The 245531-nt window shown below is 31.4% G+C and overlaps 5 protein-coding genes and 1 pseudogene across 5 annotated transcripts; 3 read left to right on the top strand and 3 right to left on the bottom strand.

Moving 5' to 3' along the window:
* The first annotated feature begins 4949 nt into the window (after positions 1-4949).
* Positions 4950-6994, top strand: LOC142228874 (glucose dehydrogenase [FAD, quinone]-like). The gene has a single exon (XM_075299409.1). The coding sequence runs from the start codon at positions 5023-5025 to the stop codon at positions 6877-6879; it is 1857 nt and encodes a 618-aa protein (XP_075155524.1). The 5' UTR covers positions 4950-5022; the 3' UTR covers positions 6880-6994.
* A 26208-nt stretch (positions 6995-33202) lies between these two features.
* LOC142228870 (glucose dehydrogenase [FAD, quinone]-like) lies at positions 33203-35179 on the top strand. The gene has a single exon (XM_075299406.1). It carries the CDS (start codon positions 33203-33205, stop codon positions 35081-35083), a length of 1881 nt encoding a protein of 626 aa, XP_075155521.1. The 3' UTR covers positions 35084-35179.
* A 4219-nt stretch (positions 35180-39398) lies between these two features.
* Positions 39399-41173, top strand: LOC142228875 (glucose dehydrogenase [FAD, quinone]-like). Its single transcript, XM_075299410.1, has one exon. The coding sequence runs from the start codon at positions 39399-39401 to the stop codon at positions 41169-41171; it is 1773 nt and encodes a 590-aa protein (XP_075155525.1). The 3' UTR covers positions 41172-41173.
* Positions 41174-75456: 34283 nt separating this feature from the next.
* Positions 75457-137811, bottom strand: LOC142228869 (glucose dehydrogenase [FAD, quinone]). Its single transcript, XM_075299405.1, has 2 exons — positions 136967-137811; positions 75457-77669 (listed from the first exon to the last, which is right to left on the bottom strand). Exon 2 carries the CDS (start codon positions 77476-77478, stop codon positions 75589-75591), a length of 1890 nt encoding a protein of 629 aa, XP_075155520.1. The 5' UTR covers positions 77479-77669; positions 136967-137811; the 3' UTR covers positions 75457-75588.
* A 37009-nt stretch (positions 137812-174820) lies between these two features.
* On the bottom strand, positions 174821-176680 carry LOC142230796 (glucose dehydrogenase [FAD, quinone]-like). The gene has a single exon (XM_075301423.1). The coding sequence runs from the start codon at positions 176678-176680 to the stop codon at positions 174821-174823; it is 1860 nt and encodes a 619-aa protein (XP_075157538.1).
* A 15381-nt stretch (positions 176681-192061) lies between these two features.
* On the bottom strand, positions 192062-224820 carry LOC142229461 (glucose dehydrogenase [FAD, quinone]-like; annotated as a pseudogene).
* Positions 224821-245531: the final 20711 nt, after the last annotated feature.

Here is a 245531-nt window from a genome sequence, read left to right as displayed (position 1 = left end):
CAAAAATATTAATAATAATAGTAAACATATAAAATTAAAATTAAATATTAATCTATTAAATCTTAATCTAATTCCCTCAAAACATGTATAAATTTGGCGAGTCAAATTAATTGTATACATACGTAAATATAATATATTAACTTATGTCATCAAAGAAAAATGATTTTGCAGTCTGTTCTTAAATTGTTGATGATTATTTATTTTATGTCCCAAACATAATATGTTCTAACATATTAACATATATGTCCCAAACATGTTATGCTAGTTTATGAACATTATATGCTTGCACTCAAAAATATTGTGTTTAAAAATTTGTGTTCCAAACATATAATGTTTATAGCCAAACATATGAAAAACAGTCTTTTTCATCCGTGTAGAAATAAAATTTTGCAAAAAATTTCTATAGAAATAAATTTTTGCAAAAAATTTCTATAAAAATAATATTTTGACAATATTTTCTATTGAAATAAAATTTTGAAAAAATTTTGACAAAAAATAATATTTTGACAAAATTTTCTATAGAAATAAAATTTTGTAAAAATTTTCTATAGAAATAAAATTGTGACAAAATTTTCTATAGAAATAAAATTTTATAAAAAATTTCCATCGAAATAAAATTTTGCAAAAATTTTCTATAGAAATAAAATTTTGCAAAAATTTTCTATAGAAAAAAAATTTACAGAAATAAAATTTTGACAAAATTTTCTATAGAAATAAAATTTTGAAAAAAAAATTCTACAGAAATAACATTTTGACAAAATTTTCTATAGAAAACAAATTTTGATAAAATTTTCTATAGAAACCAAATTTTGATAAATTTTCTATAGGATTAAAATGTTTACAAAATTTTCTATAGATTATAAAATTTTGACAAAATTTTCTATAAAAATAATATTTTGAAAAAATTTTCTATAGAAAAAAAAATGTTGTAAAAGTTTTCTATAGAAATAAAATTTTGTAAAAATTTTCTATAGAAATAAAATTTTGACAAAATTTTCTATAGAAATAAAATTTTGACAAAAGTTTGTATAGAAATAAAATTTTGACAAAATTTTGTATAGAAATAAATTTTTGCAAACATTTTATATAGAAATTAAATTTTGCAAAAATTTTCTATATATTCTATATAAATAAAATTTTGCAAAAATTTTCTATAGAAATCAAATCTTGACAAAATTTTCTATGGAAACCAAATCGTGACAAAATTTTCTATAGAAATAAAATTTTGCAAAAATTTTCTATAGAAATAAAATTGTGAAAAAATTATCCATAGAAATCATATTTTGAAAAAATTTTCTATAGAAATAAAGTTTTGACAAAATTTTCTATAGAAATAAAATTTTAACAAAATTTTCTATAGAAATAAAATTGTGACAAAATTTGCTATAGAAATAAAATTTTGACAAAATTTTCTATAAAAATAAAATTTTATAAAAAATTTCCATCGAAATAAAATTTTGCAAAAAGTTCTCTGTAGATATAAAATTTTGCAAAAATTTTGTATAGGAATAAAATTTTGCAAAAACTTTTTATAGAAATAAAATTTTGGAAAAATTTTCTATAGAAATAAAATTTTTCAAAAATTTTCTATAGAAATAAAAATTTGCAAAAATGTTCTATAAACATAATATTTTGACAAAATTTTCTATAGAAAAAAAAATTACAAAATTTTCTATAGAAGTAAAATTTTAACAAAAGTTTCTATAGAAATAAAAATTTTGAAAAAATTTTGACAAAAAATAATATTTTGGCAAAATTTTCTATAGAAATAAAATTTTGCAAAACTTTTGACAAAAAATAATATTTTGACAAAATTTTCTATAGAAATAAAATTTTGTAAAAATTTTCTATATAAATAAAATTTTTTTTTTTGTTTTGTTTTGTTATTGTTGGTTTTGTTCTTTAAGCATTGTTGTCGTTTTTTTTATTTCAGCTTAAAACCATACATTGACTAAACTACAAGAGTAGCTTAACCAACAGAGGAAAAGAATGTTTGTCAAATTTATTTGGGCAAAGCCCTATAGACTGCAAGATGGTTGGATGGACGCACGTTTCGGAATTACCACATTCCTCATCAGCATCCTCTACTTGCAGCAAAACTATCAACCAATTATCAGAATAAATTCAGGCAGTTTATTAAACCCAACAAAAACCACACTTGAACCCTCCGAAAAAAGGTTTTACATTGATAGCCGGCTTATGCCAAATAAATTCGAAACAAACATATCTCTTTTCCTATGCCACTGTCAAATCATCGATTTGAATTCACATGGCTGGGTTTATTTTGAGCGTGCCTCCTCTTCTTTTTCCATTTGTTTTGTTTTGTTATTGTTGGTTTTGTTCTTTAAGCATTGTTGTCGTTTTTTTATTTCAGCTTAAAACCATACATTGACTAAACTACAAGAGTAGCTTAACCAACAGAGGAAAAGAATGTTTGTCAAATTTATTTGGGCAAAGCCCTATAGAAAATTTTGACAAAATTTTGTATAGAAATAAAATGTTATAAAAAATTTCCATAGAAATAAAATTTTGCAACAACTTCTCTGTAGAAATAACATTTTGCAAAAATTTTCTATAGAAATAAGATTTTGCAAAACCTTTTGATAGAAATAAAATTTTGCAAAAATTTCTATAGAAATAAAATTTTGCAAAAATTTTCTATAGAAATAAAATTTTGCAAAAATTTTCTATGAAATTAATTTTTGCAAAAAATTTCTATAGAAATAATATTTTGACAAAATTTTCTATAGAAATAATATTTGGACAAAATTTTGACAAAAAATAATATTTTGACAAAATTTTCTATAGAAATAAATGTTTGTAAAAATTTTCTATAGAAAAAAAAATTTACAATATTTTGTATAGAAATAAAATTTTATAAAAAAATTTTATAGAAATAAAATTTTGCAAAAACTTCTCTGTAGAAATTAAAATTTGCAAAAATTTTCTATAGAAATAAAGTTTTGGCAAAACATTTCCATAAAAATAATATTTTTGACAGAATTTCCTATGGAAATAAAATTTTGAATTTTTATAGAAATAAAATACTGACAAAATATTCTATAGAAATAAAATATTGACAAAATTTTCTATAGAAATAAAATTTTACAAAAATTTTCGATAGAAATAAATTTTTGCAAAAAATTTCTATAGAAATAAATATTTGCAAAAAAATTTCTATAAAAATAATATTTTGACAAAATTTTCTATAGAAATAAAATTTTGTATAGAAATAAAATTGTGCAAAAATTTTCGATAGAAATAAAATTTTGTAAAAATTTTCTATTGAAAGAAAATTTTGCAAAAAAATTCTATAAAAATAAAATTTTGCAAAAAATTTCTATAGAAATAAAATTTTGCAAAAAATTTGTATAGAAATAAAATTTTGCAAAAAAATTCTATAAAAATAAAATTTTGCAAAAAATTTCTATAGAAATTAAATTTTGCAAAAAATTTCTATAGAAATAAAATTTTGCAAAAAATTTAGTATAGAAATAAAATTGTGCAAAAATTTTCTATAGAAATATAATTTTGTAAAAATTTTCTATAAAAATAAAATTATGTAAAAATTTTCTATAGAAATAAAATTTAGACAAAATTATTTATAGAAATAAAATTTTGACAAAATGTTTATAGAAATAAAATACTGACAAAATATTCTATAAAAGTAAAATTTTAATTTACAATTAATTATTATTCGAGCTTTTATAGTCAAATGAGATTAAGGAATTTGATCAACAAAGTCATTAAAAAGAAGACGCCAGATACATAGTTTGGTAAATTATTTTATGTTTTTCCCATTTAAATTAAAAAAAAAAAAGAAGAAAAAACTTGTAATTCTCGTAATTTGCAAAACTTCAAATCCCTGCGGGTGTGAATATTTTAATTGGGTTTTCACTTTCTTTTTATTAATTTTTAATTTTTTTGACATTAATTGTCCAAAATTAATTTTTCCTTTAAATTTTCTAAAATTTTCCGCAGTGTACTTTCTCAAAATTTAAATTTATCACAAAATTCCACACCAAATACCCAGTTCAAAAATTTCTCCCCTATCCACGAAAAATATCCCCAATTTGGGGGAATTTCCCCAATACTGCACACAAAACAATTTTTCTGGTTCAATCACGAAATTTAAAATTTTCGTGAATTTTTTTCTGTGTGTTAACACTGCTAGTCTATAAGAACACAGCACATAAAGCATCGTCAAAAAAGGAGTGAAAATTTTCTTTTTGGATGCGGAAGTGGTGTAAAATTGGCGCGGAAAAACTATTGAGGATCCCGGGATGCGTTTAGGAAATGTGTTTGTGCACACAAAAAAAAATTTCAGATTCAATCACGAAATTAATTGATCCAATTAATTTTTAATTGAAATGTCTTCAATCACAGAAATGATAGTATCAATTAAAAATTTAATTGAAGGTCAATTAAAAAGTTAATTGATCCAATTAAAAAATTAATTGATACTATTATTTTTGTGATTGATTTTTGTTTCAATTAAAAACTTTGTTGAATCAATTAAATTTTTAATTGAATATTTTTTAAAACTCAACTAAAATTTTAATTGGAAAAATTTTCGTGAAAATTTTTTGTGTGTGGAACAACTTAATTTTTTTGTTTCCGAGGTATATAAGAAGAAAGTTTTTACCAAAAACATATTGTTGTCGCAAGTATGTTATTTTTATTTTTTTTTTTTTGGAATCTTAATTTTTTTCTACTCCTCAACAAGTTGATAGATTGACTCAATTGATTAAAATTTCTTGTAGAATATTTCGTTCGCATATCCAAAGTATGCGAATCATTTATATGTAGGGTGTTTATAGATTCTAAATATTATCAATTATTTGTTTGTTTTTGTTGTTATCATAGCAACAAGTTAACAATTATATGAAATGCATTTATTTAATACATTTGAAATTCTGTTGCCATTTAGTTATTTAAAAACCTCACAACATAACTGATCGCTAGCACAAAGGCCTAGATACGCTAAGACTAAGATAGACTAAGACTAAAACTAAGAAAGCAATGCGGTCGTATCATTGTTTCGAAATTTTTCTTCTATTCGCGGGAACAATTTCGATTTACGCTCAAACTCCTAATCCCAGTTTTTTATCATTCCTTTTCCGATTTGTCCAAGATGGTCAAGCCCATGAAAATTTGGAATCTATAGACAACAATTTCCAGTTGTTGAAGGAATATGATTTTATTGTTATTGGTGCTGGTACGGCTGGTTGTACACTGGCTGCTCGTCTCTCGGAAAATCCCAATTGGAAAATTTTATTACTAGAAGCTGGAGGACCAGAACTTTTGGTCATGGATATACCTGCCATTGCACAAATGTTAAAAGTAAATCGTGACATTAATTGGAACTATCGTACAGTTCCTTCCGAACGATTTGCCAAAGGTCTTAGAGATAGACGTTGTAGTTTTGCTCGTGGCAAAGTAATGGGTGGTTCTTCTGTCTTGAATTCCATGATGTATACACGAGGCAATCGACGTGATTACGATAATTGGGCAGCTATGGGTAATGAAGGTTGGAGTTATCAAGATGTCCTGCCCTATTTTCAAAAACTTGAAGGATCCTCAATCCCTGAAGCTGAAAATGCGGGTCGCCAGGGTCCTGTCAAGATCGCATATTCTAAATATCAATCGGAATTGGCTCAGGCCTTTATAGAGGCAGGCCAGGAAGATGGCATTCCCCAATGCGATTACAATGGTAAGAGGCAGGTGTGTTTCTCCCATTTACAGTCTACCACCAATAATGGCTTCCGCTGGAGTGCCAATCGTGCTTATCTCTATCCCATTAAAGGCAAAAGGCCAAATCTTCATATCAAGAAATATTCCTTGGTTACCAAGATCCTGATAGAACCCAAGACCAAAACTGCCTATGGAGTTTTATTTGAATCGAATGGAAAATCGTTTGAGGTACATGCCCGCAAGGAGGTTATCTCCTCGGCAGGAGCCATTAATACCCCACAACTGTTGATGTTATCAGGAGTGGGTCCCGCCAAGCATTTACGTGAAGTGGGCATTAAACCTTTGGTTAATCTAGCCGTTGGCTTTAATCTTCAAGATCATATAGCTCCTGCTTTACACTTTCTTACCAATACCAGTACCCTGAAGACTGAGGAATTCTTCGATGTTAATGAATTGGTGAAATTACAGACCAGTGGAAGCAGACTTTCAGTACCGGATGGTGTAGAAGCCATAGCATTTTTCGATTTAGATCATCCCTTAGATCCCAATGGTTGGCCTGACATGGAATTCTTTTTGGCCAGTGGAGGGCTCAATACCAATCCTGCCACAGTGAGAGCTTTTGGTATTCGAGATGATCTCTATCATGCCCTGTACGATGATATCGTGAAAGCGAATAGCAACACCTTCATCATATTCCCCATGATTTTACAACCCCGTAGTCGAGGACGTATAATGCTAAGCAGTAATGATCCTCATGTATATCCTCTTATTTATCCCAACTACTTTCATGATCCCTATGATCTAAACATTACCGTCAGGGGTCTACAGAGAGCTTTGGATTTGGTAAAACTTCCTGCCATGCAGAAAATCAATGCCCGTGTATTGGATAAACCCATACCGGAATGTCGCAAATATGGTGATATTAACTCCGTAGGGTATTTGGAGTGTTATGCCCGTTATTTTACTTTTACCATTTATCATCAATCGGGCACTGCCAAAATGGGACCAAAATCAGATAAGAATGCCGTCGTAGATCCTCGATTACGTGTCCATAGCGTAAACAATTTGCGAGTTGTTGATGCCAGTATTATGCCAAAAATTATAGCCGGTCATCCCAATGGTCCGGTTTATATGATAGCTGAGAAAGCTGCCGATATGATTAAGCAAGATTATGGTTTCATTTAGTATGAGTAGTCAATATATTATTGTTTATTTATTTATAGAAAATAAATTAAATTTACTTTTATTTATAATAAAATTTAGTCTATTTTGTATCCAGTCATGGATTTCAAAATTTTAATATTTTGTGCATATTTCATTCTAAACCTTATGTGCCCAAAATTGAATTGAAAATTGTTCATCTAACAGGGGACGGGGAGGAAATTTTTGTGAAAGGTTAAGTGGGTGGCCTCTAGACAAAGATCCGCTATTTTATTTTTCGATATGAGGGGGCCTACCTTTTGACCGACTTTTTGAAACTTAAAGAAAAGTTCTCCGATTTTTAAGGAAGATTAAGAGGAGTCTGTAGAAAAAAAAACTCCCCTAACTGTTTTGCGATGTTTACCCTTCGGGGAAAGAAACCTCCCCCATGCCCGACTTTTACAAAGTGGGTCTTAAGTTCTCCGATTTGCGTAACATTTTTTTTTGGGAAGGTTGTGGATGGTGTCTAGGTCCTTTACTTTATTTGTCGATATTTGGTCGCGGAAGTGGGACTTTTTATACCCACCACCATAGAATGGTGATGGGGGTATAATAAGTTTGTCATTCACATCGATTGTAACACATCGATTTCCGACTATATAAAGTATATATATTCTTGATCAGGGAGAAATTCTAAGACGACATAGCTATGTCCGTCTGTCCGTCTGTCTGTCTGTTGTAATCATGCTACAGTCTTCAATAAAGGAGCTATCATCCTCAAATTTGGCACAGAATCGTCTTTTGTCTGCACGCAGTCCAATTTCTAAGATGGGCTATATCAGTCCAGGTTTTGATATAGCTCCCATATAAATCGATATAACAATTTGGGATCTTTGGCTTATAGAAACCGTAGTTTTTATTCAATTTGCCTGAAATTGGAAATCTAGAAGTATTCTAGGACCATAAAAAGGTGTGCCGAAAATGGTGAGTGCAGTCCATGGTGAGTATCGGTCCATGTTACTAGATATTTTGATATTTGGGCGGGGAGAGATCCTATCTAACAGGTTGGCTGATAAGTCCCCGGTCTAACAAAGAAAAACACATTTTTTTTTGTCAAAATTTTTCAATATAGTTCCCTTTTTATTATTCAATATAGTTCCCTTCAAGAGCGATACAACGATTATAACGACCTTCCCATTTTTTTATACCATTTTTGATACCATCCTTAGGTTTTGCCTCAAAATAAGCCTCAGTTTCGGCGATCACCTCTTCATTGCAGCCAATTTTTTCCCCTGCGAGCATCCTTTTGAGGTCTGAGAACAAGAAAAAGTCGCTGGAGGCCAGATCTGGAGAATACCGTGGGTGGGGAAGCAATTCAAAGCCCAATTCATGAATTTTTGCCATCGTTCTCAATGACTTGTGGCACGGTGCGTTGTCTTGGTGGAACAACACTTTTTTCTTCTTCATATGGGGCCGATTTGCTGCGATTTCGACCTTCAAACGCTCGAATAACGCCATATAATAGTCACTGTTGATGGTTTTTCCCTTCTCAAGATAATCGATAAAAATTATTCCATGCGCATCCCAAAAAACAGAGGCCATTTGTCCGCTTTGCCAGCGGACTTTTGAGTCTTTCCACGCTTCGGAGACGGTTCACCGGTCGCTGTCCACTCAGCCGACTGTCGATTGGACTCAGGAGTGTAGTGATGGAGCCATGTTTCATCCATTGTCACATATCGACGGAAAAACTTCGGTGTATTACGAGTTAACAGCTGCAAACACCGCTCAGAATCATCAACACGTTGTTGTTTTTGGTCAAATGTGAGCTCGCGCGGCACCCATTTTGCACAGAGCTTCCGCATGAATGATATGACCAACACGTTCCTTTGATATCTTTAAGGCCTCTGCTATCTCGATCAACTTCATTTTACGGTCATTCAAAATCGTTTTGTGGATTTTTTTGATGTTTTCGTCGGTAACCACCTCTTTCGGGCGTCCACTGTCCTCCGTGCTCATTTTACCACGCTTGAATTTTGCATCCCAATCAGTTATTGTTGATTTCCCTGGGGCAGAGTCCAGAAACTCATTACCAAGCCAAGTTTTTGCTTCCACCGCATTTTTTCCCTTCAGAAAACAGTATTTTATCAAAACACGAAATTCCTTTTTTTTTCCATTTTTTCACAATAACAAAAGTTACTTCACAAAAGACGCTCTATCTCACAAACTAATTGACTAACCGACGTCAAATTTCGACACGAATCATTTGAAGGTTGGTACTATATAAAAATAATATGCATTTAACACTAGCGACGCCATCTATGTGTCAGACCGGGGACTTATCAGCCAACCTGTTACACGGACGAAAAAGACTGTTTTTCATATGTTTGGGTGTAAAAATTATATGTTTGGAATTCAAATTTTTTAACACAATATGCATATAATGTTAAAAAACTAGCATGTTTGGGACATATATGTTAATATGTTAGAACATATTATGTTTGGGACATAAAATGTTTGTAAATATAATATGCTTAGATGCAAACATATATTAATTTGGAAATAGCCAATAGACATATATGTGTTTAGAAAGAGAGATCTAGAGAGTATGCTGCAAGTAAAATAATGGAAGTAACCAATTGGCGCCTTAAAAATATATCCACACAAAGAAAATTTCATTAACATTTTTTACTACCAGTGTATGCCCTAAGGTGAAACATAATATGTTTGAACAATACAAACAATATTTTGGTTGGACCAATCCTGAAAATATATATGCTTGAAGCTAAATGTGTTTGGGTTATATGTTACAGAAGCGATTTTTTTGAGGGTGTAGTCATTGTGAAAATTGAAGAAACGTTCCCCAATTTTCTTGAAATTTTCAGGGAAGGTTAAGGGGTAGTACGCTAGGGGAACCTGTCCCTTGCCTGACTTTTTAAAAAATGGGTACTCGATATTTAGCCGCGGAGGAGGCCTCTCCTTTGCTCGACTGTGCAAAAACTAAACTTCTTCGATTTACCTAAATTTTACAGAGAACGTGGGAGGAGGCTATTAATACAGGGTACAGGTTTTTCGATATTTGATGGGGACGTCATTGTAAAATAATAGAACAATATCTAAATTTCTCCGTTTTACTCTAAATTTATAGAAACCATGGGAGAAGGTGATTTAATTAACACAATGTACATGATTTTTCGATATTTGATCGGGTAGAGAAAACCTCCCCTTTGTGTTAATGAAAATTCTAAACTTCTTCGATTTACTTGGAATTTATAACGGACGTGGCGTAGGTTACGAAATTAAGTTTTACGATTTTCTTGAACTTTCCAAGGAAGGGTGAGGATGCTCTCTAAATGGTAGCAAGGTACTTAATTTGTTTATATTTGCACGACAGGAGATTCTTCTTCTTGTCAGTAAAAACCTTAACTTTATATGGAAATGATCATCAATTTATATGGGACAACATAGACGATGCTTTATTGTCCGGTAGTTCATGAATGGCATTTTCCCTATACCTGACATTTAAAAAAAATTATTATGAAAACAATTTTTTTAAGAACTTTTAAATATTAAATTTCTCTGATCAGGAAACAGGAAGTGTTTTTATATTGAGGAAAGGGCTACTCTTGACAATCCACGCTTGACATTCACAGAAAATGACATTCACAGGAATGACCCAGAGATTTGAATACAGTATAAAATTACAAAATTACAAAAATTGGTGTTGGACAATCCGCTCTCCCAGTAAGGGGACTTCTGTTGGCCCTATTCATCAATAGAGTTATACGGTTTATTTATTTATTTTTTATTTTATAACAACACCGTTTAGAGTTAAGATTTTTGTTTTTTAATTTTCATTGAAGGTGATCCAGCGATAAAAAGTGCCTAACGCATTGTCGGAACAATTCTACTTCGAAAAAAATACGGAAAAATAGCTTAACTAAATAAAAATAACACAATAAATAAAACAATTAATAAAACAAGTTATTTGAAATTTTCAATCAAAATCAATTAAATTTTTAATTCAATTTAAACAAAACAAGTATATACAGTAGTAAGTTCGGCCCGGCCGAATCTTAAATACCCACCACACTTAGTCGTGGCGGGTTACTTGATAATATATAGAATTTCAGGAGATTTAATGACAGATATTCTCCTAAGCATATAAGTTCAACCAGTACGCTTCCCGAAGATAAATTTAAAGATTTTACCTATGAAGACTATACCAGATTCTGGATTTATAAGAACCAATTTTGTTTGAGTTTTAGAGAAAACAAAAACATATCGTACAATTGATGAAAGAAAGCCTTGATTTAAAATCTTAAGTTTGTAGTTTTTATCGGGAGATCGGGGCTATACCAAAGCATGGCTCGATACACACCATATTCGGTTGACATATTTGTGGTCCTAAAATACCTCTAGGTTTCCAATTTCAGGCAAAGTGGATAAAAACTACATATTCTAGCAGCCCAAGAAATAAATTTGGGAGGTAGGTCTATATGGAGGCTATACCAAAACATGGACCAATACTTGGGTAAAAACTACGAATTCTAGAAGACCAAAATGTATTGTCGAGAGATCACTCTATATGGGGGCTATACCCAAACATGGACCAATAAGCACAATTTTTGGCACACCTTTTGATGGTTCTAAAATATCGTACCTCTAGAGTTCCAATTTCAGACAAATTGGATAAAAACTACGGATTTTAGAAACCCAAGATGTAAAGTCGGGAGATCGGTCTATATGGGGGCTATATCAAAACATCGACCGTTACACCCCATTTGCGACACACCTATTCGTGGTCCCAAAATACCTCTAGATTTTCAATTTCAGGAAAATGGGATAGTAAATACAGTTTCTAGAAGTAAAATCGGGATATCGGTCTACATGGGGGCTTTACCAAAACATGGACCAATTTGTGCCAATTTCGCTACACCAATTTTCCTAAAATACCTCTAGATTTCAAATTTCAGGTAAATTGAAATTTGAAATCTAGAGGTAGAAGTCCAAGAAGTAAAATCGGGAGATCGGTCTATATGGGGGCTATACCCAAACATGGACCGATACACCCCATTTTTGACACACCTTTTTATGGTCCTAAAATACCTCTAGATTATCAATTTCAGGCAAATCGGATAGTAAATACAGTTTCTAGAAGCCCAAGAAGTCAAATCGGGAGATCGGTCTATATGGGGACTATATCGAAACATGGACCGATAGGCACTATTTTCGGCACACCTTTCTATGGTCCTAGAATACCTTTCGATTTCAAATTTCAGGCAAATCGGAAAGTAAATACAGTTTCTAGAAGCCCAAAAAAAAAAAATCGGGAGATCGGTCTGTATGGGGGCTATAACAAAAGGTGGATAGTTATGTCCCATTTTTGGCACACCTATTTGTGGTCCTAGAATACCTATAGATTTCCAATTTCAGGCAAATTGGATAAAAACTACGGTTTTTATAAGCCCAAGATCCCAAATCGGAAGGTCGGTTCATATGGGGACTATATGAAAACTTGGACCGATATAGCCCATCTTCGAACTTGACCTGCCTGCAAACAAAAAAACGAATTTGTGCTAAATTTCATCGCCATTATTGAAGGCTGTAGCGTGATTAGAATTTCTCCCTGATCAAGAATATGTATACTTTATATAGTCGGAAATCTATATTTCGATGTCTTACAAACGGAATGACAAACCTATTATACCCCCGTCACCATTCTATGGTGGTGGGTATAAAAATTTAATTGAAAGTGCCGAATAAATCAATACATTTTGTAATCAAATATGTTTTTATACCGTCCACCATAGGATGGGGGTATATTAACTTTGTCATTCCGTTTGTAACACATCGAAATATTGCTCTAAGACCCCATAAAGTATATATATTCTGGGTCGCGGTGAAATTCTGAGTCGATCTGAGCATGTCCGTCCGTCCGTCTGTTGAAATCACGCTAACTTCCGAACGAAAAAAGCTATCGACTTGAAACTTGGCACAAGAAGTTGTTATTGATGTAGGTCGGATGGTATTGCAAATGGGCCATATTGGTCCACTTTTACGTATAGCCCTCATATAAACGGACCCCCAAAATTGGCTTGCGATTGCTCTAAGAGAAGCAAATTTCATCCGATGCGGCTGAAATTTGGTACATGGTCTAAGTATATGGTCTCTAACAACCATGCAAAAATTGGTCCATATCGGTCCACTTTTACGTATAGCCCCCATATAAACGGATCCCCATATTTGGCTTGCGATTGCTCTAAGAGAAGCAAATTTCATCCGATGCGGCTGAAATTTGGTACATGGTCGTAGTATATGGTCTCTAACAACCATGCAAAAATTGGTCCATATCGGTCCATAATGACATATCGCCCCCATATAAACCGATCCCCCGATTTGGCTTGCGAAGCCTCTAAGAGAACCAAATTTCATCCGATCCGGCTGAAATTTGGTACATGGTCATAGTATATGGTCTCTAACAACCATGCAAAAATTGGTCCATATCGGTCCATAATTACATATAGCCCCCATATAAACCGATCACCAGATTTGACCTCCGGAGCCTCTTAGAGGAGCAAAAGTCATTCGATCCGATTGAAATTTGATACGTGGTGTTAGTATATTGTCTCTAACAACCAGCCAAAAGTGGTCCATATCGGTCCATAATTATATATAGCCCCCATATAAGCCGATCCCCAGATTTGCCCTCCGGAGCCTCTTGAAGGAGCTAAATTCATTCGATCCGGTTGAAATTTGGAACATGGTGTTAGAATGTGGTCTCTAACAAACACGCACGAATTGGTCCATATCGGTCCATAATTATATAAAGCCCCCATATAAATCGTTCCCCAGATTTGATCTCCGGAGCCTCTTGGAGGAGCAAAATTCATTTCATTCATTTTGTCAAAATTTTATTTCTATAGAAAATTTTGTCAAAATTTTATTTCTATAGAAAATTTTGTCAAAACTTTATTTCTATAGAAAATTTTGTCAAACTTTTATTTCTATAGAAAATTTTGTAAAAATTTTATTTCTATAGAAAATTTTGTCAAAATTTTATTTCTATAGAAAATTTTGTCAAAATTTTATTTCTATAGAAAATTTTGTCAAAATTTTATTTCTATAGAAAAGTTTGTCAAAATTTTATTTCTATAGAAAATTTTGTAAAAATTTTATTTCTATATAAAATTTTGTCAAAATTTTATTTCTATAGAAAATTTTGTCAAAATTTTATTTCTATAGAAAAGTTTGTCAAAATTTTATTTCTATAGAAAATTTTGTCAAAATTTTATTTCTATGGACAATTTTGTCAAAATTTTATTTCTATAGAAAATTTTGTCAAAATTTTATTTCTATAGAAAATTTTGTCAAAATTTTATTTCTATAGAAAATTTTGTCAAAATTTTATTTCTATAGAAAATTTTGTCAAAATTTTATTTCTATAGAAAATTTTGTCAAAACTTTATTTCTATAGAAAATTTTGTCAAAATTTTATTTCTATAGAAAATTTTGTAAAAATTTTATTTGTATAGAAAATTTTGTAAAAATTTTATTTGTATAGAAAATTTTGTAAAAATTTTATTTGTATAGAAAATTTTGTAAAAATTTTATTTCTATAGAAATTTTTTTCCAAATTTTATTTCTATAGAAAAATTTGTCAAAATTTTGTCAAAATTTTATTTCTATAGAAAAGTTTGTCAAAATTTTATTTCTATAGAAAATTTTGTCAAAATTTTATTTCTATAGAAAATTTTGTCAAAATTTTATTTCTATAGAATTTTTTTCCAAATTTTATTTCTATAGAAAATTTTTTCCAAATTTTACTTCTATAGAAAATGTTGTCCAAATTTTATTTTGTCAAAATTTTATTTCTATAGAAACTTTAAACTTAAATATATACGTAGTTAATCGACCTTTTTTAGTTTAATATATACCACGTATGGACTATGTGGTTATATTACGGTGTTAGGAAGTTTTAAGATACCTTGCCATCGGCAAGTGTTACCGCAACCCAAGTAATTCGATTGTGGATGACAGTCTTCAGTAGAAGTTTCTACGCAATCCATGGTGGAGGCCAGGCCGAACTTACGGCCGTATATACTTGTTTATTTCTAATTAAAGCGCTGATTGATACTATGATTTTCGTGATTAAAGTTTCAATTTCCCTTTTCACTTTTCCCTATTTTAAAGGTGAGTGCTGCCCGATTCTGTTTACCGGCTATGGGTGACACCACTTGAAGTGAAAGAAAAATGTTGTGTTCGTCCGAAACCATTGTATGTAAACATGGTTTTATCTTCTTTCTTAACCTCAAAATTAATAGTCGTGATCAATCCTATCAATAAATTGAAATTTTTTGATTTTTTTCTCAGAAGAATTTTATTATTATCTTATCCTTAGACATATCCAATGAAGGATGTGGTTGAATTAATATTCCTTCAAAATGCGATATTTTTTAACAAAAAGTCTGTTATAACTAATAAAACCTTCTAATTTCTTTTATTGAACAGATTGACATGTTGTTTCATATTTATATACATTTTTATTCAGTACAAAAAAGGTGCCACATTATTGCCCTATCTGACCATGCCCATGACCACGATTTTGAAAGCACTATTAATCACGTTTAAATATCCTGAAACCAGTTCGTTACCTGTTCCCAGTTTTTAATAAAGCTTTCAGCATGCTTTCGTTCATAATAGTGTATAGGGCAAAATGCAATGTCAGCTACAATGCCAGTGGACATACTAGTAATATTTAATTATTGCAAATGAAATAATTGATATTTGGAAAATTGTAAATAATTGTGTTTGGATCATGCGTAGAAATGCAAGCAATCTATGGTATTGTTAGATCAGACTTAACCCTTAAATGCGCACTGTATATTTTAGGATACAACCAGAAAAAAATTCTTACGTCTTAAAATTTTGACTGAATTCTATTTCGGAGGAATCGGTGACATTTAAGGGTTAATCCACATGTTAATTTCTTCTTATACACTGCAAATAATGTGAACCTAATATGAAAAATTTTACACAATTATTATTTTTTTGTTGTTAAATTTCCAAAGTTCAAAATCTTTAGATCCAAGTAACCTATTTGTTTTGATTGTATACATGCCCAATCCTCCCAAGCGAAATTTTTGATCAACGAACATTGTTTGGAATTTTCTTTATGCGGTAAATACAGGTTGTTTGGAAGGAATCTATAGAGTGACTTATATAGAATGTAACAAAGTAACGCTCTATTTTTTCTGTTTTATAGCCACCGCCATAGAATGGTAATGGGGGTACAATAAGTTTGTAATTAATTTTGTAATACACCGAAATATCGATTTCTGAATATATGACTAGTAAGTACCTTCGAGACGATATAACCAAATCCGTCTGTCGGTCTGTCTCATTTACGGACAGTTTCTTGTAGCACCGTTTGTCTTTAACTGCCAGTTAACAGAAAGTAAATTGCAAATATCTTCTCTCCGGTTAACTTTAACTGAAAAATCTTCAGCAGTTATATTTCTAACTAACATGTGGAATATATAGGCAAGATGACAGATATGTCCATAGTACAGTTTAAGAGTTCGTTAGCTAACGGAGCACTAGCGGAGCTTCATGAAAATGGGGGTTAATCATGTTACAGCCTTCAATAATTACACAAAGTTTTGGTACGTATCGAGCGTGGCCGACTATATTATATCGTGCACCACTTTGTAGATCCACATTTTCGATACCATCGCAAATTCTTTCAATGTGTAAAGGTTTACGTTCCCATATACATGTATTTAAATCTCACCAGATCTGGACAAAATTTGTCAGAGTTCCACAAAATTTATAGACATTAAACTTAAGTCGACTAACGTCGTTGAGTGGAACACAATGTTAGTAAAAAACAAGTAAAGAAAGTCTATATTATACCCTGCACCGAATATATTATACCCTGCACCACTTTGTAGATCTAAATTTTCGATACCATATCACATCCGTCAAATGTGTTGGGGGCTATATAAAAAGGTTTGTCCCAAATACATACATTTAAATATCACTCGATCTGGACAAAATTTGATAGACTTCTACAAAATCTATAGACTCAAAATTTAAGTCGGCTAATGCACTATGGTGGAACACTATGTTAGTAAAAAAATATGGGAAACAATTAAATCTGAAGCAATTTTAAACAAACTTCGCAAAAGTTTATTTATGATTTATCGCTCGATATATATGTATTAGAAGTTTAGGAAAATTAGAGTCATTTTTACAACTTTTCGACTAAGCAGTGGCGATTTTACATGGAAAATGTTGGTATTTTGACCATTTTTGTCGAAATCAGAAAAACATATATATGTGAGCTGTATCTAAATCTGAATCGATTTCAATCAAATTTGGCACACATGACTATACTACTAATTGTACTCCTAGTGCAAAATTTCAACCAAATTGGGCCAAAACTCTGGTTTCTGGGGCCATATAAGTCCATATCGGGCGAAAAATATATATGGAAGCTATATCTAAATCTGAACCGATTTCAATCAAATTTGGCACACATGACTATACTACCAATTGTACTCCTTGTGCAAAATTCCAAGCTAATCGGGATAAAACTCTGGCTTCTGGGTCCATAGAAGTGCATATCGGGCGAGAGATATATATGGGAGCTATATCTAAATCTGAATCGATTTCAACCAAATTTGGCACGCATAGCTACAATGCTAAATCTACTCCCTGTGCAAAATTTCAACCAAATTGGGCCAAAACTCTGGCTTTTAGGACCATATTAGTCCATATCGGGCGAAAGATATATATGGGAGCTATATCTAAATCTGAACCGATTTCAATAAAATTTAGCACACTTGACTACACTACTAATTGTACTCGTAGTGCAAAATTGCAACCAAATTGGGGTAAAACTCTGGCTTCTGGGACCATATAAGTCCATATCGGGCGAAGAAATATATGTGGGAGCTATATCTAAATCTGAACCGATTTCAATCAAATTTGGCACACTTGATTATAGTAGAAATTGTTCTCCTTGTGCAAAATTTCAAGCAATTTATGGTAAAAGTCTGGCTTCTGGGGCCATAACAGGTTAGCATAAGTCTTCAAGAGCGATACAACGATTATAAACACCTTCCAATTTTTTGATACCATTTTGGTAGTACTCCTTCAGTTTTGCCTCAAAATGGCCTCAGTTTCGGCGATCACCTCTTCATTGCAGCCAAAATTTTTCCCTGCGAGCATCCTTTTGAGGTCTGAAAACAAGAAAAAGTCTCTGGGGCCAGATCTGGTGAATACGGTGGGTGGGGAAGCAATTCGAAGCCCAATTCATGAATTTTTGCCATCGTTGCCATCTTGGTGGAACAACACTTTCTTCTTCTTCATATGGGGCCGTTTTGCCGCGATTTCGACCTTCAAACGCTCCAATAACGCTATATAATAGTCACTGTTGATGGTCTTTTCCTTCTCAAGATAATCGATAAAAATTATTCCATGCGCATCCCAAAAAACAGAGGCCATTACTTTGCCAGCGGACTTTTCTTTCCACGCTTCAGAGACGGTTCACCGGTCGCTGTCCACTCAGCCGACTGTCGATTGGACTCAGGAGTGTAGTGATGGAGCTATGTTTCATCCATTGTCACATATCGACGGAAAAACTCGGGTGTATTACGAGTTAACAGCTGCAAACACCGCTCAGAGTCATCAACACGTTGTTGTTTGTGGTCAAATGTGAGCTCGCGCGGCACCCATTTTGCACAGAGCTTCCGCATATCCAAATATTGATGAATGATATGACCAACACGTTCCTTTGATATCTTTAAGGACTCTGCTATCTCGATCAACTTCATTTTACGGTCAGTCAACATCATTTTGTGGATTTTTTTTGATGTTTTCGTCGGTAACCACCTCTTTCGGGCGTCCACTGCGTTCAACGTCCTCCGTGCTCATTTCACCACTCTTGAATTTTGCATACCAATCAATTATTATTGATTTCCCTGGGACAGAGTCCGGAAACTCATTATCAAGCCCAGTTTTTTTCCCTTCAGAAAACAGTATTTTATCAAAACACGAAATTCCTTTTTTCCCCCTTTTTTTCACAATAACAAAAGTTGCTTCACAAAAGACGCTCTATCTCACAAACTAATTGACTTACAGACGTCAAATTTTGACACGAATCATTTGAAGGTTGGTAATATATAAAAATAATATGCATTTAATACTAGCGACGCCATCTATGTGTTAGACCGGGGTCTTATCAGCTAACCTGTTATAAATCCATATCGGTCGAAAGATATAATATATGGGAGCTATATTTAAATCTGAAACGATTTCAATCAAATTTCGCCTACTTGACTACACGAACCGATTTTTTTGTGCCAAATTTGTAATAGATTTGACTAAAACTGCGACCTAGACTTTGGTTACAAAAATGTGTTCAGACGGACAGACGGACATGTCTATATCGACTCAGGAGCCCACCCTGAGCATTTTTGCCAAAGACACCATGTGTCTATCTCGTCTCCTTCTGGGTGTTGCAAATATATGTACTGCTCATAATACCCTGTTCCACAGTGTACCGCAGGGTATAAAAATCATTTGTCCGTAAAAAAATAGTATCGCTTGATAGAAATCAAATCGACTGTGATTTAAGAACGAGGAGGGATTTAGTTAAGCCAAAATAAAAATTGTGTACAAATGAATTTTTTAACCATAAAATTTTGAACTTTTCGAACGCTTTATAATAATATTTTGTTTTCTTCTTTTCAGGTAAATTTCTTGTTTGGAATTGCATAATTTTCCACAATATGACGTAGGTATAAATGTAACAACTTCAAAATTCGGTACAGTTTTTTTTCGGAACTTTAAAACGGTCATTGGGGCCCATAAATCTCTCATTGAGATTGATGTACAGACGGTCACTACAATGTACACATATATGCATACACTGATAGAAAAGTTTTCTTGTTTGAGGAAAAATAAATAGAAATATTTGTTGCAATGCTTATCATAAATTCTAGTTTATCATCACTTAACATGGGCTGCGCTAGCGTGACCATATGGTCATACACATTATACCGTCACTTAATCTTCTAGTGTTAGTTGCTGATAAACATACCAATGACATTTCAAAATTCGAAAAAATGCAGTACAATTTCGGAAATTTGAAAAAATGCTTTATAACAAAAGGAAATAGCGTTTAAAGACATCTTCAATTTTTGAATGCGTTTTTGCTTTCCGGTCAAGATGCAAAAAGACAACAAATTTAAAGACAATTACATTATTTTTGAAGAATTCTACAGTATTATTAAAGTCGAGTTGATCGTAGTCAAACTGAATTTTCTTCCATGTAAAGTTGGTCATTCTTCAGTTGAATCACTTAATTATAAGAACCAAAGGATTTTATTGAAAAGTACACCCAGGAAAGGAATATGATCACCTCAAGTATGTTTCAATAGCAAAATATTATTTTTGGCCGGCGATATTTGTTGGTCATTTGGGAAGAAAGTATTCCCACGGCTCTCTGTCCTCCTACTCTCCTTCAGTATTTCTTCAGTTTTTTCTCTGTCTGGGTCATTCCATAGTATTTTCGTCGACCTTCCGACCGTTGCATTTGGTCTACATCGCTTTATGTGTCTCCCGTGCCCACACGCAAACAAATAATTCTTTCCTCCCAAACGACATTTTAGACAAACAAAGTTCGTTTCTCATTTGCTTTTCGCTGTAAGGAAGTGTATTTGGAAGAAAAGTATATACTTTTTGTGATAAACGTTTATTCTTTTCCAGGATGTAAAAACAATTTCATAAAGACAAACTAAAAAAAAAAAAAACATTGTTTTCTTGCTAATTGCATTTCCCTCACATCTTCCTCACATCCACGAGGTTTTTTAGTTCGTAACACATTTTCCTTCCAACAATGTAGAAGAAATTATACGATTTTATAAATTTTTAAAATTTTTTTACCATTCGCCTGGACGGAGAATCGGACCGCGGACCAAGCCAACACACCAACACCTGAGCTATGTAAGCCAACACACTAACCACTGAGCTATGTACCTGTTATGGCCATCAATAGATAAATATCCATATAAGTTATATTTATATTGCATAGCTTGCGGCGTCCGCGAACCGAATAAACAAAGTTTATTTAACAGAAACAAACATTTAGTTTGGCGCCGTGGAGCAGTGGTTGCTACGTCCGACTTGCATGCCAAGGGTCGTGGGTTCCATCCCTTCTTCGACCACCGTTTTTTGTTTTGTTTTTTTTTTTTTTACATATATTCCAGATATGTTCGGACGATTCCGAAAAAATGTTCAACATTACATTGTAGTATATTAAATTTTGAACTGTAAAATGTGTCTTATTAAAGACCTAAAGTCAGAAAAGAACAGTGTTTGAAATGGACTGTGTTGTTGTTTCAAAAATACCTTTTTTATTGAAAAAATAAAATTTTTGTAACAAACGAATTTCTTTGGTGATAAAAGTTTAAAATTTTCGAAGCAATTCCAAAAACTCTAACAAACGAAAAACGTTTTCGGTACACGTTTTCCAAACGTTTTTTTCTTTGCGTGCAATCATCCAACAAACGTTCTGCATTCACGGTTGCCACAGTTTTATTGTAGAATAAAAAAATGGTAGATTTTTTACTGTTTCGTAGATAGGTAGAATTTTTAATGTTTTGGAAGATTTTTCAAATTATTCCTCTCCAGCTAAGAGGTAATTCATAAATAGAAATAAAATGTTGACAACATTTTCTATAGAAATAAAATGTTGACAAAAATTTTTATAGAAATAAAATGTTGAAAAAATTTTCTATAGAAATAAAATTTTCTATAGAAATAAAATTTTGACAAAATTTTCTATAGAAATAAAATTTTGACAAAATTTTCTATAGGAATAAATTTTTGACAACATTTTCTATAGAAATAAAATTTTGACAAAATTTTCTATAGAAATAAAATTTTGACAAAATTATTTTACAGAAATTAAATGTTAACAAAATTTTCTATAGAAATAAAATTTGACCAAATTTTCTATAAAAATAAAATTTTGACAAAATTTTCTATAGAAATAAAATTTTGCCAAAAAATTTCTATAGAAATAAAATTTTGGCAAACTTTTGTATGGAAATAAAATTTTGACAAAATTTTCTATAGAAATAAAATGTTGACAACATTTTCTATATACATAAAATTTTGACAAAATTTTCTATAGAAATACAATTTTGACAAAATTTTCTATAGAAATAACATTTTGACAAAATATTCTATAGAAATAAAATTTTGACAACATTTTCTATAGAAATAAAATTTTGACAAAATTTTCTATAGAAATAAAATGTTGACAAAATTTTCTATAGAAATAAAATTTTGACAAAATTTTTTACAGAAATTAAATAAATTTGACAAACATTCTTTTCCTCTGTTGGTTAAGCTACTCTTGTAGTTTAGTCAATGTATGGTTTTAAGCTGAAATGAAAAACAACAACGAAATTAAATGTTGACAAAATTTTCTATAGAAAAAAAATTTTGGCAAAATTTTCTGAAGAAATATAATTTTGAAAAAATTTTGTATAGTAATAAAATGCTGACAAATTTTCCATAGAAATAAAATTTTCACAACATTTTCTATAGAAATAAAATTTTGACAAAATTTTCTACAGAAATAAAATGTTGACAAAATTTTCTATAGACATAAAATTTTGGCCAAATTTTCTGTAGAAATAACATTTTGAAAAAATTTTCTATACAAATAACATTTTCACAAAATTTTCTATAGAAATAACATTTTGACAAAATTTTCTATACAAATTGGCAAAATTTTCTATGGAAATTAAATTTTGACAAAATTTTCTATAGCAATACAATTTTGGCAAATTTTTCTATAGAATTAAAATTTTGCATATTTTTTTGTTCCTATAGAAATAAAATTTTGACAAAATTGTTCTGTAGAAATAAAATTTTGCCAAAATTTTTCTTTAGAAATAAAATTTTGGCAAACTTTTCTATGGAAATAAAATGTTGACAAAATTTTCTATAGAAATAAAATTTTGACAAAATTTTTTATAGAAATAAAAATGTTTTCTATAGAAATCATATTTTGACAAAATTTTCTGTAGAAATAAAATTTTGATAAAATTTTCTATAGAAATAAAATTTTGACAAAATTTTCTATAGCAATACAATTTTGGCAAATTTTTCGATAGAAATAAAATTTTGAGAGAATTTTCTTTAGAAATAAAATTTAGACAAAATTTTCTATGGAAATAAAATTTAGACAAAATTTTGTATGGAAATAAAAATTTGGTAAAATTTTCTCCAAATTTTGATAGATTAGTTTTGATTCGAGTGGCAACCGTGCCTACTTTACCTCTCTTTGCGTTTTCTAAGTGCACTTCCCTAAGTGTCCTAACTCTTGTCGCCAGTTCATTTGCCTTAACGTTTCCACTTGTTTCGGTATGTCTCGGCACCCATATGATGCGATTTTTGCCGATTCCGTGTATGCTTTGATAATGATTTTGTATTCCAATACGTTTCTCGATCGAAATATTTTATTGCCTTCCGGCAATCTGGAAAAATGATTACGTTTTGTAGCGTCGTGTTATTTTTATAGAAATAAAATGTTGAAAAAATTTTCTATAGAAATAAAATTTTCTATAGAAATAAAATTTTGACAAAATTTTCTATAGAAATAAAATTTTGACAAAATTTTCTATAGGAATAAATTTTTGACAACATTTTCTATAGAAATAAAATTTTGACAAAATTTTCTATAGAAATAAAATTTTGACAAAATTATTTTACAGAAATTAAATGTTAACAAAATTTTCTATAGAAATAAAATTTGACCAAATTTTCTATAAAAATAAAATTTTGACAAAATTTTCTATAGAAATAAAATTTTGCCAAAAAATTTCTATAGAAATAAAATTTTGGCAAACTTTTGTATGGAAATAAAATTTTGACAAAATTTTCTATAGAAATAAAATGTTGACAACATTTTCTATATACATAAAATTTTGACAAAATTTTCTATAGAAATACAATTTTGACAAAATTTTCTATAGAAATAACATTTTGACAAAATATTCTATAGAAATAAAATTTTGACAACATTTTCTATAGAAATAAAATTTTGACAAAATTTTCTATAGAAATAAAATGTTGACAAAATTTTCTATAGAAATAAAATTTTGACAAAATTTTTTACAGAAATTAAATAAATTTGACAAACATTCTTTTCCTCTGTTGGTTAAGCTACTCTTGTAGTTTAGTCAATGTATGGTTTTAAGCTGAAATGAAAAACAACAACGAAATTAAATGTTGACAAAATTTTCTATAGAAAAAAAATTTTGGCAAAATTTTCTGAAGAAATATAATTTTGAAAAAATTTTGTATAGTAATAAAATGCTGACAAATTTTCCATAGAAATAAAATTTTCACAACATTTTCTATAGAAATAAAATTTTGACAAAATTTTCTACAGAAATAAAATGTTGACAAAATTTTCTATAGACATAAAATTTTGGCCAAATTTTCTGTAGAAATAACATTTTGAAAAAATTTTCTATACAAATAACATTTTCACAAAATTTTCTATAGAAATAACATTTTGACAAAATTTTCTATACAAATTGGCAAAATTTTCTATGGAAATTAAATTTTGACAAAATTTTCTATAGCAATACAATTTTGGCAAATTTTTCTATAGAATTAAAATTTTGCATATTTTTTTGTTCCTATAGAAATAAAATTTTGACAAAATTGTTCTGTAGAAATAAAATTTTGCCAAAATTTTTCTTTAGAAATAAAATTTTGGCAAACTTTTCTATGGAAATAAAATGTTGACAAAATTTTCTATAGAAATAAAATTTTGACAAAATTTTTTATAGAAATAAAAATGTTTTCTATAGAAATCATATTTTGACAAAATTTTCTGTAGAAATAAAATTTTGATAAAATTTTCTATAGAAATAAAATTTTGACAAAATTTTCTATAGCAATACAATTTTGGCAAATTTTTCGATAGAAATAAAATTTTGAGAGAATTTTCTTTAGAAATAAAATTTAGACAAAATTTTCTATGGAAATAAAATTTAGACAAAATTTTGTATGGAAATAAAAATTTGGTAAAATTTTCTCCAAATTTTGATAGATTAGTTTTGATTCGAGTGGCAACCGTGCCTACTTTACCTCTCTTTGCGTTTTCTAAGTGCACTTCCCTAAGTGTCCTAACTCTTGTCGCCAGTTCATTTGCCTTAACGTTTCCACTTGTTTCGGTATGTCTCGGCACCCATATGATGCGATTTTTGCCGATTCCGTGTATGCTTTGATAATGATTTTGTATTCCAATACGTTTCTCGATCGAAATATTTTATTGCCTTCCGGCAATCTGGAAAAATGATTACGTTTTGTAGCGTCGTGTTATTTCCGAGCAATTTAACACATTCCGCTATGGCGCGCCTGAAGGTTTGTATAGTGGTCTAATAATCGGAATATAATCTCGTTGTCTGAGTCTTCAACATATACACCTAGTGCAGGGTTGGCCTGTCACAAACTGTGAATTTTGCGACATACATTTGCGACAGTTTAATACGTATGCCCCAAAAGTCGTAAACCTACTGTAGAAAACCTAATTTTGAATAGAAAAAATTCTGAACATTTTTTAATTTAGTTAGACAGCATTCGCTGTGAATTTCTGCAGAAATTTGTGAAAGTTTTCCCACGGTCAAGCCTGTTTTCTTAGGTGGTATCGAAATTCCCGTTGGTGAGTGTGCAAAATACCTTTGGGGTTATATTGGATAGGAGACTAAACTTAAAGCTTAGAAAGGACGATAAAAGCCACGGTTACCCTGTACTCGTGCAAAAGGCAATAGGGAAAATGTGGGGACTAAAACCGAAAATTGTGAACATTCCTATGAATTGAAACTTCTTCGCACATACCATCCATCGTCTTGGATATCATCGAATTCTCTGCCTAGCTGACGTGACTAAATTATGTCACGTGAGTTTGCGACTTTTGTTACTTTTTCTGCATTTACGACGCGTATGGGACGTTTACGACGTTTACAACTTTGCGACGCAAACCTAAAAAAGTTTGATACAAACCATCTCTGGCCTAGTCCCGTCCTCTCACCCATCGGTGTAGCAGCTATTTCCCTCTGGTATCTGGATCTGTTCGTAAAAGAACTGTAAAGTAAAATTGCACTAACTTATGATGCCACCCAATATTTATTATGATTTATTATTATCTGCCATATTCTGATATTCAGAATCGCAAATCGCTAGAATTTATTTTTCTTATAACAAAATAATCGAGATAATCTCCGACTCCAATCCAATTGCAATTTGAACTTATCATTAAAGCGAACTACATTAACAAAATTTAAGTTTATAAGTTTCAGGATTAAGAAATTATAGCCAAACGAAACTTTTGCGATTTCCGATTCGGAATATGGGAGATACCGCCTTGGAAACATCTCCTTGGGGAATTGTCCAGGATTTGCCTGATGTTTATATGATGACATGACCTCAGTTTAATGACTAACTTTAATGGGGAATATGTTGCTTTACAATATATTAAAAAGATTTTCATTTAATTTATAGCCCGTTGAGTTTGGGATATAGCAAAATGGGTCAATATGTGACCAAATACTAGTACGATCAACTTTCGATTGTATATGGTCCTAAAGTTTTGGAATTTTTTAATTGTTTACTCTATTATGAGGAACCACAGGTGGGTGATATAAATCCGATATCAATTTGCCCATTTTTAATAATTTTCCATAAACTTAAAATTTGCAAATATTTCTTTGAAATAGGTTACAGACCATTGACATCGTTATCAAACCGAAAAAATAATAAACAATCAATGTTAATTCATTAACAAAACAAATTACCTATGTAAACATTAATTATTATTTTATAAACACACAAAAAAAAATCAAACAAATTACCAACTTCCATATGATGACTATTAGACACTTGATTTTCCATAGCCATTTCAAGTTAAATATTCTATGGTTTTGGGTTTTCAATAGGTTTGACTATCTCAAAGTCATGTTATGTGCAAAAATAATTGCTCAATTCAACCATCTAAAACTTTAGTCAAGGTGAGCGTTAACACTGAACTTTTGCTTGCAAAACTGCATTCTAGCTTCCATGGGTGCAATTATTCAGCTATGATTTTTTTTATGTTTGAGCCTAAGTAAGCTTTATTTGCCTCAAGTAAACGACCCCCTAACCACTGCTATCGCAAATAACGGCAATAAAAGTTAAGAGAAACTTAACAAGAGCTTTTTCTGATCAAATCCTAAACCCACTCAGAATTGTCTTTAACTGGTGTTCGATTTTCACAATGTGGTTGTCTTTGACCGAGATTTTTCATTTAAATGCTGTATACCCATATTCATATAGCAAAAGATTTTGTTGTAAGTCGCCGCTATTAAGTTTCTAGGGGCATGAAATAAATTTGCAGAAATGTAGTTGTGCTCACTTCTGTGATGCAATGAAGTTATTGACACTGCAACTTGAAATTGTTACAACATCATAAATTGTCGTGCCTTCAGACACAGAAATAGCAGTTAAGTGAAAAGAAATTACAATTTTTATTACTTGAAAATTTCGTTACTGAATTGGGGAAAAACAATTCGTGATATAAAGGAAAGTTTGGTCTATAATTTAAGCATGAAACGAAAATACTTGCTCTTTTATCGCACGCTTCTTATCAAAAATTGTGTTCAGCGATGAAGTTTGTTTTTGGCTCAATTTGTCGATTTGGATTGAAGATGAGCCAGAAACATTGCAAAAGTTTCCAATGTAAGATTCGAAAACTTAATGGCTATTGCGCGATATCAATGAAGCCAGGCACTTCCTTTTTAAACAAATCGTGGTTGACGCGTGCTAAGTGCAATGATGCTGAGTCCTGTTGGAATGTCCATGGTCTGCGTCAGCAATTTTTGTCTGCCGTATTATCTTTACAACATTTTTCCAAAAATATTTTGCACTAATTTTAGTTCCACGGTCGATGAATACGTGTGGTGAGCGATCATAGGCCGTTAGGACACACTCTATTACCATCGCTTGGAGTGCTTCAGGAGGTCAATCAAAAGTGTAAATTTTCTGTCCAACGTATTGAGACCCGACCAACTACTGCACGACGGGTTTTCCCGACCTTTGACTAAGGTAATACCTTCGGGGCCAGGCTACGTGACAGAAGAATATGGTTTTGGACAGTGGAAAGAAGAAGTCTAGTTTATTCGTTTCTATATTGGGTGGTTAGTTTAACCATAGTTTACGAGGGGATTTGGAGAAAACGTCTACCAAGGCGCATTGATCCTCGGACTTCTCGGGCTGTGAGGCAAAGGTTGACTAAGGTAATGCCTTCGGAGCCAGGCTACGTGACAGAAGAACATGGTTTTTGACAGAGGAAAGAAGAAGTCCACTTTATTCGTTCAATGCAATGTTTTCTATATTGGGTGGTTAGTTTAACCATAGTTTACGAGGGGATTTGGAGAAAACGTCTACCGAGGCGCATTGATCCTCGGACTTCTCGGGCTGTGAGGTATCATATGTGACCAGGACACGCGGCTAGGGAGGGAGGACGGATTGGAAGGTGGCTAGAGAGGTCTCATGACTATTGGGATGGATGATGGACTGAGAGATTTATTGTCAGGATGACAATAAATCCTAGCTACCCTCTAATGAACGGTCGGTGACGTGAGTGGCTAAAGGTCACGCAGCTAGGTTAGGTTAGGTATAGTGGCAGCCCGATATTTCAGGCTCACTTGGACTATTCAGTCCATTGTGGTATCACAGTGGTGAACTTCTCTCTTATCACTGAGTGCTGTTCGATTCTATGTTAAGCTCAATGACAATGTACCACCTTTTTATAGCCGAGTCCGAACGGCGTTGCACATTACAGAGAGAAGCTGTGAAACACTTAGAAATGTCACCAGAATTACTGAGGTGGGATAATCCACCACTGAAAACTGTTTGGTGGTTGGTCGAAACTTGGTTTGAACCCACGACCCTGTGTATGCAAGGCGGGCATGCTAACAATTGTGGCTCCCGCGGCTAAAATGTTCATTGAAGGATGGTGGAGTGGTCGCACAACTCTTGTGGATGCCTGGCGATTTGTGAAACGTGTTGCTAGGGTAATCGCCCATCCCTATCTGAGGAATAGGAGAGAAAGACGAAATGAAGGAACATGTGGGTAGCTCAGGACACTCCTAACTGAGGAATAGGAGAAATCGGAGAGGAAACCTGTAGGTGAGAAATAGGAGAAAAGGGAGAATTGGAGGAATACGTGTCTAGAGTGATCGCACACTCCTACACGCAGAGAAGGAATATGATCACCTCAAACATGTTTTAAGCGCAAAATGTTATTTTTGTATGGTGACCATGTAACATGTTTGTCACTAAAATGTTATTGTCTCGTCAAATATAACCTGCTTGCCGAAATCAGATACATGATTTCCGATAAAATAATATGGCTGAGAAAACCATGTTACATGGTCACCACCCAAAAATAACATTTTGCTCTTAAACATGTTTGAGGTGATCATATTCCTTCTCTGGGTGTACCTGAGGAGTTAGAACAAACGGGGAAGAATTGGAGGAAACTAGCTGAAGAATTGGAGGAAACAGGGAAGTGAAGAAACACGTGGCTAGTGTGATCGCACATACCCAGCTGAAGAATAGGAGGAATGGCGGAACTTGTGTCTAAAGTGGTCGCACAACCCTAGCTGAGGAGTAGGGGCAATCGGAGAGGACACCTGTAGGTGACAAATAGGAGAAAACGGAGAATTGGAGGAATACGTGTCTAGAGTGATCGCACACCTCTGACTGAGGAGTAAGAGCGAACGGGGAAATGGGGAAAAACATGACTAGAGTGATCACACACCCCCTAGCTGACGAATTGGAGGAAATGGGGAAGTGAAAAACCACGTGGCTATAGTTGTCGCACATCTCTAGCTGAAGAATAGGAGAAATGGAGGAACATGCGTCTAAAGTGATCGCACACCCCTAGCTGAGGAGTAGGAGTAATCGAGGAAATGGAGGAACACGTGGCTAAAGTGATCGCACTACCCTAGCTGGCGATCTGTGAAACGTGTTGCTAGAGTAATCGCACATCCCTATAGGAGAGAAAGAGGAAATGGGGGAACATGAGGGTAGCTGAGGACAGCCCTAACTGAAGAATTGGACAAATCGGAGAGGACACCTGTAGGTGAGAAATAGGAGAAAACGGAGAATTTGGGGAATACGTGTCTAGAGTGGTCGCACACCTCTAGCTGAGGAGTAAGAGCAAACGGGGAAATGGAGAAAAACATGAATAGAGTGATCACACACCCCTAGCTAACGAATTGAAGGAAATGGGGAAGTGAAAAACCACGTGGCTAGAGTTATCGCACATCTCCAGCTGAAGAATAGGAAGAATGGAGGAACATGTGTCTAAAGTGATCGCACACCCCTAACTGAGGAGTAGGAGTAAACGAAGAAATGGAGGAACACGTGACTAAAGTGATCGCACAACCCTAGCTGAGGAGTAGGAGCAAACGGGGAAATGGAGAAACACGTGACTAGAGTGATCGCACATATCCAGCTGAAGAATAGGAGGAATGGAGGAACATGTGTCTAAAGTGATCGTACACGCCTAGCTGAGGAATAGGACTAAACGAGGAAATGGAGGAACACGTGACCAAAGTGGTCGCACAATCCTAGATGGCGATCTGTGAAACGTGTTGCTAGGTTAGGTTAGGTGGCAGCCCGATGTATCAGGCTCACTTAGACTATTCAGTCCATTGTGATACCACATTGGTGAACTTCTCTCTTATCACTGAGTGCTGCCCGATTCCATGTTAAGGTCAATGATAAGGGACCTCCTTTTTATAACCGAGTCCGAACGGCGTTCCACATTGCAGTGTAACCGCTTTGAAACCCTCAGAAATGTCACCAGCATTACTGAGGTGGGATAATCCACCGCTGAAAAACTTTTTGGTGTTCGGTTGAAGCAGGAATCGAACCCATGACCTTGTGTATGCAAGGTGGGCATGCTAACCATTGCACCACGGCGGCTAGGGTAATCGCACATCCCTATAGGAGAGAAAGAGGAAATGGAGCAATGAGGAGTAAGAGCAAACGGGGAAATGGAGAAAAACATGACTAGAGTGATCACACACCCCTAGCTGACGAATTGGAGGAAATGGGGAAGTGAAAAACCACGTGGCTAGAGTTATCGCACATCTCTAGCTGAAAAATAGGAGGAATGGAGGAACATGTGTCTAAAGTGATCGCGCACCCCTAGCTGAGGAGTAGCAGTAAACGAAGAAATGGAGGAACACGTGACTAATGTGATCGCATAACCCTAGCTGTGGAGTAGGAAAAATGGAGAAACACGTGGCTAGAGTGATAGCAAACCTTTAACTAAGGAAACGGTGAAATGAAAGAGTGATCGCTAACCTCTAGCTGAGGAATAGTAGCAATCGAGGAAATGGGGGAACATGTGGCTGGAATAATTGCACTCCTCTAGGTGAGGAATAGGAGAAATAGAGGAACCCGTGACTAGCGTGATTGCACTCCTCTAGGTGAGGAATAGGAGAAATGGAGGAAGCCGTGGCTACACCCAAAGAAGGAATATGATCACCTCAAACATGTTTCAACCGAAAAATCTTATTTTTGGACGGAGAACATGGACCAAGTTAGTCGCAACCATGTTATTTTCTCCGAAATTATGCATCTGTTTTCGGCAACTGAGACATGGCTAAAATCCAAAAACAAAACATTTTTCTCTTAAAAAATGTTTGAGGTGATCATATTCCCTCTTTGTGTGTAGAGAGATCGCACAACTTTAGCTAAATTATTTTCGACCGTTAGAGCATATATGTAATGATGTGCACCACTAACCTTGTTGATGTTACCTTCTTTCCTGTTGCTGATCGGCTGACCATCATACAGAGGGTAACCGAGGTCTATTTTAACAAAATCGAAAATACTTATATTCCACAAAAGGTCACGAATCCCATTTGATTTTATTTGGGTCTATGGAAATGAGAGTATAGTGGTTGTAAAAATTTATTCGTATTTCGGAGTTCACTTTCTCGTATAATCTGTCATTTAAAATACATGTACATTATAAACTTTCATCGGCAAAGGTTACCATTAATGCAACTTGGTCTTGGTAGGTTAGGTTAGGTTATGTGGCAGCCCGATGTATCAGGCTCACTTAGACTATTCAGTACATTGTGATACCACAGTGGTGAACTTTTCTCTTATCACTGAGTGCTGCCCGATTCCATGTTAAGCTCAATGACAAGGGACCTCCTTTTTATAGCCGAGTCCGAACGGCGTTCCACATTCCAGTGAAACCACTTAGAGAAGCTTTGAAACCTTCAGAAATGTTACCAGCATTACTGAGGTGGGATAATCCACCGCTGAAAAACTTTGGTGTTCGGTCGTAGCAGGAATCGAAACCACGACCTTGTGTATGCAAGGCGGACATGCTAACCATTGCACCACGGTGGCTCCCTTGGTCTTAGTATATGAACCATCTTGGAATTTCAGCTAGGAACAAAATTAAGATTTTTAAGGTTTGTTATCGATCCATAATGTTTTATGCCGCTCGGGTCTGTGGATATAAGCGCCATAATGATTTAGCGAAATTATTCGGATTCTTCACTAAAAGAATCCTATACCTCTCACAAAAAGACAAATCTAAATTATATGCTGTACTTGGAGACTGAAATTGTCATATCACCATAGGACCCACTTTGCAATAGATTGCCACGTAAACTAGCGTAAAGAATAATTGAACTTAATATTCGGATGATCGAAATTTGAATTTTTTTGACTTACTTAACCGATTCTGAAGGACAATTTCTTCAACTATATGTAATTAACTACCTCCAAACTTAAAGCTCATAAGCAACTTTAAAACTTTTGATACTTAGTTTTATTAATACTTTTATAAAAATTATATAACTAGATTTTTTTTAGATAAAATTAAATTTTAAAGTTTTCTATGTTAAATCGAATATACGAATATTGTTTTTTAATTCATTGCGTCCAACACTTTCACACATATAAGAGTTCTTCTTCTTGTGATGGTTTTACAAAAATATGAATAAAATACAAGAGACCTTGGTTTTTTGTTTGTTATTTACTTTTTATGGTCTAGAATTGCTTTATATCTTTCCAATATGCTGATGACCTACTGGCTTATTTGAAATTCTATGGCATTTGGGTAGGGACTTCACAAAAGAAAAATTTGCAAATTTATAGCTGTAGCTGAAGAACCACGTAATAATATCATGGCACCATGACTTAACCATGAATTTGTAGGAATAGCATCTACCAGTCTGATTTCTACAGTAGAAGAGTGAAAATGAACTTTTTGTTTGTCTTCATTTTGGCTGAGTTTTTGCTAGTTCCCTTGCTAGTAAAAGGGCAGGGGCAGAGAATTGAAAGAAATTTCTTTGGATACGCAGCAAATATATTACGAGAAGCTTCCAGGCTAGAGGAATTGGAGAATAGCCCTAATGAGGCGGGTCGCTTATTGAAGGAATATGATTTTATTGTGGTCGGAGCGGGGACAGGAGGCTGTACTGTGGCTGCCCGTTTATCGGAAATTTCCCAGTGGAATGTTTTGCTCTTGGAAGCCGGTGGCCCAGAATTACTCGCTGTGGATTTCCCTATAGCTGCAAATGTTTTACAATTAAGCCAAGAGATTAATTGGGCCTATGCCACACAGCCTTCGGATAAATTCTGCCTGGGTATGGTGGATAGGCGTTGCAACTTTCCTCGAGGCAAGGTCATGGGTGGCTCTTCAGTTCTTAATTATATGATGTATACCAGAGGTAATCGTCGCGACTATGATACCTGGGCCCGTATGGGTAATGTGGGATGGAGCTATAAGGATGTTTTACCGTATTTTAGAAAACTGGAGGGCTCCATAATTCCCGATGCCGAAGCAGAATATGTGGGACGCAAAGGTCCAGTGAGAATTTCCTATGCAAAATTCCATACGAAATTTAGCGAAGCTTTTGTTGAAGCTGCCCAAGAGAATGGAACTAAATATTTGGATTATAATGGCCGAATTCAAACTGGGGTCTCTTATATTCAGACCACCACCGATCAGTCGGTGAGATGGAGTGCCAATCGTGCCTATTTGTATCCTCTAAAAGGCAAACGACCTAATCTTCATATACGCAAGCGTGCCCATGTTCTTGAAATTCTTATAGATCCTCAAACCAAAACCGCCTATGGAGTAAAATTCGAAACAAATGGCAGAACGTATGAGGTAAGAGCCAGCAAAGAAGTTATCTCCTCGGCAGGAGCTATTAACACTCCCCAATTGTTAATGCTCTCCGGAGTGGGTCCGGCAAAACATTTACGAAAAATGGGTATAAAGCCTTTGGCTGATTTGGCTGTGGGCTTCAATTTGCAGGATCACGTAGCCCCTCCCTTGAATATTGTGGCCAATGTAAGCAGTACCAATATTGAAGATATTTTCACTGCTGATGAAGTCTTAAAGCTCCAGACACATAACAGCATCATTTCCTTGCCAGGAGGCCTAGAAGCTTTGGCCTTTTATGATCTTGACCATCCGCATTTGGAAGATGGTTGGCCTGATATAGAATTTATAACCGCAGCTTCATCGTATCATGCAAATCCCTATCTTGCCCTTTCAGCTGGGATTAGAAGAGATATTTTCGCCGACTTATACAGTGATGCCATAAAGAAGAAATTAAATGTCTTTGCCATAGCTTCCATGCAGTTGCAACCTCGCAGTAGAGGTCGCATTCTATTACGTAGCAAAGATCCTAAAAAATATCCTTTGATCTATCCGAATTATTTTCATAATCCTTATGATTTGAATATAATCGTTAGGGGATTAGAGAAAATCATTGGCTTACTGGATCAACCGGCAATGAGGCGAATAAATGCTACTGTCTTGGAGAGTAGCATAAGGCCATGTCGTCATTTAGGTGATATCAAATCAAGACCCTATTTGGAATGTTATGTTCGTCATTTGAGCACTACCATATATCATCAATCGGGCACTGCAAAAATGGGACCAAAAACGGATAGAGAAGCTGTAGTCGATCCACGTTTACGTGTACATGGTATAGGAAATTTGCGTGTTGTTGATGCCAGTATTATGCCAAAAATTGTTGCGGGTCACCCCAATGGACCCATCTATATGATAGGTGAAAAAGCAGCTGATATGATCAAAGAGGATTATGGTGTCTTGAGAAAGAGATAAGACAAAACAAGTGAAGTATTTTTTTTAAATAAATTTTAATATAGGATAGATAAAGTTGTTTTTTTATAAGAAAAATAAAATATTTAGAAAATTTAATTATTTGTTAACTTTATGTTATTTTTAAAGGGATTCAACTTTACAGAAAATCCCATAAGATGCTATCAATAGATAAATATATGAGACTTCAATTTAGAGTTAACTTCAGTCATTTCTTCCATCGCCAGGATTTCTCAGTCTGCACTTCAATCTCATAGATTTCATTTTCGGACTACATAGGTTGGAAAGAGAATTCAGGTTGCCGTGCTTAGTAAAGGCGGTATAGTAACAAAGGTAGTGTTCCCAGGTCTCATCATCCTTAAAAGACGCCCCACATCCAATTGCTACTATTCGGCACAGATGTGCTCTCGAGTCTAAATTCCCGGTCATTAGTCCCACGGTGCTCCTGACTGTCGTCCTACTCTCCTTGAGTAATTTTTCTTGCCTTGATCGCTCAATACTATATTCGTCGCCCGTCCGACCATTTTATTGCTGCACATCGCTTTGTGTGTCTTCCGTGCCAACAATGCTTTTATTGGTTTTGCTTTCTCTAAGTTCACTTCCCATGTTACCTAGCTCTGATCGCCAATTCACTTGCCTTTTTATACCCTCCACCATAGGATGGGGGTATATTAACTTTGTCATTCCGTTTGTAACACATCGAAATATTTCTCTAAGACCCCATAAAGTATATATATTCTGGGTCGTGGCGGAATTCTGAGTCGATCTGAGTCCGTCCGTCTGTTGAAATAACGCTAACTTCCGAACGAAACAAGCTATCGACTTGAAACTTGGCACAAGTAGTTGTTATTGATGTAGGTCGGATGATATTGCAAATGGGCCATATCAGTCCACTTTTACGTATAGCCCCCATATAAACGGACCCCCAAATTTGGCTTGCGATTGCTCTAAGAGAAGCAAATTTCATCCGATCCGGCTGAAATTTGGTACATGGTGTTAGTATATGGTCTCTAACAACCATGCAAAAATTGGCCCATATCGGTCCACTTTTACGTATAGCCCTCATATAAAGGGACCCCCAAATTTGGCTTGCGATTGCTCTAAGAGAAGCAAATTTCATCCGCTCCGGCTGAAATTTGGTGCATGGTGTTAGTATATGGTCTCTAACAACCATGCAAAAATTGGTTCATATCGGTCCATATTTACATAAAGCCACCATATAAACCGATCCCCCGATTTGGCTTGCGGAGCCTCTAAGAGAACCAAATTTCATCCGATCCGGCTGAAATTTGGTACATGGTGTTGGTATATGTTCTCTAATGACCATTCAAATATTGGTTCATACGCTCATAATTATATATAGTCCCCATATAAACCGATCCCAAGATTTGACCTCCGGAGCCTCTTAGAGGAGCAAAAGTCATCCGATCCGATTGAAATTTGGTACGTGGTGTTAGTATATTGTCTCTAACAACCATGCCAAAAGTGGTACATATCGGTCCAGGGTGGCAAGGGTTACCGCAACCAAGGTTAGGTTAGGTTATGTGGCCGCCCGATGTATCAGGCTCACTTAGACTATTCAGTCCATTGTGATACCACAGTGGTGAACTTCTCTCTTATCACTGAGTGCTGCCCGATTCCATGTTAAGCTCAATGACAAGGGACCTCCTTTTTATAGCCGAGTCCGAACGGCGTTCCACATTCCAGTGAAACCACTTAGAGAAGCTTTGAAACCCTCAGAAATGTCACCAGCATTACTGAGGTGGGATAATCCACCGCTGAAAAACTTGTTGGTGTTCGGTCGTAGCAGGAATCGAACCCACGACCTTGTGTATGCAAGGCGGGCATGCTAACCATTGCACCACGGTGGCTCCCACCGCAACCAAAGTAATTCGATTGTGGATGACAGTCTTCAGTAGAAGTTTCTACGCAATCCATGGTGGAGGGTACATAAGCTTCGGCCTGGCCGAACTTACGGCCGTATATACTTGTTTGTTTTCTCTTATTCTGGCATTCGCAGTATTTGTTGATCATGCTTATTGTACTCTCTGCTAATGTTATAATTTTTCTCCGAAAATCTGTGAGAATTTTCACGTATTGTGACCTCGTATCATTTCGATCCATTACATTTCTTTTATGGCACTCAATACTGCCTTCATTATTATGCTGTGGTCCGATCGGTAATCGGAATAGGATATCGTTGTATCGGTCTTCCACATATATGCCTAGAGCCATCCTCTTACTCATATTCGACCCATCGGTGTAGCAGTTATTTCCATGTGGTATCTGTTTTGAGTTGCCATGACCTTCTGCCTTCAAGATTATGCTGTGGTCCGGTCGGTAATCGGAATAGGATACCGGTGTCTCGGTCCTCCACATATATGCCTAGTCCCATCTTCTCACTCATCTTCGATCGATGTACCAGTTATTTCCTCTGGTATCTGTTCTGGATTCCCATTCTCCCATGACCATCATACAGGCGCCAGAATGTCACACTCGACAGCTATAGCCACCTCAGGAATATGACTTCAAAAATCTACAGGTATCTGTCATTTCAAACACCGTCTTTTGATGGTTCGTCATGTTTCGTGTTTCGGTCCATTGGCGCAACATAATAATGAGGCTTCGGTTCAGTTATGGCGATTTTAGTTCTTAGGTAGGCTAGAGCCTACTTACCTTTCTAACTTAAATCATTAAGGACCTTTCCAAGTTAGGTTCTGATAATAACTGCGGTGTATGCTGTCTCTGGATGATCTACTGTTAGCTTGATGTCTTTGGTCAACTCGCTCCAACTTTAGGTTGCTATCATTTATAAACCGCTCGTCTGACAGCTGACAGATTCATTCCAGTGACAGTTCATTTTATTGTTTACAATCTTACAACAGCACTTTTGATCTTTTGTATTCAGAAATAAAGTTATTCGTGATGGAATTCAAGCTTAATAGTGTGATCTCTTATATTCAATCTAAGTGATTATCGTCAGAACCCTCCAGCGAAAATCTATACACCATCAGAACTCAAGCGCCGCCGATAGTAATAGTGTGGGCCGCCGTAACGGACGATGCTTGCTGCCCTCTTGTATTCATCGACCGAAAAGTCAAAACAAATGCAGAATTTTATCGGGAAAATTTCCTAAAGACCGTATTGAAGTCGTGGTCATGCAAACATTTCGGCCTCAGACCGTAGACATGCCAACAGGACTCATCGCATCACAATCGAAGACGAGTTTTTCTTGAAACATTTAAAAGTCAACTATTGTGTTCGAAAACTGCCTTCAATTTGATTGAATATCTCAATGTGATGGCTGAACAGTTCAATTTCACCTTATATGAGAGCTGAATCACAGATTTTTTTGTTGTTTGCGGGTGAGGATGGGAAAATGCTTTATGCAGCGGACACTGTTTCCATATGTCCATTTTCCTGGCTAAATTTCGGGATGAGATATGACCGATCTCATTCTCCAGTTCTCGTTCTGTCGATCGTCTACAATTTCTTCTTCCTCGTATACGAACGTACTCCCACTGCATTTCCCCGTACAGTACAAAAATTTCCGAAAATAGCCGTGGACAGTTAGCATCAGGGTTCGGAAGTAGTTTACTTCGCCGTGCTTTTTATCTCGCCGTATTTGAAAATCTGTCATAAGCCAATGTATCCACCTGTCTCTTCTCTCGTTTCTCCGGCGTTCTTGCTATTGTTTCTCGCTGTCACTAGTACGGCTTTTCCCGATACTGTACGGTACGATGATGAGACCCTCGGTCAGAGATTATACCATGTCTCAGAGTCAGTCTGAGTCTAAGGCCTTTATTGCCTACTGGCCCCAAGTCATACACCTCTGGGCTTTTTATGCTCTCTAGCAATCATATTTTCTTCCACTTTCTTTCATACAATATCTTCACCTAAAGATGTTGTCACCTTTTGTAAAACAATTTGTTGACAAAAACTAGCCACCCATGTGAAGAGACGCAAGTCATCGCTAAAATTGTTGTCATTAATTTTGATAAGTAATTCATTGGCCAAATAAAAGAATGAATAATTCAAAGAAATCGTATGTCGACGGCCGCTTTATAGGTTTTGGAAGATGGCTTTTTCGCATAGCTAACCAGATACCGAGCCAGTGAATTTCAACATAGTAACACTTTCTAGGGCAAAGTGTTCAGAATGAATTTCTCAACGAGTTTCTTCGTAGTCATGTTTCAAACTCAAAGCGGATAAAATGAAAATTTTTGTGGTGTGGATTTGCTATGCATTAGCCTCCTTAAGATGGCCCATGGCGAGGGCACAAGGACAACAGCCGACTACCAATATCATATCGTTTTTTATGGATCGTGTACGTGAAGGCAGGGCCATGGCCGATTTGGAGTATAGTGATAATCATGTGAAACTATTAAAAAACTATGATTTCATTATAGTGGGTGCTGGAACAGCAGGCTGTGCCTTGGCTGCTCGCCTCTCGGAGATATTATCGTGGAAGGTCTTACTATTGGAAGCTGGTGGGCCGGAATTATGGCCTATGGATATACCCATTGTGGCCAATATGCTGCAAGCCAATCATGATATAAATTGGGCCTATCGTACTCAACCCTCGGATGAATTCTGTTTGGGTTTGAAGGATAAACGTTGCAACTTTCCCCGAGGCAGAGTTATGGGTGGATCTTCAGTATTGAATTATATGATCTATACCCGTGGCAATCGTCGTGACTATGATACCTGGGCCCAGATGGGTAATGATGGATGGAGCTATGAGGATGTGTTACCCTATTTCAAGAAACTGGAAGATTCCATGGTACCCAATGCTGAGAAGGAGTATGCGGGTCATCATGGACCCGTCAAGATATCCTATGCCAAATGGCGTTCACGTATTGGCAAAACGTTTGTCAAGGCAGCTCTACAAAATGGCAGTCACTATGTGGACTATAATGGTCAAGATCAAATGGGTGTAAGTTTCCTGCAAACCACCACCGATCAAGTCTATCGATGGAGTTCTAATCGTGCCTATCTTTATCCCATTAAAGGGAAACGATCTAATCTTCATATACGCAAACATGCCATGGTAACGAAAATTCTTATAGATCCCAAAACTAAAGTGGCCTATGGTGTGGTGTATGAGTCTCAGGGACAATCGTTTGAGGTAAAGGCCCGCAAGGAGGTTATTTTGTCGGCAGGAGCCATAAATACTCCACAAGTGTTAATGTTGTCGGGAGTGGGACCCGCTCAACATCTGCGGAAAATGGGCATAGAACCTCTAGTAAATTTAGCTGTTGGTTATAATCTTCAGGACCATATTGCCCCCGCCTTAAATATTGTAACGAATGAAACCACTCTGCGTACGCAGGATTTTTTCGATGTCGATCAAGTGTTGAATCTACACACAGGTAATACGAAATTATCTTTGCCTGGCTCGGTAGAAGCCTTAGCTTTCTACGATGTTGAACCTTCGGCTCAGGCAGATGGTTGGCCTGATATTGAATTGTTCATGTCCGCAGGAGCCTTTAATCAAAATCCTTTCCTAGCTTCTGCCATAGGTATACGACGAGATGTAATGCAATCCCTCTACAATGACGTGGATAAGACAGATACCAATGTCTTTTTAATTTTTGCCATGTTACTGCAACCCCGCAGTAAAGGTCGCATTACACTACAAAGCCGCGATCCCCTAAAACATCCTCTAATATACCCCAATTATTTCCAAGATCCCTATGATATGGAAGTTTTGATTTTGGGTTTGCAGAAAATCATAGCTCTTTTGGATACACCTGCTATGCGTCACATTAATGCAAAATTATTAGATCGCCATTTACCTGAATGTCGCCAATATCCGAATATTACTTCCCGAGCCTATTTGGAATGTTATGCTCGCCATTTGACTTTTACCATATATCATCAATCGGGTACAGCAAAAATGGGCCCACTGTCGGATCAACATGCTGTCGTAGATCCTCGCCTTAGAGTTTATGGCATTAAACAGTTGCGGGTAGTCGATGCTAGCATTATGCCAAAATTGGTGGCAGGACATCCAAATGGTCCCATTTATATGATTGCTGAGAAGGCAGCCGATATGATTAAGCAAGACTATGGATTTTTGAAAAATTAGAAAGTTGCTACAATTCTTAGTTAAATTTTAATTAATCTTATAGAGAATAAAAAATACCAAAAAAGTGTGTCACTTTAATTTAAAAAAAGTAATAATAATAATTATAAATAAATATAAAATGTAAATTACTGGAAGTTTCCAAAGTAGAAGGCAGTATGGGTGACTAAGTCCTGTAGTGTATAAACAGAAGGTAAAATGTATGGCTTAGGTTAGGTTAGGTGGTGGACCACATTGGTGAACTTCTCTCTTATATATGGCTTATTATTTATGGCATAGAAATTTACGACCTAACTAAAACAAAGCTCAGCTTAGATGGGCGGAAATGAAGTGGTTGCAAATCCATTTTGTAATAATTCTACCACTTTTGAATGGCTTAATGTACGTGTAAGTTTCTTGCATAGGTATAAACATCGAAATCAGTTTAAGGGTTTTTATCTATCACAGCATGGGGTGCTACAAATTTAGAAGAGTACATTAAGAAGTGTTAAGATGGACAAGTGTTATCACAATTCGATTGCGGATGATAGTATTTAGTATAACTTTCTACGAACTCCGTGAAAATATTGGAAATTTAATTTCTATAGAATTTTTTTTTCAAAATTTTATCCCATTTTATTTTTATAGAAAATTGTCATTTTTTTTTCAAAGAACATTTTATCAAAATTTTATTTCAATAGGAAATTTTGTCAACATTTTATTTCTAAAGAAAATTTTGTCAAAATTTTATTTCCAAAATTTTATTTTAAAGAAAATTTTCGAAAAATTTAATTTTTCAAAGAAATTTTGTCAGAATTTTATTTCTATAGAAAATTATGTTAAAATTTTATTTCTATAGAAAATTTTGTCAAAATTTTATTTCGATAGAAAATTTTATCAACATTTTATTCCTATTAAAAATTTGACAAAATTTTATTTCTATAGAAAATTTTGTTAACATCTTATTTCTATAAAAATTTTGTCACAATCTTGTTTTAAAGAAAATTTTGTCCAAACTTAATTTCTATAGAAAATTTTTGTCTAAATTTAATTTCTAAAGAAAATTTTTGTAAAAATTTTATTTCTATAGAAAATGTTGTCAAAATGTACTTTCTTTATAAAATTTTGCAAACTTTTATTTCTATAGAAATTTTTGTCAAAATTTTATTTCTATATAAAATTTTATCAAAATTTTATTTCTATAGAAAATTTTTTTAAAATTCTATTTCTATAGAAAATTTTGTCAAAATTTTATTTCGATAGCAAAATTTATCAACATTTTATTCCTATAAAAAATTTGATAAAATTTTATTTCTATAGAAAATTTCGTCAACATTTTATTTCTATAAAAATTTTGTCAACATTTTATTTCTATAGAAAATTTTGTCAAAATTTTATTTCTATAAAATTTTTTATTTCTATAGAAAAAATTATCAAAAGTTTAATCCTATCAAAATTTGACAAAATTTTATTTCTTTAAAAAATTTTGACAAAATTTTATTTCTATAGAAAATATTGACAAAATTTCATTTCTATAGAAAATTTTGTCAAAATTTTATGTCTATAGAATACTTTTGTCAAAATTTAATTTATAAAGAACATTTTGTCAAAATTTAGTTTCTAAAGAAACTTTTGTCAAATTTTTATTTCTATAGAAAATGCTGTCAAAATTTAATTTCTATATAAAATTTCGTAAAAATTTAATTTCTATAGATTTTATTTCTATAGAAAGCGTTGCCAAAATTTTATTTCTATAGAAAGCGTTGTCAAAATTTTATTTTTATAGGAACTTTTTTCAAAATTTTATTTCTATAGAAAATTTTGCAAAATTTTATTTCTATAGAAAAAGTTGTCACAATTTTATTTCTATAGATAATTTTATCAAAATTTTATTCCTATTAAAAATTTGACAAAATTTTACTTCAATAGAAAATTTTGTCAACATTTTATTTCTATAAAAATTTTGTCACAATCTTGTTTTAAAGAAAATTTTGTCCAAACTTAATTTCTATAGAAAAGTTCTGTCTAAATTTAATTACTAAAGGAAATTTTTGTAAAGATTTTATTTCTATAGAAAATGTTGTCAAAATGTACTTTCTATATAAAATTTTGTCAAAATTTAATTTCTATAGAAAATTTTGTCAAAATTTTATTTCTATAGAAAGCGTTGTCAAAATTTTATTTCTATAGAAAATTTTATCAAAATTTTATTTCTATAGATAATTTTATCAAAATTTTATTTCTATAGATTTTTTTTAATTTTATTTCTATTGCAAATGTTGTCAAAATTGTATTTCTATGGAAAAATTTCTCTAAATTTTATCCCTATAGAAAATTTGACAAAATTTTATTTCTATAAAAAATTTTGTCAAAATTTTTTTCTATAGAAAAGTTTGTCAAAATTTTTTTTCTATAGAAAATTTTGTCAAAATTTTGTTTCTATAGAAAATGTTGTCAAAATTTTATTTCCATAGAAAATTTTGTCAAAATTTTATTTTCATAGAAAATTTTTTGAAAATTTGATTTCTATAGAAAATTTTGTTAACATTTTATTTCTATAGAAAAATCAAAATCTTATTTCTATAGAAATATTTATCAAAATTTTATTCCTATCCAAATTTGACAAAATTTTATTTCTATAAAAAATGTTGACAAAATTTTATTTCTATAGAAAATATTGACAAAATTTCATTTCTACAGAAAATGTTGTCAAAATTTTATATCTATAGAATATTTTTGTCAAAATTTAATTTATAAAGAACATTTTGTCAAATTTTAGTTTCCAAACTTAATTTCTATAGAAAAGTTTTGTCTAAGTTTAATTTCTAAAGAAATTTTTTCTAAAAATTTTATTTCTATAGAAAATGTTGTCAAGATGTACTTTCTATATAAAATTTTGTCAAAATTTAATTTCTTTAGAAAATTTTGTCAAAATTTTATTTCTATAGAAAGCGTTGTCAAAATTTTGTTTCTATGGAAATTTTTTTCAAAATTTTATTTCTACAGAAAATTTTATCAAAATTTTATTTCTATAGATGATTTTATCAAAAAATGTCAAAATTTTATATCTATAGAATATTTTTGTCAAAATTTAATTTATAAAGAACATTTTGTCCAATTTTAGTTTCCAAACTTAATTTCTATAGAAAAGTTTTGTCTAAGTTTAATTTCTAAAGAAAATTTTTCTAAAAATTTTATTTCTATAGACAATGTTGTCAAGATGTACTTTCTATATAAAATTTTGTCAAAATTTAATTTCTTTAGAAAATTTTGTCAAAATTTTATTTCTATAGAAAGCGTTGTCAAAATTTTGTTTCTATGGAAATTTTTTTCAAAATTTTATTTCTACAGAAAATTTTATCAAAATTTTATTTCTATAGATGATTTTATCAAAATTTTATTTCTATAGAATTTTTTTTTTATTTTATTTCTATAGAAAATGTTGTCAAAATTTTGTTTCTATGGAAAAATTTCTCTAAATTTTATTCCTATAGAAAATTTGACAAAATTTTATTTCTATAGAGAGCGTTGTCAAAATTTTATTTATATAAAAAATTTAGTCAAAACTTTTTTCTATAGAAAATTTTGTCAAAATTTTATTTCTATAGAAAATGCTGTCAAAATTTAATTTCTATATAAAATTTCGTAAAAATTTAATTTCTATAGAAAATTTTGTCAAAATTTTATTTGACAAAATTTTATTTCAGGACAGAGTGTTGTCAGAAATTTCTATAGAAAACTTTGTCAAAATTTTATTCCTAAAGGAAAATTGTGTCAAACTTTTAATCAAAATTTTTTTCTATAGAAAATTTTGTCAAAATTTTATTTCTATAGAAAATGCTGTCAAAATTTAATTTCTATATAAAATTTCGTAAAGATTTTATTTCTATAGAAAATTTTGTCAAAATTTTATTTGACAAAATTTTATTTCTGGAGAGAGTGTTGTCAGAAATTTCTATAGAAAACTTTGTCAAAATTTTATTCCTAAAGGAAAATTTTGTCAAACTTTTAATCCTAAAGAAAATTTCAAGAAAATCTAAAGTTATATTTGGGTATCTTACCATTTGAAGCCATCTTCTTAATTTTTTCATCAAAGCCTCGTGAAATTCTATATGTTATAAGAAGTTTTCAACGAGAACTGTTATATTTGATCTATGGAGATTCGAAAGTATTTTGCTCTCAAAAAAAAGGATCCATAGATTTTGACCTTCCTTTAATGATTTTGACCAAAGATGCGGGTTCTTTAAAATAAGAATTTTTTTCCGACCTTTAAATCTAGGACCTATAAAATCAAAATTACGATACAGATCTCATTTATCGAATTTTCATTCAATTTTTCCGTTATATTAATAAAGCTATTCAGTTACAAATAAATGCCAGTTTAAAAATCCAAATCATGACGGATACTTCGAAGTAAAAAATATTTTCTTAATTCCAAAAAAACTGTAAACCAAAGATGCAAAATCCTCAAAATAAGTCTTAGCCTATATTTGAAGCGGTTTTATCTTAAATCTAAAGTTTAAATATTTCAGTTAATTTAAGGACGATTTCTTTAAATCAAAAAGGGGTTTCTGTACTTTAAGGAAATTTTGCCTTAGTTTAAAGACATGCAACTTTAAGGAAGGGACGCAAATTTTCAAAATGTGTGCCCAAAATTTAATGAAACCAAATTTTTTATTTCATGTTAGCCTGATACCGAAACAGGCAATTGACGTCCAAATGCATTATATCTAATTATACAATCATTTTTTGAGCTTTATGGACAGATATAGATTAAGGAACATGGTTAATAGAGCTATTGAAAAGAAAACGCCAGATACAGATCTATAGACGCCTGGACTGAACATGTTTCGGTTCGGGCGAATGAACCTTTCCACAGCCTTTAGTATAGATCTGGCTGGGAGAGATAACTCAATTTTGGGCCCTTTATGCTAACTCCTTATGGAGAAAACATTTGAGAATTTTCCTTTTACAAATTGAATCATCTTTTCTCCCACTGTATTTTTGAAGTAAAGATTATAAACCTTCTTTTAATTTAAAATTAATTATTTTAAAAAAATTTGTCCTTAATAGTGTGTAAATTGCGCATCCTAAAATTGAGCTTGCGTAGTCTTTAATATCACGTAATTTTTTTCAGTGCATAGAAGAATAAATTGTAAGCGTCTTGGCATAAAAGATCACGCCACAATGACTACAGACGTCAAAGAGTCTAACGGTTCTAAAAAAAATACATCAAATTTTTGCGACAATCCTCCAGTTTTATTCAAAAACAATTACTGTACTATTATTATTCTAAACGTATTGACGTGTGCCTTTACCCCATATATTAATATGGCAATGGAAAAATTTCATTATTTGCTTAAAACAGAATTAATGACCTAAATAAAAATTCCATAATTATATATTTTTTTTCAAACCTAATTGATTTAGAATTAACAATTATTGTAGAAATTGGTTAAGAGTAGCTTTTTCAAATTGAACAGTGGCAAATGATTGCTAACGAATTGCATTTACGAACGAAAACCACTCTTAATTGTAGAATAATGGAACATTTAATTCATGGTCTATATTGTATGTTTTCTTTTATGAAACAACGTACCAGTTGTCGTTAATACCAGTAATAGGTTTTTCCCTCCGAGAGCGATATCCTGAGAACTGCAGGGATTTTGCGATCTATCTTACATTGGTATTTGCCAATTTATTTTAAAAATAATTTATAATAAAAAAGTCCTAGAGAGTACCACTGTGTTATTAGCAAATCTTCCGAGTTTTCGTAGAATTCGGAAGGTCCGATGTGACTACACTGCCTTAAGGTACGCCAGCCCAAATATCTTTAATGGGTCTCATGGCACCAGCTTCTTGTGCATAAAAGTGCGTGTCTAGAAGGTAGGATGATATAAACAGATGATAATTTATTGATAGCATTTTCTTGATCTGGCCTTCGTGGCAGACTTTTTTACATGCATAGGATATATCGAAGAAAGCAGGTATACACAAAAAAAATTAACAAAATTTTCTATAGAAATAAAATTTTGACAAAATTTTCTATAGAAATAAAATTTTGACAAAATTTTCTATAGAAATAAAATTTTGACAAAATTTTCTAAAGAAATAAAATTTTAATAAAATTTTCTATAGAAATAAAATTTTCACAAAATTTTCTATAGAAATAAAATTTTCACAATATTTTCTATAGAAATAAAATTTTCACAAAATTTTCTATAGAAATAAAATTTTGACAAAATTTTCTATAGAAATAAAATTTTGGTAGATTATTTTTGGCTCGAGTTGTATCAACCGATATGGACCAATTTTTGAATGGATGTTAGAGACCATATAGCAACACCACGTTCCACATTTGAACCGGATCGGATGAATTTTGCTTCTCCAAGAGGCTCCGGATGTCAAATCTGGAGAACGGTTTATATGGGGGCTATATATAATTATGGACCAATTCTGGTACGGTTGTTAAAGATCATATACTAACACCATGTTCCAAATTACACCCGGATTGGATGAAATTTGCTTTTCTTAGAGACTCCGCAAGCCAAATCTGGGGATCGGTTTATATGGGGGCTATATATAATTATGAACCGATGTGGACCGATTTTTGCATGGCTGTTAGAGACCATATACCAACATAATGTACCAAATTTCAGGCGGATCGGATGAAATTTGCTTCTCCTTGAGGCTCCGCAAGCCAAATCTGGGGATCGGTTTATATGGGGGCTATATATAATTATGGACCGATGTGGACCAATTTTAGCATGATTGTAAGAGACCATATACCAACACCATGTACCAAATTTCAGCCGGATCGGATGAAATATGCTTCTCTTAGAAGCTCCACAAGCCAAATCTGGGGATCGGTTTATATGGGGGCTATATATAATTATGGACCGATGTGGACCAATTTTAGCATGATTGTAAGAGACCATATACCAACACCATGTACCAAATTTCAGCCGGATCGGATGAAATTTGCTTCTCTTTTCTATAGAAATAAAATTTTAACAAAATTTTCTATAGAAATAAAATTGTGACAAAAATTTTCTATAGAAAAAAAATTGACAAAATTTTCTATAGAAATAAAATTTTGACAAAATTTTCTATAGAAATAAAATTTTCTATAAAAATAAAATTTTGACATAATTTCCTATAGAAATAAGATTTTGACATAATTTCCTACAGAAACAAAATTTGACAACATTTTTTATAGAAATAAAATTTTGACATAATTTCTATAGAAATAAAATTTTAACAAACTTTTCCATAAAAAATAAAATTTTGACATAATTTCCTACAGAAATGAAATTTTGACAAAATTTTAATAGAAATTAAATTTTGACAAAATTTTCTATAGAAATAAAATTTTAACAAAATTTTCTATAAAAATAAAATTTTGACATAATTTCCTATAGAAATAAAATTTCGAAAAAGTTTACTATAGAAATAAAATTCTGACAAAATTTTCTATAGAAATAAAATTATGACAAAATTTTCTATGTGATTAAAATTTTGACAAAATTTTCTATAGACATAAAAATTTTGACAAAATTTTCTATGGACATAAAATTTTGATAAAATGTTCTATAGAAATTAAGTTTTGACAAAATATTCTATTGAAATATATAATTTGACAAAATTTTCTATAGAAATAAAATTATGACAAAATTGTTATAGAAATTAAATTTTGACAAAATTTTCTATAGAAATAATGTTTTAGAAGATAAAATTTTTTTGGTAGGTTTTTGATAAAATTTTCCCAAATTTTGTCTGTATAGATATGAACGTAAACGTAGTCCCTCAAAAAAAGTCTAAAGGCGTTATATTCTAAGATCTAAGCTGCCAATTGGAAATGTTCACAGAAGTCTCCTCTCAAAAACTCCATCGTTGAATCGAAATATCAATTTTTTCATAATATCAAAACATGTTTTATTAAACAAGTACTCATCTCTATTTATAAACAATTGTTAAAAATATATAAACACAAAATATTATTTATAATAATATAATTAATATTTGTTCGGCTCTAAGTTCGAGATAGCCCATTTAAATTTTTCATTTTAGTTTTGTAAGAAATGTCGAAGCTCTGCTGTGGTTTTATCTCCAAGAGATTTTATGAAGTGGGAGTAAAAACACAATTTTGACCTCAAATTATCTCAAAGACATTCTTTCCTGCGATTTTGTTATACGCTTATTATCTAGAAGGGAAATTCTTATAAATCAGGAATGTGATGTAGTTTTCATATGGGGATATTTTAAATTAAGTTTTGCGAACTGTACTATTTAAACTTATCTTCTTGAGGCCCCAGAAGATTATAACCTTTTCGGGGATCAGTATAGGTATATTGGTAGCCTCAGAATCACCACTACTACAATCCTGTCTCCCCATCCGTTTGTGGTTGCTCAGAAGATTAAGTTTGAAAATTTCATTTGATAAAAGTAGAATTTTAATTTTTTCGTTTGTTTTAGATTTAGGTAATTTGGGTTCTTATCGAACGTTTTTTAATGATATACATATACCTTCTTGCTAACTCGATTATTTGTCTTAAACTATTATTCAAAATAGTTTAAATTTATTCTACTATTACACAATGTATATGGTCTAGAGCAAATATCGATTATTGTTCTAGGTTTAAATTTAAATGTAACCGGTTTTGGCATGTTCATTAACGTCGACGGAAACCATAACAAAATTTAGTTAGTTAGTTTTAGTTACAATTCTATAGTTCTTCCAATGATATTTTTTACAGCGTTCATTGAACTTCAAACAATTAAATGCGTTAGGGTGTAACTGCCATTATGAGATACAGTTCGCTATATAAATTAGAGTGGACACACTTTAGTGTTATTCAAATGTAAATGGTTATGTAATATACTTCAAAACTAAGCGAGCATTGTTAAACTCAAATCTGAAATGACACTAAGAATAAAATTTTCTATAGAAATAAAATTTTGACAACATTTTCTATAGAAATAAAATTGTGATAAAATGTTCCATAGAAATAAAATTTTGACAAAATTTTCTATAGAAATAAAATTTTGACAAAATTTTCTACAGACATAAAATTTTGACAAAATTTTCTATAGAAATAAAATTTTGACAAAATTTTCTACAGACATAAAATTTTGACAAAATTTTCTATAGAAATAAAATTTTGACAAAATTTTCTATAGAACTAAAGTTTTGATAAAATTTTTCATAGAAATAAAATTTTGACAAAATTTACTATAGAAATGAAATTTTAACAAAATTGTCTATAGAAATAAAAATTTGACAAAATTTTCTATAGAAATAAAATTTTGACAAAATTTTCTATAGAAATAAAATTTTGACAAAATTTTCTATAGAAATAAAATTTTGACAAAATTTTCTATAGAAATAAAATTTTGACAAAATTTTCTATGGAAATAAAATTTTGACAAAATTTTCAATAGAAATAAAACTTTGGCAAAATTTTCTATAGAAATAAAATTTTTATAAAATTTTCTATAAAAATAAAATTTTTATAAAATTTTCTAAAGAAACAAAATTTTGACAAAATTTTATATTGAAATAAAATTTTGACAAAGTTATCTATAGATCCAAATTTTGACAAAATTTTCTATAGAATTTTCTATAGAAATAAAATTTTAACAAAATTGTCTATAGAAATAAAATTTTGACAAAGTTTTCTATACAAATAAAATTTCGACAAAATTTTCTATAGAAATAAAATTTCGACAAAATTTTCTATAGAAATAAAATTTTGACAAAATTTTCTATAGAAAAAAATTTTAACAAAATTGTCTATAGAAATAAAAATTTGACAAAATTTTCTATAGAAATAAAATTTTTACAAAAATTTCTATAGAAATAAAATTTTGACAAAATTGTCTATAGAAATAAAATTTTGACAAGTTTTCTATACAAATAAAATTTCGACAAAATTTTCTATAGAAATTAAATTTCGACAAAATTTTCTATAGAAATAAAATTTTGACAAAATTTTCTATAGAAAAAAAAAATTTTAACAAAATTGTCTATAGAAATAAAAATTTGACAAAATTTTCTATAGAAAAAAATTTTTACAAAAATTTCTATAAAAATAAAATTTTGACAAAATTTTCTATAGAAATAAAATTTTGATAAAATGTTCCATAGAAATAAAATTTTGACAAAGTTTTCTATAGAAATAAAATTTTGCCAAAATTTTCTACAGACATAAAATTTTGATAAAATGTTCCATAGAAATAAAATTTTGACAAAGTTTTCTATAGAAATAAAATTTTGCCAAAATTTTCTACAGACATAAAATTTTGACAAAATTTTCTATAGAAATAACATTTTTATAAAATTTTCTATAGAAACAAAATTTTGACAAAATTTTCTATTGAAATAAAATTTTGACAAAGTTATCTACAGATCAAAATTTTGACAAAATTTTCTATAGAATTTTCTATAGAAATAAACTTTTGACAAAATTTTCTATAGAAATAAAATGTTGACAAAATTTTCTATAGAAATAAGATTTTGACAAAATTTTCTAATTATACAATTATTTTTCGAGCTTTATGACAGATATAGATTAAGGAACATGGTTAATAGAGCCATTGAAAAGAAAACGCCAGATACAAATCTATACACGCCTGGACTGTACATGTTTCGGTTCGAGCGAATGAACCTTTCCACAGTCTTTAGTATAGATCTGGCTGGGAGAGATAACTCAATTTTGGGCCCTTTATGCTAACTCCTTATGGAGAAAACATTTCGGAAAATTTTCTGTAGGAATAAAATTTAACAAAATTGTCTATAGAAATAAAATTTTGACAAAATTTTCTATAGAAATAAAATTTTGACAACATTTTCTATAGAAATAAAATTTTGATAAAATGTTCCATAGAAATAAAATTTTGACAAAATTTTCTATAGAAATAAAATTTTGACAAAATTTTCTACAGACATAAAATTTTGACAAAATTTTCTATAGAAATAAAATTTTGACAAAATTTTCTATAAAACTAAAATTTAGATAAAATTTTCCATAGAAATAAAATTTTGACAAAATTTTCTATAGAAATAAAATTTTGACAAAATTTTCTATAGAAATAAAATTTTGATAAAATTTTCTATAGCAATAAAATTTTGACAAAATTTACTATATAAATAAAGTTTTGACAAAATTTTCTATGAAAATAAAATTTTGACAAAATTTTCTATAGAAATTAAACATTGACAAAATTTTCTATAGAAACAAAAATTTTATCAAAATTTTCTATAGAAATAAAATTTTTGACAAAATTTCCTATAGAAATAAAATTTCGACAAAATTTTCTATAGAAATAAAATTTTGACAAAATTTTCTATAGAAATAAAATTTTGACAAAATTTTCTATAGAAATAAAATTTTGACAAAATTTTCTATAGAAATAAAATTTTGACAAAATTTTCTATAGAAATAAAATTTTGACAAAATTTTCTATAGAAATAAAATATTGATAAAATGTTCCATAGAAATCAAATTTTGACAAAATTTTCTATAGAAATAAATTTTTGACAAAATTTTCTATAGAAACTAAAATTTCATCAAAATTTTCTATAGAAATAAAATATTGACAAAATTTTCTATAGAAATAAATTTTTAACAAAATTTTCTATAGAAATAAAATTTTAACAAAATTGTCTATAGAAATAAAAATTTTGACAAAATTTTCTATAGAAATAAAATTTTGACAAAATTTTCTATAGAAATAAAATTTTGACAAAATTTTCTATAGAAATAAATTTTTGACAAAATTTTCTATAGAAACAAAAATTTCATCAAAATTTTGTATAGAAATAAAATTTTGACAAAATTTTCTATAGAAATAAATTTTTGACAAAATTTTCTATAGAAACAAAAATTTCATCAAAATTTTGTATAGAAATAAAATTTTGACAAAATTTTCTATAGAAATAAATTTTTGACAAAATTTTCTATAGAAATAAAATTTTAACAAAATTGTCTATAGAAATAAAAGTTTGACAAAATTTTCTATAGAAATAAAATTTTGACAAAATTTTCTATAGAAATAAAATTTTGACAAAATTTTCTATAAAAATAGAATTTTGACAAAATTTTCTATAGAAATAAAATTTTGACAAAATTTTCTATAGATATAAAATTTTGACAAAGTTTTCTATAGAAATAAAATTTTGACAAAATTTTCTATAGAAATAAAATTTTAACAAAATTGTCTATAGAAATAAAATTTTGACAAAATTTTCAATAGAAATAAAATTTTGACAAAATTTTCTATAGAAATAAATTTTTGACAAAATTTTCTATAGAAATAAAACCTTGACAAAATTTTCTGTAGAGAAAAAAATTTGCCAAATTTTCTATAGAAATAAAATTTTGACAACATTTTCTATAGAAATAAAATTTTGACAACATTTTCTATAGAAATAAAATTTTGACAACATTTTCTATAGAAATAAAATTTTGACAACATTTTCTATAGAAATAAAATTTTGACAAAATTTTCTATAGAAATAAAATCTTGACAAAATTTTCTGTATAGAAAAAATTTTGCCAAATTTTCTATAGGAATAGAATTTAACAAAATTGTCTATAGAAATAAAATTTTGTCAAAATTTCCTATGGAAATAAAATTTTGACAAAATTTTCTTTAGAAATAAAATTTTCCATAGAAATAAAATTTACTATAGATATAAAATTTTGACAAAATTTTCTATAGAACTAAATTTTGACAAAATTTTCTATGGAAATAAAACATTGACAAAATTTTCTGTAGAGAAAAAATTTGAAAAAATTTTCTATAGAAATAAAATTTTGACAAAATTTTTTATAGAAATAAAATTTTGACAAAATTTTCTATAGAAATAGAATGTTGGCAAAATTTTCTATAGAAATAACATTTTGACAAAATTTTCTATAGAAATAAAATTTTGACAAAATTTTCAATAGAAATAAAATTTTGACAAAATTTTCTATAGAAATAAAATTTTACAAAATAAGATTTTTGTTTTACGGGGTTTTGATAAAAGTTTCCCAAATTTTGTCTGTATGGATATGAGCGTAAACATAGCCCCTCTAAAAAAAGTCTAAAGGAGTTATATTCTAAGATCTAATCGGCCAATTGGTAATGTCCATCGAAGTCTCTCCTCAAAAACTCGATCATTAAATCAAAATATAAATTTTTTCATAATATCAGCATATGTTCAATCAAACTCATCTCCATTCATAAACAATTGTTGAGAATAAATAAACAAAAAATATTATTAATAATAATATAATTAATATTTCCAAAAAATTTACTTCCTAATAACTAAGAGCAAAAATGTGTAGCAGTTCCAAAATCAACTCAAAGTCTCAAAGCAATCACATCAAATAAACGAAGATTTAAAGCAATTAATGGTATTTGTCATCTGAGCGAAGAAAAAAATGCATGCTCATTGTTTCAAGTGAAATTAGCTTCTGCATGAGTGTTATTTCTTGCTGTTGCTAACGTAGACAAATATATTGTAATAAACTTCCTTGTCAAAACCATACTACATTCGCTTAGAACAAAGATCAACATCAGTATCCGAAGATCCATAACATATGCCGGTATTTCTTCTTTTTCTTCTATTTATGAGCTGCTTGTTAAGAGAGGAGTCTACACGGTTTTTTTTTTTATTTTTTTTTTGCCAAAGTCCAACATTATAATTAAAGACCCTCCACAATATTATTCATTGTTCGTTTATTTGCTCACAGTAATTGAATGTATTTCAATAATAAAGACAATTTTTATTTGTTTATATTTATAAGGAATTTATAGAAAGACAAAAACTCTTTTGGATTATTAGTACTTTGAGTGCTGCAGATACAATTTGATTTGTTTTGATCTATTCAATAGTTTAATGACATTTCGCAATTATCGGCACTTAAGTATATTGATTCCAAGTATCGGAATACCGGCGGGAATATTCAACGAATTTGAAATACACTACACATAGATGCAGGTTTGCTATTGGATATCACTTTTACTTTATCATAGATTTTATACAAAAGAGACAATAGCCGGAAACCATAGAACGAATAATCTTCATATGGTATGAGGGAATGTCAAAAGTGAAACACACTGGGAGCTTTGTAATGGCTATAACACACAAAGATAAACAAATTTTTCCACCTTTTCTAAAATTTTGAAATAATAAGTGATTTCAAAACTATTTTATTAAAAACAAATTTAATTTGAAAAAAAGAAAAAAATATTAGTCAACCCAATTAGTAATTCTAATTGGGTTATTAATTATATGGAATTTAAAATTCCAATTAAAAATCATTATATATTCCTTTTTGCAATAAAGATACAATTGAATTAAACGATTAATTATATCATGCAATTGCTTAATCTAATCCATAAAATTTAACTGACTATTAAAATAAAATTTAGTCAACGGTGGGTAGCTCAACACTCAACAAAAAAGTGAACCCTATATTTCACTAAAGCTGATTTAATTCTTGTTTAGTTCATGGAATTATTACGTTTGAAGAAAGTTTCCACGACTTTAATAATTTTTAGCCTACGTTAGTTAAATTAACTAAAACAGAAGAAAAAATTATACACTAATCAAGCATAGAGATTAGCTAAATTCTTGTCTCCCACAAAATAGTTCAGAATTTCTTAAGAAATGTAAATTTTACCAATAATGCGCCCATCATGAAATTCGTATGACACTAAAGACATTTTTGCAATTATGAACTAGTTTTTCTATAGAAAATTTTTCAAAATTTTATTTCTATACAAAATTTTGTCAAAATTTTATTTCTATAGAAAATTTTCTCAAAATTTCATTTCAATAGAAATTTTTCTCAAAATTTTATTTCTATAGAAAATGTTGTCAGAATTTAATTTCTATAGAAAATTTGTAAAAATTTTATTTCTATAGAAAATTTTGCCAAAATTTTATTTCTATAGAAAATTTTGTCAAAAATTTGTTTCTATAGAAAATTTTGTCAAAATTTTATTCCTATAGAAAATTTTCTCAAAATTTTGTTTCTATAGAAAATTTTCTCAAATTTTTATTTCGTATTTGTTTTTTATTGTTGGTTTGTACTTCAATCATAATTGTAGTTTTGATCTCAGCTTTAAAACCATTGCGTTGACTAAACTACAAGAGTAGCTTAACCAACAGAGGAAACTTTATTTCTATAGAAAATGTTGGCAAATTTTTTTTATAGAAAATTTTGTCAAAATTTTATTTATATAGAAAATTTTGTAAAAATTTTATTTCTATAGAAAATTTTGCCAAAATTGTATTTCTATAGAAAAATGTCAAAATTTTATTTATATAGAAAATTTTGTCAAAATTTTATTTATATAGAAAATTTTGTCAAAATTTTATTTCTATAGAAAATGTTGTCAAAATTTTATTTCTACAGAAAAATGAAAAGTTTATTTCTATAGAAAATTTTGTCAAAATTTTATTTCGATAGAAATATTTGTCAAATTTCATTTCAATAGAAAATTTTCTCAAATTTTTATTTCTATAGAAAATTTTGTTAAAATTTTATTTCAATAGAAAATTTTGTCAAAATTTTATTTCTATAGAAAATTTTTTCAAAATTTTATTTCTATAGAAAATCTTTCATACTTTTATTGCTATAGAAAATTTGTCAAAATTTTATTTCTGTAGACAATTTTGTCATAATTTTATTGGTATAGAATTTTTTTTTCAAAATTTAATTTCTATAGAAAAATTTTTAAAAATTTAATTTCTATAGAAAATTTTGGCAAATTTTTTATAGAAAATTGTGTCAAGATTTGATTTTCTATATAAAAAAAATTTCAAAATTTTGTTTCTATAGACTATTTTGTAAAAATTTTATTATACCCACCACCATAGGATGGGGGGTATATTAACTTTGTCATTCCGTTTGTAACACATCGAAATATTGCTCTAAGACCCCATAAAGTATATATATTCTGGGTCGTGGTGAAATTCTGAGTCGATCTGAGCATGTCCGTCCGTCCGTCCGTCTGTTGAAATCACGCTAACTTCCGAACGAAACAAGCTATCGACTTGAAACTTGGCACAAGTAGTTGTTATTGATGTAGGTTGGATGGTATTGCAAATGGGCCATATCGGTCCACTTTTACGTATAGCCCCCATATAAACGGACCCCCAAATTTGGCTTGCGATTGCTCTAAGAGAAGCAAATTTCATCCGATCCGGCTGAAATTTGGTACATGGTGTAAGTATATGGTCTCTAACAACCATGCAAAAATTGGTCCACATCGGTCTATAATTATATATAGTCCCCATATAAACCGATCCCCCGATTTGGCTTGCGAGGCCCCTAAGAGAAGCAAATTTCATCCGATCCGTCTGAAATTTGGTACATGGTGTCAGTATATGGTCTCTAACAACCATGCAAAAATTGGTCCACATCGGTCCATAATTATATATAGCCCCCATATAAACCTATCCCCCGATTTGGCTTTCGAGGCCGCTAAGAGAAGCAACTTTCATCCGATCCGGCTGAAATTTTGTACGTGATGTTAGTATATGGTCTAAACAACCATGCAAAAATTGGTCCACATCGGTTCATAATTATACATAGCCCCCATATAAACCGATCACCAGATTTGACCTCCGGAACCTCTTGGAAGACCAAAATTCATCTGATTCAGTTGAAATTTGGTACGTGGTGTTAATATATGGCCTCAAACTCCCATGGAAAAATTGGTCAATATCGGTCCATAATTATATATAGGCCCCATATAAACCGATCCCCAGATTTGACCTCCGGTGCCTTTTGGAGAAGCAAAATTCATCCGATCTGCTTGAAATTTGGTACGTGGTGGTAGTATATGATATTTAACAACCATGCCAAAAGTGGTCCGTATCAGTCCATAATCGTACAAAGCCCCATATAAACTGATCCCGAGATTTGGTTTTGGGACCTCTTGGAGGAGCAAATTTCATCCGAGTGAGTTGAAATTTGGTACATTGTACTAGTATATGGTCGTTAACAACCATGCCTAACTAGGTCCATATCGGTCTATAGTCATATATGGCCCTCAGATAAATCGATCCCCAATCACACAAAAATTGGTCCATATCAAGTTCATAATTGTATATAGCCCCCATATAATCGACCCCCATATTTCAATTCTGGCTCTCTACGTACAAAAAGTCCATATCGATTCGTAATTATTTGTAGACTTAACTATACATAACTTTTTTGTCTAATATATACCATGTATGGACTAAATCACAGTCTTTCGTAGAAGTTTCTACGCAATCCATGGTGGTGGGTACATAAGATTCGGCCTGGCCGAACTTGCGGCCGTATGTACTTGTTTGTATAGATAATTTTGTCAAAATTTTATTTCTATAGAAAATTTTGACAAAATTTTATTTCTATAGAAAATTTTGTCAAAATTTTATTTCTCTAGAAAATTTTGTCAAAATTTTATTTCTATAGAAAATTTTGTCAAAATTGTATTTCTATAGAAAATTTGTCAAAATTTTATTTCTATAGAATTTTTTTTTTTTTTCAAAATTTTATAGCTATAGAATTTTTTTTTTAAATTTTATTTCTATAGAAAAGTTTTGTCAAAATTTTATTTCTTTAGAAAATTTTGTCAAAATTTTATTTCTATAGAAAATTTTGTCAAAATTGTATTTCTATAGAAAATATTTGTCAAAATTGTATTTCTATAGAAAATTTTGCCAACATTTTATTTCTATAGAAAATTTTTTCAAAATTGTATTTCTATAGAAAATATTATAATTGTTCCATATCCATTGATAAATTAAAATTACTTCTCTATTGATTTAATATCAATACAGAAATCATTATCATTTAATACCACATTTGGAGACTAGATTTTGACAAGATCTGCAAAAAAAAAAACTGTAAGATTTTCTTCAATTGTTACAATTATATTACCTTTGTTAATTTCAATTATCATGCTATTGATAATTATAGTTGTAGCCATAGAAGCGATCACGTTTTGATTGATTGTTCACGATATTATTATTTCATTTAATGTCTTTTATTCATATATACTTTATTTTTTGCGGTAATAAACAATTATATTTCTTTCGGTATGTGTTTATTTTGACAGGTTTTTATTTCTAAATACGATGGACAATGGATTCAATTGTTTTCATTTATTTGAAGTTGTTTATTTCCCCCGTATAATTTTGTAAAGCACAAAGAATTTAAATTCTCACTGACAAAAAAAAAGTATTTATTTGAATATTTCATGAGACTGTTGACGATGAGTTTCGTGAACAGGTTTAAACTATTTTTGATCGGTTTGTAGTTAAAAGCCAAGTTTTTATACCCACCACCATAGGATGGGGGGTATATTAACTTTGTCATTCCGTTTGTAACACATCGAAATATTGCTCTAAGACCCCATAAAGTATATATATTCTGGGTCGTGGTGAAATTCTGAGTCGATCTGAGCATGTCCGTCCGTCCGTCCGTCCGTCCGTCCGTCCGTCCGTCCGTCCGTCCGTCCGTCCGTCCGTCCGTCTGTTGAAATCACGCTAACTTCCGAACGAAACAAGCTATCGACTTGAAACTTGGCACAAGTAGTTGTTATTGATGTAGGTCGGATGGTATTGCAAATGGGCCATATCGGTCCACTTTTACGTATAGCCCCCATATAAACGGACCCCAAAATTTGGCTTGCGAGGCCCCTAAGAGAAGCAAATTTCATCCGATCCGGCTGAAATTTGGTACATGGTGTCAGTATATGGTCTCTAACAACCATGCAAAAATTGGTCCACATCGGTCCATAATTATATATAGCCCCCATATAAACCGATCCCCCGATTTGGCTTGCGAGGCCTCTAAGAGAAGCAAATTTCATCCGATCCGGCTGAAATTTGGTTAATGGAGTTAGTATATGGTCTCTAACAACCATGCAAAAATTGGTCGACATCGGTCCATAATTATATATAGCCCCCATATAAACCGATCCCCCGATTTGGCTTGCGAGGCCTCTAAGAGAAGCAAATTTCATCCGATCCGGCTGAAATTTGGTACATGGTGTTAGTATATAGTCTCTAACAACCATGCAAAAATTGGTCCACATCGGTCCATAATTATATTTAGCCCCCATATAAACCGATCCTCCGATTTGGCTTGCGAGGCCTCTAAGAGAAGCAAATTTCATCCGATCCGGCTGAAATTTGGTACGTGATGTTAGTATATGGTCTCTAACAACCATGCAAAAATTGGTCCACATCGGTTCATAATTATATAGCCCCATATAAACCGATCACCAGATTCGACCTCCGGAACCTCTTGGAAGACCAAAATTCATCTGATTCAGTTGAAATTTGGTACGTGGTGTTAATATATGGCCTCAAACTCCCATGCAAAAATTGGTCGATATCGGTCCATAATTATATATAGGCCCCATATAAAGCGATCCCCAGATTAGACCTCCAGAGCCCCTTGGAAGAGCAAAATTCTTCCCATTCGGTTGGAATTTGGTACGTGATGTTAGTTGACAAAATTTTCTATAGAAATAAAATTTAGACAAAATTTTCTGTAGAAATAAAATTTTGTAAAATTTTCTATTGAAATAAAATTTTGAAAAAATTTTCTATAGAAATAAAATTTTGACCAAATTTTCTATGGATCTAAAATTTTGACCAAATTTTCTATGGATCTAAAATTTTGACAAAATTTTCTATAGAAATAAAATTTTGACAAAATTTTCTATGGAAATAAAATTTTGACAAAATTTTCTATAGAAATAAAATTTTGACAAAATTTTCTATCGAAATAAAATTTTGACACAATTTTTTATAGAAATAAAATTTTGACAAAATTTTCTATGCATGGTTGTTGGTATCCAACAACCATGCAGGAATGGTTCCTATCAGTCCCATATAAACCGATCCCCAGATTTGACCTCCGGTGCCTTTTGGAGAAACAAAATTCATCCGATCTGCTTGAAATTTGGTACGTGGTGGTAGTATATGATATTTAACAACCATGCCAAAAGTGGTCCATATCAGTCCATAATCGTGCATAGCCCCATATAAACCGATCCCGACATTTGGTTTTGGAACCTCTTGGAGGAGCAAATTTCATCCGAGTGAGTTGAAATTTGGTACATTGTGCTAGAATATGGTCGTTAACAACCATGCCTAACTAGGTCCATATCGGTCTATAGTTATATATGGCCTTCAGATAAATCGATCCCCAATCACACAAAAATTGGTCCATATCAAGTTCATAATTGTATATAGCCCCCATATAAGCGACCCCCATATTTCAATTCTGGCTCTCTACACTGAAAAAAATATTGTCGTGATGTCAAAGATTTCATGTCTTTAAAATACGAATACAAATTTTACTTAGCATAGAAGACGCATTTCTCTAAAATAAAATTATTTTCCTTGTCCAAAAGTCGATAAACTTTTCAACGAAGTCGTATTGTCCTTATAATTAAGTGATTTGACTTAAAAATGGGTATCTTAACATGAAAGAAAAAAATTATAGGCTAAGGTCAACTTGACTTTAATAATTCAGAAAAATTCTTTAAATTTAATGAAATTGTCTTTAAATTTTTGGTCTTTTTGCATCTTGACTACAAAGCAAAAAATCGTTCAAATATAGGACATGTTTTTCAAAACTTTATTTTAAAGAAGTTTTTTACTTCAAACATAGCATAATTTCTACTGGAAGTCGAGTCCTAATTTGGAAAATAAAGTTGCCTTTAACTCGTTTTTAAAGGACTTTGATAGCATATGAAGAAAAAAATCTGAGAAAGCGAAAAATTAAAATTTGCTTCCTAGAAGCAAGTACACAAAACCTAAATTTAAATTGTGTCTTAAATTGTGTCTTAAAAGTATCCTTACTTGTATTCTCCGCTTCTTTGGCTCGGAATCAATACCAAATTTTTTAAAGTAAAGACAAAATCTTTGGAACCGAGTATGCTTTTTTTGCAGTGTACGTACAAAAAGTCCATATCGATTCGTAATTATTTGTAGACTTAACTATACATAACTTTTTGTCTAATATATACCATGTATGGACTAAATCACAATTTAGAAAACGGTGTTAAGAAGTTTTAAGATACCACAACCCAAGTAATTCGATTGTGGATGATAGTCATTCGTAGAAGTTTCTACGCAATCCATGGTGGTGGGTACATAAGATTCGGCCTGGCCGAACTTGCGGCTTTATATACTTGTTTTTTATTATTACTTTGTGTAGGAAGTTCTATTATTTGCATATGTCAAATAAACCCGCTATTATTTATTTGATATTTTTTTACTATTTTGTGATGAGAATATATGGGAATTTACTAAAGAAAATTGCCTAAAAGATCGCATATGAAAGCTTAGCATTTTGTTTTTTTTTTATTGTTACATAACGCACAGATTATTCTGAAGTGCTGAGGAATTTTACTATAACTGTTTAATTTATATTTAATTGCCTATTTGGTAATTTTAATTTAAAATTTTATGTAGCAACTAATTGGATATTAAAATGCTGTAAAAATTTGTTGTGGCGTATATAGTTAAAAAGCCTTATTTGTAAAGTGTTTGGCAATGCCATCGAAAATATTGGTTTTTATAAAACGTTGTTTTATGTAACCTGAGTATTGTTAGTAATAATAATTAAAAACGATGTCATGTTTCGTTTAGGGCTTAGTTCAATTACTTTCCATAATATATATGAGACAAAAAAAAAACACCTTGTAATATTACATTATAATATTGTATTTTCCATTACGTTGCGAAACATTTTTTGCCATTAAAAATAATTAATTTTTAATTTGTTTTGCTATAAAAAATATATATAAAAATTAATCGTTCCACTAAAACTTTAAATATGACTTCAGGCTTCGATTCCGATTCCAGAACCAATTGGTTATAAGCCATTGGAAATTTTCATTCAAATTGAGACAAGGAAGCTGTCTATTGATATGCCGAAACTTCTGATTTAGTTTTAAATCCTTGTCTCAATTTGAATGAAAATTTCCAATGGCTTATAACCAATTGGTTCTGGAATCGGAATCGAAGCCTGAAGTCATATTTTTTATAACTAAACAATTGTTACGCAAACTAGACTTCATACCTAGTTCCATATATTTAGTTCACAGAAATTAATATCACCGAAATATTTCCAATTAAATGTTGATTCAAGGTGAAAACTTTTTCAATTAAAAATTAATTAATACAATTAACTTTTTAATCAAAGTGGAAACAATAAATAAATTAAGTCAATCATTGAAAATTTTCAAATGTTCAATGAAAAAATTAATCAACACAAATAACTTTTTAATTAAACTCGAAAGACATAACTTGTTTATTTTTTTTTTTAATTTTTCATTAAAAATTTATTCGAAAAAAAAACAATTATTGAAACAGATTAAAAACACAAAGTCAGTTGAGGAAGTGATTGCAAATAGTTACGTAGTTTTAATAAAATATTAATTGAATTTGCAAATCAACATCAATTAAATTTTTAATGGAATCAATAAAAAAAATTAATTGAAATTTGTTAATGAAATCAATTAATTTTGTAATCAAGTATTTTTTGATGCTCAATTAAAAATGTGATTGATACTACCATTTCAATAAAAATAATTAATTAATTTCGTGATTGAATCAGTAACAAATTTTTTGTATGTGTCTTTAATTATTTTCTTATTGATTTTCAGCCAAGGAAGCGAGAGAAACGAAATTAACTTTTAAGTTAAGGTTTGAGTGCTTGTTACTGGGAAAAGATTTTTATTTTATGGATTTTATAAATCGCGTTAAAGAAAATTCCTTCATAAATGTATTAACACATCATAAAATTCTTTAATTTGTATCAATAGAATCCTCTAATACATTTCTCTAGCTTTTGTATTTGCTAGTAAATTTCTAATAATATTTTATGTTTCTTTATTTTCAGGTACAATGTCGCATAGTTTTTGATGTCTAGACCTTAGAGTTTCCAAGAATTTTGTAAGAATCCAAATATAATTATTACAACAACATACAACATATTTTTACTGTTATTATTCACTATGGACAAACTTCGTGTTTGTCCAAATTGTTATGAATTTAATTTGAATTTTTTCTACTATTTATTTTATGAATTTAAATGAAATCTTGCTATTTATATATTAATGAATTATGCGTTGAATTAATGAATTATAAATTACAGTGTACTTTCAATTTTTTTTTTTTGTTAAATTTAGGGCATACATTTTGGAAATTGGCGTCCCTCCGTTAAAGTCGTATATCTTTGAATTAAGGCATATTTGCCTTAAAGTAAAGAAAAACATTTTTGATTTCAAGAAATCGTCCTTAACTTAACTGAAATATTGAATCTTTAGATTTAAGATAAAACAAGAATATACGGCCGTAAGTTCGGCCAGGCCAAATCTTATGTACCCTCCACCATGGATTGCATAGAAACTTGTACAAAAGACTGTCATTCACAATCGAATTACTTGGGTTGCGGTAACACTTGCCGATGGCAAGGTATCTTAAAACTACTTAACACCGTGTTCTCATACGGAGTATATATTAAAGAAAAAAAGGCCGATTAAATACGAAAATAATTCAGTTTGACAACATTTTCTATAGAAATAAAATTTTTACAAAATTTTCTATAGAAATAAAATTTTGACAAAAATTTTCAATAGAAATAAAATTTTGACAAAATTTTCCATAGCAATAAAATTTGACAAAATTTTGCATAGAAGTAAATTTTTGACAAAATTTTCTATAGAAATAAAATTTTAACAAAATTTTCTATAGGAATAAATTTTGATAAAATTTTCTATAGAAATAAAATTTTGACAAAATTTTCTGTAGAAATAAAATTTTGACAAAATTTTCTATAGGAATAAATTTTAATAAAATTTTCTATAGAAAGAAAATTTTGACAAAATTTTCTATAGAAATAAAATCTTGAGAAAATTTTGTATAGTAATAAAATTTTGACAAAAAATTTTTTATAAAAATAAAATGTTGACAAAAATTTGAAAAAATTTCTATAGAAATAAAATGTTGGTAGATTATTTTTGGGGATCGGCTATATAAAACTATAGACCGATTTTTGGCATGATTGATAACGGCCATATACTAGCGCAATGTACCAAATTCACCACGTACCAAATTTCAACCGGGTCGGATGAATTTTGCTACTCCTATAGCTCCGGAGGTCAAATCTGGGGATCGGTTTAAATGGGGGTTATATAATTAAGACCGGTATGGATCAATTTTTGCATGGTTGTTAGAGACCATATACTAACTTAGAGGATCCGGTTTATATGGGGGCTATACATAATTATGGACCGATGTGGACCAATTTTTGCATAGGTGTTAGATACCATATACCAAATTTCAGCCGGATCAGATGAGATTTGCTTCTCTTAGAGGGTCTGCAAGCCAAATTTGTGGGTCTGTTTGCAATACCATCCGACCTACATCAATAACAACTACTTGTGCCAAGTTTCAAGTCGATAGCTTGTTTCGTTCGGAAGTTAGCGTAATTTCAACAGACGGACGGAGGGATCAAGGATCCACCTTGAGCATTATTGCCAAAGACACAATGTGTCTATCTCATCTCCTTCTGGGTGTTGCAAACATATGCACTAACCTATAATACCCGGTTATACAGTGTGGAGCAGGGTTATGAAAATTTTAAATTACCCTTTAAAAATATGAAAAAAGCGAGTTATAAGAAATTGAATTAGAAGAACTTCCTGAGTAGTTAGAATAAAGAACATCTTTGGAGGAAATTTTTTGGAAGTGCTTTTAAAATTGTGCCTTTAGAAGTACTTCCAATTGTTGTTGCCGGGTAGGTGTTAAGTCCTAGAGGTGTGCACGTGACACGAAATTGTTGTGACTCACGAAAATTTTCGTGATTCGTGCGTGAGTCACGCTCATGACAACAGCGTGAGCGTGAGTGTGCGTGAGCGTGATTAACAAACCAAAATGTCGTGCGTGAGTGTGAGTCACGAAAATAATATCTTCATGAGTAACGAATTACACTCTCGAAAATATTCCTGCTCACCAACAGAAAACGCTTAAGAGTTAAATTCAATTACAATTTTAGTGTCACCTGGGATGTTAAGAGTTTGATAACACTCACGATTTTAATAAGGCTCATGTTTTCAGACACTTCGGTAAGGTAAATTAATCATAAAATTATTTTTTGTGAGTCACGGTATTTTTCGTGCAATTCAATTACAATTACAATTTTAGTGTCACCTGGGATGTTAAGAGTTTGATAACACTCACGATTTTAATAAGGCTCATGTTTTCAGACACTTCGGTAAGGTAAATTAATCATAAAATTATTTTTTGTGAGTCACGGTATTTTTCGTGCGTGAGTACAAATTTTCTTTTCGTTAGTGTGTGAGCGTGAGTCCTACCAAAAAATATCGTGCCTGAGTATGATTTTTCAGTCGTGAGTGTGCGTGTGCGTAAGTAAACTATTACTCACGTCTCACGTCCTCTATTAAGTCCTTAAGGGATTATGAGTAGTTTCATTAAACTGAGACGAAGATGAATTCACGTGAGCTCCTTTTTGTTCTCAGTATAGATATTAAAAAAATATATAAAAATCAAAAACTCTACTTACCTCGTTGCAAAATATATATAATTTTATTTTTTTGTTTTTTGGTTTATTAAACATTAAAATTAGTTTTTATATTTCAATTTATTTATTTTGGCAGCAATTTCATTTCGTTTCTTACAAATATCAATAAATTACAAATTAACGCTTAAACTCTACATATTTTTGTAGGATAGTGATACATATACATTAGAAATACAAATAAATAATAATAAAAAATCTATAGACAAACTCTTAAATTAATCACCTAAGAAATAATTACAAGTCATGTAACAATTGTACAAATAATCCAAAATAACAAACTTAATTTAAAAGAATGTTGATAAATTTTTGTAACATTATTTTTTAAGCATTATTTGTTATTGTCTTTATACAGAATAAAATTCCATTAAGTTTGTTAGAAAAAAACAACAACTATAAAATTAACAAGACATAAAATGACTAAGCAAACGAAACACCAGAAATCACAATTTAAGAAACCAACTAAAGCAAATGTGTTTTCTCACAATGACTGGTATTTCTAGAATTATGATTAAACTAAAATGAATATACAATTTTCTATACAAACAAAACAAAACAAAAAAATACATAATAATTATGACACACATGGCAACTCTGATAAAGAGTTAAAGCTAAAGGCCCCTGAATAAAAAAATACAAATCTCATGTTTTGGCTTGAAGCACATTTAGGTTTATGATACAAATAGAAAAGAAGGAATAGAATCAATAACGAAATAAATTTTTAGGGTAAATGAATAGTTTTTACCAATAAATATATATTTTAATTACACGAAATATATATACTTTCACCACAAAATGTCTGAAAATGCTACGTCATAGTCAAAAATGATGTTTGTGGACATCATGGTTTTTCTTTATGACTCTTAGAATAACTATAAATGACCAAATGACCAACTTTGGGTATTATCAGCTATAGATTTAATTAATTTATTTATTTAAAATTACATTTTTTTTTTCAAAATTAATTTGTTATAACTTTAATAAAATTAATTTGAGTTAATTAATTAAATACTTTTTTTACTCTAATTAATTTTATTCAATTTTATTTAAATTTAAAAGAATTTAATTTGATTTAAGTTCACTCTTTTAATTTCATTTGGTATAACTTTAACCGGTTGGCTGATAAGTCCCCGGTCTGACATATAGATGGCGTCGCTAGTATTAAATGCATATTATTTTTATATAGTACCAACCTTCAAATGATTCGTGTCAAAATTTGAAGTCAATTAGGTTGTGAGATAGAGCGTCTTTTGTGAAGCAACTTTTGTTATTATGAAAAAAAAAAATGGAAAAAAAGGAATTACGTGTTTTGATAAAATACTGTTTTCTGAAGGGAAAAAATACGGTGGAAGCAAAAACTTGGCTTGATAATGAGTTTCCGGACTCTGCCCCAGGGAAATCAACAATAATTGATTGGTATGCAAAATTCAAGCGTGGTGAAATGAGCACGGAGGACGGTGAACGCAGTGGACGCCCGAAAGAGGTGGTTACCGACGAAAACATCAAAAAATCCACAAAATGATTTTGAATGACCGTAAGATGAAGTCAATCGAGATAGCAGAGGCCTGAAAGATATCAAGGGAACGTGTTGGTCATATCATTCATCAATATTTGGACATGCGGAAGCTCTGTGCAAAATGGGTGCCGCGCCTTCTCACATTTGACCAAACCAACAACGTGTTGATGATTCTGAGCGGTGTTTGCAGCTGTTAACTCGTAATACACCCGAGTTTTTTTCGTCGATATGTGACAATGAATGAAATATGGCTCCATCACTACACTTCTGAGTCCAATCGACAGTCGGCTGAGTGGACAGCAACCGGTGAACCGTCTCCGAAGCGTGGAAAGACTCAAAAGTCCGCTGGCAAAGTAATGGCCTCTGTTTTTTGGGATGCGCATGGAATAATTTTTATCGATTATCTTGAGAAGGGAAAAACCATCAACAGTGACTATTATATGGCGTTATTGGAGCGTTTGAAGGTCGAAATCGCGGCAAAACGGCCCCATATGAAGAAGAAAAAAGTGTTGTTCCACCAAGACAACGCACCGTGCCACAAGTCATTGAGAGCGATGGCAAAAATTCATGAATTGGGCTTCGAATTGCTTCCCCACCCACCGTATTCTCCAGATCTGGCCCCAACGACTTTTTCTTGTTCTCAGATCTCAAAAGGATACTCACAGGGAAAAAATTTGGCTGCAATGAAGAAGTGATCGCCGAAACTGAGGCCTATTTAGGAGCAAAACCGAAGGAGTACTACCAAAATAGTATCAAAAAATTGGAAGGTCTGTTGAAATCACGCTAACTTCCGAATGAAACAAGGTATCGACTTGAAACTTGGCACAAGTAGTTGTTATGATGTAGGTCGGATGGTGTTGCAAATCGGCCATATCGGTCCACTTTTACGTATAGCCCCCATATAAACGGACCCCCAAATTTGGCTTGCGGAGCCTCTATGAGAAGCAAAGTTCATCCGATCCGGCTGAAAATTGATAAATGGTGTAAGTATATGGTCTCTAACAACTATGCAAAAATTGGTCCACATCGGTCCATACTTATATATAGCCCCTATATAAACCGATCCCCCGATTTGGCTTGCGGAGCCTCTAAGAGAAGCAAATTTCATCCGATCCGTCTGAAATTTGGTACATGGTGTTAGTGTATGGTCTCTAACAACTATGCAAAAATTGGTCCATATCGGTCCATAGTTATATACAGCCCCCATATAAACAGACCCCCAAATTTGGATTGCGGAGCCTCTAAGAGAAGCAAAGTTCATGTAGCCCCCATATAAACAGATCCCCAGATTTGACCTCCGGAGCCACATGGATGAGCAAAATTCATCCGATCCTGTTGCAATATGATACGTGGTGAAATTTGGTATATTGCGCTAGTATGTGGCCGCTAACAACCATGCCAAAAATCGGTCTATAGTTATATATAGCCGATCCCCAAAAATAATCTACCAAAATTTTATTTCTATAGCAAATTTTCATAATTTTATTTCTATAGAAAGTTTTGTCAAATTTGTATTACTATAGAAAATTTTATCAACATTTTATTTCTATAGAAAATTTTGTCAAAATTTTATTACAATACAAAATTTGGTCAAGATTTTATTTCTACAGAAAATTTTGACAAAATTTTGTTTCTATAGAAAATTTTCTCAAAATTTTATTGCTATAGAAAAGTTTGTCAAAATTTTATTTCGATAGAAATTTTGTCAAAATTTTATTTCTATAGAAAAGTTTGACAAAATTTTGTTTCTATAGAAAATTTTGTCAAACTGAATTACATACTTATTTAATCGACTTTTTTGTTTAATATATACGTATGGACTAATTTACAATTGAGAAGATGGTGTTAAGAAGTTTTAAGATGCCTTGCCATCGGCAAGTGTTACCGCAACGCAGTTAATTCGATTGTAGATGACAGACTTTAGTACAAGTTTCTATACAATCCATGGTGGAGGGTACATAAAATTCGGCCTGGCCGATTTTACGGTCGTATATACTTGTTTATTTTAATATTTTTTATTGTTTATTTTGATTTTTTATTTTAGTAAACTAAGGTAATTGGTAAATTTTAGATTTTATACTTGGATTAAATTTTATTAGTCTTATAAAATTGTTTTTATTATATTTTAATTTATGTTATTTAGTTTAATTTTTTTTATTTAATTAATTTTTAATTTGGTATATTTTTAAAAAGATATACCATACTTTATTTTTTATTAATTACTTGAATTTATTTGGTAAAATTGACTTTTATTTATTTTGATTTAACGTTTTTGCTTTAATCTTATTGGTTATAATTTAAGTAAATTGAATTTTAATAAATTTAATAATGTATTCGATTTTATTTATTAAATTTATTATTAAATTATTAAATTTATTTAGTTTGGTAAAATTTATTTGATTTTGATTTAACTATTTATTGTTAAAACTATTTTAATATCATTTGGTGTAATTTTAGTTAATTAGTTATGAATTTTGAGTTTTAACTTTAATTAAATCATTATGAAATTCATTTAATTTGGAAAATATTATTTTTTCTTATTTTGATTCACTCCATTATTTTTTTGGTCTATTTGATTTGTTAAAATTTATTTATTTATTTATTTCATATTTATTCTTATAAGTAAATTATAAGCATAAATGAGGATAAATCTATGACATCGAAGGTCTTAAGCTTTAGCGTATGTCTTGTTAAAATTTAATTTCTATTATTTGCATTAAACTTGTTTATTTTATTTTAATTTGTTATGATTTTAGTAAATTGGATTTTAATTAATTAGCAAAAGAATTTTTATAGTTTATTTACTTAAATTAAATTTAATTAAATGGGTAACATTTAATTTATTTTATTTTAATTTAAATAATTTAGTTTAATTTCATTTGGTGTATCTCTAATAAGTGTATGTTTAGGTGATTAATTACTTAATTTTTAGGCATTAATAATTTGAATTAAATTTAATTTATATGGTAAATATTTACCTTTATTTAGGTTTAACTGTTTTTAGTTTAATTTTATTTGTTATAATTTAAGTTAATTAATTAATTGTTAGATTTTAATTTCGTGAATTATATGTTATTAATTAAATTACAAATTTAATTTATTTTAATTGATTTATTTTAATTTCATTTTCAACAATTTATTTTTTTATTTAATTAATAAATAATTTTATTAAATTAATAATTAATTTCTCTGATTTTAATTATTTGAATTAAATTTAAGTAATTAAAAATTATTTTATTTTATTTTGAGTTAACTTATTTACTTTACTATTTAGTAAATTTAATTAATTAGTCGTTAGTTTTTAATTACTTGAATTAAATTTAATTAGTTTAGTAAACAGTAATTTATTTTTTTTTTATTTAAATTATTTAGTTTAATTTCATTTGGTATAACTTTACTTAATTTAATTTTAGTTAAATAATTAATTAGTTGTAGTATTTGAATTAAATTTTTCATAAATTTATTTAATTAATTTGGTAAAATTTAAATTATTGTGTTTTGATTTTTGTGAATTTAATTTAAGTTTAATAATTAATACTTTTTTAAGTTTTTATTATTTTCATTAAATTTTTATTAAATTGGTAACACTGTGGCGCAAAATTAAACTTTTTGTCTCCAAACAAAAAAATCACCTATACCAGTCGAAAGTACTCGATGAGAGGAGAAAAGTAATTTCTGGATTTTGCCAGATTGGTTGCCATTTGTCTTTTATGAGCGTCTAAAGTTTTGTCGCCAAATTCGATTTTGAGCATTTTTTGCAATTTTCGTGTGGACATAGCTCGAAAAATGTTGTAAATTCATTTTTAAGATATTCAGCAAAGTTGTAGCTCTTGACTCGGCCAACAAAAGTGCTGAATATATTAAGTCGGAAAATTCATGTGACCACTCCTTGATACGGATTTTGCCATACAAAAACGATTAATTTTCATTTTTAACAATAACAACAACGATTTTACAAATACGCATTTGTTTTGTTGTTGCATATACAAAAAACGAAAATTAAAACTGGTCATATGAATTTGGCATGTACTACAAAGATGCTCAAAATTTGATAGGCTACATTTCTTCCCTCTACTGTTTCGTAAAATGTTCAGGAGCTGTAGTCGAAAAACTGAAAAAATTGGTAATAAAAGTGGTAATTTTAGCGACATTCTTGCGATTTTGAGCACGAAGATGAAAATTTTCCAACTTAATATATTCATCACTTTTGTTGGCCGAGTCAATAGATACAACTTTGCTAAATACCTCAAAAATTAATTCACAACATTTTTCGAGCTATGGCCATACGAAAATTGTAAAAAATGTTCAAAATCGAATTTGGCGACAAAACTTTAGAGGCTCATAAAAGACGAATGGCAACCAATCTAGCAAATTCCGGACATTAATCTCCTTCTATCATCGAGTACTTTCGCCTGGGATAAGTGATTTTGTGTTTGGATTTTTTTGTGTTGCACTGTGTATTTTATATATTTTATTTTTATTTAAATTATGTTCACTCTGTTAATTTTTATGCCATTTAATTATCCTGATAGCCCTTAGTAGCATGGAAGGGTTCACAATAACGGTCAGTCCGAATATTTTAAATTCTGTAGTCGCCTTTTTTCAATGTATGAATCACGATATGAACATGTTAGTATAAATGTGAACATATAAAATTAAATACAAACAAGTATATACGGCCGTAAGTTCGGCCAGGCCGAAGCTTATGTACCCTCCATCATGGATTGCTTGGAAACTTCTTCTAAACACTGCCATCGACAATCGAATTACTTAAGTTGCGGTAACGCTTGCCGATGGCAAGGTATCTTAAAACCTTCTAACACCATCTTTTAAATTGTACGTAAGTCCATACGTGGTATATATAAAATCAAAAAAGATCGATCCAATACGTATATAATTCAGTTTGACAAAGTAGACATAAAATTTTGACAAAATTTTCTACAGAAATAAAATTTTAACAAAATTTTCTATAGAAATAAAATTTTCACAAAATTTTCTATAGAAATAAAAATTTTGACAAAATTTTCTATAGAAAGAAAATTTTGACAAAAATTTCTACAGAAATAAAATTTTAACAAAATTTTCTATAGAAATAAACTTTTGACAAAATTTTCTATAGAAATAAAATCTTGGTAGATTATTTTTGGCTCGAGTGGCAACCATGATTATGAACCGAATAAAATTTTAACAAAATTTTCTATAGAAATAAAATTTTGATAATGATGAAAATTTTATTATGAACCGAATAAAATTTTAACAAAATTTTCTCTAGAAATAAAATTTTGACAAAATTTTCTATAGAAATAAAATGTTGACAAAATTTTCTGTACAAATAAAATTTTGGTAGATTATTTTTGGCTCTAGTGGCAACCATGATTATGAACCGATATGGACCAATTTTTGTGTGATTGGACCAATTTTGGTATGGTTGTTAGCGACCATATACTAACACCACGTTCCTAATTTGAACCGGATCGGATGAATTTTGCTCCTCCAAGAGGCTCCGGAGGTCAAATCTGGGGATCGGTTTATATGGGGGCTATATATAATTATGGACCGATATGGACCAATTCTGGCACGGTTGTTAAAGATCATATACTAACATCATGTTTCAAATTACAACCGGATTGGATGAAATTTGCTTCTCTTGGAGACTTCGCAAGCCAAATCTGGGGATCGGTTTATATGGGGGCTATATATAATTATGAACCGATGGGGACCAAGTTTTGCATGGTTGTTAGAGACCATATACCAATATCATGTAACAAATTTCAGGCGGATCGGATGAAATTTGCTTCTCTTTAAGGCTCCGCAACCCAAATCTGGGGATCGGTTTATATGGGCGCTATATATAATTATGGAGGGATGTGGACCAATTTTTGCACGGTTGTTAGAGACCATATACCAATACCATGTACTAAATTTCAGCCGGCTCGGATGCAATTTGCTTCTCTTTGAGGATTCGCAAGTCAAATCTGGAGATTGGTTTATATTGGGTCTATATATAATTATGGACCGATGTGAACCATTTTTTGCATGGTTGTTAGAGACCATATACCAACATCATGTACCAAATTTCAGCCGGATCGGGTGAAATTTGCTTCTCTTTGAGGCTCCGCAAGCCAAATCTGGGGATCGGTTTATATGGGGGGCTATATATAATTATGGACCGATGTGGACCAATTTTTGCATGATTGTTAGAGACCATATACCAACACCATGTACCAACTTTCAGCCGGATCGGATGAAATATGCTTCTGTTAGAGGCTCCACAAGCCAAATCTGGGGATCGGTTTATATGGGGGCTATATATAATTAAGGACCGATATGGACCAATTTTTGCATGGTTGTTAGAGACCATATACCATCATCATGATGTACTAAATTTCAGCCGGATCGGATGAAATTTTCTTCTCTTTGAGGCTCCGTAAGCCAAATCTGGGGATCGGTTTATATGGGGGCTATATATAATTATAGACCGATGTGGACCAATTTTTGCATGGTTGTTAGAGATCATATGCTGACACCATGTACCAACTTTCAGCCGGATCGGATGAAATATGCTTCTGTTAGAGGCTCCACAAGCCAAATCTGAGGGTCCCTTTATATGGGGGCTATACGTAACAGTGGACTGATATGGCCCATTTTCAATACCATCCGACCTACATCGATAACAACTACTTGTGCCAAGTTTCAAGTCGATAGCTTGTTTCGTTCGGAAGTTAGCGTGATTTCAACAGACGGACGGACGGACATGCTTAGATCGACTCAGAATTTCACCACGACCCAGAATATATATATACTTTGTGCGGTCTTAGAGCAATATTTCGATGTGTTACAAACGGAATGACAAAGTTAATATACCCCCATCCTATGATGGAGGGTATAAAAAATTGATCCAATTAATTTTTAGTTGAAATATCTTCAATCGTAGACTTCATACCTTGAAACCAACGTCAATTATTTTCAATTATTTTTTAAATATTTTTTTTTTTTTAATTCAATTAAAATTTAAATAGGGCAAATGCTGTATGTTTTCTGTGTATGTTCCTACCAACATTTTTAGCATTTTCAATATTTTTGTGGTAACCATATATATTTCATAGAAAAATATACATATCTCGTCAAAATAATATACTTTTTCACAGCGAAAAAATATGATAACTTTTCAACGTCGAAGAAAAGCCATCTGGATAATTTCAAATTGTAATCTTACGGGAGTTTTCCCCTTCTTTATATTCAAAATTTCCTTTTCCTTCCTATATATTCGATATCACTTTTCTATATATTGTATATTTCCATTTTCTTGCTAACTTTTTTCATTTATACGATATTCGGGATTATAAAGCCAATCTTCTTTAATTAAATCTGCTCCCTTTTCACCAATCATTATTACGGGGGCATTAGTATTGCCACTACTTATCGTAGGCATAATACTAGCATCTATCACACGTAGACCCCTTATACCATAGACTCTCAAACGGGGATCCACCACAGCCTCTTCGTCCCATGCTGGTCCCATTTTTGCTGTACCACAAGGATGATATATGGTCATGGAGATAGTACGTATATGACATTCTATATAAGCATCGGACATAAAACGGAATTTTTTACAATTGGGTAAAGATTTCTGATAGAGACGCGAACCGAATTGCTTGAAAACTTTGGCCTCTGCCACACGTAAAGCAATTTTAGCTCCCTCTACGAGGACCTTAACATCCAAAGGATCATCAAAATAATTAGCATTAATTATGGGATAAACAAAAGGATTGGCTGAGCGTAATCTTACCCAACCCCTAGATCTGGGCCTTAGCAGCAGTGGTATAATACTCCATGAATCCTTATTGCCTATGGGATGATAAACCTCTTGATAGAGAGATTCCTTTAGGCCCATTACCTTTTTCACTCTTGCTCCATTATCGGAATTTATGGATGCAGGAGCCATATGAAATTGTATATCGGGCCAATCTAAACTTCTATTCGAATAGGGGGTGTGGACAAACGCCAAACCCTCCACCCCACCCAAAGTGGTCATGGGACCACGTTCTCGTAACACATATTGCAAAGTCAAGCCCGTAGGATTAAAACGATCCTGGACTATGGATACGGGTTTATCTACCAAAAATGTTAGGCCTCCCATACCCACATGATCTTGCATATTTTCCCCCACGGGCAAGTCTTGCAAAACTTTTATGCCATGATCTTCCAAATGTTGTCGGGGACCTATTCCCGATAACATCATAATTTGGGGGGTATTTAGGGCTCCTGCTGATAGAATTACCTCGCGTTTAGCAAAGACTCTTCTCACCTGGCCCGCCTTAACAAATTCCACTCCTTTCACCCTCATGGTCAATTCGTCTATAATCACTTTGGTCACCTGAGAATTTAAAGACAAATGGAAATTTTTACGATTTCTTATGGGCCTTAGAAAGGCCTTAGCCGTACTACAGCGGGATCCTCTACGTATGGTACCTTGGGCTATCATAAACCCCGTTTGGGTTTCACCATTAATATCACGATTTTCATAACCTAACTCAGTGCCAGCCTCTACAAATGCCGCCACCAATGGTGTATGCCAAGGAGATTCTTGAACCGTCAAGTAGCCTCCAGTGCCATGATAGGCATTCTTCCCCAAATAGGGATTACGATTATCTTCGGATTTTTTAAAATAATGCAAAACACTATCATAGCCCCAACCCTCATTGCCCAGAGATTCCCAGTGGTCATAATCATTACGATTTCCTCGAACATAGAGCATATAATTCAAGACACTAGAACCGCCCAGAACCTTGCCTCTGGGCCAATTGCAACGATTATTTTTCATACCCAGGCATGATTTATTAGACGGTGCAGTCTTATATTGCCAATCCAATTTACTCAATTGTAAATAGGCCGCCAAAGAAGGGACATCGGATATTTCATTCTCATCGGGACCCGCCTCTATCAGTAACACCTTCCATTTTTTCACTTCACTTAGGCGATTTGCAACCACAGCTCCTGCTGATCCAGCTCCCACCACAATGAAATCATATTCGGCAAATAATGCCTGATGATCAAAAGCCCTTGCTTCGGGATCCATTTGATCATATCTGTAATAGGTTATAGTGGCCAATAGCAAAGGTATTAGCCATAGACCTGTGGTTACCACGCCAAAAGTGGATTTTATCACAGTAGTTATAAACAGCAAATTGAAGACCATGTTTTTGTTTTTGGCAGAAGCAGTTGTGTTATGGGAAGAAATGGCTACCTCTTATTTTTCGTGGTAAATGGATTTTTTGTTTTTTTCGCTTCTTAAATGCCTTGTGAGCTTACTTTCATGTCCTTGACAGTTTTTTACGTTTACTCATTGTAGTGTGTCTGTTGGACGGAAGGATGAGTACATTTTACTATCTGAAAATAAAGAATTGGAGAAAAAAGATAATTAAAAATAAAATTAAAATTAAAAATAATATTAGAAAATTTTATATATTTTCTGTTGAATATGTAAATATTTTAATGAAGGCTGGAATAATGAAGGAAACTAATTCAATAGATGTAATTCAATGCCTTTATAGTGTTTCACCAAAAATCAAAATTCTCGAAATTTTGCAGAGAGAGGCTTAAGTTAGGTTGCATTGGCCCCTCGTTGTTGTTTCAGGCTCACTAAGGAAACTCAGTCCTCTATGGTGCCACATTAACTACAAGTACCTTTTATATCCCATTTTCACTTCAAATGAAACCTTTTTTCAAAGTACCTGATACCCGTTTCAAATCAAATGAAGCCTGTTTCATTTAAAATCGAACTTTTAAGTTTTGACAGCAACTAAAATTATATACAGCCCAACATGTTACCCCTTTTAACAAAGCATTCAGGTCGCATATATGACCACCTATACACAGAAAAAAAATTTAACGAAATTGTTTCCAATTAAATTCTTAAATTAGTTTCAAAATATATTCATTTTAAAATTTAATTAATTCAACAAAATTTTTTTAAATGAAACAAAAATCAATCAGAAAAATTAATAGTATCAATTTTTTATTTGGATAAATTAATTTTTTAATTGATTTTTTGATTTGATTTTTATATGATTGCAGACATTTCAATTAAAAACAAGTATATACGGCCGTAAGTTCGGCCAGGCCGAAGCTTATGTACCCTCCACCATGGATTGCGTAGAAACTTCTACTGAAGACTGTCATCCACAATCGAATTACTTGGGTTGGCGAAACACTTGCCGATGGCAAGGTATCTGAAAACTTCCTAACACCGTCTTCTAAATTGCTAGGTAGTCCATACGTAGTATATATTAAACTAAAAAAGGCCGATTAAATACGTATATAATTTAGTTTGACAAAATTTTGTATGGAAATAACATTTTTATAAAAGTTTTCTATAGAAATAAAATTTTGACAAAGTTTTCTAAAGAAATAAAATTGTGACAAAAATTTTCTATGGAAATAAAACATTGACAAAATTTTCTATAGAAATAAAGTTTTGACAAAAATTTCTATAGAAATAAAATTTTAACAAAATTTTCTATAGAAATAACATTTTGACAACATTTTCTATAAAAATAAAATTTTGTCACAATTTTCTATAGAAACAAATTTTTGACAAAAATGTCTATAGAAATAAAATTTTGACAAAAATTTCTATAAAAATAAAATGTTGACAAAATTTTCTATAGAAATAAAATTTTGCCAAAATTTTCTATAGAAATAAAATTTTGCCAAAATTTTCTATAGAAATAAAATTTTGCCAAAATTTTCTATAGAAATAAAATTTTGCCAAAATTTTCAATAGAATTAAAATTTTGACAACATTCTCTATAGAATTAAAATTTTGACAACATTTTCTATAGAAATAAAATTTGGACGAAATTTTCTATAGAAATAAAATTTTAACAAAATTTTCTATAGAAATAAAGTTTTGATAAAAATTTCTATAGAAATAAAATTTTGACAAAATTTTCTATAGAAATAACATTTTGACAACATTTTCTATAAAAATAAAATTTTGTCACAATTTTCTATAGAAACAAATCTTTGACAAAAATGTCTATAGAAATAAAATTTTGACAAAAATTTCTATAAAAATAAAATGTTGACAAAATTTTCTATAGAAATAAAATTTTGTCAAAATTTTCTATACAAATAAAATTTTGCCAAAATTTTCAATAGAATTAAAATTTTGACAACATTCCCTATAGAATTAAAATTTTGACAACATTTTCTATAGAAATAAAATTTTGTCAAAATTTTCTATAGAAATAAAATTTTGACAAAAATTTCTATAGAAATAAGATTTTGACAAAATTTTCTATAGAAATAAAATTCTTTATTTTAAACTGAAAAAGATCGAACAAGAAACAAAATAAATCAAGAAATAAAATTTTGCCAACATTTTCTATAGAAATAAAATTTTGACAAAAATTTTTATAGAAATAAAATTTTGACAAAATTTTCTATAGAAATAAAATTTTGACAACATTTTCTATAGAAATAAAATTTTGCCAAATTTTCTATAAAAATCAATTTTGACAAAATTTTCTATGGGAATAACATTTTGAAAAAAAATTCTATAGAAATAAAATTTTGACAAAATTTTCTATAGAAATAAAATTTTGGTAGATTATTTTTGGCTCGAGTGGCAACCATGATTATGCATCGATGTGGACTAATTTTTGTGTGATTGGGAATCAGCTATATATAGACTATAGACCGATATGGACCAAATTTGACATGGTTATTAGCGGCCACATACTAACACCACGTTGCAAATTTCAACCGGATCGGATGAATTTTGATTCTCAAAGAGACTCCGGAGGACAAATCTGGGGACCGGTTTATGTGGGGGCTATATATAATTATGCACCGATATGGACCAATGTTTGCATGGTTGTTAGAGACCATAAATTAACACCACGTACCAAATTTCAACCGGATCGTATGAATTTTGCTCATCCATTAGGCCCCGGAGGTCAAATCTGGGGATCGGTTTATATGGGGGATATATATAATTATGGACCGATATGGACCAATTTCTGTATGGTTGTTAGAGACCAGATACTTACACTATGTAACAAATTTCAGTCAGATTGGCTGAAATATGCTACTCTTATCGGCTCCGATATGGTGGAGGGTATAATTAATTGGATCAATGTATTTCGTGAATGAAGACAAAAATTTTTTTTTTGTGTGTACCCTCAGAAAAGTGAACGAAATTCTTTTAGCCGATATAGGTTAAAGTGGCAGCCAGATTAAGTTTCAGGCTCACTTAGACTATTCAGTCCATTGTGATACCACATTAACTCAAAGTACCTAGTACATATGGACACTTCTAGTTTTAACCGCAGAACCTTCTCGATTATTTTCTTCTGTTGAACCAACCAGATTGTTCCAAAAAAATTAGCAGACTGCTTATGTTAACGTTTTCCAGGTCCGCCAGTAATTTAAAGCTATATGCCCATAAAATTTGCTTACGCCTTACACAAAATGCAGGACACTCACACAAGAGGTGTTTAATTGATTCCGCATCATCAAGCAGCGACCCGTTTTATCAGATATCAGGAGTGATATCTGACGTCTAGAGAACACTAGCATATCTAGTGTGCGGTTTAAGTTTAAATGGGGCCATATTTGCTTGCTGTCGTTACAGCCCTTGCAATTCTCCCATCGAACATTTGCCATCATATTAGCCTTCTCACGCAGCATGAGCTTGCAGGTAGCCAGGGGCATACCAACAGATTCTAGTTCCCCTGGAATATGTAAGGTAGTCCCAAGCCTTGCCAACTCAACCGCTTCGCAGTTCCCCGGTATGTTCCTATGGCCAGGCACCCATATTAGGTGAATATTGTACTGCTCAGCCATCTCATTGAGAGATTTGCGGCAGTCAATGGCCGTTTTCGAGTTGAGGAACACAGAGTCCATGGTTTTCATTGTATTGGAAATGCATCTATGTGTGGGATTGAAGTATTAAGAACACACTCGAATTTAATAACACGAAATTTTATTTGGGAATGAAAAAATATTTTCTACAATTGACAATATACTAAAATAGAAAATCAATGCCTACTAAGTGAATATAATAAATGAAATTATAAAGTAAATTATGCAAAGTCGATTGAGTCTCCAACACCCTCCCTCAACCGAGTTCAACGCCAATTGATTTTCGAAATTTCACAAACTGTGGTGTATGTAGAGGTTTCGTCATTATATCGGCCAGCATCGAATCCGTTGGACAGTAAATGCATTCAACATTTTTCTTTGTGACGTGCTCCTTTACAAAGTGGAGTTTAGTGTCAATATGTTTCGTTCTATTGCTGAGTTTTTCTTCTTTAATAAGCCTCAAGCAACTTTGATTATCTTCATAAATGACAGTTGGTGATGTTTGACTGGTTTTCATGTCATTCAATAGACGTCTTAGCCAGATTGCTTCTTTACAAGCTTCGGAAAGCGAAATAAACTCAGCTTCCGTAGAGGACAGTGAAACACAAGTTTGTTTTCTACAAGCCCAGCTTATTGATCCACCATTGATTTGGAACACGTATCCGGAATTGGATTTCCTATCGACCTTGTCTTCAGCCCAATTCGCATCAGCATATCCGATCAATGTATCGCGCTCAGAGTTGTTGTTGCTTAGCCTTAGGAAGTGATGAATTGTTCCCTTCAGATACTTGAGAACACGTTTCAATTCTATCTAATCTTCCTGAGTAGGACAGCTCACTTTTCTAGCAAGTATAGAAACACTCGCAGCAATGTCAGGCCTCGAATTCACACTTAGGTATAAAAGTGATCCAATCAACTTTTGGTATTTGGTATTATCTATAAGGAGATTGGACTCCGACTTTCCGTAGCCAGGATCCAATGGAAATTTTGATTCTTTTGCATTTTCCATTTCATATTCTTTCAACATATCAGAAATGTATTTTCGTTGACGAATGCAAAAGTTTAAGTTTTTATCTTTAAAAATTTCGAGACCTAAGTAATGTTTTACGTCTCCAAGGTTACTTATATCGAAATGTGACTCGATAAGTCTCTCAAAATTTCGGATGGCAAGTTTACCTTTTGATACTGCCAAAATGTCATTGACGTATACAAGAATATATATGATCCCTTCCTCGTTGGTGCATTTTGTATAAAGGCAAGGATCTGCACTAGATTGTTTGAATCCTCCGTTACACAAGGCATTGTGCAAGGTTGAGTTCCAAACGTGTGCAGCCTGCTTAAGACCATATATACTCTTTTTCAATTTACATACCAGATTACTTTTACCTTCATCAAATCCTGCTGGTTGCTCCATATAAATGGTTTCATTTAGGTCGCCATTTAGAAATGCAGATTTGAAATCGAAGTGAACTGCTGACATTTTCTTTGCACCTGCGATAGATAAAAGAGTCCGCAAGGTTGATTGTTTGATGACAGGGGCAAACACTTCATCATAATCGACCCCATACTTTTGAGAAAATCCGCGAGCCACAAGTCGAGCTTTAAATCTTTGGGCTCTTCCCTCGGCATTTCTTTTTATTTTATACGTCCATTTGCAACTGACTATGTTGGCATTTTCAGGAGGTGGAATCAATTCCCAAGTTTCTAATTCCTTTAGAGATGCCATTTCTTCCTTCATGGCACTTATCCATTGTTCACGTTGTGGGGATGCTAGAGCATATTTGTACGATTTTGGTTCAATCAAGTTGTCGTCGACCTTAATATGGTATCCGTACCTATCAGGAGGATTACCTTTTGTCTTTCTCTCGGATCTTCTTTCGACGACTTCCGTTGGATTTTCATCAAACGTCATATCGGTGTTAGCTTGGAAGCTCTCGGGGTATATTTCTTCACCAGATACGGCATCCTCGTAATCACTACATATTTCATCGCTTACACCAGAATTGTTGACATTCTTGTTGCTTGTAAAAATCTCTAATGGTATTTCCGAATTGTTATTATTATTGATCTCGGGAGTTTTATATGCGGTCAAGAATTTTGCATCTCTACTTATAGTCACTTTTCGACTCTTGGTATTCACAAATCGATATCCATTAGAATTTTCATCATAACCCATGAATGTTAAGACTTCCGATTTTTTATCCAATTTTCTTCGCTTTTCATTGGGTATATGTACGTAAGCCTTTGAACCAAAAATCTTCAAATTACTTATATCGGGTATCTTGCCTTCCCATAGCTGGTACGGAGTGGTATCAGTGGATTTTGTATATATACGATTTTGCAAATAATTTGATGTCATTATGGCTTCACCCCAAAACAAATTTGGAAGTTCGGCTTCTGCTAACATAGATCTTGCCATTTCCACCAGATATCGATTCTTTCTTTCAGCAGTACCGTTTTGCTGGGGGCAATATGGAACGGTGTACTGGCATTGTATTCCCCTATCTTCCAAATATTTTTTAACGTTCTTGCCAGTATACTCCCCTCCGTTATCCGATCTAATTATTGAAGGATATCTTGAAAATTTGTTATACATTAGTTCTACGAAACATTTAATCTTTTCAGAAGCCTCATTTTTATTTTTCAATAAATAAAGATAAGTGAATCTGCTGAAATCGTCGATAAATGTTATAAAATATCTTTTCCCGCCAGGAGTTGTTGTCTGCATAGGACCACAGACGTCCGTATGAACCAACTCCAAGACTCGATGTGAGATTTTCTCAGATTTCTTATTAAATGGCTTCTTTGACATTTTGCATGAGACGCAGACATCACAAACTTTTCTTATACCACAATCTTTTATTTTCATACCTCTTACAAGATTTTGGTTCTGCATTTTCCTAAGTGCTTCGATATCTCTATGACCAAAAATCTTATGCCAATAGTGTTGGCAATTGCTCATGTCACATGAAACAGTCAGAACTTTTTGTTTTTGACGCAAGTGAAACAAACCTGATATTATTTCTGCAAAACCAACTTCATTTCCGTCTTTCGCCGTGATGATTGCACTTGAATTTTCAAATACTATCTTCAATCCATTCTTTAACATTTTGTTCACGGACAATAAATTTCCTTGGAAAGACGGTATGAAGAGCACATCGTGTATTTTTACGTTAAAGCTATCACCTTTAGAATTCACAGTTTCAATACTGCAAGTTCCTTTGCCTTCAGAATGAATTGACTCACCATGCGACGGTAACGAGTTCACGCACATTTGCATCCATCGACGAAAAGAACGAACGTTGAGAACTTATGTGGCAAAGTGCGCCAGAATCAATCACCCACGATGAAACATCACTTCCACTTGAAAAACAATAATTACCTTCCGATGGCTTTACCTCTTTCGCTTCGTTGGCTGTATTGTTATTGTAATTCTTGGTTTTCTTGAACTTCCAGCAATCCTTTTTAAGATGTCCTTTGGCCTTACAAAAGTGGCAACGTTTTATACGATGTTCTCCTTCTCGTTCTGAAATCTTGAGTATTGAATTAGATGCTATATTTTCCTTATTTTTCAGGCATTCTTCAATCAAACATGTTTCCACGACTTTCACAGTAAGTTCTTCCCTTTTCCGAACTTCTAAAGCCGTTATGAGTGTATCGAAAGATGGTGGTAAGCTGCTCAGTAGCATCGCTACTAGCCATCTTTCAGAAAACTTTTCACCAGCGGCCTCCAATTTCTCAAACAGAAGTTTCATTTCCATTATATGGTCATTGATATTACCATCTACTGAATATTTCATATTACAAATTTGTCTCATAATGCGTACGCTGCTTCCGAGCGTGTCCTTGTCATGATGTGAGCGCAATATTCTCCAGGATTCATTAGCACTTCCGGCTTTCTTTATGAGCATTAACTGATTATCTTCCACAGATAATCCTATGATAACTGTGGCTTCCTCATTCTTTTTCTTCCAAGCTGCGTCTGGGGCATTTGGAACAGGATTATTTACGATTTCCCATAAACCTTCCTTTCGCAGGACCAACTCCAACTTAAATTTCCACAAATGGTAGTTGTCCTCGTTCAATTTCGCAAAAGATGTCCTTAAATACTCCATAGCGAAGGCCCATAACCTATTGGAAATGCATCTATGTGTGGGATTGAAGTATTAAGAACACACTCGAATTTAACAACACGAAATTTTATTTGGGAATGAAAAAATATTTTCTACAATTGACAATATACTAAAATAGAAAATCAATGCCTACTAAGTGAATATAATAAATGAAATTATAAAGTAAATTATGCAAAGTCGATTGAGTCTCCAACACATTGCAGGTTGACTGTCTGAGTATTATTAATGCCAACATTTTTGGGAACATTACTTCTCAGCCAATTCACCACCTCTCTTAATGCCAATATATCAGCCTGAAAAACTACAGTGATTACGTAATCTTTTCGCTATTCGAATTTCCAAATCTTTAGAATATACTCCGAACCCCACTTGTCCATTCAATTTGGAACCATCAGTATAGAAATCTATATATCTTTTATTCCCAGGGGTCTGTGTACACCACGCCTCACTGTTGGGAATTAGAGTTTCAAACTTTTTGTCGAAAAGTGGTTTTGCCAGGGTGTAATCCACTACGTTAGGCACATCTGGCATTACTTTGAGGACCGAACTGTGACCGTACATTTTTTCCCACCACAGCGATAGCTCGCGCAACCGCACAGCCGTTGTTTGGCCAAAATGTCTAAAGGCAATAGATGTAGCATGACATTAAGGGAGAATTTTTGTAAAAATGTGTTCATAAATCTCTGAAATTATGTCTACCTTAACTTTCATATATCGCTGAAGACATTTCAACAATTTTGAACACCAATGTTTTCCTTCAAAATTATTAAATATTATTAAACAACAGAAAACAATAATCATTTTTAAAAAATTTTCTTCAATTTGGTAAACAAACAATATTTTCGTCATGTTGCAACATTAGTAAAATATTTTAGTTAAAATTTTTTATTTTATTTTTATATTTTAGTTAAAATAAACCTACATTTTCTTCCATGGTAGGTTTAGTTTTTTCTTTTTTTGGGTGTATGCTTGTTTGTGAAATCCTAACAATTGCATAATGGTTGCTCCCCAGGAAAATGCTGTGAATTTCAATGACAACTCTTAGCATGAAATGATGTCATCTACAATTTATCTGGATTTTGCCGGGCAAAGTAGACTGATTGTTATATTTTTTTCTTGATTGTTTTTTTATTCTATAAAATTAATTTGTATTCATTAAGAAATTCTGTGATGCATCAATTAAAATTTTATATAGCTTTTTTTTTAAATGTTTATTTAACACAAAATCTATGAGAACTAGAATATTTCTACATAAAAAAAAAACAAGTATATACGATGGTAAGTTCAGGCTGGCCGAATCTTAAATACCCACCACCATGGATCACATCTGATAATTCCTTTTGAGAAAAAAAATCCAAATTATAAGAGACACCTCAAAATAAAACAACTTTATTTTAATTAAAAAAAAAAAAAAACAACAACAACAAGAAGAACAAGAACAAATAACATTAAACAAAAGGTACAAAATCCTCAAAACTTAGGTCTTAGCTTATATTTGAAGCTTTTATATCTTCAATCCAAAGGTGACATTGACCCTCAGTTCATTTAAGTATTATTTCTTTACATAAAAAATATTGTTCTTTACATTTAGGAAAATTTGCTTTACTTCACAGACATATGACTTTAACGAAAGACGCAAATTTCAATTATTCGTTTCCTAAATTTAAAGAAGAAAAATTTTGTACATCAGAGATTATACAATTTCTTTTAATTAAAATGTAATTATTTAAACATAAATTGTCTTTAATATTGGGTAAATTGCGTATCCAAAAATTTACGTTCCATAATCTTTCAATATTTGTTTCTGTATTGAATTTTAACATCATCCTATTTAGTATTGGACTTCGAAATCCTCCCAGATTTCCAATTTAGAACTGATCAGGTAAAAATTTGAGCCTTGATGTGCTCACACTGAAAAATGCATCCAAAATAAAATATTTACCTAATATCAAAGATTAGGCAACCGCAATTTTAGGGCGCCTAATTTGGACAATGTTAGAACGAAATTTCTTTAATATAAAGAAAATTGTAATTAAATGAAATTGCAAAATCTTTGCATTAACATTTTTCAGTAAGTTTTGGACACAAATCTATGAAATTTGTTTCACTGTCGTATGTTTTTGATGTAAACCAAATTTTCCTTAAAGTACAAAAAAAAAACAAGTATATATGGCCGTAAGTTCGGCCAGGCCGAACCCACCATGGATTGCGTAGAAACTTCTACTGAAGACTGTCATAAACAATCGAATTACTTGGGTTGCGGTAACATTTGCCGATGGTAAGGTATTTTAACACTTACTAACACCGTCTTCTAAATTGCAAGGTACTCGTAGTCCATACGTGGTATATATTAAACTAAAATAGGCCGATTAAATAAGTATATAATTTAGTTTGATACAATTTTCTATAGAAATAAAATTTTGACAAAAGTTTCTATAGAAGTAAAATTTTGACAAAATAAAATTTGGACAAAATTTTCTATAGATATAAATTTTTGACAAAATTTTCTATAGATATAAAATTTTGACAAAATTGCCCATATATATATAAAATTTTGAAAAAATTTTCTATAGAAATAAAATTTTGACGAAATTTTCTATAGAAATAAAATTTTGGTAGATTATTTTTATGGACCAATATGGACCAATTTTTGCATGGTTGTTAGAGACCATATACCAACATCATGTACCAAATTTCAGCCCGATCGGATGAAATTTGTTTCTCTTTGAGGCTCCGCAAGCCAAATCTGGGGATCGGTTTAATTGGGGTTATATATAATTATGGACCAATGGCGATTTCGATTGGGAAAAAAGGTGCAACATTCTCCAAATTGATTGCAAACTATGAAGGACACTGTCATAGATTTTTGATCCTGTATCTCTCACAATAGTATGAGTTAACAATAACTTTGGAATGACTCTGTCATTTGAGCGAAAATACAACGAGGGAAGAAGTAGTGTAACACCAGGGCTACATTTTTTTTGCGAAACGAAAACGCCCTTAGACTATTCAGTCCATTGTGATACCACATTGGTGAACTTCTCTCTTATCACTGAGAGCTGCCCGATTCTATGTTAAGCTCAATGACATGGGACCTCCTTAAATGACATGGGACCTGCAGTAAAACCACTTAGAGAAGCTTTGAAACCCTCAGAAATGTCACCAGCATTACTGAGGTGGGATAGTCCACCGCTAATAAACTTTTTGGTGTTCGGTCGGAGCAGGAAACGAACCCACGACCTCGTGTATGCAAGGCGGGCATGCTAACCATTGCACCACGGTGGCTCCCTAGAGACCATATACCAACACCAAGTACCAAATTTCAGCCAGATCGGATGAAATTGGCTTCTCTTTGAATCTCCGCAAGCCAAATCTGGGGATCGGTTTATATGGGGGCTTTATATACTTATGGACCGATGTGCATGGTTGTTAGAGACCATATACCAAAACCATGTACCAAATTTCAACCGAATCGGATGAATTTTGCTCTTCCACGAGGCTCCGGAGGTTCAATCTGGGGATCGGTTTATATGGGGGCTACATATAAGTATGGACCGATATGACCAATTTTTGCATGGGTTTTAGAGACCACATACTAACACCATGTGCCAAATTTCAACCGAATCGGATGAATTTTGCTATTCCACGAGGCTCCGGAGGTCAAATATGGGGATCGGTTTATATGGGGGCTACATATAATTATGAACCGATGTGAACCAATTTTTGCATGGTTGTTAGAGAACATATATTAACACCATGTACCAAATTTCAGCCGGTCCGCAAGCCAAATCTGGGGATCCGCTTATATGGGGGCTATACGCAAAAGTGGACCGATATGGCCCATTTGCACTACCGTCCGACCTAAATCAACAACAACTAATTGTGCCAAGTTTCAAGTCGATAGCTTGTCTCGTTTGGAAGTTAGCGTGATTTTAACAGATGGACGAACGGACGGCATGCTTAGATCGACTCAGAATTTCACCACGACCCAGAATATATTAGAGGTGTGCACGTGACACGAAATTGTCGTGACTCACGAAAATTTTCGTGACTCACGCGTGAGCGTGATTAACAAACCAAAATGTCGTGCGTGAGCGTGAGTCACGAAAATATTATCTTCGTGAGTGTGCGTGAGTAAAGATTTACGCTCACGAAAATAATCCTGCTCACCAACATAAAACGCTTAAGAGTTAAATTCATTTACAATTTTAGTGACACCTGGGATGTTAAGAGTGCAATAACGCTCTCGATTTTAATAATGCTCATGTTTTCAGACGCGTCGCTAAGGTAAATTACTCAAAAAATTGTTCGTGAGTCACGACATTTTTCGTGAGTCACGATATTTTTCGTGAGTCACGGTATTTTTCGTGAGTCACGACATTTTCGTGTGTGAGTGTGCGTGAATACAAATTTTCTTTTCGTGAGTGTGCGTGAGCGTGAGTCCTACCAAACAATATCGTGCGTGAGTGTGCGTGAGTAAGATTTTTCCGTCGTGAGTGTGCGTGAGCGTGAGTAAAATATTACTCACGTGCACACCTCTAGAATATATATACTTTATGGGGTCTTAGAGCAATATTTCGATGTGTTACAAACGGTATGACAAAGTTAATATACCCCCATCCTATGGTGGAGGGTATACAAATTAAATAAACAGATATAATGAATATTTGTAAACAATATTTTTATATCCACCAACAAAGGATGGAGGCTAGCTATACTAACATTATCATTCCTTTTGTTACATATCGAAATATTGGTCTCAGACCCCATACATTTTATATAGTTTGGGTCAAGGTAAAATTTTTAGTCAATCCAGTGATGGCTTTCCGTCCGTCTGTCGAAATCACGCTAACTTCCGAACGAAACAAGCTATTCACTTGAAACTTGACAAAAGTAGGCCTGTTTAATGTATGTCAGATGGTATTTCAAACGAACCATATCGGTCCAGTTTTAGGTGTAGTGCCTAAATAAAACCGATCCCATGATTTGGCGTGCGGGGCCTCTTAGAGAGCAAATTTTTAACGATCCAGTTGACATTGGGAACATGTTGCACCCAAAGAAAAAATACTTTCCTCCGGAACGAAAGTTTAGACAAACCTAATTCCCCTTTCTTCTAAAGTAGTTTCTTTTTGGAGAAAATCAATCCGAATTTATAATATTCAGCGATCCAACGATTATCTCTAAAACTTTCTATTGTTTTTTTTTTTTTTTTTTTTTTTTTTTTTTTTTTTTTTTTTTTTTTAAGAAAATGTTTTAGCGTCAAAAGAAAACTTTGCTTGCCTAAAATTTCATTCTTCATAATTCATTCTTCTTCTTTCAGTGTACATGCCCTCAAACTTGTGACCTCTCTTGCAAAAGCAACTTTAAACCGATCAGTTTGATCGGTCAGTTAGTATGCGAAAATCGGTTCATAATTATTTCTATATAACCAGATTCAACTAGTTTCCATAGGTGGACTAACTTTTAAGTAAGAAGACGGTGTTAACAAGGTTACTACAACCCAATGCGCAATGCGTTTGTGAATGGCAGTTTTTAATAGAATTTTGTATGGAATCCATGGTGAAGGGTACATAAAATTCGGTCTTGCCTCACTGTCGCCCGAATATAAATATTTGTCTAATGCAATTGTTTTATATTTGAAATTTCCTCAATTAGTTTTTGTGATCGATTTTTAAAAATTCAATCAAAATTAAAATTTGATGATACTTTTTTCTGTGTATGCCTTCAAGAAATTCTACTGCATTACATTTGAAAAATTGGGACCCACCGTGGTGCAATGGTTAGCATGCCCGCCTTGCATACAAAAGGTCGTGGGTTCGATTCCTGCTTCGACCGAACACCAAAAAATTTTTCAGCGGTGGATTATCCCACCTCAGTAATGCTGGTGACATTTCTGAGAGTTTCAAAGCTAAGTGGTTTCACTGCAATGTGGAACGCCGTTCGGACTCGGCTATAAAAAGGAGGTCCCTTGTCATTGAGCTTAACATGGAATCGGGCAGCACTCAGTGATAAGAGAGAAGTTCACCAATGTGGTATCACAATGGACTGAATAGTCTAAGTGAGCCTGATACATCGGGCTGCCACCTAACCTAACCTAACCTAACCTAACCTACATTTGAAAAATTAATACGAAATCAAAATTCTCTTAGAATTGAACTTGATCCCAAGAATTTTGGGATGATAACTTCGTTATTGAAGGCTATAGCTTGATTACAAACAGAAAGGCGTTTAAATCGTTTAAAATGTTTACTCTGATCAGGAATAATATACGTCGAAAGTGTTACAGACAGAACATCAAATTTATTATACCGTCCATTCTATGGAGGTGGGTATAAAAAAAAACAATGGTCTTAGAATATTTTAAGAAAAACCCCGATTAAAACCATTATACACGTTTTAAATAGCGACGTGTGCCGTTTCCTATTGTTTTTGAATTTGCAAAAACAAGTAGCCCAGGTCAAGAATTAAAACAAATGAATTTAGGAGACATTTAAGCGCAATCGTTTTTTATAAGAATTTCAAAAATGTTCTAGAATCTTTTTTTTTTATAGAATTTTTAATCATCGCTTTCAAGGCCAAAACATTTCAGTATAAAAATATTGTCAAAAGAATGACAAATTTATTCTACCTCCATGCTATGGAGGTGTGTATAAAAATAAAGAGGTTTTAGAATTTTTTGCTGAATAAAAAAATCGATTAAAAATATAATTCACGTTTTATATAGCGACGTGTGCCGTTTCCTATTGTTTTGAATTTGCAAAAATGGGTAACCCAGGTCAAGAATTAATAAATAAACTGAATTTGATAAACATTCGAATAAAATCGTTTTGTTTTTTATAAGAATTTCAAAATCAAAAATGTTCTAGATTCTTTTTCTCAATAGAATTTTTAATTCTAATCGCTGGTTTCAATGTCACCACATTTCATTATGAAAATATTACAAACTTAATGGCAAGCTTATTATACTTCCACCCTATGGAGGTAGGTATAAAAATAAAATAATCTTGGAATTTTTGCTTTAGAAAAAATCCCGATTAAAAACCTAATTCACAGTTTACAAAGAGATGAGATGAGATGTCATTTCCTATTGTTTTGAATTTGCAAAACAAGTATCACAGGCCAAAAAAAAAAAAAAAACAAATTGATTTTAATAAACATTTAAATAAAATCTTTATCTTTATATTATAAATAAATAAAATCTATTTTTTATAAGAATTCCAAAAATGTTCTAGATTCTTTTTCTTAATGGAATTTTTAATACTAATCGCTGATTTCAATGTCACCAACTTTCAGTTAAAAAATATTATGTGTGTGTTTTTTTTTTAATTTGATTCATTTATATCAAATATTTTCAGAAAATATTGTTAAATAAATAAACCCTTCAAATTATCTTAAGCTTAGTTTATTAACCTTTGGGCTATGATGAAGAAACTCTTCAATGAGTTTCATGGGAAAAATCTATACTGGTTTACATGCATTTAAGTGTTAATAAAAATGACAAAATACCATTGATAATCAATGATTAAATGAAAAGTTAAATCTAAGAATATACCACCAAAATAAATAAATAACGGAAGTAGACAACATTTGTGAAGAGTGGAAAAAAGAACAACAAACAACTAATCCATAGCCAGTCTAAAGAAACGGAATATTATTAACTATTGCGGAAGTAAAATCATTTTAAGGTAGTTTAACGCCAACGTCACGATAGTACCCAAAGAGCAGTAACAGAAAAATTCTTGGTTTTAAACACACACACACGCACACACACAACTACCATCAATGACCCAGTTAAAAGGGGCAACTAATTTTCTAAAATCTTGTCCGCCATTGATTCTTTACTCGGCTGTCATGTCAATCTCAAAACATTTGCTCTGACTCTGTCTGACTTTTGTGCTTACGCTAAAAATTTAATTTATATACAGTTTTTTTTTGGTGTTGTTGCTTTAGTTCAAATAATTTGAATTTGAAAATATATGTATGTGATTTTCTTGTTTTATTCACATTCACACTATCCACATGTTAGACAAGGGGGTTTGTCCACACAAAGGCTGATATATTTTAGGTGTTTTAGTGATTTCGTGTATATTTTTCTATGTGATAGATATAACGGCAATTTTGAAACCAGTTCTTTTATTTTAGTTTTTTTTTTTTTTGTTTTGATTTGATTTAAATTTTATGTTTTTGCAAACTAAAATTATATTAGTATCTTTATACGAGTGCATGCGTCTGAGGAGTCACGTAGTCTGAGCATAGAGAATGTCACAGGTGAATGTTACTGCAGTCGCCAGACAAAATTAAATACGTGTTTTTTTCATTAAATCAAATCTTTAATATTATTTTGGTTAGTATTAAATAATAAAGTGTGACGTTTTGTAAGAACTTGGTGTTTTTCAAAGATAAAATGTAAAAAAAATAAATGTCTTGGGGAGAAATTTAATTGTAAAAGACTCAAAACACAAACTTTTTCTTATTTTAGTAGATTTTAAATAATTTTTTGAATATTACGCAAAAAATTGATCACGTTATAGATTTTAATACGAACAATGTGACTGTTGTAACACGAAGGGTAAAATTTTGATGAAAAGTTTAAATAGGGTCAACGAAAAACAAAAGACTTAAGACACAATGTAGTCGCTAGACGAAATTAAATATATATTTAAATATATATAAATCAAATCTATTATATTTTTTTTTTTTTTTTTTTTGAATAGTATTGAACAATAATGTTTGACATTTTGTAAGAACTTGGTGTTTTTCAAAGATAAAATGTAAAAAAAAAATAATGTCTTGGGGAGAAAAATAAATGGAAAAGACTTAAAACACAAACTTTTTGTTATTTTTTTGTTATTTTTTGAATATTAAGCAAAAAATTGAGCAAGTTATAGATTTTAATACGAACAATGGGACTGTTGTAACACGAAAGGTAAAACTTTGATGAAAGATTTAAATATGGTCAAAGAAAAACAAAAGACTTAAGACACAATTACTATAGTCGCTAGACGAAATTAAATATATATTTAAATATATATAAATCAAATATTTTATATATATATTTTTTTGAATAGTATTAAATAATAATGTGTTAAATTTTGTAAGAACTTGGTGTTTTTCAAAGCTGAAATGTAAAAAAAAATTAAATGTCTTGGGGAGAAATTTAATGGAAAAAGACTCAAAACACAAACTTTTTGTTATTTTAGTAGATTTTAAACAATTTTTTGTATATTAAACAAAAAATTGAGCAAGTTATAGATTTTAATACGAACAATGTGACTGTTGTAACACGAAAGGTAAAATTTTGATGAAAGATTTAAATATGGTCAAAGAAAAACAAAAGACTTAAGACACAATTACTGTAGTCGCTAGACGAAATTAAATATATATTTTAATATATATAAATCAAATCTATTATATTTTTTGAATAGTATTGAACAATAATGTGTGACATTTTGTAAGAACTTTGTGTTTTTCAAAGCTAAAATGTAAAAAAATTAAATGTCTTGGGGAGAAATTTAAATGGAAAAGACTTAAAACACAAACTTTTTGTTATTTTTTTCTTTTGTTATTTTTTTAATATTAAGCAATAAATTGAACAAGTTATAGATTTTAATACGAATAGTGTGACTATTGTAACACGAAAGGTAAAATTATGATGAAAAAATTAAATATAGTCAAAGAAAAACAAAAGACTTAAGACACAAACACCATATATGGCTTTAGGTCTCTAATGAGCAAGGCTATCTGAGGGATGATCTTTTGGTAGACCTAACTTATAATGACAGTTTATTACTTTAGACTCACTAAGACATTCATTTCAATATCTTAATATCTTAAAGGCCAAATCACAAGAATATCTTGGTTGAGTCACAAATTTACAGCACAATTCGACCAATTTCTTTGTGACATGGCAGGAGAGAAATTCGTTTGGTTATTTTCGTAACAGAATTCAATCCAAAACACTGTTATAAGACGATAGTGAATATTGTATGGTAATATTGTGCTTAAAATTGAGGCATTATCAAAGAAAAACAAAAGACTTAAGACACAAACTTCACATATGGCTTTTAGTCTCTAATGACGATTGCATTTTTCGCCAATACACCTTTGGGATGAATAAAAAATTGAAATTGGAAAATTGAAAAAAAAAAAACTAAAATATTGTTACTACACTGGAAAAAACAGTGAGCCCACCAATAAGATAAATTTTGATAAAATTTAGAAAATTTATTAAATTTGATTAAATTTAGAAAATTTTTTTTAAATTTAGAAAATTTAGATTATTTTTAGAAAATGTTAACTAAACCGTATTACAAACGCTGACATCACGCCGATGGCACAAAAACAAGTAACTATTTTTCAAATATAATTATTTTTTTTTCACTTTTTAAGGAAAATTTTGTAGTTTGAAGAAAAAATTGGAGTTCAAAATTGCAAGAATGTCTTTAGTGCTATAGGAAGTTCAAGATGGACGCATTTGTAGTACAATTTACATATGTACAAATGAACTATTTTGTAAGAAGTACGAATTCAGTAAGTACGAATTCAGAACTTCATTTGTGTATATTTTTTTCGTTAATTAAACTAACGCAAAAACATATTAGAACAAAGGAAACTTTCTCCAAGCATTATAATTATATGAACTATAATAAAGTTAAATTGGCTTTAGTGAAATAGAGGGTTCACTTTTTTGAGTGTTTATTTTAATAATTTTCGTATTTTTTATGTTCGACAAAAAATGGTGTTTTACGACGTAAAATCAGGAGAATATTAAGGTTGGGGCAGTTGTACCCAGCAAAAAAAAATTGGAAGTTCTTCCAAAAGCACAACTTTACAAGCACTTCCAGAGAATCCATTGCCAATGATGTTCTTTATTTTAACTACTCAGGAAATTCTTTTAATTCAATTTTTTATAAATTGGATTTTTCATACTTTTAATGGATAATTTTAACTTTTTTTCAAATAGGTTATAAACATAGTAAGAATTCATAAAATGGTAGAAATTATTTAAATTTTATCAAAAAGATGTAAAATCCATTCTAGAAAAATTGCGAATTTTTTAAAAGTTTTGGGGTCAAACTTTCGAGTACAAAGCTTGAGTACTCATTAAAAATTATAAAAATTATTTATTTGACAAAATATCACAGGTTTTTGTTTTTAATTTACATCCAAAACATTGAATTCGGATCACACCTAAAGAAGTGATGCAAATTCAGTGCAACGGCTGTTGAAATTGAGAACTTCCGTCCTATGACAAGCCCATGTTAAATTCATCGCTTCTGCGTCAAGTTTGTACCACTTCCGGATCCAAAAAGAACATTTTCATTACTTTTTTGTTCGCGTTTGACTAAAAAGAACGGCTAGTCGATTTTGACCAGCTTCAAATTTCATTTAATCTTTTTTTTAATTTTTAAAATTTTACAAAATTTGACATTAAACTTTTGAGATTATAAAAAATCTCAAAAATTTCTGCATAAAATTTCATTCCAATTCAAATTCAAGTATTCGATATTCTCATTAAAGTTCGACTATAAAAGAGAGTTCGTTGATTTTCACTTACATTAAACGTCGATTTGCCTTGATTTTTCCAATGTTCAAATGTCGACTAGTCGATTTTTATACCCTGCGCCACACTGTGGAACAGGGTATTGCAAGTTAGTGCATATGTTTGCAACACCCAGAAGGAGGCGATATAGACACATGGTGTCTTTGGCAAAAATGCTCAGGGTAGGCTCCTGAGTCGATATAGCCATGTCCGTGAAAGTCGAGGTCGTAGTTTTAGTCCAATCGACTTCAAATTTGACACAACTATGTGTTTTGGCTCAGAATAGAACCCTATTGATTTTGGAAGAAATCGGTTCAGATTTAGATATAAAGTGATACGGTCAAAATTTGGTCAAGGAAAACGCGTGTAATCGGTTATTTAAAAAAATCAAATTAAATTTCTTTTTCAAGTTCAATTAGTATAAAATTCAGGAAAAATATTCAGTTAGGTTAGGTTAGGTGGCAGCCCGAAGTATCAGGCTCACTTAGACTATTCAGTCCATTGTGATACCACATTGGTGAACTTCTCTCTTATCACTGAGTGCTGCCCGATTCCATGTTAAGCTCAATGACAAGGGACCTCCTTTTTATAGCCGAGTCCGAACGGCGTTCCACATTGCTGTGAAACCACTTAGAGAAGCTTTGAAACCCTCAGAAATGTCACCAGCATTACTGAGGTGGGATAATCCACCGCTGAAGTAGAAATTATGCTATGTTTCAAGTAAAAAACGTCTTTAAAATAAAGTGTTAAAAAACATGTCCTATATTTGAACGATTTTTTGCTTTGTAGTCAAGATGCAAAAAGACAACAAATTTAAAGACAATTTCATTAAATTTAAAGAATTTTTCTGAATTATTAAAGTCAAATTGAGCTTAGCCCAAACATTTTTTCTTTCATTTTATGATACCCATTTTTAAGTGAAATCACTTAATTATAAGGACAGTACGACTTCAGTGAAAAGTTTATCGACTTTTGAACAAGGAAAAAACTTTATATTAGAGAAATGCGTCTTCTATGCTAAGCAAAATTTATATTCGTATTTTAAAGACATGAAATCTTTGACCTCACGACAATATTTTTTTCAGTGTAGCAGTTTGTTTTGGTCTTCTTTAGGTTCCGCTTGACAAAAGCCCAGTATTTCTCAATTGTCCTTGGGAACCACCTGCACGTTGTTGGCGACGTACCACTCCATGGCCTTTTTACCGTAATGGCAAGATGCCAAATCCGGCCAAAACAGTACGGAACAACCGTGTTTCTTCAGGAAAGGCAGCAGACGTTTATTCAAACACTCTTTCACGTAAATTTCTTGGTTGACAGTCCCGGAAGCTATGAAAATGCTGCTTTTCAAGCCACAGGTACAGATGGCTTGCCAAACCAGATATTTCTTTGCGAACTTTGACAGTTTTATGTGCTCGAAAATATCTGCTACCTTTCCCCTTCCTTTTGCCGTATAAAACTCCTGTCCCGGAAGCTGCTTTTAGTCGGCTTTGACGTAGGTTTCGTCGTCCATTACCACGCAGTCAAACTTCGTCAGCATCGTCGTGTACAGCCTCCGGGATCGCGCTTTGGCCGTCGTATTTTGTTTATCATCGCGATTTGGAGTCACTACCTTCTTGTAAGTCGATAGTCCGGCTCGTTTTTTGGCTCGATGCACGGTTGTAGACGATACACCCAGCTTATTTGCGGCATCTCGGAGAGAGAGGTTAGGGTTTCGCTTGAAACTACCGGCAACTCTCTTTGTCGTCTCAGCGGCTTTCGGTTTTCGATTTCCCCCCGATCCAGACTTCCTGGCTGTCGACAAACGTTCCCCAAACACTTTAATTACATTTGTAACTTTTGATTTGACAACTTTTAGCGATTTTGCCAGCTTTGCGTGCGAGTAGCTCGGATTTTCGCGATGCGCGAGCAAAATTTTGATACGCTGCTCTTCTTGCTTGGACGGCATTTTGACAACTGAAGAGTGAATTCCAAAATCAAAATAGGAGCAACATTCTACACACACACACCTTCAAAATGAGGGGTGTTCAGGTTTTTAAATTCAAAATTGAAAGAAATACGTCAAGTTTATATTGACCAAATTTTGACCGTATCACCCTTTATATATTGTCGGCCCCGCCCGACTTTAGACTTTCCTTATTTTTTAAGGTTACAAATGTCGATTTCAACTTCAACTTTTCTGTTTTTGTAAAGGATTCGATTAGTCTAAAAGTTGATTTTCGAATTTTTCTATGCCTGCTTTAATACGATAATAAACAAGGCTGTATGTAGGGTGAGCTTCTGCTTACGGCTGCTTATAACGAGAGACTCTTACTTTCGGCTGCCTTAGCCCAACAAGCCAGCAAAAAAAGCTTTTCTTTTGAAGCGCCTCCCGTGATAGAGGAAAGTCTTAGAAAATTTGCTATTTGGCCGTTTTGTGAAAAAATTAATTTATAAAAAAAAAAAATTAAAAAGACAATAAAAACAAACTATAAAAATGTTAACATCTGTGTCGTTTGGCTATTTCACTTCCATGGAAGTTATTTTGGGAAGGTTTTGAAAATTAAGAAAATTCGTTTTGTTTGTTTTTGTTGGTATCTTTTCAATAATTATTGTTGTTTTTGATCTCTGCTTAAAACCATGCATTGACTAAACTACGAGTGTAGCTTAACCAATTACCTGATAAATATATTTCATTTTTCAAATCTTGGGTTTCCTTTTCCAAATCTCGAAAAATTCTAAGCTCGGAGAAAAACAATTATCATTTCAAAGAATATGTTATCAAAATAACATAAGAATATTGGTCACAAATTTAATTTTGACAGAAACAAAAACCAAAAATATGTTTTAGTTATTAATGTACTGATGTCTTTGATAGAACAAATTTTTAAACAACAAACCTTGTAAAATTTTGATGTCAAATTTCATAGTCGAACAAAATTGGCCACTTGTCAAATATTAAGAGATAGTAAAGAAAGGGTTTACCCTTCGTTCAAAGATTAGTTTATATTTGATCTAAATGATTAAAATTTTTCATATTTCTTTTTTTTGGCTTTTTTAATTTTATGCGTTTAAAATGCAAATTAGTTAAAAAACTAATACACTAAATCAAATTCTTTAAATTGATCTTGGGTTTTCACTCCAAAATGTGAATGAAGAAATATATGATTTTTTTTATTAGCTGATAAATGGATGCGTTTTGTCATCTTATGACTACAAATATTCGAATAAACAAAACCAAAGTTATTTCATGGTTGACGGTTATATATAAAGGCTGTATCAATTTATTGTATTATGCAAAAACTTCGAAGAATAGAAAAGTTTTCTTAATTTTTAAAGTACATAGAAAAATAAGTGATTGATAGGATTTCAGACCAATAACCTTATCCTCATTCCTTCCTAGAAGCTTCGAAGAAGAGAAAGGTGGTTTTCATCTCTAAAGCGTGAAAATCCTCTCCCTAGGATCCATAGGAATTCAGACCAATAAGCTTATCTTAAGACATTTTCCCAAGTCACTTCTTCTAATATCCGGATAAAATGACTAATATTTGAATTTTTGATTAGCTAAAATATGAAATGGATGACAACAAATATTCGAAAAACCAAGACCAAAGTTATATCATGGTTATTAATCCTATACAAGGGAAGTATGCATTTATTGTATACTGCAGTAACTTCGAAGAAGATAAAGGGGGTTTTCATTTCTAAAGCGGGAAAATCCCATCACTGCGATACATAGAAATTCAGACCAATAAACTTCTCCTCATTCCTTTCTAGTGGACAAATGGGGAAACTTTCCAAGTCATTACTTATAACATTTGCCCAAAAATGCTCTTCTATCGTTATTCCGTTTGTAACACATCGAAATATCGATTTCCGACTATATAAAGTATATATATTCTTGATCAGGGAGAAATTCTAAGACGATATAAGCATGTCCGTCTGTCTGTCTGTTGTAATCACGCTACAGCCTTCAATAATGGCGCTATCGTCCTGAAATTTGGCACAGATTCGTCTTTTGTTTGCAGGCAGGTCAAGTTAGGGCTATATCGGTCCAAGTTTTGATATAGTCCCCATATAAACCGACCTCCCGATTTGGGGTTTTGGGCTTATAAAAACTGTAGTTTTTATCCAATTTGCCTGAAATTGGAAATCTAAAGGTATATTAGGACCATCAAAAAGTGTACCGAAAATGGTGCCTATCGGTCCATGTTTTGGTATAGCGCCCATATAGACCGATTTCCCGATTTTGCTTCTTGATCTTCTGGAATCCGTAGGTTTAACCAATTTGCCTGAAATTTGAAATCTAGAGGTATTCTAGGACCTTAAAGAGGTGTGCTGGAAATAGAGAGTATCGGTCTATGTTTTGATATAGCTCCCATATAGACCGATTTTACTTCTTGGTCTTCTAGAATCCATAATTTTTACCCAATTTACCTGAAATTTGAAAACTAGAGGTATTCTAGGAAAATAAAGAGATGTGCCGAAAATGGTGGTTATCGGTCCATGTTTTGATATAGCCCCCATATAGACCGATCTCCCGATTTCACGTCTTGGGCTTCTAAAGGGTGATACGGTCAAAATTTGGTCAAGGGAAAACACGTGTAAATCGGTGATCGTTTATTTAAAAAATCAAATTAAATTTCTTTTTCAAGTTCAATTAGTATAAAATTCAGGAAAAATATTCAGTTAGGCTTTCGCTTTTCCAAATCCGAATTGCCGGGCCTCACGCGTGACACCTGCCACCAGATTTTGTACAGCCACCTTGTCCACCTTCTTCGCCGCAGAAAGCCGGTTTGCCTTGAACTGCTGCTCGTCCTTAGCAGTTTTTTTGGTCTTCTTTAGGTTCCGCTTGACAATAGCCCAGTATTTCTCAATTGGGCGGAGCTCTGGCGTGTTGGGAGGGTTAGGTTATGTGGCAGCCCGATGTATCAGGCTCACTTAGACTATTCAGTCCATTGTGATAAATGGAGGGTTCTTGTCCTTGGGAACCACCTGCACGTTGTTGGCGGCGTACCACTCCATGGCCTTTTTACCGTAATGGCAAGATGCCAAATCCGGCCAAAACAGTTCGGAACAACCGTGTTTCTTCAGGAAAGGCAGCAGACGTTTATTCAAACACTCTTTCACGTAAATTGCTTGGTTGACAGTCCCGGAAGCTATGAAAATGCTGCTTTTCAAGCCACAGGTACAGATGGCTTGCCAAACCAGATATTTTTTTGCGAACTTTTGACAGTTTTATGTGATTGAAAATATCTGCTACCTTTCCCCTTCCTTTTGTCGTATAAAACTCTTGTCCCGGAAGCTGCTTGTAGTCGGCTTGGACGTAGGTTTCGTCGTCCATTACCACGCAGTCAAACTTCGTCAGCATCGTCGTGTACAGCCTCCGGGATCGCGCCGTCGTATTTTGTTTATCATCGCGATTTGGAGTCACTACCTTCTTGTAAGTCGATAGTCCGGCTCGTTTTTTGGCTCGATGCACGGTTGTAGACGATACACCCAGCTTATTTGCGGCATCTCGGAGAGAGAGGTTAGGGTTTCGCTTGAAACTACCGGCAACTCTCTTTCTCGTCTCAGCGGCTTCCGGTTTTCGATTTCCCCCCGATCCAGACTTCCTGGCTGTCGACAAACGTTCCCCAAACACTTTAATTACATTTGTAACGGTTGATTTGGCAACTTTTAGCGATTTTGTCAGCTTTGCGTGCGCGTAGCTCGGATTTTCGCGATGCGCGAGCAAAATTTTGATACGCTACTCTTCTTGCTTGGACGGCATTTTGACAACTGAAGAGTGAATTCCAAAATCAAAATAGGAGCAACATTCTTCACACACACACCTTCAAAATGAGAGGTGTTCTCTAGAACCCTAAAGACGTGTACCGAAAATGGTGAGTACCGGTCCATGTTTTGATATAGCCACCATATAGACCGATCTCCCGATTTTACTTCTTGGTCTTCTAGAATCCGTAATTTTTACCCAATTTGCCTAAATCGGAAATCTAGCGGTATTCTAGGACCTTAAAGAGGTGTGCCGAAAATGGTGATTATCGGTCCATGTTTTGATATAGCCCCTATATAGACCGATCTCCCGATTTTACTTCTTGGTCTTCTAGAATCCGTAATTTTTACCCAATTTGCGTCAAATCGGAAATCTAGCGGTATTCTAGGACCATAAAGGCATGTGCCGAATATATTGAGTATCGGTACAGTTTTTGATATAGCCCCCCTTATAAACCGGCCCTCCGATTTGGGGTCTAGATTCTAGAACCATAATTAAATGTGCTGAATACTGTGTGTATCCTTCCATGTTTTGGTATAGCCCCCATTACACCGAACTCCCGATTTAACTCCTAGGGTTTCTAGAAATTGTAGTTTTTATCCGATTTGTCACAAATTGAAAATATACTGGCATTTTAGACCCATAACAAATTGTAGATGATTTAGTTTTATCGGTCCATTTGGTAAGGCCTCCATATAGACCGATTTCACTTATTGAGGGTATAGAAGGCGCTCTGATCATGGAAATTGCTTGAAACTGAATGCAAAATTTCCAGATTTTACTGCTCGTAGTCATTTAAATAATTGGGATGAAAATTCACAGATTTGAGATTTCAAATCAAGGCGTTATTTCATCATTTTCTTGCACACTTACAAGAGATGTTTATGATTCCTCTAAAACTCAAACAAACAATGGTTCTTATGAATTCAGAATCTGATCTAGTCTTCATAAGTATAATCTTTAAATTTATCAGTGGGAAGCGTACTGGTTGAACTGATCTGCTTGGGAAAATATCTGTCATCAAACCCCCTGACATTTTCAAATGAAACTATTATATTTGATTCATGGTCGTGGGTATTTAAGATTCGGTGCTTAAGAAAGAAGAGTTTTCTTTTCAGAGGATCAAACTTTGATACAAACTATGTTTTTTATTCCTAGCTTAAAAATTAATTTGTTTAAAGAAGTCAAATAATTGGTTCGAAATAAATACCAACATCCTTAAGAGAAGGTCAAAATATTTGGCTCCAAGTGAACTTTATTTTGAGCCTATGCTAATAACTTCTCTACGACCCAGCAAAAAAATTAGAAGTTCTTCCAAAGGTACAACTTTAAAAGCACTTCCAGGAGCTGCATTCCCAATGATGTTCTTTATTTTAACCACCCAGGAAGTTCTATTAATTCAATTTTTTATAACTTTGTTTTTTCATACTTTTAATGGGTAATTTTAACTTTTTTTCACAGAAAAAATTCATAAAATGGTACAAATAGTTTAAATTTTGTTGAAAAAAATGCTAAATCAAATCTGAAAAAATTGTGAATTTTTGAAAATATTTGAGGTCAAACGTTTCCAACAAGCGTTAGAATCCATTAAAAATTATAAAAAATTATGAAAAATTATAAAAATTATTTATTTGACAAAATATCACTGAATATTTTAATTTACATCCAAAACATTGAATTCGGATCACAACAAAAGAAGTTATGCAAATTCAGTGGAACGGCGGTTGAAATGGAGGACTTCCGTCCTATGACAAGCCCATGTTAAATTCATCGCTTCTGCGTCAATTTTGCACCACTTCCGGATCCAAAAACAACATTTTCATTACTTTTTTGGCGACGCTTTTTTGCTGGGGAGATTATCAGTTCTTAAAATTTTCCGCATTACTATAATATGGTATTTCCTCTCACAAGATTCATTAAAGCCATTAGTAAAAAGAAAGAAAAAACATTTTTAAACAAATCAATCATTTCTAAAAATCATAATTCTAATGATTTCGTTTTCTTTAATAATCATTTTTCTACAATTCATTAGATTTGCTTATTTATCCATAGCATGATCCATTCATCCATGCATGCGTTAATTAATTATAGTTTAAAATAACCTTCTATAGTTTAATTTCATTCTATTGGCATCAAAAATTTTCCATTTATACCGGAAGATTTCTAATGTTCTTTTTAACATTTTTTGTCTTGCGTTATTTCTAGAATTTTTTTCTGGGGTGGAAAAGAAAAAGGAAGGTATACCACAAAGAAAGATGAAGAATTGAAACAAATTAATATTCTGGTATTTTAGAAAAATCATAGAAACATTTTTTTCATTTAAATTTTATTTTAGTTGCTTTGATTTGAAAAACAAAACACTCTAGAATAAAAACAAAACAAAAATTCGTTGCAAAAACCAACTTAAACTTATCGTTTGATCTGGATACGAAAATCCCTTCGAGAATGAAAGCTTTAAATCAGAATTAAGGGTCTATACATTTTGCTACGCATACGTAACATTTTCAAAACTGCATTGAGAAAATATTGTTGACAAGCCAAATATTTCATATCCTAAAAATACAAATTAGAATTTTGATTAGCATAGAAGACTCATTTCTCTGATATAAAGTTTTTTGTGTCCAAAAGCTCAATAAGTTATCAACGAAGTCCTTTCGTCTTTATAGTTAAGTAATTTGACTTAAAACACGGTATCTTTGCATGGAAGAAAATTTTGTTTGACTAAGGACAACTTGACCAATAATTTTAAAAAATTCTTTAAAAGTAATGAGATCGTCTTTAAGTTTGTTGACTTTTTGTATCTTAACTTCAAATTAAACAAGTATATACGGCCGTAAGTTCGGCCAGGCCGAAGCTTATGTACCCTCCATCATGGATTGCGTAGAAACTTCTTCTAAACACTGCCATCCACAATCGAATTACTTAAGTTGCGGTAACGCGTGCAAGGTATCTTAAAACCTCCTAACACCATCTTCTAAATTGTATGTAAGTCCATACGTGGTATATATTAAATCAAAAAAGGTCGATCCAATACGTATATAATTCAGTTTGACAAAGTAGACATAAAATTTTGACAAAATTTTCTACAGAAATAAAATTTTAACAAAATTTTCTATAGAAATAAAATTTTCTATAGAAATAAAAATTTTGACAAAATTTTCTATAGAAAGAAAATTTTGACAAAAATTTCTACAGAAATAAAATTTTAACAAAATTTTCTATAGAAATAGACTTTTGACAAAATATTCTATAGAAATAAAATCTTGGTAGATTATTTTTGGTTCGAGTGGCAACCATGATTATGAACCGAATAAAATTTGAACAAAATTTTCTATAGAAATAAAGTTTTGACAATGATGAAAATTTTATTATGAACCGAATAAAATTTTAACAAAATTTTCTATAGAAATAAAATTTTGACAAAATTTTCTATAGAAATAAAATTTTGGTAGATTATTTTTGGCTCTAGTGGCAACCATGATTATGAACCGATATGGACCAATTTTTGTGTGATTGGACCAATTGTTGTATGGTTGTTAGCGACCATATACTAACACCACGTTCCTAATTTGAACCGGATCGGATGAATTTTGCTCCTCCAAGAGGCTCCGGAGGTCAAATCTGGAGAACGTTTTATATGGGGGCTATATATAATTATGGACCGATATGGACCAATTCTGGCACGGTTGTTAAATATCATATACTAACACCATGTTCAAAATTACAACCGGATCGGATGAAATTTGCTTCTCTTTGAGGCTTCGCAAGCCAAATCTGGGGATCGGTTTATATGGGGTCTATATATAAGTATGGACCGATGTGGACCAATTTTTGCATGGTTGTTAGACACCATATACCAACATCATGTACCAAATTTCAGCCGGATCGGATGAAATTTGCTTCTCTTTGAGGCTCCGCAAGCCAAATCTGGGGATCGGTTTATATGGGGGCTATATATAATTATGGACCGATGTGGACTAATTTTTGCACGATTGTTAGAGACCATCTACCAACACCATGTACCAAATTTCAGCTGGATCGGATGAAATTTGCTTCTCTTAGAGGCTCCACAAGCCAAATCTGGGGGTCGGTTTATATGGGGGCTATATATAATTATAGACCGATGTGGATCAATTTTTGCATGGTTGTTAGAGACCATATACCAACACCATATACCAAATTTCAGCCCGATCGGATGAAATATGCTTCTGTTAGAGGCTCCACAAACCAAATCTGAGGGTCCCTTTATATGGGGGCTATACGTAAAAGTGGACCGATATGGCCCATTTTCAATACCATCCGACCTACATCGATAACAACTACTTGTGCCAAGTTTCAAGTCGATAGCTTGTTTCGTTCGGAAGTTAGCGTGATTTCAACAGACGGACGGACGGACGGACGGACGGACGGACATGCTTAGATCGACTCAGAATTTCACCACGACCCAGAATATATATACTTTATGGGGTCTTAGAGCAATATTTCGATGTGTTACAAACGGAATGACAAAGTTAATATACCCCCATCCTATGATGGAGGGTATAAAAAGCGTTTAAAAATAGGAGATAATTTCTACCATAATTTCTACTTGAAGTAGAGTCTGAATTTGGAAACTTATGTTACAGTAAAGGACGTTTATATGGGGCTATATATAATTATGGACCGATGTGAACCAATTTTTGCATGATTGTTAGAGACCATCTACCAACACCATGTACCAAATTTCAGCCGGATTGGATGAAATATGCTTCTCTTAGAGGCTCCACAAGCCAAATCTGGGGATCGGTTTATATGGGGGCTATATATAATTATGGACCCATGTGGACCAATTTTTGCATGGTTTTTAGAGACCATATACCAACACCATATACCAAAGTTCAGCCGGATCCGATGAAATATGCTTCTCTTAGAGGCTCCACAAGCCAAATCTGGGGATCGGTTTATATGGGGGCTATATATAATTATAGACCGATGTGGATCAATTTTTGCATGGTTGTTAGAGACCATATACCAACACCATATACCAAATTTCAGCCCGATCGGATGAAATATGCTTCTGGTAGAGGCTCCACAAGCCAAATCTGAGGGTCCCTTTATATGGGGGCTATACGTAAAAGTGGACCGATATGGCCCATTTTCAATACCATCCGACCTACATCGATAACAACTACTTGTGCCAAGTTTCAAGTCGATAGCTTGTTTCGTTCGGAAGTTAGCGTGATTTCAACAGACGGACGGATGGACGGACATGCTTAGATCGACTCAGAATTTCACCACGACCCAGAATATATATACTTTATGGGGTCTTAGAGCAATATTTCGATGTGTTACAAACGGAATGACAAAGTTAATATACCCCCATCCTATGATGGAGGGTATAAAAAGCGTTTAAAAATAGGAGATAATTTCTACCATAATTTCTACTTGAAGTAGAGTCTGAATTTGGAAACTTATGTTACAGTAAAGGACGTTTATATGGGGGCTATATATAATTATGGACCGATGTGAACCAATTTTTGCATGATTGTTAGAAACCATCTACCAACACCATGTACCAAATTTCAGCCGGATTGGATGAAATATGCTTCTCTTAGAGGCTCCACAAGCCAAATCTGGGGATCGGTTTATATGGGGGCTATATATAATTATGGACCCATGTGGACCAATTTTTGCATGGTTTTTAGAGACCATATACCAACACCATATACCAAATTTCAGCCGGATCGGATGAAATATGCTTCTCTTAGAGGCTCCACAAGCCAAATCTGAGGGTCCCTTTATATGGGGGCTATACGTAAAAGTGGACCGATATGGCCCATTTTCAATACCATCCGACCTACATCGATAACAACTACTTGTGCCAAGTTTCAAGTCGATAGCTTGTTTCGTTCGGAAGTTAGCGTGATTTCAACAGACGGACGGACGGATGGACGGACATGCTTAGATCGACTCAGAATTTCACCACGACCCAGAATATATATACTTTATGGGGTCTTAGAGCAATATTTCGATGTGTTACAAACGGAATGACAAAGTTAATATACCCCCATCCTATGATGGAGGGTATAAAAAGCGTTTAAAAATAGGAGATAATTTCTACCATAATTTCTACTTGAAGTAGAGTCTGAATTTGGAAACTTATGTTACAGTAAAGGACTTTGGTAGCACATGAAGAAAAACAGCTAAAAAAATACATTCAAATTTGTTTTCTAGAATCAATTACGCAAAACTCAAATTTAACAAGTAAGTTCGGCCAGGCCGAATCTTATGTACCTCCACCATGGATTGTATAGAAACTTGTACTAAAGACTGTCATCCACAATCGAATTACTTGGTTTGCGGTAACACTTGTCGATGGCAAGGTATCTTAAAACTTCTTAACACCGTCTTCTCAATTGTAAGTTAGTCCATACGGGGTATATATTAAACAAAAAAGGCCGATTAAATACGTATATAATTCAGTTTGACAAAATTTTCTATAGAAATAAAATTTTGACTAAATTTTCTATAGAAATAACATTTTGACAAAACTTTCTATAGCAATAAAATTTTGACAAAATTTTCTATAGCAATCAAATTTTGACAAAATTTTCTATGGAAATAAAATTTTGACAAAATTTTCTAAAGAGATAAAATCTTGATAATATATTCTATAGAAATAAAATTTTGACAACATTTTCTAAAGAAATAAAATCTTGATAAAATTTTGTATTGTGATAAAATTTTGACAAAATTTTCTATAGTAATAAAATTTTGACAAAATTTTCTATAGAAATAAACTTTTGGTAGATTATTTTTGGGGATCGGCTATATATAACAATAGACCGATATGGACCAATTTTGGCATGGTTGTTATCGGCCATATACTAGTGCAATGTCTCAAATTTCACCACGTACCGAATTTTAACAGGATAGTATGAATTTTGCTTCTCCAAAAGGCTCCGGAGGTCAGATCTGGGTATCGGTTTATAAGGGGCTATATATAATTATGGACCGATATGGACTAATTTTTGCATGGTTGTGCGTGTCCATGTAGTTACACAAAACTTCAACTGAATCGGATGAAATTTGCTCATCCAAAGGCTCCGGAGGTCAAATCTGCGTATCGGTTTATATGGGGGCTATATATAATTATGGACCGATATGGACCAATTTTTGCTGGGTTGTTAGAGACCCTATACTAACACCACGTACTAAATTTCAGCCGGATCGGATGAAATTTGCTTCTCTTTGAGGCTCCGCAAGCCAAATCTGGGGATCGGTTTATATGGGGGCTATATATAATTATGGACCGATATGAACCATTTTAGGCATAGTTGTTAGAGACCATACACTAACACCATGTACCAAATTTCAGCCGGATCGCATGAAATGTGCTTCTCCTAGAGGCTCCGCAAGCCAAATATGGGGATCGGTTTATATGGGGGCTATATATAAAAAAAAGAATTGTGTCTTTAACGTACCCTCACTTCAATTCTCCGCTTCAATCAATACTAAAATCATTAGTTTAAAAACAAAATCTGTGGAACCGGGCATGACTCACAATCATGGCAATACATTTCTTGTGGGAACGAAATTTTTCGCAAGAGGTGCATACCGGCCTTAACGATAACTGTTGAATCTTCCCTCCCCTCTTTACTTCAACTCATTATTTAATTTTATTTGTGAAACAACAAAAAATATATTTTTTGCATGCCTTTGTTAAAAATAATTTCCAATTTTTTTAAATGTTTAAGTTATGCTGTATAAATTGATATTTAATTTATTTTGCAGATCTGGCATTGCTGTAATTACATCCCTAAAATAGGCAACAATTTTTGTTTTATTAAGTAATTTTAACCACTCAGTTTCCCCATATATCTTAAAATGTGTAGCATACTTTCAGGCCGTATCAATTAACCCTTATGCCACCGAAATTTGTAATATTGTGGAATATAAACAGTTTAAAAGTACAAACCGGTAAATTGGGATATCTTTAAATTTAACTCAATAATAATTTAAATTTATCTTAATGTTTATCGTTTATATTATAGACATTTAAATATTTTAATTTTTATTAAATTTATTTTCTACATAATTTGCAAATGTCGTTGGAATGTATTTATACTTTTCTTTTGTTTTAATTATAAAGGGTGATACGGTCCAAATTTGGTCAAGGGAAAACGCATTTAAATCGGTGAAATCGTTTATTTAAAAAATCAAATTAAATATATTTTTCAAGTTCAATTAGTATAAAATTCATAAAAAATATTCAGTTAGGCTTTCGCTTTTCCAAATCCGAATTGCCGGGCCTCACGCTTGACACCTGCCATCAGATTTTGCACAGCCACCTTGTCCACCTTCTTCGCCGCAGAAAGCCAGTTTGCCTTGAACTGCTGCTCGTCCTTAGCAGTTTTTTTGGGTCTTCTTTAGGTTCCGTGCGAGCTACTCGCACGCAAAGCTGGCAAAATCGCTAAAAGTTGCCAAATCAACCGTTACAAATGTAATTAAAGTGTTTGGGGAACGTTTGTCGACAGCCAGGAAGTCTGGATCGGGGGAAAATCGAAAACCGGAAGCCGCTGAGACGACAAAGAGAGTTGCCGGTAGTTTCAAGCGAAACCCTAACCTCTCTCTCCGAGATGCCGCAAATAAGCTGGGTGTATCGTCTACAACCGTGCATCGAGCCAGACTATCGACTTACAAGAAGGTAGTGACTCCAAATCGCGATGATAAACAAAATACGACAGCCAAAGCGCGATCCCGGAGGCTGTACACGACGATGCTGACGAAGTTTGACTGCGTGGTAATGGACGACGAAACCTACGTCAAAGCCGACTACAAGCAGCTTCCGGGACAGGAGTTTTATACGGCAAAAGGAAGGGGAAAGGTAGCAGATATTTTCAAGCACAGAAACTGTCAAAGTTCGCAAAGAAATATCTGGTTTGGCAAGCCATCTGTACCTGTGGCTTGAAAAGCAGCATTTTCATAGCTTCCGGGGCTGTCAACCAAGAAATTTACGTGAAAGAGTGTTTGAATAAACGTTTGCTGCCTTTCCTGAAGAAACACGGTTGTTCCGTACTGTTTTGGCCGGATTTGGCATCTTGCCATTACGGTAAAATGGCCATGGAGTGGTACGCCGCCAACAACGTGCAGGTGGTTCCCAAGGACAAGAACCCTCCCAACACGCCAGAGCTCCGCCCAATTGAGAAATACTGGGCTATTGTCAAGCGGAACCTAAAGAAGACCAAAAAACTGCTAAGGACGAGCAGCAGTTCAAGGCAAACTGGCTTTCTGCGGCGAAGAAGGTGGACAAGGTGGCTGTACAAAATCTGATGGCAGGTGTCAAGCGTGAGGCCCGGCAATTCGGATTTGGAAAAGCGAAAGCCTAACTGAATATTTTTCCAGAATTTTATACTAATTGAACTTGAAAAAGAAATGTAATTAGATTTTTTAAATAAACGATTTACACGCGTTTTCCCTTAACCAAATTTTGACCGTATCACCCTTTATTTTCTATAGACAAAAAGTTTTAAAAAAAATTCTATAGAAAAAAAATTGTGAAAAACTTCCTACAGAAAAAAATTTTGACAAAATTTTCTGTAGAAATAAAATGTTGACAAAATTTTCTGTGAGTATAAAGCAATCACACTTGAATGCTATTCCACTAAATTTATTTCTGATGCAATTAATCAAAATGCTTTTGTAAGCTTGTAAACAATAAAATGAACTGTCACTGTAATAAATCGTTCAGCTGTCAAACGAGTGGTTTAGAAATTACAACATTAGGTTCACTGTTTTCCGTCTATTATGGTACCACAGGTTGTGAATTTATCTCTTATCAATAAGAGCTGCCCGATTCCATATTTACCCAGCCCGATTCATTTATTTAGACCACCAAAGAAATAAAATCTTGGCACAATTTAGTATAGTAATAAAATTTTGACAACATTTTTTATAGAAATAAAATTTTGACAAAATTTTCTATAGAAATAAAAGCTTGACAAAATTTTGTATAGTAATAAAATTTTGACAACATTTTCTATAGAAATAAAATTTTGACAAAATTTTCTATAGAAATAAAATTTTGACAAAATTTTCTATAGAAATAAAATATTGACCAAATTTTCTATAAAAAATAAAATTTTGACAAAATTTTCTGTAGAAATAAAATTTTGACAAAATTTTCTATGGAAATAAAATTTTGATAAAATTTGCTATGGAAATAAAAATTTTGACCAAACTTTCTATAGAAATAAGCTTTTACAAAATTTTCTATAGAAATAAAATGTCAAATTTTTCTACAGAAATAAAATTTTGATAAAATATTCTGTAGAAATAAAATTTTCGAAAATTTTTCTATAGAAATAAAATTTAGCAAAAATTTTCTACAGAAATAAAATTTAGCAAAAATTTTCTACAGAAATAACATTTTGACAAACTTTTTTATAGAAATAAAATTTTGAGAAAATGTTCTATAGAAATAAAATTTTGACAAAATTTTCTATAGAAATAAAATTTTGACAAAATTTTCTATAGAAATAAAATTTTGACAAAATTTTCTATTAAAATAAAATTTTGACAAAATTTTCTATAGAAATAAAATTTTGACAACATTTTCTATAGAAATAAAATTTTGACAAAATTTTCTATGGAAATAAAATTTTGACAAAATTTTCTATGGAAATAAAAATTTTGATAAAATTTTCTATAGAAATAAAATTTTGACCACATTTTCTATAGAAATAAAATTTTGACCAAACTTTCTATAGAAATAAACTTTTACAAAATTTTCTATAGAAATAAAATTTTGACAAAATTTTCTATGGAAATAAAGATTTTGATAAAATTTTCTATAAAATTAAAATTTTGACAAAATTTTCTATAGAAATAAAATTTCGACCAAACTTTCTATAGAAATAAAATGTTGACAAAGTCTTCTATAGAAATAAAATTTTGACAAAATTTTCTATAGAAATAAAATTTTGACAACATTTTCTATAGAAATAAAATTTTGACAACATTTTCTATAGAAATAAAATTTTGACAACATTTTCTATAGAAATAAAATTTTGACAAAATTTTCTATAGAAATAAAATTTTGACAAAATTTTCTAAAAACAAACCCAGCCAAATACATTCAAATCGATGATTTGAGTTTGGCAAAGGAAAAGAGATATGCTGGCAAATTTGTTTAGGCAGTAGCCGACTATCAAAGCCTTTTTCGGGAGGTTCAAGTGTAGTTCACTTTGGGTTGAGTGAATTACCCGAATTTATTCTGATAATTGGTTGATAGTTTTGCTGCAAGTAGAGGATGCTGATGAGGAATGTGGTAATTCCGAAACAGCTGTACATCCAACCATCTTGCAGTCTATAGGGCTTTGCCCAAATAAATTTGACAAGCATACTTTTCCTCTGTTGGTTAAGCTACACTTGTAGTTTAGTCAATGCATGGCTTTAAGCTGAGATCAAAAAAAAAAAACAACAATAACGATTGAAGAGAAGCCAACAATAACAAACAAAACGAATGAAGATAGAGGAAGCAAAACTTTTATTCCATAGAAAATTTTGTCAACATTTTTTTTCTATAGAAAATTTTGTCAAAATTTTATTGCTATAGAAAATTTTGTCAAACTGAATTATATGTGTATTTAATCGGTCTTTTTTAATTTAATATATACCACGTATGGATTTACTTACAATTTAGAAGACGGTATTAGGAGGTTTTAAATTACCTTGCGTTACCGCAACTCAAGTAAGTCGATTGTGGATGGCAGTGTTTAGAATAAGTTTCTACGCAATCCATGGTGGAGGGTACATAAGCTTCGGCCTAGCCGAACTTACGGCCGTATATACTTTTTTTTTTTTTTTTTTTTTTTTTTTTTTTTTTTGCAGGGGTACTACATAAATGTTCTATATATTAAGCCGATAGCTTTAGTTGCAAGTCCTTAAGTCTTCTTTTATTTTTTATTTATTTTACAATTATTTTAATTATAATTAATATGCAAATAAATAAAAAAAAAATTTTTTTCTTTAGAAATAAAATTTTGACAAAATTTTCTATAGAAATAAAATTTTGACAGAATTTTCTATAGAAATAAAATTTTGAAAAAAAAGATTATTTGTTCGGTAGTTTGTTGGTAAATTTTTTCCCAATTTTGGTAGATTATTTTTGGCTCGAGTGGCAACCGTGATTGAAACATGTATTTGGCCTGAGAAAAGTTTAACCCGCATAAGCTTCTTCCAACCCGTGTACTCCTTAGGGGATGTGTGATTGTAGTCCCCTTCGAAAAATTCTAAGAACTTGGATGTTTCATCAAACCACTTCATTTAGTTTGCTTTAAGGGACCAAAACATAAAAAATAATATATTTTTCTGCCTTCTGGGTTACGAAATAGAAATAACAACAATTCACACAATTAATCATTAATTGCTTTGAGTTTCGCAAACTGATTTCAATTTCAATTTCAATTTTGCATTTAAATTTAATTTTAAATTTCATCGGCTTGTCTCCTAGGCAACAGAAGTATGTTGTCCCATACACTCCCTCACATGGGAATTATCGATTTTTTTTTACGCTTCACCAATGGGAACATTTAATTGCTTTAACATGATAGCTAACGGCTATAACTTTTTTTTTGTTACAAATACACAATATGGTTTGAGCAAAATGAGTGAAGTATTACACAGAAATTAGGTCAGCAACATGCACCATGAATGGTGCTAGTATGATGGTGGAGTTCCATGTGCCATGAAAATTTACTTCAAAATTCCACAGATATAGAGAATAAAAAAATCAAAACACAACAAATTGAGAAAAAAAAATCGGCATGACACACAACAAACAAGATTTTGCAGATGACAGCGGAGTTTTGGAGAAATAAGCCCACCTAAAATGCCGCAAACAAGTTTATTCAACTCTGGTTTGATGAATACGTTGGTCCAACAGGCGTCGAGCTGGTCAGATGGATATCCAACTTGAGCACATGTTACCATGCAGACAGTCAATAGCCAGACGTATTTGAGTTTAGATTTGTTAGGCTTTTTTTGAAGTGGGTGGAATAAGAAATCAATGGCCTGAATTGAAATAAAATAAAATAAATAAATTTTAAAAATTAATAAAAAATAAACTATTTAATGGGTTAATAAAAAAAATTCAATTTTTTAATCTCATTTAATTTAGTTTTAAAATAAAGTAGATATATTATGAAAATTAATAATAAATAAATTATTTAATAAGTTAATAAAATAATTAAATAATTTTATTTTTTTTTTATCTCATTTAATTTATTTTTTTAATTTTTTAAAAATAAGATTTGTCTAAATTTAAAAAAAAAAACGACTTTTTTCATTCTGTTTACAATCCCAAAAATTGTATTTACTGCCTAATGACTGCTTTGCATTTTTCCACAGTTATAAAATTTGATTGCAAAAACTCCATAAATATTGCATTACAATTTTTCCACACTCATACCAGGAGTATTTCCCTGAAAGCGTTTTGAAATCTTTTACATTGTTTGCCTCTTGTCTAATTCCAGCTTATTTCTAAACCAACGTAAATCTTTGTTTTTTATTTTGTTAATAGTGTGGGATATCATTTACACCACCATGCGAAATTGTGATATTTACCTGTTGCATTGTGAGCGTAAAGATGTTGCAGCAATGGCCATAGATTAAATAAGTAAAAAAAGAAATATTATGCGTGAAATGAAATGAATATGGAGAAATACTTAACATTTTAATGCCTATCACAAACAATTGTGGGAAATTTATTCATGTGTAGTTTTCTACTGAAATTTCAAATGGAAATGTTTTTCAAAAAAATAAAGGGAAATTTGTGTGTACTTAGTAATAACTTCCCAAAAAAAAAAAAAATAGCCAAAGGAGCAATGAAAATATAATCTACCAAAATTTAAAGAAAATTTTAATAAAAAACTAACAAATTTAAAAACTCTTAGTTTGAAGTTTTTTTTCGAAAGAAATGTTTTATTACCCACCAAAAAAATTTAGAAGTTATTCCAAAGACACAACTTTAAAAGCACTTCCAAATATGTCCTCCCAAAGATGTTCTTTATTTTAACTACACATGAAGTTCTTTTGATTCAAATTCTTATAGCACGCTTTTTTTCATGTTTTTAGTGGGTAATTTTAACTTATTTTTTCCAAATAGGTTAATAACAGGGTAAGAATTAATAAAATGGTACAAATTATTTAAATTTTGTCGAAAAAATTTCAAAAAATGGCAAATTTTTGAAAATATTTGGAAAATATTTTAAGTTTCAAACAAGCGTTAGAATGCATTAAAAATAATAAAAATATATAAAATTTAATAATTTGGCAAAATATCACAAAATTTTCCAAGCCCCATTCGAAACACTGAATTCGGATCATACCTTATAAAGCGATGCAAAATCAGAGAAACGGCTGTTGAAATTGTGGACATTCGTCCTATGACAATCCCATGTTAAATTCATCCCTTCTGCGCCAATTTTGTATCACTTCCCGATCCAAAACGAATATTTTCATTACTTTTTTGACGACGCTTTTTTTTACTGGGTATTTTATTTTAGAAGTTATTTTATTATATATTTATATATGATATAAATATATTATATGATCTCTCCTACTAGCGACAATTTTTTTGAGTGTAAAAATATAGCTTGAATTGTAAATTTGTATAATCTTACATGTTATAAGGATTTTAACTTGCACCATTAAAGGAATGTTACTACTTCTACAAAAAAGGAGTACTTACAATAGATTTTGATAGTATGATCTAACACGAAAATTAAAATTAATATTTTTATTTCTATAGAAAATTTTGTCAAAATTTTATTTCTATAGAACATTTTGTCAAAATTTTATTTATATAGAAAATTTTGTCAAAATTTTATTTATATAGAAAATTTTGTCAAACATTTGATTTATAGAGAAATTTTTGACTTTGTCAAAATTGTATTTCTATAGAACATTTTTGTCAAAATTTTATTTCTATAGAAAATTTTGTCAAAATTTTATTTATAGAGAAATTTTTGACATAAATATTATTTCTATAGAAATTTTTTAAAAATTTTATTTCTGTAGATTTTTTTTCTCAAAATTTTATTTCTATAGAAAATTTTTTCAAAATGTTATTTCTATAGAAAATTTTGTTAACATTTTATTACTATAGAAAATTTTGACAAAATTTTATTACTATAGAAAAATTTGTCAAAAATTTTGTCAACATTTTTTCAAAATGTTATTTCGATAGAAAATTTTTGTCAAAATTTTATTTCTATAGAAAATTTTGTCAAAATTTTATTTATATAGAAAATTTTGTCAAAAATTTTATTTATAGAGAAATTTTTGACATAAATATTATTTTTATAGAAATTTTTTGAAAATTTTATTTCTGTAGATTTTTTTCTCAAAATTTTATTTCTGTAGAACATTTTTTCAAAATGTTATTTCTATAGGAAATTTTGTTAACATTTTATTTCTATTTTGTCACAATTTGATTTCAATAGAAAATTTTTTCAAAATGTTATTTCTATAGCAAATCTTTGTAAAATTTCATTTCTATACAAAATTTTGAATTTTGTGAAATTTTTATTTCTATAGAATATTTTGACAAAATTGTATTACTATAGAAAATTTTGTCAAAATTTTATTACTATAGAAAATTTTGTCAAAATTTTATTTCTATAGAAAATTTCGTCAAAATTTTATTTCTATACAAAATTTTCTCAAAATTGTATTTCTATAGAAAATGTCCTCAAGATTTTATGCCTATAGATAATTTTGTCCAAATTTGTATTTCTATTTCTATATTTTATTTCTAAAAATGTTGTTTCTATAGAAAATTTTGTCAAACTTTTATTTTTATAGAAAATGGTGTCAAAATTTTATTTCTATAAAAAATGTCAAAATTTTATTTCTATATACATTTTGTCAAAATTTTATTTCTATAGAAAATTTTGTCCAAATTTTATTTCTATAGAAAATGTTGTCCAAAAGTTTATTTCTATAGAAAATTTTGTCAAAATGTTATTACTATAGAAAATTTTGTCAACATTTTGTTACTATAGAAAATTTTCTCAAAATTTTGTTACTATAGAAAATTTTCTCAAAATTTTATTTCTATAGAAAATTTTGTCAAAATTTTATTTTTAAAGAAAATTTTCTCAAAATTTTATTTCTATAAAAATGTCAAAATTTTATTTCTATATACATTTTGTCAAAATTTTATTTCTATAGAAAATTTTGTCAAAATTTTATTACTATAGAAAATTTTGTCAAAATTTTATTTCTATACAAAATTTTCTCAAAATTTTATTTATATAAAAATTTTTTGTAAAATTTTATTTCTTTAAAAAAATTTTTGTAAAATTCCATTACTATAGACAATTTTGTCAAAATTTTATTTCTACAGAAAATTTTGTCAAAATTTTATTTCTACAGAAAATTTTGTCAAAATTTTATTTCTATAGAAAATTTTGTCAAAATTTTATTTCTATAGAAAATTTTGTCAAAATTTTATTTCTGTAGAAGAGTTTTTCAAGATATTATTTCCATAGAAAATTTTGTCAAAATTTTATTTCCATAGAAAATTTTGTCACATTTTTATTTCTATAGAAAATTTTGTCAAAATTTTATTTGTATAGAAAATTTTGTTAAAATTTTATTTCTATAGAAAATTTTGTCTAAATTTTATTCCTGTAGATTTTTTTCTCATAATTTTATTTCTATAGAAAGTTTTCTCAAGATTTTATTTGTGTAGAAAATGTTTGCAAAATTTTCTCAAAATTTTATTTCTATAAAAATGTCAAAATTTTATTTCTATATACATTTTGTCAAAATTTTATTTCTATAGAAAATTTTGTCAAAATTTTATTACTATAGAAAATTTTGTCAAAATTTTATTTCTATACAAAATTTTCTCAAAATTTTTTTGCTATAAAAATTTTTTGTAAAATTTTATTTCTTTAAAAAAAATTTTGTAAAATTCCATTACTATAGACAATTTTGTCAAAATTTTATTTCTATAGAAAATTTTGTCAAAATTTTATTTCTATAGAAAATTTTGTCAAAATTTTATTTCTATAGAAAATTTTGTCAAAATTTCATTTCTATAGAATATTTTGTCAAAATTTCATTTCTATAGAAAATTTTGTCAAAATTTCATTTCTATAGAAAATTTTGTCACAATTTTATTTCTATAGAAAATTTTGTCAAAATTTTATTTCTATAGAAAATTTTGTCAAAATTTCATTTCTATAGAATATTTTGTCAAAATTTCATTTCTATAGAAAATTTTGTCAAAATTTCATTACTATAGACAATTTTGTCAAAATTTTATTTCTATAGAAAATTTTGTCAAAATTTTATTTCTATAGAAAATTTTGTCAAAATTTCATTTCTATAGAATATTTTGTCAAAATTTCATTTCTATAGAAAATTTTGTCAAAATTTCATTTCTATAGAAAATTTTGTCACAATTTTATTTCTATAGAAAATTTTGTCAAAATTTTATTTCTATGGAACAGTTTTTCAAAATTTTATTTCCATAGAAAATTTTGTTAACATTTTATTTCCATAGAAAATTTTGTCAAAATTTTATTTCCATAGAAAATTTTGTAAAAATTTTGTTTCTATAGAAAATTTTGTCAAAATTTTATTTCTATAGAAAATTTTTTCAATAATGTTATTTCTATAGAAATTTTTGACAAAATTTTATTGCTATAGAAAATTTTGTCAAAATTTTATTTCTGTAGATTTTTTTTCTCATAATTTTATTTCTATAGAAAGTTTTCTCAAGATTTTATTTTTGTAGAAAATGTTTGCAAAATGTTAGTTCTATAGGAAATTTTTGCAAAATTTTATTTCTATAGGAAATTTTGTCAAAATTTCATTTCTATAGAAAATTTTGTCTAAAATCTTATTTCTATAGAAAATTTTGTCCAAAATTTTATTTCTATAGAAAATTTTGTCCAAAATTATATTTTTATAGAAAATTATTTCTATAAAAGTATGTAAAATACCTCTTAGTCAGAGAGGAATATTTTGCAAAATCTACCAAAACTTCAAGAATTCTGCCATCCTGCCAAACAGTAAAATATCTACCATATTTTGTAGATTTCTACAACAACAACAACCTTATTGATAATTAATATTTTTTCCGGAGATTTATGTGAATCTCTGAGGTCAAAATTTCTATTAATGTCACTTGCTTCACTCGTTTGTTTTGATTTTCTCCAATTGGGATTCCCTTATTGTATTTGATTTAATTTTCGGTATATTGATATTTTGGTGTGCGTTACAGAATCTATTTGCAAAATTCATATGATTCAAATCTACACCTGTAAATTTATTTCACTGAATAGGAATCTTCACTGTATAGAAATTCATTAAAAGTCCTCCAAAAATACAAAAAATGGGAACGATACAGCGATGTTTTTCAAATTAGTTTATATAAGAATTTAACTATGGCGAAGTTTTTCTACAAACAATAAAAAATATATATTAGAAAAATTTCTTCGACTGCTTGTTCAACTTCAGGTAACATATTGTTTTATTTAATAACTTTCCCGCGTTCATCTACTGCAAGCAATAATCTTCTCTAAACTTAAATATGAATCAAGGAAATTGATTTTTTTTTAATTATTAAAAATGTCTTTCTTTCGGAATTCCTTTTTCTAAGTCATCCCATTTCTCAGTCATCCGGAGGGCATTTTAATATCTCTAATTGTGGATGGGAATTTTTCCCTGACTGCTACATGCGTAGGCCACCACTTCGTTCCCGTTTTCTAAGGAACACAGAAGGTTCTTTATAGCACCATTCCCAAGAAGAGGTGATAGAACTCCACTTTGGTGAGTGCCTCTGTTTACAAACGCTTGACATTTTTGCCCTAGAGTGGCTAAAATACGTCTCTTGGTTAGAAGTTCGTCTATCAGAATAACTTTGAGAGTTGACAATACATTTACTATTGAACTCGGATGGAATGCGCCTTCGAAGTCTAGAAAAGCCACAATTGTTTATTCATTGACAGATAATGAGCTTTCAATAAGGCTGACTAGTTCATGCAAAGCAGTCTGAGACCTGGCCTTCGAGTAAGCATGTTAATGTAATTTAAGATATATTAATTTAATTTATTTTTATTTAGTTTTTTTTTTTTTTTTTTTTTTAATTTAATTTAAGTTAATTTATATTAATTTCATTTAGTTTAAAGTAATCTAATTTACTTAATTATTATGTTTTAAAATTTAGATGACGCTATGTTTAGTCCATATACATTTTAACGATTACATTACAAATTTACCCCTTATTAAAATCTATTTGAAGATCTTTTTATTTTTGATACTATCACTTGTGCACTTATGAATTCCCACATTACATTTTCAAACTTCCTCTTTGCCAATTAAAACAGACATTTTTAACACTTCATAAATTTTAAAGATTTATGCCTTTGGCCTTATCTTTATCTCCAAGCTTATAATGTGAATTACATCATGACTAACCCTTTTTCTTACATTTGTTTTTTTTTTTGTAACAAAACAATCACCCTCTTTTTGGGTTAACCGGTTTCATTTTCAGCATTTTGTGCAAAAAAAAAATGAATCTTCTTCTGACTGTTACGTCAAATTAGGCTGCGGGCGTCTTTAGCTCTTCATTTTGGTATTCAGGCTATTGTCTTTGTCAACTGCTTAGTTTTTTTGTTTTCGTTTTACTCTTACTTTCCTTTGATGTTTTTACAGTTTTGTTTTCACAATTCCCCTTTCAATGTTTACTTTCTTAGTGATTTGGGGTTTGTTACGTTTTTGCCATAAAATATATGGGTAAAAATTCAAGGTCGTTTTGCTAAATGGTCAAACATTAGGTCATCATTGATTTTCGTTTTCAATGTTGGCTAAACGACTGTTAATGTAGTATCATTAATCCGAGGTATTTGGAAGAAGTTCAAGCCCATGAACGAGTTTTTACATAAAGCAACAGGGTGCAGTTTTGTATATTAATTTCAGGAATATTTAGGTGAAGCCAAGTAAATGAGTATTGTATCGAAACTTTTATCGTTTAATTAATTTTTTATCATACCTTCATCAATGCTAGAGAATTTCCTTTGTTTGATTGGCATAAAAGATATACCCGTAAAACCCATAAGAAGGGTATAGAGACGTAAAATGTTTGGAATTATCCATGTGTTAGTCAGTCGGGTGGATTTGAAATGAACCAACCGGCATTGATATAGATTCAGGATCATATTTTAATCGATTTTGAAGATGTGCCATATCTGCTATAGATTTTTAGTCCCTCCCTTTCTAAAGTTGAAAATTCCCATTATAATAACAAGTAAATTTGGCCGAAAGGCCAGGCCGAATTTCATGTACTCTCCACCATGTATTACGTTCCAAGTTCTTCTAAAGACTAAAGCACTATTTCAGCAGGATTGTAAGGAAGAGAGGCAGTACCCACTGCTGATTTCTGTGGGCGATGTCCCGATTTCGAGCAGCTTCTACATAGCGCTGATATAATTGCTCATTTTAAAAGAAATATTGCTCAGAAGTGATATATAATCTTGAGTATAACATTGTTGGCGTGAAGGAAAACAGCACTACCTTTCATGCATCTATACGGCATGAATTGGTTGCAATAACGTAAACGAATGATCATAAACTAGTTTGACTACACGTTTACGTTATTGCCACTCATGCAGTGTGGATGCACTGCCTACTTTATTGTATACCAAAAAGCGCAACTAAATTCTTACTGCTGAAGTATTTTTTGCTGTGATATATGTTTCTGATCAGGAATCTAAGATATTATAACCATGCCTGATTACATGATTACAACAAACATCAAGCTACATCATTGACGTAATGACGTAATAGTCCTGAAATTTGTCACAGTTTCGATTTTTTGTCTATAAGCAGCTCAAGTTCGAGAAGATGGGCCATACCGGGGTCCAGGTTTTCATATAGCCCTCCCATATAAACCTACACCCCACATTGGAGTTTTGAATATCTACTCTAAAAAAAATATTTACGTCATAATAAAGAGTATGCAACCTAAATTTTAGAATGCACAATTTACAAAATATTAAGGACAAATTTCTTTAAAATAATGACATTTTAATTAAAACAGAGTTTATAATCTTATCTTCAAAATTTTTTTTTCATTAAATTTAGGACACAAGTTTTGTAAATTTTCGACCCTCCATTAAAGTCGCATGTCTTTGAACTAAGGAAAATTTTCCTTAAAATAAAGAAACACATTTTTGATTTAAAGAAATCGTCCTGAATCTTTAGATTTAAGATAAACAAGTATATACGGCCGTAAGTTCGGCCAGACCGAATCTTATGTACCCTCCACCATGGATTGTGTAGAAATTTCTACTAACGACTGTCATCCACAATCGAATTACTTGGGTTGCGGTAACACTTGCCGATGACAAGGTATCTTAAAACTTCTTCTATGGAAATAAAATGTTGACAAAATTTTCTATAGAAATAAAATTTTGACAAAATTTTCTATGGAAATAAAATTTTGACAAAATTTTCTATGGAAATAAAATTTTGACAAAATTTTCTATAGAAATAAAATTTTGACCAAATTTTTTATAGAAATAAAATTTTGAAAAAATTTTCTATAGAAATAAAATTTTGAAAAAATTTTCTATAGAAATAAAATTTTGACCAAATTTTCTATAGAAATAAAATTTTGACAAAATTTTCTATAGAAATAAAATTTTGACCAAATTTTCTATAGAAATAAAATTTTGACCAAATTTTCTATAGAAATAAAATTTTGTCAAAATTTTCTATAGAAATAAAATTTTGACAAAATTTTCTATAGAAAGAAAATTTTGACCAAATTTTCTATAGAAATAAAATTTTGACCAAATTTTCTATAGAAATAAAATTTTGACCAAATTTTCTATAGAAATAAAATTTTGTCAAAATTTTCTATAGAAATAAAATTTTGACAAAATTTTCTATAGAAATAAAATTTTGACCAAATTTTCTATAGAAATAAAATTTTGACCAAATTTTCTATAGAAATAAAATTTTGACAAATTTTCTATAGAAATAAATTTTTGACCAAATTTTCTATAGAAATAAAATTTTGACCAAATTTTCTATAGAAATAAAATTTTGATAAAATTTTCTACAGACAACCATGCAAAAATTGATCCATAGCGGTCCATAATTATATATAGCCCCCATATAAACCGATCCCCAGATATGACCTCCGGAGCTAGTATAGGGCCGCTAACAGCCATGCAAAAATTGGTCCATATCGGTCTATACTTATATATAGCCGATGGCCAATCGCACAAAAATTGGTCTAAATAGCCAAAAATAATCTACCAAAATTTTATTTCTATAGAAAATTTTGTCATTATTTTATTACTGTAGAAAATTTTGTCAAAATTTTATTTCTATAGAAAATTCTATAGAAAATTTTGTCAAAATTTTATTTCTGTAGAAAATTTTATCAAAATTTTATTTCTATAGAAAATTTGGTCAAAATTTTATTTCTATAGAAGATTTGGTCAAAAATTTATTTCTATAGAAAATTTGTCAAAATTGTATTTCTATAGAAAATTTTGTTAAAATTTTATTTCTATAGAAAATTTTGTCAAAATTTTATTTCTATCGAAAATTTGGTCAAAATTTTATTTCTATAGAAAATTTTATCAAAATTTTCTATAGAAATACAATTTATAAGGGACGGTTTATATGGGGGCTATAAGTAAAAGTGGTCCGATATGGCCAATTTGCAATACCATCTACATCAATAGCAACTACCTGTGCCCAGTTTCAAGTCGATAGCTTGTTTCGTTCCGAAGTTAGCGTGATTTCACCAGATGGACGGACGGACATGCTTATATAAACCAACGCTCAGATTTGGTTTGCGGAGCCTCTTGGAGGAGCAAAATGCATCAGATCCGGTATATGGTCTCTCACAACCATGCAAAAATTGGTCCAAATCGGTACATAATTATATATAGCCCTCATATAAACCTCCAGAGCCTCTAAGAGAAGCAAATTTCATCCGATCCGGCTGAAATTTGGTACATAGTGTAAGTATATGGTCCCTAACAACTATCCAAAAATTGGTCCACACCGGTCCATAATTATATAGAGCCCCCATATTAACCGATCCCCCGATTTGGCTTGCGGAGCATCTAAGAGAAGCAAATTTCATCCCATCCGGCTGAAATTTGGTACATTGTGTTAGTATACAGTCTCTGACAACCATGCAGAAATTAATCCATATCGGTCCATAATTATATGTAGCCCCCATATAAACCGATCCCCAGATTTGACCTCCGGAGCCTCATGGATGAGCAAAATTCATCCGATGCGGTTGAAATTTGGTACATGGTGTTAGTATAGGGTCTCTCACAACCATGCAAAAATTGGTCCAAATCGGTACATAATTATACATAGCCCTCATATAAACCGATCCCCAGATTTGACCTCCGGAGCATCATGGATGAGCATAATTCATCCAATGCGGTTCAAATTTGGTACATGGTGTAAGTATATGGTCCCTAACAACTATGCAAAAATTGGTCCACATCGGTCCATAATTATATGTAGCCCCCATATAAACCGATCCCCAGATTTGACCTCCGGAGCCCCTTGGAAGAGCAAAATTCACCCGATGCGGTTGAAATTTGGTACATGGTGTTAGTATATGGTCTCTGACAACCATGCCGAAATTGGTCCATACCTGTCTTAATTATATATAACCCCCATTTAAACCGATCCCCAGATTTTACCTCCGGAGCTATTGGGGGATCAAAATTCATCCGACCCGGTTGTAGTTTGGTACGTGGTGAACTTTGGTACATTGCGCCAGTATATGTTATGGCCGCTAACAACCATGCCAAAATTGGTCGATATCGGTCTATAGTTATATATAACTGATCCCCTAAAATAATCTACCAAAATTTTATTTCTAGAGAAAATTTTGTCAAAATTTTATTTTTATAGAAAATGTTGTCAAAATTTTATTTCTATAGAAAATTTTGTCAAGATTTTATTTCTATAGAAAATTTTGTCAAAATTTTATTTCTATAAAAATTATTGTCAAAATTTTATTACTATACTAAATTGTGTCAAGATTTTATTTCTAGAGAAAATTTTGTCAAAATTTTATTTCTATAGAAAATTTTGTCAAATTTTATTGCTACAGAAAATTTTGTCAAAATTTTATTTCTATAGAAAATTTTGTCAAACTGTATTATTTACGTATTTAGTCGGCCTTTTTGTGTTTAATATATACTCCGTATGGACTAACTTGCAATTGAGAACACGGTGGTAAGAAGTTTTACCACAAGTGTTACTGCAACCCAAGTAATTCTATTGTGGATGACAGTCTTTAGTAAAAGTTTCTATGCCGTCCATGGTGGAGGGTACATAAGATTCGGCCTGGCCGAACTTATACTTGTTTTATTTAATGTATTTTAATTTATTTTAAATGTGCTTTTTCAAAATTAAAATAAAAATTATTTTTTAGTGCTCATTGCATTCCATTTAGTGACCTTAACTATATTAGCTTCAGATTTTTGTTTTACATTTTGATACCACCTGGGATTCGACCTGGTCATTGTACTTTCTTTACACGTCTTGGTATTTTAATACGTGTTCAACATTAATGTAATTACATTTTATGAGTTGTAATATTGTAATAATTTTCGTTTCGTTTTTTTTGTTCATAACCTAAGGCTATTTGTAAGCATATAAAGTTTTATTTTTTCCATAATAAATCTCCCAAAGGTATACCTTTCTTTTGTCCAAATTATTATACGAGTATATGAAAAGATTCCATCGCTTTGTTGAAAATTGTAAATAATTGCAAAAAAAAAAATCAATTGAACTTTTTCACCAAATGATAGAAATGTATATCAATCTTTATATGCTTAATGTCTACCATTGAAACATATGGTTATTTGATTATGATTCCTATGAGTGTAATTGAAGATAAAATTCATCATATCTAGCGGAAATGTTTTTGCCAAATGTATACGAATATGACTGGCCAATGACATATATATGGTTGTTTAGTATTGAAAATTGTTATGTTTTGAAAATGCGCTGAATATACAATTACGAATACAATAGTGTTTTTTCGATCCATATGTACATTATGGTGAATAAAAATTTATGCGACTGAATAAAAAAAAAATAATAAGTTAATGGGTGAATTTTGAATTGCAATATGATGTTAGATTTATTGCTTAGGTAATATAAAATAAATGCTAATAGTTGCAAATTTTACTTTCATATTTGGAATGTATAATTTTTTGAAAGACAAGTCTAATGCGCATGTTACTCCATTTTAAATATTGATCATGTAATAAGAGGCTAATAGACCCCAATTAAAAAAATTCGTGAACTATAGCAATCCCGAATGAGGGCTGTTTTCACTTTTACTTTTGGAATCTTACAATAAACAATATTTTATTGTTTTTAGAAAAATAATAGATAAAGCTGATGTTCTACCTATATGGTGTGTAGTCATCAGCAGTCTGAAAATTGTGAACTTTGGTAACCCTTGCATATTCAGAAAATCTAATATAAATTACCCTAAAGATATATAACAGGTTGAGTGATAAGTCCCCGGTCTAACAAAGAAAAATAAATTTTTTGTCAAAATTCGTTTTTATTATTCAATATAGTTCCCTTCAAGAGCGATACAACGATTATAACGAGCTTCCAATTTTTTGATACCATTTTGGTATTACTCCTTCGGTTTCGCCTCAAAATAGGCCTCAGTTTCGGCGATCGCCTCTTCACTGCAGCCAATTTTTTCCCCTACGAGCATCCTTTTGAGGTCTGAGAACAAGAAAAAGTCGCTGGGGCCAAGATCTATAGAATTCGGTGGGTGGGGAAGCAATTCGAAGCCCAATTTATGAATTTTTGCCATCGTTCTCTATGACTTGTGGCACGGTGCGTTGTCTTGGTGGAACAACACTTTTTTCTTCTTCATATGGGGCCGTTTTGCCGCGATTTCGACCTTCAAATGCTCCAATAACGCCATATAGTGACTATTAAATGATGATGGTTTGTTGATGGTTTTTCCCTTCTCAAGATAATAAAAAAAAAACAGAGGCCATTACTTGGCCAGCAGACTTTTGAGTCTTTCCACGCTTCGCAGACGGTCGCTGTCCACTCAGCCGACGGTCGATTGGACTCAGGAGTGTAGTGACGGAGCCATGTTTCATCCATTGTCACATATCGACGGAAAAACTCGGGTGTATTACGAGTTAACAGCTGCAAACACCGCTCAGAATCATCAACACGTTGTTGTTTTTGGTCAAATGTGAGCTCGCGCGGCACCCATTTTGCACAGAGCTTCCGCATATCCAAATATTGATGAATGATATGACCAACACATTTAAGGCCCCTGCTATTTCGATCAACTTCATTTTACGGTCATTCAAAATCAATTTGTGGATTTTTTTTATGTTTTCGTCGGTAACCACCTCTTTCGGGCATCCACTGCGTTCACCGTCCTCCGTGCTCATTTCACCACGCTTGAATTTTGCATACCAATCAATTATTGTTGATTTCCCTGGGGCAGAGTCCGGAAACTCATCATCAAGCCAAGTTTTTGCTTCCACCGTATTTTTTGCTTCAGAAAACAGTATTTTATCAAAACACGAAATTCCTTTTTTCCATTTTTTTCACAATAACAAAAGTTGGTTCACATCTCACAAACTAATTGACTTACAGATGTCAAATTTTGACACGAATCATTTGAAGGTTGGTACTATATAAAAATAATATGCATTTAATACTAGTGACGCCATCTATGTGTCAGACCGGGGACTTAACAGCCAACCTGTTAACTCAAGGACAGTAAGGCTACATTAACTACAGAACGCACGAACCGATTTCCACGGTTTTGCATTCGTTGGTCTCGGGCTCCGTAAGGTTTATATCAAGGAAAATTCAAGAAAAGTTTCAACGGAAAAGCAAGAAAAACTATTTGATGCAACTCCAGAACGCACAAACCGATTTGCATTCGTTGGAAAGGTATATAGCAAAGAAAATTCAAGAAAAGTTTCAACGGAAAAGCGGGAAATCTTTTTATACCCTCCACCAAAGGATGGGAGTAAATTAACTTTGTTATTCCGTTTGTAACACATCGAAATATTGCTCTAAGACCCCATAAAGTATATATATTCTGGGTCGTGGTAAAATTCTGAGTCGATCTAAGCATGTCCGTCCGTCCGTTTGTCTGTTGAAATCACGCTAACTTCCGAACGAAACAAGCTATCTACTTGAAACTTGGCACAAGTAGTTGTTATTGATGTAGGTCGGCTGGTATTGCAAATGGGCCATATCGGACCACTTATACGTATAGCCCCCATATGAACCGACGCTCAGATTTGGCTTGCGGAGCCTCTTGGAGGAGCAAAATGCATCCTATACGGTTGACATTTGATACATGGTGTTAGTATATGGTCTTTAACTACCATGCAAAAATTGGTCCACATCGGTCCATAATTATATATAGACCCCATATAAACCTATCCCCAGATTTGGCTTCCGGAGCCTCAAAGTGAAGCCAATTTCATCCGATCCGGTTGAAATTTGGTACATGGCGTTGGTATGTGGTCTCTAATAACCATGCCAGAATTGGCCCATATCGGTGCATAATTATATATGGCCTCATATAAACCGATCCCCACATTTGACCTCCGAAAACTTTCTGAGGGGAAAAATTCATCGGATCCGGTGAAATATGTACCAAATTTCACCGATTGTCACTCGAGCCAAAAATAATCTATCAAAATTTTATTGCCATAGAAAATTTTGTCAAAATTTTATATTTCTATAGAAAATTTCGTCAAAATTTTATTTCATTGTTGTTGTTTTTTGATTTCAGCTTAAAACCATGTATTGACTAAACTACAAGTGTAGCTTAACCAACAGAGGAAAATAATGTTTGTCAAATTTATTTGGGCAATGCCCTATAGACTGCAAGATGGTTGGATGGACGCACGTTTCGGAATTACCACATTCCTCATCAGCATCCCCTAGGTGCAGCAAAACTATCAACCAATTATCAGAATAAATTCAGGCAGTTCAATACACCCAAGGTGAACCACACTTGAACCTTACGAAAAAAGATTTATGATTGCCGGCTTATGCCGAAATAAATTTATACACACATATCTCTTTTCCTTTTTTATATTTCGATAGAAAATTTTGTCAGAATTTTATTTCTATAGAAAATTTTGTCAGAATTTTATTTCTGTAGAAAATTTGTCAAAATAAAAAATTCCTAACATACAGAACATTTATGAAGCACCTCATAGTTGGAGAGGAATATTTTGCAAAATTTTCCAAAACACAAAGAAATCTACCAAACAGTAAAAAATCTGCCATTTTTGGTATTTTTGGTTCATAATTGTATATAGCACCCATATAAAGCTACCCCCATATTTCAATTCTGCACAAAAATTCATATCGGTTCGTAATTATTTCTTCCCTACATATACCGGTGGGAGCCACGGTGGTGCAATGGTTAGCATGCCCGCCTTGCATACACAAGGTCGTGGGTTCGATTCCTGCTTCGACCGAATACCAAAAAGTTTTTCAGCGGTGGATTATCCCACCTCAGTAATGCTGGTGACATTTCTGAGGGTTTCAAAGCTTCTCTAAGTGGTTTCACTGCAATGTGGAACGCCGTTCGGACTGGGCTATAAAAAGGAGGTCCCTTGTCATTGAGCTTAACATGAATCGGGCAGCACTCAGTGATAAGAAAGAAGTTCACCAATGTGGTATCACAATGGACTGAAAAGTCTAAGTGAGCCTAATACATCGGGCTGACACCTAACCTAACCTAACCTACATATACCAGTCAAGAACTGAATATAAACATATTTAATCGACCTTTCTTTTGTCTAATATATATTCCTCATGGACTAACTTACAATTTAGAAGATAATGTTAAGATGTTTTAAGATGCCTAGCCATCGGCGGCAACCCAAGTAATTCAATTGTGGATGACCGTCTTTAGAAGAAGTTTCTTCGCAATCCATTAGATTCAGCCAGGCCGAACTTACGGCTGTATATACTTGTTTTTTAATTAAAATGTCTTCAGTCACGAATATGATAGTATCAACAACAGTTTTAGTGGGCTTACAAACAATATTTGATTAAAAAATTAATTGATTTGTTTTGAAAATTTCAACTAATTTTTTTAGTTGATTCAATTAAAAATTTTATTAATGTTGTTTGCAAAAGTCAATTAATTTTTTGAATTAAAAACGTAAATATTTTCATTTACTTTCTTATCTGCCTTTGTGTTTTTAGTTTGATTAACAAATTGAATGCTTGAAATAAATTTTTATTTAAACAGTTAATTATATTAATTAATTTTTTTAATTAACTATTTTAAAAATTTCAATCGCGGACTTAATTAACTTAATGTTAATTGTACAGTTAATTTATTAATTGAAAAAGTTTTCAACTTTAATTAACTTTTTAATTGGAAATATTTTGGTTATATTTTTTTTTGTATACCATCTGATTATTTATAAAAAAAAAAATAACTTTTTATACCAAAATAACACTTGGTTTTTGGAAACCCCTTTATGTATGTAAATATGGTTAGAGTTTTATACCTACATTCCACATTTTTCAACACACACATACACTATTTTAAATGCCAAATATTCACCACATAAAAATACCATATAAATTTCAGTTTACCATAGTTTAAAAAAATTTAGTCATAATATCACCTTCAATAGAAGAATAAATTGTATAATTGGGGTTTTATTTGCATGCTTTTGTATAATTTTCTACACAATTACATTTATAAAAACAAATACGAAAAGTCTAAATTAGGGCGGAGCCGACCATATTATACCCTGCATCACAATGTAGACAAACATTTGTGTTACTATCTCAACTACTTTAAATTTGCTGGGAGCAATATAAAAGTTTGCATTTCCAGATACAAATACTTTTAATGGAGACAATTTTTTGTACTTTTACAAAAACTCTAGAGTTAAAACTTAAATCCGCTAACGCCCTGGGATGAAACACAATGTTAGTAAAAACAAGTATATAAAGCAGTAAGTTCGGCCGCGCCGAATCTTAAATACCCACCACCATGAATCAAATATTATAGCTTCCTGTGAAGATTTCAGGGGGATTTGGTGACAAGCAGATCAGTTCAACCAGTACACTTCCCGAAGATAAATTCAAAGATCTTACCTATAAAGACTAGATCAGATTCTGGATTTATAAGAACAATATTTGTTTGAGTTTTAGTGGAATCATAAACATCGTGTGCAAGTGTGCAAGAAAACGATTAAATAACGCCTTCATTTAAAATCTAACATCTGTAAATTTTTACCCCCATTATTTAAATGATTACCAGAAGTAAAATCTGGAAACTATAATTCAGTTTCAAGCAATTTTCATTATCAGTGCACATGGACCGATATTCACCATTTTCGGCACACCTCTTTATGTTCCTAAAATACTTCTAGATTTAAAATTTCATGCAAATTTTATAAAAACTATGGTTTCTAAAAGCCCAAGAAGTAAAATCGGAAGATCGGTCTATTTGGGATATAAACCAAAACATGGACCAATACACTCCATTTTCGGCTCTCATATTTAAGGTCCTAATATACCTGTAGATTTCTCATTTCAGGCAAATTGGATAAAAACTACGGATTCTAGAAGCCTAAAAATAAAATCATTTCTTGCACACCGATTTATATTCCTAAAAACCTCCAGATTTTCGATTTCAGGCAAAGTGGACAACAATTACGGTTTCTAGAAGCCCAAAAAGTAATATCGGGAGATGGGTCTATCTGATGGCTATATCAAAACATGGACCTATACTCACCATTTTCGGCATACCGAAAATGTTGGATAAAAACTACGGTTTTTATCTATCTTGCCTCAAATTGGAGATCGGTCTATATGGGGGCTATATAAAAACATGGTCCGATACTCATAATTTTCAGTACACCTCTTTAGGGTTTTAAAATACCTCAAGATTTCTAATTTCAGGCAAATTGGACAAAAACTACAGATTTTAGACGCCCAAGAAGTAAAAACTGGAGATCGGGCTATATGGGGGCTATACCAAAACATGGACCGATACTCACCATTTTCGGCACACCTCTTTATTGTTCTAAAATACCTCTAGATTTCCAACTTCCGGTAAATTGCATAAAAACTACGGATTCTATAAGTCCAAGACCCCAAATCGGGAGATCGGTCTATATGGGGGATATACCAAACCCTGGACCGATACTCACCATTTTTAACACACCTCTTTATGGTCCTGAAATACCTCTAGATTTCAAATTTCAACCAAATTGGATAATAACTACGGATTCTAGAAGCCCAAGAAGTAAAATCGGGAAATGGGTCTATATGGGGGCTATACCTAAACATCAACCGATAATCACCATTTTTGGCACACATCTTTATGGTGCTAAAATACCTCTAGATTTCCAATTTCAGGCGAATTGGATAGAAACTACCGATTCTAGAAGCCCTAGAAATATAATCGGGAGATCGGTCTATATGGGGGCTATACCAAAACATGGACCGATACTCACCATTTTTGGCACACCTCTTTATGGTCATAAAATACCTCTAGATTTCAAATTTCAGGCAAATTGGATAAAAACTACGATTTCTATAAGCCCAAGACCCCAAATCGGGAGGTCGGTTTATATGGGGTCTATATCGAAACCTGGACCGATATAGCCCATCTTCGAACTTGACCTGCCTGCAGACAAAAGACGAGTTTGTGCGAAATTTCAGCACGATTGCTTTATTTTTGAAGACTGTAGCGTGATTACAACAGACAGACAGACAGACGGACAGACGGACAGACGGACATGGCTATATCGTCTTAGAATTTCTCCCTGATCAATAATATATATACTTTATATAATCGGAAATCGATATTTCGATGTGTTACAAACGGAATGACAAACTTATTATACCCCCGTCACCATTCTATTGTGGTGGGTATAAAAATATGGGAAATATGAAGCGAGAGAAATTTTAATGCAATTGTACAAAAAAGCATTTATGATTTATCAGGCAAAATTTGAAGCAAGTCATGGCTTTTGAGGCCATATAAGTCCAAATCGGCCGAAAGATATATATCTGATTCAATTCTACTCTCTGTGCAAAATTGCACGAAAATCGGTGATAAACTTTGGCCTCTGTGGTCATATGAGTCTAAATCGGACGAAAGATATATATATGGTAGCTATATCTAAATCTGAACCGATTTGGCTGATATTTTGCAAGCTTTTCAAGGCTCATAAAATGTACGATGTACGGATGTACGAAATTTGAAGAACATCGGTTGATAAACACGCCAATTATGACCAGATCGGGGATAAATATATATATGGCAGCTATATCTAAATCTGAACCGATTTTTCTCAAAACCAATAGCGATTGTTTCTGTCCCACAAAACGAACCTATGCCAAATTTGAGAACGATCGGTCTTAAACTGCGACCTGTACTTTGCACACAAAAATACATGAACAGACGGCCGGACAGACAGACGGACATCGCTAAATCGACTCAGAATTCAATTCTAAGACGATCGGTATATCGATGGGTCTCAGACATTTCTTTCTTGGCGTTACATACAAATTATTATACCCTGTTCCACAGTGTGGCGTAGGGTATAAAAATTATGGAGTATTAACATTTTCAATTTCAACAAACCCCCCCACACACACACCACACATAAAATGATATTTTGCAACTAAACGACGGAAAACAAATGTAAGGGTTAATTTTGTTTATTTGTTTTTCCGCTGGTTCATTCAACTTGCTATGATTGTAAACGAGATAGTAAGACAAATTAAAATTATGATTGAGTTTTAATATGAACATTTTGCCAAAAAAATTGGTAAAACTTGTCAAGTCATAATTTCAAGGTCGTTGGCCGTAAACAAGAAAAATAATCAAAACATATAAGGGAGAGAGATAAAGAGGGAAACGTCTGTTAAAAACTGTTCCTTAGTTCCTCAACATTTTCTTGTGGACGTTAATTTTTAGGGGCATTTAACAAATGTTTTTGTACTAAGGGTGGTTAAATTGTAAGGGCAGATGTTGAATGTGAACCACACCTAAACGCCAAGCTTTTTTCCGAATTTTATTTGACATTTCTCTATTTCAGACTTACTCAATTGAAACCATGGAGAGATACGCAATCCAACAACGTGTTAAATGGTTCCAAGAAATGGCAACAGTGGATGATCAATTTTCGAAGAAAATCATCTTCAGTGATGAGGCACATTTTCACCTCAGTGGATTCGTCAATAAACAGAATTGCCGCATTTGGGCAAATGAGAATCCAAGAGTGATTGTCGAAAAACCAATGCACCCACAAAGAGTGACTGTTTGGTGCGGTGGTTTCAGCAGGACGGTGCCACTTGCCACACAGCTAACGAAACAATGGCTCTTTTGCGCAACAAATTCAATGGCCGTGTTATCTTACGTAATGGCGATGTCAATTGGCCGCCGAGATCATGTGATTTGACACCGTTGGACTTTTTTCTTTGGGATTGTTTGAAAGAAAAGGTGTACGTCGATAAGCCAGCAACAATTCAAGAGCTAAAGGATGAGATAATTCGGCACATTAACGGCATAGAACCTCCATTATGCCTCAGCGTCATCGAAAATTTGGACCATCGGATGAAGGTGTGCCGAGGTCGCGACGCCCATTTGGCCGATATTTTGTTCCATACATAATTGAGTAATACCAATATATCATAATAAAATAAAATTACAATAATTTCCTAAATAGTTTGTGTTTTATTCAAAATCAACATCGGCCCTTGAAATTTTAACCACCCTTTAAAAGCATTTTGAAAAATTTGCTAAAGACAATTCGAGAGACAATCTATATCGAATATATTTCGAAGTCAGAATCTTTTTGGGGCCGTTGCCAAAGCAATGCACAGTTCAAATCTCATATTAGCGACAAATATGGACATTCTGAATAAAAAAATATAATCTAAAGGCGTTTTTTTTTTCTTGTAAAATATGTTCACTTTTTCGCATTTTGCTCGATTGACCTGTATTCCAGTCATAAGAAAAATTGTGAATCTTCTATGTCACCCATGGTTTGTCTTGTGTTGATTTTCTTGCCGGAATTGGTATAGCTAAAACCAGAATCATTGACAAAAGACCACCGCTAACTAAGCTAACCATAGAATAAAATCCATGTTTGTGTCTTAAGTCTTTTGTTTCTTCAATAGCCAAATATCCTGAAAAGTTTTGTTTTCTGATTTATTTTTTATATTTATATCTTAGATTATTTTCTTTTAATTAACAACCTTATACGTAGGTGTTTGAAAAGTGGTTTGGTTATGTTTTCTCAACTCCATTTGGCTTACTTACATTTTATTGTACAACATTTGCTCTTGTACTCAATATAGCTGCCGATGTTGACACATTTTCTGCAACAAAACCTGCTCTCGATGACTTGAAAATCTCCTGTAGTAAGCACAAATATTGGTGAGAAACTAATAAACAGGAATTTTATAATGTTATTGACAAAAAACACTTTAAGATATTTGTAGTCTATGGGTAAGAAAAAAAACACACAATCTCCAACTGAAGAAGACGAAGATGATGATGATGACGCTTTACACGTTTTAAGGCTTATTTTTGCAATTCTTTTTTCCAAGAAAAAGAAGGAAAATATGTGGTTGTCGCCTTTAAAATTTTAAGTTGGCATTTACCGGCTTCTGTGGGGTTTTCTGAGTTTTTCTTGTGTTTTTTTTTTTGCAAACACTGATAAGTATTTGTCTAAGCCTCTGGTATTCAGTTGTTTTGTGCTTGAAGAGTGTATACCACTTTTATGCGGACTTTAAACTTTTCATACAATTCCATACATACAGCTACCACAATCAGTGGCGAGACTCGTTAAGAAAAAAAAAACGAAACGAAAACAAAACAAAGATGTTGCAACACGTTTTCCGCTCTTTTCGTTTGTTTCAGAGGTATGACCGAAAGCGTATTTTATTTTTTCTCTTATTGTTGATGGTTTGTTTGCAATTTGTTTTGTTATTTGTTTTGTTGTTGATTTTATTGAAATTAGGTCAGTTGTCGATTGATCTTGTTTTAGTTATAGTGTGTATGGGTTTTCCAGTTATTCATTTAAAAAAGAATTTTTATTTTTTATTTATTACTTTAATATATCTGCATGTAAATTTCGTCGCATTCAGAAAACGTATATTTTTATTGATCTGTAGAAATTTTAGCACTCTTAAATAGATTAAAAAAATAATAATTTCTTGATATAAATCACACCAATTATTCACATATACAAATCCGTCAGTTTAGGTTTAATAAGAATTTATTTGGTTTAATTTTCATTCTTGTCTTTTTTTTAATTTTAAAATGGGTTTAAATTTCCATTGTATGCTATTTAACTAAATGATTAAAATGAAGAAATTCAAATTAATTGAAATTATTAATATTTATTAATATTAATAATTATTAATATTAAGTATTATATGATCTATTTATTTTTTTTAAACAAAACATTTTAATTAACTTATTTTATATGTGGTTTAACTTAATATTATTTTACTTATTTTGAATTTATAGGTTTTATATACCCTCCACCATTAGATGAGGGTATATTAACTTTGTCATTCCGTTTGTAACACATCCACATATTGCTATAAGACGTGGTGAAATTCAGACTCGATCTGAGCATGTCCGTCCGTCCGTCTGTTGAAATCACGCTAACTTCCGAACGAAACAAGCTATCGACGTGAAACTTGGCATAAGTAGTTGTTATTGATGTAGGTTGGATGGTATTGCAAATGGGTCATATCGGTCCACTTTTACGTATAGCCCCCATATAAACGGACCCCCAAATTTGGCTTGCGAGGCCTCTAAGAGAAGCAAATTTCATCCAATCCGGCTGAAATTTGGTACATGATGTTAGTATATGGTCTCTAACAACCATGCAAAAATTGGTCCATATCGGTCCACTTTTACGTATAGCCCCCATATAAACGGACCCCCAAATTTGGCTTGCGATTGCTCTAAGAAAAGCAAATTGCATCCGATCCGGCTGAAATTTGGTACATGGTGTTAGTATATGGTCTCTAACAACCATGCAAAAATTGGTCCACATCGGTCCATAATTATCCGGCTGAAATTTGGTACATGGTGTTAGTATATGTTCTCTAATGACCATGCAAAAATTGGTCCACATCGGCCCATAATTATATATAGCCCCCATATAAGCTGATCCCCAGATTTGACCTCCGGAGCCTCTTCATCCGATCCGGTTGAAATTTGAAACGAGGTGTTAGTATAAGGCCGCTAATAACCTTGCCAAAATTGGTCCATATCGGTCTATAGTTATATATAGCCGATCCCCAATCACACAAAAATTCGTCTATATCGGTTCATAATCATGGTTGCCACTCGAGCCAAAAATAATCTACCAAAATTTTATTTTTATAGAAAACATTGTCAAAATGTTATTTCTATAGAAAATTTTGTCAAAATTTTATTTCTATAGAAAATTTTGTCAAAATTTTATTTCTATAGAAAATTTTGTCAAAATTTTACTTCTATAGAAAATTTTGTAAAAATTTTACTTCTATAGAAAATGTCAAAATTTTGTTTTGTCAAAAGTTTATTTCTATAGAAACTTAAAACTTAATTATATACGTATTTAATCGGCCTTTTTTAGTTTAATATATACCACGTATGGACTATGTGGTATATATTACGGTGTTAGGAAGTTTTAGGATACCTTGCCATCGGCCTCAGTAGAAGTTTCTACGCAATCCATGGTTGAGGGTACATAAGCTTCGGCCTGGCCGAACTTACGGCCGTATATACTTGTTAATATTAAGTATTATATGATGTATTTATTTATTATTTTTTTTTTATACAAAACATTTTAATTAGCTTATTTTATGTGTGGTTTAACTTAATATTATTTTATTTATTTTGAATTTATAGGTTTTTTATGCCCTCCACCATAGGATGGGGGTATATTAATTTTGTCACTCCGTTTGTAACACATGGAAATATTTCTCGTGGTGAAATTCTGAGTCGATCTGAGCATGTCCGTCCGTCCGTCTGTTCGTCTGTTGAAATCACGCTAACTTCCGAACGAAACAAGCTATCGACTTGAAACTTGTCACAAGTAGTTGTTATTGATGAAGGTCGGATGGTATAGCAAATGGGCCATATCGGTCCACTTTTACGTATAGCCCCCATATAAACCGATCCCCCGATTTGGCTTGCGAAGCCTCTAAGAGAAGCAAATTTCATCCGATCCGGTTGAAATTTGGTACATGGTGTTAGCTAGCATATGATCTCTAACAACCATGAAAAAATTGGTCTACATCGGTCCATAATTATATGTAGCCCCCATATAAACCGATCCCCCGATTTGGCTTGCAGAGCCTCTAAGAGAAGCAAATTTCATCCGATCTGGTTGAACTTTGGTACGTGGTGGTAGTATATGATATTTAACAACCATGCCAAAAGTTGTCCAATCAGTCCATAATCATTATAGCCCCCATATAAACCGATCCCGAGGTTTGGTTTTGGAGCCTCTTGGAGGAACAAATTTCATCCGAGTCAGTTGAAAGAAAACTGAGTTGAACCTGTACAAGAATCTTTGCAGCATATACTGAATTTTAGCGTATAAATTTTTCTTGATTATTTTTTCTTGCTTTTGTGGCGTTAACTTTGAGTATTTAATCAACTGACAAAAAAATTGGGGCAAGAGGGTTAAGTAATTAATACAAGTCATCATAATTTATTCCAATGAACTTAGTTTAATTTGAAATAAGCCTAATTTAATAAAGTTTAATTCATGTAATTTAATTTAGTTTTATGAAAATTACTTTGAATTAGTTTAAATTAAATAGTTTAATTTTAAATAAATTTTTATTTTTTGATTGTAATTTTTAATTAAAAAACTCAATTAGTTTATATTAAAATAATTTAATATTTATAATTATAGTGATAATTAATTTTATTAATTTATTGTAATTTTAATAATTATTTTAATATTTATATTTAATATTCTATTATTAAAAAACTAATGCAATTTAGCATACTTTATTTATATGAACATTGTTTAATTTGAAGTAAAAATTAATAAAAATTACCTTAAATTGGTTCAAATTCTATAATTTTACATATTTTTTATTTTACTTGTGATTTGAATTTAATAACTCAATTCGTTATATTAAAATATAAAATTTATTTTAATTAATAATTTAAATTAATTATAAATAAAATTATTTATTTATTTTATTTATTGATTAATTACATTTACAATAAAATTATAAATATAATTGTAAGCTTTGGCTGCTAGGGTCTTAAGCTTAAAACAAAATTAATTTGATTAATTTATTATTATTTAATTAATTTTATTTTATTTATATGAATTAAATTATATGAACAAATAATTTTAATTGGCACATTCTTTTTATTTTTTAAAAATTTGAAGTTTAAAAGATTTATTTGTAATTTAGTATTGTTATAAATAGATATTAAATTTTATATATTTTCATAAGTATTTTATTATATATAGTATAATTGTTTTTATTTACAGGGAAAGCCCTCGAAATTCGGTACCCTCAAACTTGACAATATTCATGAGACATTTAATGTGTTGTCACATTGAAATTAGGTTCCCAAATACCTCCCATATAAATGTAGACGACCATAGGTGTCCACTTATTGCAGGTCTCACTGTATTTTTTATACGCTGCGCCATACTGTGGAACGGGGTATTATAAGTTAGTGCATATGTGTGCAACACACAGAATGAGACGAGATAGACACATGGTGTCTTTGGCAATAATGCTCAGGGTGGTTTCCTGAGTCGATCTTGCCATGTCCGTCTATCCGTCCGTCCGTCTGTACACATTTTTGTGATCAAGATCTAGGTCGCAGTTTTACTCCAATCGACTTCAAATTTGACACAAGTTCCTGTTTTGGGTCAGAATAGAACCCTAGTGGTTTCATATATATCTTTCGCCGAAGATGCACTTGTATGGACCCAGAAGTCATATTTTTAGCCCAATTTGATTGAAATTTAGCACTAGGAGTACAATTAGTAGTGTAGTCAACTGTGCTAAATTTTATTGAAATCGGTTCAGATTTAGATAGAGCTCCCATATATATCTTTCGCCCGATATGAACTAAAATGGCCCCAGAAGTCATAGTTTTAGCCCAATTTGATTGAAATTTAGCACTAGGAGTACAATTAGTAGTGTAGTCAACTGTGCTAAATTTTATTGAAATCGGTACAGATTTAGATAGAGCTCCCATATATATCTTTCGCCCGATTTTCCGTCATATGACCATAGAGGTCAAAGTTGTAGTCCGATTTACGTGAAATTTTGCACAGGGAGTAGAATTGAAATATTAAGTACACATGTCAAATTTGGTTGAAATCGGTTCAGATTTCGATATAGCTTCCATATATATGTTTTTCCGATTTGGGCAAAAATACCCACAAATCACCACTGCTAAGTCGAAAACTTGTAAAAGTGACTCAAATTTTCCTTTATTTCTAATACATATCTATCGACCGATAAATCATAAATACACTTTTGAGAAATTGCCCCAAAATTGGTTCAGATTTAAAGCTTTTCCATATTTTTTCCTAACATTGTGTTCCACCCCAGGGCATTAGCCGACTTAAATTTTAAGTCTATAGATTATAAATTTTGTTCAGATGGAGTCAGATTTAAATGTATGTATTTGGGACAAAAACCTTTATATATAGCACCCAACACATTGGACGGATTTGATATGGTATCGAAAATGTGGATCTACAAAGTGGTGCAGGGTATAATATAGTCGGCCCAGCTCGACTGTAGACTTTCCTTACTTGTTTTTTAATTTCAATAAGTTCAATTTAATATAAAAAAATTAAATTGAACTTATTTAAATTAAGTTAAATAAATAAATAAATTATTTAATTAAAATAACTATGTTAATTAAATTAAAATAATCTACAGTGAAATCTCTCAGATTATTATAATTTGAATCAGTTCAATTTTATGTATTTATTTAAATAATTGAACGAATGAATAATTTTATTTTTTTACTAAGTCTTTTTTTAAAAAGCGTTTTTTAGTTTTTAATTTAATTTAGTTTTATTCAATTCTCATTTGCACTTTTAATAAATGCAATTTTTATGTAATTGAACGAAGACAGCCACATTAAAATTTATCAAATTTAAATTTGTTTTTGTTTCGTGTAATGTATTGGTTTTTTACTTTTTTGCATTTTAGTTAATTTTTTAAGCATAAATTTAATATCCCACTGAATTTGGTTTTATTAAAATCCATTAAATTTCGATTAAATCTAATTATTTTTTTTTTTTGAAAATGTATGATTTAAAAGGCCATATCATATTGATAGTATTGTAAATGAGTGGATGCAAATTTTTGTATATATCAGAGATCAATTTCCATAATTTTTTGTTGCACTTTTCGTTTAACTTTACAAACACTTATTTAATGTAATTTTCTTTATATTTCTATATATTTTTAATTTTTGTATTATTCAATTATAATAAATATTTTACGATATAAATATTTATTATCTCACTTAATAAAATTTCTGTGCGTTTTGAACGATCAAATGATTTTGTTTTCATCAGAGCAATACGCGTGTTATCTTTAAGCCATGCCGTTTACAACTGTTTTAGGCCAAAGCATCTTTGGCCGACAAACGTGCAGAAATAAGCTATAGTTTGAACATAAACCCCAGTTCGAAACGAACTCAAACAAGTTGTATAGTTTTTTTATTATATCAAATAAAAATTCGTAGTGGTTTTGAATGGCTTTTTCGTTTTAACTATGACTAGCTTTGGTTTGCAAAGTTCGACGAGAGTTTTTTTTTTTGGATTGTTGAAATTTTGGCGCTATTTCATTATATTACAATGTGCATAGGAGGAGAAAGAGAAAAACAATTTCGGGAAGATTTATTGTGGGAATTTTATATGTTAATAGTTTTGAAAAATAAAATTGGGAGTAATTGTGACATTTTTACCTATTAAAAAAAATGCTTATCGAAATACAGCAAACATCTTTGTAATAAATAGTGGATTTTTTTTTTAGAAATTAAATGTCGACTTATAACATTTCATCATTTTCCTTGTATAATCGAATTTTTATATTTTTTTTTTAGAAATTTTGATTTTATTCGATCTTTCTTTTATCCAATAGAAAATAATTAAACAAGCTTGAGAACTTTGTTTTTTGTATTGGTTTCTTTATCTTTCAATATTTCTATTGGATTTTTTTTAGTTATTATCATGTAGTAGTAAATCTATTTATTTATTTCCAGTAGAAATGTTTTTTTTTTGTTTGCAAAATTTCATTCCATTGGGTTTATTTTTATGGTGGTCTTACAGCAATTTCAAATGTGCGATTTCGACTAAGTTAACCGACAACATTCCTGTGTTGTGAGGTATTCGATAATTCGAGATTGCGTTGTTTTAAGTTATTTTATTAACTATCATGGTAATTTTTCTTTAAGGCTCTTCTTTTGATGTGACGAAAAAATTGGTGTTTATTCCGGGAGTAAGGGCTGTTTGTGTCCTAAGTCTTTTGTTTTTATACCCTCCACCATTGGATGGGGGTATATTAACTTTGTCATTCCGTTTGTAACACATCGAAATATTGCTCTAAGACCCCATAAAGTATATATATTCTGGGTCGTGGTTAAATTCTGAGTCGATCTGAGCATGTCCGTCCGTCCGTCTGTCCGTCCGTCTGTTGAAATCACGCTAACTTCCGAACGAAACAAGCTATCGACTTGAAACTTGGCACAAGTAGTTGTTATTGATGTAGGTCGGATGGTATTGTAAATGGGCCATATCGGTCCACTTTTACGTATAGACCCCATATAAACGGACCCCCAAATTTGACTTTCGATTGCTCTAAGAGAAGCAAATTTCATCCGATCGGGCTGAAATTTTGTACATAGTGTTAGTATAGGGTCTCTAACAACCATGCAAAAACTGGTCTATATCGGTCCACTTTTACGTATAGCCCCCATATAAACGGACCCCCAAATTTGGCTTGCGATCGCTCTAAGAGAAGCAAATTTCATCCGATCCGGCTGAAATTTGGTACATGGTGTTAGCATATGGTCTCTAACAACCATGCAAAAATTGGTCCATATCGGTCCACTTTTACGTATAGCCCCCATATAAGCGGACCCCCAAATTTGGCGTGCGGTTATGGTGTTAGTATATGTTCTCTAATGACCATGCAAAAATTGGTCCATATCGGTCCATAACACTAGCCAACAGTCGTTTTGTGATTTGTTTCTAGCATATTTTTTCTTATTGATTTTGACCTACGAAAAATTTTTTTAAAAAATTTTCTGTCGATTGGTTTTCGAGATACAATTTTTCTTGTAAGATTTTGTTAAGTAAGGGCTTATTTTCTTTGTAAAAATTTCAGCTATACGTAAAAAACCAAAGTTGCTGTTAGCATCGTGTTTTATATTTTATATGAATTTTTATATGGTTTTTTTCTGCCACATTTTCACTAAAAAAACGCCGTATTTTAACCTACCTTTTTAAGCCGCCAACATCCAAACTTCTTACCCGATTTGAAAATTTTCTGAGAATGAGTTGTAGACGGCTCAATTTTCTTTAATTTGAGTAGTATTAGGATCAAAAAGGTCAAAGAAAACGAAAGATATGCTAAAAATTGTAGGTGTACCTCCAAAAATTAAAAAAAAAATAAAAAAAATTGTATCTCGAAAACCTATCGACAGAAAATCTTTTAAAACTCATTTTCGTGTTTAGTAGGTCGAAATCAATAAGAAAAAATATGCTAGAAAGAAATCACAGAGAAATTTTTTTTATTTGTTACCTAGTGTAATTATATATAGCCCCCATATAAATCGATTCCCAGATTTGTCCTCCGGAGCCTCTTGGAGGAGCAAAATTCATCCGATCCGGTTGAAATGTTGAACATGGTGTTAGAATGTCGTCTCTAATAAACACGCAAGAATTGGTCCATATCGGTCCATAATTATATATAGTCCCCATATATACCGTTCCCAAGATTTGATCTCCTGAGCCTCTTGGAGGAGCAAAATTCATCCGATCCGGTTGAAATTTGCAACGTGGTGTTAGTATAAGGCCGCTAATATCCATGCCAAAATTAGTACATATCGGTCTATAGTTATATATAGCCGATCCCCAATCACACAAAAATTGGTCCATATCGGTTCATATTCATGGTTGACACTAGAGCCAAAAATAATCTACCAAAATTTTATTTGTATGGCAAACATTGTCAAAATGTTATTTCTATAGAAAATTTTGTCAAAATTTTATTTCTATAGAAAATTTTGTAAAAATTTTATTTCTATAGAAAATTTTGTAAAAATTTTATTTCTATAACAAATTTTGTCAAAATTTTATTTCTATAGAAAATTTTGTCAAAATTTTATTTCTATAGGTAATTTTTTCCAAATTTTATTTCTATAGAAAATTTTTTCCAAATTTTACTTCTATAGAAAATGTTGTCAAAGTTTTATTTTGTCAAAATTTTATTTCTATAGAAACTTTAAACTTAATTATATACGTATTTAATCGGCCTTTTTTAGTTTAATATATACTACGTATGGGCTACCTTGTAATTTAGAAGACGATGTTAGGAAGTTTTAAGATACCTTGCATCGGCAAGTGTTACCGCAACCCAAGTAATTCGATTGTGGATGACGGTCGTCAGTAGAAGTTTCTACGCAATCCATGGTGAAGGGTACATAAGCTTCGGCCTGGCTGAACTTACGGACGTATATACTTGTTATATATGCTTTTATTACATTAATATACTGTATTATGCTTATTAATAAAAATTTACGTGTTTCTTTTTTTTCAGGTAATTTTTCTAATCACTTCAAACTCCTATGATAAAAAGGTAAATAAATATTTAAAAAAAAAAAATAATCTTTAAATTAAGTGAATTGTTGAATATTTAAAAAAGTCTTTTTAAGAAGATTTTAAATTTTTGGTTAAACTTTGTTTTAAAATAAAATGAAAAAAAAAAAATATTTTTTCCATACAACAGTAATATAATTTATAACTATATTAAGTTTAACAAATGTGAAAGTATTACCTCTCCTAGGATATGTTAGGTTAGGTTAGGTGGCAGCCCGATGTATCAGGCTCACTTAGACTATTCAGTCCATTGTGATACCACATTGGTGAACTTCTCTCTTATCACTGAGTGCTGCCCGATTCCATGGTAAGCTCAATGACAAGGGACCTCCTTTTTATAGCCGAGTCCGAACGGCGTTCCACATTGCAGTGAAACCACTTAGAGAAGTTTTGAAACCCTCAGAAATGTCACCAGCATGACTGAGGTGGGATAATCCACCGCTGAAAAATTTTTTGGTGTTCGGTCGAAGCAGGAATCGAACCCACGACCTTGTGCATGCTAACCATTGCAAAACGGTGACTCCCTATTACCTCTCCTATACCAATGAACCAGTTTTTTGTGCAAAATAAATGTAATGCAAAGACTAAAATTTATAAACAAATAAAAGAAAATACATAAATATTCAAACAAGAGTTTAATCTTTTTTTTTTATTATCAAAGGTATTTAAAAATATACTATTTAATTTAAATATAGATAATTTTTTGTTTTTCAAAAATTAATAATTTTCCAATATGTTTTAAAAACCATAGTGATTCAAACTACATAAGAGTTATTGACCTCTGAGGGCATTGTATGAATAATGATGAGTATATTGGGGTTTGTGTCTTAAGTCTTTTGTTTTTCCCTTGGTCAATTTACAGCCTATAGCAGCTAGTTTTTAAATTTGGTTGTTAATAGAGTAGTAAATCGATAATTATAACAAACAGATCGTTTAAAATTTAACTCGTTTGGTATATCAAGTAAATCAAAAAAAAAAAAAAAAAAAAAAATTATGCAAATAACCCTCATATCAGGGATAAATATAACAGACAAATAATTTTTATTTTCCATGGGATATAATTTAATGAGGTGAAATGACTGAACGAAAACAATCCCTTTTGGTTTTGATTAACGTTTTTTTTCATAACTTCTTTTTGGTTTAATCATAATGAAACATTTGTTGGGGTTTTCTCATAATCTTCCAGTCTCAATTGGTTTCGATTGTTTATATTCCATGTAATGGCCTTGAACTAAAAATTCATATAATCTGTAAATATCATTGGTACTTGCACTCAATATAAGGGATTGCTACTGCGATTTACAAGACAAGGTCGTTTCGAATCGAAAACAGGTTGCCGGTAATTGTTTTCATCAGGTTAGTCGTGAAGAGTTTCAATTTTTATAGTTATTTTGAACTTTTTCGTATATACACGTTTGTGGAATAAAAAAAAAATAAATAAACTACTAGTGATTTATTTTAACGAATTAAAACGGTAGTACGTTCGTACAAAAAGTTATAAAAAAGTAGTAACTTTAATTTGATCATAATGATGTCAATATTGTGACCTCTTTATGATCTTAAACTATCTGCAATCAATCAATGAAGTCAACATGACTTTTCTTTTTCTCATTACTAAAAAAATTTCTCCGTCTTAATAAGCTAAAAAGTCTTTCAGAAATAGCCATAATATATAAATTAAATTCACTGAACACTAATTTTTTGCTTCAAACCGGATATTGATGTGTACTTTTCATTAACTCCCCAAAAATGTTGAATGATTGAGCACAGTCAAGTAAAATTTATATAATCACATTAGTTCCAGACATCTAAACTATGTTAAGCATAAATCACGCTGGCATATTCAGTAGAAACCACAATTATCAAATCATAAACAAATGTCTTAATTTTTTTTTGCAATTGCAAAAGAAACTCCCCTCCTTTGAAAAAAAAAGCCGAAAAAAATGTAGTAAAGTGAAATGAAGTCTTAACAAGATCTGATGTTGTTTTGTTTTCTTCGGCAAAACTCCAAACTGTCAAATTGAATGAGACAGCTGAATTATTTTGCTTTGCGAATACTATTTGGGGCTTTTATTTTATCTGTTTTTTTTCCTTGATTTTGATAACGAAATGGTAAAAGCTTCATCATGGAAGTTGCAAGGAGTTAACCGAAAAACCTCTTCTCTTCAATTCCAAATGAAGGAGAAGTGTTTGTTTTTTGTTTTGGGATTATCTTTTTAAGTGGGTGTTATATGGTCATTATGCAAACCAGATTAAAGCGGCAAAATTTCCTTTAGTTTCTGGCTAACTTGTTTGCGGTTTTATTTTGATATGCTCCACTAAGTTTTTTTGTTTGTTCATTTATACTCTTTGTAATAATTATCCAACATGGCTCTGTAACAAAATTATTTCAAAAAAATTAACTCAAGTGAAACTAATTACTAGAATTCATTACTTTATTATAAAAAACAAAATTATTTTATTAACTTTAGCCATAATCCTCATTAAGTTGTACTGAAAACCAGGAGAGCGACAATCTTTTTCCAAATGCTCAAGAAATCGAAATGGTAGTTCGATTATGTGTTATGAACCAAATTTTACTTCTAAATACTCAAGTAATAAAATTAAGGGATAAATATGAAGGTGAAAACTCTTCGTCATTTTTATATTTATGAGTTATCTTGTCCAAATCCGTGAGGAACACTGATGACGGGGAAACATTTAGGTCCGAGTCCAAAAGAAATGATGTCCTAGTCAATCTGAGGACAATTATAAATTACACTGGTTTACAAAAAAAAAAAAAATATGTACACTTGATGAAAATCAACTTTTCTTATGTATTTTGAGCTGCTGAATTCGAAAAAAAAAAATTAAAAAATTTTTATGGAACAGTTTTTGAGATATCCCGTTATTTTTAAATTTTCCTTCTTTTTTCACTAAACACAATATATCTCGAGTTATAACGTTGTTGGTACTTAAATGAAAGGTAATAAGATGACGAATAATCGTGTGTAATTGGATCTGTGATAAATTAAGTGGTTTAAAAAATATCAATGCGAAAAGTGAAAATTTTCAAAAAATCGGAATTTACAATGGATCTTTTCCGCCAGAAAAGTATAAACCATTGGGGGGTTTCTCTTTATGGTCGTATATATAATAAGACCAACTAGAAGAAAAACGACCGAAAAATGACTAAGTTATAAGCAATTGAGTGAACAAATCCGATGTCAAATCATGCAAATATGAGCAACTCACCCACACAAAAATGCCTCTCGAGAAATGCATTTTTGTGCGGTGAGTGGCTCATATTTGCATGATTTGACATCATTCAATTACTTATAACTTTGTCATTTTGCGGTCGTTTTATTCTAGTTGGTCTTATTACTTATGTTAGAGTATCGTCTATACGATCATGAAGAGAATTTTTTTTAAATGGTGAACCACCTAACTTATCACAGATCCAAGTACACGCTATTATTCGTCATCCTATTACCTTTCATTTAAGTACCAACAACGTCATAATCGTTATAACTCGAGATATATTGTGTTTAGTAAAAAAGAGCGAAAATTTAAAAATAACGGGATATCTCAAAAACCGTTCCATAAACAAATTTTAAACATTTTTTTCGAATTCAGCAGCTCAAAATACATAAGAAAAGTTGATTTTCATCAAGTGTACATTTTGAGTGTAAACTAGTGTTAGAAATAAAAAGAATATTAACCTGATAAATTATGCTAAACGGATTTCGAAAATATTCACTCAAAAATCCCCACATTTGTGAAAAAATTTACCAAAAAACTACCAAACAAAAAAATCTTTGTTTGCCTTTTTTTTCAATAGAAAATTCTCTCAAAACTTTATTTCTATAGAAAATTCTATCAAAATTTTATTTCTATAGAAAATTTTGTAAAAAATTTATTTCTATAGAAAATTTTGTCAAAGTGTTATTTTTATAGTAAATTTTGTCAAAATTTTATTTCTATAGAAAATTTTGTCGAAATTTTATTTCTATTGAAAATTTTATTTCTATAGAAAATTTTGTTCAAATTTGCTATAGAAAATTTTGTCACAATTTTATTGCTATAGAAAATTTTGCCAAAAATTTATTTCTATAGAAAATTTTGTCAAAATTTTATTTTTGTCAAAATTTTATTGCTATAGAAAATTTTGAAACAATTTTATTAGTATAGTATATTTTTGTCAAACTTTTATTTCTATAGAAAATTTTGTAAAAATTTTAATTCCATAGGAAATTTTGTCTTATATTTCTATCGACCATTTTGTCAAAATTTTATTTCTAGGGAAATTTTTCTCCAAATTTTATTTCTATAGAAAATTTTGCCTAAATTTTATTACTATAGAACATTTTTGTCAAAATTTTATTTCTATAGAAAATTTTGTCAAAATTTTATTTCTACGGAAATTTTTCTCCAAATTTTATTTCTATAGAAAATTTTGTCAAAATTTTATTGCTATAGAAAATTTTGAAACAATTTTATTTCTATAGATAATTTTGTCATAATTTTATTGCTATTGAAAATTTTGTCAAAATTTTATTGCAAAGAAAATTCTGTTTACATTTTATTTCTATAGAAAATTTTGAAACAATTTTATTTCTATAGTATATTTTTTGTCAAACTTTTATTTCTATAGGAAATTTTGTAAAAATTTTAATTCTATAGTAAATTTTGTCAAAATTATATTCCTATCGAAAATTTTTGTAAAAATTTTATTTCTATAGAAAATTGTGTCACAAATTTAGTTCTATAGAAAATTGATTTGATAGTGGCAAAGGAAAAGAGAAATGTTTGTTTGATTTTGTTTTTGGCATAAGCCGGGTATCATAAACCTTTTTTCGGAAGGTTCAAGTGTGGTTCACTTAGGTTTAGTGAACTGCCTGAATTTATTCTGATGACTGGTTGATAGTTTTGCTGCAAGTAGAGGATGCTGATGAGGAATGTGGTAATTCCGAAACGTGCGTCCATCCAACCATCTTGCAGTCTATAGGGCTTTGCCCAAATAAATTTAACAAACATTCTGTTCCTCTGTTGGTTAAGCTACTCTTGTAGTTTAGTCAACACAATGGTTTTAAAGCTGAAATCAAAACAATAAAATTATATTTCTATAGAACATTTTTGTAAAAATTTTATTTCTATAGAAAATTGTGTCAAAATTTTAGTTCTATAGAAAATTTCATCAAAATTGTATTTCTTTCGAAAATTTTGTCAAAATTTTATTTCTATAGAAACATGTTGGCAACATTTTATTTCTATATAGAAAATTTTGTCAATTTTATTTATTTATTATTTTTTTTTTTTTGTAAAAAAATTTGTTTTTCAAAATTTTATTTCTATAGAAAATTTTATCAAAATTTTATTTCTATAGACAATTTTGCCAAAATTTTTGCTATATAAAATTTTGCAACAATTTTATTTGTATAGCATATTTTTTGTCAAACTTTTATTTCTATAGAAAATGTTGTAAAAATTTTAATTCTATAGGAAATTTTGTCAAAATTATATTTCTATAGAAAATTGGGTCAAGATTTTAGTTCTATAGAAAATTTTATCAAAATTGTATTTCTTTCGAAAATTTTGTCGAAATTTTATTTCTATAGAAAACGTTGTCAACATTTTATTTCTATATAGAAAATTTTGTAAAATTTTTATTTTCTATAGAAATTTTGGTAAAAATGTTATTTCTTTAGAAATTTTTGTCAAGATTGTATTTCTATAGAAAATTTTGTCAAAATTTTATTTCTATAGAAAATGTTGCCGAAATTTTATTTCTACAGAAAGTTTTTTCAAAATTGTATTCCTATAGAAAATTTTGTCAAAATTTTATTTCTATAGAAAATGTTGTCGAAATTTTATTTCTACAGAAAGTTTTTTTCAAAATTGTATTCCTATAGAAAATTTTGTCTAAAGTTTATTTCTTTGTGGAAGATTTTGTCAAAACACTATTTCTACAGATTTTTTTTTTTCAAAATTTTATTTCTATAGAATTTTTGTTTTCGAAATTTTAATGCTATAGAAAATTTTGTCAAAATTCTATTTCTGTAGAAAATTTTGTCAACATTTTATTTCTATAGAAAAGTTTGTCTTAATTTTATTTCTATGTAGAAAGTTTTGTCAAAACTCTATTTCTATAGAATTTTTTTTTTTTTTCAAAACTCTATTTCTATAGAATTTTTTTTTTTTCAAAGTTTTATTTCTATAGAAAATTTTGTCAAAATTCTATTTCCATAGAAAATTTTGTCAACTTTCTATTTGTATAGAAAATTTTGTCAACATTTTATTTCTATAGAAAATTTTTTCAAAATTGTATTTCTATAAAAAAATTTGTCAACATTTTATTTTTATAGAAAATTCTTATATTTTTATAAGAAAATTTCCATAAAAAATTTGGCAACATTTGATTTCTATAGAAAATGTTTATCCAAATTTTATGTCTATAGAAAATTTTGTCAAAATTTTATTCCTATAGAAAATTTTGTTAAAATTTTATTTTTATAGAAAGTTTGTGAATAGGACTATTTTTTATTTTTCCTTTAACCCTGACCATATAGTTTAGGGTATAGGAAAACTATTTGAGCTGTCATGTTTCTTAGCAAACTATTAACCCAATTTATTATTGCTTACCTTCTTAAGCAACAATTTAACTACTTAGCTTCTTCTCCAAAATCTTTGTATTCATTTTTTACGTAGCCAAATATTACCCAATATTTCTTAAACGCACATTTTTCTAAATGTAGGAAGACAAAAACGCACCATAGATTGCAAAAGACTATTGTCAAGATGCCATCATATCCCATAGTCATCAGTACTCATGATCGTTATACTGATGACACAGTGGATATAGATGGCATAGTGGCAATTCAATGAATAGTTCTTCTTTCCCTTGGCTTGGCTCCATAAACGATTGAATTTGTTAATGTCTGTGTGTGCTTTAGCATTTACCAATTGATTGCAATATATGTGCATGTTAACTGTCTACCAAAGCCAAATGAAACTTGGCCATAAATCGCACTTTGTCTAATCATCATTACAAAGGTATCAAAAGCCCATCGACATAAAGAAGCCGGGTGCTTAAATGCTCTACGCACGTAGACCAAATGTCAAGAGTTGGGTTTTTTTTTCATATTTGATTTGGTGTGAGCGTGGTTTGTTTTTTGTTTCTTCTGTTTTCATTCAGATTTTGGTCATTAACATTTTGACATCAAATCACCGGCAATTCATCGTGGTGATTGGTATTCAGTTAGTACCGAGTTCGTTGGCAGGTGTATACAATTTTTTCGTTTTCTATATACGTGCGTGTCTACTACCACTACCCCTGGCCGTTTCTTTGGTATCTTTTAGCCCCTCTACCCATCCTATATTTGCTTCCAGTGTTCATATGGTGTTTGGCCCCTTTTATATGTGTCAAGGTTATTTGGCCAGCATAGCTGGTCTGTGTGTCTATGCTTGGCTTTTTGATGAGTAAATATTTTGTAATCTTGTTTACATCTACGTTTATTTTTTCACCTTAGGTTAGGGCCTGGCCCTGTCCATGTGTTGGCACAAGTGCTAATGTGATTAACGTGCCATTAAAAATTTGCAAAGTGTCGTAAAGGGCAACATTTGACTTAGAAAATAATTGGACTCTAATTGATTTGATATTGAAATTATGTGGATGATTTTGACATGAGATGTGGATGGATTAGGATTCCCTATTTCCATAGAGAGGGTCAAGGGTTTTATTTCTGATAGTAAAAAATTATCAAATAAAAATATTGCGGAGCGTTTAAGCCCTTCAGTAATTTTGGCTATATTTTCGGCCTTTTCGAAAGAAAGGCCTGAAAGGTCCAATGGTTTAGGTTCAAATACACGTCGATGTAAAATTTGTATACCCATCACCATAGATTAGTGATGAGGTATAATATGTTTGTCATTCCGTAAATTATAAATATTCTTGATCAGGGAAAAATTTCCTGTCCGTCCGACTGTCTGCTTGTCTATTGTAATCACGCTACGGGTTTCAATAATGAGGCTATCGAGGCTGAATTTTGGCACAGTTTTGTTTTTGGTTTGCAGGCGGGTCAAGTTCGAAGATGGTCCAGATCTTGGCACAAATTTTAAAAAATTAGCAAAGTTTTCATAGGAATACAGAACGAACTAAATTCATTTGCATCAGTTTCTTACACCCACCACCATAGAATTGTGATGGCGGTATAATAAGTTCATCATTTTGTTTGTAACACATCGAAATATAAATTTCTGATTATATAAATTGTATAGCTTCTTGATAAGCCAGAAATTCTAAGACCATATAATCATGTCCGTCTGTCTGTCTATTGTAATCATGCTACAGCCCTCAATATTGGCGCTATCGTCCTGCCATTTGCCACAGATGTGTTCGTTGTTTGCAGCCAGGTTATGTTGGCCTATATCGGTCCAGGTTTTAATATAGCCCTCCATATAAATCCCCCATATAGCACCCATATAGCCCCCATATAGACCGATTCCCCGATTTGACTTCTAAAAATCGTAGCTTTTATCCGAGTTTTGTGAAATTGGAAATCTGGAGATAGTTTAGCCCCAAAAATTTCTGTACTGAATATGTTCCATGTGTTGGTATAGCCCCCGTATATACTGACTCTACAATTCGGGGCTTCTAGAAACCGTACTTTTAAACGATTTCCCTCAAATTAGAAATCTAGCGATATTTATGGACCACAAAAAGCGGCGTCGAATATGATTCATGTATGATCCATGTTTCGGTATAAACCCCATATAGACCGGTTTAAAACCGCGTCTAAAAACCGTACCCACAAATTTTTTTTGCGATTCAATCACGAAATTAATTGATCCAATACAATTTTTAATTGAAATATCTTCAATCATGAAAATGATAGTATCAATCACAGTTTTAATTGAGCATAAAAAATATTTGATCAAAAAATTAATTGATTTGATTTCAAAATTTCAATCAATTTTTTAATTAAAAATTTTATTGATGTTGGTGGCAAAACTCAATTAATTTTTCGAATTGAGAACGTAACTATTTTCAATTACTTACTTATCTGACTTTATGTTTTTTAGTTAGATAAAAAAATTAATTATTTAAAATAATTTTTTTATACCCTCCACCATAGGATGGGGGTATATTAACTTTGTCATTCCGTTTGTAACACATCTAAATATTGCTCTAAGACCCCATAAAGTATATATATTCTGGGTCGTGGTGAAATTCTGAGTCGATCTAAGCATGTCCGTCCGTCCGTCTGTTGAAATCACGCTAACTTCCGAACGAAACAAGCTATCGACTTGAATCTTGGCACAAGTAGTTGTTATTGATGTAGGTCAGATGGTATTGCAAATGGGCCATATCGGTCCACTTTTATGTATAGCCCCCATATAAACGGACCCCCAAATTTGGCTTGCAGACCCTTTAAGAGAAGCAAATTTCATCCGATGCGACTGAAATTTGGTACGTGATATTAGTATATGGTCTTTAACAACCATGCAAAAATTGGTACACATCGGTCCATAATTATATATAGCCCCCATATAAACCGATCCCCAGATTTGGCTTGCGGAGCCTCTAAGAGAAGAAAATTTCATCCGATCCGGCTGAAATTTGGTACATGGTGTTAGTATACGGCCTCTAACAACTATGCACATCGGTCAATAATTATATATAGCCCCCATATAAACCGATCCCCCGATTTGGCTTGCGGAGCCGCTAAGAGAAGCAAATTTCATCCGATCTGGCTGAAATTTGGTACATGGTATTAGTATATGGTCTCTAATGACCATGCAAAAATTGGTCCACATCGGTCAATAATTATATATAGCCCCCATATAAACCGATCACCAGATTTGACCTCCGGAGCCTCTTGGAAGACCAAAATTCATCTGATTCAGTTGATATTTGGTACGTGGTGTTAATATATGGCCATGCAAAAATTAGTCGAAATCGGTCCATAATTATATATAGCCCCCATATAAACCGATCCCCAGATTTGACCTCCAGAGCCCCTTGGAAGAGCAAAATTCTTCCCATTCGGTTGAAATTTGGTACATGATGTTAGTATATGGTATCCAACAACCATGCAGGAATTGGTTCCTATCAGTCCATAATTATATATAGCTCCCATATAAACCGATTCCCAGATTTGACCTCCTGTGCCTTTTGGAGAAGCAAAATTCATCCGATCTGCTTGAAATTTGGTACGTGGTGGTAGTATATGATATTCAGATAAATCGATCCCCAATCATACAAAAAGTGGTCCATATCAAGTTCATAATTGTATATAGCCCCCATATAAACGACCCCCATATTTCAATTCTGGCTCTCTATGTACCGTGCAAAAAGTCCATATCGATTCGTAAATATTTGTAGACTTAACTATTCATAACTTTTTTGTCTAATATATACCACGTATGGACTCACAGTTCTCACAATTTAGAAAACGATGTTAAAATGTTTTAAGATACCACAACCCAAGTAATTTGATTGTGGATGACAGTCTTTCGTAGAAGTTTCTACTCAATCTATGGTGGAGGGTACATAAGATTCGGCCTGGCCGAACTTACGGCCGTATATACTTGTTTTTAACTGACTTAGTCTTTGACTTTGATTAAAAAGTTAATTGTATCAATTAGTTTTTTAATTAAAAATTTGTTTTTGAATTAAAAATTCATGGTCTTTATGCTTCTATGTTGATTAAAAAATTAATTGTTTTAATGAATTTATTAATTGAAAAAAGTTCAACTTCAATCAAATTTGTAATTGGAAATATTTTGCTGATAGTTTTCTGTGTAACAGGTTGGCTGATAAGTCCCCGGTCTGACAAAGAAAAATAAATTTTTTTTGTCAAAATTCGTTTTTATTATTCAACATAGTTCCCTTCAAGAGCAATACAATGATTATAACGACCTTCCAATTTTTTGATACCAATTTGGTAGTACTCCTTCGGTTTTGCCTCAAGATAGGCCTTCGTTTTGGCGATCACCTCTTCACTGCAGCCAAATTTATTTTCACAGCGAGCATCCTTTTGAGGTCTGAGAACAAGAAAGAGTCCCTGGGGGCCAGATCTGGAGAATACGGTAAGTGGGGAAGCAATTCGAAGCCCAATTCATGAATTTTTGCCATGGTTCTCAATGACTTGTGGCACGGTGCGTTGTCTTGGTGGAACAACACCTTTTTCTTCTTCATATGGGGCCGTTTTGCCGCGATTTCGACCTTCAAACGCTCCAATCAAGCCAAGTTTTTGCTTCCACCGTTTTTTCCCTTCAGAAAACAATATTTTATCAAAACACGAAATTCCTTTTTTTCCATTTTTTTACAATAACAAAAGTTTCTCTATCTCACAAACTAATTGACTTACAGACGTCAAATTTTGACACGAATCATTTGAAGGTTGGTACTATATAAAAATAGTATGCATTTAATACTAGCGAATCCATTTATATGTCAGACCGGGGACTTATCAGCCAACCTGTTAGTTTATATCCGATTTGCCTGAAATTAGAAATCTAGAGGTATTTTAGACCCAAAATTTGGTGTTCCGCATACGATGTGTATAGGTTCGTGTATCCATGAATAGGGTCCATATATCGACGATGGTCCATGTATCAGTCCATGTTTTGGTATAGCACCCGTATAGACCGACATTAGGTTCGACTTCTTAGGCTTCTAGAAGCCTTACTATACGATCTCATTTGGCAAATATTCGACAGAACTCAGAAAAGAATTCGTCACAAAACAGCCAAATCATCTAACATTTTTAGCTCATATTGGGTATATAAGATCACGATAAGAGTATTTTCCAAAAATGGTATTCAGATATTTCGAAAATCGACCTAGAAAAATTTTTAACACTCATTTTTGTCATTTTTGTCAAAAATTATTTTCTTTTCTTACGAACTTATGTACACCCAAAACAAAGTGAACCCAACGCGGAAGAAAATGTAGGTTTATTTTAGAAAATTTTAACTAAAAAGTTTTCTAATTGCAACGTGTTACAAATAAGTTAATACTTTTGGTCAATTTGAAGAAAATTGTTTAAAAATAATTAATTTTAAAAATAATTAATTTAGCGCTGTACGAACTTCGAGATAGGTACACTTTTAGTAAAATTTACTCATTTGAGAGACTTATGAACTCAATTTAAGCAAACTTCTTTAGGAAAATATTAACTATTTTATTTTTTAGTAAAATTGTGCACTATATTTGTATACAACTTGTTTTCTTATCATTAAAGTTAGCAAAAAATTATTCAAATAAGGAACACATTTACTCACATTGTGCAAAATTTAACTAAAATCAAGTAATCTTCACGAACTAAAATAAAGTTCAGTTGGCATTAGAGCCCTGGGTGTAGCATCTTCATAATATGCACTTCCATGTTATATTGGAGAGATAAAAATTTTTTATTTAAATAGCAAATTATTATTTTTCCTAATCACATCGGATTGCTAAAACAATATTTCTAAACTGATAAAAATCGAGTCTGAAATAAATAAAAAAACAAATATTTTTTTGCAAACACTCTACTACTTTTAATATTTACTCTGTCCCTCAGAGTAATGTAGAGTACAATAGGAAATCCAATATTTTATTTTTTCTTTTTCCATTGGGCCCTCCTGATGTTTTTAGTTTCACAAAGGCTTTATTTTCTCCTTTTGCAATCCACTAACCATTAGCTTGCAATTTTGCTTGCTGATGTAAAACTCTCCTTGAGGTATGATAGTCAGTAACATTACAACATTTAATCTACCCCCAGAGTGGCCGTTAATTATGGCTATTTTACCATAAGAAACTCCGTTAACTTTCTGACTATGTGTTTTTCTGTTTCTTATGCCACTAAATGAGAAAATTATTACCCATGTTTACACTGTCATTAGAGTTTAGCATTATGATCTTCAGCTCTATATGCTGAGGGATAAAAAGGCTTCTGAAGAAAATTTATTGCAAACATAAATAAATGTTGGGTAAACATTAGTTTTTGGTTGGAAATTTTGGTTACAGCAAAAAGAGAGTATGGATTAAATAGCGAAATGGCTAAGAGTCAAAAGACTGTATTATTGGAAAAACACTAGTCAAGAAATGCCTATTTATAGGTCGAACAGTAAATTTTATTAAACTTTAATTCTAATGAAAATTTTATTTCTATAGAAAATTTTCTCCAAATTTTATTTCTATAGAAAATTTTGCCTAAATTTTATTTCTATAGAAAATTATGTCAAAAATTTATTTCTATAGAAAATTTAGTCAAAATTTTATTTCTATCGACAATTTTGTCAAAATTTTATTTTTATAGAAAATTTTTTCAAACTGTTATTTCTATAGAAAATTTTCTCAAAATTTTATTTCTATCGATAATTTTGTCAAAATCTTATTTCTATCGACAATTTTGTCAAAATTTTATTTCTATAGAAATTTTTCTCCAAATTTTATTTTTATAGAAAATTTTACCTAAATTTTATTTGTATAGAAAATGTTGTCAAAATTTTATTTCTATAGAAAATTTTGTTAAAATATTATTTCTATGGAAATTTTTGTTAAAATTTTATTTTTATAGAAAATTTTGTCAATATTTACTTTCTATAGAAAATTTTGCCAATTTTTTTTACTTTAGAAAATTTTGTCAACATTTTATTTCTATAGAAAATGCTGTCAAAATTTTATTTTTATAGAAAATTTTTTCAAAATTTTATTTTATAGAAAATTTTTTCAAAATTTTATTTCTATAGAAAATCTTTTTAAAAATTTTATTTCTATAGAAAAATTTTTCAAAATTTTATTTCTATAAAAATTTTTGTCAAATTTTTATTTCTACAAAAAATTTTTTCAAATTTTATGGTTATTGAAAATTTTGTCAAAAATTGTTTTCCATAGAAAATTTTATCAACATTTTATTTCAATAGAAAATTTTGTCAAAATATTATTTCTATAGAAAATTTTGTTAAAATATTATTTCTATGGAAATTTTTGTCAAAATTTTATTTCTATAGAAAATTTTGTCAATATTTACTTTCTATAGAAAATTTTGCCAAATTTTTTTTACTTTAGAAAATTTTGTCAAAGTTTTATTTTTATAGAAAATTTTGTCAACATTTTATTTCTATAGAAAATTTTGTCAAAATTTTATATCTATAAAAAACTATGTCAAAATTGTAATTCTATAAAAAAACTATGTCAAAATTGTAATTCTATAGAAAATTTTGTCAAAATTTTAATTCTATAGAACATTTTGTCAAAATTTTATTTCTATCGACAATTTTGTAAAAATTTTATTTCTATGGAAATTTTTCTCCCAATTTTATTTCTGTGGGAAATTTTGTCAAAATTTTATTTCTATAGAAAATTTTGTCAAAATTTTATTTCTATAGAAAATTTTGTCAAAATTTTATTTCGATATAAATTTTTATCAAAAATTTTATTGCTATAGAACATTTTCTCAAAATTTTATTTCTATAGAAAATTTTGTAAAAATTTTATTTCTATAGAAAATTTTGTAAAAATTTTATTTCTATAGAAATTTTTGTCAAAAATTTATTTCTATGAAAAATTTTGTCAATATTTACTCTCTATAGAACATTTTGTCCAAATTTTATTTCTATAGAAAATTTTGACAAAATTTTATTTCTATAGACAATTGTAAACATGTTATTTCTATAGTAAATTTTGCCAAAATTTTATTTCTGTAGAAAAATTTGTCAAAATTTTATTTCTATAGACAATTTTCTCAAAATTTTATTTCTATAGAAAATTAGAAATTTTAGCTCTATAGAAAATCTTGTTTCTATAGAAAATTTTATTTCTATTGAAAATGTATTTCTATAGAAAATTGTGCCAAATTTTATTTCTATAGAAAATTTTGTCAAAATTTTATTTCTATAGAAAATGTTGTCAAAATTTTATTTTAATTATTTATTTTTATAGAAAATTTTTCAAAATTTTAATTCTATAGTAAATTTTGTCAAAATTTTATTTCTATAGAAAATTTTGTAAAAATTCTATTTCTATAGTAAATTTTGCCAAACTTTTATTTCTTTAGAAAATTTTGTCAAAATTTTATTTCTATAGAAAATTTTGTCAAAATTTTATTTCTATAGAAAATTTTGTCAAAATTTTATTTCTATAGAAAATTTTGTCAAAATTTTATATCTATAAAAATTGTGTCAAAATTTTAATTCTATAGAAAATTTTGTCAACATTTACTCTCTATATAAAACATTTTGTCCAAATTTTATTTCTATAGAAAATTTTGTAAAAAATTTATTTCTATAGAAAATTTTGACAAAATTTTAGTTCTATAGAAAATTTTATTTCTCTAGAAAATGTTGCAACTTTTTTTTAAATTATTTATTTCTATAGAAAATTTTGCCAAAATTTAATTTCTAAAGGAAATTTTGTCAAATTTTTATTGCTATAGAAAATATTGTCAAAATTGTATTTCTATAGAAAATTTTGTCAAAATTTTTTTTCTATAGAAAATTTTGTCCAAAATTTTATTTCTATAGAAATATTTGTCCAAAACATTTATTACTATAGAAAATTTTGTCATAATTTTATTTCTATAGAAAATTTTGTCAAAATTTTATTTCCATAGAAAATTTTGTCAAATTTAGTTGGGCAAAGCCCTATAGACTGCAAGATGGTTGGATGGACGCACGTTTCGGAATTACCACATTCCTCATTATCAGAATAAATTCAGGCAGTTCATTAAACCCAACAATGAACCACACTTGAACCTTCAGAAAAAGGGTTTTACATGATAGCCGGCTTATGCCGAAATAAATTCGTACAAACATATCTCTTTTCCTTTGCCACCGTCAAATCATCGATTATTTCAATAGAAAATTTTGTCAAAATTTTATTTCTATAGAAAATTTTCTCAAAATTTTATGTCTATAGAAAATTTTCTCAAAATTTTATTTCTATAAAAATTTTTGTCAAATTTTTATTTCTTTTTATGGCTATAGAAAATTTTGTCGACATTTTATTTCACTAGAAAATTTTGCCAAAATTTAATTTTTATAGAAAATTTTGTCAAATTTTTATTTCTATAGAAAATTTTGTCAAAATTTCATTTCTATAGAAAATTTTGTCAAAATTTTATTTCTATAGAAAATATTGTCCACAATTTTATTTCTATAGAAAATTTTGTCCAAAATTTTATTACTATAGAAAATTTTGTCAAAATTTTATTTCTATAGAAAATTTTGTCAAAATTTTATTTCTATTGAAAATGTTGACAAGATTTTATTTTAATAGGAAATTTTGTCAATATTTACTTTCATACAAAATTTTGTCTTAATTTTATTTCTGTCTAAAATTTTGTCAAAAGTTTTATTTATATAGAAAATTTTATTAAAATTTTATTTCTTCAGAAAATTTTGTCAAAATTTTATTTCTATCGACAATTTTGTCAAAATTTTATTTCTATAGAAAATTTTGTCAAAATTTTATTTCTATAGAAAACTTTGTCAACATTTTATTTCTATAAAAAATTTTGTCAAAATTTTATTTCTATAGAAAATTTTGTTAAAATTTAATTTCTATGGAAATTTTTCTCCAAATTTAATTTATATTGAAACTGTTGTCAAAATCTTATTTCTATAAAAAAAATTTCAAAATTTTATTTCTATAGAAAATTTTGTCAAAATTTTATTTCTATCGACAATTTTGTCAAAATTTTATTTCTATGGAAATTTTTCTCCAAATTTAATTTGAAAATGTTGTCAAAATCTTATTTCTATAGAAAATTTTGTCAAAATTTTATTTCTGTAAACAATTTTGTGAAAAGTTTATTTCTATAGAAAAAGTTGTCAAAATTTTATTTCTTTAGAAAATTTCGTCAAAAATTTTATTTCTATAGAAAATTTTGTCCAAATTTTATTTCTGTACAAAATTTTGTAAAAATTTTATTTCTACAGCAAATTTTGGCAAAATTTTATTTCTATAGAAAATTTTATTTCTATGGAGAATTTTGTCAAAATTTATATTTTTAAACTGGAACACATAATAAAAAATAAAATCTAATTTGGATGATTTAATTAAATAAATTATTTTAAATAAATTATCAGTTTTAGATAATTTTTGTTACTTTATGTTTTTAAATCATTTCCTTTTTAGCCATTAAAAAATTTTCAATGATTCGAATAGTCCTTTCTCTTTTCGAAATTTTCGAAATGAAAATTTTTTTACCTTTCATAGCAAAAATTAAAGACTCTACCATTTCAACACAAATTTATGCTCGATTTGTCTAATGACTTTGTTGCTATAACCTCTTTGGTCACATGGTGTGAGTTTAAGTTCATGTTGTTTGCATTTAATGATCCTCATAAAGATTTTATGAACACACGATAAAGACAAGACATTTGAGCTAAATTTGTCAAGACCATATATGGGGGATACATGGAAGCTGACATTTCACCCCATAGCCAAAATGGGTTTAAGGTATGTGGTGGCGCCACATTTAAATTAATTATAATTTGGGAAATTATTTTTCTGAACGTAATAGCAAAATTGAAGGAGACATTAATGGGTATCTACACACAAAGAGACTAAAGTTAATACTAAGCTACCATTTAATTGAATATCAGAAAAATGAGTTAAAAAAAGAATTTTATATAATTTCTAATTTCTGGAAACTTTGAATAAAAAAACCTTTGTTTAAATTTCAATGGCTTTGCATGAATTTGTTTTTAATGTTTTCTTTTTCCACATATTAATACAAATCGATTTCTTTATTTACAACTAATCAAACCCATTAATTTTCATATTGCTCTACCTTCAACACCTTTCCCATATATAAAAACCATAATTAAAAAATGCCATAATTAGTTAATTTCTATTTTATGCAAAAATTGTCCACATCTATAAAAACCCACTTTGAAAACTAAAAGCAAAATATCTCCATACCCAGGTTTTAAACGAAATTATTTCTCAATTATTACCAGCATAATAGCCATATGGTAGAGTTAATATATCGTAGCTGCGAAAAATATCCACAAATGATTACAAATATGTTTTTTGTTAACAACATAAAAGAGTATTTATTTTTTGCAGAATTCGTAAGCTATATACAGCGATTTGCTATCACATGCGAACAGTGACTTAAGAAAATACAATATTTGTAAATGTAGGATTTAATGTCATTTTTTGCCGGGTGGACTCTGAAACACTTCAAGCATTTTAAACGCAATGCCCAAAAAAATATTGATTGAATTACACTGAAAAAATATTTAAACAAGCACAAAGATTTCATGGCCTTAAACTTTGGCGTAGCATAGAAAACGCATTTCTCTGATAGAAAAATGTTTTACTTTACCAAAGTTTAGGTTAGGTTGAAAAAGGGGATTCCGTTTGCCCTGTCTCATGTTGACTGACCTACACATAAGCCAGTATTCGGTTTGTTGTGTGCTCTAAGTTCTTTTTTTTTCATCGTACCCTTCAATTATTCCAGAAACTATATGTCCTTAACGAATTCTCTATTTGGTTTCCAAACCCTGTTTTCAAGCTGGACCAGGTCCCGAGTAACCTCTTCACCGATATGGCTCAATCAGTCAACGTCAATCCAGTATCTATTTTAAAGTATATCCTTCACCTAGATTTTCTGCAGTTTTCTTCTAAAATTTAATAAAAAACAAGTATATACGGCCGTAAGCTCGGCCAGGCCGAAGCTTATGTACACTCCACCATGGATTGCGTAGAAACTTCTACTGAAGACTGTCATCCACAATCGAATTACTTGGGTTGCGGTAACTTTTGCCGATGACAAGGTATCTTAAAACTTCCTAATATCGTAATATATACCACGTAGTACATACGTGGTATATATTAATCTTAAAATGACCGATTAAATACGTATATAATTAAGTTTGACAAAATTTTCTATTGAAATAAAATTTTGACAAAATAAAATTTTGACAACATTTTCTATAGAAGTAAAATTTGGACAAAATTTTCTATAGAAATACGATTTTAACAAAATTTTCTATAAAAATAACATTTTGACAAAATTTTCTATAGAAATAAAATGTTTACAAAATTTTCAAAAGATTTAAAATTTTGACAACATTCTCTATAGAATTAAAATTTTGACAACATTTTCTACAGAAATAAAATTTTGCCAAAATTTTCTATAGAAATAAAATTTGACAACATTTTCTATAGGAATAAAATTTCGACAAAATTTTCTATAGAAATAAAATTTTGCTAGATTATTTTTGCTCGAGTGGCAAGCATGATTATGAACCGATATGGACCAATTTTTGTGTGATTGGGGATCGGCTATATATAACTATAGACCGATATGGACCAATTTTGCATGGTTATTAGCGGCCATATATTAACACCACGTTGTAAATTTCAACCGGATCGGATGAATTTTGCTCGTGGCTCCGGAGTTCAAATCTGAGTATCGGTTTATATAGGGGCTATATATAATTATGGACTGATATGGACCAATTTTTGAATGGTTCTTAGAGACTATATACTAATACCATGTACCAAATTTCAGCCGGATCGGATGAAATTTGCTTCTTTTAGAGGATCCGCAAACCAAATCTGGGAATCGGTTTCTTTGGGGGCAATATATAATTATGGACCGATGTGGACCAATTTTTGCATGGTTGTTAGATACCATATACTAACACCATGTACCAAATTTCAGCCGGATCGGATGAATTTTGCTCTTCTAAGAGGCTCTGGAGTTCAAATCTGGGGATCGGTTTATATGGGGGCTATATATAATTATGGACCGATATGGACCAATTTTTGAATGGTTCTTAGAGACTATATACTAATACCATGTACCAAATTTCAGCCGGATCGGATGAAATTTGCTTCTTTTAGAGGATCCGCAAACCAAATCTGGGAATCGGTTTATATGGGGCTATATATAATTATGGACCGATATGGACCAATTTTTGCATGGTTGTTAGAGACCATATACTAACACCACGTAACAAATTTCAACCGGATCGGATGAAATTTGCTTCTCTTAGAGCAATCGCAAGCCAAATTTGGGGGTCCGTTTATATGGGGGCTATACGTAAAAGTGGACCGATATGGTTATTTTGTGCATGGTTGTTAGATACCACATATTAACACCATGTACCATTTTCAACCGGATCGGATGATCCGCAATGCAATTTCACCACGACCCAGGATGAAATTTGCCTCTCTTAGAGGCTCCGCAAGCCAAATCGGGGGATCGGTTTATATGGGGACTATATATAATTATGAACCGATGTGGACCAGTTTTTGCATGGTTGTTAGAGACCATATACTAACACCATGTACCAAATTTCAGCCGGATCGGATGAAATTTGCTTCTCTTAGAGCAATCGCAAGCCAAATTTGGGGGTCCGTTTATATGGGGGTTATACGTACAAGTGGACCGATATGGACCAATTTTTGCATGTTTGTTAGAGACCATATACTAACACCATGTACCAAATTTCAGCCGGATCGGATGGAATTTGCTTCTCTTAGAGCAATCGCAAGCCAAATTTGGGGTCCGTTTATATGGGGGCTATACGTAAAAGTGGACCGATATGGACCAATTTTTGCATGGTTGTTAGAAACCATATATTAACACCATGTACCAAATTTCAACCGGATCGGATGATCCGCAATGCAATTTCACCACGACCCAGGATGAAATTTGCCTCTCTTAGAGGCTCCGCAAGCCAAATCGGGGGATCGGTTTATATGGGGGCTATATATAATTATGGACCGATGTGTACCAATTTTTGCATGGTTGTTAGAGACCATATACTAACACCATGTACCAAATTTCAGCGGGATCGGATGAAATTTGCTTCACTTAGAGGATCTGCAAGCTAAATTTGGGGGTCCGTTTATATGGGGGCTATACGTAAAAGTGGACCGATATGGTCCATTTGCAATACCATCCGACCTTCTACTTGTGCCAAGTTTCAAGTCGATAGCTTGTTTCGTTCGGAAGTTAGCGTGATTTCAACAGACGGACGGACGGACGGACATGCTCACATCGACTCAGAATTTCACCACGACCCAGAATATATATTCGTTATGGGGCCTTAGAGCAATATTTCGATGTGTTACAAACGGAATGACAAATTTAATATACCCCCATCCTATGGTGGAGGGTATAAAAAACTAGGTGAATTTTTATTACCTAATACAAAACACTGTGCCATATCGAAAATAAAATGACCATGCTTTATATTTCATTCAATGACCTAATAAATCAAAAGCTTAGCTGCATTAATATTTGGTAGCAACAAATGGTAATAAACAGACTCAGAGCCAAACTAAATATTCAACTGTTAGCCTATTTTGCAATTGGCTAATAATAAATATTAAACAAATAATAGCGGTGGTGGTAAGTATATGCAATACTTCGATGGTGTTTGTGAAGTTGATCACGTACCTACTGTGACCAACTACTATGAAGGAAATCACCTGGGCATACACAGCGGGATTTGTATAGAGTTGTGTTCACTGATTCATTCTTGCAACTACTCGAGTTTTTTTTTTTCAGTTTCTATTGAAGTCTGTTATGGAAATTGTCTTATAATTCATATTACATGATACTAAACAAAAGGAAGTGTCTTTTTGTTCACAATTGATATAGTTTTGCTCATGAAATTATATGAATTTATTGGATGCTGATTGCTATATTGTTTGGCAACAACCTCTTATATACATAGTGGTAATTTGTTAAATTTTTATTAAGACATTTTTATTAAGACCGTTATCATGCCACTTTAGTATTTGTAAAAATACAACATCTTTTATTTAGGTTGAGTTAACTTCAATTATAAATTGTAAATTATAAATTAAATTAAATAAATAAAGACAATAATAAATAAATAAAATAATGTTTTTTTATTTATTTATTGAACATTAATTCCATGCTAAACTTAGACACAATTACACAATACCTATTATACATGTTTTAATCTTTAATATGAATATCTTATCATAAGCTCCATTAAAATCACCAATCACTTTGCAATCCATCTGTATCTGTAATCCGTCTTGTCTTCTTTTCAAAGATGTTGTTTTAAGATAATTTAATTTTTATTTTCACTCCAACTTTTTTTTTCGGAGTTGTTATATTTTTAAAGTGTTGTGCCTTCCCATTTATTGTTTTTCCTGGTTGTTAATGCCTTATCTAAATTTCAATTTTTTCCACTTGACTAAATTTGTTAGTTTGGTTGATTTCAAAGATCTGCCCATTTCATTGTAACTCCATTGGCAGTAACTAGAGTTCCTCTAGCTATCACAAGTCAAATGTCAAAGCAATTTCTCCTCCTTAACAAGATGGTAAAGAGATGTTTGCAATAATTATCTCTGGTTGTTGAAAGCTTTTAACCACAGATGGTGGTGGTCTTTATGGTGGAAGTAATTGGAAAAATTGTATATAATGTAAAAATTGCATTTGGCGTTGACATAATTTAAATGATTTTGGTATTTCTTTAGTTGATAGTTAACAAATGAAATAATGATAATTAGAGAATGTAAGAATAGGCTGAAATGCAATTACGATAGTATTTATTTAGTTAAATTAATTTAATTTCTTTTAATTATTTAAGAGATAAAAAATCGGGTAAATTAAATAAATAAATTTACTAAAGCAAATAAAACAAGTAAGTAAAGTAGAAAGTCGGGCGGGGCCGACTATATCATACCCTAAACCACCATTACAGAATTAGTAATCATAAGCATTTGTGGGGTAACATATAGGTCTGGGAGATAAACCGCACTTGCATATTTAAGAAAATTAAGGGGTACATGTCTATGGGTGCTTTGTGTCAATCTGACTACAGCTCATAGTCAGTGTTGCCAGGGAAAATGTTCGGTTTACCCTACAAGGACCAAAAAAGTTCCCTACTTTCCTATACATTCCCAATCAATTTTCCCTACTATATATTTCGTTAAATTTAAAAAATTTTACAAAACAAAAATGGTTCTAAGTACTTTATTATCTTAAAACATGAATATGCAACGTATATAACTTAGAATATAAATTTATATTACGACCACGGTTGCCACAGTTGGTAGATTTCTACCCAAATTAGTAATCTTTTTTGTTAAATCTTTATACAAATAAAATTTTGGAAAAAGTTTCTATAAACAAATTTTTGTGAGAAATTTTTCTATAAAAATAAAATTTTGATAATAAATTCTATAGAAATAAAATTTTGAGACATAATTCCACAGAAATAAAATTTTGAGAAAATTTTTTATAGAAATAATATTTTGAAAAAAATTTCTATAGAAATACAATTTTTACAAAATGTTCAATAGAAATAAAATGTTGACAAAATTTTCTACAGGAATAAAGTTTACCACACATTGTTAAAGATCAAGCCTTGCCGGCTTCTAATTTCCTCCTCTAGAGCCACCAAAATGTAAAAATTATTACAAATTTTGTTTAGTGAAAATGTCCTACATTGTGGCCCTACGTCCCTACAAGACGATTAAATATTAGAAAAACCCTACATATAGGGAATTTCCCCTACTTCTAGCAACACTGGCTGTGTTGATATTGCGCCTACGGAGTTAATATGCCACTAATATTGAGCCCATTATTAAAAAAGAGAAAATCGTTAAATTATAATAATCGTTAAATTAGTAATAAATACAAATTTGTAAAAATCGAGCAATATTCTTATGTAAGAGCTTCAAGTACGTATTAGTACGATCGGCTAGTACATCAAAATTTGAAATTTGAGTAACATTGGTTAATAAATAAGAGTACTATGGCCAAATTTGGGAAAATGGAACGATGCATATATATGGAAGTTATATCTAAATCTGAACCAATTTGCATAATATTTTGCGGGTTTGATTAATACCACAAAAGGTTACCTTGTGCAAGATTTAAGTAAGATCGGTTAAGAAATGAGGTCTGTATGGTCAAACATAAGGTTATTAGGGGCGAATTTTTCAAAATCGGGTGATACATATATGGGAGCTATATCTAAATCTGAACCGATTTCGATGATTTTGTGCACATATAGTTAGTGCTATAGAAGACTACATTTAGCCAACTTTGAGTAAGATCGGTTGATAAATAAAGGTTTTGTGGCCAAATTTGGGAAAATCGTGCGATTCATATATATGAGAGCTATATCTAAATCTGAACCGATTTGGATGAAATTTTGCAGACTTGAAGGGCGATGGAAAAGATTACCTTTTGCCAAATTTGGTGACGATCCGTTTGAAAAAACGCGCAACGTGACCCCATTTGTCGAAATCGAGCGATACATATATATGGGAGCTATATCTAAATTTGATCCGATTTCTTCCAAATTCAATAGCGTTCGTCCTTGTGCCCACAAAACTCCCTGTACCAAATTTCATCAAAATCGGTTAATAATTGCGACCGGAATCCTGTGAACAACAAATACATGGACAGACGGACGGACGGACACCAAGCGCTAGATCGATCTATATACATATTCTGGGTGGTGAAATTCTGAGTCGATCTGAGCATGTCCGTCCGTCTGTTGAAATCACGCTAACTTCCGAACTAAACAAACTATCGACTTGAAATTTGGCACAAGTAGTTGTTATTGATGTAGGTCGGATGGTATTGCAAATGGGCCATATCGGTCCACTTTTACGTATAGCCCCCATATAAACGGACCCCCAAATTTAGCTTGCAGATCCTCTAAGAGAAGCAAATTTCATCCGATCCCGCTGAAATTTGGTACATGGTGTTAATATATGGACTCTATCAACCATGCAAAAATTGGTCCACATCGGTGCATAATTATATATAGCCCCCATATAAACCCATCCCCAGATTTGGCTTGCGGAGCCTCTAAGAGAGGCAAATTTCATCCGATCCTGCTAAAATTTGCTACATGGTGTTAGTATATGGTCTTTAACAACCATGCCAAAATTGGTCCTTATCGGAGCATAATTATATATAGCCCCCATATAAACCGATCACCAGATTTGACCTCCGGAGCCTCTTGGAAGAACAAAATTCATCTGATTCAGTTGATATTTTGTACGTGGTGTTAATACATGGCCTCAAACACCCGTGCAAAAATTGGTCGAAATCGGTCCATAATTATATATAGCTCCCATATGAACCGATCCCCAGATTTGCTCTCCGGAGCCCTTTGGAAGAGCAAAATTCATCCGATTAGGTTGAAATTTGGTACGTGATGTTAGTATATGGTATCCAACAGACATGCAGGACTTGGTTCATATCAGTCTATAATTATGTATAGCCCCCATATAAGCCGGTCCCCTGATTTGACCTCCTGTGCCTTTTTGGAGAGGCAAAATTCATCCGATCTGGTTGAAATGTGGTACGTGGTGGTAGAATATGATATTTAACTACCATGTCAAAGGTGGTCCATATCAGTCCATAATCATATATAGCCCCCATATAAACCGATCCAGAGATTTGGTTTTGGAGCCTCTTGGAGGAGCAAATTTCATTTCATTTCAATATAAACCGATCACCAGTTTTGACCTCCGGTGCCTCTTGAAGCAGCAAAATTCATCCGATCCGGTTTAAATTTGGAACATTTTGTTAGTATATGGCCGCTAACAACCATACCAAAATTGGTCCATATTGGTTCATAATCATGGTTGCCACTTGAGCCAAAAATAATCTATCCAAATTTTTTATTCTACACGCAAAGAACAAAAGTTTGGAAAACGTGTACCGAAAACGTTTTTCTTTTGTTAGAGTTTTTTGAATTGCCTCGAAAAGTATACACTTTTATCACCAAAAAAATTCGTTTGTTACAAAATGTTTATTGTTTTAATAAAAAAAGTTATTTTTGAACCAACAATACAGTCCGTTTCGTTTATGTCAAACACTGTTCTTTTCTGACTTTAGGTTTTTAATAAGACACATTTTACAGTTCATAGTAAAAATTTAATATAGTAGAATGTAATGTTGAACATTTTTTCGGAATCTTACGCCCCTATCTGGAATATATGTAAAAAAAAAACTTTGGTCGAAGCAGGGATCGAACCCACGACCCTTGGCATGCAAGTCGGACGTAGCAACCACTGCTCCACGGTGCCCAACTAAATGTATTTTTCTGTTAAATAAACTTTGTTTAATCGGCTCGTGGGCGCCGCAAGCTATGCTATATAAATATAACTTATATGGATAGTTAGCTATTGATGATAATAACGGCTACATAGCTCAGTGGATAGTGTGTTGGCTTACAAATTGCATGGTCCGCGGTTCGATTCTCCGTCCAGGCGAAAGGTAAAAAAAAATAAAATTTATAAAATCGTATAATTTCTTCTACATTGTTTGTATTACAGAAAAAGGTGCTAAGAACTAAAAAACTTCGTGGAAGTGAGAAAGATGTGAGGGAAAATGGAATTAGCCAGAAAAAAATTTTTTGGAGTTAGTCTTTATGAAATTGTTTTTACATCCTGGAAAAGTACATACTTTTCTTCCAAATATACTTCCTTTCAATGAAAAGCAAATGAGAAACGAACTTTGTTTGTTTAGAATTTCGTTTGGGAGGAAAGAATTATTTTTTAGCGTGTACAGAATATTTTGTTAAAATTTTATTTCTATAGACCCTAATGGTATCTAAATTTTATTAACATTTTAGTTCTATATAAAATTTTGTCAATATTTCATTTCTATAGAAAATTTTGTCAAAACTTTATTTTTATAGAAAATTTTGTCAAAATTTTATTTCTATAGAAAATTTTGTTAAAATTTTATTTCTGTAGAAAATTTTGTGAAAACTTTATTCCTATAGAAAATTTTGTACAATTTTATTTCTATAGAAAATTTTGTCAAACTGAATTATATACGTATTTATCACAAAAAGTACATACTTTTCTTCCAAATACACTTCCTTTCAATGAAAAGCAAATGAGAAACGAACTTTGTTTGTCTAGAATTTCGTTTGGGAGGAAAGAATTATTTTTTTGCGTGTATAGAATATTTTGTTAAAATTTTATTTCTATAGACCCTAATGGTATCTAGATTTTATTAACATTTTATTTCTATAGAAAATTTTGTCAATATTTCATTTCTATAGAAAATTTTGTCAAAACTTTATTTTTATAGAAAATTTTGTCAAAATTTTATTTCTATAGAAAATTTTGTTAAAATTTTATTTCTGTAGAAAATTTTGTGAAAACTTTATTTCTATAGAAAATTTTGTCAAAATTTTATTTCTATAGAAAATTTTGTCAAAATTTTATTTCTATAGAAAATTTTGTCAAACTGAATTATATACGTATTTAATTGATCTTTTTTTATTTAATATATACCACATATGGACTTACATACAATTTAGAAGACGGTGTTAGGAGGTTTAAGATACCTTGCCATCGGCAAGCGATACCGCAACTGAAGTAATTCGATTGTGGATGGCAGAGTTTAGAAGAAGTTTCTACGCAATCCGTGGTGGAGGGTACATAAGCTTAAGCCTGGCCGAACTTACGGCCGTATATACTTGTTCAAATTTTGTTTCGCCGGAGTTGGAGTCGAGCAAAATTTTTACGACTCCGGCTCCGACTCCAGCAAAATCTTCAGACTCCGACTCCACAGCCCTGGTTTGCACTACTTCCGGATCACAAATTGGGGATCCAAACTACTTTTTTGGAAGCTCTTTTTTTTTGCTGGGATGTTAGATTCATGACTCCTACGCCAATATGGCACCACTTCCGGATCCAAAAAGAACATTTTCACTACTTTTTTTGGCGACGCCTTGCTTGCTGGGTTGTTTGAGAAAATTTCGAAGTTTGAAGGAAAAAATTGGAGTTAAAAATTTTAAAAAAGTATTACCATACGTGTTTCATGATTGGTAAAATTTAATAATTTTAAGAAATTAGTATATCTTTTATGTATAATTTTTAATTCATTTAACTAACATATACAAAAAGTTATAAAAGTTAAGAAAACATTCTCAATACTTAATAATTCCTTGAAGTAAAATATAATTAAATTGATATGGCACTAAACATATAGGGGCTTAATTTTTTTTAGTGTACAAACTATTTTCTCTTTAAGCAGAATTTTTGAAACCCTTTTAACCCTTATCTCTAATCTGCTTTATGTAATTTTAAAGAATATGTTTTAATAACAAGCGAAAGCTTTATTTGCCTAAAGTTTCGTTTCTGATAAAAGAAATTTCTTCTTTCAGTGTATGACTTTAGAGATTTTGTAGGAAACCCCACCATCTCGTTTGCGATTACTTATCATACAACAAAACAAGAAATAAAAAAAAACATAAATAATACTTAATAATTTAATATTTTCTTAATTTATTGTTATTATTCTTATTATTATTATTTTTTATTTTATTATACCATAATCTTGTTTTATCATATCTGCTGCCTTTTCCGCTATCATATAGACAGCACTATTTGGATGACCTGCTACAATTGCTGGCATTATGCTAGCATCCACGACACGCAAATTTTCAATGCCATACACTCTGAGGCGAGGATCCACCACAGCCGATTTATCGTGTTTTGGGCCCATTTTTGCTGTACCCGATACATGATAGATGGTCATGGTAAAATGGCGAATGTAACATTCCCAGTAGGCTTTTGTGGTGACATCACCATAATGACAGCATGAAGAGAAACAATGTTGCAAAATGGTAGCATTTATTTGAAGCATTGCTGGTTGTTCTAATAATTCCATGATTTTTTTAATACCTCTTAGAATTGTTTGCAAATCATAAGGATCTTTTAAGAAATTCGGATAAATTAAAGGATGTTTTCGAGGATTTTTACTACGTAGCAATAAACGACCTTTACTACGAGGCCTTAGCAACATGGGCACCAATACAAATACATTGTTATTTTTATTGGCTATATCTGTGGACAATCGTTGATCTATATCATCTTTGAGACCAAATACTATGGAGGTGGCAGGATTAGTAGATAGAGAACCAGCTAATTGCACCAATTCTATGTCAGGCCATTTATCGGAATCAGAAGTTGGATCAAGCTGATAAAATCCCAATGCCTCTACTCCACCAGGTATGGAGAGTTTGCTATTATGACTTTGTAATTTAAGCCAATTGTCTAGGGTGAAGAAATCTTCTATTTTGAGAGTTGTCTCATTGGTTGCTATATGAATTGGAGATGCAATATGGTCTTGAAGATTATAGCCCACGGGTAGATTTGCCAAAGGCTCAATACCAATTTCCCTTAAATGCTTTGCTGGACCCACCCCGGATAACATCAAAAGTTGCGGTGTATTTATGGCTCCCGCTGAAGAGATAACCTCCAAACGGGCCTTAATTTCAAATGATTTGCCTTGTGATTCAAATAAAACTCCATAGGCCTTCTTTGTTTGAGGATCTATAAGAATTCTTTTAACAAAAGAATATTTACGTATATGAAGATTAGGCCGCTTCCCTTTCAAGGGATATAGATAGACACGATTTGAACTCCAACGATAGGATTGATCTGTAGTTGATTTTACATAGGACACTCCAATTTGGTCTTTGCCATTATAATCCACATAAGAACTCCCCTCCTCCAGAGCTGCCTGGACAAAAGCTGCACTAACCTTTGAATGCCAAAGGGGTTGCGTTATCCTTACTGGTCCCTTAAGGCCAGCATATTCTTCATCGCTATTGGGAATTTGACAATCTTCCAATTTCTTAAAGTAGGGTAAAACGTCGTCATAGCTCCAGCCGTAATTTCCAAGTTGTGACCAATTGTCAAAATCTTTACGATTTCCCCGGGTATAAATCATAAAGTTCAATACCGAACTACCACCCATAACTTTGCCACGAGGAAACCTGCATTGATTTCCTTTCATAGCCAAACAAAATTCTTCCGAAGGTTGAGTTCGATAACCCCAATCAATAGTGGGTATAGTTTGTAGGGCATTCACAGTCAATGGGAATTCCATAAACATTTGTTCGGGACCACCAGCTTCCAATAGTAAAATTTTCCATGATGCCACTTCCGATAAACGGGCAGCTAAAGCACATCCTGCTGTTCCAGCTCCTACTATGATGAAATCATATTCCTCAGAAAAGTTAACCAAATTGTCCTGATTTTCCAAATCTGCCATAGCTCTGCTTCTGCTTAAAATATCATTGAGGAAATTTCCAAAATTAAAGATTGAATAATGTCCCGTAACCTGACATAGTAGATAAAAGAAATATAACGCCGAGATTATTATATTCATGTTAGACGATTGAAACTGAACTGAGTTTTGAAAAAGAAATTCCTCTAACAGAACTATCGCAAACCTGTTACCTGATATGGAAGCCTCCAATACTTTTGTATATTCTTTGTTTTGCATTTAGTTGTTCTTTTTTTTTAACACAAACCATAAATATTTATGTAAGTTCACTGAATTTATCTAAAAATCTTTGAATAGAAATTCTTACGAAATTCACTGGTTGAATGCTTTCTATCTGAGTACATGATAGTCTGATAGTTTAGAATATCATAGTGATTCCATTTGAATAGCTTGAGAATAATTGAAATATTCTTTTTATACCCTCCACCATAGGATGGGGGTATATTAACTTTGTCACTCCGTTTGTAACACATCTTAATATTGCTCTAAGACCCAATAAAGTATATATATTCTGGGTCGTGGTGAAATTCTGAGTCGATCTAAACATGTCCGTCCGTCCGTCCGTCTGTTGGAATCACGCTAACTTCCGAACAGAACAATCTATCGACTTGAAACTTGGCATAAGTAGTTGCTATATATGTAGGTCGGATGGTATTGCACATCGGATGGTAATGCAAATGGGACACATCGATTCACTTTTATGTACACTCAAAAAAAAGTGAACTCTCTATTTCACTAAAGCCAATTTAATTATATTTTAGCTCATACAATTATTGTGTTTGGGGAAAATTTCCTTCAATCTTTTTGACACCTGGTCGCAGAGGGGGACCTCCCCTTTGTCGCACTTTTTGAAAATTGGACCAAAGTTGACCGATTTGCTTGAAATTTTCATTGAAGGTTGGGGTTGGCATCTAGACAAAGATCCGCTACTTTATATTTCGATATTTGGTGGCGGAGGAGGACCTCCCCTTTGTTCGACTTTTTTTAAAGTACAGTGAAAAAACTAAAATTCTCTAAATTATCTGAGATGTACAGAGAACATGCGGTGCGGTTGTGGAATTAATATGGGGTACCTGATGATTTCATATGTGGACTGAGAGGGGGACCTCCCCCTTGCCCTACTTTTTGAAACTTGGAACAAAATTATGCGATTTGCTTGAAATTTTCATTGAATGTTGGGGTTGGCATGTAGACAAAAATCCGCTACATTATTTTTCGATATTTGGTCGGGGAGGGGGACCACCCCTTTGACCGACTTTATTTTTAAAGTACAGTGAAAACAAAACTAAACTCCCCGACTGAAATTTTACGGAAAAAATAGGTGAGGTTATGAAATTTATATCAGGTTCCTGATTTTTTAATAAAAATAAAAGGGCATAGGGAGACATCCGCTTCTCTTAAGTACATACAGAGAAACAATTTAACTTAACCGAGTTACTTGAAATTTACAGAGGACTGGGGAGAGGTTACGATATTAATAGTTGATACCTGATTTTGTGATATTTGGACGGCCGCCCCTTTAGGCTTATAATTTGCTTGACATTTTCTGGGACGTTTACAAAAGATACGCTACATCACTTTTCGATATTTGGTCGGGGAGGAGGTCCCCCTCTAAAACTGAAAAAAACAACAAATCTTAAGTTTTCTTGAAATTTACAAAGGCAATGTGGGTAGGTTATGAACGAAGAGGCAACCTTCCTTGCCCCACACTTGAAGAAAAGTTTCAAAAATTTTCAGGGAAGGTTAGGGGTGCTATTCACTACGGTGTTTGTCGATATTGTATCGGGGAAAGTGACGTCCCTTTAAAACAATAGAGCAAAATTTAAACATCTCCGATCTACGTGAAATTTACAGGGAACGTGGAAGGAGGTGATTAAATTAATACATGATTTTTAAATTAGTATATGATTTTTCGATATCTGGTTGGGGAAGGGGAAAATTGAAATAAACTTTGTCGATTTACTTCGATAGAATTTATAGTGACCATTGAGTAGTTGTGAAATTAATATAGGGTACGTGATAGTCCTATATCAGGTCGGAGTGGAGCGAAGGTGGGGAGAGGGTTCCCTTTTGTCCGTTTTTTTCTTAAAATGAAAGTAGAGGGTTGTCCGTAAATGGGAACTCGCTACATAATTTTACGATTTTTGCACAGGCTTCTGCCAGACTTCATTTTAGTAAAGAACTTAAATTTAAATGAAATTGGCAGCCAACGTAGAGGGTGCATCATTTTTCAACATTTGAGCAAATGTTAATGTGGTAAAATTTTTTACTACTTTTGCATTTTCCGATTTATTGGATGGGAAACAGATATGTTGAGGAGAAGGATACCTTTCATTGACAAACCACACTTAAAATTCACAAGAAATATAGAAGATTGTCCAACTACTTGAATACAGAGCATTATTTAAAAAATTTGGAGGAAAGGGTACACCCACTCCCCGACATTTTTTTAGACGAACCGTTTTACATATGCGTATCCGCCGTATTTGTACCTATAAACGGAAAAGCAAGTAGTCCGTTTATAGGTACACGAAGGATATGGTTAACTAAGTAAACGCAAAATGTTCCTACAAATACGCTTCGGAAGGCGCAGCGAAGCGGGTCGGGTTACGCTAGTGTCTAATAATTTTCTTGAATTTGTCGAAAAATATTTACATATTTTTGTGATATCGGCGTGATGCCCACGCTTGTAGTACTGTTAAGTCAAAATTTTCTACAATTATTCAAAATTTTTTAAAATTCATCAAAAGTTTTTCTTCCTGGTGGGTTCACTCAGTGGTGGGTTTAGTGTATAGCCCCCATATAAACCGATCCCCAGATTTGGCTTGCGGAGCCCCTAAGAGAAGCAAATTTCATTCGATCTGGCTGAAATTTGGTTCATGGTGTTGGTATATGGTCTCTAACAACCGTGTAAAAATTGGTCCACATCGGTCCATAATTATATATACTCCCCATATAAACCGATCCCCAGATTTGGCTTGAGGAGCCTCTAAGAAAAGAATATTTCATCCGATCTAGCTGAAATTTGGTGCATGGTGTTGGTATATGGTCTCTAAAAACCATGTCAGAATTGGTCCATATCGGTCCATAATTATATATAGCCCTTATATAAACCGATCTCCAGATTTGACCTTCGGAGCCTCTTGAAGGAGCAAAATTCATCCGCTCCGGTTGAAATTTGGTAGATTTCGCTAGTGTTTGACCATGCCAAAATTGGTCCGTATCGATCTATATTATATATAGCCCCCAAATAAACCGATCCCCAATCACAGAATAATCACAATTGCCACTCGAGCCAAAAATTATCTACCAATATTTTATTGCCATAGAAAATTTTGTTAACATTTTATGTCTTTAGGAAATTTTGTCAAAATATAATTGCTATACAAAATTTTGTCAAAAAATTATTTCTATACAAATTTTTGTCAACATTTTATTTCTATAGAAAATTTTATCAGAATTTTATTTCTGTAGAAAATATTGTTATTTTTATAGAAAATTTATGAAGCATTTTATAGTTGGAGAGGAATATTTTGCAAAATCTTCCAAAACATCAAGAATTCTACCAATCTACCAAACTGTAAAAAATCTGCCATTTTTGGTAGACTCGTGTTCATATCCCCCATATAAAGCGACAGTCATATTTTAATTCTGGCTCTATAATTACAGCAAAAAAGTTCATATCGGTTCATAATTATTTCTTCCCTATATATACCGGTCAAGAACTGAATATATACGTATTTACTCGACCTTTCTTTTGTCTACTATATATCCCGCATGGACTAACTTACAATTTAGAAAATGATGTTAAGAAGTTTTAAGATGCCTTGCCATCGGCCGCAACCCAAGTAATTTAATTGTGGATGACCGTCTTTAGTAGAAGTTTCTACGCAATCCATGGTGGAGGGTACATATGTAAGATTCGGCCTGGCCGAACTTACGACCGTTTATACTTGTTAATTTTTTATTTATTCAGCAGTTATCACATTTTTGAGGTAATCTGGATCGTCGTTGATGGTGTTCAATATCTCCCGAGCAATTTGGGAACAATATATGTTACGCTGCCACAATTTTGTGATTAAAATTTGGCCATTATTAAAAATCATTTTTTTTTCACAAGGTTTTCATCGATATGAACGATTGCACATCCTCTTGTTCATAAGTAAAATGGGATTGAGTAAAAAAAAAATATTTTTTCTGAAATAGTGTTTTGGTATATATGAGCCTATATAAATTGACTCAAAATCTCTCAACTAGGTGGCTGAATAGTTCTATAGAAAAATTTTTCAAAATTTTATTTCTATAGACAATTTTGTGAAAATTTTATTTCTATAGAAATTTTTATCAAAATTTTATTTCAATAGAAAATTTTGTCAAAATTTTATTTCGATAGAAAATTTTGTCAAATTTTTATTTCGATAGAAAATATTGTCAAAATTTTATTTCGATAGAAAATTTTGTCAAAATTTTATTTCTAATAAAAATTTATTCCAAATTTTATTTCTAACGAAAAATTTATTCCAAATTTTATTTCTAACGAAAAATTTTTCAAAATTTTATTTCTAACGAAAATTTTGTCAAAATTTTATTTCTATAGAAAATTGTGTCAAAATTTTATTTCTATAGAAAATTTTGTCAACAATTGATCCCAAAATTTTATTTCTAAAGAAAATTTTGTCAAACTTTTGTTCCATAGAAAATTTTGTCCAAATTTTATTTTTTAAGAAAATTTTGTCAAAATTTTATTTCTATAGAAAATGTTGTCAATATTTTATTTCTACAGAACATTTTGTCAAAATTGTATTGCCAACATATTATTTCTATTGAAAATTTTGACAAAACATTATTTCTATAGAAAATTTTTCACAATTTTATTTCTATAGAAAATTTTGTCAAAATTTTATTTCTATAGAAAACTTTGTCAAAATTGTATTTCTATATAAAATTTTGTCAACATTTTATTTCTATATAAAATTTTGTCAAAATTTTATTTCTATAGTAAATTTTGTAAAAATTTTATTTCTATAGAAAATTTTGTCAAAATTTTATTTCTATAGAAAATGTTGTCAATATTTTATTTCTACAGAACATTTTGTCAAAATTTTATTTCTATAGAAAATTTTGTCACATTATTATTTCTATAGAAAATTTTGTCAAATTATTATTTCTATAGAAAATTTTGTCAAAATTTTATTTCTATAGAAAATGTTGTCAATATTTTATTTCTATAGAAAATTTATCAAAATACGATTTCTAAAGAAAATTTTGTCAGAATATGTTTTCTATAGGAAATTTTGTCAAAATTTTATTTTTGAAATAATGCCTGCGATATATGATGCTATACAAATTGTGGGATTTCATAATTGAAACTCGAAAAAGGCTTTCGACTGCCAAAATCTCTTAGCTAGGTTTTTGAATAGTTCAATAGTGGACTGGTTGCAGAATTTATTGTAATAATATGTAAAGAATGTATTGTAGTCTTCCTTTCTAATTCCTGCATCACTAAAACATATATTTCTTTTCTTCTTATCTTTACAGGTAAAATTATTTAAGATATCCACCAAAATTGTCGAAAGTATTAAAATTAATCAAAAAGAAGTGAGTATAGTAGATAGTAGGGCGGGGCCAATCTATACGTAATTACTAGACCCAAATATTTGGTCCTATTATCATAATAATAAATTTGGGATATAAACCTAAATCTCATGCAAATGTGGTAAATGCTTCAGATTTAGACAATTAAGCGATACATATCCATGGGAGTTTAATCTACATCTGAACCAACATGGCTGATATTTTCCAAATTCAAGAGGTGTTGCAAATTATTCCACTGTATTAAATTTGAATAAGATCTATTAGTACATGAGAGTCTTGTAAAATATTTCTTCCTTATGGGACCTACATCTAAATTTGATCCAATTTTTTCCAACACACCTCCCATAGAATGGTGATGGGGGTGTAATAAGCTTTTCATTCCTTTTGTAACACATCGATTTTCGACTACATATAGTATTCTTGATCAGGGAATAAATTCTAAGACGATATAACCATGTCCGTCTGTCTGCCTGTCTGTTGTAATCACGCTACAGTCTTCAATAATTAAGCTATAGTCCTGAAATTTCGCATAAGCTCATGTTTTGTCTGCAGGCAGGTGAAGTTCGAAGATGATCTATATCGATTCAGATTTTGATATAGCCCCTAAACAAATCGACCCCCGATAGGAGTCTCAAGCCTCTAGAAATTTACAGAACATTTAGTCTACATTTTATCTTTATTGAAAAAATCGTCAAAAGTTCATTTCTATAAAGAAATGTCCTTTCTATAGAAAATTTGTCAAAATTGTTTTTCTATAGAAAATTTTGTCAAAATTTTATTTTTATAGAAAATTTTGTCAAAATTTTATTTCTATAGAAAATCTTGTCAAAATTTTATATCTATAGAAAATTTTATCAATTTTTTTTCTATAGAAAATTGTGTCCAAATTTTATTACTAAGGAACATTTTGTCAAAATTTAATTTCTATAGAATATTTTATTCTAGAGAAAATTTTGTCAAAATTTTATTTCTATAGAAAATTTTGTCAAAATTTTATTTCTTTACAAAATTTTGTCAAAATTTTATTTCTGTAGAAAATTTTGTCAAAATTTTATTTCTATATAAATTTTTATCAAAATTTTATTTCTAAAGAAATAAAAAAAATAAAAAAAATAAATTTTATTTCTATAGAAAATGTTGTCAAAATGTTATTTCTATAGAAAATTTGTCAAAATTTTATTTCTATAGAAAATTTTGTCAAAATTTTATTTCTATAGAAAATTTTGTCAAAATTTTGCTTCTATAGAAAATTTTGTCAAAATTTTATTTCTATAGAAAATTTTGTCAAAATTTTATTTCTATAGAAAATTTTGTCAAAATTTTATTTCTATAGAAAATTTTGTCAAAATCGTATTTCTATAGAAAATTTTGTCAAAATTTTATGTCTAAATAAAAATTCTAGAAAATTTACTAGAATTCTATAGAAAATTTTGTCAAAATTGTATTTCTATCGAAAATTTTCTCAAAATTTTATTTCTATAGAAAATTTTGTCAACATTTTATTGCTATAGAAAATTTTATCAAAATTGTATTTCTATAGAAAAGGTTTGTCAAAATTTTATTTTCATAGAAAAGTTTATTCAACATTTTATTTTTATGGAAAAATTTTGTCAAAATTTTATTTCTATTGAATATTTTGACAGAATATTATTTCTGTAGAAAATTTTGTCAAAGTTTTATTTCTATAGAAAGTGTTTTCAAAATTTTATTTCTATAGAAAATTTTGTTAAAATTTTATTTTTTTACAGAAAATGTTGTCAAAATTTATTTCTATAGAAAATTTTACCAAAATGTTATTTACATAGAAAATTTTGTCAAAATTTTATTTCTATTGAAAATTTTGTCAAAATTTTATTTCTATAGAAAATTTTGTCAAAATTTTATAGAAAATTGTGTCCACATTTTATTATTATAGAACATTTTGTCGAAATTTTATCCTATAAAAAATTGTGTCCAAATTTTATTATTAAAGAATATTTTGTCAAATTTTAGTTTCTATATAAAATTTTATTTCTATAGAAAATTTTGTCAAAATTTGATTTCTATAGAAAATTTTGTCAAAATTTTATTTCTATAGAAAATTTTGTCAAAATTTTATTTCTACAGAAAATTTTGTCAAAATTTTATTTCTATAGAAAAGTTTACCAAAATGTTATTTCTATAGAAAATTTTGTCAAAATTTTATATCTATAGAAAATTTTGTCAAAATTGCATTTCTATAGACAATTTTGTCAAAATTTTCTTACTATAGAAAATTTTGTCAAAATTTATTTCTATAGAAATTTTTACCAAAATTGTATTTCTATAGAAAATATTATCAAAATTTTATTTCTATAGAAAATTTTGTCCAAATTTTATTTCTATAGAAAGTTTTCGCACACTTTTATTTCTATCGAAAATTTTCTCAAGATTTTATTTCTATAGAAAATTTTGTCAAAATTGTATTTCTATAGAAAAGTTTTGTCAACATTTTATTTTTATAGAAAAGTTTTGTCAAAATTTTATTTTTATGGAAAAATTTTGTCAAAATTTTATTTCTATTGAAAATTGTGACAAAATATTATTTCTATAGAAATATTTGTCAAAATTTTATTTCTATCGAAAATTTTCTCAAAATTTTATTTCTATATAAAATTTTGTCCAAATTTTATTTCTATAGAAAATTTTGTCCAAATTTTATTTCTATGGAAAATTTTGTCAAAATTTTATTTCTATGGAAAGTTTTCGCAAATTTTATTTCTATAAAAATTTTTCTCAAAATTTTATTTCTATCGAAAATTTTGTCAAAATTTTATTTCTATAGAAAAGTTTTTGTTTCTATAGAAAATTTTGTCAAAATGTTATTTTTATAGCAAATTTTGCCAAAATTTTATTTCTATAGAAAAATTTGTCAAAATTTTATTTCTATAGAAATTTTGTTGAAATTTTATTTCTATAGAAAATTTTGTCAAAATTTTATTTCCATTGAAAATTTTGTTAACAATTTATTCCAAAATTTTATTTCTATAGAAAATTTTGTCAAAATTTTATTTCTATAGAAAGTGTTATCAAAATTTTATTTCTATAGAAAATTTTGTCAAAATTTTATTTCTATAGAAAATTTTGTCAAAATTTTATTTCTATAGAAAATTTTATCAAAATTTTATTTCTATAAGAAATTTTATCAAAATTTTATTTCTATAGGAAATTGTGTCCAAGTTTGTCTTTCTATAGAAAATTGTGTCACAATTTTATTTCTATAGAAAATTTTATCAAAATTTCTTTAGAAAAGACAACATTTTGTCAAATATCTTTGCATATTATTAATTCCCCTTCTCCGCCACTCTAATTTCATATTGTCATACATCTAAAATATTTGCGTATGTTTATGTTGTCAACACAAATGGAATATGCCAAGCCCCTATTTCTTGTGATTTCGTCATCTTTTTAACACCCACGTCAACATTTCTAACACATTCATTAATATCGCTGTGAACAACTGTTGGGCGTATGTGTGATTATTTTCTTTTTATCTAGCGGGAAATACAAAAGGAAATATTCCCAAGATACACTTGAGGTGATATAGCGTGTGCCAAAACACTTAAAAGAATCTCATAGAAAAAAGTCTGTACAAACTGAATTCTCTTAGGGTTAGGTAAGGCGCCAGATTGACGTAGGGATTGTCGAATTTCTGTATTCAATAAATTGTGAAAAAATCGATTTTTGGCCTTTGTTCATAGTCAAAATATTTTGCTACCAAGTTTAAACAATAAAGTGTATTTCAGGTTTATTTTTCTGAGTGTCTTTTCAATTTCTAATACTTATGTATTTCGGTAAGACAATGTTAAGCGTAGTATTACTTCACACCTCTAATGTAACCGCAAGTGAAAGACAACCTCCACAATTTCCATACATACTCACTTGGTCATTTGATTGTCCCGGCAACATGACATCTTTTTTATGCTGGCTTATTAATGGGATTTGTTCATACCTTAAATTATTTGCGGATGAAATATAGCAAAAAAAAGCAATCCCCTTCCAAATTTGCAGACACCAGGTACTGTTAAGTAAATTACATTAATACCAGAACAACAAAACTATCAACAATACTCTTAAGTTATAACAATTTTATTTCTTTGAAAATCGATACCGCTTGTCACTACAAAATAGAGTAGTGGAGTTTTTTTTTTCTTCTCACACCATTATAAATTTCTTCTATTCATGATTATTTGGGGTATTGAATATCTACGTTGATTGATTGCTTAATTAAAATATAATTAAAACTGTTTTGTGTTGTCTGCTCCATTGTTCAATGGTTGGATAACAAATGATGGATTTTTTTATTTATGCATAAAACTTGTAGCATATTTTAAGGCACTTTATTTAATATGTGAATGAATGCATAGTTGCATATGGGTTATTCCATGTAAATTATGGTAAATGGATTATTAAAAAAAACGCTTTAATTTGAAAGGAATATCATTGTTATAAATATGAACAAACAAAATAAAATTCATATGGAGCCAAATTAGGGGATGCTTCCGGTAATACTAAAATAAAACAATGCAATGGTAATGTTAAATTAAGTTAGGTTAGATTTAAATAGCTCACTTAGACTTAGACTATGGACTGACCATTTTGTTTTTACCTTTGAATCCACTCGATTATTTTCTTCTGTTGAATTGATTGTTGATTGTTCAAAAAAAAAAAAAAAAAAAAAACAAACAATAATCAATATTTCCTTCATTTAAACAAATTTTTTTTACATGTAATTTAAATTTTGATTAAAAGTTCATACAGAACAAGGGGCATCAACGAATTCTGTCCACTTTATACGGTCCTTAGCCAACGCTTTGACTTGGTTCCAGGTCATGTTACGAGATATACACTCAGCTTTAACCATCCGAATCCAGGCATTCCGAGGCCGTCCGGGATTTCTATGTCCCTGGGGATTCCACTCAAGAGCTTGTATGGCAATGGTCTTCTTAGAATATGTCCAATCCATGTCCATTTACGTCGTCGGACAACGGCTTCAATTAGCTGACGGTTGGCAATCGCTAATAGTTGGTCGTTTATCACCCAATTTGTATTCCGAAGCCGTCCGGGATTTCTATGTCCCTGGGGATTCCACTCAAGAGCTTGTGTGGCAATATCATCGCATGGTCATTTACGTCGTCGGACAACGGCTTCAATTGACTGACGGTTGGCAATCGCTAATAGTTGGTCGTTTATCATCCAATTTGGCCAGAAAATTTTAAGTATTTGTTTCAAGCAATTGTTGTGAAATAATTGAAGCTTTCTGCGGGAGTTTTGTGTAGTACAACAAGTGGTGCAGCCGTATACAAGGACTGATTTAACGCTACTGTCGAAAATTCGCAGTGTCAAATCTGTCGAAATGTTATTTGAACGTCAAACTCAAAAAATTAAAAGCGTTTCTAGCCTTATTTATTCTGCCCGATATATCATCTTGTGAGCCTCTATCTATGGTGATGGTGCTTCCCAGGTATGAGAAAGTTTCAACATCTTCAATTATCTGGCCATCGGGTGAGTGTAGTGAGTCGTTGTTGCTTCCAATTCTCATCAATTTTATTTTTGCTGCGTTAATCTTCAGGCCAACAGCCTTGGATTAAACAAGCTCAAGGGAGCCACCGTGGTGCAATGATTAGCATGTCCGCCTTGCATACACAAGGTCGTGGGTTCGATTCCTGCTTCGACCGAGCACCAAAAAGTTTTTCAGCAGTGGATTATGACACCTCAGTAATGCTGGTGACATTTCATTGGGATCGGACCACCTCCCCATAATTCTCACCGTCAACCGATCCTCCGATTTCATAACCTCTGAACGCCGGACGTTTATTAATCAAAAGAAAGCCAACTGGGAAGGCTTCAGAGAATACACCGATCGCCGCTTCAGTGAGCTCCCGTCCCCCTCTCATGTTTATGTTGCCCAGAGGGCGTTCCGGGACATCATCAACGCAGCAGGCGCTCGCTTCTTACCCGCTGGTCGAATTGCCCAAGTGAGGCCCGTCTTCCCAGCCGAAGCGGCGGGACTCGCAGACGAGCGTGATGAACGCCGTCGTGCTAACCCTGCTGATCCTAGAATCAGAGAACTAAATCTAGAGATTAGTAAGATAGTCGACGAGCACAAGCGGAACACTTGGTTAGAGCACCTGAAGCAATGTAACTTAGGCACAGGGACTGGTAAATTGTGGTCAACAGTTAGAGCCCTCTCGAACCCCGCTACAAGGGATGATGGGATTTCAGTCACCTTTGGCGACATGACTGTGACTGATCCGAAGAGATGCGCCAAATACTTCATCGAACATCCCGAGAGTGATAGAGCGAAAAGGAGAGCCACACGTCGCATACGTGGTCTCAGAGCCGACGACACACCACAATTTACTGCAGCCGAAATTACCAGTGTCATCAACAGCGCGAAACCATCCAAGGCGCTGGGCCCCGACGGAATTTCAATGCTATTGTTGAAGCATCTGGGAATACTGGGAGTTGAGTACCCGACAAGACTCCTCAATTTGTCCTTAGGGAAGGGTGATTCCACTACTGAAACCAGGCAAAGATTCGAGTAAAGGTGAATCGTACCGTAAGGTACACAGTACGACGACAGCCTTACATGCCATTTCGACACATATCAATAAGGGACTTAATCAGCCCAGGCCGTGTCATAGGACGGTCCTCGTGGCGCTTGACCTATGGAAAGCAGTCGATACGGTCAACCATGCCGGATTATTTGAGGACATCGAGAATACGTCCCTACCGGCAGGAGTGAAACGTTGGGTGCTGAATTATATGTGTGGACGCCAGTCGTACGTGGAATTCAGGGACAAGTCAAAACCCCGTAGAGTTAAACAGTGAGTTCCCCAGGGTGGGGTGATATCTCCGGCACTGTTTAACCTCTACCTGTCCTCGATTCCACGCCCACCTGACGGCGTGGAGATTGTATCATATGCGGATGACTGTACAATCTTGGCATCTGTACAATCTTGGCATCTGTACAATCTTGGCATCTGGGCCCAATGTTGATGACATCTGCGATCGTTTAAATGTCTACTTAGCTAATCTTACCAGTTATTTTACTGCGAGAAACTTGAAGATATCCCCCACCAAATCCTCAGCCACACTATTCACTACATGGACGGCAGAAGTGCGCAGGCAGTTGAATATTAGTGTCGATGGCGAAATAATTCCGACCACAAATTACCCCAAGATTCTTGGGGTCACATTCGACAGCCTTTTCAGGTCGTCTGCCCTTGCCACTGCAATTTGTAATAAGCTCCGTGGTAGAAACAAGGTCCTCAAGGGGAGCGGACAAAGAAACCTTGTTAACTACCTATAAGGCAATTGGCCGGTCAGTGGTAAACTATGCAGCGCCAGTGTGGACACCGCAGACTAGTGATACGCAGTGGAATAACATTCAAACCTGGCAGAACTGCGACTGGGTGACTCCGCAGCACACCCCTGGATCACCTTTATGTGGAGACAAAGATCATCCCTGTGCGAAGACACAACTACATGTTGTCAAAGCAGTATCTCCTGGGTTGTTATCGCAGTAATCATCCAAACCACCATCTCATGGATGCAGAACCACCACCCAGGAACGTAAGGGTTGATATACATCATCTAGAGCGCGAGATCCAGCCCTACAAAAGAGAACCTCTAGATCAAGCTGCGTACCAGGCAGGTTTGAACAGGATTCATGAGGATATTGTAGCTGAAGCGGTGAGAAGCTACAAGGTTAATCCTGTTCTCGGAGTCCGTCCACCGCCCATAGCACCGGAGGAAAGAGACCTCCCGCAACCAAGGGCCACACGACACGCGTCATCTTTTCTCTTGCCCATCTAAACCAACCCGACTTACCGCCAGGTCACTCTGGACGCACCCCACCTTAGTCGCAGAGTTCATCGATCTGGCCACAAGCTGAAGTACCAAAGCGTATAACGTAAAAATGGATGAAATCACAATAAACTGTTACAAAAACAACAACAACCATGTACCAAATTTCATCCTGATAGGATTCTCTAGAGGCTCCGCAAGCCAAATCTGGAGATCGGTCTATATGGGGCTATATATAATTATGGACTGATGTGGACGAATTTTTGCTTGGTCGTTAGAGACCATATACTAACCCCATGTACCAAGTTTCAACCGGATCGGATGAATTTTGCTTCTCTTAGAGGCTCCGCAAGCCAAATCTGGGGATCGATTTATATGGGGGCTATATATAATTATGGACCGATGTGGACCAATTTTGGTTTTGGAGCCTCTTGGAGGAGCAAATTTCCTCCGAGTCAGTTGAAATTTGGTACATTGTGCTAGTATATGGCCGTTAACAACCATGCCTATCTAGGTCCCTATCGGTCTATAGTATATATAGCCCTCAGATAAATAGATCCCCAATCACACAAAAATTGGTCCCTATCAAGTTCAAAATTGCATATAGCCCCCATATAAGCGACCCTCATATTTCAATTCTGGCTCTCTACTTATCGTGCAAAAAGTTCATATCGATTCGTAATTATTTGTAGACTTACCTATGCATAACTTTTTTGTCTGATATATACCACGTATGGACTAACTCACAATTAGAAAACGATGTTAAGAAGTTTTAAGATACCGCAACCCAGGTAATTCAATTGTGGATGATAGTGTTTCGTAGAAGTTTCTACGCAATCAATGGTGGAGGGTACATAAGATTCGGCCTGGCCGAACTTACGGCCGTATATACTTGTTTTAATTCAAATGTAATTTATTATAATATACAGATATATTTCTCTAAATTTGGCAATTTTACAAAGAAAATATAAAAATGGAAAATCGGTTTTTGAGTCCTTGAAACCACCTGTTCTACCAATCCACCGGGATTTTCACGAAAACCAACAATCGGTGTAAGAAGATAAACCGGTCCGACGGTTTTTAATTACCGGCTTTTATCACTTCAGCTAATACTGTAACCTTAACTCTTTAAATTTTGGGAAACACTTTTTAAATCTAATATTTTTATTTTATTAATTATAGATAATAAATCTTATAATTACAATAAAATTATATTATAATTTCAATATTTCAATTTTATATGTACAAAAAGGGAATAGAAAACAAAAACAAAACATAATTTAAAACATAAACAATAAATAATTACAGAGATGTAAATTTTGAAAAGAAATTTTATACAAAAGATGTTTTGAGTTACACACAAATAAAAGGAATATGACCTTGGGAAACATACACCCAAAGAAAAAAAACTTTCCTCCGGAACTAAATTTTAGACAAACGTAATTCCATTTTCTTATAAAGTAGTTTCTTTTAGATGAAATAAATCGGAATTTATGATATGATTTTCTCTAAACTTCTTTATTTTCTTTTAAAGAAAAAATTTATTTAGCATCTAAAATTTCGTTCCTCAGAACAGAAAATTATTTGGAAATTATATTGAGTTCATTTCACTAGGAAAAAAACCTTTTTTAGTAATCGTTTTCTTTTTTACTCACATATAATTATTTGATAAATTGAGATAGTTTCATAGGGAATATAAAACATTTTGTGGGGGGAACATATATTTATTTCTTTACAAATATGTTATATTTGTGTCAACAAAAAATTGACTTTATAATTATATGTTTTCCACTCTTATATATTTATTTGACAAATATGGTCGCTTTCTTGCTATGGTTTGTAAATTACAAATTAAAATTTTCAACTCAAACATCGAAACCATATTTTTGCTGGAAAAATATATATGTTTCTCACAAGCATATACATGCTTGTTATTATTCTCGATCTAAAACAAAAAAAAAATAAGTATTTATATATTTGACAAATATGATCGCTTTCAATATTTGCTATGATTTGTAAATTACAAATTAAAATTTTCAACTCAAATGTCGATCCCTATTTTTGCTAGAAAAAAATATGTTTCTTACAAGCATATACATGCTTGTTATTATTCTCGAACTAAAACAAAAAAAAAGTTTCAATTAAATTTTTTGTAGTTTCTCCTTAAATATATGTATTTTGAATTATTTAATATTTTTTTTTTTTTTTGCTAATGACCATATTCCTTTCGTTGATGCCAACTTTAGCAAATGCTTGGAAATTGAGATAAAAACAAAAAATTTGACTAGTAATAGTTATAAATAAAAACAAAATTGAGAAAGTCTACAAATCTAAATCTACACTACTAAGATGGAACTTGAACAACTAACAACTCAAATAAGAGGGATTCCCCCTATGATCCTTGACGACGTCGTACCGGACGGGCACCCCAATCCTCTTTAATCATATCGGAAGCTTTTTCACCAATCATAATAACCGGAGCATTTGGATTGCCATTGACAATGGTGGGCATTATGCTGGCATCCACAACCCTTAGGCCCGAAACGCCATAGACACGTAAACGTGGATCCACCACGGCCGTGGCATCCCAACTGGGACCCATTTTACATGTCCCAGCTGGATGATAAATGGTAAAGGTGAATTGTTTTATACAACAGGCCCAATATTCATCACTATTGAATTCCAAATGCTTGCAACCAGGCAAAGGTATACGATGCAGACGTGAGCCAAATCTCTTAAAGGCTTGTGAGTCCGATACATTTATGGCCAATTTAATACCTTCGACCAAAACATCAATATCCTCTTGATGCGCAAAATAGTTGGGTATAATTTTAGGCTGTTGCAAGGGATTTCTAGAATTCAAACGTATCCATCCAGTACTTTTGGGCCTTAACAATAGAGGTAGAATGGACCAGGTTTCAGCATTTTGTATGGGCTTATAGACAGTGTTGTAGAAACCATCTCTCAGATTGAGAATTTTACGAATTTGATCACCACCATCAGAGGTTATGGAACTGGGGCAAAAATGGAATTGTATATCGGGCCAATCGATATTGGGATCTTGGTATTTGCTATTAAGAAAAGCCACACCCTCAACTCCGGTATAGGTCATGGGACCACGTTCACGCATTATGTATTCCATGGTAACAGGCATAGTTTGGAAACGATTACGGGTTACCGTAAGCGGGGCATCCACTACGAAAGTCAAACCTCCCAAACCAACATGATCTTGAAGATTATTGCCCACGGGCAGATCAGAGACCACTGGAATACCCAGTTCTTGTAAATGTTCTCCAGGACCAATACCCGATAACATTAACAATTGGGGACTGTTTATGGCACCAGCACTGGATATGACTTCACGCTTTACGAATACCACATTTTTCAGGCCATTTTTCACATATTCCACACCAGTGGCTCTTTTATTCTCATCCATCAGGATACGTGTGACCTGAGTATGGAGAAGAACATCCAGATTCTTCCTTAATCTTACAGGCCTTATGAATGCCTTGCCAGTACTACAGCGTGATCCACGTCTCATGGTGGATTGGGTTAACATAAATCCCGTTTGCTTTTCCCCATTGATATCACGATTTTCATAGCCCATTTCCATGCCAGCCTGTAAGAAAGCAATGGACAGAGGGGTACGCCAAGGTGATTCTTGCACTGTTAGATAACCACCGGTCTCATGATATGGGGTTTGGGCCAAATAGGGATTTCGTATATCTTCGGATTTTAGGAAATAGCGTAAGACATCCTCATAACCCCAGCCTGGGTTACCCAGAGATTCCCAATGATTGTAATCATTCTTCGAGCCACGCACATAGACCATGGCATTTAGGACACTGGACCCACCCAACACCTTGCCACGAGGCCAAAAGCAGCGATCTCCCTTCATGGCCTGACAATATTGACGTGTGGCCGAGGGTGTAGTCTGATATTTCCAATCCAATTCGGTGAGCTGTAGAAAGCCAGCCAATGTAGGGACATCGGAAATTTCCGTTTCATCTCCACCAGCTTCAATTAATAACACGGTCCAATTTTTAACTTCGGACAAACGATTGGCCACCACTGCCCCTGCAGAACCACCGCCTATGATTACAAAATCATATTGACGACGTACCTGAAAACCAAAAATAACCAAAATCAATATCAAAACAAACCATATTCATTGAATACTTCTGCTACTTACCACTTGAGCCTCTTGAACTTTATTTTCGGGATCCACTGTTTGATAGCGATAGTAATTCATGCCAATTGCCAATAGGGGGATTACTCCCAGTAGTGATGTCATTGTAGTAAATGCCATTTTTCAGTAATTGTCAGATCCAAGGATCGTCCCGTAATTTGGATTTATGTCTTGTATATGCTGTTGTCACTGGGGCACTGGTCGATAATTTAGCTTCGGCCAAAATTTTCGGGGTATAATTTCGTATGCCTCCCGGTTTGGCTACCTTATATTGGGCACTGGCCTTTTGATCTTCTTCCAAAATATCCAAATAGGATTTTATATACAAATGATGATCCAAATAGTCCTTTTGCTTTTGCACAGATTTATTTGATTTAGTGGAGACCACTGAATGTCCGCCACCACTGGTTATCGAGGCTGTTGAGGAAAAACGTGTTGGTGTACACTGGCACGAAGAATAATAAATGCCACTGTCTGTACTCTGAGAGTTTTGACGTTGATGGCGTCCTTTGATGTTGCGATATAAATCGTCTGCTGCTGCAAAATTACACGACTGATAGTCTGAGGCACTAGTTGTTGTCGAATGGCTATCCAAAGATTTACGTGACCCCAAGGGTTTGGCTACTTTGCTTTTCTCGTAACTTTGCCTAGCCAAATTATACTTCTGCTTTTGCCTGTAGTATTCCTCGTCCGTCGATGAAGCGTTCGATATACTGGAAGAAGTATAGACGAGTTCCTTGTGTTTAGAGTAATTGTGTTTAGGATTGGTCGCAGCACTGGTGGTGGTGGTAGTGGTGTTGTCGATGGTGGTGGTCGTGTAGGGCGAATTATTGGAATAAGGATTGGTTGTGGCGGGTTGATAAATTTTGCCTGGTTTATCTGAATAATGATGGTGTGGTGATTGGGAATAAGTTTGTTGCTGTTGCCGTCTATTTGTGTAACATTTATTATGTTGTGATATCTCTTGTCCCATATTTTAAATAATTTGTAAAATATAGGAAGCTATACGCGAAAGAGAAAAAGAAGAAATAGGGTTATTAATAAATATAATTATTAATTTTTTTAGAATGTATATAATAGGTGTTATGGTAAAATAGATTTAATTCATTACGTTGGGCGCCAGTTTTCAAGTAATCTAAACAAACAATCCTTTTAAAAGATATTACCACTATGTCAAACTCGTAAGTGATTTTATTTAATTTCCTTTTATAAATGTTTGTAACCAAAAAAATATTCGGAAAAATTTTTATTTTTTTTTTTTTAATTTTGAAAAAGAGGATCCAGGTTTTCCTATCCGACTTACAAATTAGATGGTATTATTGTGCACTCTAACTTCTTTATTCTATCGTACCGTTCTTTTTTATAAATTTTTTCAAAATGTTATTTCTTTAGAAAATTTCGTCAAAATTGAATTTCTATCGCACATTTTGTCAAAAATTTATTTCTATAGAAATTTTTGTTACAATTTTATTTCTATAGAAAATTTCGTCAAAATTTTATTTCTATAGAAAATGTTGTCAAAATTTTATTTCTATAGAAAATTTTGTCAAAATTTTATTTCTATAGAAAATTTTGTCCAAATTTTATTTCTATATAAAATTTTTTTCCAAATTTTATTTCTATAGAATATTTGGTCAAAATTTTATTTCTATAGAAAATGTAAAAATTTTATTTCTATAGAAAAATTTGTCAAAATTTTATTTCTATAAAAAAGTTTATCAAAATTTTATTTCTATAGAAAATTTTGTCCTAATTTTTATTTCTATAGAATATTTGGTCAAAATTTTATTTCTATAGAAAACTTTGTCAAAATTTTATTTCTATAGAAAATTTTGTCCACATTTCATTTCTATAGAATTTTATTTCTATAGAAAATTTTCTCAAAATTTTATTTCTATAGAAAATGTTGTCAAGATTTTATTTCTGTAGAAAATTTTGTCAAAATTTCACTTCTATAGAAAATTTTGTCAAAATTTTATTTCTATAGAAAATATTGTTAAAATTTTATTTCTATAGAAATTATTGTCACAATTTTATTTCTATAGAAAATTTTGTCAAAATTTTATTTCTATCGAAAATTTTTCAAAATTTTATTTCTATCGAAAATTTTGTCAAAATTTTATTTCTATAGAAAATTTTGTCCAAATTTTTAGTTCTATAGAATATTTGGTCAAAATTTTATTTCTATAGAAAATTTTGTCCAAATTTTTAGTTCTATAGAATATTTGGTCAAAATTTTATTTCTATAGAAAATTTTGTAAAAATTTTATTTCTATAGAAAATTTTGTCAAAATTTTATTTCCATAGATAATTTTGTCAAAATTTTTTTTTCTGTCGAAAAAAAATATACCAGAATTTTGTCAAAATTTTATTTTTATACAAAAATTTTGTCAAAGTTTTATTTTTAAACATAATTTTTCAAAATTTTATTGCTAGAGAAAATTTTCGAAAATTTTGTCAAAATTTTATTTTTGCAGAAAATTTCTGTCAACATTTTATTTCTATACAATAATTTTCTCAAAGTTTTATTTCTAGGGAAAATTTCTGTCAAAATTTTAGGTATATAGAAAAGTTTCTCAAAATTTTATTGCTATAGAAAATTCTCTCAAAATTTTATTTCTATAGGAAATTTTCTCAAAATGTTATTTCTACAGAAATGAAATTTTGTCTCAATTTTATTTCTACAGAAAATTTGACAAAACATTATTTCTAAAGAAAATTTTGTCAAAATTTTATTTCTGTCGAAAGTTTTGTCAAAATTTTATCTCTATACAAAAATTTTGTCAAAATTTTATTTTTAAACATAATTTTTCAAAATTTTATTTGTATAGAAATTTTTTCAAAATTTTATTTCTAGAAAAAAATTCTGTCAAAATTTTAGGTCTATAGAAAATTTTCTCAAAATTTTATTTCTTTATAAAATTTAGTCAAAATTTTATTTCTATAAAAAATTTTGTCAAAATTGTATTTCTTGTTGTTTTTGATCTCAGCTTAAAACCATGCATTGACTAAACTACAAGTGTAGCTTAACCAACAGAGGAAAAGTATGCTTGTCAAATTTATTTGGGCTAAGCCCTATAGACTGCAAGATGGTTGGATGTACAGCTGTTTCGGAATTACCACATTCCCCTACAGCATCCTCTACTTGCAGCAAAACTATCAACCAATTATCAGAATAAATTCGGGTAATTCACTCAATCCAAAGTGAACTCTCAAAAACCAACCCAGCCAACTACATTCAAATCGATGATTTGAGTTTGGCAAAGGAAAAGAGATATACTTGCAAATTTGTTTAGGCAGTAGGCGACTATCAAACCTTTTTTCGGAAGGTTCAAGTGTAGTTCACTTTGGGTTGAGTGAATTACCCGAATTTATTCTGATAATTGGTTGATAGTTTTGCTGAAAGTAGAGGATGCTGATGAGGAATGTGGTAATTCCGAAACATCTGTACATCCAACCATCTTGCAGTCTATAGAGCTTTGCCCAAATAAATTTGACAAGCATACTTGTCCTCTGTTGGTTAAGCTACACTTGTAGTTTAGTCAATGCATGGTTTTAAGCTGAGATCTAAAACAACAATAATGATTGAAGAGAAACCAACACTAACAAACAAAACGAAAAATTGTATTTCTATAGAAAATTTTGTCAAAATTGTATTTCTATAGAAAATTTTGCTAAAATTGTATTTTTTTAGGAAATTTTGTCAACATTTTATTTCTATAGAAAATTTTATTTCTATAGAAAATTTTCTCAAAATTTTATTTCTATAGAAAAATTTTTCAAAATTTAATTCCTATAGCAAATTTTCTAAAAATTTTATTTCTATTGAAAATTTGCTCAGAATGTCATTTCTATGGAAAATTTTGCCAAAATTTTATTTCTGTAGAAAATTTTGTCAAAATTTTATTTCTATAGAAAATTTTGTCAACATTTTATTTCTATAGAAAATTTTGTCAAAATTTTATTTCTATAGAAAATCTTTTCAAAATTTTATTTCTATAGAAAATTTTTTAAAAATTTTATTTCTATAGAAAATTTTGTCAAAATTTTATTTCTATAGAAAATTTTGTCAAAATTTTATTTCTATAGAAAATTTTATTTCTATAGAAAATTTTGTCAAAATTTTATTTCTATAGAAAATTTTGTCAAAATTTTATTTCTAGAGAAAATTTTTCAAAATTTTATTTATATACAGAATTTTGTCAAAATTTTATTCTGTAGAAAATTTTCTCAAAATGTTATTTCTATAGAAATGATTTGTAAAATATAGGAAGCTATAAGCGAAAGAGAAGAAGGATTTTTATTGGGGTTATTAAACAAATAATACCCTTCCTTTACTTTTTTATGAATTTTTTCAAAATTTTATTTCTATCTAAAATTTTGTCAAAATGTTATTTCTATAGAAAATTTGACAAAATATTATTTCTATAAAAATTTTTGTCAACATTTTATTTCTATAGAAAATTTTGTCAAAACTTTTATTTCTATAGAAAATTTTTTCAAAATTTCATTTCTATAGGAAATTTTGTCAACATTTTATTTCTATAGAAAATTTTGTCAAAATTTTATTTCTAGAGAAAATTTTTCAAAATTTTATTTATATACAAAATTTTGTCAAAATTTTATCCTTTATAACATTTTATTTCTATAGAAAATGTTGTCAAAAATTTTATTTCTATAGAAAATTTTTTCAAAATTTCATTTCTATAGGAAATTTTGTCAACATTTAATTTCTATAGAAAATTTTATTTCTATACAAAAATTTTGTCACAATTTTATTTCTATAGAAGATTTTGTCAAAATTTTATGCCTATAGAAAAATTTGTCAAAATTTTATTTCTATAGAAAATTTTGTCAATTTTTTTTCTATAGAAAGGAATATTGTACAAAGTCCACTAAACATGAAGAATTCGACTTTTCGTCTATTCTTATTCCGGTATGTCCCGGCACCCACGTTATGCGTATTCCGAGCATTTGTTGATCATTCTTTTGCGAATTATCGAGCCGTAATGTCTTTATTGCCCTATGGCGGTTTGTAAAATGTTCACTGTTTATGGCTTCGTGCTATTTTCGAGCATTTAACACATTCTTGCTATGGCACGCACTTCTGACTGCAGGATTGTGCTGGGATCCAGTAATCGGATTAGGATACTCCCAGCCCCGTCCTCTTACCCATCTTTGATCTATCGTTGTAGCAGTTATTTCCCTCTGGTATATGTTGTGGGGTTCCGTTTTCCCAGGACCATCTTACTGGCGTCAGAATGTCACACTCGGCAGGTATGGCAACCTCAGGTATACCATCATGGTTTGTTGCTGCATCCGCCATTACACTCACTTTCTCCCCTATTATGCTTTGATGGTTCGTCATGTTTCTTGTTTCAGTCCATGCTCCCAATATCTTCAATTTCATCGCAGTAATGGCGGCCTCGTTTTAGCTCTGAATCTCTATAAGTCTTAAGTCTAGTATCGTCTCAAGGGCTCGGATTGTCGTGGGTTTCATTGTCCCAGTTATGTCAAGACAACATGTCCGTTGGAGCCGTTGTAAAATGTCTATGTTGCACTTGCTCTCCATCGATGTCCACCAGACTATCGACACGTATGTCAGGATTGGCCTAATTACGCTCTTATATATATTATATTATATCATATATTCAGTTCGTCACCTTTGGATTCAGGCCCCATTTAGTGTCCACCGCTCTTCTGCACAGTACCCAACAACTATAGGCTTTCTCTGTCCTTTCTTTCAAGTGGCTCTTCCAATTCAGTTTACTGTCTAAGGTTACTCCTAAGTACTTTATTTTATCAGATACTGGCATCATATTGTCAAAAAAAAACTCCGTTCGATTTACAGGGGAATTTTAGTCCTTCTGTCTTCTGCCGGTTATCATTCAAGACCCTGGGTATTGCCCAGTCAGAGTCTGTTAGTCTGCGTAAAAGACATGTTGTGTTTTGCTACACTTTAAGAAAATTTTTCTTGTATTAAAAACATACGACGCAGTGGCACAAATTTCTAAGATTCGTGTCCTAAACTGAATGATCATAAATTTTAAACCAATGATTATAAACTATCCTTTAATTAAAATTTCTTTATTTTAAAGAAATTTTTTCTGTCATAAAATTAAAAAAAATAAGTCCATATTTTTTAATTGTAGAATTATATAAGGTAGCTACAACATTATTTTTTTTTTTTTCTAAAAGGGTATTTTGATTTTTACCACTTATGCGATTACAAAATTGCATATTACCGTCTCAGCTTTTAGAAATAGCTGCACAAAATCCAATGCATTCGAGTATATTCCAAATATTGACTCATTGAAAAAAATCTTCAATAACTTTCATTTAACTGCGAACACTTGAAAACTATTAAGCAATCAGGCATCGAGTGTTTTTGTTTTTCTTTTATGCTTCATCATCATGGTTGTCCACTATATATATATTGCTTTTAATCAAAACCTGATTTAAGAAAATAAAAATCTCATTTCCGCCTTTATTGGTCTTCAGTGCAACGAAACAAGACAACAACATCTAATAGAAACAACAAGTATTACGAGCTGCAATACATCCCAAGAAATCTCTTTGAAACTTAAAACGCAATGCATGGCAATGAACTTGATGAAGTGAACATTTAAAAGTCTATGACATGACCAGTGTAAGCAGCATCAGGACCCCTTGTGTTTTGATTGGACCAAATGCTTATGTAATAATAAGTCGAAGAAAAAAAAATTCATTTATAAGAAAATCCAGAGATCAGCACTTTAAAATTTATTAGATAATTGAAATATTATAAAACAAGAAGTAACAAGCAAAGGTATACAATTTTTTTTGTACCATAAATGAATTCATACTTAGTATTGCCACAACAACCTTAGTTGACAATCAAACAAATCGCTGCTCAATTTGTCGTTTAGTAAATATTGCACTTACAGTAACATAGCTTAAATGCTTTCATTCATAAACAAGTTTGTTGCTTAAGTCTTTTGTTTTCCAGACACTTCAAATGGCTGTAGTCCTTACAAATGGCGACAAAATCTATTCCCTTGATATATTTTAAGCATTTTCAGCTCGTATTGATTTATCCAGCATGAAGCCAGATGGTAGAAGTTATTTTCATGTAAAAATTAATTTCTTGCACTGAAAAAAAAAAACTGTTATATAGGAAGTACGTGAGACATACCTAAAAATGGAAAAATTTCATTGGACAGTGGAAGCTTCCGAAAAAAAAAATACTTAATAAACTACCAATAATTTTTTTTTTGCAATAAAAATAAGTAAAATTTATCATTCGTTTAACTACGGATTTTTGTTCTGTATGGGATTGAAATATATTTATGATAGTATTTTTATGTTGATAATGACGAAGTAATTAATTAAATAATGAAAATGATGTCTATGCGAGTAGACATGTCCATAGTCTTGAATGTAAAACTGCCTGGGGGATATGACGTAATTTGCCTCTTATCCAGCTTCTTATGGAGAAAGCATATAAGAATTATCAAAAGAAAATTCCAAACAATATTCGTTGATCTAAAATTTCGTTTTTTTGCTTACATAAAATAAGTTTATAGCTTAAGTCTTTTGTTTTCTAGATACCTCCGATTGTTGTAGCCGTTAAAAGTGACTGCAAAATCTATACACATACTATACATGTTTTTGATTATTCCAGCTTGAAGTCAATTGAGATGATATTTGTAAAATCTAAAATTATATGAGAGTATTTTCATACTGGTAACCCCAGGTAAATTAGTTAAATAATGAGGTAAACGTTCACCTTAAGTAAAACCTACCACCATTGAATTGTAGTTTTTGTGATGCATGCAAAACAATTTCAAAGAATTATTTGCATTTCATTTCTGTATTTTTGTTTGTATGGATAATTTAAATGTTAATTGAACTAACAGTTTTTAAAGCCTTGATAAAGAATTAGCTTTTATGCCCGAATGCACATTATTAAAATTTTGGCAAATGTGCTATTGCTTTTATTAAAGCATTGCATAAAATTTCATGTTTTTTTTTTAACTCTGCCAAAGAAAAATCTTCCAAATTTTTGGAAGCAATATAAGAATGCCATCGCTTAGTGAATTTTGGAAGCAATAGAAGAAGTTCATTTACTTCTACAATGATTGACTTTAATTTGAAGGGATGGGACAACCCTAAAGTTGCATTCTGTCAACTGACAGGTCTATCGTAAAAACTGTGGCTTAACATCTTTTAGATATCTCCAAAAAAATACAATTATATCGAAAATATTTTCATGCGATTAGTTTTTACTATCTACGTGGATTAACTCAACAACTATTGACAAAATTTTCTATATAAATAAAATGTTGAAATTTTGACAAAGTTTTCAATAAAAATAAAATATTGGGAAAATTTTCTATAACAATAAAATTTTGACAAAATCTTCTAAAGAGATAAAATTTTGACAAAATTTTCTAAAGAAATAAAATTTTGACAAAATTTTCTATATAAATAAAATTGTGACAAAGTTTTCTATAGAAATTAAATATTGGGAAAATTTTCTATAAAAATAAAATTTTGACAAAATGTTCCATAGAAATAAAATTTTGACAAAATTTTCTATAGAAATAAAATTTTGACAAAATTATAGAAATAAAATTTTGAGAAATTTTTATAAAGAAATAAAATTTTTAGACAATTTTCTATAGAAATAACATTTTGAAAAAGTTTTCTATAGGAATAAAATTTTGACAAAATTTTCTATAGAAATTAATATTTAACAAAATTTCCTACAGAAATAAAATTTTAACAAAATAAATAAAATTTTGAGACAATTTTCTATAGAAATAACATTTTGACAAAGTTTTCTATAGAAATAAAAGTTTGACAAAGTTTTCTATAGAAATAAAATTTTGACAAAATTTTCTATAGAAATACAATTTTGACAAAATTTTCTATAGAAATAAAATTTTGACAAAATTATAGAAATAAAATTTTGAGAAATTTTTATAAAGAAATAAAATTTTTAGACAATTTTCTATAGGAATAAAATTTTGACAAAATTTTCTATGGAAATAAAATTTTGACAAAATTTTCTATAGAAATTAATATTTAACAAAATTTCCTACAGAAATAAAATTTTAACAAAATAAATAAAATTTTGAGACAATTTTCTATAGAAATAACATTTCGACAAAGTTTTCTATAGAAATAAAATTTTGACAAAATTTTCTATAGAAATACAATTTTGACAAAATTTTCTATAGAAATAAAATTTGTACATAATTTTCTATAGAAATACAATTTTGACAAAATTTTCTATAGAAATAAAATTTTGAGAAATTTTCGTATAGAAATAAAATTTTGAGAAATTTTTGTATTGATATAAAATTTTGAGAAATTTTTATAAAGAAATACACTTTTGACAAAATTTTCTATAGAAATAAAATTTTGATAAAATTTTCTATAAGATAAAATTTTGACAAAATTTTCTATAGAAATAAAAGTTTGACAAAATTTTCTATAGAAATAAAGTTTTGACAAAATTTTCTATAGAAATAAAATTTTGACAAAATTTTCTATGGAAATAAAATTTTGACAAAATTTTCTATAAAAATAAAATGTTGACAAAATTTTCTATAAAAATAAAATTTTGACAAAATTTTCTATAGAAATAAAATTTTGACAAAATTTTCTATAGAAATAAAATTTTGACAAAATTTTCTATAGAAATAAAATTTTGACAAAATTTTCTATACAAATAAAATGTTGACAAAATTTTCTATAAAAATAAAATTTTGACAAAAGTTTCTATAGAAATAAAATACTAGGAAAGTTCATTGACCAAAGTCAAAAACTTTAAAATAAAGCTGAGTACTATGTTCCGTTTTCAAGCTGAAAACCAGCCTGTTTTCACTGTTACTTTTTTTAATTAACTAATATGGAAATATAAAATTATTTGCAATCAATTCCTTGGATCTTTTCCATCCATAATTTGCAGAGACTTGATAAAAATGTTATCGTCTTCACATATATTTTTGCACTTTTAATTTAGTGTTTTGGTGAAAAACTCGAACATAGTACTCAACTTAAGATGTTTTAATTTGGTAGATTTTTGGTAAAATTTTCTAAAAATTTTGGTAGGTTATCGTTGGCGCGACAGACAGCCATGGATGAAGCAAGCACCAGATCATAGCTCACGGTAAGACGAATTTCGTGAAGGTTATCAAAAATCACAATATTTTCTATAGAAATACAATTGTGAGTCAATTTTCTATAGAAATAAAATTTTGAGAAAATTTTCTATACAAATAAAATTTTGACAAAATTTTCTATAGAAATAAAATTTTGAGTCAATTTTCTATACAAATAAAATTTTAACAGATTTTTCGATAAAAATAAAATTTTCTATAGAAATAAAATGTTGACAAAATTGTCTATAGAAATAAAAAATAAAAATTGTCTATAGAAATAAAATTTTGACAGCATTTTCTATAGAGATAAAATTTTGACAAAATATTCTATAGAAGTAAAATTTTGACAAAATATTCTATAGAAGTAAAATTTTGACAAAATTTTCTGTAGAAAAAAAATCTTGACAAAATTTTCGATAGAAATAAAATTTTGACAAAATTTTCTATAGAAATAAAATACTAGGAAAGTCCATTGACCAAAATCAAGAACTTAAAAATAAGATGTTTTAATTTGGTAGATTTTTGGTGGAATTTTCTAAAAAATTTGGTAGGTTATCTTTGGCACGAGAGACAACCATGGATGAAGCAAGCACAAGATCATCGTTCATCTGGTGCTTGCTTCATCTAAGACGACTTTCGTGATGGTTATCAAAAATCACAAAATTTTCTATAGAGATAAAATGTTGAGTCAATTTTCTATACAAATAAAATTTTGAGAAAATTTTCTATACAAATAAAATTTTGACAAAATTTTCTATACAAATAAAATTTTGACAAAATTTTCTATAGAAATAAAATGTTGAGTCAATTTTCTATACAAATAAAATTTTGACAAAATATTCCATAGAAGTAAAATTTTCACAAAATTTTCTGTAGAAATAAAATTTTGACAAAATTTAGAAATAAAATTTTGAGAAATTTTTGTCAAGAAGTAAAATTTTGAGAAATTTTTCTATGGAAATAAAATTTTGACAAAATTTTCTATAGAAAAAAATTTTCGATAGAAAAAAAAATTTGACAAAATTTTCTACAGAAATAAAATTTTCACAAAATTTCCTATAGAAATAAAATTGCGACAAAATTTTCTATAGAAATAAAATTTTGACAAATTTTTTTATAGAAATGAAATTTTGACAAAATTTTCTATAGAAATAAAATTTTGAAAAAAGTTTCTATAGAAATAAAATGTTGACAAAATTTTCTATAGAAAAAAAATTTTGACAACATTTTCTATAGAAATAAAATTTTGACAAAATTTTCCATAGAAATAAAATTTTGACAACATTTTCTATAGAAATAAAATTTTGACAAAATTTTCTATAGAAATAAAATTTTAACAAAATATTCTATAGAAATAAAATTTTGCAAAATATTCTATAGAAATAAAATACAAGGAAAGTCCATTGACCAAAGTCAAGTAAAATACTAGGAAAGTTCATTGACCAAAGTCAAAAACTTTAAAATAAAGCTGAGTACTATGTTCCGTTTTCAAGCTGAAAACCAGCCTGTTTTCACTGTTACTTTTTTTAATTAACTAATATGGAAATATAAAATTATTTGCAATCAATTCCTTGGATCTTTTCCATCCATAATTTGCAGAGACTTGATAAAAATGTTATCGTCTTCATATATATTTTTGCACTTTTAATTTAGTGTTTTGGTGAAAAACTCGAACATAGTACTCACCTTAAGATTTTTTAATTTGGTAGATTTTTGGTAAAATTTTCTAAAAATTTTGGTAGGTTATCTTTGGCACGAGAGACAACCATGGATGAAGCAAGCACCAGATCATAGTTCACTCAATTTTTATAAAGAAATAAAATTTTGACAAAATTTTCTATAGAAATAAAATTTTGAGTCAATTTTCTAGACAAATAAAATTTTGAGAAAATTTTCTATAGAAATAAAATGTTGACAAAATTTTCGTTAGAAATAACATTTTTACAAAATTTTCGATAGAAATAAAATTGGGAAAAAATGTTTTATAGAAATAAAAATAATTGAAAAATTTTTCTACAAAAAAATGTTTTGACAAAATTGTCTATAGAAATAACAAAATTTTCTATAGAAATGAAATTTTGACAAAATTTTCTATAGAAATGAAATTTTGTTGTGTTTTATTTCAGTTTAAAACCATGCATTGACCAAACTACAAGTGTAGCTTAACCAACAGAGGAAAAGTATGCTTGTCAAATTTATTTGGGCAAAGCCCCATAGACTGCAAGATGGTTGGATGGACGCACGTTTCGGAATTACCACATTCCTCATCAGCATCCACTACTTGCAGCAAAACTATCAACCAATTATCAGAATAAATTCGGGTAATTCACTCAAGCCAAAATGAACTACACTTGAACCTTCCGAAAAAAGTTTTGATAGTCGGCTACTGCCTAAACAAATTTGCAAGCATATCTCTTTGCCTTTGCCAAACTCAAATCATCGATTTGAATGTAGATGGCTGGGTTTGTTTTTGAGCGTGCTTTAAAAAAATTTTCCAAATAAATAAAATTTTGACAAAATTTTCTATAGAAATAAAATTTAGAGAAATTTTTGTATAGAAATAAAATTTTGAGAAATTTTTCTATAGAAATGAAATTTTGCACAAATTTTCTATAGAAATGAAATTTTGCAAAAAAAAAATCTATAGAAATAAAATTTTGACAAAATTTTCTATAAATTCAATATTATTAAAATTTGGTAGATTTTTGGTAAAATTTTCTAAAAATTTTGGTAGGTTATCGTTGGCGCGAGAAACAGCCACGGATGAAGCAAGCACCAGATCATAGTTCTCGCTAAGACGAATTTCGTGAAGATTATCAAAAATCACAAAATTGTTTATAGAAATAAAATTTTTAGAAAATTTTCTATACAAAAAAAAATTTGACAAAATTTTCTATAGAAATAAAATTTTGACAAATTTTTCTATAGAAATAAAATTTTGACAAAATTTTCTATAGAAATAAAATTTTGACAAAAGTTTCTATAGAAATAAAATTTTGACAAAGTTTTCTATACAGATAAAATTTTGACAAAATTTTCTATAGAAATAAAATGTTGACAAAATTGTCTATAGAAATAAAATTTTGACAAAATTTTCTATAGAAATAAAATTTAGAGAAATTTTTGTGTAGAAATAAAATTTTGAGAAATTTTTCTATAGAAATGAAATTTTGCACAAATTTTCTATGGAAATGAAATTTTGCAAAAAATTTCTATAGAAATAAAATTATGACAATATTTTCTATAAATTCAATATTATTAAAATTTTTGATTTTCGTTGTAAATCATAAAAACTTGGCTTTGATAAAACTGACCGACTTCTTGGGTAATAAAGAAATCGACCTTGAATTCGATGGTTTTTTTCTAACTTGGCATTAAAGATAAAAAATATCTTTTGTGTCATTACTCATTTGTTTAACCTTGCTTTCCAAAATATTTGCAATTGGGTGAGTTTTTTCACTATGGGCCATTGAAGTGAGTCTCATCCTTTATTGAGGTAACAATTTAGCTTCCTTTCTTAATGAAATCTGAGTCAATTTTATTACCCCCAAATGGGGATTTTCAATGCCACCTAATGTGATAGCCTGGCCTGTAGAGATATTTCCTCACTTTAGATACCAATCTACAATTATTTTCAAGCAATCGTATTTTTGTGCCACCAAAATTCATGCTTTTAGCACTTTGTGTTCCCTTGTTTGTCATTTTGTGCTACTAACTAGATTAGGTTGAAGAGAGGTTTCCCTGTCTCATGTCAGCTGATCAGTCTGTATTCGGGCACTCTAACTAATTTTTTTCCATCGTCCTTCTTTTATTCTAAACATACTGTTTTCGTAGCGAATTTTCTGATTTGTTTCCAAGCTGGACAGGGTTCCGAATAGTTTTTTTATATTTCTATAACATTGTTTTACAAATTTTGATGTGACAGGTGACAATTTTTTAGTAGGGTAATTAATACCTTTTCTTTCAAATGATACTCTTGGTGACATTATTAAGAACTTCTCATGGTTAACACCCGTTTTAACAACGAAAATGGATTTCCTTGTAACACCCTGATATAATTTCTTTCCGCTTCTATATCTTCTCACAAAAGTAAATCCTATATTTTAATTAAGTCCCTCGTAACTTACAACTCTGATTGCATGATATGAATAAAACCAGAGTAAATTATATCAACTATTGCGTGCAGAGATTTCAATTTGATTTGTTTTTGCTCATTTTCTTTTATGGAAATTAAAATTCCCACACATTATTTAGCAGCAGAAAGTCCAAATAATGGCCATGGTTAGATATCCGTATTGTTGTGATTACATGTAATTTTTTTTGAGCTACATATTCATACAATATCCATGCCCATTCGTCGGCTTGTTCAATTATTCATGCAAAAATTTACCTATCACCGACCGTCATCATTGTTTTTACGGCATTTGGACTTGTTTTTATGTTTTTTTCTTATTTAAATTCATTTCAACATTTACGAGGTTTTTTTTATCATTTCTTTTGTTTGCAATATCTTTTTTCCTTTCAACATTTCATGCGATAAATTTAAAGTGTAATGTTTTGGATTTATTTTGTTTAAGAGGAGTTTTATATGGGCTATATATACCTATGGTATATGCCTGGTTATTTTATTATGGTTACACACCATTGCCGCATTGTCTAGGAGCCACATCTTCAGTCACCTGTTGCTTGTCTAATGCCTTTTTCATCGTCTTCTTTATTTGAAATCATTATTTTTTTGTCTTTTGCGGTTCATATCTTCCGTATTTTATTTTATGATTTTTTTTTTTGTAATTTAATTTAATTTTTTTTTTTACTTTGGCTCAAATGTTGTTGTTATTTTCTTTTTTCTTTATTTGTTGAAATAATAATAGAAATAATAGCACAATTGCAATTTCATGGCATAATTTATTATCTCTTGTTTTGCGTGAACAGGGATTGACTGACAGTAATACATATGTTCACTTCAAAGTGTCGGTCTCTGTTACATTTCGCCTTTGGGAAGAATATCAAGTGTCTCTTACTGATTCCAAGAGACAGCTAAAGAAAACTTTAGTTGTTATCTTTATTAATGGTCTTTTTTGTATAAAAACTCAATAAAAAAAAAACTAAACCATAAAAGTGTTGACATTGAAGAAATACTAATCAAATATTAATTCTAAAAATAAATAATAAAACAAAAACTAATAAATAAATTTATAAATAAAACTAAATTCTGTAATAATAAACTGCTGTAGGAAAAAAGTGGCTACACAAGACATAAAAGAAAGCATTGATTTAAGCTAAATTTTCTACAATTAAACTAAATTTTCCTTTAGAGTTTGTTGACTTTTGTTAAATGTGTGTTTCCTTTAAAAAGAGACGCTTTTCTGGGAGCTGTATAAAATTAAAATTAGAATACATAGAAATTTCACTTAAATAGGATTACAAATTTTACCTTTGGGGTCATATGAGTGTAAATTGGACGAAAGATATATATGAGAGCTATGTTACAAACTTGTTGCTTTAATGTATTCGACCTGTATTTGATTTTTCCCATAAATAAATTATTAATAACAAGTAAGGAACGCGTAAAGTCGGGCGGGACCGACTATATTATACCCTGCACCACATTGTACATCCACATTTTCCTATCTGGGCAAAATTTGCTAGACTTCTATAAAATCTATACACTTGGTTTATAAATTAGGCAATAAACATGAATTTCACTAATTAAGAATAAAATCAAACAATATTAACATTTTATTTCTATTTATTGTGTATGCTCTTAATTATTGATATTGGACTTATATTGCGACCTAAACTTTGATCACAGAAATGTGTTCACAGACGGACGGACGGACGGACGGACAGACGGACATGGTTATATCGACTCAGGGAAACACCCTGTGCATTATTGCCAAAGACACCTTCTGGGTGTTACAAACATATGCACTAACTTATAATACCCTGTTCCACAGTGTGGCATTTAAATCTGTAGCAATTTTAAAGAAACTTCGCAAAAGTTTTTTTTTATGATTATCGCTCGATATATATGTATTTGATGATAAGAAAAATTACAGTCCTTTTTACAAGTTTTCGACTAAGCAGAGGCGATTTTAAAAGGGAAAATGTTGGTATTTTGACCATTTTTGTCGAAATCAGAAAAACATATATATGGGAGCTATATCTAAATCTGAACCGATTTCAACCAAATTGGGCACGCATAGCTACAATGCTAATTCTACTCCCTGTGCAAAATTTCAACTAAATTGGAGTAAAAAATTGGCCTCTGTGGTCATATGAGTGTAAATCGGGCGAAAGCTATATATGGGAGCTATATATACATCTGAACCGATTTCAATCAAATTTGGTACGCATAGCTACAATGCTTATTCTACTCCCTGTGCAAAATTTCAATTAAATCGGAGTAAAAGATTGACCACTGTGGTCATATGAGTGTAAATCGGACGAACGATATATATGGGAGCTATATCTAAATCTGAACCGATTTCAATAAAATTTGGCACACTTGACTACACTACTAATTGTACTCCTTGTGCAAAATTTCAACCAAATTGGGGTAAAACTCAGGCTTCTGGGACCGTATTCGTCCAAATCGGGCGAAAGATATATATGGGAGCTGTATCTAAATCTGAACCAATTTTAATAAAATTTGGCACACTTGACTATAATACTAATTGTTCTTCTTGTGCAAAATTTTAAGCAAATTATTGTAAAACTCTGGCTTCTGGGTCTATATAAGTGCCATATCGGGCGAAAGATATATATGGGAGCTATATCTAAATCTGAACCGATTTCTTCCAAAATCAATGGGGTTCTATTCTGACCCAAATTAGGAACACGTGCCAAATTTGAAGGCGATTGGACTTAAATTGCGACCTAGACTTTGATCACAAAAATGTGTTAACAGACAGACGGACGGACAGACGGACGAACGGACGCACAGACGGACATGGTTATATCGACTCAAGGACCCACCCTGAGCATTATTGCCAAAGACACCATGTGTCTATCTCGTCTCCTTCTGGGTGTTACAAACATATGCACTAACTTATAATACCCTGTTCCACAGTTTTGCGCAGGGTATAAAAACGAGCTCGAGGACTGTGTTTATACCCTAAACCACATAGTGGTCAGGGTATAATAAGTTTGATCTGCCAAAAAATGTGCCTACCAGAAATATTGATTTTAGACCCCATAAAATATATACCGATCGACTCAGAATCACCTCCTGAGTCGATCTAGCGCTTGGTGTCCGTCCGTCTGTCCATGTATTTGTTGTCCGCAGGATTCCGGTCGCAATTATTAACCGATTTTGATGAAATTTGCTACAGGGTGTTTTTTTTTTGGGTACAAGGTCGAACGCTATTGAATTTGCAAGAAATCGGATCAAATTTAGACATAGCTCCCATATATATTTATCACCCGATTTCGATAAATGGGGTTACGTTGCCCTTTTTTAAAAACCTATAGTCATCAAATTTGGAACAAAGTAATCTTTTTTATCACCCTTCAAGTGTGCAAAATTTCATCGAAATTGGTTCAGATTTAGATATAGCTCCCATATATATGTATCGCCCGATTCGGGCATGACATTGGAGAAAAGTACTTCCGTGCAAGCATACCAGCAGTCGAAAAATAGGTACTTCTTCGCAAGCATACCAGCTCTCCAAAAATAATATCTTTATCCTAAAGATACCCAAAAAATGTGAACTCACCCCTGTTGTTTTGTAATCCAACACACTATACCACGCTCCATGACATGGATCTATTCAATGATGTTATAAATTATGTACTATACGAGGGCGGTTCGGAAACTTCTTGGTCTATCGATGAAAGAGAATAGTTAGTTTTTCAAAAATATTTTTATTTTTCAATATAACCTCCTCAAACTTCAATACACTTAGTCCAACGCTTTTCTAGCAATTCTATCTCCTGATTAAAATAGTTTTTCTCAATGTCTTCAAAATAGTGGTTTACAACTGTAATTGCATAATCATTTGAGATAAAACGCTTGCCAGCAAAGAATTTTTTTAGATTTCGGAACAAGTAAAAGTCACTGGAAGCTAAATCAGGAGAATAAGGTGGGTGGTCAAACAACTCGTATTTTAATTTGTTGATTTTAGTCATTGTTAAAACACTCTTGTGCGCTGGTGCAATGTCTTGATGAAAAATAATTTTTTTGTGTTGTAAGCCAGGACGTTTTTCTCGAATTTGTACATTTAATTGATCCAAAAGATTGCAGTAGTACTCTGAATGTATTGTTTTACTCTTTTGCAGATAGTCAATCAATAGAGTACCTTTGAAGTCGCAAAAAACCGTTGCCATAACCTTACCAGCCGATTGAATTATTTTTGCCTTCTTTGGGACACTTCCTCCAGCTTCAGTCCATTGTTTGGATTGTTCTTTTGTCTCTGGAATATAGTCGTGGATCCATGTCTCATCAACAGTTATGAAACGACGCTTAAAGTCAATTTTATTTCGCTTAAAACGATCCAAACAAGCTTGAGAAATTTTCATACTTATGCGTTTTTGATCGACTGTTAACAAATGCGGCACCCATTTTGCAGAAAGCTTTTTCATCTGTAGTTCTTCATGCTAAATTAAATGGACACGATGCCCGTGATATTAGCAATTTCACGCACTTTTATTCGTCGATCATTTAATACCATATTATGCACTTTGACTACAATTTCTGTTGTTGTTGCTATTTTTCGACGTCCACTACGTAGTTCATCTTCAATGCTTGTACGACCATGTTTAAATTTAGCAACCCAATTTTTTACTGTTGCATATGAAGAAGCACTTTCACCTAACACATTCACCATATCATTATGAATTTCTTTTCCTGATAAACCTTTTTAATGTAAATATTTAATGACAGCACGCATTTCTAATTTTTCCCAGTGTAAAAAAGTTGCGGATGCGTCTTTTTTGAACACCTGTTTCTATATGAAGGAGTTGCCAGATCGAAACAAAATTTAACATGTGTTCATAACAGAGATGGAAGTTTCCAAAACACTTAACTTTTTTCTGTTTATACCGCGCTTTTTGTGCTAGGCTAAGAAGTTTCCGAACTGCCCTCGTACAACTTTAGAAAACAAAGGTATATTTTATTGGCAATTTTTATACCCTCCATCATAGGATGGGGGTATATTAACTTTGTCATTCCGTTTGTAACACATCGAAATATTGTTCTAAGACCCCATAAAGTATATATATATTCTGGGTGGTGAAATTCTGAGTCGATCTAAGCATGTCCGTCCGTCCGTCCGTCCGTCTGTTGAAATCACGCTAACTTCCGAACGAAACAAGCTATCGACTTGAAACTTGGCACAAGTAGTTGTTATCGATGTAGGTCGGATGGTATTGAAAATGGGCCATATCGGTTCACTTTTACGTATACCCCCCATATAAAGGGACCCTCAGATTTGGCTTGTGGAGCCTCTAACAGAAGCATATTTCATCCAATCCGGCTGAAATTTGGTATATGGTGTTTTTATATGGTCTCTAACAACCATGCAAAAAATTGGGCCACATCGGTTCATAATTATATATAGCCGCAATATAAACCGATCCCCAGATTTGGCTTGCGGAGCCTAAAAGAGAAGCAAATTTCATCCGATCCGCCTGAAATTTGGTACATGGTGTTGGTATATGGTCTCTAACAACCATGCAAAAATTGGTCCACATCGGTCCATAATTATATATAGCGCCCATATAAACCGATCCCCAGATTTGGGTTGCGGTGCCTCAAAGAGAAACAAATTTCATCCGATCCGCCTGAAATTTGGTACATGATGTTGGTATATGTTCTCCAACAACCATGCACAAATTGGTCCACATCGGTTCATAATTATATATAGCCCCCATATAAACCGATCCCCAGATTTGGCTTGCGAAGTCTCCAAGAGAAGCAAATTTCATCCAATCTGGTTGTAATTTGGAACATGGTGTTAGTATATGATCTTTAACAACCGTGCCACAATTGGTCCATATCGGTCCATAATTATATATAGCCCCCATATAAAACGTTCTCCAGATTTGACCTCCGGAGCATCTTGGAGGAGCAAAATTCATCTGATCCGGTTAAAATTAGGAACGTGGTGTTAGTATATGGTCGCTAACAACCATACCAAAATTGGTCCAATCACACAAAAATTGGTCCATATCGGTTCATAATCATGGTTGCCCTAGAGCCAAAAATAATCTACCAAAATTTTATTTCTATAGAAAATTTTGTCAAAATTTTATTTCTAGAGAAAATTTTGTTAAAATTTTATTCGGTTCATAATAAAATTTTCATCATTGTCAAAATTTTATTTCTATAGAAAATTTTGTTCAAATTTTATTCGGTTCATAATCATGGTTGCCACTCGAGCCAAAAATAATCTACCAAGATTTTATTTCTATAGAAAATTTTGTCAAAAATTTATTTCTATAGAAAATTTTGTTAAAATTTTATTTCTGTAGAAATTTTTGTCAAAATTTTCTTTCTATAGAAAATTTTGTCAAAATGTTTATTTCTATAGAAAATTTTGTGAAAATTTTATTTCTATAGAAAATTTTGTTAAAATTTTATTTCTGTAGAAAATTTTGTCAAAATTTTATGTCTACTTTTTCAAACTGAATTATATACGTATTGGATCGATCTTTTTGATTTAATATATACCACGTATGGACTTACATACAATTTATAAGATGGTGTTAGGAGGTTTTAGGATACCTTGCCATCGGCAAGCGTTACCGCAACTTAAGTAATTCGATTGTGGATGGCAGTGTTCAGAAGAAGTTTCTACGCAATCCATGATGGAGGGTACATAAGCTTCGGCCTGGCCGAACTTTCGGCCGTATATACTTGTTTTTTTCTGAAATGTAATTTGACATTACTTATCAGCTACTATTAACGGTGCCCACTGTAGAGCCGCACCCGGACCTCAAGATATGATTTTGATTACCGGTATTAATAGAAAGAATCACTTTTTGCCTACACAGGAAAGTTATTATTTTTAAATCCCAAGTAATATTTATACCACTTATACCCCGCAACCAGCGTTTACTAATTCAGTAGGGGTGGCCCCACCCGACTTTCTACTTTACTCACTTGTTTGGAATCGTCCTGATTTAAAGGTCATCATTTAATGAATTTCTGAATTTATTTTTATATTTATCTTAAGTAGCTTTAACACGGTTCACAAAGGTGACAGAGGTATATTTTCAATATAATTCTCGCATTGTTTACACAACTGCTTTACTGACAAGATAGCCAAACCCACGAGTCGTCTATGTTTAATTATGAACACGTATGGTTATGGTTGATAGTAATTAATCGGTTTTATTTCAAAGAAAGAATATGTCATATCTGTTGATTTCATAACTAGACTTTTGAAAATTAACTAATTTGGATTAATTCACAAAATCTGACATTGGCAATTTTTGAAAGTAATACTAACTTTGACCACTAGATTATAATGGGATATTTTAGTAGGTTCTATTGTTTTCACGTGTTATCTATAAACTATTGAACATGTCGTTTTGACTATTGATCATAATATAATGGGATTTCTCTATTGATTAAATGAATACTGCATCGCAATATCTCGTTGTGTATATCTATATACAAAGTGTTTGTGTCTTAAGTCTTTTGTTTGGTTCTCCATCAATTTCCTTCCTACTTGTATTATTATGTAAAATTATGAAAAAAAACTGTACCTTAATATATTGGTATTAATATTCGATATCATTTTTTTTTAATATTTGTTAAATAATTTTACATTCTAAAAAAGGGCATATATTAGAGCCCATTGCAACTAGAACATAAGAAAAAACATCGTATTACTAATTTTTCTTAATAATTCACACGCACATGTTTTTGCTTTTCTTTTCTTTTTTTTCATGTAATTTATTTTCGAATTATTCGGATGGTTTTGATCTGGTTTACGCAAACAATAATGAATGCTGCCTGAACGTTTACCTGGTGTAAATCAACAACATATCATCAACATTGGATTTGAACAGGTTTGTTGCTTAAGTCTTTTGTTTTGTTAAAATTGTAAACATTTTGGCACGATTTACAGAATGTAGCTTAGCCACTTGTCTGGTACAAATAGCCTCTGTTGTAAACACAATTATTTAATTATCTACAATTATACGCTCTCCATAAATGTAGATTCGAATGCATAGAAAAAGTGAACTGAAAACTTATGATGAAATTGAACTGTTTAATTGATTTTGGTATGGCAAAGAAGTAATGTTAAGAAATAGTTGGTAAATTTTCGCAATTACTTGTTTTTTAGGATATACGTTATGAATAAAAGTTGTTTTTTTGTAATATATATTGGAAATCAGGTGGTCGTCTCCACCGATAATACATGAGCTCTATATAATCTGTTCCCAGAGGGAGCTATGAATATGTTTCCAAATTTAATGAAGTAGTACCCCAAAAAAGTATATGGATACATTAACACCAAATTTTTATGTTCATTCGGGGAATAGGTTAGGTTAGGTGGCAGCCCGATATTTCAGGCTCACTTAGACTATTCAGTCCATTGTGATACCACATTGGTGAACTTCTCTCTTATCACTGAGTGCTGCCCGATTCCATGTTAAGCTCAATCACAAAGGACCTCCTTTTTATAGCCGAGTCCGAACGGCGTTCCACATTCCATTGAAACCACTTAGAGAAGCTTTGAAACCCTCAGAAATGTCACCAGCATTACTGAGGTGGGATAATCCACCGCTGAAAAAACTTTTTGGTGTTCGGTCGAAGCAGTAATCGAACCCACGACCTTGTGTATGCAAGGCGGGCATGCTAGCCATTGCACCACGGTGGCTCCCGTGATGCAATGGTTAGCATGCCCGGGGAATAACTTCATTTTAGTTTTACGGACTGTTTGCATTATGAAAATAAACCCCAATATGTTTTCAAGTGGGTCCTATTTTTGCATTCTCGGACTTTACAATGGTTGCAATTACAGCCTGAGAAGGAATATGCTCATCTCCTAGAGAAAAATGTTAGTTTTGTACAATGAACATTATGTATCTTATTTCGACAACAACTTTATGTTTAACAACAAAAAAAACATTTTTCATCAAAAATGTTCCAACTTCTTAATACAAACATAACATTTTGCTCTAGGAGTTGATCATACACCCTCAAACAAATCGCTTCTGCACCATATACCCCAAACACATTTTGCTTCAAGCATATATATTTTCAGGATTGGTCCAAACAATATATTGTTTGTATTGTTCAAACATATTATGTTTAGGCATACACTGGTAAAAAAAATTTTAATGAAATTTTCTTTGTGCATACATATTTTTAAAGCACCAATTGGTTACTTCCATTCTTTTACTTGAAGCTTACTTTCTAGGTCTCTCTTTCTTTTTATAGGCTAACATATTTCCAAATTAATATATGTTTGCATCCAAACATATTATATTTACAAAAAAACTATGTCCTAAACATAATATATTCGAACATATTAACATATACGTCGAAAACATGTTATGCTAGTTTATGAAAATGCCGGCGTTTAAAAATAATATGTTAAAAAATAAATTTTTTTACTCCAACCATATGAAAAAAAGTATTCTTTCGTCCGTGTACACACTTTTATTGTAGCATCGCATAAGATTTGGTTTTTGCGTATCCGGCCTTCGACCGGGGTTTAAGGCTTTCTCCTATGGACGGAGTCCAAGAGATTCGTACTGAGTAACAGATATTTATTTGTTGTTTTTTAAAACTTCATACCTTTCCCAACAGTTAGGGTTCATTTTCACACGGTCTTTTAAATAAAAAGGAAATGAGTCCTAATTTTATTTTGGGGTCGATGTTCATGCTTTAGTCACATTTTGTTTGGGGCTCATATTCATTATGAAGCAAGTATCTCCCCACAGTTATTGCCCTTTTTTATTTGGGTTATGGGGCTCATTTTCCTCGGGTCCATTTTCATACCGGCTTCCCATAGTACTAACAATTTCGGCTTATTTGGAATTTCTGGTCTAGAAGTAAAATCGAGTAATCGAGTTCTATTAAGAAAAATAAGCCAAAACCAATCGTCAGGAAAGTAAAGAACATCAACATTCAGGGCCCCATCAAAATTACGGTAAATAGTCAAGAAATAAAATGATGTGGCTACCGATATTAAAAAATGGCTCTTTTCAGCGTAATTACAAGAGAAGACAAGCAGACCACCACTGCTAGATCTTCTTAGAATTTCATACTACACAAAAACAGTTAACTGTTTTACAGGAAGAATGAACTAACTCGTGCGAAAATGTAACTAAATTGCACTCAACATGCTGAGATTTCCACAAGGCGTTGCTAAAACCAGGAAAATGTAATGGCCTGTTCACTAAAATTGAGCCAACTAAAATTTTTCATTAATACAATGAAAATATTCGTTAATAGTACGTTGATTAACAGAAAATTCTTTATAATAACGAAAAACTTCATTGTATTAACGACTTTTCAATTTTTAAAATTTTAGTATGGAAAATGTCATTTTTGACATTGAGACTTTCGACTTTTTTATGATGTCTGCATAAAAGCTCTACACAAAATCATTCTTTCCTCTGAAACAAAATTTTAGACCAACAATGTTTTCTTGATTTTTCTCTAAAGACAGATAAGTATTTGCTTATGATACCGGATGGCACGTTCGTCCCAAACGCACTTTGTTTAACTTGAAAACAAACAAGTATTTACAGCAGTAAGTTCGGCCGGGCCGAATCTTAAATACCCACCACCATGAACCAAATATTAGGGTTTCCTTTGAAATTTCATGAGGGCTTGAGGACTTGAGGACACTTCCCGAAGATAAATTTAAAGATTTCACCTATGAAGACTATATCAGATTCTGGATTTATAAGAACCATTTTTGTTTGAGTTTTAGAGGAATCATTAACATCTCTTGTAAGTGTGCAAGAAAATTATAAAATAACGTCTTGATTTGAAATCTTAAATCTGTAGAAGTAAAATCTGCAAATTTTACATTGAGTTTCAAGCAATTTTCATGATCAGTGCGCCTTCTACACCCTCAAGAAGTGAAGTCGGTCTATATGGAGGCATTACCAAATGGGCCGATAAAAACTTAATCCGATACACGTTTTTGTGAGCCTAAAATACCAGAATATTTACAATTTCAGGCATATCAGATAAAAACTACGGTTTCTAGAAACCCATGGAGTTAAATCGGGAGATCGTTCTTATGGGGGCTATACTAAAATATGGACCGATACTCACCATTTTCGGCACACCTCTTTGTGACCCGAAAATACCTCTAGATTTCCAATTTCAGGCAAATAGGATAAAAACTTCGGATTCTAGAAGCCCAAGAAGTAAAATTGGGAAATCGATCTATATGGGGGCTATACCAAAATATGGACCGATACTCACCATTTTCGGCACACCTCTTTATGGTCCTAAAATACCTCTAGATTTCCAATTTCAGACAAATTGGATAAAAACTACGGTTTCTATAAGCCCAAGACCCCAAATCGGGAGATCGGTCTATATGGGGGCTATACCAAAATATGGACCGATACGCACAATTTTGGGCACACGTATTTGTGGTCCTACAATACCTCTATATTTCCAATTTCAGGTAAATTTAATAAAAACTGCGATTTCTATAAGCCCAAGAAGTAAAATCGGGAGATCGGTCTATATGGGGGCTATACCAAAATATGGACCGATACTCACAATTTTTGGCACACATATTTGTGGTCCTACAATACCTCTAGATTTCCAATTTCAGATAAATTGAATAAAAACTGCGGTTTCTATAAGCCCAAGAAGTAAAATCGGGAGATCGGTCTATATGGGGGCTATACCAAAATATGGACCGATACTCACAATTTTTGGCGCACGTATTTGTGGTCCTACAATACCTCTAGATTTCCAATTTCAGGTAAATTGAATAAAAACTGCGGTTTCTATAAGCCCAAGAAGTAAAATCGGGAGATCGGTCTATATGGGGGCTATACCAAAACATGGACCGATAATCACGATTTTTGGCACACCTCTTTATGGTCATAGAATACCTCTAGGTTTCAAATTTCAAGCAAATTGGATAAAAACTACGATTTCTATAAGCCCAAGACCCCAAATCGGGTGGTCGGTTTATATGGGGACTATATCAAAACCTGGACCGATATAGCCCATCTTCGAACTTGACCTGCCTGCAGACAAAAGACGAGCTTGTGCAAAATTTCAGCACGATTGCTTCATTATTGAAGACTGTAGCGTGATTACAAAAGACAGACAGACAGACAGACAGACAGACGGACAGACGGACATGCTTATATCGTCTTAGAATTTCTCCCTGATCAAGAATATATATACTTTATATAGTCGGAAATCGATATTTCGATGTGTTACAAACGGAATGACAAACTTATTATACCCCCGTCACCATTCTATGGTGGTGGGTATAAAAATAACTTCATTAAAAATAAGAATGATTCGTTGGTCAAAATTTCGTTACCCAAGAAAATTTTTTGTTTTTCACGCACATCACATTTCGCGTTCAATTCAAATTCGAAATATCAGGAAGTTTTCAAAGTCATTTTGGGTCACTATTCAATGGATAGTAGTCAATTTTAGCCAACATCAATTTCGAAATTTTATTCCTATTTGTGTCAAAATTTAGAAAATTTTGTCAAAATTTTATTTCTATAAGCAATTTTGTTCTTGTTTTGTTGAAATTTTATTTCTATAGAAAATATTATCAAAATTTTATTTCTATAGAAAGTTTTGTCAAAATTTTATTTCTACAGAAAATTTTGTCAAAATTTTATTTCATTGTTGTTGTTTTTGATTTCAGCTTAAAACCATGCATTGACTAAACTACAAGTGTAGCTTAACCAACAGAGGGAAAGTGTTTGTAGTTTCGTCAATGCATGGTTTTAAGCTGAAATCAAAAACAACAACAATGATTAAAGGAAAAAACCAACAATAACAAAAAAAAAATATTTCTATAGAAAATGTTCCCAAAATTTTATTTCTATAGAAAATTTGGTCAAGATTTTATTTCTATAGAATATTATGTAAACAATTTATTTCTGTAGAAAATTTTGTCAAAATTTTATTTCTACAGAAAATTTTGTCTATAGAAAATTTTGTCAAAATTTTATTTTTATAGAAAATTTTGTCAAAATTGTATTTCTATAGAAAATTTTGTCAAAATTTTAGTTCTTGTTGTTTTTGATCTCAGCTTATAACCATGCATTGACTAAACTGCAAGTGTAGCTTAACCAACAGAGGAAATGTACAACTACATTCAAATCGATGATTTGAATTTGGCAAAGAAAAGAGATATTCTTGCAAATTTGTTTAGGCAGTAGCCAACTATCAAACCTTTTTTTCGGAAGGTTCAAGTGTAGTTCACTTTGGGTTGAGTGAATTACCCGAATTTATTCTGATAATTGGTTGATAGTTTTGCTGCAAGTAGAGGATGCTGAGGAATGTGGTAATTCCGAAACAGCTGTACATCCAACCATCTTGCATTCTATAGGGCTTTGCCCAAATAAATTTGACAAGCATACATTTCCTCTGTTGGTTAAGCTGCACTTGTAGTTTAGTCAATGCATGGTTTTAAGCTGAGATCAAAAACAACAATAATGATTGAAGAGAAACCAACAATAACAAACAAAACGAATGAAAATTTTAGTTCTATAGAAAATTTTGTTAAAATTTTAGTTCTATAGAAAATTTTGTCAAAATTATTTCTTTAGAAAATTTCGACCTTTTTGGAAATTCGTTTGTCTAACATTTCGTTGCGGAAGAAAATATTTTTTGGTGTGTGATATCTACATACAATTTTTTTTTTCAACGAAGTTATCATTTGTTGTGAAAATAATTTTTATATTTCTTTTATTGGTAAAATTGTTTCTTTAAAAGCAACTAAATCTTTGGTGGTGATATCAAATGATAAGTTTTTCCCCAGCGCACTTATTTTCGTAAAAAGAACTTGAGTAAAAATATGAAAATTTCGTTGATGTAAAATTTCATTTCTCAGAAAAGAAATTAATTTTATTCGTGAACTCATTTCTCTTTGAATTCAAATTCCCTTTTTTCACTAAAAGACATAAACCTCAATTTCTATTGAATGTCGATTAGCCGATTTATGCCGACATCAAAGCCCAATTCGTAGATATGATTCGTTTTCCAAAACAAACACAAAACAGAGGTCGAGTAGTCAAAGTTGAAGATAACAAAAAGTCGATTGCGATATTCTTTTCTCAGGAACAATATTTTAGCTAAAAAATTTTTGGCGCTAAAATATGTTCTTTAAAATTTAGGAAAAAAGGTTGGAAGCAAGCATTCACTGAAAACAAAGATCCGTAGTTAAACCAACGCTACTTTTTACTTATTTTTATTGCATTAAATTATAGGTAGTCAAATTTTAAATTTTTTTTTTTTTAAATTTTCCACAGCCCTTTTTCTTTTTGTGGTTAAGTATGTCTCAAACATATTATGAATTAAACCTGGATATAAAACTAAATGGCCGTACACATAAGATCAATAAGAACTACATAATATGAACTACAAATGGTCATGATTTGGAGTCAATGAGTTTTTTTCCTTACTTTTAGTTCATTTTTCTTCTATGAGAGGTTCTAATTTCGTGAGTTGTTGTTAAAACGTACACCAGAGCATTACATTTACCTGGTTTTAAAACCACTTTATGGCAATCTCAAAATGTGGAGTATAATTTAGTTCAAGTTTCACACGAGGTAGATCATTCCTGCGAAACGATTTTTTTTTTTGTGAACTTTATATGCCAATTTAATTCTAATTTAGTTCATGGATTTCTAAAGTTTTGAAAAAGTTTTCTTGGTTTTAATAATTTTTTGTGTACGTTAGCTAAATGAACTTAAAGAGGTGGAAAATTTGCACACAAATGAAACATACATACCCTATGGGAAATGGATCAACCACAGAACCTGTAAAGGACTAGTCCCTGGTGTGTATGGACCAGTCCCAGTTCTGCTCAAAACGTATGGAAGGGACCGGTCACTTTAACATGGGTTTGTCATTGACGGGGTAAATTTACATTTTAGGACGTGTCTTGGAATAAACCCAAAGGACACGTCCTGGGACAATTTAGCAGGAGCAACCCATAGACAGGTCCTCAGGAACCAGTCTCCGGCAAAATCTTAGAAATCTTTTTCAATTTGGCCATCCCAATCGAACCCGAAATGGAAAAAAAAACACTTTTGAAATATGTCGAACAATAGGTTATTCTGATAATTTTATTTCACTAAATGTGAAAATTCTTGATGCTTAAAATCTTAATGGATCTAAGATTTTAATATCAATCGAGTACGGAAATAAATAAAATACGACTATTTAAAAATCGAAATTAACTGGAGCACACAGAACCAGTTCTGTGATAGGACCATCAGAGGCAATTTGCACCAATTTCCCATAAGGTATGTACTTAATTCGTGTCTCCGACAAAAAAATCAAAATTTCTTAAAATTTGTAGATTTTACTAATAATACGCACATCATGAACTTTCTAAAACTAACCAACATTTTATTTCCTGATGGGTTCACTGTTTTTTGAGTGCACTTAATTAAAAAAATATATATTTAGGATTTTTTCACTCATATTGTAATTTGTGATTGATTTTAGTTAAGGTTTTTTTTTGTTTGAAAAATTTTTTTTTTAATTGTATAGCAGTTTAATCACATCTGTTTAGTTATGAATTGTATCTTCACCTATATACTATTTAATTTGATTTGGGATACTTTAGTTTTGCTTTAGCAGTTTAGTTTTCATAGTAGTTTTTTTTATCAGTTTGCCAAGCTTGAGATCTATTTGAAAATAATAAAATAATAAAAACAAATAGATCTCAAGCTTGGCAAAATAAAGAATTTTAATATTTAAAAACTAAAAATTCATTGCTGTTTTTCCATATTTATTACATACAAAAAAATTTTTTTTTTGTGATTTAATCACGAAAGTAATTCCAATTAAAAATTAAATCCAATTAAAAAATTAATTAATAGAATTATTATTAGAATTTTTGTGATTCATTTTTGTTTCAGTTAAAAAATTCGTTGTTTCAATTAAATTTCTAATTCAATATTTTTTAAAATTCGATTAAAATTGTAATTGCAAAATTTTCATGAAAATTTTTTCTGTGTATCCTTAAATTCAAATACAATTTCTTTTTTTAAATTTCGTTCATTGGAAAAATACATTTATATCTTCACTTGTATAATATTTAATTTGATTTTGTTGAACTTTATAAATTGAAGCCATTTATTAGCTTTTTATTTTTATTTGATCATATTTTTTTTTTTTCAAATTAAAGCCATTTGCTATATTTCACTATTTATTACCCTTTAAATCAAATTCAATATTTTTCGTTTAATGGAAAAATGTATAACAATTTTATTTTTTAATCCACTAAGCTTTTGATATCTCACACAAATAATGATAACTTGATGCTGGAAAGTCTTCAAATCAACTAAACCGCAAAGGCATTAAACAATTCAAATAAACCATCAACTACTACGTTTAAAGCAGTGCAGAGTTTATGCTGCTAATACATCTTGGACTTCAAATGTCAATCAAAATCGTATAATCAGCAAAAACCTAAATATTCAATTCATAGAAACCGCAAAAAAAAAAACAAACGAACGAACAAACACATTCACAAAACAAGAGGAATAAATTTATATTAAAAGAAAAAAAAAAAAAAAACAAAACGTTAAAGAAAATGGGCTTTTGAAAACACTCGTAATAGACAATTACAGACGTGAAGGTATTTACATTTAAACAATTCATTATTAACGGTCATAAAAAAGTAGAAGACAGCGGAGTAAAAAAAAAAACAAACACAAGATGATCATAAAAACTTGAAGAAAACATATTTAGGCTAAAGTCTAGTTACCATAAAAGCAATATCTCTTCCCGAAACTGAAAGCGATATTTACCACATTTTTTTTTTTTTTTGGTTTGGTTTGTTATAATTCAAATGTGGAATTAAATTTTTAAAATCCCCTAGGCAAAAAAATGTGGCGAGTTGAGTAAGGTCTAGGAAAAATGAAAATCATAACGCCTTTATTTTCAATGGAATATGATTTCAAATCCCCAACGCCTTACCACCCCTGGAGTAGTAAAACCTATGATTAATCAGTTCAGTTAAGTTGGTTATTCATGGTTTATTTATAATTAAAAAAAAAAATAATAATATAAATAAAAAAAAATTAGATTGACTGTCGGTCAAAACTGCCAATGATTATTAAAGAAACTTCACCAAGCTTTTGTGGTGCTGTGTTCGGTTTTTGCTATATGACTTGAATTTAATAGCATGTATTTTATTTATTTCTTCTTTGTTTTCTTTTTTTGGGCTGTTATTATGATAGTTAAATTGTGCAATTACATTTATAACTTTTTTCCATAATAAGCCAAAATTCATTTTTTGTTTACCAGAAACCAACAGGAAAAGTTGGTCAAACTAACGAGGAAGTTATGCTGAATGACCATAGCATGAAATGCAAATTTAAAAGTTGGTCAAAAATGCCGGCAATATATCTGAAGCTTATTAAAAGGAATGATTCATTAAGAGTTTTTTTTATACATTTTGTTGATAATGTTGATTAAATATGTCAAGCCAAAAGAAAAGGATAATTGTGGATTTGTGAATATCTTTAACCTAAAAAGCATATATTTTCTATTGATATATAAGCAGTGCAAAAGACATATAATAATTACAACAAATAATCGCTAAGTCCGAATTTTAGGTGCGTTTCTCTCACATATAAATAATTCTCCCCCTAAATGAAATTTCACATCGCTATTGCTTGTGTTGTGGAAAGCTTTATAAATTATCCACCGCATCTCTACGTTGCTAAAATTTTATTTCTGTAGAAAATTTTGCCAAAATTTTATTTCAATAGAAAATATTGCCAACATTTCAGTCTATTGAAAATTTTGACAAAATTTTATTCTATAGAAAAGTTTGCCAAAATTTTATTTCTATAGAAAATTTTGCCAATATTTTATTCTATAGCAATTTTTTTTTAAATTTTTTTCTATAGAAAATTTTGTCAAAATTTTATTTTTATAGCACATGTTGCCAAAATTTTATTTCTATAGAGAATTTGAAAAAAAAAATATTCTACAGAAAATTTTGCCAAAATTTTATTTCTATAGAAAATTTTGCAAAAATTTTATTTCTACAGAATATTTTGCCAAAATTTTATTTCAATAGAAAATTTTGCCACCATTTTATTTCTACAAAAAATTTTGACAAAATCTTATTTCTATAGAAAATTTTGACAAAATCTTATTCTACAGAAAATTTTGCCAACATTTTATTCTATTGAAAATGTTGTCAAAATTTCATTTCTATGGAAAATTTTGCCAAAATTTTATTTCTATAGCAAATGTTGTCAAAATTTTATCTCTATAGACAATTTTTGCAACATTTTCTAAAGAAAACAATTTTGGAAAAATTTTCTATAGAGATAAAATTTTGACAACATTTTATTTCCATAGAAAATATTGCCAAAATTTTATTTCTATAGAAAATTTTGTCAACATTTTATTCTATAGAAAGTTTTGTCAAAATTTTATTTCTATAGAAAAGTTTGCAAACATTTTATTTCAATAGATAATTTTGCCAACATTTTGACAAAATTTTATTTCTATAGTAAATTTTGACAAAATTTTATTGTATAGAAAATTTGGCCAAAATTTCATTTCTATGGAAATTTTTGCCAACATTTTATTTCTATAGAAAATTTTGCCAACATTTTATTCTATAGAAAAATTTTCCAACATTTTATTCTATAGCAAATTTTTAAAATTTTTTTTTCTATAGCAAATGTTGTCAAAATTTTATTTCTATAGAGAATTTTGACAAAATTTTATTTCCATAGAAAATATTGCCATAATTTTATTTCTATAGAAAATTTTGTCAACATTTTATTCTATAGAAAATTTTGTCAAAAATTTTGTAGATGTTTTTTGATTTCAGCTTAAAATCATGCATTGACTAAACTACAAGTGTAGCTTAACCAACAGAGGAAAAGAATCTTTGTCAAATTTATTAGGACAAAGGCCAAATAAATATAGACTGCAAGATGGTTGGATGGACGCACTTTTTTTGTCAAAATTTTATTTCTATAGCAAATACTCGTATTGTCAAAATTTTATTTCTATAGCAAATGTTGTCAAAATTTTATTTCTATGGAAAATTTAGCAAAATTTTCTTTCTATAGAAAATTTTGCCAACATTTTGTTCGATAGAAAATTTTTTTCAAAATTTTTTTTTCTATTGAAAATTTTTTCAAAATTTTATTTCTATAGTAAATGTTGTCAAAATTTTATTTCTATAGAAAATTTTCCTAAAATTTTATTTCTATAGAAAATTTTGTCAAAAATTTATTTCTATAGAAAATTTTGTCAAACTGAATGATATACGTATGTAATCGGCTTTTTTTAGTTTTATATATACCACGTATGGACTAACTTACAATATAGAAGACGGTGTTATGAACTTTTAAGATACCTGGCCATCGACAAGTGTTACCGCAACCCAAGTAATTCGATTGTAAGTCGATAGTTTTGATGAACAGGCACGAGAGACACAAAAAGCTATATGGACCAATGCAATGATTGGAAGGACGATGAAATTACTATGGGATGACTCAGACAAGCAAAAATCTTTTCAAGAAGAGTAGGATGATAGTTAGTAAGGCTGTGTAGATTATGATCGGGCGCGTAGAATTGAGAGCACAGCTGTGCCGTATAGGAGCTGCAGAGAATGGTACATGTAGGGCATATATTGAGCATGATAAGACATTATCCTTTGTCCCTGTCCTATCTTTAGTAGGCAAAGAGTTAACCATATCGATAAAGAGATGACTCGGGACCTGACCTAGCTTGGAAACAGGGACTGGAAATAAATTAGGAATTCGTTAGGATCTCTGTGAGCCTGGATTTGTAATAAGTATAATAATTGGTGACACAACTGTGACAAATTTGCCACTATAGTAGAACAATAGTATGACGGCCTACAATGCAACAAATACTCGTATGGTTGCATTTTTTTAGCAGATCGAAGCTATGAGAGTGCCGGAACAATAGCTACAACGTCATGACAAACCAAAATGAGTGTAAACTAAGCAATGCAAAGGAGTAAGGGTGACAAGGGGCGCATAAGAATAAAAAAATATTGGTATCGAATAGGTTATGAAAAACAATATGGGAGATGTCTCACGGACAACAATAAATGGTGATATTACCTCTTTCACCAATCACAGATTTTATAATGAGAAGAAAAATTGAATTGAAAATTGAACTTGGACCTACTTGACAACTGCACTAAAAAACTGTTTACTTGGATCTAAAGATTTTTACCTTTCCTTAAGATTTTACAATTTATTTCCAGCCAAAGATACAGCTCCTTAGGTTAGGTAAGGTGGCAGCCGATGTATCAGGCTCACTTAGACTATTCAGTCCATTGTGATACCACAGTGGTGAACTTCTCTCTTATCCTGAGAGCTGCCCGATTCCTTTTTAAGCTCAATGACGTTCCACATTGCAGTGAAACCACTTAGAGAAGCTTTGAAATACTCAAAAATGTCACCAGCATTACTGAGGCGGGATAATCCACCGCTGAAACACATTCACAGTTCGAGAGCTAAATTAAATTCAGTTAACATACGAGTATGAACTAAATCTGGACTTTTTTCGTGAGCATGAATTTGCAGAAATTTTATTCACCCACATTCACGAACCGAATTTATTTCTCACACACGACGTATTTATTTTAGTCCCATTCCCGCACATTCACGAGAGTTGCTTTGGATTTTGTTCACGACTCACGTGATTCACGCATGAAAAAAAACCAATTTATATACCCTCCACCATAGGATGGGGGGGTATATTAACTTTGTCATTCCGTTTGTAACACATCGAAATATTTCTCTAAAACCGCATAAAGTATATATATTCTGGGTCGTGGTGAAATTCTGAGTCGATCTAAGCATGTCCGTCCGTCCGTCTGTTTAAATCACTCTAACTTCCGAACGAAACAAGCTATCGACTTGAAACGGACCCATATAAACGGAACCTCAGATTTGGCTTGCGGAGCCTCTTCAAAGAGCAAAATTCATCCGATCCGGTTGAAATTTGGTACATGGTGTTGGTATATGGTCTCTAACAACCATGCCAAAATTGGTCCACATCGGTCCATAATTATATATAGCAAATTTCATCCGATCCTGCTGAAATTTGGTACATGGTGTTGGTATAAGGTCTCTAACAACCATGCAAAAATTGGTCCACATCGGTCCATAATTATATATAGTCCCCATATAAACCGATCTCCAGATTTGGCTTGCGGAGCCTCAAAGAGAAGCAAATTTCTTCCGATCCTGCTGAAATTTTGTACATGGTGTTGGTATATGGTCTCTAACAACCATGCAAAAATTGGTCCACATCGGTCCATAATTATATATAGTTCCCATATAAACCGATCCCCAGATTTGGCTTGCGGAGCCTCAAGGAGAAGCAAACTTCATCCGATACTGCTGAAATTTGGTACATGGTGTTGGTATAAGGTCTCTAACAACCGTACCAGAATTGGTCCATATCGGTCCATAATTATATATAGCCCCCATATAAACTGTTCTCCAGATTTGACCTCCGAAGCCTCTTGGAGGAGCAAAATTCATACGATCCATTTCAAATTTGGAACGTCGTGTTAGTATATTATGGCCGTTAACAACCATACCAAAATCGGTCTATAGTTATACAGCCGATCCCCAATCACACAAAAATTGGTCCAAATCGGTTCATAATCATGGTTGCCACTCGAGCCAAACATAATCTACCAAAATTTTATTTCTATAGAAAATTTTGTTAAAATTTTATTTCTATAGAAAATTTTGTCAAAGTGAATTATATGCGTATTTAATCGGTCTTTTTTAATTTAATATATACCACGTATGGACTTACAATTTAGAAGACTGTGTTAGGAGATTTTAAGATACCTTGCCATCGACAAGTGTTACCGCAACCCAGGAATTAGATTGTGGATGGCAGTGTTTAGAAGAAGTTTCGACGTAGACCATGGTGGAGGGTACATAAGCTTCGGCCTGGCCGAACTTACGGCCGTATATACTTGTTCTCTTTTCAAATGTACTATTATCAGTTTGATCTTTTTTCCTTCTCAAAAGTACTCCTTGAACATAGTGACTTTATATATTTGAATCATCCGATCTTATGTTGGTTTGTTGCTTAAAAAGCTAACAATATTCAATATAGCTTCTACAGATATGATCTGTACACTTTTGGTCATATTTCATTAATTATTCATCTCTACAATTTCGATACAGAGTATTATCTTATGATACCCCTAGATCATACTCTCCTAGATATGTATACTAAAATTAATATCCGAAAACTATATATGATTTTTCTTTTGCAAAATTAACAAATATTGTTGTTGTTCATTAACATTTCACCTCACATATTTTGTGACACTCAATTTGATATAAATCTGTTATCATAATAATATCACCTTTCGTTTTATACTTTTTCAACAACTCGTTAGTTTGTCTTTTCAAAATTTGCAAAACAACTTAATTTCTTTATTCATAAGACATCATTTTACATCTATTTGCATTCAAGTGGATTTATTCATTCATATGTCATCCCATTCAACTATTCTCTCATTGCCTGAAGATATGTTTCGTAATTTCTAATACCTCACGTTACCCAAAACAGACAATTGCTGCAATTTATCTAGCTTTCCTCAATTGAAAATAACAACATTCACTTAAGGTCTTTCTTGTTGGCGTCAAGATCATTGTCTTCCTTCCTCTATTCAAAAGCTTAGCTTGTCATAACAATAACAGTAATACGGGTGATATTCACACTCTGATACAGGTGAATCACAGACATAGTAGAGCCACAACAAAAAATTAAAAAGAAATACTAGAAATCCAACCCCAGATAAAAACATTGTTGAATTTGCACTAAAAAAATATTTCGTGGAGTTTAATAACCAAAAGAGTTGTACATTATTACCGTTTGGTGAAGTTGGTGTTGATGTTTGAAGTTTCTTGAAATACTTTCAAAGTCAAATCGTGCTTGTCTATGTGATGCCTTACTATAAAAGCCCTAATGTCAAAAAGAATATTGAATCGTATCTTACAAATAAATAATACTTATTTTTAATTCATTAATTTACTCTCATATATAAAATATGTTAGAAAAAAACTTCTTCAAAAATTCTGGAAGAATTGCTGGATATTTAAAAATATACAATACCTACAATGGCAAATTTTTAAAGCCCATATCTATGAATAAAAAATCATAAATATTTTTGTTTTTTTGTTTTTTGATCTCAGCTTAAAGCCATGCATTGACTAAGCTACAAGTGTAGCTTAACCAACAGAGGAAAAGTATGCTTGTCAAATTTATTTGGGCAAAGCCCTATAGACTGCAAGATGGTTGGATGTACAGCTGTTTCGGAATTACCACATTCCTCATCAGCATCCTCTACTTGCAGCAAAACTATCAACCAATTATCAGAATAAATTCGGGTAATTCACTCAACCCAACGTGAACTACACTTGAACCTCCCGAAAAAGGGTTTGATAGTCGGCTACTGCCTAAACAAATTTGCCAGCATATCTCTTTTCCTTTGCCAAACTCAAATCATCGATTTGTATGTATTAGGCTGGGTTTGTTTTTGAGCGTGCTTCCTCTATCTTCATTCGTTTTGTTTGTTATTGTTGGCTTCTCTTCAATCGTTATTGTTGTTTTTTTGTTTTTTGATCTCAGCTTAAAGCCATGCATTGACTAAGCTACAAGTGTAGCTTAACCAACAGAGGAAAAGTATGCTTGTCAAATTTATTTGGGCAAAGCCCTATAGACTGCAAGATGGTTGGATGTACAGCTGTTTCGGAATTACCACATTCCTCATCAGCATCCTCTACTTGCAGCAAAACTATCAACCAATTATCAGAATAAATTCGGGTAATTCACTCAACCCAAAGTGAACTACACTTGAACCTCCTATCAACCAATTATCAATTCTGATAATTGGTTGATAGTTTTGCTGCAAGTAGAGGATGCTGATGAGGAATGTGGTAATTCCGAAACAGCTGTACATCCAACCATCTTGCAGTCTATAGGGCTTTGCCCAAATAAATTTGACAAGCATACTTTTCCTCTGTTGGTTAAGCTACACTTGTAGCTTAGTCAATGCATGGCTTTAAGCTGAGATCAAAAAACAAAAAAACAACAATAACGATTGAAGAGAAGCCAACAATAACAAACAAAACGAATGAAGATAGAGGAAGCACGCTCAAAAACAAACCCAGCCTAATACATACAAATCGATGATTTGAGTTTGGCAAAGGAAAAGAGATATGCTGGCAAATTTGTTTAGGCAGTAGCCGACTATCAAACCCTTTTTCGGGAGGTTCAAGTGTAGTTCACGTTGGGTTGAGTGAATTACCCGAATTTATTCTGATAATTGGTTGATAGTTTTGCTGCAAGTAGAGGATGCTGATGAGGAATGTGGTAATTCCGAAACAGCTGTACATCCAACCATCTTGCAGTCTATAGGGCTTTGCCCAAATAAATTTGACAAGCATACTTTTCCTCTGTTGGTTAAGCTACACTTGTAGCTTAGTCAATGCATGGCTTTAAGCTGAGATCAAAAAACAAAAAAACAACAATAACGATTGAAGAGAAGCCAACAATAACAAACAAAACGAATAAATATTTTTTTTAAATTTATTTTCTACTATCAGAATTTCAGTCTGAGCTTATTCAAAAAATAATAATAATAATAATAATAATAATAATAATAATAATAATAATAATAATAATAATAATAATAAAAAAAAACTGTTAGCCTAATATGAAAGACTATACAACCTATATTTTAGGATATGCAATTTTTACAATATTAAAGACAATTTTCTTTAAAAGTTTATAATCTTGGCTATGAGAATTTTTTTCTTCAATTTTAGAACACAAATCTATCAAATTTACGCTCCTCCGTAACACCCGTATGTCTTTAAAATAAGACAAAATTTCGTTTAAAGAAAGAAACGCATATTCGATTAAAGTAATCATCTTTAAATTAACAGAGATATTAACCTGAGATATTGAACCGGTCCACCGATTTTCATATATCGCTTTTGAGTACTCCAGGTCCAGGTCATTGGATTTTTGTTTTAATTAGGTTGTATCAACAGTTATATTGGGAGAAGAAGAAATGAACTCCTTGCGTCTTCTTCCTTGGATCCACTACAGTTTAACAGGTTGGCTGATAAGTCCCCGGTCTAACAAAGAAAAACACAGTTTTTTTTGTCAAAATTCGTTTTTATTATTCAACATAGTAATCTTCAAGAGCGATACAACGATTATAACGACCTTCCAACTGTTTGATACCATTTTGGTAGTACTCCTTCGGTTTTGCCTCAAAATAGGCCTCAGTTTCGGCGATCACCTCTTCATTACAGCCAAATTTTTCCCTGCGAGCATCCTTTTGAGGTTTGAAAACAAGAAAAAGTCGCTGGGCTGGGCAATTCGAAGCCCAATTCATGAATTTTTGTCATCGTTCTCAATGACTTGTGGCACGGTGCGTTGTCTTAGTGGAACAACACTTTTTTCTTCTTCATATGGAGCCGTCTTGCCGCGATTTCGACCTTCAAACGCTCCAATAAGGCCATATAATAGTCATTGTTGATGGTTCTTCCCTTCATAAGATAATCGATAAAAATTATTCCATGCGCATCCCAAAAAACAGAGGCCATTACTTTGCCAGCGGACTTTTGAGTCTTTCCACGCTTAGGAGACGGTTTACCGGTCGCTGTCCACTCAGCCGACTGTCGATTGGACTCAGGAGTCACATATCGACGGAAAAACTCGGGTGTATTACGAGTTAACAGCTGCAAACAACGCTCAGAATCATCAACACGCTGTTGTTTTTGGTCAAATGTGAGCTTGCGCGGCACCCATTTTGCACAGAGCTTCCGTATATCCAACTATTGATGAATGATATGGCCAACACGTTCCTTTGATATCTTCAAGGCCTCTGCTATCTCGATCAACTTCTTTTTACGGTCATTCAAAATCATTTTGTGGATTTTTTTGATGTTTTCGTCGGTAACCACCTCTTTCGGGCGTCCACTGCGTTCACCGTTCTCCGTGCTCATTTCACCACGCTTGCAGTTTGCATACCAATCAATTATTGTTGATTTCCCTGGGGCAGAGTCCGGAAACTGATTATCAAGCCAAGTTTTTGCTTCCACCGTATTTTTTCGCTTCAGAAAACAGTATTTTATCAAAACACGAAATTCCTTCTTTTCCATTTTTTCACAATAACAAAAATTGTTTCACAAAAGACGCTCTATCTTACAAACTAATTGACTTACAGACGTCAAATTTTGACACGAATCATTTGAAGGTTGGTACTGTATAAAAATAATATGCATTTAATACTAGCGACGCCATCTATGTGTCAGACCGGGGACTTATCAGCAAACCTGTTAGCATTTTCATCCATTATTCAATAATTACCTCTAATGAGTCGAATATACCACCAACTTGAAATAGGGATATAGGATTTTTTTTTCTTATTTTTATACCCTGCGCCACACTGTGGAACAGGGTATTATAAGTTAGTGCATATGTTTGCAACACCCAGAAGGAGACGAGATAGACACATGGTGTCTTTGGCAAAAATGCTCAGGGTTCGGCTTCTGAGTCGATATAGCCATGTCCGTCTGTCCGTGAACACATTTTTGTAATCAAAGTCTAGGTCGCAGTTTTATTCTAATTTAGCACAAGTATGTGTTTTGGCTCAGAATAGATACGTATTGATTTTGGAAGAAATCGGTTCAGGTTTAGATATAGCTCCCATATCTACATTTCGCCCAATATGGACTTATGTGGCCCCAGAAGCCAGAGTTTTACCCCAATTTGGTTGAAATTTTGCACAAGGAGTACAATTAGTAGTGTAGTCAAGTGTGCCAAATTTGAAATTTGAAATCGGTTTAGATTTAGATATAGCTCCCATATATAGCTTTCGCCCGATTTACACTCATATGACCACAGAGGCCAATTTTTAACTCCGATTTAATTGAAATTTTGCACAGGGAGTAGAATTAGCATTGTAGCTATGCGTGCGAAATTTGGTTGAAATCGGTTCAGATTTAGATATAAAGGGTGATTCTTTTGAGGTTAGGATTTTCATGCATTAGTATTTGACAGATCACGTGGGATTTCAGACATGGTGTCAAAGAGAAAGATGCTCAGTATGCTTTGACATTTCATCATGAATAGACTTACTAACGAGCAACGCTTGCAAATCATTGAATTTTATTACCAAAATCAGTGGCAGAAAATCCGCTTTTTTATCGACAAATTTTGTTCAGCGATGAGGCTCATTTCTGGTTGAATGGCTACGTAAATAAGCAAAATTGCCGCATTTGGAGTGAAGAGCAACCAGAAGCCGTTCAAGAACTGTCCATGCATCCCGAAAAATGCACTGTTTGGTGTGGTTTGTACGCTGGTGGAATCATTGGACCGTATTTTTTCAAAGATGCTGTTGGACGCAACGTTACGGTGAATGGCGATCGCTATCGTTCGATGCTAACAAACTTTTTGTTGCCAAAAATGGAAGAACTGAACTTGGTTGACATGTGGTTTCAACAAGATGGCGCTACATGCCACACAGCTCGCGATTCTATGGCCATTTTGAGGGAAAACTTCGGAGAACAATTCATCTCAAGAAATGGACCGGTAAGTTGGCCACCAAGATCATGCGATTTGACGCCTTTAGACTATTTTTTGTGGGGCTACGTCAAGTCTAAAGTCTACAGAAATAAGCCAGCAACTATTCCAGCTTTGGAAGACAACATTTCCGAAGAAATTCGGGCTATTCCGGCCGAAATGCTCGAAAAAGTTGCCCAAAATTGGACTTTCCGAATGGACCACCTAAGACGCAGCCGCGGTCAACATTTAAATGAAATTATCTTCAAAAAGTAAATGTCATGGACCAATCTAACGTTTCAAATAAAGAACCGATGAGATTTTGCAAATTTTATGCGTTTTTTTAAAAAAAAAAGTTATCAAGCTCTTAACAAATCACCCTTTAGCTCCCATGTTTGTAACACCAAGAAGGAGACGAGATAGACACATGGTGTCTTTGGCAATAATGCTCAGGGTGGGTCCCTGAGTCGATATAACCATGTCCGCCTGTCCGTCCGTCCGTCCTTCCGTCTGTCTGTGAACACATTTTTGTGATCAAAATCTATGTCGCAATTTAAGTCCAATCGCCTTCAAATTTGGCATATGTTCCTAATTTGGTCCAGAATAGAACCCTATTGATTTTGGAAGAAATCGGTTCAGATTTAGATATAGCTCCCATATATATCTTTCGCCCGATATGCACTAATATGGACCCAGCAGCCAGAGTTTTATACCGATTGGCTTGAAATTTTGTACAAACATAACACATAGTCGTATAGTCAAGTGTGCAACATTTGATTGAAATCGGTTCAGATTTAGATATAGCTCTCATATATATATTTCGCCCGATATGGACTTATATGGCCCCAGAAGCCAGATTTTTGGCCGAATTTGGTTGAAATTTTGCACTAAAAGTACAATTAGTAGTGTAGTCAAGTGTGCCAAATTTTATTGAAATCGGTTCAGATTTAGATATAGCTCCAATATATAGCTTTCGGCCGATTTACACTCATATGACCACAGAGGGCAATTTTTTGCTCCGATTTAGTTGAAATTTTGCACAGGGAGTAGAATTAGCATTGTAGCTATGCGTGCCAAATTTGGTTGAAATCTGTTCAGATTTAGATATAGCTCCCATATATAGCTTTCGCCCGATTTACACTCATATGACCACAGAGGCCAATTTTTTGCTTCGATTTAGTTGAAATTTTGCACAGGGAGTAGATTTAGCATTGTAGCTATGCGTGTCAAATTTGGTTGAAATCAATTCAGATTTAGATATATCTCCCATATATATATGTTTTTCTGATTTCGACAAAAGTGGTCAAAATACCAACATTTTCCTTGTAAAATCGCCACTGCTTAGTCGAAAAGTTTTAAAAATGACTTTAATTTTCCTAACCTTCTAATACATATATATCGAGCGATAAATCATAAATAAACTTTTGCAAAGTTTCCTTAAAATTGCTTCATATTTAAATGTTTCCCATATTTTTTTACTGACATTGTGTTCCACCCTAGTGCATTGGCCGACTTGAATTTTGAGTCTAAAGATTTTGTAGAAGTCTATCAAATTCTTCCAGATCGAGTGATATTTAAATGTATGTATTTGGGACAAACTTTTATATATAGGCCCCAACACATTTGACGGATGTGATATGGTATCGAAAATTTAGATTTACAAAGTGGTGCAGGGTATAATATAGTCGGCCCCGCCCGACTTTAGACTTTCCTTACTTGTTTTTACTAACATTGTGTTCCACCCTATTCCATTAGCCGACTTAAATTTCGAGTCTATAGATTTTGTAGAAGTCTATCAAATTCTGTTCAGATCGAGTGCTATTTAAATGTACCTATTTGGGACAAACCTTTATATATAGCCCCCCCAACACATTTGACGGATGTATCGAAAATTTAGATCTACAAAGTGGTGCAGGGTATAATATAGTCGGCCCCGCCCGACTTTAGACTTTCCTTACTTGTTTTTTCTACGCTTTTTGTACCACCCTCATATATGCAAATATGGTATGTGACCGCAAAACGTTGCCAACCATAGAAGTGATAAAAAGATGTGTGGGGCTATTGCGTAAAAATTCATGCATATTCCATCAGTGAATGATGAAGCAAAAAATACTGTGAATTAAACGATCTTGCTGTATATTAAAAAAACAAGCATACAAATGTTGTAAGAAAAATTGCTGAATATTTTTGAAATATACCTATAAATGTTGAAAGGGAAATTTGTAGAGCCCATATCGATTATCTTAAGTATTTTTTTTTTTGTTGTTTTTTTTTTTTAAGCTTTCAATGTTTTGAAGTTGATTTACTTTGTGTATCTCATGACAAAAACATACAAGGCGAATTTTATACCCCATACCTGCGAATAGGAAGTCTTAAATATATTTAATATTTTGTTTGGTGTTGGATTTTTTTTAATTAACTGTTGTATTTTTTGTATATCAGAAATAAATCCTAAAAATATTGGAAGGCAAATTTTAGAGCCTGATTGATTAAAAAGTAATTTTCAATTTTTTGTTTCTAGTATTTTCTCGATTATCTGATGTTTTTATAATTAATTGATTTACTTTGAACATTTAGAAAATTAAATGAACATATAAATAAGTAAGGAATGTCTAAAGTCGGACGGGGCCGACTATATTATACCCTGCACTATTTTGTAGATCTACATTTTCGATACCATTTGAAATTCTTCGACTATGTTTGGTGCCATATACAAAAGTAAATATATTTAAGTCTAAACCAATTTGGACAATATTTTTAGACAAAATAATCTCTATTGCAAAATCTCTGGGCTTAAAATTTATATTGGCTAATGTCCTAGGAAGCAGCACAATGGTAAGAAAAAATTCGAAATATTCCCCTATGTTCCGATATTCGGAATCGCAAATCGCAAGAATTTAGTTTTCTTATAAAGACAAAAATTGTGATAATATCGGACTTAAAGTCAATTTTTTCTTTAAACTTCTTATAAAATAGAACTGCGTTGCCTAAATTTAAATTTGTATGTTTGAGGCTTAGGAATATATCGCTTTGAGCACAATTTCAAAATATTCGGTGTGAAACTTTGGTCTCTGTGGTCATATGAATCTAAATCGGGCGAAAGATAAAGATAAAGTTTTTTTTGGAATTAAGAAAATTTGAAGTATCCGTTATAATTTGGATTTTTAAACTGGCATTTGTTTGTACGTGAGTTCAAATAATAATAAAACAAATAATAGTTAATAAAACGCGAAAAGAGAAAGAAAATTTGATAAATGAGATCTATATCCTAATTTTAATTTTATTGGTTCTAGATTTAAAGCCAGATAGGCCGCTAAAAAAAAATCTTTATTTTAAAGATGCCGCATCTTTGGCTCGGAATCAATACCGAAATCCTTATGGGAAGGTCAAAATCTTTGGACCAAAGTAAACTTTTTTTGAGTGTAAATTTGATGAGAGGTAACTTTTCTTATGTATTTTGATCTGCCGATTTCAAAAAAAAAAAAAAAAAAAAAAAACAAGTATATACGGCAGTAACTTTGGCATGGCCGAATCTTATGTATAGTGGATTGTGGTAATACTTAAAAATTCTTAACATCGTCTTCTAAATTGTAAGTTAGTCCATACGTGGTATATATTAGACAAAAAAGGTTATAGTTAAGTCTACAAATAATTACGAATCGATATGGACTTTTGGTACTTAGAGAGCCAGAATTGAAATATGGGGATATGGACCTAGTTAGACATGGTTGTTAACGGCCATATACTAGAACAATGTACCAAATTTCAACTGACTCGGATGAAATTTTCTCCTCCTAGAGGCCCCAAAACCAAATATCGGGATCGGTTTATATGGGGGATATATACAATTATGGACTGATATGGACCAATTCCTGCATGGTAGTTAGAGACAATATACTAACACCACGTACCAAATTTCAACCGAATCGGATGAATTTTTGCTCTTCCACGAGGCTCCGGAGGTCAAATCTGGGGATCGCTTTATATGGGGGTTATATATAATTATGGAGCGATGTGGACAAATTTTTGCATGGTTGTTAGAGACAATATACTACCACCATGTACCAAATTTCAGCCGGATCGGATGAAATTTGCTTCTCTTAGAGGCTCCGCAAGCCAAATCTGGAGATCGGTATATATGGTGGCTATACGTAAAAGTGGACCGATATGACCCATTTGCAATACCATCCGACCTACATCAATAACAACTACTTGTCCCAAGTTTCAAGTCCATAGCTTGTTTCGTTCGGAAGTTAGCGTGAATTCAAAAGACGGACCGACGGACGGACATGCTTAACATAGATCGACTCAGAATTTCACCACGACCCACACTATATATACTTTATGGGGTCTTACAGCAACATTTCGATGTGCTACAAACGGTATGACAAATTTAATATAACATAATCCCCATCCTATGGTGGAGGGTATAAAAATGCACGTACAAAATGTTGGAAGGCAATTTTTATACCTTGCGCCACACTGTGGAATAGGCTATTATAAATTAGTGAATATGTTTGCAACACCCAGAAGGAGACGAGATAGACACATGGTGTCTTTGGCAAAAATGCTCAGGGTGGGCTCCTGAGTCGACATAGCCATGTCCGTCTGTCAGTGAACACATTTTTCTAATCAAAGTCTAGGTCTCAGTTTTAGTCCAATAGACTTCAAATTTGGCACAAGTATGTGTTTTGGCTCAGAATAGAACCCTATTGATTGTGGAAGAAATCGGTATGGATTTCTCCGATTTAGTTGAAATTTTGCACAGGGAGTAGAATTAGCATTGTAGCTATGCGTGCCAAATTTGGTTGAAATCGGTTCAGATTTAGATATAGCTCCCATATATATGTTTTTCTGATTTAGACAAAAATGGTCAAAATACCAATATTTTCCTTGTAAAATCACCACAGCTTAGTCGAAAAGTTGTAAAAATGACTCTAATTTTCCTAAACTTCTAATACATATATATCAAGCGATAAATCATAAATAAACTTTTGCGAAGTTTCCTTAAAATTGTTTCAGATTTAAATGTTTCTCATAATTATACCCTTCACCACTACTGTGGTACAGGGTATAATAAGTTTGTGCATTTGTATGTAACGCCAAGAAGGAGTAATCATAGACCAAGCTTTTAGTATACAGATCGGCTTAGAATTAAATTCTGAGTCGATTTAGCGATGGTCGTCTGTCTGTCCGTCTGTCTGTCTGTCTGTTGATGTATTTTTGTGTGCAAAGTACAGCTCGCAGTTTTAGTCCGATTGTCCTAAAATTTGGTATAGGGTCCTGTTTCGGCTCAAAGACGATCCCTATTGATTTTGGAAAAAATCGGTTCAGATTTAGATATAGCTGCCATATATATATATATATATATATATATATATATATATATATATATATATATATATATATATATATATATATATATATATATATATATATATATATATATATATATATATATATATATATATATATATATATATATATATATATATATATATATATATATATATATATATATATATATATATATATATATATATATATATATATATATAATTTCACCCATCTGGTCATAATTGGCGTGTATATCAACCGATCTTCCTCAAATTCCGTGTATCTGAATATTTTATGAGTCTCGAAAAACTTGCAAAATATCAGCCAAATCGGTTCAGATTTAGATATAGCTCCCATATATAGCTTTCGCCCGATATACACTCATTTGCCCACAGAGGGCAATTTTTGCTCCGATTTAGTTGAAATTTTGCACAGAGAGTAGAATTAGCATTGTAGCTATGCGTGCCATCTTTGGTTGAAATCGGTTGAGATTTAGATATATCTCCCATATATAGCTTTCGCCCGATTTACACTCATATGACAACAGAGGCTAATTTTTAACTCCGATTTAGTTGAAATTTTGCACAGGGAGTAGAATTAGCATTATAGCTATGCGAGCCAAATTTGGTTGAAATCGGTTCAGATTTAGATATAGCTCCCATATATATGTTTTTCTGATTACGACAAAAATGGTCAAAATACCAACATTTTCCTTGTAAAATCGCCACTGCTTAGTCGAAAAGTTGTAAAAATTACTCTAATTTTCCTAAACTTCTAATACATATGTATCGAGCGATAAATCATAAATAAACTTTTGCGAAGTTTCCTTAAAATTGCTTCAGATTTAAATGTTTCCCATATTTATACCCTAAACCACATAGTGGTCAGGGTATAATAAGTTTAGACCCCATAAAATATATACCGATCGACTCAGAATCACCGAGCCGTCCGTCTGTCCATGTATTTGTTGTTCACAGGATTCTGGTCGCAATTATTAACCGATTTTGATGAAATTTGGTACAGGGAGTTTTTTGGGCACAAGGACGAACGCTATTGAATTTGGTAGAAATCGGATCAAATTTAGATACAGCTCCCATATATATGTATCGCCCAATTTCGACAAAAGGGGTCACGTTGCGCGTTTTTTCAAACGGATCGTCATCAAATTTGGCAAAAGGTAATCTTTTCCATCGCCCTTCAAGTCTGCAAAATTTCATCCAAATCGGCTCAGATTTAGACATAGCTCTTATATATATGTATCGCCCTAAATATAATCTTCTATAGTACTTACTATATGTGCAAAAAATCATCGAAATCGGTTCAGATTTAGCTATAGCTCCCATATATATGTACCGGCCGATTTTTCTTTACCCAAATTTGGCCATAAAACCCTTTTTTATCAACCGATCTTACCCAAATTTGGCTAGATCCAGTCCTCTATAGTACTAACTATATGTGCAAAATTTCATCGAAATCGGTTCAGATGTAGATATAGCTCCCATATATGTATCACCCGATTTTCGCCTCTAATAACCTTATGTTTGACCATACAGGCCTCATTTCTTAACTGATCTTACTCAAATCTTGCACAAGGTAACCTTTTGTGGTATTAATCAAACCTGCAAAATATTATGCAAATTGGTTCCGATTTAGATATAGCTTCCATATATTTCGATTTTCCCAAATTTGGCCATAGTACTCTTATTTATTAACCAATGTTACTCAAATTTCAAATTTTGATGTACTAGCCGATCGTACTTATACGTACTTGTAGCTCTTACATAAGAATATTGCTCGATTTTTACAAATTTGTATTTATTACCCACACTAATTTAACGATTTTCTCTTTTTTAATAATGGGCTCAATATTAGTGGCATACTAACTCCGTAGGTGCAATATCAACACAGCTAGTGTTGCTAGAAGTAGGGGAAATTCCCTATATGTAGGGTATTTAGCGTCTTGTAGGGACGTAGGGCCACAATGTAGGACATTTTCACTCAACACAATATGTAATAATTTTTACATTTTGGTGGCACTAGAGGAGGAAATTAGAAGCCGGCAAGGCTTGATCTTTAACAATGTGTGGTAACAACAGTTACCACTCGTGCCAAAAAAAATCTAACAAAATTTGAAGATTACCACAAATCTACCAAACAAAAATTTCTATAGAAATTTTTGTCAAAACTTTATTCCTGTAGAAAATTTTGTCAACATTTTATTTCTATAGAAAATTTTGTCAAAATTGTATTTCTATAGAAATTTTTTTCAAAATATTATTTTTGTGGAATCTTTTCTCAAAATTTTATTTCTATAGAATTTATTGTCAATATTTTATTTCTATAGAAAAATTTCTCACAAAAATTTGTTTATAGAAACTTTTCCAAAATTTTATTTTTATAGAGATTTAACAAAAAAGATTACTAATTTGGGTAGAATTCTACCAACCGTGGTGGTAATACAAATTTATATTCTAAGTTATATACGTTGCATATTCATGTTTTAAGATAATAAAGTACTTAGAACCATTTTTGTTTTGTAAAATTTTTTAAATTTAACGAAAAATATAGTAGGGAAAATTTTTTGGGAATGTATGGGAAAGTAGGGAAATTTTTTTTGTCCTTGTAGGGTAAACCGAAAATTTTCCGTGGCAACATTGACTATGAGCTATAGTCAGATTGACACAAAGCACACATAGACATGTAAAACATGCAACTGCGGTTTATCTCCCAGACCTATATATTACCCCACAAATGCTTATGATTACTAATTCTGTAATGGTGGTTTAGGGTATGATATAGTCGGCCCGCCCGACTTTCTACTTTACTTACTTGTTTTTTACTAACATTGTGTTCCACTCTAGTGCATTAGCCGACTTAAATTTCGAGTCTATAGATTTTGTAGAAGTCTATCAAATTCTGTTCAGATCGAGTGCTATTTAATTGTACCTATATGGGACAAACCTTTATATATAGCCCCCCCAACACATTTGACGGATGTATCGAAAATTTAGATCTACAAAGTGGTGCAGGGTATAATATAATCGGCCCCGCCCGACTTTAGACTTTCCTTACTTGTTTAAATCCTATATCCATGAATAAGATATCATAAATAATTTTATTAAATTTATTTTCTATTATCTGGAGTTTGGGATGTAATTTAATGTAATTGCATTATATCAATTTTTGTCTTTATTTATTTGTCTTAGTTGATAAAAATAACTGGATATTTTTTCTTGTGATTTCATTTGTTCATTTTACTGGTATTTTCGTATATTTTTGTATAAACGCATCAACTTTCTTTATTTGGAGCGGTTTTTTGTTTTTTATTATTTATTTTTGTTATATATCCACTCTCTGCTTTGCACTTATTACACTTTCAATTTTAATGCTGATCACCAAAACACGATCTCAAGTAGCCCATTTGGCAAAGAAATCAATATGGCCAATATAGCTGAAAACTAGCCGGCCATTACAGGTTTCTGGTTTGTTTTTTTTTTTGTGGTTCAAAGTATTCGATGAGTATTAAGTAATTACATATTCCATCCATAAATATTTTTGACATAATGGTAATCATCGCCATCATCATCGTTATCATCATAGAAGCTATGCGCAATAATGAGGATAATGAAGATAGTTTTATGATAGCTAAAAAATAACACCTAACTCTTAATCACTGGCTTTCATATACGAGTACTACAACGTCTTGTCATGTCACTTAAACGAATTGCTTATATCTTTGGGTTTTTAGCACTTTTCTGTTTTTTTTTTTTTCTTTATAAATTTTTGTTTTTCAATTATCATTATTTTTAACTACCTGTCTTTATGTGTTTAATCCATTTATGGATTACTTGCTTCTTCTATTGCACTTCTTTTTTTGGCACACACTTCTTTTTTGTTTCTTCATCAGCATTTGTACTCTCCAAAGTATTTTCGAAAATTTTGTCAACGTAACGAAATGCGTAAGGCTTTTGGTATATTTTGGTTTTTTTGTTTTTCTTACAGCACCTTTTGCATTATTTTTTCAATATTTTTTTTTTTCGATAAAATAAAAATTTTACAATACGCGTGCGCACACGA

The sequence above is a fragment of the Haematobia irritans genome, chromosome 3, assembly GCF_050003625.1.
Source record: "Haematobia irritans isolate KBUSLIRL chromosome 3, ASM5000362v1, whole genome shotgun sequence".
NCBI lineage: Eukaryota > Metazoa > Arthropoda > Insecta > Diptera > Muscidae > Haematobia > Haematobia irritans.
The sequence above is the reverse complement of the archived record's forward strand: the minus strand, read 5'-3'. Positions and strand labels throughout refer to the sequence as shown.

Excerpts from the sequence above, each read along its gene's own strand:
- LOC142228874 (XM_075299409.1), top strand. The coding sequence starts at position 5,023 with ATGCGGTCGTATCATTGTTTCGAAATTTTTCTTCTATTCGCGGGAACA.
- LOC142228870 (XM_075299406.1), top strand. The coding sequence starts at position 33,203 with ATGAACTTTTTGTTTGTCTTCATTTTGGCTGAGTTTTTGCTAGTTCCC.
- LOC142228875 (XM_075299410.1), top strand. The coding sequence starts at position 39,399 with ATGGATCGTGTACGTGAAGGCAGGGCCATGGCCGATTTGGAGTATAGT.
- LOC142228869 (XM_075299405.1), bottom strand. The coding sequence starts at position 77,478 with ATGGTCTTCAATTTGCTGTTTATAACTACTGTGATAAAATCCACTTTT.
- LOC142230796 (XM_075301423.1), bottom strand. The coding sequence starts at position 176,680 with ATGAATATAATAATCTCGGCGTTATATTTCTTTTATCTACTATGTCAG.